Raw genomic sequence first — 288,358 nt, 5'->3', positions numbered from 1 at the left:
ATGTTTCAGAAGTCTTGCCCTGTAACATGGATAATTCTGATTCTCTGGTCAAAATAATAGAAATCTCAGAATTTCAGTCCGGTCTGATGAGTGTTCCTGAAACCCAGCCCTGTATCCTGAAAGATTCTGGTTCTCTGGCCGCTGTGGCAGAGGTTCCAGAGTCCCCTTCCTGTCCAGGGAATTCCTCAGTTTTGCCTAGTCCAGTGGGGGCTGCTGCAATACTGACTTGTTCTGCAGCGCCTCATGAGCTCCAATTAGTGTATTAAATGAGTCTCTGTCCAGTCCAGAGGTAGTTGTGGAGTCCCTATCTGGTTCAGTGCATACATCAGAAGATTTGTCCTGTCTTGTTAGTGCCCCTGAATCTGATTTGTTACTGACTTTGCTGGAATCAGCGACATCTAAGTCTGATCCTGCATTCTCGTGTAAAAATCCAGTAGTTGTGAAGTCTAGTCATGATGATTTTTTTTTGGCCGGTCCTGGTTTTGGTCCCGTCTTGGCTGACCCTGAGGCTCACAGTTCCTTGACATGCCCAGAGGTTTCTCTTGTGCCGGTGTGCCCAGATGTTCTTTGTGTGCCAGAATGCCCAAGTGTGTCTAAGGTGTTAGCGTGCTCTGATGCTTCCTTAGTGGGAACACGTTCTGATGTTGCCAGTCTGCCTGCATGCCCAGAGATGGTTCTGGTCCCTGAAAGCCCTGATATTGATGTTTGTCCTTGTGGCCCTGACTCGGGAATTGCCCTAGGTTCCATAGGGGTTCTTGATAGTTCTCCATGTGAGCCTAAGGGGCATTCTGACCTATGGGGATCTCTTTGGAGCTTCAAGGTGTTCTGGGAGGTCTCTGAGAAAACTTGTCCTGGTGCCTTGGACTGGTTCAACAGTGGGTTTTGTGTTGGTAAAGACAGTACCGGTGGGCATTGCAAAGGCTTTGGCGTTTCTGAACGGTTCCTGGAAGGCGGTGGGTATCGCTCAGGGAATTTCGGAGGGCTTTCTTCTGGAAATCATGGTTCTGATGGGTGTCACACTGGGGCTTGTAGTACTGATGGGCATGGTTCTGTAGGTTCTGGTTCTGATGGGTCCAGTCCTGTGGGGACTGATTCTGGAGTTCGGTCTTGCCGGGCTGTCCCGGTCATCATGTATTATCAGTCAGACTGTTTTGTTGGGAATTTCAGTTTTGAAAAGCGTCTGGAATCCGCTTTTAAAGGCGGGGGTACTGTAATGATCGCTGCTGCAGCAGCTATTGCTGGAAGTAGTAGTGCTGCAGCTCAGGCAGTTCTGATCTATTTCCATGCAAGCTGCATAGCTTTGTCTGTCTTTCCCTGCTGTCAGCTTGTGACTGATTATCATTCACCTGTGTGGGAATCTGCATGTCTGCTCCCATTGGATGACCTCAGTATAAAGATCTGCTTCCTGCAGGGTTTCCTTGGGTTTTCATAGCTTCAGCTTAAGCCTGCCTTGCTGTCGCTTTAGCCCCGATCGTGTTTCTTGTTATAAAGATACTTTGCTGGTCTTTGCATCATATATTGGTTCATTGCCAATATATATGCATACCAGCACGTTTATTATTTTCCTTGTATTTGTGTTACGTTGATACATCAGTGTCGCTGATGTATACGTACACGAACTGTTTATATCCTGTGTGCAGTTAGTCAGCTTTCCAGCACGTTTTGGTAGGTTGTGCGTACCGTGACCACCCGTGCTGAGGTAGTTACCCTGCTCCTGGTTCTGTTTGTGGATTGCGTTCATCTCTGCGAAGAGATAACGAATCCTTCTGAATCCTGTTCTGTTACCGTTTGTGGATTGCGTTCATCTCTGCGAAGAGATAACGAATCCTTCTGAATCCTGTTCTGTTACTGTTTGTGGATTGCGTTCATCTCTGCGAAGAGATAACGAATCCTTCTGAATCCTGTTCTGTTACCGTTTGTGGATTGCGTTCATCTCTGCGAAGAGATAGCGAATCCTTCTGAGTCCTGTTCCCTGTGTTACTCCATTCCTAGTCAGCGTTCCTGCTTATGTCATATATCGGTTCATTGCCGATATATACATATGTTAGTCAGACGTTACAAATAGTTTCATTGATAGCTGTAATTGTAATACGCTAGGAAAACATACTTATTGTATATTTATCTGTGTTACGTTCATCTATCTTAATCCTGCTATTTCCTGCCTATCCTGTCCTGTCTTTGTGAGGCACGCCATCGCCGCATCGCATTGGCTGCCTCATTCCAGTCTGTCTGGTTTTGGACGCTTGCTGTCGCTAAGTAGCCGCTAACTAGCAAGCGTTCATTCTGTCTACCTGTCCTGATCTCCTCAGTTCTGGTTTATGCGCTCAGCGCTACTTTGCGCTGAGACGTTATAGCGAAAGCATTGTTTGTGGCTGTCAGATCTGCACCGGCTCTGTGCGCCACAATCTCCTGTTGGAGTCAGTCCTCCCCTCCACTATACTAGGGATAGCCTGTTTCCTTGTGCTGGTGTGTGTACCTCCTCCGCGTCAGCTCATGCGTTGCATGCTGACTGTGGAGAATACACCACCAAGCCTTACATCTAGACACTTCAGTAAGGGTATCTACGGTAGGAACATTGTTTTCAGCAAGTAAGGATTGCAAGTTACAGGATGCATGGCAACACTATCTTGGAATGTCAAATTAGGTAAGAATCCCAAAGATCCTATGCCAGATTGTTTAATTGGTACTGGATTATCTCCAAACATTCTGTCCACCTCAAACCGAGTGAAGTCAAAAGTTGCTGTTGTAACATAATTCAAGCTTTTCTGTCATACTTTAATGCCATGTCCGGTAATTTTATGCCTGAAAGGTTCAGGGCCTATAACTGAGTGTGACTTGGACTCTGTGCTAATTAGTCTCCTCTTGGGACAAGCCCTTCCAGGACACTCTCCTTACTTATGATTCTTTGTTTCCTTCTCCTCCCCCTCCTTGTTTTTTTTTCCTCCTAAAGGGACTGTTTTAGGTTTTTTACCTTTCTTTTCAGCCTCCGACTCAGATCCTGAGTCAGAGGTCCAATTCCCCTTCTTAGGTTTACAAGGTGTTCTTTACTTAAAGGTTTTTTGGGGGGTTTTGACTCAATCAGCGCCCAGTCAAATATGTGGACTATTTTGAAATCTTCCTGGTCTCATAAATATTGAGTTTTCGCTCTTTAATCTCTCTCTTGACTGGTATTAACCTTTTTTTTTTCAATTTTACTCTTAACTTCCTTCGCCTTATTACCAGCAGCTATGGTATATAATCGATTTTTGAGATCCTCAATCTCTGCTTTTACCTCGTCATACTATGGGGAAAGATGTGCCCTGGTGTACAGTATGTATAAACCCCCCTTCACCCTACCATTGCTGTGTTTGCTCCCAGGACGCATAATTTACACCAACGTGTAAGTAATAATCACAGATGTAGGGAATATATCCTTGGGATTGGCAGCATGGGGGGTCCCCCCTGGGAACCAGCTACGTCCCGTCCCAGCCATGTTCTCTTGCTCCCCCCCAGGGGCAGTTGCAGAGCTCCTGGGCAATGGTTGCTTTGTGGGGGCGACTGCACTGCTCCCCATTTCTTGGGAGTACGAGGAGGCCTACACGCGGCACCCCTGTTTAAATGCAATGTATTTTGTGTAATCCAACTCCTGCAGGAATAGCAGGGAGGTAGCTTTAGATCCTGCATATTCTAGTAGGCGAATGCAATATGCAAACACTTTGCCATTTTAATTAGTCAATAGACTTGAGGCAGCCAGTATCTATGTCAGGTGATGACTGGTCAGAGCACACATATCTTTCTCTTGTGGTAGTAGTATTTTGTGTCTTCCTTCCTGTAGGTTGTTGTGGGAGGGGGTGCAAATGGGTTCCCCCAGTGGTGGCAGCTTCTGGGGGGCCTGTCTGCACCCCCCCCCTTTCACCCCACTGTTGGTGTGTTTGCTCCCAGGATGCACAATTTGCACCAACAGGTAAGTAATAATCAGCCAATGTAGGAAATCTATCCTTTAGGAAGGGAGCAGGGGTGGTCCCCCCTGGGCACCGGCCACGTCCGGGGGGTGTACCAGCCATGTTTTCTCAGTCTCCCCTCCCCCCGAGGGTAGTTGCAGCGCTCCCGGGCAATGGTTACTTTGTGGGGGCGACTGCACTGTCCCCCATTTCTTACAAGGAGGCCTGCACGCGGCACCCCGTTGAGATGCAATGTATTTTGCATGGGCCAACTCCTGCAGGAATAGTAGGGAGGTAGCTTTAAATCCTGCATATTCAGCTAGGCAAATACAATATGCAAACCATTGCCATTTTAATTAGTCAATAGACTTAAGGCAGCCAGTATCTACGTCAGGTGATCAGAGCCGGGACAAGGTCCTCCAGCACCCAAGGCTGAGACACCAAAGTGCCCCCCCACATTCATCACACACTGATTACTATTAGAGTAAGAGGCACCCCAGGGCCCCCAATATCCCAACACCTTAATCTATAGTTGTCTGGCTTGCCGTCACTGCCATGTATCCCCTTTTCTTATTTCTCTCTGCTACAAACACAATAGGGGAATGAAAGCTGAGTGAGTTGTGCGCCCCCTCCTACACAGCGCCCTGAGGCTGGTGCCTCTCCTGCCTCTGCCTCGGCCCGGCCCTGCAGGTGATGACTGGTCAGAGCACACATCTCTTTCTCTTGTGGTACTAGTATTTTGTGTCTTCCTTCCTGTGGGTTGTTGTGGGAGGGGGTGTAAATGGGTTCCCCCAGTGGTGGCAGCATCTGGGGGGCCTGTCTGGACTCCCCCCCTCACCCCTCCGTTGATGTGTTTGCTCCCAGGATGCATGATTTACACCAACTGGTAAGTAACAATTGCAGATGTAGGGAATCTATTCTTTGGGGGGGTAGCATGGGTGGTCTGCCCTGGGTACCGGCCACACCTGGGGGGTGTACAAGCCATGTTCTCTCACTCCCCCCAGTGGCAGTTGTAGCGCTCCTGGGCAATGGTTGCTTTGTGGGGGCTACTGCACTGCCCCCCATTTCTTGGGAGCACGAGGAGGCCTACACACAGCACCCCTGTTGAGATGCAATGTATTTTGCATGGGCCAACTCACACAGGAATAGCAAGGAGGTAGCTTTAGATCCTGCATATTATGGTAGGTATTAGTCAATAGACTTGAGGCAGCCAGAATCTATGTCAGGTGATGACTGGTCAGAGCACGTCTCTTTCTCTTGTGGTACTAGTATTTTATGTCTTCCTTCCTGTGGGTTGTTGTTGTGTGTGTGTGTGTGTGGGGGGGGGGGGTGACGATGGACTCCCCGAGCGGCAGCAGCGTGTCTGGGGGGCCTGTCTGCACTCCCTCCTCCTTCACCCAACAATTGGTGTGTTTGCTCCCAGGACACATGATTTGCACCAACAGGTAAGTAATAATCGCAGATGTAGGGAATCTATCCTTTAGGGGGGCAGCAGGGTGGTTTCCCCCCCCCGGGCCCTGGCCACTAGAGATGGCCCGAACCTCCAATTTTCGGTTCACGAACTGGGTTCACGAACTTCTGCATAAAGTTTGGTTCGCGCGAACTTCCGCAAACTGCAATAGACTTCAATGGGGAGGCGAACTTTGAAAACTAGAAACACTTATGCTGGCCACAAAAGTGATGGAAAAGATGTTTCAAGGGGTCTAACAGCTGGAGGGGGGCATGGCGAAGTGGGATACATGCCAAAAGTCCTGGGGAAAATCTGGATTTGACGCAAAGCAGCGCTTTAAGGGCAGAAATCACATTGAATGCTAAATTGCAGGCCTAAAGTGCTTTAAAACATCTTGCATGTGTATACATTAATCAGGTAGTGTAATTAGTGTACTGCTTCACACTGACAGACCAAATTCACTGTGTAACGCACCGCAAACAGCTGTTTGTGTAGTGATGGCCGTGTTGGACTACTGCGCACCATGGCGAGATTGCTCTTCCTCACTCAGTGATATCAGGTAATGTCTGACTGCCTTATCAACTTTCGATGGTTCTTTCTCTACCATTGTTAAAGCTTACATCTATTTTTTTTAAATTACATTTTCTGCTTGCTGTTCAGTACCTGCAACGAGAATCTATTATGGAGGGCAAGTCTGCCATTGTGACCATGGGTAATGGCTGGGGAATCAGTGTTCGATTCCGGTCTGGAGTGGGAGCCTGAGACCCATGCTGTATAATTAATGTACCTGCCCTGACTGTGCTTTGCAGACCAGGCATCTGTGGTCAGATGGACCCTTGACCAAGCGCAAGTCGAACCAAATTGAAAGCATTTGCCAAGAATGTGTTATGGAGGGCAAGTCTGCCATTAATTCATCTGTGCGATAAACTTTCTTTGCTACTTTCTGAGTACCATGGTGACCACGGTAATGGCCGAGGAATCCTGGTTCGATTACGGTCCGGAGTGGGAGCTTAAGAAATGGCTACCACCACCACACATCCAAGGAAGGCCGCAGGCATGCTGTGGGCAAAGAAGCAGGAACGACTACCACCACACATCCAAGGAAGGCAGCAGGCATGGCAATGCACATCCCGAGGTAGTGACCAAAAATAACAATACAGGAGGACTTTCGAGGCCCTGCTGTATATGAGATGATCAACTTTAAAACCTTCAACGAGAATCTGTTATGGAGGACAATGATGACACCACTTGCCTTTCACGAGAATCTGTTTTGGAGGGCAAGTCTGCCATTGTGACCACGGGTAATGGCCGGGGAATCAGGGTTCGATTCCAGTCCGGAGTTGGAGCCTGAGAAATGGCTACCACCACACATCCAAGGAGGGCAGCAGGCATGGCAATGCACGTCCCGAGGTAGTGACCAAAAATAACAATACAGGAGGACTTTCAAGGCCCTGCTGTTTATGAGATGAATCAACTTTAAATCCTTTAACGAGAATCGGTTATGGAGGACAATGATGACACCACTTGCCTTTCACGAGAATCTGTTCTGGCGGGCAAGTCTGTCATCCTTTCAAGTCAATACAACATGCAGTCACAGATGCAGTGAAAGGTATGCAGTGACTGCAAACAGCTGTTTGTGTAGTGACGGCCGTGCTGGACTGGTGTGCACCATGACAAGAGAGCAGGTGATGGCGGCTTTCCAGCCCATACGGTTGCCGGGCTGAGGTAGCTGAATGACAGAACAGTGACTGTCCAGCTGATCAATGTCCACAATGAAGCAACGACCTTATTATCGTGGGTGTGCCCCCCCCCCCCCCCCCGAGACACTCATATAGCTGGCGGTCATTGCTTCATTGTGATACGCAAGCCCCTTCACCGCGGCAAGGTAATGATCATGAAGGGAAATTGGCACATGTACATGCCTTTTGTTTTGTTGTTGCAGGCTTGCAGCTGCAGTGCAGCCCAAAAAATTAGGCAGGCATGTACATGCACCAGAAAAATTATTATAGCGGCCGCTGCTAGCAGCGGCCTTAAAAATTCAGGAATCCGCCTGGTGTCCTGGACCCTGTTGGTGGTGGCAGAGAAGGCCTGTGGGCAGAGATGCTGTGTGGGGAGTGACTTAGTCTCGGGGCAGGCAGTAACACCGCGTGCAGGCAGAGATGCTGTGTGTGGGGACTGACTTAGTCTTGGGGCGGGCAGTAGCCCTCTGGGATCCATGCCTCATTCAAACAAACAAACAAACACAGAACATTTATATCTCGCTTTTCTCCTGGCAGACTCAAAGCGCCTGAGCTGCAGCCACTAGAACGCGCTCTATAGGCAGTAGCAGTGTTAGGAAGACTTGCCCAAGGTCTCCTACTGAATAGGTGCTGGCTTACTAAACAGGCAGAGCCAAGATTCGAACCCAGGTCTCCTGTGTCAGAGGCAGAGCCCTTAACCATTACATTATCCAGCCACTGCTGGATAAAGACTTCTCTTCTCAGTGACAATACCTCCAGCTGCACTGAAGGTCCTTTCTGACAGGACCCTTGAGGCAGGGCAAGACAAAAGTTGCATGGCAAATTGGGACAGCTCTGGCCACAGGTCAAGCATGCGCACCCAGTAGTCCAAGGGTTCATCGCTGCTCACAGTGTCTACATCCACACTTAAAGCCAAGTAGTCGGCTACCTGCCAGTCCAGGTGTTGGTGGAGGGTGGATTCGGAAGGGCTAAGGCGAGGCGTTGGACTAAAGAATGTCCGCATGTCCGACATTACCATGAGATCACTGGAGCATCCTGTCCTTGCCTGTGTGGACATGGGAGAAGGATTATTGGCAGTGATACCTTTATTCCGTTGTGCTGTGACATCACCCTTATATGCATTGTAAAGCATACTTGCCAGCTTGTTATGCATGTGCTGCATCCTTTCTGCCTTCAGGTGACTTGTTAACATGTCCGCCACTTTGTGCCTATACCGAGGGTCTAGTAGCGTGGCCACCCAGTAAAGCTCATTCCCCTTGAGTTTTTTTATACGGGGGTCCCTCAACAGGCTGGACTGCATGAAAGACACCATCTGAACAAAGTTGGATCCAGACGTACTCTCCATCTACTCTTGCTCTTCCTCAGTGACTTCAGGTAAGTCCTCCTCTTCCCCCCAGCCACAAACAATACCACGGGAACTTTGAGCAGCACAAGCCCGCTGCGACGCCTGCTGCGGTTGTTCTTCTGTCGGTGCCTCCTCCTCCTCCACAGAAACACATTCCTCTTAATCCGAGTCTGAATCCTCTTCCCCACACAACTGTTCCTCCTCCTCCTCCCCCCTCTGTGCTGCCGCAGGTGTTGAGGAAACATCTGGTTCTGATGTAAATTGCTCCCACAACTGTTCCTGCTGTAACTGTTCCTCCTTACGCTCCTCCACAGCTTGATCCACCACTCTATGCAAGGCATGCTCCAGGAAGTAAGCGTAGGTGATCAAGCCGCTGATGGTGCCTTCACTGTGACTCACCAGGTTGGTCACCTCCTCAAATGGCCGCATGAGCCTGCATGCATTTCGCATCAGTGTCCAGTTGTTGGACCAGAACATCCCCATCTCCCCAGATTGTGTCCTTCTTTTGAAATTGTAGAGGTACTGGGTGACGGCCTTCTCCTGTTCTAGCAGGCGAGAGAACATGACCAGGGTCGAATTCCAGTCAGTCGGGCTATCACATATCAAGCGTCTCACCAGCTAGTAGTTTCTCCACTGAATGTCCGCAAAGCATGCCATGGCCGTGTAAGATCGCCTGAAATGCCCACACAACTTCCTGGCCTGCTTCAGGACGTCCTTTAAGCCTGGGTACTTTAACACAAATCTTTGAATGACTAGATTCAGCACATGTGCCATGCAGGGTACATGTGTCAGCTTTCCCAAATTCAAAGCAGAAAGGAGATTGCTGACATTGTCACACACCATGTTGCCGATCTCCAGCTGGTGTGGGGACAGCCACTGATCCACCTGTTTGTTAAGAGCAGCCAGGAGAGCTGGTCCAGTTTGACTCTCCGCTTTGAGGCAAGACATGTGTAAGGTGGCATGACACCGTCGTACCTGGCTTGCAGCATAGGCCCTGGGGAGCTGGGGCTGTGTAGCTGGAGAGGAGATTGCGGCACCAGCCAAGGAGGAGGAGGATGATGACAGCGAAGAGGATGTAGCAGGCGGAGAGGAGGTGGCAGGAGGCCTGCCTGCAAGCCGTGGAGGTGTCACAAGTTGGCCTGCTGCACAGCCACGTAATCCCTGCTTGCCATCGGTCACCAGGTTGACCCAATGGGCTGTGTAAGTAATGTAGTGGCCCTGACCGTGCTTGGCAGACCAGGCATCCGTGGTCAGGTGGACCCATGACCCAACGCTGTGTGCCAGAGATGACACCACTTGCCTCTCCACTTCACAGTGCAGGTTGGGTATTGCCTTTTTAGAAAAATAATTGTGGCCTGGCATCTTCCACTGCGGTGTCCCAATGGCCACAAATTTATGGAAGGCCTCAGAGTCCACCAGCTTGTATGGTAACAGCTGGCGAGTTAACAGTTCCGCCACGCCAGCTGTCAGACGCCGGGCAAGGGGGTGACTGGCAGAAATTGGCTTCTTCCACTCAAAGATTTCCTTCACGGACACCTGGCTGCTGTGGGCAGAGGAGCAGGAATCGCTCAAGGTCAGAGGTGGAGTGGAGCAGGGTGGCTGTGAAGGTGCAAGGGAGAAAGCGGCTGAAGATGCTGCACCTGAAGGAGGAAGAGGAGAAGGAGGGTAGCTTTTCTTTTGTGTGCTGCTTTTGCTCAGGTGCTCTTCCCATTGCAGTTCGTGCCTTTTTTCCATGTGCCTTCATAAGGCACTTGTCCCTACGTGAGTGTTGGCCTTTCTACGACTCAATTTTTGGAGGCAGAGAGAACAGATGGCATTGCTCCGATCTGAGGCAGACACACTAAAAAAATTCCAAACCGCTGAGCCCCCCTGGGGTGATGGCACTATGGTGGCCTCAGCAGCTGACGTTGAAGGGCATGTTGGCTGGCTGTCCATAGGTGGCGATACATGGCGCTGGACACTGCCACCAGCTGTTTCTGAGGACGAACTCCCCCTGCTTCTTTCAGGAACTCGTCTCCTCCTTCTCCTTTCTGACTCCCCCTGTTCATCTCCTTTATTGGGAACATTCGTGGGATCCGTATCATCGTCATCATCATAATCATCCTGCCCAGCTTTGCTTGCCTTAGACACCTCCAAAACTGCACCAACAGCAGGTACTTCATCCTCTTCCTCACACGTTACGTCCATAGTGTCGCCTAACTCACACATATGAGGTGGTGTAACTTGCTTAGCGCCTTTATCTTGTTTTTGCAGTGGTAGCTGGGAATCAGTGATTTCACCACCAAATAACTCCTGCGAAGTGTCAAATGCAGCGGATGTGGGGCTTGTAGTAGCGCTGGTGGCTGCGGGAGAGGAGATGTTCTGTGTTAAATAGTCAACCACGTCCTGACAATCTTGGGAGTTGATGGCACGTGCATTCTTCTGAACACTGTACTTTGGGCCAGGGCCGCACGAAATCACATCAACACGACCTCGCTCAGACCTGCCGGGTGGCCTTCCTCTGGGTCTGCCTCTACCTCTTCCGCTACCTGTTTTGTCCATTTTGCCCATATTGGGGGGGATGAAGTGAAAGGTATGCACTGACTTGACTAATACAATGTGCAGTCACACAGGTGCAGTTGACAGGTATGCACAGAGTGGTATATAACACTCCGTGCACTCACGTAGGTAGGTGTATATCACACTGCATGCACTCACGTAGGTAGGTGTATATCACACTGCGTGCACTCACATAGGTAGGTGGGTTCATTGAACACAACAGGTAGGTATATGCAGTATATGCAGTAATGCAGTAATGAGGTGGGTTCACTGAACACAACACGTAGGTATATGCAGTGATGAGGTGGGTGCACTCAACACAACAGGTAGGTATATGCAGTGATGAGGTGGGTTCACTGAACACAACAGGTAGGTATATGCAGTGATGAGGTGGGTTCACTAAACACAACAGGTAGGTATATGCAGTGATGAGGTGGGTTCACTGAACACAACAGGTAGGTATATGCAGTGATGAGGTGGGTTCACTGAACACAACAGGTAGGTATATGGAGTGATGACTCTGAGGTGGATTTACTGAACACAACAGGTAGGTATATACAGTGATGAGGTGGGTTCACTAAGCACAACAGGTAGGTATATGCACTGATGACTCTGAGGTGGGTTCACTGAACACAACAGGTAGGTATATGCAGAGATGAGGTGGGTTCACTGAACACAACAGGTAGGTATATGCAGAGATGAGGTGGGTTCACTGAACACAACAGGTAGGTATATGCAGTGATGAGGTCAGTTCACTCAACACAACAGGTAGGTATATGCAGTGATGAGGTGGGTTCACTGAACACACCAGGTAGGTATATGCAGTGATGAGGTGGGTTCACTGAACACAACAGGTATGTATATGCAGTGATGAATCTGAGGTGGGTTCACTGAACACAAAAGTTAGGTTAAATAGTTTGTGTTAAATACACACTGTACTTTGGGCCAGGGCCGCACGAAATCACATCAACACAATCTCGCACAGACCTGCCGGGTGGCCTTCCTCTGGGTCTGCCTCTACCTCTTCCTCAACCTGGTTTGTCCGTTTTGTCCATATCAGGGGGGATGAAGTGAAAGGTATGCACTGACTTGACTACTACAATGTGCAGTCACACAGGTGCAGTTAAAAGGTATGCACGGAGTGGTATATAACACTGCGTGCACTCAAGTAGGTAGGTGTATATCACACTGCGTGCACTCACGTAGGTAGGTGTATATCACACTGCATGCACTCATGTAGGTAGGTGGGTTCACTGAACACAACAGGTAGGTATATGCAGTGATGAGGTGGGTTCACTGAACACAACACGTAGGTATATGCAGTGATGAGGTGGGTCCACTCAACACAACAGGTAGGTATATACAGTGATGAGGTGGGTTCACTGAACACAACAGGTAGGTATATGCAGTGATGAGGTGGGTCCACTCAACACAACAGGTAGGTATATACAGTGATGAGGTGGGTTCACTGAACACAACAAGTACGTATATGCAGTGATGAGGTGAGTTCACTAAACACAACAGGTAGGTATATGCAGTGATGAGGTGGGTTCACTGAACACAACAGGTAGGTATTTGCAGTGATGACTCTGAGGTGGGTTAACTTAACACAACAGGTAAGTATATGCAGTGATGAGGTGAGTTCACTTAACACAACACGTAGGTATATGCAGTGATGAGGTGGGTGCACTCAACACAACAGGTAGGTATATACAGTGATGAGGTGGGTTCACTGAACACAACAGGTAGGTATATGCAGTGATGAGGTGGGTTCACTAAACACAACAGGTAGGTATATGCAGTGATGAGGTGGGTTCACTGAACACAACAGGTAGGTATATGCAGTGATGAGATGGGTTCACTGAATACAATAGGTAGGTATATGCAGTGATGAGGTAGGTTCACTGAACACAACAGTCAGGTATTTGCAGTGATGACTCTGAGGTGGGTTCACTGAACACAACAGGTAAGTATATGCAGTGATGAACAGGTAGGCATATGCAGTGATGAGGCGGGTTCACTAAACACAACACGTAGGTATATGCACTGATGACTCTGAGGTGGGTTCACTGAACACAACAGGTAGGTATATGCAGTGATAAGGTGGGTTCACTGAACACAGCAGGTAGGTATATGCAGTGATGAGGTGGGTTCAGTAAACACAACACATAGGTATATGCACTGATGACTCTGAGGTGGGTTCACTGAACACAACAGGTAGGTATATGCAGTGATGAGGTGGGTGCAGTGAACACAGCAGGTAGGTATATGCAGTGATGAGGTGGGTTCACTAAACACAACACGTAGGTATATGCACTGATGACTCTGAGGTGGGTTCACTGAACACAACAGGTAGGTATATGCAGTGATGAGGTGGGTTCACTGAACACAACAGGTAGGTATATGCAGTGATGAGGTGGGTTCACTGAACACAGCAGGTAGGTATATGCAGTGATGAGGTGGGTGCACTCAACACAACAGGTAGGTATATGCAGTGATGAGGTGAGTTCACTAAACACAACATGTAGGTACAGTATATGCACTGATGACTCTGAGGTGGGTTCACTGAACACAACAGGTAGGTATATGCAGTGATGAGGTGGGTTCACTGAACACAGCAGGTAGGTATATGAAGTGATGAGGTGGGTGCACTCAACACAACAGGTAGGTATATGCAGTGATGAGGTGGGTTCAGTAAACACAACACATAGGTATATGCACTGATGACTCTGAGGTGGGTTCACTGAACACAACAGGTAGGTATATGCAGTGATGAGGTGGGTGCAGTGAACACAGCAGGTAGGTATATGCAGTGATGAGGTGGGTTCACTAAACACAACACGTAGGTATATGCACTGATGACTCTGAGGTGGGTTCACTGAACACAACAGGTAGGTATATGCAGTGATGAGGTGGGTTCACTGAACACAACAGGTAGGTATATGCAGTGATGAGGTGGGTGCACTCAACACAACAGGTAGGTATATTCAGTGATGAGGTGGGTGCACTCAACACAACAGGTAGGTATATGCAATGATGACTCTGAGGTGGGTTCACTGAACACAACAGGTAGGTATATGCAGTAATGAGGTGGGTGCACTCAACACAACAGGTAGGTATATGCAGTGATGAGGTGGGTGCACTCAACACAACGGGTAGGTATATGCAGTGATGAGGTGGGTTCACTGAACACAACAGGTAGGTATTTTCAGTGATGAGGTGGGTGCACTCAACACAACAGGTAGGTATATGCAATAATGGGTATTACAATGTGCACCTGCTGTCACACACACACAGATAGTCACTGAATGTGCTGGGCCTGGCAGTGGCACACACACAGTATGAATTAGCAAGGCTGTCTATGCAACACAAGTGTCAGTGGGACACACAGAAAAAAAATAGATCACTAGAACAAGATTAGCTCTCAAAAGAGCTGTTGTGGGGTGCTATTTTAGCAATAAGAATCAGCCAGGAGCAAGCTAACAAGCCTATAACAGCCTAACTAATTTCTAATGAGAGTGAGCAACTGTCCCTTCTCTCACTATTGCAGGCACACGAGTGAGTGTAATGGCCAGCGGAGCCTGCCTATTTAAGGGGGGAGTGGCTCCAAGAGAGAGGGTAGCCTGATTGGCTACAATGTGCCTGCTGACTGTGATGTAGAGGGTCAAAGTTGACCCTAATGGTGCACTATGTGGGCAAACCAAACTTCCATAAAAGTTTGCCTTAGATGGCGAATGCGAACCACTGGAAGTGGTTAGTATACTGGTTAGAGATGGCTCGAACCTGCGATTTTAGGTTCACGGACCTCGAATGCGAACTTTGCGAACTGCAATAGACTTTAATGGGCAGGCGAACTTTCAAAACTTCAAACACTAATTCTGGCCACAAAAGTGATGGTAAAGATGTTTCAAGGGGTCTAACACCTGGAGGGGGCCATGGCGGAGTGGGATACACGCCAAAAGTCCTGGGGAAAATTACGGATTTGACGCAGAGCAGGGTTATAATCCCTAAAGGGCAGAAATCACATTGCATTCCTAAATTGGAGGCATAAAGTGCTTGGAAACTCAAATTCACTGTGTAACGCACCACAAACAGCTGTTTGTGTAGTGATGGCCGTGCTGGACTGGTGTGCACCATAGCAAGTGCAGGCGATGGCGGTTTTCAAGCCCATATGGTTGGGCTGACGTAGCTCAATGACAGAACAACAGTGACTGAGTGTCCAGCTGATCGAATTTGGTCTGTCTACAATGAAGCAACAACCTTATTATCTTTGGTGTGCCCCCAACACACTCATATAGCCGGTCATTGCTTCATTGTGATATGCAAGCCTCTTCACCATGGCAAGGTAATGATCACGAAGGGAAATTGACACATGTACATGCCTTTTGTTTTTGTTGTTGTAGCCGCAGTGCAGCCAGAAAAATTAGGCAGGCATGTACACGCACCAGGAAAATTAGTATAGCGGCCGCTGCTAGCAGTGGCCTTAAAAATTCAGGAATCCACCTGGAGTATTGGACCCTGTTGGTGATGGCGGAGAAGGCAGTCAAGTGGCCGGCAGGCAGAGATGCTGTGTGGGGACTGGGGAACGACTTAGTCTTGGGGCAGGCAGTCACACGGCGTGCAGGCAGAGACGCTGAGTGTGGGGACTGACTTTGGGCGAGCAGTAGCCCTCTAGGATCCATGCCTCATTAATTTTGATAAAGGTGAGGTACTGAACACTTTTTTTACCTAGGCGACTTCTCTTCTCACTGACAATGCCTCCAGCTGTGCTGAAGGTCCTTTCTGACAGGACGCTTGAGGCAGTGCAATCCAGAAGATGGATGGCAAATTGTGACAGCTCTGGCCACAGGTCAAGCCTGCGCACCCAGTAGTCCAGGGGTTCATCGCTGCTCAGAGTGTCTACATCCGCCAGGTTAAGTCCAGGTAGTTGGCTACCTGCCGGTCAAGGCATTGGTGGAGGACATCACCCTTAAATGCACTGTAAAGCATACTTTATCTTCCTCAGTGATGTCAGGTAAGTTCTCCTCCTCCCCCCAGCCACGAACAATACCACTCGAAAGGTGAGCAGCACAAGCCCCCTGCGACGCCTGCTGCGGTTGTTCTTCCGCCTCCTCAGAAAACCACCTATCTCAACTGACTCCTCCTCCCCACACGATTCTTACTCCTCCACCCCCTCCTCTGTGTTGAGGAAACATCTGGTTCTGCTGATGATTGTTCCCACTCTTCCGCCTCTTCCTGTTCATGCTCCTCCACAGCTTGATCCACCATTCTATGCACAACACACTCCAGGAAGAACCCATATGGGATCAAGTCACTGATGGCATCTTCACTGCGACTCACCAGGTTTGTCACCTTCTCAAACGGCCACATGAGCCTGCAGGCATTTCACATGAGTGTCCAGTACTTCGGCCAGAACAACCCCAGGTCCCCAGAGCATGACCTTTCACTGTAGTTGTACAGATACTGGTTGACGGCTTTCTCCTGTTGTAGCAGGCGGTAAAACATGAGGAGTGTTGAATTCCAGTGAGTCAGGCTATCACAAATCAAGCACCTCACTGGCCAGTTGTTTCTCTGCTGAATATCGGCCAAGCGTGCCATGGCCGTGTAGGACCGCCTGAAATGCCCACACACCTTCCTGGACTGCTTCAGGACCTCCTGTAAGCCTGGGTATTTAGACACAAATTTGTGAATTATTAGATTCAGCACATGTGCCATGCAGGGTACATGTGTCAACTTTCCCAAACTCAAAGCCGAAATGAGATTGCTTCTATTGTCACACACCACGTTGCTGATCTTCAGTTGGTGCGGGGTCAGCCACTGATCCACCTGTTGGCTCAGAGCAGCCAGGAGAGCTGCTCCAGTGTGACTCCCGACTTTGAGGCAAGACATGTCCAAGATGGCGTGACACCATCGTACCTGGCATGCAGCATAGGCCCTGGGGAGCTGGGGGTGTGTAGTTGGAGAGGAGAGCGCAGCACCAGTAGAGTAGCACTGCCACTCAGCCAAGGAGGAGGAGGAGGACGACAGTGAAGAGGATCTAGCAGTAGGAGTAGGAGGAGAATGAGAGCAGGGGGCAGCAAACCTGCCTTCCATCCGTGGAGGTGTCGCGCCAGCTTGTCGCCAGTGGTCACCAGGTTGACCCAATGTGCTGTATAAGTAATGTACCTGCCCTGACCGTGCTTTGCAGACCAGGCATTGGTGGTCAGATGGACCTTTGACCCAATGCTGTGTGCCAGAGATGACACTACTTGCCTTTGAATTTCATTGTACAGTTTGGGTATCGCCTTTTTAGAAAAATAATTGCGGCTTGGTATCTTCCATTGTGGTGTCCCAATGACCACACATTTTCAGAAAGGCCTCAGAGTCCACCAGCGGGTATGGTAACAGCTGGCGGAATAACAGTTCCCCCAAGGAACTGGCAAGGGAGTGACTGGCAGACATTGGCTTCTTCCGCTTCAAAGCTTTCCTTCACGGACACCTGGCTGCTGTGGGCAGAGGAGCAGGAACTGCTCAAGATGAGAGGTGGAGTGGAGGATGGCTTTGAAGGTGTAAGGGAGAAAGCGGCTGAAGATGCTGCACCTAAAGGAGGAAGAGGAGAAGGAGGGTGGCTTTGCTTTTGTGTGCTGCTTTTCCTCAGGTGGTCTTGCCATTGCAGTTTGTGCTTTTTTGTCATGTGCCTTCCTAAGGCAGTTGTTTCTATGCGGGTCTTGGTCTTTCCACAGCTCAATTTTTGGCAGAGAGTACAGATGGCATTGCTCTCATCTGAGGCAGACACACAGAAAAATGTCCACACCACTGAGCCCTGGAATGATGGCACTTTGGTGGTGGCATCAGCAGCTGACGTTATAGGGCATGTTGGCTGGCTGTCCATAGGTGGCGATACATGCTGCCGGACACTGCCGCGAGCTGTTTCTGATGACGAGCTCCCCCTGCTTCTTTTAGCAACTCATCTCCTCCTACTCCTCTCTGAATCCCCCTCTGAACTCTCCCCCTCGTCATCATGTGTATTAGGATCCCACGTGACATCTATGGAGGTATCATCATCATTGTCAACATCATAATCATCCTCCACAGCTTTGCTTGTATCAGACACCTCATAAACTGCACCAACAGCAGGTACTTCATCATCCTCACAGCTTACGTCCATAGTGACGCCTAACTCAGACATATGAGGTGGTGTAACTTGCTTAGTGCCTTCATCTTGTTGTAACAATAATGGCTGTGAATCAGTTAATTCCCCACCAAATAACTCCTGAGAAGTGTCAAATGGAGTGGATGTGGTGCTTGTAGTAGCACTGGTGGCTGTGGAAGATGAGGTGTTCTGTGTTAAATAGTCAACTACGTCCTGACAATCTTGGGAGTTGATGGCACGTGCCTTCTGAACACTGTACTTTGGTCCAGGGCCGCACGAATCACATCAGCACGACCTCGAACAGACCTGCCAGGTGGCCTGCCTCTGCCTTTGCCTGTTGTTTTGTCCATATTGGGGGGGGGGGGGGAAGTGAAAGGTATGCACAGACTTGACTAATAAAATGTGCAGTCACACAGGTGCAGTGAAAAGGTATACAGTGACTGCTGGTATAACAATGTGCAGTCACACAGGTGCAGTGAAAATGGTTGCACTGACTGCTGGTATATAATACAATGTGCTGTCACTCAGATGCAGTGAAAGGTATGCAGTGACTGCTGGTATAACAATGTGCTATCACACAGGTGCAGTGAAAGGTATGTAGTGACTGATGGTAGAACAATGTGCAGTCACACAGGTGCAGTGAAAGGTATACACTGAAAAGGTATACACACTTATACAATGTGCAGTCGCAGATGCAGTGAAAGGTATGCAGTGACTGGTATTACAATAGAATGTCACTTAGGTGCAGTTAACAGGTATGCATGGACTGGTATATAAAACAGTGTGCGGTCACACAGGTGCAGTGAAAGGTATACAGTGATTGGTATTACAATACAATGTGCAGCTGTTACACAGGTGCAGTGAAAGGTATACAGTGACTGGTTGGTATTACAATACAATGTGCAGCTGTCACACAGGTGCAGTGATCAGGTATGCAGTGACTGGTATATAAAACTGCGTGCTGTCACACAGGTGCAGTGAAAGGTATACAGTGACTGGTATTACAATACAATGTGCAGCTGGCACACACACAGGTGCAGTGAAAAGGTAGGCACTAAATGTGCTGGGCCTGGCACAGTATAGCAATTAGCAAGGCTGTACATGCAAGTGTCAGTGGGCCACACACTCACAAAAAAAAAAACACATCATAAGAACATTAGCTCTCAAAAGAGCTGTTTTGGTGGTGCTTTTCAGCAACAAAAGTCAGCAAGGAGCAAGCTAACAGACCTCCTGATAATGATCAAAAATAGTAGACTGAAAAGGATTTTTAAATAAGTGAGGTGTTTAATACTCACTATTTCTTCATAATATAAAGTCAATGATTACAATTCTTCACAGCAAAATAAAATAGTTATAAGTAATTTCAAACAATGAAAAGATTAAAAATATAATAGTTCTGAGTTTTCTGTGTATGCTTGTGACACGAAGTGTGTCATTCAAGAGATGAAAATGTGTGAGAATGTGTGTGTGTGTCTCCTCCTTCTACTCATTTAAATACACAACAGCTGATAAAATCCTGGCTTATCTGACACTGGGAACAATTCCTTTTTAGGATTATTCATTTTACATAATATTCTTTTTTATACACTCCTCCTCCTATTCTAAATAGCATCTGCTGATCCCACTACAACAATATTCATAATACCAAATACTTTATACTTTGTAATAGTAATACCTTTTCAAGCTTAGCAATTTGATGGCAACTTAACAACTGCTCCTGCTATTCTTCACAAAAGGTCACATTCTTTTACCAAAATAGCCGGACAGTACTTGTCTCAAGTCACACGGGGGAAGGGAATTCTCTGAGCAAAATCTTCCTGAAACATCCTTTCAACCTTCAAACCAGGACAACTATATATATATATATATATATATATATATATATATATATATATATATATATATATATATTCGACTTGACCATTAATTAACAAATACTTCATTGTTGATTGATAGGATCCATATCAATCAGGACCTTTATCGAATATATCCATATACATATGTCCCCCTTTATTGAAATAAAATAATATTTCAATAATACAATAGCATTCATTCTTCATTCATATCACAATGGTATCTCAATCATTCTGGTTTCAAGAGATTTGTCAAAGATATATTTCCCTTCTCAGTATTTCTGTTGACACTAATCAATTTACCAATTTCCTTTGAACTAATGTTTTGATATATTCTTCACCCTTACTAATTTCAATTTTCATTAATTGATAATATGTCTTAATCTTAAATGCTAAGACTATTTGGCATATCATACAAAGTACCATTATCATAAACAAAATAATTATAAAATGTAATAAGACATTTCCTGCAGCTGATGTTACTGAAGTTTTTCCTAAAGTACTTATTGATTTTTTCAAACTATTCCAAAAAGATACTAGAAAATGTAACAAAATCATGCTCTATATTTTCCAATACTCCTTGCTGATGGTTAAATTTAATTTCTGCAGCATGCAATTATTTTAACCACTTAAGGACTGCAGTCATAAAACCCCTTAAGGACCAGAGCCTTTTTTTCCATTCGGACCACTGCAGCTTTCACGGTTTATTGCTCAGTCATACAACCTACCACCTAAATGAATTTTACCTCCTTTTCTTGTCACTAATACAGCTTTCTTTTGGTGCTATTTGATTGCTGCTGCGAGTTTTACTTTTTATTATATTCATCAAAAAAGACATGAATTTTGTCCAAAAAATGACTTTTTTAACTTTCTGTGCTGACATTTTTCAAATAAAGTAAAATTTCCTATACATTTGAGCGCGAAAGTTATTCTGCTACATGTCTTTGATAAAAAAAAACCATTTAGTGTATATTTATTGGATTGGGTAAAAGTTATAGCGTTTACAAACTATGGTGCAAAAAGTGAATTTTCCCATTTTCAAGCATCTCTGACTTTTCTGCGCACCTGTCAGGTTTCATGAGGGTCTAAAATTCCAGGATAGTACAAATACCCCCCAAATGACCCCATTTTGGAAAGAAGACATCCCAAAGTATTCAGTGAGAGGCATGGTGAGTTCATTGAAGATTTTATTTTTTGTCACAAGTTAGCGGAAAATGACACTTTGTGACAGAAGAAAAAAAAAAAAAAGTTTCAATTTCTTCTAACTTGCGACAAAAAAAAATGAAATCTGCCACGGACTCACTATGCTCCTCTCTGAATACCTTGAAGTGTCTACTTTCCAAAATGGGGTCAATTGTGGGGTGTGTTCACTGTCCTGGCATTTTGGGGGGTGCCTAATTGTAAGCACCCCTGTAAAGCCTAAAGATGCTCATTGGACTTTGGGCCCCTTAGCGCAGTTAGGCTGCAAAAAAGTGCCACACATGTGGTATTGCCGTACTCAGGAGAAGTAGTATAATGTGTTTTGGGGTGTATTTTTACACATACCCATGCTGGGTGGGAGAAATATCTCCGTAAATGACAATTTTTTTTTTTTTTTTTTTACACACAATTGTCAATTTATAGAGACATTTCTCCCACTCAGCATGGGTATGTGGAAAAATACACCCCAAAACACATTATACTACTTCTCCTGAGTACGGCGATACCAAATGTGTGGCACTTTTTTGCACCCTAACTGCGCTAAGGGGCCCAAAGTCCAATGAGTACCTTTAGGATTTCACAGGTCATTTTTGTTTCAAGACTACTCCTCACGGTTTAGGGCCCCTAAAATGCCAAGGCAATATAGGAACCCCACTAATGACCCCATTTTAGAAAGAAGACACCCCAAGGTATTCCGTTAGGAGTATGGTGAGTTCATAGAAGATTTTATTATTTGTCACAAGTTAGCGGAAATTGATTTTAATTGTTTTTTTTCACAAAGTGTCATTTTCCGCTAACTTGTGACAAAAATAAAATCTTCTATGAACTCACCATACTCCTAACGGAATACCTTGGGGTGTCTTCTTTCTAAAATGGGGTCATTTGTGGGGTTCCTATACTGCCCTGGCATTTTAGGGGCCCTAAACCGTGAGGAGTAGTCTTGAAACCAAATGTCGCAAAATGACCTGTGAAATCCTAAATGTACTCATTGGACTTTGGGACCCTTAGCGCACTTAGGGTGCAAAAAAGTGCCACACATGTGGTACCGCCGTACTCAGGAGAAGTAGTATAATGTGTTTTGGGGTGTATTTTTACACATACAGATGCTAGGTGGGAGAAATATCTCTGTAAATGACAATTATTTGATTTTTTTTTACACACAATTGTCCATTTACAGAGAGATTTCTCCCACCCAGCATGGGTATGTATAAAAATACACCCCAAAACACATTATACTACTTCTTCTGAGTACGGCGATACCACATGTGTGACACTTTTTTGCAACCTAGGTGCGCTAAGGGGCCTAACGTCCTATTCACAGGTCATTTTGAGGCATTTGGATTCTAGACTACTCCTCACGGTTTAGGGCCCCTAAAATGCCAGGGCAGTATAGGAACCCCACAAGTGACCCCATTTTAGAAAGAAGACACCCCAAGGTATTCCGTTAGGGGTATGGTGAGTTCATAGAAGATTTTATTTTTTGTCACAAGTTAGTGAAAAATGACACTTTGTGAAAAAAACAATAAAAATCCAATTTCCGCTAACTTTTGACAAAAAATAAAATCTTCTATGAACTCATCATACACCTAACAGAATACCTTGGGGTGTCTTCTTTCTAGAATGGGGTCATTTGTGGGGTTCCAATACTGCCCTGGAATTTTAGGGGCCCTAAACCGTGAGGAGTAGTCTTGAACCCAAATGTCTCAAAATGACCTGTGAAATCCTAAAGGTACTCATTGGACTTTGGGCCCCTTAGCACAGTTAGGCTGCAAAAAAGTGTCACACATGTGGTATCGCCGTACTCAGAAGAAGTAGTATAATGTGTTTTGTGGTGTATTTTTACATATAACCATGCTGGGTGGGAGAAATATCTCTGTAAATGCCACATTTTTGATTTTTTTTTTACACACAATTGTCCATTTACAGAGAGATTTCTCCCACCCAGCATGGGTATGTGTAAAAATACACCACAAAACACATTATACTACTTCTCCTGAGTATGGCGATACTACATGTGTGACACTTTTTTGCAGCCTAGGTGCGCTAAGGGGCCCAACGTCCTATTCACAGGTCATTTTGAGGCATTTGTTTTCTAGACTACTCCCCACGGTTTAGGGCCCCTAAAATGCCAGGGCAGTATAGGAACCCCACAAGTGACCCCATTTTAGAAAGAAGACACCCCAAGGTATTCCGTTAGGGGTATGGTGAGTTCATAGAAGATTTTATTTTTTGTCACAAGTTAGTGAAAAATGACACTTTGTGAAAAAAACAATAAAAATCCAATTTCCTCTAACTTTTGACAAAAAATTAAATCTTCTATGAACTCATCATACACCTAACAGAATACCTTGGGGTGTCTTCTTTCTAAAATGGGGTCACTTGTGGGGTTCCTATACTGCCCTGGCATTTTACGGGCCCAAAACTGTGACTAGTCTGGAAACCAAATTTCTCAAAATGACTGTTCAGGGGTATAAGCATCTGCAAATTTTGATGACAGGTGGTCTATGAGGGGGCAAATTTTGTGGAAACGGTCATAAGCAGGGTGGCCTCTTAGATGACAGGATGTATTGGGCCTGATCTGATGGATAGGAGTGCTAGGGGGGTGACAGGAGGTGATTGATGGGTGTCTCAGGGGGCGGTTAGAGGGGAAAATAGATGCAATCAATGCACTGGGGAGGTGATCGGAAGGGGGTCTGTGGGGGATCTGAGGGTTTGGCCGAGTGATCAGGAGCCCACACGGGGCAAATTAGGGCCTGATCTGATGGGTAGGTGTGCTAGGGGGTGACAGGAGGTGATTTATGGGTGTCTCAAGGTGTGATTAGAGGGGGGAAATAGATGCAAGCAATGCACTAGCGAGGTGATCAGGGCTGGGGTCTGAGGGCGTTCTGAGGTGTGGGCGGGTGATTGGGTGCCCGCAAGGGGCAGATTAGGGTCTAATCTGATGGGTAACAGTGACAGGTGGTGATAGGGGGTGATTGATGGGTAATTAGTGGGTGTTTAGAGGAGAGAAGAGATGTAAACACTGCACTTGGGAGGTGATCTGATGTCGGATCTGCGGGCGATCTATTGGTGTGGGTGGGTGATCAGATTGCCCGCAAGGGGCAGGTTAGGGGCTGATTGATGGGTGGCAGTGACAGGGGGTGATTGATGGGTGGCAGTGACAGGGGGTGATTGACAGGTGATCAGTGGGTTATTACAGGGAAGAACGGATGTAAATAATGCACTGGCGAATCGATAAGGGGGGGTTTGAGGGCAATCTGAGCGTGTGGGCGGGTGATTGGGTGCCCGCAAGGGTCTAATCTGATGGGTAAAAGTGACAGGTGGTGATAGGGGGTGATTGATGGGTGATTGATGGGTAATTAGTGGGTGTTTAGAGGAGAGAATAGATGTAAACAATGGATTTGGGAGGTGATCTGATGTCGGATCTGCGGGCGATCTATTGGTGTGGGGGGGTGATCAGATTGCCCGCAAGGGGCAGGTTAGGGGCTGATTGATGGGTGGCAGTGACAGGGGGTGATTGACGGGTGATTGACAGGTGATCAGGGGGGATAGATGCATACAGTACACAGGGGGGGGAGGGTCTGGGGAGAATCTGAGGGGTGGGGGGGTGATCAGGAGGGAGCAGGGGGCAGTTTAGGGACTAAAAAAAAAAAATAGCGTTGACAGATAGTGACAGGGAGTGATTGATGGGTGATTAGGGGGGTGATTGTGTGCAAACGGTGGTCTGGGGGGTGGGCAGGGGGGGGTCTGAGGTAGGGATGAGCGTAATGACCTAATTACGAATTTCCGAAATTTCGCGAAATTACTACAATTACGATTTTAGCAGTAATCGAAATTTCGTAATTTTCGCAAATTACGCAAATTTTCGTAATTACGATTACGAAATTTAGTATTTTAAAGTTTGCAAAGGTTTCTATCCCTCTAGATGCCTAAAATGAATAACCAACCACTCCTCCTCCTCTTCCTCCTCCTCTCTCTCTCTCTCTCTCTCTCTCTCTCTCTCTCTCTCTCTCTCTCTCTCTCTCTCTCTCTCTCTCTCTCTCTCTCCAGAGATTTGTAGTATTTCAAAACCATACTCACATTCATGACATGTCCAGGGATCAAACCCAGGCCAACCACATGGAAGACAGCTATGCTCACCACCATACCACCAAACACACACTAAATAGACTGCTAACCTAAATCTTACTTGTAGACAGTCATATGAGACACATGCTGGGTGCAGGGCTTTGTGATTGGACCATGCGATAGAGTGAGGTGCAAAAATGAAATCATGCCTAGCAGAGGATGGTTTCACAGTGCTAAATGCTAGGCTGGCTGTGGTGCAATTGGTTAGTGTGTCTGGCTGGTAACAGCAAGGTTACAGGTTCGATTCCATCCAGGCATGTCTTTTCCTTTTGCGTTCAACAGTTGTCCAAACAGAGCCAACAGAGCCCCAGATAGCCATGTAGAGTTAGGTCACAGCTAGCCTGGCTGTGGTGCAATTGGTTAGTGTGTCTGGCTGGTAACAGCAAGGTTACAGGTTCGATTCCATCCAGGCATGTCTTTTCCTTTTGCGTTCAACAGTTGTCCAAACAGAGCCAACAGAGCCCCAGATAGCCATGTAGAGTTAGGTCACAGCTAGCCTGGCTGTGGTGCAATTGGTTAGTGTGTCTGGCTGGTAACAGCAAGGTTACAGGTTCGATTCCATCCAGGCATGTCTTTTCCTTTTGCGTTCAACAGTTGTCCAAACAGAGCCAACAGAGCCCCAGATAGCCATGTAGAGTTAGGTCACAGCTAGCCTGGCTGTGGTGCAATTGGTTAGTGTGTCTGGCTGGTAACAGCAAGGTTACAGGTTTGATTCCATCCAGGCATGTCTTTTCCTTTTGCGTGCGCGCGCTGCGCCATTGAACCCCATGGGGTATTTTGCGTGCGTAAAACTTTACGCATGCAAAACTTTGTGCTCGGTGTTTGGACAACTGTTGAACTCAAAAGGAAAAGACATGCCTGGATGGAATCGAACCTGTAACCTTGCTGTTACCAGCCAGACACACTAACCAATTGCACCACAGCCAGGCTAGCTGTGACCTAACTCTACATGGCTATCTGGGGCTCTGTTGGCTCTGTTTGGACAACTGTTGAACGCAAAAGGAAAAGACATGCCTGGATGGAATCGAACCTGTAACCTTGCTGTTACCAGCCAGACGCACTAACCAATTGCACCACAGCCAGCCTAGCATTTAGCATTGTGAAACCATCCTCTGCTAGGCATGATTTCATTTTTGCACCTCACTCTATCGCATGGTCCATGGTCCAATCACAAAGCCCTGCACCCAGCATGTGTCTCATATGACTGTCTACAAGTAAGATTTAGGTTAGCAGTCTATTTAGTGTGTGTTTGGTGGTATGGTGGTGAGCATAGCTGTCTTCCATGTGGTTGGCCTGGGTTTGATCCCTGGACATGTCATGAATGTGAGTATGGTTTTGAAATACTACAAATCTCTGGAGAGAGAGAGAGAGAGAGAGAGAGAGAGAGAGAGAGAGAGAGAGAGAGAGAGAGAGAGAGAGGGAGAGAGAGAGAGGGAGGAGGAGGAGGAGGAGGAGCTGCTATTCATTTTAGGCATCTAGAGGGATAGAAACCCTTACAAACCTGAAAAAGTAAAATTTCGGTTGGAGACACGAAATTCGTCATTACGGGAGTGAAATTTCGATTACGAAATTGTAAATTACGATTTGAAAATTAATTACGAAATTACGAATTTGGGTCGTAATGTTAAATTTCGCATTCGTAATAAAAGCAGTTCGAAATTTCGAAAATTTCGGCTCATCTCTAGTCTGAGGGGTACAGGGGGCAGGGGGGGGCAGATCAGTGTGTTTGGGTGCAGACTAGGGTGGCTGCAGCCTGCCCTGGTGGTCCCTCGGACACTGGGACCACCAGGGCAGGAGGCAGCCTGTATAATACACTTTGTAAACATTACAAAGCGTATTATACGCTTCCTATCCGGCGATCGTCGGGTTAACAACCCGCCGGCGCTTCCGATTGGCCGGCGGGTTGACGTCGCGGGTGGGCGGAGCCTATTGCCGGCGGATGCGCGCGATCCCCGGCCAGAGAGTGCCCCAGGACCTGACGCCAATCTGCGTTACGTGGTCCTGGGGCTGCCACTTTGCCGCCGCCAATATGAAGTAGGCGGTCGGCAAGTGGTTAATAAGGCTAACAATAATCCTTTGTCTTTAATTATTTCTTTTGTCCACTTTTCCCAAGGAAATTCATTAATTTGTGAAACATTATATTGTATAGGGAGAAGATCAACATCTTCAGATATCAAATATGTAATATTAATTCTTACATCATCTAGACTAACTGCATTTATATCCCCTTCTGCACAATATAGACCTCTAACTAACTTTTCTGAATGAATACAAGAATTAAAATACCCTTTAACTATTTCCTCACTAGATATTACTTGGAAACAAATCTTTTTTTATTCTACATGTGTAATTAGATCTGTGTGAGTGTTAACCCTTTCAATCCTTGCAGTGCACAGACTTTGATTGCGATAGCATGAATGGGAAATAGGCTTTCCCTGATTAGGCAAACTAATAACCTTTGATTGAAAATGTAAACATGATGATAAATCTAATTGATCAACATCATTACTTCCTTCATTCGTGGCAAAATCATTATAAAACATTTGATAACACAATAATTGTGTATCACTAACTGGAACCCCTAATATTGTCACAGGCACTAAAATCTGTTCTTCACCTGCTATAGGTATCATTGATGTACTAATGCATTCATTTTGATTGCACCCATACCATTTATTAATCCACAAATCTATATGATTCAATGCATATTTATATTTCTTGGGTAAACTTCATAATATTCCCAGAAGTGTTATTCCTCCATGGAAAGCCTGTGCTATAAAATTTGTTGAATATTCAGTTTGGGTTTCCAAACATATCCTTGCCAACTGTGACTTCTGTTCACTATCAATCAATATCAAAGCTATATCTTGCAAATGTGATACGGAAGGGCCTAAAACAGATGCAGTTCATATTATCATATTCTCCATCAATTGGTTTATATTCCTTTGCACCTTTAATCCTTTAGCTCCCAACAAACCCACTGTTTCTAAATCAGATTTCAAGGTCTTTACATCCAAGCTGTTAGTTATGGCACCAATGGTTCCTGCACCTCCTAAAATACCCTCTATAATGCCTCGCTTGTTCCTAGGGAAAGTTTCAAAACTATTTTCAAACCATTGTTCCATTCCATGTATCAAATTTGCAAGATCATTTTGGCATATTGGATATCTTGTGGAAATTTTCCAACTTGAAATATTAAACTTCCAAACAATTATCACAAATCTACCTTCTCTCAACAGTGGTTTGGTCTGGAAATGATTGAATTGAAAAGGACTCGTATAATCTTTTATCATTACAAATGGTTCTTTCAGGAGATTTCACTATGATTTGAGTCATATCACATTTAGTAGGGAATCCTTGTAGACTAATACAGCATTTATAGATTCCACTATCTTCCATAGCCACTTCTTTTAAATAATAAATCAATTTAGAATGTATCCATTTTACCCTCCCTTTAGCACCTTGGTTAACCAGCCTAGCGGTATGGACGAGCTCAGCTCGTCCATCACCGCCGGAGGCTGCCGCTCAGGCCCTGCTGGGCCGATTTTCATCAAATAAAGAGCAGCACACGCAGCCGGCACTTTGCCAGCCGCGTGTGCTGCCTGATCGCCGCCGCTCTGCGGCGATCCGCCGCGAGCAGCGGCGAAAGAGGGTCCCCCCAGCCGCCTGAGCCCAGCGTAGCCGGAACAAAAAGTTCCGGCCAGCGCTAAGGGCTGGATCGGAGGCGGCTGACGTCAGGACGTCGGCTGACGTCCATGACGTCACTCCGCTAGTCGCTATGGCGACGATCTAAGCAAAACAAGGAAGGCCGCTCATTGCGGCCTTCCTTGTTTATTCTGGGCGCCGGAGGCGATTGGAAGAACGCCTCCGGAGCGCCCTCTAGTGGGCTTTCATGCAGCCAACTTTCAGTTGGCTGCATGAAATAGTTTTTTTTTTATTTAAAAAAAACCCTCCCGCAGCTGCCCTGGCGATCTTAATAGAACGCCAGGGTGGTTAATTACATGGATATTACCTTTATAAAAATTTCCCAAAAATGCATTATTTTTACGCCATGTCAAAGTTGCATTTGGAGGTAACAATACACTAGTATTGCATATCATTTGTCTATCATTATAACTTTCTTTAACTTCTAAAGAACGTTGCATAACTTTAATCTCCGGATACACTATCTTTGTCACAGTCAAATTAATTTTTATATTTGCTACTTCATTTCCTCTAGATATTTGAAATTCCCAAAATCTATTGATATCTCCTTCAACATCAATTTTAATTGTATTACTATCAGGAAATAAGAATACCATTACACCTTGGGACAATAAAATATCATTTTCCCCTTTTTCCCCTCTCATATTCTCATTCGTATTTCCTTTGGTAAAATTTCCAGACCAAATTACTGTGTCATTGCCCTTGATTTGTATGTACCAGAAATTAAATTCAGTTAAACTACAACTTATATTTCCTGTCATATCATTATGGATATATTGTCCAGTCAATTTAGTGAATACATTTCTTGATTCTATTACTGCTTGGACACCTATATTTGTATTATGTTGGAAAAACTATTGTAAACAACAATCATTATCTGAACCTAAGCAAAAACATCCTACAATGTCATTTTTTTGTATCTACAGTACTCTCTTTAAAAAATTCTGCATAAGAATAGCCTTTGTTAAAAAAAATTCTGCATAAATAGGTGCCCATACACTCGTCAGATTGGCAGCAGATAGATAAGAAATGCATCTGATGATCTATCTGATGCGTTTTTAGAACATTTTTTACCAGGATAGAATTCCAATAGATTTCAGTTTGAAATCTATTGAAATTCGATCTGATGGCATTTTTTTGCCATCAGATTTCCATTAAGGCCAATGCAAACTGATAAGCAATCTCATCAGATCGACCTAAATTTTCCACCCTGCAAGTTCGATGGAAATCCATCGAAATCGATCGAAATCGGCCGTCGATCGGTCGATTGGCCAACCGATTTGCAATCGATTGATCGATCGATCGATCGGGATCGATCGGTCGGCCAGAAAATCGGCTGAGTGTATGGGCTGCTTAAGAATAGCCTTTTCCTCTTGATATTGTATTTTCCTTTATCTAAACTTCAGAGCTTAAGTCTGTTTGTTCAGCTTGCACAGTCCTTGTTAACCACTTCCCGACCGCCGTATGTACAATTGGTGGCCGGGAAGTGCACCCCGCAAGGACCGCCGTATTGACAATTGGCGGCGGTCCTTGTAGGGGCATGGGCGGAGCGATCGCGTCATCAGTGACGCGATCCTCCGCCTCCGCCTGGCGCTGCTCACCCGCCGCAACATCCCGCCGGCCATACGGAAGCGCCGGCGGGATGTTAACCCGACGATCGCCGCATACAAAGTGTATAATACACTTTGTAATGTTTACAAAGTGTATTATACAGGCTGCCTCCTGCCCTGGTGGTCCCAATGTCCGAGGGACCACCAGGGCAGGCTGCAGCCACCCTAGTCTGCACCAAGCACACTGATTTCCCCCCCCCCTGCCCCAGATCGCCCACAGCACCCCTCAGACCCCCCCCTGCCCACCCCCCAGACCCCTGTTTGCACCCTATCACCCCCCTAATCACCCATCAATCACTCCCTGTCACTATCTGTCAACGCTATTTTTTTTTTATCCCCCCCCCCTGCCCCCCGCTCCCTCCTGATCACCCCCCCACCCCTCAGATTCTCCCCAGACCCCCCCCCAGACCCCCCCCCCCCCATGTACTGTATGCATCTATCCCCCCTGATCACCTGTCAATCACCTGTCTATCACCTGTCAATCACCCGTCAATCACCCGTCAATCACCCCCTGTCACTGCCACCCATCAATCAGCCCCTAACCTGCCCCTTGCGGGCAATCTGATCACCCCCCCACACCAATAGATCGCCCGCAGATCCGACATCAGATCACCTCCAAAATCCATTGTTTACATCTATTCTCTCCTCTAAACACCCACTAATTACCCATCAATCACCCATCAATCACCCCCTATCACCACCTGTCACTTTTACCTATCAGATCAGACCCTAATCTGCCCCTTGCGGGCACCCAATCACCCGCCCACACGCTCAGATTGCCCTCTGACCCCCCCTTATCAATTCACCAGTGCATTAATTGCATCTGTTCTTCCCTGTAATAACCCACTGATCACCTGTCAATCACCTGCCAATCACCTATCACCCATCAATCACCCCCTGTCACCCCCTGTCACTGCCACCCATCAATCAGCCCCTAACCTGCCCCTTGCGGGCAATCTGATCACCCACCCACACCATTAGATCGCCCGCAAACCCGCCGTCAGATTACCTCCCAAATGTATTGTTTACATCTGTTATCTTCTCTAAACACCCACTAATTACCCATCAATCACCCCCTATCACCAACCATCACTGTTACCTATCAGATCAGACCCTAATCTGCCCCTTGCGGGCACCCAATCACCCGCCCACATGCTCAGATTGCCCTCAGACCCCCCCGCTTATAAATTCGCCAGTGCATTAATTACATCTGGCCTTCCCTGTAATAACTCACTGATCACCTGTCAATCACCTGCCAATCACCTATCACCCATCAATCACCCCCTGTCACTGCCACCCAACAATCAGCCCCTAACCTGCCCCTTGCGGGCAAACTGATCACCCACCCACCCCCCCCCCAGACCCCCACCCCCCATGTACTGTATGCATCTATCCCCCCTGATCACCTGTCAATCACCTGTCTATCACCTGTCAATCACCCGTCAATCACCCGTCAATCACCCCCTGTCACTGCCACCCATCAATCAGCCCCTAACCTGCCCCTTGCGGGCAATCTGATCACCCCCCCACACCAATAGATCGCCCGCAGATCCGACATCAGATCACCTCCAAAATCCATTGTTTACATCTATTCTCTCCTCTAAACACCCACTAATTACCCATCAATCACCCATCAATCACCCCCTATCACCACCTGTCACTTTTACCTATCAGATCAGACCCTAATCTGCCCCTTGCGGGCACCCAATCACCCGCCCACACGCTCAGATTGCCCTCTGACCCCCCCTTATCAATTCACCAGTGCATTAATTACATCTGTTCTTCCCTGTAATAACCCACTGATCACCTGTCAATCACCTGCCAATCACCTATCACCCATCAATCACCCCCTGTCACTGCCACCCATCAATCAGCCCCTAACCTGCCCCTTGCGGGCAATCTGATCACCCACCCACACCATTAGATCGCCCGCAAACCCGCCGTCAGATTACCTCCCAAATGTATTGTTTACATCTGTTATCTTCTCTAAACACCCACTAATTACCCATCAATCACCCCCTATCACCAACCATCACTGTTACCTATCAGATCAGACCCTAATCTGCCCCTTGCGGGCACCCAATCACCCGCCCACATGCTCAGATTGCCCTCAGACCCCCCCCCTTATAAATTCGCCAGTGCATTAATTACATCTGGCCTTCCCTGTAATAACTCACTGATCACCTGTCAATCACCTGCCAATCACCTATCACCCATCAATCACCCCCTGTCACTGCCACCCAACAATCAGCCCCTAACCTGCCCCTTGCGGGCAAACTGATCACCCACCCACACCAATAGATCGCCCGCAGATCCGACATCAGATCACCACCCAAGCGCAGTGTTTCCATCTATTCTCTCCTCTAAACACCCACTAATTACCCATCAATCACCCATCAATCACCCATCAATCACCCCCTATCACCACCTGTCACTGTTACCCATCAGATCAGACCCTAATCTGCCCCTTGCGGGCACCCAATCGCCCGCCTACACGCTCAGATTGCCCTCAGACCCCCCCTTATCAATTCGCCAGTGCAATATTTACATCTGTTCTCCCCTGTAATAACCCACTGATTACCTGTCAATCACCTATCAATCACCCATCAATCACCCCCTGTCACTGCCACCCATCAATCACCCCCTGTCACTGCCGCCCATCAATCACCCGCTGTCACTGCCACCCATCAATAAGCCCCTAACCTGCCCCTTGCGGGCAATCTGATCACCCACCCACACCAATAGATTGCCCGCAGATCCGACGTCCGATCACCTCCCAAGTGCAGTGTTTACATCTGTTCTCTACCCTAAACACCCACTAATTACCCATCAATCACCCCCTGTCACTGCTACCTATCAGATTAGACCCCTATCTGCCCCTAGGGCACTCAATCACCCGCCCACACCCTCAGAATGCCCTCAGACCCCAGCCCTGATCACCTCGCCAGTGCATTGCTTGCATCTATTCCCCCCTCTAATCACACCTTGAGACACCCATCAATCACCTCCTGTCACCCCCTAGCACACCTACCCATCAGATCAGGCCCCAATTTGCCCCGTGTGGGCTCCTGATCACTCGGCCAAACCCTCAGATCCCCCTCAGACCCCCTTCCGATCACCTGCCCAGTGCATTGATTGCATCTATTTTCCCCTCTAACCACCCCCTGAGACACCCATCAATCACCTCCTATCACCCCCCTAGCACTCCTATCCATCAGATCAGCCCCAATACAACCTGTCATCTAAAAGGCCACCCTGCTTATGACCGGTTCCACAAAGTTCGCCCCCTCATAGACCACCTGTCATCAAAATTTGCAGATGCTTATACCCCTGAACAGTCATTTTGAGACATTTGGTTTCCAGACTACTCACGGTTTTGGGCCTGTAAAATGCCAGGGCGGTATAGGAACCCCACAAGTGACCCCATTTTAGAAAAAAAGACACCCCAAGGTATTCTGTTAGGTGTATGACAAGTTCATAGAAGATTTTATTTTTTGTCAAAAGTTAGCGGAAATTGATTTTTATTGTTTTTTTTTCACAAAGTGTCATTTTTCACTAACTTGTGACAAAAAATAAAATCTTCTATGAACTCGCCATACACCTAACGGAATACCTTGGGGTGTCTTCTTTCTAAAATGGGGTCACTTGTGGGGTTCCTATACTGCCCTTGCATTTTAGGGGCCCTAAACCGCAAGGAGTAGTCTAGAAAACAAATGCCTCAAAATGACCTGTGAATAGGACGTTGGGCCCCTTAGCGCACCTAGGCTGCAAAAAAGTGTCACACATGTGGTACCGCCGTACTCAGGAGAAGTAGTATAATGTGTTTTGGGGTGTATTTTTACACATACCCATGCTGGGTGGGAGAAATTTCTATGTAAATGGACAATTGTGTGTAAAAAAATCAAACAATTGTCATTTACAGAGCTATTTCTCCCACTTAGCATGGGTATGTGTAAAAATACACCCCAAAACGCATTATACTACTTCTCCTGAGTACGGCGGTACCACATGTGTGGCACTTTTTTTTACACCCTAAGTACGCTAAGGGGCCCAAAGTCCAATGAGTACCTTTAGGATTTCGCAGGTCATTTTGCGACATTTGGTTTCAAGACTTCTCCTCACGGTTTAGGGCCCCTAAAATGCCAGGGCAGTATAGGAACCCCACAAATGACCCCATTCTAGAAAGAAGACACCCAAAGGTATTCCGTACGGAGTATGGTGAGTTCATAGAAGATTTTATTTTTTGTCACAAGTTAGCGGAAAATGACACTTTGGGAAAAAAAACAATTAAAATCAATTTCCGCTAACTTGTGACAAAAAAATAAAAACTTCTATGAACTCACCATACTCCTAACGGAATACCTTGGGGTGTCTTCTTTCTAAAATGGGGTCATTAGTGGGGTTCCTATACTGCCCTGGCATTTTAGGGGCCCTAAACCGTGAGGAGTAGTCTTGAAACAAAAATGACCTGTGAAATCCTAAAGGTACTCATTGGACTTTGGGCCCCTTAGTGCAGTTAGGGTGCAAAAAAGTGCCACACATGTGGTATCGCCGTACTCGGGAGAAGTAGTATAATGTGTTTTGGGGTGTATTTTTACACATACCCATGCTGGGTGGGAGAAATACTTCTGTAAATGACAATCTTTTGATTTTTTTACACACAATTGTCCATTTACAGAGGTATTTCTCCCCCCCAGCATGGGTATGTGTAAAAATACACCCCAAAACACATTGTACTACTTCTCCCGAGTATGGCGATACCACATGTGTGGCACTTTTTTTGCACCCTAACTGCGCTAAAGGGCCCAAAGTCCAATGAGTACCTTTAGGATTTCACAGGTCATTTTGAGAAATTTCGTTTCAAGACTACTCCTCACGGTTTAGGGCCCCTAAAATGCCAGGGCAGTATAGGAACCCCACAAATGACCCCATTTTAGAAAGAAGACACCCCAAGGTATTTTGTTAGTAGTATGGCGAGTTCATAGAAGATTTTATTTTTTGTCACAAGTTAGCGGAAATTGATTTTAATTGTGTTTTTTCACAAAGTGTCATTTTCCGCTAACTTTTGACAAAAAATAAAATCTTCTATGAACTCACCATACTCCTAACGGAATACCTTGGGGTGTCTTCTTTCTAAAATGGGGTCATTTGTGGGGTTCCTATACTGCCCTGGCATTTTAGGGGCCCTAAACCGTGAGGAGTAGTCTTGAAACTAAATTTCTCAAAATGACCTGTGAAATCCTAAAGGTACTCATTGGACTTTGGGCCCTTTAGCGCAGTTAGGGTGCAAAAAAGTGCCACACATGTGGTATTGCCGTACTCAGGAGAAGTAGTATCATGTGTTTTGTGGTGTATTTTTACACATACCCATGCTGAGTGGGAGAAAGATCTCTGTAAATGGACAATTGTGTGTAAAAAAAATTAACAAATTGTCATTTACAGAGATATTTCTCCCACCCAGCATGGGTATGTGTAAAAATACACCCCAAAACACATTATACTACTTCTCCTGAGTACGGCAATACCACATGTGTGGCACCTTTTTTGCAGCCTAACTGTGCTAAGGGGTCCAAAGTCCAATGAGCCCCTTTAGGCTTTACAGGGGTGCTTACAATTTAGCACCCCCCAAAATGTCAGGACAGTAAACACACCCCACAAATGACCCCATTTTGGAAAGTAGACCCTTCAAGGTATTCAGAGAGGGGCATGGTGAGTCCGTGGCAGATTTCATTTTTTTTTTTGTCGCAAGTTAGAAGAAATGGAAACTTTTTTTTTTTTTTTTCTCACAAAGTGTCATTTTCCGCTTACTTGTGACAAAAAATAATATCTTCTATGAACTCACTATGCCTCTCAGTGAATACTTTGGGATGTCTTCTTTCCAAAATGGGGTAATTTGGGGGGTATTTATACTATCCTGGAATTCTAGCCCCTCATGAAACATGACAGGGGGTCAGAAAAGTCATAGATGCTTGAAAATGAGAAAATTCACTTTTTGCACCATAGTTTGTAAACGCTATAACTTTTACCCAAACCAATAAATATACACTGAATGGGTTTTTTTTTTATCAAAAACATGTTTGTCCACATTTTTCGCGCTGCATGTATACAGAAATTTTACTTTATTTGAAAAATTTCAGCACAGAAAGTTAAAAAAAATCATTTTTTTGCCAAAATTCATGTCTTTTTTGATGAATATAATAAAAAGTAAAAATCGCAGGAGCAATCAAATAGCACCAAAAGAAAGCTTTATTAGTGACAAGAAAAGGAGCCAAAATTCATTTAGGTGGTAGGTTGTATGAGCGAGCAATAAACTGTGAAAGCTGCAGTAGTCTGAATGGAAAAAAAGTGGCCGGTCCTTAAGGGGTAGAAAGCCCTAGGTCCTCAAGTGGTTAAACAATGGATCACTGAAGTAATCAAAGTCACATAGAGAGTAAACATCAGGAAAACGTTAATCAGTCCTTTTCCTTTTGTTGCTTTGTCTCTCATGGCATCCCCCTTTAATCCACTCTTTGGATCAATCTCCTTCCGCTTGGATTTATGCCCAGACATGATATCTGCCAAACAAATGCAGCATCATTATTTTGTAACATATAATTTGCATTGATCTACATAAACCCACATTTCTTGCTGCCTACGAACATTTTTAGCAGAGATTTGTGGTCTTTTAATTTTAATCATTACTTGACCCAATGTATCAATGATCTCAAAAGGACCTTCCCAATTACTGTGCCATGGTCCTGTTTTTTTTAAAACATCTTGATTATCACTAATGGCCCTTTCACAAATTTTGAATTATGAGGTGGCACCATTTTCTGCATATGATATGCAGCATGTGGCAAAATTGTATTCAAATTTTCCTGCAACAATTGTAGCCATTTAGACTTGTCTATAGCCTCTCTCTGTGGAGTAGACAACCTTGGTTCCTTTGGAAATAAAAGTGGCATTTTCCTTCCTGTCATTAACTCAAAAGGAGTGTATTTAGTAGTTTCATTAGGAGTGCTTCTAATGCCCATTAAAACAAAAGGAATTGCATACACCCAAGTATTTCCTTTTTCCATTAGCATTTTAGTAATTCTTTGTTTAATTGTCCTATTCATCTTTTCCACAATGCTTGCTGACTGTGGATGATAAGGCACATGGAATTGTTGCTTAATTCCCAAAATGTTACACATTGCTTGCATCACTTTACCCATAAAATGTGTACCTCTGTCACTAGATATATTTTGTGGATTTCCCCATGTTGCAAATACATGACTGACTAGAGCCCTAGCAGTACTTAATGCATCATCTTTTCTCAAAGGAATAACTTCCACCCATTTTGAAAAAACATCAACCACAACCAATGCATATCTCAAACCCTATTTACCCATAGGCAATGGACTTATAAAATCAATTTGTAGTGTAGACCAAGGACCATCTGCGGGTGGAGTTCTCTGTAAAGGTGGCTTCTGTCCTTTTGGCCTGGGATTTATTTGTGCACAAATCAAACATGATTGAACTACATTTTGCACTGTCTCTTCCATTTTCTCCCAGTAACATTTTTCCTTCAAAACTTCTAACAACTTTTCCTGACCCAAATGTCCCAAACTATTATGATTGAATTTAACAAATTCCATTTGCAAATGTTTAGGAATCACTGGATACAAAATTCCCTTCAGTTCATAAAACAACATTTGATCCTTACAAACAAAAGGAGATTTAGGATCTGTCATTTGAGCTACTAAAGAAGGATCTTTAGCTTGCTTTGCTGCAAAAGATACCTTTGTGACATCATCATCTTTCTTTTCAGCTGCAATAGTCAATTTAGACTTTTCTTGTTCTATCTCTTCAAATCTCATTGCTGCTTCTTTGGCCAACATATCTGCCAAATGATTACCTTCAGACAACTCACTATCATCTTTTCTGTGAGCAGGAACATTTACAATTGCATAAACTAAAGGATTCCTTTCTGCAATATCGATAATCAATTGTAACATATCTTTATACACAAGAGCCTTGATAGATGAAACTACAAAACCTCTTCTCTTCCAAATTGGCAAATAATCTAGCAACGAACGTGTTAACCAAGTACAATCAGTGTAAATCACTAAAGGAATTTTATTCTCCGTTTCATCCAATTCCAGCACTGTTTTAACAGCTTGCAATTCTGCTCTTTGTGCTAAGTAATGACCAGGTAATTTATGCTGAATCGCATAACCTCTTTTAGGATACCAGATCGCGTAGCCTGTACAATATTTTCCATCAACTTGATGTCTGGAACCATCTACAAACACTGGTTCATCAGACCTTTGCTCCTCCCACCAAAAGAGAGAAGGAAACGTTTCTGAACTCTCACAAGGACATGTATGTTCTTGCCCTTGATAATCCATAAGTTGAGGAAGAATGTACTTGGCATTGTGATCTACCTGGATTTGTTTTGTCGATAGAGCTAGTAACCACTGATTGAATTTCTGATTAATCATGCCAGGCAAATTCCTTTCTAGCAAAAGCTTCAAAGTAGAATGGGGAGTCTGTGAAATGATAATATTAAATCCCACGATATTATTAAATCCCACTGCATAATGAACTCCCAGAAAATGTCTGACACAAACATCAAATCCTTTTTCCACAGGTGTCAACAATCTACAGAAATATCCCAATATTCTCCAGTTTCCACTTTGTTTCTGCAAAAGAACTACTGAAATGGACACATCTGAAACATGCACTTGAATAGCAAAACTAGCTTCAGGTGACCTATCAACTGTTGCTAATGCTGATGCATTTTGTACAGCCTTTTTCAAATTTTCAATGCCTGCATACGTTTGTCTTCCCATGGACCAAAACAATCATAATTTTTTCCTTGCAATAATTCATACAAGACTGATGCTTTTTCAGCAAAGCCTTCTATGAATTCTCGCGAATAGTTTACAAGACCAAGAAATTGTCTCAATGCTTTGTGATTGGTTGGAATGGGAAGTGATATGACAGCTTTAACCCTTTCTTGCAATGGCTGTCTTACACCATGGGCAATTTTCACTCCCAGTATTCCACCTCAGTTTTCAAAAGTTTTACCTTGTTGGTATTTAACCACTTTACCCCCCCAGTGCTAAATTTCTCCGTCCCTCTGCGCACTGCTTCACCCCCAGGGACGGAGAAAGGCGCACTTATTTGTTTACTGGCTGGGAGTGGGCGGGGACCTCGCGCGCATACTCCAGCCAGCCAGCACAGCAGGTGACTAATTGGATGTTAGGAACAAGCGTTCCTAAATCCAATTAGACGCGCCGATTGCGGACACAATGGAGACTGCTTCAAACAGAAGCAGTCTCCATTGATAACAAATAAATGTAAACAAACGTGCAGCGCGCGATCGCGCGCCCCCGCGACCCGCGCGCGCGCGCACACACACCCACGCTCTGCAGTGCAATGATTGGTTATGGGGACCCCAGTCCCCAATAACCAATCATATCACAGTAAAAAAATGAATGGAAGCAGCGCTGCAATGTACAAATTGCGCTGATGCTTCAGGGGTAAAACCCCTCCGTTGTGAAGTGGTTAATTTCAGACCTGCTTCTGACAAGATCATGAACAATTCATCTAGCAGTGTCAAATGTTCACTCTCTGTTTCACTGAAAATTAAAATTTCATCATTATAAGAGATAATACAATCTGGTCTCGAGAATTTTGATAACACCTTTGTCATAGCTTGACAAAAATTTGAACTTGAAGAATGAAAACCTTGAGGCAACCGCGCGAAAACAAATTGTTCGTTATTGTAAGTAAATGCAAATTTGTACTGACAACTCCTTGCCAGTTTAATGGAGAAGTATCGTTTGGCTACGTCCAGACTTGAAAAATATTTGGCATTAGCTGAAAATTTTGACATGACATCTGGGGTACTTGACAGAATCGCCGTAATATTTGGCGTATATTTATGAATCATACGCAAATCCAACAGGAAGCTATACGTTTGATCGTGCTTGATAACACTCCAGATTGGCGAATTACATACAGAATTTGCCTTTATTACACCTTGATCTTTTTTTTTTTTTTTTTTATCATACAACTTTTTTATTGAAGTTTAAGAAAAGGTGAGTTTACATAGTCACTTATTGAACAAAAAGTGTACATGAGGTATGCAGTTGGACTGATACAGGATCATATTTAAACAAATACAGAATCATGTTTAAACAGAAGGTGCTTGATTTTAATACTAGGCCAAGAAAGGGAGAGCTTATGAAAAGAATACTAACAATTTACGTATGTATATATTTCCAAGGTATTGGAAAGGGGTAGAGGAAGAATGCTTAATCATAGGTCTTATGATAGTCTCCTGCCAGGCGTTTACATTACCTAATAGGTAGCCAGGTGGGGAATATCATAATATAACAACCTATATTTAACTATGGACTAGTGGTACCAGTGGGCCAGAACGGACCCCCACTAGAGATATAGGGTGACGAATTGAGAGACCATGGTAGTAGAAAGGTCAGATCTAGTACCTAGTATAAGATTAATGGGAAGATTATAGTTGTCCTAAGACAGAACCGAAAGCAAAGCAAGAACAAAAACAAATACATAAATCTAACTTCCTAACTTTAACTTTAAACTCTACTTAACAGGACATATATTCAGGTACCATTACATGTATCATAGAATCAGGTGTTTGGACAGTATGTGTTCAATTGGCTTAATCCTTGCTCTTCCAAGGAATGTGAGAAAGCCTCTTATCTTTGCTCATTTCGACTGGGGGCTGGGGAAGGTATGTAGTATTTTTTAGGCGGGAAGACTCAGGTATCAAGTCAATCCATTTTGTGACCATGCATCCGGGAAGTAGAAGTTGGTGGATGGTAAACCCATCCTGGTTCTTATTTTTTGTTCCATCTGCAAGTTGTTCTTTGTGTGGGTTAGGAGTTAGTAGGATGGAATCTCTTCTTAAGATTTCCAGTTAAGAGTGATTAGGTATAAAGTGCTCAGTATTAAATGTAGGATTAGAGGGCAGATTTCCAAAGGGAATTGATTGGCATCTATGAAAAGAAGGGCCAGCTTAGGAGTGAGGTTGAAGTTGGGTTGTGAGATATTGCGGATATGACTTTCTACTTTGGACCAGAGATCAGCAACAAGAGGGCATTGCCAGAACATGTGGAGATAAGTGCCTAAGTAGGAATTGCACTTCCAACATATGGCAGAAGTGGAGGTGGAAAAGGTGGCAAGCTGCCTGGGTGTTCTGTACCATTTATAAAGGATTTTCTTAGTCAGTTCAAGGTGGGAGTTACAGCAAGAGTTTTTGGATATAAGTTTGCCCACAGATATTAACTTGCCCACTAAAATCTCACAGTTGAGGTCTGCTGACCAGGCGTTAGAGTATCTTTTAAGCGGGGAAGGGGAATCTAGCTTGAGGTGTTTATACCAGACGGAGGTGCCACCTTTAAGGTGGCCTGAGTAATTTAACATGGATAAAATAGTAGGGTGGATACTTAGAGGTGATATTTTTTCTTTATTAATTAGATGAGAGATTCTCTGAAAGGAGAATACTTGGGTTTGTGGTAGGTTATATTGTTTCTGCAAGTCTGAAAATGTTTTGGGTTGAGAGTTGCGGTAGAGGTCATGTAAGAACAACAAGATACCCGAGTCTTTCCAAGGCCGTAGATTTATATCTGGGGTGTAATGTTCGAGAACTGATAAAGGAATTGGTAGACGTACGGTTTTGTTTTTTTTGGGGGGGCGGATGTTTGATAAAGTATTCACAAGATCTTAATGATGCCTGAATGGCAGGGTAATTGGATTGTGGGGGTTTAGCTCCCATTGCAATATTAATTAAAATATCTTTTAGATTTGGTCCTAAGATGGCCGAATCAATCTGTGAGGTGACCACCATTGTTTCACTATGTCCAATTTGGCTGCATGGTAATACTGTTCTATATCTGGTACCCCCATGCCTCCCAGTTGTCTTGGAAGGGTCATTATTTGATATGATGTTCTGATTTTTTTACCTTGCCATATAAAGTTATTTATACATTTCTTCATGGCTGAAAACCACGATTTTGGGATCAATATTTGTAGGGTGCGTAGAGCATATATGATTTTTGGTAAGAGGAATAATTTAAAGGCAGCTATGCGACCAGACCAAGACAACCAGCATTTCGCCATTGAGGTACACTCTTTTTTAATATCTGCAGCAAGCGGGATGAAGTTGTATTTAAATAGTTCTGATGGAGATTGAGTCAGTTGGATGCCTAAGTAGGTTACTGCTCCCTCTGCCCGGGTAAACGAAAACATAGCTTTGAGTTGAAGTGCCATTTCGGGAGAGATGTTGAGGGGAAGAACATAGGATTTGGTATGGTTTAATTTGTAGAGTGACACTCTGGAGAAATGTTCTAGGGTTTCTAATAGGGGCAGGAGGGACTTTATTGGGTTAGAAATCATTAGAGCTACGTCGTCGGCAAACATGCTGATCAAATGATTTGTACCTTTGATGGGGATACCCATTATGTCGGGGGTTAGATCTAATTTTTTGGGCGATGGTCTCCATAATTAGAACAAAAATGATAGGGGATAGGGGGCATCCCTGACGGGTGCCATTGGTAATGGAGAAGGAATTGGATAGGAAGCCAGCTACGTTGACCTGGGCAGACGGGACAGTGTAGAGTGCTATAATGGCTGATAAGATTGTACCTGAGAAACCGAATTTGATTAGGGTGGCCCTTAGAAACTCCCAATGGACTCTGTCAAATGCCTTCTCCGCATCCAAAGTTAGGAGCAGAGAAGGCATCCGTCAGAGCCGCACATGATTCAAAACAGTAGCCCCACGCCTCGTTGCGTCAGCTGCTTGACGCCCAGTAGTGAAGCCCACTTGGTCATGGGCCAGTAATGAGGGAGAGTGTTTCATCAGTCTTGATGCGAGTAGTTTAGCATACAGCTTGGTGTCCACATTTAATAGGGAAATTAGTCTGTAATTGGATGTCAAGGTATGGTCTTTGCCCGTTTTGGGGATAACCATGATGATGGCTTTTAAGTATTCTTCAGGGATTGTGCCTGTTTTGGCGAAGTTATTGAACAGGTCTGTTAGGAGAGGGGAGATTAAATAGTTGAAGGAGAGATAAAACTCGTTTCCGTACCCATCAGAGCCTGGTGCTTTGTTGCGTTTAAAAGCTCTGATTACATAGGAGATTTCCTCTGCTTGGAAGGGTGTGTTAAAGGGACTCCGAGCAGTGCAGAAACTATGGAAAGATGCACATCATTTTAAAGCTCTCTTTCCCCTGTTTCCAATGATATATAAACCGCCGCCCTACGCCTTTTAGTTTTCGCTATTTTCGCGATTGAAATTGCTGCGGCCGCGATTTCAATCACGAAAATAGAGAAAACTAAAAGGCATAGGGCGATGACGTAGGTGTCGTCAGAAAGAGGAGAAAGCGAGCTTTAAAATGATATCCATCAAGCCATAGTTATATTGTATTACACAGGGTGACTTTTTGTCAAAGTCAGCAGCTGCATTCAGCAGAATGGAGCTGCTGACACTGGGGAAAGTGTCGTCCTGTGTAATACAATATACTATGGCTTGATGGATATCATTTTAAAGCTCTCTTTCTCCTCTTTCTGGCGACACCTAAATCGTTGCCCTGCACCTTTTAGTTTTCTCTATTTTCGCGATCGAAATCGCGGCCGTGGCAATTTCAATCGCGAAAATAGCGAAAACTAAAAGGCGTAGGGCGGCGGTTTATATATCATTGGAAAGAGGAGAAAGAGAGCTTTAAAATGATGTGCATCTTTCCGTAGTTTCTGCACTGCTCGGAGTCCCTTTAAGGGTGGCCAGTTGTGAGGGGGTGAGGGAGGGGAGTTCAATAGACTTTAAAAAATCTGTTATAGTGTATGTAGAAGGTTGAACTATGGAGTTGTCTGATTGTAGGTTATATAGATTGGAGTAATAGTCACAAAATGCATCTGCAATTGATTTAGGATTGGATTCCATTACATGAGTAGAGGGATGTTTTATTAAATGTATTTTCGTTTTAGCTTGCTTTAATTTGATGAGTCTGGCTAGGTAAGCTCCTGCTTTGTTGCTGTGGGAGTAAGTGTCTAGCTTCAGTTTCTGTCTTAGGTAGTCAAATTTATGTTGCAATGAGGAATTTAATTCCTGTCTAAGGAGAAATAATTATTTCTCTAGCTCTAAAGTTGGGGTTTGTTTGTGTTGCTTTTCTCGTGTTTGGATTTGTTTTAATAGTAGGTTCAATTTTTCTGTCTGTTTCTTTTTGAGAAACGAGCCTTGCCTTATCAGAATCCCTCTTATGAAGGCTTTCAGTGCAGACCAAATCACGGCTATCCCCACGTCTGGGGTACAGTTAGTATGAATAAAATGTTTGATCTCAGTTTCCAGTTTACATGTAAAGGAGTCATCACAAAGTAGTGAGGTGTTCAGTTTCCATAGAGGGGGTTTAGAGTTAGGGATATTTCCCTTTATTGTTATATGGATGGGTGCATGGTCAGACCATGTTTTGGTCCCAATATGGAGGTCAGAAACATTTTGCAGAAGGGCCTTGTCTGTTATGAACAGGTCAATTCTCGAGTACGTCTTATGTACTGTCGAGAAAAAGGTGAAGTCTCTAGCTGAGGGGTTATGTATGCGCCAGGGATCAAACAAGTCGTGCCAGTGAAGTTGTTTATCAATCGTGTAGGAGTGTTGTCGGGCTTTAGAAGAAGTATCTAGTAGGGAGGGGCAAACATTGAGATCACCACCTAGTAGTAAGAGGCTTTTCTGCATAGATTTGACCTTTGTGAAGAGTTTTTGATAGAAGGATTTTTGGGCGCTATTCGGACCATACACTGCCACCAGCGTATATGTGGAGTCATTAATTTGTCCTATAAATATGAGAAATCTGCCATTAGGGTCTGTAATTACCTCGAGGGGATTTATCTTGAGATCGTTATGGAATGCTATCATAACCCCACGTTTCTTTTTAGTGAAGGAACTATGGTAGATAGTAGGGAAATGTTTATTTTTACAGAGGTCGGTATCTTTTTCCAACAGGTGTGTTTCCAGGGCGAAAAAAAATTTGGGAGTTGTGTTGTTTGATGTCATTCCATAACAGATGTCTTTTGTAGGGGGAGTTTAGTCCCCGAACATTAAAGGGACTCCGAGCTCTGAAAAAAAAGGAAAGTTGTACTCACCAGGGGCTTTTTCCAGCCCAGTGCTGGTCGGGAGGTCCCACGCCGGCGTCCTGGCTCCTCTCCTTCTCCCCGCTCCGGAATGGCTGGCAGGCCGCAGCCCGGGCGACACTCTCCCGAGTGTCGGGCTGCTTCTTCCGCATATGACGCGGATTACATCACACGCCGGCCGCCTCGCGTCATCACGGCGGCCGGCGTGAAAGTACTGCGCATGCGCGCTTTGTTCGCGCATGCGCAGTACTTTCACGCCGGCCGCCGTGATGACGCGAGGCGGCCGGCGTGGGACGTAATCCGCGTCATATGCGGAAGAAGCAGCCCGACACTCGGGAGAGTGTCGCCCGGGCTGCGGCCTGCCAGCCATTCCGGAGCGGGGAGAAGGAGAGGAGCCATGACGCCGGCGTGGGACCTCCCGACCAGCACTGGGCTGGAAAAAGCCCCTGGTGAGTACAACTTTCCTTTTTTTTCAGAGCTCGGAGTCCCTTTAATAGATGTAACTTTTATCTCCATTTCCAAGACCAGACAGCATAGAGTCGTAGAAACCATTGTAATGAAGACAGGCCACATGTACAAATAAGAGGCAATGGGGGCTTACGAGAAGAGCTGTTGATAGGTACCGGGTTAAATACATTGCTGCATGTCTTTGCTAACATTGCTAACCAGCAAGCTCATGGTGACCCAGAACTCATTGGAGTGTGTAAGGGACTACAATGGTCCTAAAAGCCCCCTTACTAAGATGTTAAGAAAAACAAAAGTTTGCTTCCCTAAAACAGAAAGAATTTGCGATAAGGCCCGGTTCACACTTGCGGTTTAGTAAAAACCGCACCGGATGTCCGGACCGCACCGTATCCGGACCGGACCTGATCCGTACGGTTCCTATCCGGATCCGGTCCGTTTGCATCCGGTTTCCGTGCGGTGTGAACACGGTTGCGGTCCGGATCCGGTTTCTTAAGGAGATAACATCCTTTTAATTACCTGGGGTCTGGGAGGTCAGCAGAAGGGTCTGGGGTCATTGTTGGAGACAGGTGGACGTGTGGAGACCATCCGTGGATACAGAGACTGCAGTTGGGACCATGGATCCAGGCATTTACTCGTAAACCTGGGAATTCTCTCTGTTGTTATTACTCGTAAACCTGGGAATTCTCTCTGTTGTTCGCCTCCTTCAGCAGACATGTTGCTGGCAAAAAGAGCTCCAGCATGAAATCGCTGCTGCCCCACTCTTCGCTGGGCCCATGTGGTCCCCATCCAAAATGCATAGGAAGTGGGGTAGAACGTCCGGTTTTTGTAGCCAGTGTGTTGTGCGCTCTCCGGCTCTCATTGCTTTGTATTGGCCGGATGGTGCAGTCCGGCTCCGCTCCGGATACGGCTGCCGGAGGAGCCGGACCAAAAAATAGCGCATGTTGGAACGGACGCCGGAGTCCGGATCCGGCCCGGATCCGGTCCGGCAGAACGGACGCATGTGAACATACGCATAGGCTTTCATTGCCATGCCGTGCGTCCGTTCCGTCCGTTCTGAAAGCGGTACGGCTCCGGCACGGCGATTCCGGACGGCCACCGCTAATGTGAACCGGGCCTAATTCAGGTTGGAGTGAGCTTGAGATGTACCCCAGAGCAACACTGCTGAATATATGCAAATTAACCATTGTACCCCTACAAGCTTATCCTTATATTCGGCAGTGTTGCTCTGGGAGACATCTCAATGTCAAGCCATGAGCTTGCTGGTTAGTCTGTGCCTCTCGGATTCACAAGCCCTACTCCATAGAGCCAAATTAATCCATGCCATGCACTGATGAGGATCAAACAATCCGAAACAGTCTGTATGCATGTTGGATTATTATGGCTCTGTACAAATTAACAAGCTGACACATCATTGCATTCCAGCGGTTCTGGAGGTGTGTTTAGCTTCTAAGGGTACAATGGTTAATTTGCATATATTCTGCAGTGTTGCTCTGGGAGACATCTCAAGCTCACTCCAACCTGAATTATCGCAAATTCTTTCTGTTTTAGGAAAGCAAACTTTTGTTTTTCTTAACATCTTAGTAAGGGGGCTTTTAGGACCATTGTAGTCCCTTACACACTCCAATGAGTTCTGGGTCACCATGAGCTTGCTGGTTAGTCTATATATCTACCTGAGTGTCAAAACTTTTCCGAATAACAACACACAATGAGAAAAAAAATAATACTAATAACTTTGATTAAATCAGAACGTCTAGCAGTATGGAGGTACGAATTGAATATGTCAAAGTTGTTGCTGTTGAAGAAAAAAGAATGCATTGGTTCCCAGTCCTTAGGCTGGGGAGCTGGGATAACCATAAGTGGAGTTTTCATCCACCTGGTAGAACAAAATGTTCCTTGTTCTACTACCTTGGGGGAGGCAGGAATAGGTAATCCTGCTATTGCTAAAATTACAAGGTAGAGTTCCACTTGCATGGAGTTACTCCTGGGCCAGACGGGGTCGTGCTTCAGCATGAGGTGGAACAGGGCGCCAATCTTGGGTTATTTTACCAGAGAAGGGATTTTGCGCTATAGTGGAGGGGTCCTCTTGAAGTTGTATTTTCAGAGCTTTCAGTAGGTTCCTGCCCGCCTCCACTGAGGGGATTATATGTTGTTGTCCCGTCTTGTCTGATGACGCGGCCACGCCCCTCCTTTTTTTTTTCTTTTAAACCTCAGATCATTCACATGCTCGACCAATAATCGCATAACTTCACTGCCGTGCTCCTGGGTTGAGCTGAACAGTCATCATTGGTTATCAATGTAGAAAAAGAAAGGGGTTATTTTACACTTTATCAAACTATTTATTACAAATCTTTATTAAACCATATAGGACAACCCTCCTTCCTACGTATTCTACCCTACCCCAACATCCTCTCATCTTACAAACTTTGAATCAATCAACATTCGTCATCTTCATCCATTCTTCATCCATTCTCCATTTGAATCACCCTTGGCCGTCATCGCATACATCGCCTCATAAAATACACCCTACTCTTACTCTTACTACTCTTGCCTAAACATCTCCAGCCATATTATTGGCCATTTATTTTGGGCTCTACCTTGGGAATATTCATCTTCCTCCCATTCCTCCAGTTCTAAGAAAATTCCCATCTCTGCTATCCAATCCCTCAGGTCTGGTGCATTTGCACCTTTCCACTTGCATGCTATTAATTTTTTTGCCACCACAGCAGCTGGAAAGGTCATATTCCGGTCTTCCCCAAGCCCAAAGATAACATTTTGTTCTGTAAATCCACAGGTATTTTGCTTCCTTCTATTACAGAAAGATTGAATTTCCATCCAGAAGCTGTGGATCTTAGGGCAGGACCACCACATATGAGAGAGTGAACCCCTGTCTGCTTGGCATCGCCAACATTTGTCGCTTATATTTGCCCCCATCTTTCCCAATTGCGATGGTGAGACGTACCATCTTGCCACCAACTTATAGTTAATCAGCTGGTATCCGGGGTTTTTCGATATCCAGATCTTCTTGAATAAAATTATACAGCTGGGATATTGATTTATCTTTCTTAACCTTCCCAGCGTTCAATTTCCCCAGGATTTCTGTGCAAACAGTGATAAAATTTATTTTTAAAACTTTTTTTTTTCCTGTAACTTGCCAAAATGTGTCAAGCAAGGGTCTAGTATACAGTGCAGGAGAGTATTGATGTGTATGCATGTTTATACTGTTCACAGCATGTTTTTTTGAACGGACATTTCTGTCTATACCGCTAGGGAGGTTAATAGTAGAGCAGAAACACCTTTCAAAAATTTTTTGCTGCTTACTAATTTTACCTCTTATTTCATTAAAAAAAGCTTAATAATTGACAATATTTAAAACGCCCTTCATTACTCTCATTCGCCATTATCATTATCTCTGTAAACTCAGACATCGTCGTAGTTGGCCCAAACAATGTATTTTTAAACCATTGCACATTCATTCCTGGCTCAAAATTGGGATTGTTGCCTAACTTCATTAGAGAGGAAAAACTTTTTGCATATCCTGCTTCCAATAATTCCACAAATGCCCATAAGTTTGGAGCAAGCAGAGGGTGTGAAACCTCTTGAGTCACCTTCCTGAACGTCTTTGGGTGCCACAATGCTACCAAGGAAAAATCTATAATCTCTTTCTCATAATGGGACCAAAACATGTGGGGAGACGCAATTCTTATATCCAATAATCTGTCGAGCTGTATACTCCTATAATAATGATAGATATTGGGGGCACCCATTCCTCCCCATTTCTTAAGACCGGCTGATCGTTTTATAAGCTATCCTATGTTTGTTTTTCCTCCAAATGAAGTCACCAAACAACTTATCCCACATTGAAACCATGATTTGGGCACAGCTATAGGAAGGTTTTGCATAACAAAATTTAACTTTGGGAGGATTTTCATTTTAATAAGATTGATTCTACCTAAGGCATTTATAGGGGAGCCTTCCATAGATCTTAAGAGGTGTATACATTCTTTTTGGATTTTTATATAATTCTCTTTAAATAACTCCTCAACATTTTTACATATACAAATCCCAAGATATTTAATTTTCATATCTGTAAAATTGAAATGGTACTTTTTTTTAATCTCTTCTAATAAATCCTGATCACAACCCAAATTCAATATCACTGATTTTGTATTGTTTATTTTAAAACTCGATACCCTACTAAATCCTTCAAAAATGCTGTAGACTTTATCCAAAGAATGTTGCGGATTAGTCAATGTTAATAATAAGTCATCTGCATATGCCAAGATCTTATTTTCATAATCCCCTATTTTCCACCCAGAGATCTCAGAATCATTTTGTAGTATAGAGATCAATACTTCCATACTTAAGTTAAATAGGAGAGGAGACAGGGGGCATCCCTGTCTAACACCATTGTTTATTAAAAAAGACTTAGACAGAGTGCCATTAATTTTTACTCTTGCCTCCTGATTTCTATAAAGACCCTCAATTCTGTTTATAATGCTCTCACCAAAACCATAACACTTAAGTGCAGTAAACATAAATGGTCTAGCTATTCGATCGAAAGCCTTTTCGGCATCAATTGCTAATAATATAGCTTTATTTTTTTTATGTTTAGCTCTATATTGAAAACTAATTGTGGAAAAAATGTTGTCATGCATTTAGTGGCCTTTTCTGAACCCTGCCTGTTCCTTACCTAATATTTTGTCTAAAACTTTTTCTATTCTAAAAGTTAAAATCTTCACATATATCTTCACATCTGTGTTGATCACTGAAATCGGCCGATAACTTTGGCATTCTTCTAAATGTTTTTCCTCCTTCGGGATCAATGTTATTATTGCCAAATTTCCCAAACGAGTAAATGGTTCGTTACTATTTTCTTCATTAATCATTTTCCCAAGCATTGGCGCTAATTTATCTACAAAGGTCTTATAAAAAATTGCTCCATACCCATTTGGCCCTGGGCTTTTTCTGTTCTGCAGTGTTAAGATGACATCATATACTTCCTTTACAGAAATAGGGGCCTCCAGCTGTTCCTTTTCTTCACTACTTAAACAGGGAAGCTTCAAGTCGAGAAAATAATCTTCTATTTGTTTCACCGTTGTTGTTATATCTAAATTAAACAGATCATCAAAGTACTTGCCGAAGATATCCCCCATTAAGACAGTGTCATAACAGGACTTGCCTTCTGCATCTTTGATTTTTTTCAATATAGTTACGAGTTTTCCTTTTATCTAACAGCCTTGCCGTAGTTTTACCCGGCTTATTAATGTTGATTGAGCACTCTCGTTTTAACCGTTTGTATTGATTTCGACATTCAGAATTCAACAAGGAATTTAAAGAATGTCTAATATTAACCAACTTTGTAAAATTTAATTCATTTGGCGAAGATTTGTGATTTTTTTCTGCTTTGTTCAAAGCCTGCATCAAGTTTTCCAACTGTTTCTTTTTTTCCCGTTTTATTCTGCCTGCTTGGTTGATTAGAGAGCCTCTAATAACACATTTAAGGCATTCCCACACTATACGTGGAGATGGAACTGAGTTCTCATTCTCTTTACAGTAGAGGTCAATTTGTTCTCCAACCTCTTATTTAACCCCAGGTTCTTTCAATAATTGCTCATTTAACCTCCAATTGAATTCTGTTTCTATTTTATTATTCCATTGGATTGTAATAAAAACTGGCGCATGATCCGAATATGTAATACAACCTATCTTGATATCTGTAACATCCAATACATTTTCCTGTTCTATCAAAAAAAGATCCAATCTTGAATATGTATTATGAACATGTGAAAAAAAAGTGTAATCAGAGACGTCTTGATTGTGTACTCTCCACACATCAACGATTTTTTTACTTCTAAGTTTATTCACCAACAACTTTAATTGCTTTTTTCCTATATTGAACTTTTTTTTTGAGGAATCTATTTCAGGGTTTAGAGCAATGTTGAAATCCCCCCCATAATCAATCTTCCTTTTTTACATTCCCAAACCTTATCCAGGCATCTCCTAATAAAAAGACTCTGCCCCACATTGGGGGAATAGATATTAACCAATGTTATTGGCTAATTATCTAATTTACCTATTATCATCAAAAATCTAGCTTCCTCATCTTTTTTTATTTCTTCTATCTCAACATTAATTCTGGAAGATATCATGATTACTACCCCTCTAGATTTTCCTGTTGTTCTAGAATTTACAATCCATTGGTTGTATTTTTTGTAATGATTACCTGGGTTAAAGTTGCCCCTAAAATGGGTCTCTTGTAAAAAAGCAATATCAATATTGTTTTTATTAAGTTCATTTAAAATCCTACCTCTTTTGCTCCCCGAATTTGCCTCATTGACATTTATCGTTTCAATTCTTATACTGTTTATCACTTTTCATAAGTTTACAGTCTCCCCAGAAAATCCAATCGGTATGGGCCATATATAAAGGTAAGTATGAACAAAGACCAAGGCTTATACAACGTCCAGCCATCTCATTCTCATTAACCCATCCATACACACACAAGGAGACGTCAGTCATTCCCATTCTTTTCCCCCATTGATCCATTGTTTTTAGTCCCCAAAATCGCAATAATGTGAACTATTGATGGAGACTTGTCTCTCAGACAACCTCAACCAACCAAATATATAGTAGGTTAGGTGGATCCTGCTTCGGACTCGGGTCCGCCTCCTCCCTCATCTCCAATTTCCCAGCCTTTTATCTCTATGGTTTGCAAATTAAATTTGGTTAACATAGGAGCAGTGGCGTGTCGGGCGCCCCAGGGGGTGTCATCAAGGCCTCCCACAGAGGCCTGTGCCGGACAGGAGGGGGGACGCAACACAGAATAGAGGGGTGGCAGGGAAAGCGGCAGGGAGGGGGGCCGGACCCCCACCTCCCTCACCTGGGTCCCCTCCTTCTGGCGCTTCCCCCTCTTAATTAGTAGCAGCGACCGGGCAGGAGCGGGCGGAGAGGACTTACACACCTCCTTCCTGCGTTCCAGGCGATGGCACACAGTGTCATCATCACGTGACGCTGGTCTCCGCCTTCTCCACCGCCCACTGTGCTTCCTGATTGGCGGAAGCGCAGTGAGTGACAGAGAAGTCGGAGAGCAGCGTCACGTGAGGATGACGCAGTGTGCCATCACCAGGAGCAGGTAAGTCCTCTCTGCTCGCTCCTGCCCGCTGCTGCTAATTAGAAGGGGGAAGCGCCAGAAGGAGGGGACCTAGGTGAGGGAGGTGAGGGGTCCGGCCCCCCTCCCTGCCACCCCTCCTACCAAGCTTCCCCCATACCGGGGGCAACTTTACTAGCTATTCTGGGGCCAACTTTACTAGCTATTCTGGGGGCAACTTTACTAGCTATTCTGGGGGCAACTTTACTAACTATTCTGGGGGCAACTATATTACCTACTCTGGGGGCAACTATATTACCTACACTGGGGGCAACTATATTACCTACTCTGGGGGCAACTATATTACCTACACTGGGGGCAACTATACTAGCTATTCTGGGGGTAACTATACTAGCTATTCTGGGGGCAACTATATTACCTACACTGGGGGCAACTATACTAGCTATTCTGGGGGTAACTATACTAGCTATTCTGGGGGCAACTATATTACCTACACTGGGGGCAACTATATTATCTAAACTGGGGGCAACTATATTACCTACACTGGGGGCAACTATACTAGCTATTCTGGGGGTAACTATACTAGCTATTCTGGGGGCAACTATATTACCTACACTGGGGGCAACTATATTACCTACACTGGGGGCAACTATATTACCTAAACTGGGGGCAACTATACTAGCTATTCTGGGGGTAACTATACTAGCTATTCTGGGGGCAACTATTATACCTACACTGGGGGCAACTATATTACCTACACTGGGGGCAACTATATTACCTACACTGGGGGCAACTATATTACCTACTCTGGGGGCAACTATACTACCTACACTGGGGGCAACTATACTAGCTACTCTGGGGGCAACTATATTACCTACACTGGGGGCAACTGTATTACCTACACTGGGGGCAACTATATTACCTAAACTGGGGGCAACTATACTAGCTATTCTGTATCAACTGTCCTGGCCAGGTCTGTTACATGATTGAAATGTTTTCTGGCCAGGTTGGCCACATGATTGCATGTATTTTCTGGGCAAAGCTGCCGACACGATTGTACGTATTTTCTGGGCAAAACTGCCGACACGATTGCACGTATTTTCTGGGCAAAGCTGCCGACATGATTGCACGTATTTTCTGGGCAAAGCTGCCGACATGATTGCACGTATTTTCTGGGCAAAGCTGCCGACATGATTGCACGTGTTTATTGGTCAAATCTGCCGACACGATTGAACGTGTTTTCTGGTCAAATCTGCTCACATTACGTGTATTTTCTTGAGAAAACCTGCACAATTATGTGAATTTTCTGGGGAAAGGGTCACCAAAACTTGGGCCCACTGTCCCGAGGTGAGAATAATATTGAGGCTGCCATATTTATCGCCTTTTAAGCAATACCAGTTGCCTGGCTGCCAAGCTGGTCCTTTGCCTCTAATTCTTTCAACTATAGACCCTGAACAAGCATGCAGCAGGTCAGGGGTTTCTGACAATACTGTCAGAACTGACAAGATTAGCTGCATGCTTGTTTCTGGTGTAATTCAGTTCTACTGCAGCTATATAGAGCAGCTGGGCTGCCTATTGTTTAAAAGGAAATACATATGGCAGCCTCCATATCACTCTCATCCCGGGTTCACTTTAAATTAGTAGCATGCAGCAGGTCAGGGGTTTCTGACAATATTGTCAGAACTGACAAGATTAGCTGCATGCTTGTTTCTGGTGTAATTCAGTTCTACTGCAGCTAGATAGAGCAGCTGGGCTGCCTATTGTTTAAAAGAAAATACATATGGCAGCCTCCATATCACTCTCATCCCAGGTTCACTTTAAATTAGTTAGCTCCACCCTCATCTGGTCATGGCCACTCCCGCTTAGCGCCGCAGGTTATAACCACACCCATTTTTTGTTAGCTACCTATATTGAGGCCAACTTTAGGGGAGGGAGCCTACACCTGGCATTACCCGCCGTGCCGCGTTTAGCATGCCACAGTCGCTTTTTTTTTTATGGCGGGGAGGTGTCTTTTAATACCCAGCACCGGGTGTCAAATGCCTTAGGTACGCCACTGCATAGGAGCAATCGGATATCCATCTTTTAGAACATAAGAGTTATTTGCTATGGTAACCGTCAAAGACAGAGGAAAACCCCAACGATAGGTTCCTCCCTTCTCTGTTATGATGGCCAAAATGGGTTTCAGTAATCTACGCCAGAAAATAGTTCTCCTTGACAAATCGTTATATAATACTTTATGACCCTTAAAGTCCACCTTACCCAGTTCTCTTGCTTTTCTCAGAATACTTTCCTTTTTGGCAAAAAAATGGACTCTGCACACAACATCCATCACATTACCACTATCAGAGGCACGAACTTTACCTATTTTATGCACCCGATCCAACTCAATTGTTTCTGGGGCATTTTCTCCTAACAGATTTTTAAAGATGTCATTTACTGTGTGCGAGAGCTCGGTATGTTTCAAATTTGCCGGAAGGCCACGAATTTTTATATTATTTCTTCTACCTCTATTTTCCAAATCATCCACCTTGGTGGCCAAGGAGGTCAATTGTTTTTGCTGGTCACCAAGGACTTTATCATGAGAAACAATTGTTTTTTGATTTTTTCTACCTTGGCTTCCAAGGATTCAATCCTTGAAGGCAGGTGTACTATAGCATCTTGTAAAGGTTTAACCTCTTCTGCAATCGCATTTTTGATTGTACTTTGAATTGTCTCTACCATAATTCCTTGCCAGGAAGATGAAGCTTTTTGAAACCATTTTTCCAGCTGAATATCAGCCTCCTCTTTAGTAGTATGCTCCTGGACATCCTTTCCCATGCATACCTGTGACCTTATACCCGCATTCTCACAGTATTCAGCAATTTTTTTATAATGTGTGGACATATCTGTGGGTGTAACAGAGCCTGCGGCCTGAGCAGACAGGGGTTTTTGTCTTTGTGGTGTGCCCAAGGATTTAGGTTCAGGATTTTTCTTATTCTCTGATGCCATTTTTAAATTTAGAGATTGCAAGTTTGGTACAAAACCGTAGTTGCCCAGCTTATTGTTGTTTTTAGCAGAGATATTTTTTACTCTGTTTCTAGTCCCAGTAGCCATGCAGTGTAATAGTGCAATGTAATAGTGATTATCCTCACAATCTAATGCCTCTGTCTTTCCTTTCTCACCTCCTTTCCCTCTCACCCCTCTCCTTCTCTCTCTCTCTTCCCTCCTATTTAGATCATATTTAAGTCATTATACATAAACCATTATAAACTGTATACATTATAAACATTATAAACTGTAAAACTATCAAACACTGTGAAATAACTTATTCAAAATACATACTGTAGAGAGGTAAATAAAAAGAGAAGATACTTTTATACTATAGCGATCCTCATCTGGTATCTTAAGCCCTTAAGAGTTGTTCTGGGAAGTTTAAGCGGAGCACCCTCACTCACTGCTCAGCAGAAAGGATTATAGGTCCAGCAAGAAGATCCAGCCCATAACCACCACAAACCAGGGGCACCAAGCGGAGCAAAGCAGGGGTACAGAGACCGCACAAAGACTTCAGCCCCCTCCGTCACCTCTGTCCCCACAAACACCACAGACAAGCCGCAGAGCAGCGGGACCAGGTCCAACCGGGCGCCCGCCCCCCCCCTCCACTTACAGCGAGGAAGACGGAAGGGGACTGGGAAACGGAAAGCGGCAGGGGGGAACAGACACACCGCCGGCCTGGAGCAGCCCCACGCAACCCGCCAACCAACAGACGCAGCCGGCGCAACCCGCCGTACGCAACAAAAGGGGCCCGCAACAGGAAGCAGGAAGCAGCCAACCGGCCGAAACCCACCGGCTACCCAGCCACAATGAGCAGGCCAGCAAATGGAAAGTGGCTGCAGGTTGCGGGCTGCGACGAAGATAGCGGCGAAAACACCACGCCAAAAAAAAAAAAGAACACCGGGCAGGAAGGCCAAACGGGGGCTAGGCAGGGAAGGGCGAGGTAACGCTAAGCAAACCAGGTAAGCTGGGCAGAGCTAGGTAAGACCATTAGGACCATTAGGTGGCTGGGACCAGGGATCTGGGAGGCTTGTATCGGACCTCCGCCATCTTGCAGGAAGCGGATCACAGACCGACGTCACACCTCATGCTAACGGCTACCAAACGTCTTTGATCAATTTACCAATTGGTTCAATCGCATCTGGCGGCAATTTGTATTGTTTTTGAGGGGGGTCTTTGCCCTCAATGTTGACTACAACTTCTTTCATAGTCCCCACTTCACTTCGAAATTGAACCCATAATTGAGGATACTTTTGTATGACAGCTGTCAAATTTAGATTGTCATCAACCTCAGGCCATTTACGACAGATGTCTATCAACACTGATTTACGTTAGGGTCTATCAACACTGGTTTATGATTGATAGAGTCTTTTCCAAATCACTGCATTGACTAAATCAATAACTCAACCTCTTTGAGACATGACATCTGCTCTAATTATAGACTCTGCTCCTTTGTAATGCCAAATATCAATTTCAGTCTGTAAATAACCTGGAATTTCAAAAGACACATTTTTGCACAAAGTAGCTCTGTTTCCTGTTTTGCCATCAAAACCAACAACTGGACAAGTCTCAGCTCCAGGCTGCAATGGCAAATCCTTGGTAGTGACAGTAATCTGCGCGCCGGAGTCTAACAAAAATAAAAATTCTTCCCAAGTAAAATGCCTTTCACAAATGGTCTACCACAATTGTCTAAAAACAAAGGTGCTACAAATTCCAAGTTCCTGATTGGCTTAACCTTAGCAAGTCATGGAGTTTTTAACAACCCCACTGATTCAGATCTGTCAGATTCAACATTACCATCACTTCTGCCATTGTTAATTTTTATTTCATGTAATTGCTTAATCAGAGGTGCATATGGTGAAGAAGAATGAGCTTCTTCCTCTGCACAAGGTGCAGAAGGCTTGGATTGGGAACTGATCAATCCATTCTCTTTGGCTAAATTCTTTCTCATTTGCAAATCTCTCAAGAATCTATAACATTTCCACTTAGAATGGCCAGGCCTTTTACAGTAATAACAAACCGCTGGAGATTTCTGATATGCCTGCTTTTCCTCATCATTCCTGTAGGGGGCAGCATTAGCTGGTTTTGAAGAAGAGACTTTACCTAAGTCTCCTCCCTGCATTTCAGCATTTTTATTTGCAGAAATTTTAGCTTTAATATTTTTAGTTTGAATCTGCCTGCAAATTTTGTCAATGAATGCAGCTATTTGATTAAGATTTCCTTTTTTTACAGCAATGGTGGCTGATATAGGATCCAAATATTGAAATTTCTTAACAAAAGCTCTTCTCAAAGCTGAATCAGAGTCATCATTCACTGTGAACAGCATGCTGTATATTTTTAAAAATTTTTGTTTGAGTTCAAAAGGATCAGTTTCAAGGGTCACCTTAAATGACTCCAATAAATCAATATTTGGTACCTCATCACCAGTCATAAACTGTAACAACTGTGTTAATCTATCCTCTTCACTATGGTGTTTAGCTTCTCCTCCAGCTGATAAAATAACGCTGGGCTCTAAATGTTTAGCAAAATGCGACGGTATCCACAAACGGAAGACCGTATTTTTTTGTTGGTCACTTAAATTGAACCTGTCAGTAAAACCCTCACACATTGTCATTAGTTCAACTGCATCCAGATTTTTGTTAAAAGCTGGAAGCATCTTAAATATTTTCAGCAACTGATCATGTATTTTTAATTTTCTGACTCTATCTAACATTTCTTTTTTAAAAAATTATCTGTAAGATGGTTCCTCCTCATCTTCTTTCTGATCTTCTAAACTAAAGCTTTCTCCACCCTCAATACATGTCAGTGGATCTGGAAATACATACATTTTACTAGGACATCCACTAGATGGAGGCTTTGATGGAGTGTCCTTTGGATCTGTAAATGTCCCGGATTTTGTCACCACAGAAATTAAATTATGTTTTTTCTGTGATACAAACAATTGCTGTGTTCTATTTTCCAATTGCCTTTATATTTCTTCTAAATATGCTGCCAAAATATTGCAATTAGGACAAACAACTGACCCCTGCTGAACCGTACAGATCTGAGATGCAGATTGCAAGTCTGTGGTATCTTGTGACAAATTTGCCTCACCAATAATCAAAGAATTAAACATTTGTACTAACTTCATTACATTTGTTATTTTCTTTTTAAGCTTATACAATGTAAATCTAGAAGAATCTATTTTTTCATTTGCGGCCATACATTGATTATTCATAGAAACCCATAGGTCTCCATCTTTTTTATATTTTGCTAAATCCTTAAACATCAAGTTACTTTTATTAGCTGATACATTAATAAAATCCATACTTACCAGACTCTACGTGGGTTCAACTCTTAATGGAATAGATCAGTCAGACATCAAACGCCCCTGGAAATACATCTTCTCAGATTTGATACTTCAAACTCATGTAGGTTCTTCTTGGAAAATAAGCAACACTTTCAAACAGATCAAAGTTCGATAAAAATTGTATTTAAAAAATCTTCAAAAGACAAGATTTCTCCCCTTTTTTGAAAGTAGGAGATCATTTTCCAAGTTGGGCTGGTCTCGCCAATGAAATAAGTTGAAGGTTCATAAATAATATTTCCAGTACATGCGTCTTGATAATGATCAAAAATAGTAGACTGAAAAGGATTCTTAAATAAGTGAGGTGTTTAATACTTAATTACAAATCACAATCACAGCTAAATAAAATAGTTATAAGTAATTTCAAACAATAAAAAGATTAAAAACATAGTTCTGAGTTTTCTGTGTATGCTTGTGACATGAAGTGTGTCATTCAAGAGATGACAGTGTGTCCCTCCTGGATGTGTGAATGTGTGAGAATGTGTGTGTGTGTTAAATGTGGGATTTGTACTTTAAGAACAAAGTCTTTCAGAGACCAGAGTAAATCATTTAAAAGGATGTGGTTGTTTATTTAGCATTATTGATTTTCCATGAATATTCAAAAATATAAATCAATAAAGGTACAAATCTTAGTTACGTTACAAATGATTACAAAAAATGAACAAATTGATTGTATGTCTGTATGTATGAAAGTATGTGTGTGTCTGTGAAGTGAAAATGGCAGAATGACCCACTCCCGCCTAAAACTCCTTACATAAAGAAATGGGCTGGGCCCACAGTATAACACGAGACTATCTGTGATTGGTCCAATTAAACAATGCTGTAGTCTCTATTGGTCGACTACTGAACCTAGCTACTTTAGTTAACTGTTCATTTATCACAAAGAAAGCACGTTCCCATCTGGCTCAAACCAGAACTGGCAGTCTCATTGTAACACTATGGCTTGAGACATAATGGGATACAGCTGTCTTACCAGCTTCTGACTGGGGGGGGATGGTTAGGCATAGAATTCCTGAGAACAGGACTATAGTCTATAGAATATCCACAACAGCCTTGTTACCCTAACCTAAATAATCGAAGATTTCTTTCAATCAGTCTTATCAATATCACATATATAATTGATCTATAGCTTTGATATCTCAATCGCGTCACATCCAATATAGATAATTATTGTTCTCATCACAACAGGGCCCTAGTTATGAAGAGAGCTTAAATCATCACATATTTAGATTGCTCAGAGATTAAAATATTAAAACTACTTATTACAGTGTGTGTGTGTGTCCTCCTACTCTATTTACATACACAACAGCTGATAAAATCCTGGCTTATCTGACACTGGGTACAATTCCTTTTTAGGATTATTCATTTTACATAATATTCTTTTTCATACACTCCTCCTCCTATTCTAAATAGCATCTGCTGATCCCACTAGAACCATATTTATTATATCAAATACTTTATACATTGTAATAGTAATACCTCTTTAAGCTCAGCAATTTGATGGCAGTTAACAACTGCTTCTGCTATTCTTCACAAAAGGTCTCACTCTTTTACTGAAATAGCTGGACAGTACTTGTCGAGAGTGCAGGTGATGGCGGCTTTCCAGCCCATATGGTCGCCGGGCTGAGGTAGCTGAATGACAGAGCAGTGACTGTCCAGCTGATCAAATTTGGTCTGTCCACAATCAAGCAAAGATCTTATCAGGGCCGGTTTAAGCAACAATGGGGCCCCAGGGCAAAATAAACCTGGGGGGCCCCCCCAACAGATACCCCGGAGCAAAAATTGGCATTAAGGGACCTTTTTTGCAGTTGGTATAGTCAGGGTTTGAAGCCCCAATCGGTCGGAGCTCCACATTCTGGCTACCCCAGCCTGCCTAAGGGAAAAAGGGTTAAAAAGTTTCAGGAGGGGGGACCCCACATAATTTTAAAAAAAAAATGTATTGCTCTTTCTTTTGATACATGTAAAATGACACTACCGTTAGGTACTAAAAGTGACATTTACCGCATTTAAAAGTATACTTTTTTCCTTCGAAACTTTAAAATTGATTTTCTCAAAAACTATAAGGTCTTTTTGAAAAATTGTTTTTTCCTCTTATTCCCAATGATCTCCTTAACATATCCTGCAAATTTAGGGTTTTTAGAATTTAAGGTGGATTTGCTATTAACCATTAAATTCGGCTGGTTTTTAAATGTGTATTTTTTTCCTTTGAAACTTTAAAATCGATTTTCTCAAAAACTATAAGGTCGATTTGAATTTTTTTTTCTCTTGTAGCCACTGGGGGCCCCTACAAGCTCTGGTGCCGTGGGGCAGCTGCCTCCTTTGCCTCTATGGTAGCGCCGGCCCTGGACCTTATTATCTTTGGTGTGCCACCTCCCGAGAAACTCATATAGCCGGCGGTCATTGCTTCATTGTGATATGCAAGCCCCTTCACCACGGCAAGGTAATTATCATGAAGGGGAATGGGCACATGTACATGCCTTTTGTTTTGTTGTTGCAGCCGCAGTGCAGACAGAAAAATGAGGCACGAAAAGCTCCAGAAGGTCCGCACACTCAATTATACCATGTTCTGTTTATTCAGAAAACGTGACACACCATTCCACAACCAACGAGTCGTTTCGGGGCCCCGCAGGGTCCCCTTTGTCAAGGCTACAGTACAGAATGGTAACGATTACCATTCTGTACTGTAGCCTTGACAACCATCGTTACCATTCTGTACTGTAGCCTTGACAAAGGGGACCCTGCGGGGCCCCGAAACGACTCGTTGGTTGTGGAATGGTGTGTCACGTTTTCTGAATAAACAGAACATGGTATAATTGAGTGTGCGGACCTTCTGGAGCTTTTCGTGGATTACAAATATTGGTCCAGCACCTCGCCAGTGGTGTGCGACCTCATTCTCTGTGCAGCTTAGAAAAATGAGGCAGGCATGTACACGCACCAGAAAAATTATTATAGCAGCCGCTGCTAGCAGCGGCCTAAAAATTTCAGGAATCCGCCTGGAGTCCTGGACCCTGTTGGTGGTGGCAGAGAAGGCAGTCAAGTTGCCTGTGGGCAGAGGTGCTGTGTGGGGAGCGACTTAGTCTTGGGACAGGCAGGCAGTCACACGGCGTGCAGGCAGAGATGCTGTGTATGGGGACTGACTTAGGCCTCGATTCATCAACACTTAGCAAATTTGTTAACAACAGTTTGGTAAAATACCGAATTTGTTAACTTCATTTCAGGATTCATCAAAGTTATCTACAGCTGTTAGCGAACATTCGTTAACGATTCGGTAACGATTCGCTAAAACGGAAGAAAGTGCAATTCATGAAAAAGAAAGTGGGCGTGGTTTAGCGTTACATTTAGGATTAGTTATCTCCTTCACTGCTCTGTCGTTATTCCTGTCAGATCATTGCTGACAGAGAAGATGGAGCCATTTGAAGTGGTTATGTATCAGTTCAGAGTGATTCAAAGGCTAGAAGGGCAAGAATAAGGTCTGCAACCATATACATTTGTAAGAGAATAGATTTATTTGCTATAACACGACATCTGCATTTCTCTTGAATCATCTTGTAAGAGAACACAGGCAGTGCCAGGGTTAACTAATTTTGCTAGCTGCACTATAATTTTTTAGAAAAGGCTCCTATCAAATTGTGGGATTGTCCCAACCACTTCTAGAATCCTGGTCCAGGTGTTAAGCCCTATTCAGAATGTTGCTACGTAGTGCTCAAAAGACTGCCTTTTACCCACAATTCCATGGGAATCTTATGGCCTTGTGTTAAATTACCGCTGTAAAATGGAAATATCGACACGTTACCGAATGTTTACCGAATTGTTATCGAATTCACACCGAATGCCGAAAAACCTTGATGAATACAACTAGAAATCGCTAAACTTCGAATTCGGTAATTTAACAAACTGGAAAAAGTTATCTCAAAGACAATGATGAATCGAGGCCTTAGTCTTCTGCTGGGCAGTAGCCCTCCGGGGACCATGCCTCATTCATTTTGATAAAGGTGAGGTACTGAAAACTTTTGTGACTTAGGCGACTTCTCTTCTCAGTGACAATGCCTCCAGCTGCGCTTGAGGACGTTTGAGGCAGGGCAAGACAGAAGTTGGATGGCAAATTGGGACAGCTCTGGCCACAGGTCAATCCTGCGCACCCAGTAGTCCAAGGGTTCATCGCTGCTCACAGTGTCTGCATCCACCCTTAAGGCCAGGTAGTCAGCTACCTGCCGGTCCAGGCGTTGGTGGAGGGTGGATCCGGAAGCGCTAAGTCGAGGCATTGGACTAAAGAATGTCCGCATGTCCGACATCACCATGAGATCGCTGGAGCGTCATGTCCTTGCCTGCATGGACATGGGAGGAGGATTACTGGCAGTGGTACCTTTTTTGCGTTGTGCTGTGGCATCACCCTTAAACTCATTGTAAAGCATAGTTGCCAGCTTGTTCTGCATGTGTTGCATCCTTTCTGCCTTCTGGTGAGTTGGTAACATGTCCGCCACTTTGTGCCTATACCGAGGGTCTAGTAGCGTGGCCACCCAGTACAGCTCATTTCCCTTGAGTTTTTTTATACGGGGGTCCCTCAACAGGCTGGACAGCATGAAAGACGCCACCTGCATAAAGTTGGATCCAGACATACAAGCCATCTCCTCTTGCTCTTCCTCAGTGATGTCAGGTAAGTCCTCCTCCTCCTCCTCCCAGCCACGAACAATATCACGGGAACGTTGAGCAGCACAAGCCCACTGCGACACCTGCTGTGGTTGTTCTTCTGCTGCCGCCTCCTCGTCCTGACTCCTCTTCCCCACATGATTCTTCCTCCTCCTCCCCCCTCTGTGCTGCTGCAGGTGTTGAGGAAACATCTGATTCTGATGAAAATTGCTCCCACAACTGTTCCTGCTGTAACTGTTCCTCTTCACACTCCTCCACAGCTTGATCCACCACTCTACGCATTGCATGCTCCAGGAAGTAAGCGTACGGGATCAAGTTGCTGATGGTGCCTTCACTGCGACTCACCAGGTTGGTCACCTCCTCAAACGGCCGCATGAGGCTGCATGCATTTTGCATCAGTGTCCAATTCAGGGGCCAGTACATCCCCATCTCCCAAGATTGTGTCCTACTACTGAAATTGTAGAGGCACTGGGTGACAGGGTACTGGGTGACGGCTTTCTCCTGTTCTAGCAGGCGAGAGAACATGACCAGGGTTGAACTCCAGCGTGTCAGGCTATCACATATCAAGCGTCTCACCGGCAAGTTGTTTCTCTGCTGAATGTCCGCAAAGCATGCCATGGCCGTTTAAGACCGCCTGAAATGCAGACACAACATCCTGGCCTACTTCAAGAAGTCCTCTAAGCCTGGGTACTTTGACACAAATCTTTGAATGACTAGATTCAGCACATGTGCCATGCAGGGTACATGTGTCAGCTTTCACAAATTCAAAGCGGAAAGGAGATTGCTTCCGTTGTCACACACCACGTTGTCGATCTCCATCTGGTCAGCCACTGATCCACCTGTTTGTTAAGAGCAGCCAGGAGAGCTGGTCCAGTGGGACTCTCCTTTTTGAGGCAAGACATGTCTAAGATGGCGTGACACCATCGTATCTGGCATGCAGCATAGGTCCTGGGGAGCTGGGTCTGTGTAGCTGGAGAGGAGATCGCAGCACCAGTAAAGTTGAACTGCCACTCAGCCAAGGAGGAGGAGGAGGATGACAGTGAAGAGGATGTAGCAGGAGGAGAGGAGGTGGCAGGAGGCCTGCCTGCATGCCGTGGAGGTGTCACAAGTTGGTCCACTGCACAGCCACGTACTCCTTGCTTGCCATCGGTCACCAGGTTGACCCAATGGGCTATGTACGTAATGTAGAGGCCCTGATCGTGCTTGGCAGACCAGGCATCTGTGGTCAGGTGGACCCTTGACCCAACGTTGTGTACCAGAGATGTCACCACTTGCCTCTCAACTTCACGGTACAGTTTGGGTATAGCATTTTTAGAGAAATAATTGCGGCCTGGCATCTTCCACTGCGGTGTCCCAATGGCCACAAATTTACGGAAGGCTTCAGAGTCCACCAGCTTGTATGGTAACAGCTGGCAAGGTAACAGTTCCGCCACGCCAGCTGTCAGCCGCCGGGCAAGGATGGTAACTGGCAGAAATGTGCTTCTTCCGCTCAAAGATTTCCTTCACGGACACCTGGCTGCTGTGGGCAGAGGAGCAGGAACGGCTCAAGGGCAGAGGCGGAGTGAAAGAGGGTGGCTGTGAAGGTGCAAGGGAGAAAGCGGCTGAAGATGCTGCACCTGAAGGAGTGCTTTTCTTTTGAGTGCTGCTTTTGCTCAGGTGCTCTTCCCATTGCAGTTTGTGCCTTTTCTCCATGTGCCTTCGTACGGCACTTGTCCCTACGTGAGTGTTGGCCTTTCCACAGCTCAATTTTTGGAGGCAGAGAGAACAGATGACATTGCTCCGATCTGAGGCAGACACATGAAAAAATGTCCAAACTGCTGAGCCCCCCCTGGGGTGATGGCACTATGGTGGCATCAGCAGCTGACGTTGAAGGGCATGTTGGCTGGTTGTACATAGGTGGCGATACATGCCACCGGACACTGCCTCCAGCTGTTTCTGACGACGAGCTCCCCCTGCTTCTTTCAGCAACTTTCAGCAACTCTTCTCCTCCTATTCCTCTCTGACTCTCCCTCTAAACTGTTCCCCTGTTCATTTCCTCTATTGGGAACATACGTGGGATCTGTATCATCATCATCATCAATATCATCCTGCCTAGCTTTGCTTGCCTCAGACACCTCCAAAACTGCACCAACAGCAGGTACTTCATCATCTGCGCACGTTACGTCCATAGTGTCGCCTCCTAACTCAGACATATGAGGTGGTGTAACTCGCTTAGCGCCTTCATCTGGTTGTAACAATAATGGCTGTGAATCAGTTAATTCCGCACTAATTAACTTCTGCGAAGTGTCAAATGCAACGGATGTGGCGCTGGTGGCTGCGGAAGATGAGGTGTTCTGTGTTAAATAGTCAAACACGTCCTGACAATCTTGGGAGTTGATGGGACATGCCTTCTTCTGAGCACTGTACTTTGGTCGAGGGCCACACGAAATCACATCAACACGACCTCGCACAGGCCTGCTGGGTGGCCTTCCTCTGGGTCTGCCTCTACCTCTGCCTGTTGTGTCCATATTGGGGGGGATGAAGTGAATGGTATTCACTGACTTGACTAATACAATGTGCAGTCACACAGGTGCAGTTAACAGGTATGCACAGAGTGGTATATCACACTGCACGCACTCACGTAGGTAGGTGGGTGCGCTGAACACAATAGGTAGGTATATGCAGTGATGGGTATTACAATGTGCACCTGTCACACACAGACAGGTAGCGGACAGGCACAGTGACACTGCGTGCGCTCAACTCACATAGGTAGGTGGGTGCACTGTGAACAACAGGTAGGTAGGTATATGCAGTAATGGGTATTACAAAATGCACCTGTAACACACAGACAGGTAGCGGACAGGCACAGTGACACTGCGTGCGCTCAACTCACATAGGTAGGTGGGTGCACTGTGAACAACAGGTAGGTAGGTAAATGCAGCAATGGGTATTACAATGTGCACCTGTCACACACAGACAGGTAGCGGACAGGCACAGTGACACTGCGTGCGCTCAACTCACGTAGGTAGGTGGATGCACTGTGAACAACAAGTAGGTAGGTATATGCAGTGATGGGTATTACAATGTGCACCTGTCACACACAGACAGGTAGCGGACAGGCACAATGACACTGTGTGCGCTCAACTCACATAGGTAGGTGGGTGCACTGTGAACAACAGGTAGGTAGGTATATGCAGTAATGGGTATTACAATGTGCACCTGTCACATACAGACAGGTAGCGGACAAGCACAGTGACACTGCGTGCGCTCGCGTAGGTAGGTGGGTGCACTGTGAACAACAGGTAGGTAGTTATATGCAGTAATGGGTATTACAATGTGCACCTGCCACACACAGACAGGTAGCGGACAGGCACAGTGACACTGCGTGCGCTCAGCTCACGTAGGTAGGTGGGTGCGCTGTGAACAACAGGTAGGTAGGTATATGCAGTGATGGGTATTACAATGTGCACCTGCCACACACAGACAGGTAGCGGACAGGCACAGTGACAATGCGTGCGCTCAACTCATGTAGGTAGGTGGGTGCACTGTGAACAACAGGTAGGTAGGTATATGCAGTAATGGGTATTATAATGTGCACCTGTCACACACAGACAGGTAGTGGACAGGCACAGTGACACTGCGTGTGCTCACGTAGGTAGGTGAGTGCACTGTGAGCAACAGGTAGGTAGGTAGGTATATGCAGTACTGGGTATTACAATGTGCACCTGTCACACACAGACAGGTAGCGGACAGGAACAGTGACACTGCGTGTGCTCAGCTCACGTAGGTAGGTGGGTGCACTGTGAACAACAGGTAGGTAGGTATATGCAGTAATGGGTATTACAATGTGCACCTGTCACACACACAGGTAGTCATTGAATGTGCTGGGCCTGGCAGTGGCGCACACACAGTATGAATTATCAAGGGTGTCTATGCAACACAAGAGTCAGTGGGACACATAAAAAAAAAAAAAAATACAGTGTTTTGCAAAAGTATTCGGCCACTTTGAATTATTCCACATTTTGTCACATTACTGCCACTAACATGAATCAATTTTATTGGAATTCCACGTGAAAGACCAATACAAAGTGGTGTACACGTGAAAAGTGGAACGAAAATCATACATGATTCCAAACATTTAAAAAAAAAAAAAACTGCAAAGCGGGGTGTGCGTAATTATTCAGCCCCCTGAGTCAATACTTTGTAGAACCACCTTTTGCTGCAATTACAGCTGCCAGTCTTTTAGGGTATGTCTCTACCAGCTTTGCACATCGATAGACTGAAATCAGTCAGTCAAATTGTGAACAGCAGTTTTCAGATCTTGCCACAGATTCTCAATTGGATTTAGATCTGGACTTTGACTGGGCCATTCTAACACATGGACATGTTTTGTTTTAAACTATTCCATTGTTGCCCTGGCTTTATCTTTAGGGTTGTTGTCCTGCTGGAAGGTGAACCTCCGCCCCAGTCTCAAGTCTTTTGCAGACTCCAAGAGGTTTTTTCCCAAGATTGTCCTGTATTTGGCTCCATCCATCTTCCCATCAACTCTGACCAGCTTCCCTTTCCCTGCTGAAGAGAAGCACGGCCAGAGCATGATGCTGCCACCACCATATTTGACAGTGGGGATGGTGTGCTCAGAGTGATGTGCAGTGTTAGTTTTCCGCCACACATAGCGTTTTGCATTTTGGCCAAAAAGTTCCATTTTGGTCTCATCTGACCAGAGCACCTTCTTCCACATGTTTGCTGTGTCCCCCACATGGCTTGTGGCAAACTGCAAACGGGACTTCTTATGCTTTTCTGTTAACAATGTCTTTCTTCTTGCCACTCTTCCATAAAGGCCAACTTTGTGCAATGCATGACTAATAGTTGTCCTATGGACAGATTCCCCCACCTGAGCTGTAGATCTCTGCAGCTTGTCCAGAGTCACCATGGGCCTCTTGACTGCATTTCTGATCAGCGCTCTCCTTGTTCGGCCTGTGCGTTTAAGTGGACGGCCTTGTCTTGGTAGGATTATAGTTGTGCCATACTCCTTCAATTTCTAAATTATCGCTTCAACAGTGCTCCATGGGATGTTCAAGGCTTTGGAAATCTTTTTGTAGCCTAATCCTGCTTTAAATTTCTCAATAACTTTATCCCTGACCTGTCTGGTGTGTTCTTTGGACTTCATGGTGTTGTTGCTTCCAATATTCTCTTAGACAACCTCTGAGGCCATCACAGAGCAGCTGTATTTGTACTGCCATTAGATTACACACAGGTGCACTCTATTTAGTCATTAGCACTCATCAGGCAATGTCTATGGGCAACTTACTGCCCTCAGAGCAAAGGGGGCTGAATAATTACGCACACCCCACTTTGCAGTTATTTATTTGTTAAAAATGTTTGGAATCATGTATGATTTTCGTTCCACTTCCCACATGTACACCACTTTGTATTGGTCTTTCACGTGGAATTCCAATAAAATTGATTCATGTTTGTGGAAGTAATATGACAAAATGTGGAAAACTTCAACTGGGCCGAATACTTTTGCAAACTACTGTAGATCACAAGAACAAGATTAAGGCTCGAAGTGGCAGACCAAGAAAATTTTCGGATAGACAGAAGTGACGAATGGTGGGAACAGTCAGAGTCAACCCACAGACCAGCACCAAAGACGTACAACATCATCTTGCTGCAGATGGAGTCACTGTGCATCGTGCAACCATTCAGCACACTTTACACAAGGAAATGCTGTATGCGAGAATTATGCAGTGGAAGCCTTTTCTCCACCCACAGCATGAACAGAGCTGCTTGAGGTATGCTAAAGCACATTTGGACAAGCCAGCTTCATTTGGGAATAAGGTGCTGAGTTATTTGGGCATAACAAGGGGCGTTGTGCATGGACAAAAAAAAGAACACAGCATTCCAAGAAAAACACCTGCTACCTACAGTAAAATATGGTGGTGGTTCCATCATGCTGTGGGGCTGTGTGGCCAGTGCAGGGACTGGGAATCTTGTCAAAGTTGAGGGACACATGGATTCCACTCAGTATCAGCAGATTCTGGATACCAATGTCCAGGAATCAGTGACAAAGCTGAAGCTGCACCGGGGCTGGAACTTTCAACAAGACAAGAAGCCTAAACACTAAAATCCTCTAAGGCATTCATGCAGAGGAACAAGTATTATTATTATTATTATTATTTATTGTATTTATATAGCGCCAACATATTACGCAGCGCTGCACAATAGATAAAAGGGTTAACATACAAGGTAGGACATACAGGAAACTCACAACAAAACAAGATCATGCAAATGATTTGATAATAAAGTGTCATAGGTCAAAATAGAGACTGTTCTAGTCCACAAGAGGGGTGATTGTCAGTAAGATTGCATAATCAAGCTGGAAACACTAAGGGAGAGGGCCCTGCCAGAGGCTTACAATCTAAAGGGTGGGGGTGGAGACAATAGGTGTATATGTTGAGAGGGTGTCTAACAGAACATATTATGGTGCTGGTGTAGGGGGGTATGCGAGCGTGAAAGGGTGAGTCTTGAGAGCTTGTGTGAAGGTATTAAAGGTGGGGGCGAGTCCGGTGGCTGGAGGAAGCGAGTTCCAGAGAGCAGCTTATTGCGGGTGGACCTGGCATTCCAGAGGCCACAGGAAACACGGAGCGAATGCCGAGGGGTAGGATGGATAGGAATAAGGTTATGCCGAGGGGGTGTGTGGGTAGAGTTTGGGGGGGGGGGAGGGAAGGGAGGTGCATAGGGGTTGAGGGCCAAAAGGGAGTCTAAGGACAAAAGGGGAGAGGGTGCGGGGAAACAGAAGGGGGACAAGGTGTAGAAGGAGGTGGAGGTAGAGCATGTGGTGATGGGGGAGAGCGAGATGGGGAGTGAGATAGCTTGGAAATGGTGGAGGGGTAAGGGAGTGAATAGGAGGTAACATTTTGTACTGATGGGATAAGGTAGGATGGGGTGTGGAGAGTGGAAGCATAGACAGGGGGACAGCAGTTAGACCAAGATGAGATAAATGTCACCAATGATGTGGCTGAAGGGGTTCAGCAAAGTTGCATCAGTAATCAATCTGGTAAGGAGTAGTCCACAGGAGATCAGCAGTGAAGTTGGCAGAACATCAATGATGGCAAAAAAAAATAAAAAAATCCAGCTGTGTGTGATTGGTAGATGGGGTGTCTGGTTGGTAATGACGTAGCTTGTCTGGATGTCGGCGATGGATCAGCTGATAGGGAGTTCAGCAGTGGAGCAGTTAGCGAAGATCAGCAGTAGTGTGGTTGGTGAGGCACGGTGAAACCATCAGTAGTTTGGTAAGCGGGTGTGCAGTGCTTAAATTTAGCTGGTGTATATTCAATATGGTATTGAAGGTACTTCTATGCAGGGTGTAGAAAATCATCAGATGAATAACAGCCCAGAGTTAAGTGCTAGTTCGCTTCTGTTCCCTTCTGGCTCAATTCTGGTATAATTCGGTTTGTCTAAAGTACCCTTAAAATTAATACCCTTTTAAAGTTATACCCTGCTGACCAAGGTCATGCTGACTATATGATCTACTAATATATCCCTGACTAGATTGATCCTAACAAGCAGACTGCTTGCAGCTGTGAATATACTAGACACTAGACTCTAGCCACACAGGGGCAGGGCCAGTCTAAAGATATGCAAATTGTGACTAATGAAATGAAGTAGGCAAATGGTAACACAGGAAGAAGCCCCAATTAATAACACTTATAATTAAGCAGATTGATGCAGAATTTAGATTTTAAGCATACAGCCAGGAAATTCAATCAGTTGCATACCAATAAAGCAGATTGATGCAGAATTTAGATTTTAAGCATACAGCCAGGAAATTCAATCAGTTGCATACCAATAAAGCAGATTGATGCAGAATTTAGATTTTAAGCATACAGCCAGGAAATTCAATCAGTTGCATACCAATAAAGCAGATTGATGCAGAATTTAGATTTTAAGCATACAGCCAGGAAATTCAAGCAGTTGCATACCAATAAAGCAGATTGATGCAGACGTTAGATTTTAAGCATACAGCCAGGAAATTCAATCAGTTGCATACCAATAAAGCAGATTGATGCAGCATTTAAATTTTAAGCATACAGCCAGGAAATTCAATCAGTTGCATATCAATAAAGTAGATTGATGCAGAATTTAGATTTTAAGGATACAGCCAGGAAATTCAATCAGTTGCATACCAATAAAGCAGATTGATGCAGAATTTAGATTTTAAAGGGAAGGTTCAGGGAGGGTGGGGAAAAAATAAAAATCAATTTCCACTTACCTGGGGCTTCCTCCAGCCCGTGGCAGGCAGGAGGTGCCCTCGCCGCCGCTCCGCAGGCTCCCGGTGGTCTCCGGTGGCCGACCCGACCTGGCCAGGCCGGCTGCCAGGTCGGGCTCTTCTGCGCTCCAAGTCCTTGTACTTCTGCGTCCCACGCCGGCGCTCTGACGTCATCAGACGTCCGCCGGGCTGTACTGCGCATGCGCAGTAGTTCTGCGCATGCGCAGTACAGCCCGGCGGACATCCGATGACGTCAGAGCGCCGGCGTGGGACGCAGAAGTACAAGGACTTGGAGCGCAGAAGAGCCCGACCTGGCAGCCGGCCTGGCCAGGTCGGGTCGGCCACCGGAGACCACCGGGAGCCTGCGGAGCAGCGGCGAGGGCACCTCCTGCCTGCCACGGGCTGGAGGAAGCCCCAGGTAAGTGGAAATTGATTTTTATTTTTTCCCCACCCTCCCTGAACCTTCCCTTTAAGCATACAGCCAGGAAATTCAATCAGTTGCATACCAATAAAGCAGATTGATGCAGAATTTAGATTTTAAGCATACAGCCAGGAAATTCAAGCAGTTGCATACCAATAAAGCAGATTGATGCAGAATTTAGATTTTAAGCATACAGCCAGGAAATTCAATCAGTTGCATACCAATAAAGCAGATTGATGCAGAATTTAGATTTTAAGCATACAGCCAGGAAATTCAATCAGTTGCATACCAATAAAGTACAACATTTTGGAATGGCCATCTCAGTCCCCAGACCTGAATATAATTGAAAATCTGTGGTGTGAGTTTAAGAGAGCTGTCCATACTCGGAAGCCATCAAACCTAAATAAACTAGAGATGTTTTGTAAAGAGGAATGGTCCAAAATACCTTCAACCAGAATCCAGACTCTCATTGGAACCTACATTAAGCATTTAGAGGCTGTAATTTCTGCAAAAGGATAAATATTGATTTCATTTCTTTTTTGTGGTGCCCAAATGTATGCACCTGCCTAAATTTGTTTAAACAATTATTGCACACTTTCTGTAAATCCAATAAACTTCATTTCACTTCTCAAATATCACTGTGTGTGTCTCCTATATGATATATTTAACTGACTTTTTTTTTTTTATCGTAACAACCAACAATTTATACAGGAAAATCATGACTATTAACAAGGTTGTCCAAACTTTCGCATCCCACTGTATCTATTAGATTGATTTGCCCTAATTTTCTTTTACTTTACTTATTGCATTGGGGCAAAACATAAGGAGAATTTACAGTTGTTAGTGGAACAGGAGATGACCTATACCTTTACAAAGATTTTAGACCTGTCCTTTATTGTTATAGACAGCAATAACATCCCAATGGATGTTTTCACCCTTCTCTGCTATATAGACAACTTAAATAAAAATGTTGCCCACATGTTTAAAAAGCTATTTAACTGTTTTACCATATACAATAATTAACAATGTTAAAAATAAGAGGTAGCAGATGTGTTTAAGGGACGCCACAAAACAATGTTAACATGAATTACACCACTCTTGGCAAGAGCACTTGAACAGTGATCCACAATCACTGCATATGGTTACATACCTAATCCTGGAACATCTGTATTTTCTTTTTTATTACTATGGGAGTCATTTATCCATGGTGCCTTGGAAAAATCCTGCATAGACAAAATTGGAATGTGTGAGGTACAGCCAGTGGTTGTAATTTTTGGCTGACAATTTATGCAAAGGAAACAATGATGGGAAAGCTAATTGGAAAAATTATCACTACTGATTTTAGTCTGACATGTTTAACGACTGGAGGATGGAAAGCCTAAACTTTTCTGCTCCTAGTCAGGCCATTTGAACTGATAATCACCCCCTACCAGCTATTGATGATAATCTGTTTTGAATAGGTTTGGCTAATTCTGCTTTGAGTTACAGCCTGAGGGATAAGAACATTAACGGGTGTGCTATTAACAAGCAATTCTTTTGTAACAGAAGCTGCAGGTATTACTTGCAGGTTTATGGCAGATTGAACCATAACAGTGTGGTTTCAGCCAAATATAAAAGTTATCCTGTCATAGAGAATGACTAAACATGATACATTACCCATAAAATAGCAGCTCATAATAAGTGAAAAGGTAAAAACGACATGCACATTGTTTTATGTGAAACGCACTGTCCTGTTCCTAGATGTAACAAACTATTGCAGGGAAATGTAAGAAGTTTTCAATCAGGGTCATACCATTTATATGCTTACTTAAAAGAAAGGGAATACAAAATATGCATACAGGAACAGAGTCTGAAGCAGCCTGGCTAGGGGGCCCGCAGCTCTGGTGTCCATACAGGGCCGTTTTTGCAGATTGGGTGCAGCGCAGAAGGGGGAAGCAGCAGGCACACACAGCTGCTAGGAAGGGGGGCGACTCATCCCCCCCTCACCTTGGGCCCTCCAGAGCTCCCTCAACTAGAATAAGAGCAGCTGCTGCGCAGGAAGACTTACCTCTCTTCCGGGTTCCATGCACTGGATCTTTATGTGCTGCTGTTCTTTTCTGTCTCTGCCGCACACTCTCTACTTTCGCTAATCAGGAAGTAGCGAGTGAGTGGTGGAGACATAGAATACCAGCAGTGTGTGACGATCCAGCACATGGAATGCAGAAGTTAGGTGAGTCTTCCTGCTCAGCTGCTGCTTTAATTCTGAAGGGGAACAACGAAGGGCCCGAGGTGAGGGAGTCAGGCTTGCTGCTAACCTTCCAGGCTACCTATACTGGGGGCACCTATTGCTGGCTACCTATACTGGGAGCACCTATAGCTGGCTACCTATATGGGGGGCATCTATAGCTGGCTACCTATATTGGAGGAACCTATAGCTGGCTACCTATACTAATGGCACCTATAGCTGGCTGCCTATATGGGGAGCATCTATAGCTGGCTACCTATATTAGGAAACCTATAGCTGGCTACCTATACTGGGGGCACCTATATTTTGCTACCTATACTGGAGGCACCTATAGCTGGCTACCTATACTGGGGGGACCTATAATTGGCTACCAATACTGGGGCAGCTATACCAGGCTGCCTATATTGGGGGAAACTACGTATATATATCCTACTGGTTCAGAAAGAACACTTGCGGCGGGGCATGCCAGAACCTCCAGTGCATACTGAGCGAGTTCAGGCCAGGTATCCAGTTGTTTTGTCCAATAGTCCATGGGGTCATCATTATTCTCCATATTGTCTGGAGCACTGGCCGATCCCAAGTAATCATTCACCATACGGGCCAGCCGCTGGTGGTGACCACTTTGTCCGCTGGTGGTGCTGCTGCTAGAAGGAGTATCTGGCATTGGCTGATAAAATTCCTTCAACATACTCAGCAGGTTCACAGATTGGCTATTGGTGCTGCTGCTGGGAGTGGGACCACGAGACCTTTGCTGAGTATGATGAGGTGCAGGTGCAGGAAATGCATCTTCTACCCAACGAAGAAGGGCATCCCGGGTCTGGCTCATCCTGGTGTCTGCTTGGGAGGGGGGTATGAACTGCTGCATTTTCCCCTTGCACCGGGGATCCAAGATTGTGGCCACCCACACGTCAAGCCTTGATTTTAGAGTTTTAATACGAGGGTCCTTACGGAGGCACTGGAGCATATGCGCAGCCATAGGGAAGAGATGTCTGCCATTAATCACCTCTTCCTGGCTGTCAGAACTGTCGTCATGTTCCAGCTCCACATCATCAGAATCTTCTTCCCACCCCCGGACAATGGGCTCTTCCACTTCCACAAGCTCTGCCTCCTCATCCAGGACTTGAGCATGCTCACTCACTCCCCCACTTGACTCATCACCACTGTTCAGTAGGGCTTCCTCCTCCTGTTCGAGCAGTTTGTCAAAAGCCTTGTCCAGCATGAAGGCAAGAGGGAGCACTTCTGATATGCTGTAGTGCTCCTCACTGACCACTTTTGTTGCCTGCTCAAATGGCTCCAACACTTTGCATACCTTTCCAATCAGCTGCCACTGGTCCCCAGTAATGTAGTCCATTGGCCCTGTTCTGGAGGAAGATGTCTGAGACAGGTATAGCCTGACCGCCATTCGCTGCTCCCACAACGTCTCCAGCATGTGGAGGGTGGAGTTCTTCCACCACGTTGGACAATCGGAAATAAGCCTGTTCTGCAGCAAGCTATGGCTGTGCTGCAGCAGTTTCAAGGCGGTTGCAGAGCGACGGATGATGGCTGACACTTTTCGTGCTGAGGCCACAGCATCCGTCAACCCGTCAAAAGTGCGTAAACATTTCTGCACTACAAGGTTGAAGACGTGGGCCAAGCAAGGTAAGTGAGTGTAGTCACCTTAGCGAAATGGCGGCCAGAATGTTGGCACCATTATCAGAAAGCACTACACCTGTCTCCAGTTTTCAGGGGGTCAGCCACTGCCGAATCTGATCCTGTAAGGCTGCAAGGATTACAGATCTGGTTTGCCTGTTCTCGTCCATGGATTCCAGTTTCAGCACTGCTTGGCATCGATGGTGCTGCAGACCAGTGTAGGAGCGGGACCAGTTGCTGGGAGGCTCAGCAACGGCAGACTGGCCTTGGACAGAACAGGTAGCAGAGGGAAGTGGAACAGGCCTCCCCTTCAACTGACGTGGTGACACCACCAGCTAAGATGCCTCAGATATTGCACCCTCCTCAGCAGCACCATGGAGGGTGACCCAATGGGCAGTAAAAGTTAGGTACTTTCCTGCCCATGCCTGCTGCTCCAGCCATCCATCGTGAAGTGCACCTTGCCACCAACAGCATAATCCATAGACCGGCCGACACACTCCACAATGTGCTGGTGAAGGACAGGGATAGCATTCCTGGCAAAATAAGGGCGGCTGGGGATACGCCATTGTGGAACAACATTGTTCGTCAGTCTGCAGAAGGGGGCACAGTCCATAAACTGGTAGGGCAGAAGCTGTTGGCCCAACAGCCTTGCCAGGAGTGCATTATTTTTAACAACAAACAGATCACTTGCAGGGAGCATCCGCTTTCCTTTGCAACATTTCTGGCACAGAGACCTGATGCTGAAACACTGGTGGTATTTCAGAGGAAACCAACAAGGGTGATGACGAGGTGCATGTCGAGGTCTGACTCTGGAGCCCTCTTCCAGCCTGGCATGCAGAGGGATTTGAACTAGAATAGGACTGAGCAGGTTGCATAGGGGCAGGACGAGTAGAAAAAAAAAGGAGGGGCCTGTTGCTGCTGCTTTTCCTCCACCCATCTTATTGTAATTTTTTACATATTCAAACTCCCGTCTGTGGTGGTTGCACAGATGGCTTATCAGCCCTGAAGTGCCAAACCTGCTGCCCGATTTGCCTTTGCTCACCGATTTACGGCACACAGAACAGACTGCCCTGGATTCATCCTCCACCGGAACAGTAAAATAATTCCATGCAGGGGACGTGCGTGCACATCTAGCAGTGGTGCGACCTGTTCTAGCACGTCCATGCTCAGCATTGGACTGGTAGGTACTGACAGATGGGAAAGCACTTGCAGGTTGCTGGCCAACGTCTGCTCTGTTTCTCCAAGTTGCTCACGCCTGCTAGTGCCTAACCCACCAGATGGTGACCACGTTGGATCAGCCGCCTCATCATCCAAAATATCATCCAGTTCAACCAAAGCACTAGAACCCATATGTGACCCTCCACCTGGCCACCAAACACCTCTGTAGTTGACTGGTGGTGATGTTGCCTGGTGACACTGGTCGAAGAAAACACAGGGGCCATTTCTGTCACCACAGAACCCACCACTTCTTGGGAGCTTGGTCCCATGGTCTCCCTCCAATGCCTCCTCCCAAACCTTCTCCACATCTCTCTCATCGACTTAGGTGTGCTTTACTTCTGGAGGAGAGTACTGGGAGGAAGCAATCTCGTCAAGAGAAGCAGCTGCGGTCGGGAACTGGTCATGAGGAACCTGGCGGCCACTACTGGTGCTGCTGCAACTAGCATTAAGTCCCTAAGACTGGGTAGAGGGTTCCTGATCTAAATAATCGACAACTCTCTTCGCCTGCTGCTCTGTCAAAATGTTCCTGCGTGCCAACACAGGGAAGAGATCTCTGACCGGGGGGGGGGGGGAGCGCTTTCTGCTGCTGCTGCCACCCTCAACCTGATCGCATACTTCACGTGATCCACCAACACCACCATCACTCCATTTTCTTTTAGGAGTGGCAGGAAATTGCTGCTGCTCTCGCTCTATTGTTTTGGGGCCACAAACTTTATTGGGGAAGGGGTATGAGCGACAGAACAGATAACAGAGTAAAGGGGTAAAATAAAGAAAATAAAGAAAAAAAGAATGAACTTAGAAAAAAAAAAAAAAAACTTGCACTACACTCAACTAAGCAATCATCTAACTCACTCTCACTCTGTCAAACACTAAGCCTGCGGCCTGGCTGCAGGCTCTTCAGCAACTACTAGCACACTACACTACAATCTATCACTCAAATTAACAATCTGTCTGTCACTCTCTCACAAATACACCTAGCTAGCTAGCTACTACTAATATAGCTCACACCAATCTAATTCTCTCACACAGTCTTTAAAAAGACTTTTGGTTTATATACAGTCTTTAAAAAGACTATTGTTTTATGTTGAAACAACTAATATGGGTCTGTCTCTCCTCTCTCCCCAACACCAGACTGAAACCCACAAGCTTCGTGACTGCACACCTCTCTTATATACAAAATGGGTGGGATAGCTGATAATAGGTAGCTAGGGAGCTGGTTGCTAACATAGGATTGGTTGGTTTTTGTTAAGACTCTAATTGGTGCTGAAATTCCTATTTTCATGCAGAAATCCTGTTGGTTTCACTTTTAAGCTTCTGTCTAGGGTCTTCCTTCTGATTGGCTGAAAAAATCTGCATTCCGATGGAATTCCGTATAGCTATTCCGGAATTACCGTTTAGCGCTATAGCAATTCCATTCCGATGCGACGGAACGGAATTGCCAATTTCCGATCGGAATCGCGGAAATCTGAATTCCGTGGAATTCGGTGAGCATCCCTAATGGTGGGAGGGTAGGAAGAAATCCATTCACGGTTAGTGACAGTGTGGTCCATGATGGTAGCGGGAGCAGAAATGACAAATGGTCCAGACGCAGAGCAGTACAGATTGGTGCTGATTCTTCTCTGCACTACAATGACAATTATGTGAGGAGAATCATTTTCAAAAGTACCAAAGCAGGTCTGTAATTGCGGGATTTCATAATTCTGCACTTCGCTGAGCTGTCCATCTGACACTCCATGATCTTGTTACACCACCATCTTTTCTGTCAGTACATGCATGATTTACCTCGTGGCATTTCTGGAGAGTGGCCACAATGCACAGCTTCAAGCCATCCATAATCTCCTGATGTGGAAGATGAAAGACTACAAGGGAGTAGCAGCGGGTCAGGCAAGAATTTATGCTAGTCACAAAACCTGTCACTGAATGGGAACCCCGGCTGGCATCAAGTTAGATCCATTCCGATCACCATCAGATTTTTCAAGAGAATGTCCATTCCCCACAGCTCTCCTCCAAGCTTGCAATTTATCTGCAGCAAAAAAAATGTGTGCGATGCTTCTCAGTTTTGTTGAATGAGAGATTGTTTTTACAGCACAACGTCTTTATGGCATCATACAGGTCATCTCTGGTTCCTGATATTATGATTAGGAGCAGCTGCACCCTTGCCTCCCCTTCTAAGAGTGACTTGATACTTTTGGCGTAAGACTTTAGCCTGTAATGTTTGCATAATTTTGTGCAGAATTTAGCAGTGAATAGCAAAGCCCCTATACATTGTATAAAGAATAATTCACTGCACCAAGTAAAAGAGTGAGTGCTAGGGCCTAGAGCACATATACAAAATGTAAGGCAAATACTATATCAGCCCATAGAACAGCACTACACTAATTAGTAAACAAAGTAGTCCATTTTTATTACCAATATAGGTACACTATCAAAAGGATCATACAAACAATTAAAATTGGTATGTCTACAACCAATACATTTCAAAGTACATCACATCATGCATGAAATAACACTCCCAACTCCCATAAGCAGCTGCCATATATTAATACAGTATATGTGTATATGTGTGTATTCCCCATATTGGTTTGCACTGCACTTTGTTTGTTTTTTGCTGGTCCATTGGGCCCTTACATGACCCTGCAGCGTTCACCTACTCACTGCAACCCTCTAGCTACCAGCTCCTCCCCCCCCCTTTTTATAGCCATGGCCAACCCCCACATTCCAACAATACGAATCTTACCAATACATAAACGACGCTTACTACTTCTTGTTGGAATTGATACAATACTTTAATGTAACGGCCACAGCTTCCTTTAATAGAAATATCTATAACATACGATATAAATCAATACAAACCATTAACATCAGCTTTTCAGCAATCAATTGTAAACAATGCCTTAACAAATAAACAATAAACATTTTCAGTAGTCTTCATCCCCTTGCTAGCAACCGGAAGAAGGACTCCCAACCAAATCTCCCGACATGAAACCACTAACCCCCAGCCGCGCCATGGACTCGGGGGTCCTCCGGGCTTACACGTCTCACCTTTGCCAAAGACTTCCGCAATCTTATGGCCTCAACCAATCCTCCACTTGCCCCTCAATCCTCCTTTAACCACCACAGCTAGCAAGGGGACCACCGCCAAGCTGTGACGAAAATCCTGTAAAAAATAAATCAGCATTAACCGTAACACCAACACAACCATCCGTACAATCTTGCCCAGATCCGACAAACCAGCACCTAAAACCCCATGCCCAGTATAATAACTATCTAACCGAAAACGCGTGTACCCACCAGCCCGAAGGCGCCATGGAAAGCGGCAGCTAACTTGAAAATAACCCCCCCCCCCACTACTTCCTATAGGGTGGGCGGGTGGGCCGTTCACTTTCGCTGCCTAATGGAGGATGACGGCCGTTATCCTCCTCCCTTCCCACACTACCTAGCGCCCTCCCCCCTCGTCCAATCAGTTCAAACCTTCCCCCAGCTAAGCCCTCCCCGAAAATTAACCCTGTGTGGGTTCGCTTGGAACCCGCAGGGGTCGTGGTGCTGCTGCAATGAGCACAGCGCACCTCTTAACCCTGCAGCGTTCACCTACTCACTGCAACCCTCTAGCTACCAGCCCCCCCCCCCCTTTTTATAGCCATGGCCAACCCCCACATTCCAACAATACTAATCTTACCACTACATAAACGACGCTTACTACTTCTTGTTGGAATTGATACAATACTTTATTGTAACGACCACAGCTTCCTTTAATAGAAATATCTATAACATAAGATATAAATCAATACAAACCATTACCATCAGCTTTTCAGCAATCAATTGTAAACAATGACTTAACAAATAAACAATAAACATTTTCAGTAGTCTTTATCCACTTGCTAGCAACCGGAAGAGGGGCTCTCAACCAAATCTCCCGACATAAAACCACTAACCCCCAGCCGCGCCATGGACTCAGGGGTCCTCTGGGCTTACACGTCTCACCTTTGCCAAAGACTTCCGCAATCTTATGGCCTCAACCAATCGTCCACTTGCCCCTCAATCCTCCTTTAAGCACCACAGCTAGCAAGGGGACCACCGCCACCAACAGGCCTGCAGTGACACCTTACTGCAGGCCTGTCCGCCACAATTCCACCACAAACTCAAGTTTATCTTGCAACAACAAGTTAAACATGTCGATCCCGACCTCATTCAAATGGACTCCGTCGCTCCTAAAGTACATCTTCTTCCTTTCAAGAGCTACGTGTCTGGCAACAAGGCCACCTTTCGCGCGTACAAATTTTGAAATTGCTCTGTTCACCTTAATACGTGCTTTATCAAGTGCCCGGTGATCCCTTGCATGACGCCATTTAAAACGAGGGATTATCTCCGACCAAACGAGACGCACGCCCGGGACAGCGAGTAGCATTGCGGACAAGTACGAAATCATGGACTTGATCAAGCGACGCATGGGAGTAATGCCCAAATCATTCTCCCAGCGTGAATTACGATCACGCCCGGCGCCTTCTCGACCTGCAACTTCCGATAAAATAGGGCGACCAACTCGTCCCATTCCAAACCACGCACCCCAGCCCATCTCAACTTCACCTGATTCTCGGTGAAGCCTAGCTGGATGCCATTGCGCCTGACAGCAGCCCTCCTTTCCGCCCGGTAGAGAAAAGAGTGGCCTAGCAGCCATACGACACATCGGGAAGTAGCTGAAATGAAACAAGCAGAAACCGAAACATAAACCAACAACCTATCATCACTATTTTTTTTTTTTTGTTACACACACAATAATACCAAATGCCTAATTAAAGCGACATAGCCTCCCTTTTTTTTTTTTTCCTTTTACCCAGGCCCTTTAAACCAAAGGCCTCTGCGCCATGTGCGGGTGCACATAAAGCAGAAAACAGTTGGATTTCCAGTGCCCAATTTTTTGTACCATCTCCTTTGATAGACCGTGACGCACCGCTTCGGTCGCCGCTCCAATCCGAAAGGAATGGGAACCATATTCATTTTGCTGGAAACCCAACCCTGCCAAACACCGCTTCAGCACAGCTTGAAACTGGAAGCGTGACAGCGGAACTCCATCCTCATGAACCAGCAACTTACTCCCTCCGGCCGGCCAAACCCTCCTGTACACCTCCCATGCTTGTACCGGGCACGTGACACAACCTGGTATTGGGGACAGCTCCAATACCGCCCCCCTACCCATCTGATCAGTTTTTGATGATCTCACCAAGACTGCCAGCACTCCATCATGCAAATATACATCCTCCACCTCTAGGCCCCCCAACCCCTGTTTATTCTTACTGACTAACTCCCCTATGTGCAAGGCCGCATAAAAAAAGCTAAGGAGAAAGCTAACTTGAAGAGAACCACCTCAAACTGCGAACTACACACCCCACCCAACAACCCAAACAGCCCAATTAAAATCTCCCACGTAATGGGGTGCCTGGTATCCTGCCGCTTTTTGCTTTTCCTCCAGCCCTTCAATGCCTGTCGAACTGCAAATTTTTTTGTAAAATCCCCCCAACCCATAACTTTAGCCAAAAATGATAAAGCCGACAATTTTTTTTATCAATCACTGAGGGAGACTCCTGACTCTCAAAAATCTGACACACCAGCCAAAACAAAAGATCGATCTTACCCTCATCCGAGTCTTCGAACCCCAGCTCTGCTCTCCACTTAAACCAGCACCGCCATACCTTGTTGTAGTTCCGCCATGTGACAGGTGCCACCGACTGCTGGATCCATAACCACAAACCTCCTACTGAATCTTCCAAAGATGCTCCAGACATTGCTCACTCTCTGCCCTGGATCCCGGCACAAGTTCCCTGAAGCGGGACCACTGAAAATGAGATAAAGCGGCCGCTATCTTGTTATTCCTGCCAGGGATGTGCACACATCGAAAATTAAGATTGAAACGCAAACACAACAACACAAAGCGCCTCAATAACTTAAGCACTGGCAAAGATGAGGAAGATAGTGAATGTATTGCTGACACCACTGACATGTTGTCAGAGCGGAAGAGAACAGACTGATTCTTCAACGGCACCCCCCAGATTTCCACTGCTAGTACCACCGGAAACAAATCCAGGAATGCCAAATTACCCATGAAATTTCTTCCCAACCAATCCTCTGGCCAAGCCTCAGCACACCACTTCCCTTCAAAATAGGCCCCAAAACCCAAAGACCCTGAGGCATCGGTGAACAACTGCAAAAACTCCCCCTCACCACCAACGTCCTGCCAATAAGCTAGCCCATTAAAATCTCTCAAAAATTCCTCCCACACCGCTAGGTCCGCTCTGTGCTCAGTGGTAATCCTGATATGGTGATGCGGGGCAGTAGCCCCAGCGGTGGCCATGGATAATCGCCGTGAAAAAACACGCCCCATCGGTATGACCCTGCAGGCGAAATTCAACTTACCTAGCAATGACTGCAAGTTAACCAGTGTGACTTTCTTAGCTCTCTGCACTACCCTGACATCTTGTAACAAATCCTCCAGCTTGTCAGCGGGGAGCCGACAGACTCGCTGTACCGAGTCAATTTCAATGCCCATAAACTTCAAAACTGTGGATGGCCCCTCTGTCTTGTCCACTGCAATTGGCACCCCGAATTCCTTAAAAATCCTACCAACCTCCACCAATAGCAGATCACACCAGCGAGATTGAGCCGAAGACACTCAGAAAAAGTCATCTAAGTAATGCGTAATGGCTTGAAAACCCGTGCTCTCCCACACTACCCACTCCAGGAAAGTGCTAAAAACCTCAAAGAAAGCACACGATATGGAACACCCCATTGGCAGCGCTCGGTCAACATAGAACCCACCTTCAAAATAGCATCCCAATAGCCTCATGCTCTCCGGGTGAACCGGAAGCAGCCGAAAGGCGGACTCTATGTCAGTTTTTGCCACGAGGGCCCCCGTACCTGCCGCTCTCATCATGCCCAGAGCCTTGTCGAATGGTGTGTAATTTACTGAGGACAATTCTTTATCAAGGCCGTCATTGACTGACTCCCCTTTTGGAAAGGACAGGTGGTCAATCAGCCTGAATTTGCCTGCTTCTTTTTTCGGAACCACACCCAAAGGGGAGAGTATAAGGTCCGGCCAAGGCGGCGCAGGAAATAGGCCCGCCATTCTCCCAGCCTGCACCTCTTTACCCAATTTTTCACGTACAATCCCCGGATGTTCCCTAGCTGATTTCAAATTCTTTTTGGGGGCAGACCGGAACTTCACCACTGAAGGGATACGAAACCCCTCTTTGAAACCCTCACAAAGCAATTTTGCAGCTTGAACGTTCTCATAACGTTCGAGCCAGGGAAGCATGGCCTCTGGACTCACTGGAGTCATCCCTTTTTCCAGACCCCTCCCCTGGTTTTCTAAAGCTACCCATTTTTCCTTTTTGGAAACATTTTGCAGCTGGGTGGTTTCCTCCACAAGTGTTACACTCATGGCGAAACTTGCAGGTTGCCCCGAACTTACAGTAAGAGTCGTTAAAGAGTGCAAGCCCCACTTGTGGGATAAAATACACACCTAGCATAACACATAACCTGTCTACCACTGGAGGATGTTGGTTTCCTGTAACAGCTTGCATGCAACTTGTTAAGTACTCATCCCTCCCACTGCGGAGAAGTCATCCCCCTATGGGAGGGGACCTAACACTAACTAAATCCTAACCTATGCATATGCATAGCCTGGGTGCGCTACCAAGTAAAATCGAAAATTGAAAATTGCGCAAAAGGTGGATCAGCGCATCACCAGGCCGCCTCCGAATGGCCTACAATCAGAGGTGCGCTGAGCCCCCCCTGAAACTGCAAACGCACCTTGAACCCAAACAGAAGCTCTGCATATACACCAAAAGCAAGGCTGCTAAGTGGGAGCAGCTGACCACAAATGAATTAAATTACTACATAGCAAAGAAATGAACAGCGCTACTTAAAAACAGATAAGTGCTTACCTGCAGGAGAGTGCAAGCCCCTACTTGTGGGATAAAATACACACCTAGCATACACATAACCTGTCTACCACTGGAGGATGTTGGTTTCCTGTAACAGCTTGCATGCAACTTGTTAAGTACTCGGCCCTCCCACTGCGGAGAAGTCATCCCCCTATGGGAGGGGACCTAACACTAACTAAATCCTAACCTATGCATATGCATAGCCTGGGTGCGCTACCAAGTAAAATTGAAAATTGCGTAAAAGGTGGATCAGTGCATTACCAGGCCGCCTAAAAACAGATAAGTGCCTACCTGCAAGAGAGTGCAAGCCCCACTTGTGTATGCTAGGTGTGTATTTTATCCCACAAGTGGGGCTTGCACTCTCTTGCAGGTAGGCACTTATCTGTTTTTAAGTAGCGCTGTTCATTTCTTTGCTATGTACTAATTTAATTCATTTTTGGTCAGCTGCTCCCACTTAGCAGCCTTGCTTTTGGTGTATATGCAGAGCTTCTGTTTGGGTTCAAGGTGCGTTTGCAGTTTCTGGGGGGGCTCAGCGCACCTCTGATTGTAGGCCATTCGGAGGCGTCCTGGTGATGCGCTGATCCACCTTTTGCGCAATTTTCAATTTTCGATTTTACTTGGTAGCGCACCCAGGCTATGCATATGCATAGGTTAGGATTTAGTTAGTGTTAGGTCCCCTCCCATAGGGGGATGGCTTCTCCGCAGTGGGAGGGACGAGTACTTAACAAGTTGCATGCAAGCTGTTACAGGAAACCAACATCCTCCAGTGGTAGACAGGTTATGTGTATGCTAGGTGTGTATTTTATCCCACAAGTGGGGCTTGCACTCTCTTGCAGGTAGGCACTTATCTGGTTTTTAAGTAGCGCTGTTCATTTCTTTGCTATGTACTAATTTAATTCATTTTTGGTCAGCTGCTCCCACTTAGCAGCCTTGCTTTTGGTGTATATGCAGAGCTTCTGTTTGGGTTCAAGGTGCGTTTGCAGTTTCTGGGGGGGCTCAGTGCACCTCTGATTGTAGGCCATTCATAGGCGGCCTGGTGATGCTCTGATTAGTGTTGGGCGAACACCTAGATGTTCGGGTTCGCGAACGTTCGCTGAACATCGCCGCGATGTTCAGGTGTTCGCGCCGAACTCCGAACATAATGGAAGTCAATGGGGACCCGAACTTTCGTGCTTTGTAAAGCTTCCTTACATGCTACATACCCCAAATTAGCAGGGTATGTGCACCTTGGGAGTGGGTAAAAGAGGAAAAAAAATATTTGAAAAAGAGCTTATAGTTTTTGAGAAAATTGATTGTAAAGTTTCAAAGGAAAAACTGTCTTTTAAATGTGGAAAATGTCATGTTTCTTTGCACAGGTAACATGCTTTTTTTCGCCATGCAGTCATAAATGTAATACAGAGAATAGGTTCCATGAAAAGGGACCGGTAACGCTAACCCAGCACCAGCAGCAGCACACGTGATGGAACAGGAGGAGGCGCAGGAGGAGAAGGCCACGCTTTGAGACACAACAACCCAGGCCTTGCATGAGGACAAGAAGCGTGCGGATAGCATGCTTTGTACCGCCATGCAGTCATAAATGTAATAAAGATAAGTGGTTCAATAAACAGGGACCACGCGGCAACGCTAACCCAGCAGCAGCAGACGTGATGGAACAGGAGGAGGCGCAGGAGGAGAAGGCCATGCTTTGTGAGACACAACAACCCAGGCCTTGCATGAGGACAAGAAGCGTGCGGATAGCATGCTTTGTACCGCCATGCAGTCATAAATGTAATAAAGATAAGTGGTTCAATAAACAGGGACCACGCGGCAACGCTAACCCAGCAGCAGCAGACGTGATGGAACAGGAGGAGGCGCAGGAGGAGAAGGCCACGCTTTGTGAGACAACAACCCAGGCCTTGCATGAGGACAAGAAGCGTGCGGATAGCATGCTTTGTACCGCCATGCAGTCATAAATGTAATAAAGATAAGTGGTTCAATAAACAGGGACCACGCGGCAACGCTAACCCAGCAGCAGCAGACGTGATGGAACAGGAGGAGGCGCAGGAGGAGAAGGCCACGCTTTGTGAGACACAACAACCCAGGCCTTGCATGAGGACAAGAAGCGTGCGGATAGCATGCTTTGTACCGCCATGCAGTCATAAATGTAATAAAGATAAGTGGTTCAATAAACAGGGACCACGCGGCAACGCTAACCCAGCAGCAGCAGACGTGATGGAACAGGAGGAGGCGCAGGAGGAGAAGGCCACGCTTTGTGAGACACAACAACCCAGGCCTTGCATGAGGACAAGAAGCGTGCGGATAGCATGCTTTGTACCGCCATGCAGTCATAAATGTAATAAAGATAAGTGGTTCAATAAACAGGGACCACGCGACAACGCTAACCCAGCAGCAGCAGACGTGATGGAACAGGAGGAGGCGCAGGAGGAGAAGGCCACGCTTTGTGAGACACAACAACCCAGGCCTTGCATGAGGACAAGAAGCGTGCGGATAGCATGCTTTGTACCGCCATGCAGTCATAAATGTAATAAAGATAAGAGGTTCCATAAACAGGGACCGGCAACGCTAACCCAGCAGCAGCAGCAGCACACGTGATGGAACAGGAGCAGGCGCAGGAGGAGAAGGCCATGCTTTTTGAGACACAACAACCCAGGCCTTGCATGAGGACAAAAAGCATGCGGATAGCATGCTTTGTACCGCCATGCAGTCATAAATGTAATAAAGATAAGTGGTTCAATAAACAGGGACCACGCGGCAACGCTAACCCAGCAGCAGCAGACGTGATGGAACAGGAGGAGGCGCAGAAAGAGAAGGCCACGCTTTGTGAGACACAACAACCCAGGCCTTGCATGAGGACAAGAAGTGTGCGGATAGCATGCTTTGTACCGCCATGCAGTCATAAATGTAATAAAGATAAGTGGTTCAATAAACAGGGACCACGCGGCAACACTAACCCAGCAGCAGCAGACCTGATGGAACAGGAGGAGGCGCAGGAGGAGAAGGCCATGCTTTTTGAGACACAACAACCCAGGCCTTGCATGAGGACAAAAAGCGTGCGGATATAGCAGCAATGCTTTTTGCCGCCATGTAGTCATAAATGTAATACAGATGAGAGGTTCAATAAACAGGGACCGGAAACGCTACACCATCCCAGATGTTCATTGGTCATGTTACTTGGTTGGGGTCCTGGTGTGTTGCGTAGTCATTTCCAATCCAGGATTGATTCATTTTAATTTGAGTCAGACGGTCTGCATTTTCTGTGGAGAGGCGGATACGCCGATCTGTGACGATGCCTCCGGCAGCACTGAAACAGCGTTCCGACATAACGCTGGCTGCCGGGCAAGCCAGCACCTCTATTGCGTACATTGCCAGTTCGTGCCAGGTGTCTAGCTTCGATACCCAATAGTTGAAGGGTGCAGATGGATTGTTCGACACAGCTACGTCATCTGACATGTAGTCCTTGACCATCTTCTCCAGGCGATCGGTGTTGGAGGTGGATCTTGCTTGCTGTTCAGTGGGCTGCTGCTGCATGGGTGTCAGAAAATTTTCCCACTCCAAGGACACTGCCGATACCATTCCCTTTTGGGCACTAGCTGCGGCTTGCATTGTTTGCTGCCCTCCTGGTCGTCCTGGGTTTGCGGAAGTCAGTCTGTCGGCGTACAACTGGCTAGAGGAGGGGGAGGATGTCAATCTCCTCTCTAAAGTCTCCACAAGGGCCTGCTGGTATTCTTCCATTTTGACCTGTCTGACTCTTTCTTCAAGCAGTTTTGGAACATTGTGTTTGTACCGTGGATCCAGAAGGGTATAAACCCAGTAATTGGTGTTGTCCAGAATGCGCACAATGCGTGGGTCACGTTCAATGCAGTCTAGCATGAATTGAGCCATGTGTGCCAGAGTCCTACCAGAATCCTCATCATCCTCTTGTGAGCGTTGTGATAGTTGTTGTGATGCATCATAGTCGTCACCTTCCTCCTAGTCTGCTTCTGCTGACCATTCGCGCTGAATTGTGGAAGTCCAACGTGCACCGCTCTGGCCCTCGTCAGTGGTGGCAGGAAATTCCTGCTCCAACTCCAGCTGTTCCTCCTCCTCTTCTTCGTCATAGCTGCTGGTGCCAGCGTTTCCTGAGGCGGATGGCCTGATGTTGGTACCATCACGCTGATCGTTTTCTCCTTCAGATTCCCCCAGTTGCATCATGACAGCTGTTTCCTTGATTTTCAACATTGACCTCTTCAGTAAACACAGCAGTGGTATGGTAATGCTGACTGAAGAGTTGTCACTGCTCACAAGCAACGTGGATTGCTCAAAATTTTGGAGGACTTGGCAGAGGTCCAACATGTTGGCCCAATCGGATCCACAGAAGCTTGGCAGCTGTCCGGATGCGCCTCGGTACTGCGCCGTCATGTACTGGACCACTGCACCCTTCTGCTCACAAAAGCGGGCTAGCATGTGCAGCGTAGAATTCCAGCGCGTAGGGACATCACGCAGCAAGCGATGGTGGGGGAGATTGAAGCGCTCCTGCATCTTGGCAGGTGCCCCCGAAGCAGTACTGGAATTTCTACAATGTTTGGCCACTCGACGCACCTTCAACAGAAGATCGGCCACGCCTGGGTATGTCCTCAGGAACCGCTGAACTACTAGGTTCATCACGTGCGCCAGGCAAGGGATGTGTGTCAGCTTAGCCAGCCTTAAAGCGCGAATGAGATTACTCCCATTATCACACACAACCATGCCCGGTTTCAGGTCCAGCGGTGCCAGCCACAAATCCGTCTGTTCCTTTATTCCCTTCCAAATTTCCTCCCCTGTGTGCTGCTTATCCCCAAGGCAGATCAGCTTCAGCAACGCTTGCTGACGCATGCCAACAGCTGTGCTGCACTGCTTCCACGATCCTACTGCTGCTGGGTTAGCGTTTCCGGATGAGGTGCAGCTTTGAGATGCGTTGGAGGAGAAGGAGTCAGAGAGGTAGGTGCTGCTGTTGTTATCCAGTGGGAGGGACGGCGGTGCAGCTGTTTGCGGCGTGGGCAACACCCGCGCCGTAGCAGGTGAGGAATCGCTGCCAAGCTCCACAAGGTTCACCCAGTGCGCGGTAAGGGAGATGTATCGACCCTGGCCGAACGCACTCGTCCAGGTGTCAGTGGTGAGGTGAACCTTGCAGGCAACGGCATTCTTCAAGCTTCGGGTTATTTTGCTGACCACATGCTCATGCAACTCAGGCACTGCAGAGCGCGCAAAGTGGTAGCGGCTGGGAACCATGTAACGTGGTATGGCCACTGACATCATGCCCTTGAAGCTGTTTGTCTCCACCACTCGATATGGCAGCATTTCGCAGGCCAGAAGCTTGGCTATGCTGGCTGTTACTGCCACGGCCCGGGGGTCATTTGCTGGCAATTTCCTCTTGCGCTCAAACATCTCCGACACAGACAACTAGCGCTGCACACGGAAGGGCTGTTGGTTGTTGTGTTTGATGAAGACTGGGAGACCTCAAGAGCACTACTCCGGAAAGTGACAGTGTCAGCGTCGTCTGATGTTTGTGAATGTTGTGAACCACGCAATGGCTGGGCTACTGCTGCTGCTGAGGCGGGTCTGGTGGTGAGTCTGGTGAACCCAAGGGAGGCAGTGTTGCTGGTACCCTGTCCTGCCGCATTTGCCCACAGAGTGGGATGTTTGGATAGCATGTGGCGCTCATGCTGGTGGTGGAGAGGTTGTTAATACTTTTCCCCCTGCTCAGGCGGGTCTTGCACACCTTGCAAATCGCCATGGTAACATCCTCAGTGCAGTCTTCAAAGAAAGCCCAGACATTGGAGCACCTGCCTCCTTGCTGGCGATTTCTGTTTGCTCCTCTTTTGCCTCTCACTTGAACTTCCACGCTTGTGGTGCCTGAAATTGCGCGCCGCCTACCTTGTGGCACAAGGCGAACTCATGCAGCAGTGGGTTCTTCAACAGACTCATCTATGCTGCTGCTACGACGGCGATGTTCTCGTTCACAAACAAAATCTGGGTCTCTGTCCACATTGTCCATACCCTCCTCTTCCATCTCCTGAAACTCGTCATATGTCATTGTGGGGGGCCGCCGCCGTGGAGAAGAGCTCCCCAGAACAACCTCTGCGCAGCTCACTCCAACGTCGTCTTCCAGATCTTGTCGGCCGACCTCCTGCAATTGCAACCCCTACTGCCCAACTTGCTCTGGGATTTGGGTTTCCGAGTCCTCCTCGGACTCGCCTTGTATTTCAGTGCGCGGTGCATTTCCCACAGTTAATGGTTGTGAATCCAGGCACAACATTTCTGGCTGTTCCTCCATTGACCTTTGAAAGGTGGAAGTTTGTTGGGCTGGGAATAGCTCCTGCGAATACCCCATTGTGTCCTGAGGTAATTCATCGGACTGGTTATCTGGCAGTTGTGTGCGTGGTGTCGCTGCCGGTTGTGTCAGCTTTGTGCCCACTGGCTCCTTGTAACTGGCTGAGGACTCGGACCTCGTGCGTGATGTGCTGGTGCTGCTTAACCCACTGCTGGATGCTTGAGAGGTCATCCAAGTAATTATCTGGTCCTGTTCTTTTGGATTTGTGAGGGTTGTTGTCCTGGACAACATGGGCGGTATTGAGTGGGTTTTCTTGGGTGCTCCCCTGTGGCCTGTACGTGAACCATCAGGGGAAACACCTCTTCCCTTGCCCCTCCCTCTTTCACCGGATTTCTTCCTCATTTCACTTATCCTTACAGTACACGCTGACTGGCAGCAGTACAGTGGCAGTACAGAAATGCTATACAGTACCACTATTCCCAGCAGCGACACAGAGCACAATGCTATACAGTGGCGGGTGAGCGGTGTACCACTATTCCCAGCAGCGACACAGAGCACAATGCTATACAGTGGCGGGTGAGCGGTGTACCACTATTCCCAGCAGTGACACAGAGCACAATGCTATACAGTGGCGGGTGAGCGGTGTACTACTATTCCCAGCAGACACAGAGTGGCAGTAAACAGAATGCTATATAGTGTGGCTGAGCGAGGTACACAGAGTGGCAGTAAACAGAATGCTATATAGTGTGGCTGAGCGAGCGGTGTACTACTATTCCCAGCAGACACAGAACAGTAAACAGAATGCTATATAGTGTGGCTGAGCGAGGTACACAGAGTGGCAGTAAACAGAATGCTATATAGTGTGGCTGAGCGAGCGGTGTACTACTATTCCCAGCAGACACAGAACAGTAAACAGAATGCTATATAGTGTGGCTGAGCGGTGTACCACTATTCCCAGCAGCGACACACAGCACAATGCTATACAGTGGCGGGTGAGCGGTGTACCACTATTCCCAGCAGCGACACAGAGCACAATGCTATACAGTGGCGGGTGAGCGGTGTACTCTATTCCCAGAAGACACAGAGTGGCAGTAAACAGAATGCTATATAGTGTGGCTGAGCGAGGTACACAGAGTGGCAGTAAACAGAATGCTATATAGTGTGGCTGAGCGAGCGGTGTACTACTATTCCCAGCAGACACAGAACAGTAAACAGAATGCTATATAGTGTGGCTGAGCGGTGTACCACTATTCCCAGCAGCGACACAGAGCACAATGCTATACAGTGGCGGGTGAGCGGTGTACCACTATTCCCAGCAGCGACACAGAGCACAATGCTATACAGTGGCGGGTGAGCGGTGTACCACTATTCCCAGCAGCGACACAGAGCACAATGCTATACAGTGGCGGGTGAGCGGTGTACCACTATTCCCAGCAGCGACACAGAGCACAATGCTATACAGTGGCGGGTGAGCGGTGTACCACTATTCCCAGCAGCGACACAGAGCACAATGCTATACAGTGGCGGGTGAGCGGTGTACTACTATTCCCAGCAGACACAGAGTGGCAGTAAACAGAATGCTATATAGTGTGGCTGAGCGAGGTACACAGAGTGGCAGTAAACAGAATGCTATATAGTGTGGCTGAGCGAGCGGTGTACTACTATTCCCAGCAGACACAGAACAGTAAACAGAATGCTATATAGTGTGGCTGAGCGAGGTACACAGAGTGGCAGTAAACAGAATGCTATATAGTGTGGCTGAGCGAGCGGTGTACTACTATTCCCAGCAGACACAGAATAGTAAACAGAATGCTATATAGTGTGGCTGAGCGAGGTACACAGAGTGGCAGTAAACAGAATGCTATATAGTGTGGCTGAGCGAGCGGTGTACTACTATTCCCAGCAGACACAGAACAGTAAACAGAATGCTATATAGTGTGGCTGAGCGGTGTACCACTATTCCCAGCAGCGACACAGAGTACAATGCTATACAGTGGCGGGTGAGCGGTGTACCACTATTCCCAGCAGCGACACAGAGCACAATGCTATACAGTGGCTGGTGAGCGGTGTACCACTATTCCCAGCAGCGACACAGAGCACAATGCTATACAGTGGCGGGTGAGCGGTGTACCACTATTCCCAGCAGCGACACAGAGCACAATGCTATACAGTGGCGGGTGAGCGGTGTACCACTATTCCCAGCAGCGACACAGAGCACAATGCTATACAGTGGCGGGTGAGCGGTGTACTACTATTCCCAGCAGACACAGAACAGTAAACAGAATGCTATATAGTGTGGCTGAGCGAGGTACACAGAGTGGCAGTAAACAGAATTCTATAAAGTGTGGCTGAGCGAGCGGTGTACTACTATTCCCAGCAGACACAGAACAGTAAACAGAATGCTATATAGTGTGGCTGAGCGAGGTACACAGAGTGGCAGTAAACAGAATGCTATATAGTGTGGCTGAGCGAGCGGTGTACTACTATTCCCAGCAGACACAGAACAGTAAACAGAATGCTATATAGTGTGGCTGAGCGAGGTACACAAAGTGGCAGTAAACAGAATGCTGAGCGAGCGGTGTACTACTATTCCCAGCAGCGACACAATGACTGGGGGGACCCTGGCTAGCGTGGCTGGAGCGCGAACTACCCTGCCTGCCTACCCAAAGCTAAACCCACAGACAAATGGCGGAAATATGACGTGGTTCGGGTATTTATTTACCCGAAACACGTGACAGTTCGGCCAATCAGAGCGCGTTCGGGTCCGAACCACGTGACCCGTTCGGCCAATCACAGCGCTAGCCGAACATTCGGGGAACGTTCGGCCATGCGCTCTTAGTTCGGCCATGTGGCCGAACGGTTTGGCCGAACACCATCAGGTGTTCGGCCGAACTCGAACATCACCCGAACAGGGTGATGTTCTGCAGAACCCGAACAGTGGCGAACACTGTTCGCCCAACATTGGGTCTGATCCACCTTTTGCGCAATTTTCAATTTTCGATTTTACTTGGTAGCGCACCCAGGCTATGCATAGGCATAGGTTAGGATTTAGTCAGTGTTAGGTTCCCTCCCATAGGGGGATGACTTCTCCTTCTCCGCAGTGGGAGGGACGAGTACTTAACAAGTTGCATGCAAGCTGTTACAGGAAACCAACATCCTCCAGTGGTAGACAGGTTATGTGTATGCTAGGTGTGTATTTTATCCCACAAGTGGGGCTTGCACTCTCTTGCAGGTAGGCACTTATCTGTTTTTAAGTAGCGCTGTTCATTTCTTTGCTATGTACTAATTTAATTCATTTGTGGTCAGCTGCTCCCACATAGCAGCCTTGCTTTTGGTGTATATGCAGAGCTTCTGTTTGGGTTCAAGGTGCGTTTGCAGTTTCTGGGGGGGCTCAGCGCATCTCTGATTGTAGGCCATTCGGAGGCGGTCTGGTGATGCGCTGATCCACCTTTTGCGCAAGAGTCGTTAAAGGCCCAGCAAGTGCAAGTGTGAACAGTATTCAAATGAAGGTGGCGTCTACACAATAAAAATGTCAATATGAGTCCCCAGTCCGTAAAGCAATATTCCTGCGGTTTGATAAAATGACAGTGTCAGTAAACTCCTCCAAAAGTGCACTATCCGCCACCACACCGCCAGGAAACAGACTCACCAGATCCTAAGACCTCAAAGGAGGTCTAACAACGCGTTGGGACACTTAGGGCCGTCCCCCACCTCCTCTGGTTATTGTCCGCCTTTACCTCCGACCAGATGTCTCATACAAACATATGTATCAGCACATGTATTCCTCAAGAGGAAGAAAGAGCTGACATAGCGTAATACTGTAAAACTTTTAATATAAATTTTAAAAAACAAGTTGCACTCACAATGCGTAGGCTCAATGTATGGGCTCAGAGTTTTTGCCACGGGCTCTCCCCCGTATAAGTTGGGCTCCGGCTGCCTTTCTATGTCCTCCCGTGTCTGCGTGGATGGTGCCAGGTGCGCACTAGCCTCCCCCACCGCCGTTCAGGACGCCAGCCAGACGCTCCTCACTCAGTTTGCTCGGCTCTCACTTCCGTGTCTAAGCCCCGCGGGCTTAGACGCGGAAGTGAGAGCCGAGCAAACTGAGTGAGGAGCGTCTGGCTGGCGTCCTGAACGGCGGTGGGGGAGGTTAGTGCGCACCTGGCACCATCCACGCAGACACGGGAGGACACAGAAAGGCAGCCGGAGCCCAACTTATACGGGGGAGAGCCCGTGGCAAAAACTCTGAGCCCATACATTGAGCCTACGCATTGTGAGTGCAACTTGTTTTTTAAAATTTATATTAAAAGTTTTACAGTATTACGCTATGTCAGCTCTTTCTTCCTCTTGAGGAATACATGTGCTGATACATATGTTTGTATGAGACATCTGGTCGGAGGTAAAAGCGGACAATAACCAGAGGAGGTGGGGGACGGCCCTAAGTGTCCCAACGCGTTGTTAGACCTCCTTTGAGGTCTTAGGATCTGGTGAGTCTGTTTCCTGGCGGTGTGGTGGCGGATAGTGCACTTTTGGAGGAGTTTGCTGACACTGTCATTTTATCAAACCGCAGGAATATTGCTTTACGGACTGGGGACTCATATTGACATTTTTATTGTGTAGACGCCACCTTCATTTGAATACTGTTTAATGTTAGAGATTGAAGGGGCAGCTCCAATATACATATTAACAAGGTGTAGCGCCCATCTCTGTGTGTATACAAGTGCAAGTGTGAATTCATCACCCTCAACCAAATCCCTACATCCTTGTGATGGCAGTCCAGATCAGGCTGAACTGACATCCTTTGACGAAATTGTTCGTCGTACCTTAACCAAGCCAGCCCTCCGTATGTCCTATGCGCCTCCCATATAGAATCCAGATAACAGAAAAGAGGAGTACATTTTTCCGGGTTTTCTCCCCGATCACGCTGCCCAAAATTGTGACCGCCTGCAACCAATTCCCGAACGTGCGTGGAATCAAACGGCATCGCCGCCTGTCCTCCTCCTCCTCTTTTCTGTGCTCCTTGCCTTTTACCCAGCGGTCAATGTTAAAACGCTCAGGTTTAAGGTGGGCCCCATGTTAACCTCAGGTTTAAGGTGGGCCCCAAGGGGGCCCTCAAAACACATATAGGAATGCCCCTTTGCAAAATCTGAAACGGGTACCCTTTTTTCCTCGTCTCCTGTCCCCTCTACCACTGTGACTAGCTGTACCTCCCCCCCGGCCGGTACCTCCGTTACACTGGGAGAACTCATACGATCCCCCGAAGCCTCCACTAAAGGCCTATTGTCCCCTACCACCTCCCCCCCCCCCCCCCCCCCCCCGCAGCCAGATCACCACTACGAATCGCTGCGCCCGTGGGCTCAAATCTGTCTAACAGTGAACGCACTCCCTCTAGGAAACCACTTAAAGAAGACCCCCCGCTATTAGGTTCTAAGGGAACGATAGCTTGTGGCGTGTGTTTAAATGTCTCACCTGAAAGATGCACAGGTGTATCATGCCTGCCATCTGGGGCTCGACTTCCCACCGAGTTCGCTGCCTCCGGATCCAACCGTCGTCCAAGCCCGGACGGGGGTACAGAAGAGGTAAGGGCTCCCTCTGCTCCCGCTCCAGCCGCATCCATCCATAATGGCAAAGCATGGGCCCGCAAAATCTGAGCTGAACCCCATGCTCCCCCTACCTGGCCGAACTGCCCCCCAACTGCCTGACCTGTGGCCCCCACCCCGTCTGTCGACTGCTGGCTGCCCACCTCTGCACCTGATGAGTGCTGGCTGCTCCCTCCCACCCCTCCCGAGAACCACAATGCCTGTCCTGTGCCTTAAACAAGCAGTGAAGCTGGCTGCACCCCCCTCCCCCCCCGTATAGAACTGGGGGTTATGTCCTCCTGCGGCTCCTGAACCCTGCCTGTTCCCCCCCAGGCTGTTCCACTGAACCTGGCTACTACTTGCTGCTCCATTAGCCTGATCACCGCCCATTGCTCCCAACCCCCCTTGCCCTGACCCACCTGCCCTTGCCTGCTCCACAAATGCCTGCACACTGCGCACCACAGCAGGCCTCTGCTCACCTCCTCCCCCTCCCTTCCTCGCACCCCCCCTCGCTTTCCAAGGGGCCTTGCCTTTTCCTTTCTTCCCCCCTCTACCCTTACTGGCCGCATGCATCACCTGGGGCCCAACTCCTCTCCCCTGTGCAGTCGCACTTACCCAGAGCCGGCCTTTGGGGGGGAGGCAAGTGGGGCAACCGCCCCAGGCCCCGCACCTGAAGAGGCCCCGCACCCTCTGCAGGAGCCTCGGATTTCTGAATTATATGATGTCCTGACTCCTGCGGCTGCCAAAGTGCATCATTTAATTAGAACAGCTACGAGTGCTGTTCGGCAACTCCTGATCCTCCCTCCCCCCAGGCTTACAGTGTAATCTTCTACACAGATGTCAGCGTCAAGCGTGCTTACGCTGACCTGACGTCTCTTTTGAGTGTGGCATGGCGGGAAGAGCGAGGGGAGAGATGCGAGAGGCAGGAGATCATGACGGGGAGCTGACACACATTCCAAGTGTGCAGCTTGAAGCGCGGGGCAGAGGAGGAAGCTGATCAGCCCGCCGTGACTAGGGGGGGCAGCCTCAGAGACAGCAGCGAGAGGAACAGGCTCACCCATGCTGGTGACAGGGAAGGAGGAAAGCGAGTGCTGCTGCTGAATTGAAGTCTGAGGGGATGAAAGTGGAGAAGATGTGCTGCAGGTGTCTGTGGTGCAGACTGGAGTTGCTGGGAGCAGTGGTTCCACAGAGAGAAAAGGAAGCTTGTGTGAGTAACTGCAGTAATGATCTTTTTCTCCCAAATATTCTGGTTTATTTTCTGACAATCATGTCACTTTTATTGAGTATTCTCTATAGTCTGATTCAAATCTGTTATTGTAAAAATGCTCTTATTTTTTTTTTAAAGAAAACTGACATGAACACATATGTTTTTCTTGCATTCTGTGCATCTCCGTGTTCCCACCCCAATGCGTCTCCCACCGTATGTTTCCACATTATGTATTCAGCCTAATGTCCTACTATATTGGTTTTATATATTTATATAGCTCTGACCTCTTCTGCAGCACATTACAGAATACATAGTCATGTCACCGACTGTCCTCAGAGGAGCTCACACTCTAATCCTACAATAGTCATAGTCTAATATCCTACCATATTATTATGTATTTATATAGCACTGACCTCTTCTGCAGCACTGTACAGAGTACCCAGTCATGTGACTGACTGTCCTCAGAGGAGCTCACAATCTAATCCTACCATATTCACAGTGTAATGTTCTATCATATTATTATTATGTATTTATATAGCACTGACATCTCCTGCAGCACATTACAGAGTACATAGTCATGTGACTGACTGTCCTCAGAGTAGCTCACAATCGAATTCTGCCATAGTCATAGTCTAATGTCCTATCATATTATTATTATGTATTTATATAGCACTGACATCTTCTGCAGCGCATTACAGAGTACATAGTCATGTGACTGACTGTCCTCAGAGGAGCTCACAATCTAATCCTACCATAGTCATAGTCTAATGTCCTACCATATTATCATTATGTATTTATATAGCACTGACATCTTCTGCAGCACATTACAGAGTACATTGCCATGTCACCTACTGTCCTCAGAGGAGCTCACAATCTAATCCTACCATAGTCATAGTATAATGTCCTACCATATTATCATTATGTATTTATATAGCACTGACATCTTCTGCAGCACTTTACAGAGTACATAGTCATGTCTCTGACTGTCCTCAGAGGGGCTCACAATGTAATCCTATCATTCATAACCAGAGTACCTAGCAGAAACATACGCAGGCGGGGGGAACATACAAACTCCTTGCTGATGTTGGCCTGGCTGGGATTCGAACTGTGGACTAGGGCTGCACGATTTTCCGGTTTTAAACTGAAACCGCGGTTCCTGTGAAGACGATCAGTGTCCGGCGGTTTTCGGTTTGTAGTGCCCGCTGTGCCCGTGCTTGGCCGCATGGTCCGCCTGCCGCTACGCGCCGAGGAGAGACGCCGTAGTGCATATTCCATATGTTAATGAGCCGGGGGGGAGGGCTGGGGGCTTAACAATGTGCGTGCGGTAGTACTAATGTGCGACGTACGGGACTCTTATGAGCCGGGAAACGGGGGGGAGGATCCACTGACAGAAGCAGTGCATATTCATGAATGCTAATGAGCCGGGCGGCGGGGGGGGGGAGAGTCCAGTCCAGAGCGGCACAGAGCTTCTCCAATCGCTGGAAAGCAATAGAATGACAGAGGCGGTAGGCGGAGCTGTATGCTCTGTACAGCTCCGCCTACCGCTGCCGTCATACCATCGCTATCCAGTGATTGGTGAAGCTGTGTGTGCCGCTCCGGACTGGACTCGCCGCCCGGCTCATTAGCATTCATGAATATGCACTGCTTCTGTCAGTGGATCCGCCCCTCGCTGCCCGGCTCACAAGAGTCCCGTACGCCGCACATTAGTACTACCGCACGCACATTGTTAAGCCGAGGGGTCATCATAGAGGGCTTCAGGCTTTACAAATGTGCATTGCCTGAAATGCAATGCGAATTCACAGCAAAATTTTCTGACACAGAGCCCGCCATAGCTAGGCTCCTGACCCCGCCCCCCGCTAAAGCTTGTTTTGAGAAAAAAATTGTGAATAAATCGAAATCTCAATTTCAAAGAGAAAAATCGCAATTTCGATGTTTACCCAAAATCGTGCAGCCCTACTGTGGACCCAGCGCTGCTATGCGAGAGTGTTAACCATTACATATATACATTCATACACACAGCATATCTGTGTCTCTAGGCCCCGCATATGACCCTCACCCCAGGCCCCGCATACTCTAAGGCCGCCTCTGCACTTACCCCACCGCTGCCTGTGCCGGCGCTGCTGGATGCTCTATCCCCGCTGGTGCTCTGGCAGCAGGGGGAGACGGGAGAGAGATGATCTGTGGGCCTCCTGGTTCGCAGGGGCCGCTCCTCTGGTGCTTGCGCCGGGACCCTCGCACTATCTGCAGCCTGAATGGCTGCCATCAATTGCTGCAACCATCTGTATCCCCTCCGCGCGCTCTCCTCCCGGAGATAGCGCGCTAAGTCCACTGTCCCCTGGTCTGCCCTGCAGCTAAAGTGAACATCCATTCACTTTCGCTGCCTAATGGAGGATGATGGCCGATATCCTCCTCCCTTCCCACACTACCTAGCGCCCCCCCTCGTCCAATCAGTTCAAACCTCCGCCCAGCTAAGCCCTCCCCGAAAAATAACCCTGTGTGGGTTCGCTTGGAACCCGCAGGGGTCATGGTGCTGCTGCGATGAGCACTGCACCTCTTTATACACCTTAATTGATCAATATTTGAGAACCTGGGTTCTGTACCCTATGGTAGCTCAGTGGAGATGGGCCCGAACGCTTTGCCGGTGAGCAGTATTCGGCGAAGATCAGCTATTCGCGCTCGCCGTGAGCACATAGCACTATTCAGCCCACCCCCATACATCATCATTGTGCTAAACTTTGACCCCTTACATCATAGTCAGCAATAGAAGATAGAGCCACTTTAACCACCACTGCAGAGCCAAAGGGGAGCCAGGGATCCAAACATCTCCAAGCAAAAGTTCCAAAAAAGGATATTCTGCTACACTGATTGGCAAGGTAAAAAATTCAAGGCTTTATTTAGAACATCAAATGACACGGAGAAAAAAGCTCTAGCTCTGCATGGCCCCTTACATTATAGTCAGCAGGCACATGGATGGCAGCCAATCAGCCTGCACTCCCTTACAGACCCACCCACCGCCTATAAAAACACTGCAGCACCCACCATGTTCCAGTCTGTCTTCGGCTGAATTAGAGAGAGGAAGGGACAGAGCTTGCTGAAGATAGGGAAAGCATTAGCTAGGCTTGTTTTTTTTTATCCTCGCTGGCTGATTGTTGTTTAGGGCTGGTTCAGACGGACGTTTGGAGGCGTTGCGTTTGCTGGCGTCGCGTTCAGCAGCGTTCGTGTGCGTTTGGATGCGGTCGCGTTTTTTCTTCCCCTAGGGGGACATTAGCCGTCGCGGTTAACCTCCCCTGGAAGCTACATGTAGCTTCCAGGGGCTCCTTGAACGCCAGGGAAAATCGGGACCCAAACGCCGCGTTTGTGTAAAAGCGCTTGAAAGCTTGGTACAAACGCTCCCATTCACTTGAATGGGAGCGTTTAACACCAAGCCCTGAACGCTGGCTGTAAACGCTCTGCAAGCGTCCGTCTGAACCAGCCCTAAATCACCCCAAACAGCCCTTCTGAGGGCTACTTCATCCTTCTGCTGTGCCTTACAATAGTTTCCACAAGCAAAGTTCTGTTTCCAAACAATTGCCAGCATGCAGTTTAGTTAATCAATATAACCCAGGGACAACACCCTTACCACATACAGAGTCAGTGCTCTGCTATCAATCAAGCAATTGTAAATAATCCCTCAGTGACTCCACCAGCGGAGCATCCAGTTCCATAAACCTTACTTTGCAAAGGCAGTCTTACCACTCTGACGTGTGTTGCTGCAATTAAAATGTTCACCTCCATTCTGTGTTTAGAGGGCACTCCTCCAGTGTTGTTCCCCACAACTCCGTACACAGTGTTTCTCCCTGCAGTGATCACAGAGCAATCTCCGTCCGACAGCCTCCCCTCCATCTGAGGTGTACTCCGGCATTTCTCCTGGTCACGTCTGCCATCTGCTTTCCACTGCCTCTCTACAGGGAACAAACAGGGACACAATAGTGCAGAGTGCAGACTGCACGCTGTGTTGACGGCTGCGCAAGAATAGGGATACTCACTCAAAACCAACTTGTTTATTGCATATCAAAAGTTAAATATAAGACGACTAAGTCCTGTAATAATTCTAATAGAGGTAAACCTCCCTGAGTCTGAGACTTTCAAAATAACAATTTAAGACTTAAAGAATGGGAGGGAAAGAGTTATTATCATAAAATATAAAAGTATATTTTATTAATCACCACAATACAAAATTATTAATTAAAATGACCAGAACACACATTCAGGTGGAGCTATCTCAGGATTTGGAGCCACTAATATTGGTTCCAATAACTGCAATGAAAAAATGTATATGGTATAGGAACTAGCTAGTTCAAAAAATATTAGGAATCCCCTATGAAAAAGAATTTCTTAGCCTCAATTCTTGGATGATACACAGTTCACTGCTAGGAACCCTTTCCAAGGGCATTTGACACAAAGACGTGGTTGTAAAGTGATTGACCACTAGATTGTAAGTCCAAGTATCCAGGACCTATATGCAGATACAGCAAGTGCAGTCCTCATACAGAATCCATGATAGTGCATATAATTATAATCCAGACCAGATAAGAGAGGCCACCAAGGTATAATCTTTGTATCAGTTTCAACTAATGAAAAAGTCCACCAGGATACACTCCTTATGCAGGTGCTGTCTCAAAATATCCCCAATTGGACACCACAAATATGGAAAAAAGAACCAAATTTGCCAACATTCAATCCTTGTCCAAGTTCTATCATAGACTGGAGAGGGATATCAGCTCTTCTAAAGATGGTGACACAATCCACGTGGCGAGCACTTTAAAAGGACATGCAGGTATACAAAAAAGGCATATTCGTATAGTCAGGAGTCGATATGGTTTAACATATAGTCCGCCAGGAATGTTCCTTAGGCAGCATCAACTCCGAGTAATATGCATTGATAGTGTAGCCAAAAAAAGTATCACATGAAGCAAGTGCCTAAATCCATAAAGCATGCACCTGTTGCAGGTTCTATTCCAAATGCCATGTAGTGCACATATATGGGTACACCCTGGAAGATTCAAATTCATCTGCTTGCTCCAATGATAAGCATAATTCACAGTTCATGAGCATGTAAGCTGTACATCAAATTGAGGAACAAGAGTTATACTCATCCAAACAGATTGTCACAGTTGTATATTGAGGTTGTCCATTTGTAGATCCGAGTGCTGCCACCCAAGTGTGTGTCTGGTCAAAAATTGAGCGCTGTTAAGCCAACCGGTTTCACTGGTAAGATTACCAGCATCATCAGGGCAGGCTCAGTAGTTTGCTACTTGTGGGGAGGAAGCCGGCCTAAAATGGCACCGAGCGGTCGGAAGACGCCACCACGCCCCCCGCACGAGCCGCCCACCACGTCATCCACATTACATGGAGGGCGAGTGGGCGGAAAGAACAGAAGGCGCGACGCATCTAAACCTCCGCGTGTACGCGTGTCCCGGAGCTCTCTCCACGGCCGCTCGTGGTATTGCGGACCAAGCAGGAAGAGCTGAAGGACCAACCTGGAGCGCAGCTGGAATGCAGCGCTCCCACGCTGCTGTTAAAGGAGGATACTGGGCCAATGGGTGTCGCAAAAACGACCACCAAGGCCCTCCCAGGCCGCCCAAATGCCATCACCCCCCAGGACCCAGAGTCCAGTCAGCCTCACAGGTAGGGGGCGGCCCCACGTGCATAGGCCCAGACCAATGGAAAAATAACCCAATATAAGGTCCGGGTCATGTCACAAAGACCGACCCCCCACAAGCCACAAGCTCCCCATCGTTTCACCTAAGGGGGGCCACTGGACCCATCTGGGGAAAAGCTGCACCATTTATGTGAATTGTCTGTGGAAACGTACGTTGACGCATTATATGTATTTTCTGGTGAAAAGCTGCCGCATTACATGTCTTCCTGACTGAAGGGATCTGCCTACTGTCCCTGTCCCTTGTTTATGGGTGGAGGGAGGCACATTGTGTAATTACCTTTAGGGTCTCTTGCCTGTGTTTTGGGAGAAAACTAAGGCCCACTGTCTTTGCCTTACACTGTTACATTACAATTAGCTCCGCCCACATATTTTTATGGTCACACCCATTGGGGGGCGCACTTGGGCACTTCAGCCTCTGTTGGTGGCGGACCTTGGCCCGGCCCTGGTTAACAGTACTATCTCTATGTATTAAATACAAGTGTCCCTGCATCCTGTCCCTGTGTCAGAGCTTTTGTGCTACTGCGCATGTCCTGCACCGACACAGCCGTTGGGACAGGACGCAGGACGGGAAGGAGGCAGGACAGCCGAGAGGGTGCATGCAGGCTCGGACAGGCCCACCGGGAGCTTGGGAATTTTCCCGGTGGGCCTCTTGCCCCGGGGGCCCTGGGGACCCTAGTGCTGAAAAGGAGGGGGGGGGGCACAATGCAGGAAGGCCCCCCCTTCCGCTCTCCTCCCTCCAGAATTGCAGCCAGGGGAACGGCTTGCCGCAGAGAGAGCGATAGCTCTGTGTGCCGCTGGTCTGGTCTTCTGTACTGCACTGTCCAATCACACTCTCACAATACTTCCTGTGAGAGCGTGATTGGACAGTGCAGTGCAGGAGACCAGACAAGCAGCGGCATGCAGAGCTGTCTGACTCTAACGATAAGTGATTCCCGCTCGCTGCTGGATGCTGGCTGGCTGCAATTTTGGAGGGGAAAGCGTGGAAGGTGGGCCCCAGGTGAGGGAGGGGGGGGGGGGCTTCCCCCCTCCCCGCTGCTCTGTGCCACTTTCCCCCCTTTCTGCGCTGTACCCCTTACCTTTAAGCACAAGGGGCCCCAGGGATTACATTTTGTGTGGAAATCGGCTGACAATCTGATTGCATTTTGTGTGGAAATCGGCCGATAATATGATTGCATTTTGTGTGGAAATCGGCTGACAATCTGGTTGCATTTTGTGTGGAAATTGGCCGACAATCTGATTGCATTTTGTGTGGAAATCGGCCGACAATCTGATTGCATTTTGTGGGGCTTAGGTCAGCTAGTGACAACAATATAATTGCATCATATTACTAACACTCTGCATAAAACAGTGTGAATGTGTCTCACTCTCTACTATTATCAGTTCTCTACAACACCTATGATATCCTTTTAGATGGGACATATAAAGATTAAAGAAATGCAGTCAGAAAAAGTACCCTAAAAAATATGTATTTTGTTAAAATAGAAGATTGCTTACCTCAATGAGCATTCTTTTCATCCCCTGTGGCATTTTTGGAGGCATTGTTGCAGGTGGCAGTCTCGGCAGTGCTGTCCAATGCGTACAGTCTGCACGTTCTTGCTGGGTTTAAACAACTTCCTGTTGTTTTTGTACGCATCAGCCAATCGGAAACGTGTTTGTTCCGTACGCGTGGTTTTACGTGTGCGGACGAAAACTACGCAAGCGCATGCGCACTTACAAAATTCACGTACCCGGTACATGGGGACTTATTTCCGCATGACAACTAGACATTACGCATAGAAAGGGGTAACGCATGCACAGTACTACATGAGTTAATGCGGAAGGGGCTTACGCCTTTGACTACGTTTACTAAGCGCTATTGCGTAGTTCAAAGCGTACTTGTGTAGGTGTTTTCGTAGCGTAATTCATGTAACGTAGGGGTATTTGTACTACGCGTAGATGCGGAAAACTACGCTTAGTCCCAGCGTAGCAAAGTTGGTTCACTACGATCATCCCTAATTAGTAGTGATTAAGCTATTGGCAAATTAAAGGGAAGAGCACTGAAAGGTGAAAATCGCTCTTGTTTAGTCGTAAAACACTGCATACAGTACGTTAGTATCGCAACCCATTTATACTGCAATGCACCTGCTGCAATCTGAACATAGGTGGTGTATACAATCAAACACAGACAAGCACAGAACATTTATATTGCACTGTATTTATGTTACTTTTGCCCAATTTCAGAAATGCCTGATCTATGAGTATCCTTAACCCTAAGTGTAGTCATAGGGTGGCTGAAGATAGTGGACTTACAGGGACGGATCTAGACCAAGTTGCGCCTGGGGCAAGGTCAGGTTTTGGCGCCTAATGGTCAGGTCTTGGCACCCAAAGGTCAGGTTTTGGCGCCTAAACTGCCATCCCCAATCCAAATTTTAAGAATTCAACAAACTGCGCCTGGGGCAAGAGACCCGCCTGCCCCCCCCCCCCCCCCCCTAGATCCGTCCCTGTGGACTTAGGGCGGTAAAAAGTACAAATCCAGCCCTGCTGGAGGCTCTCTCATTGGCCCAATGACGTCATTTCCCTGGTTACGATTTTAACTCGTAATTACGGCAATAATGCGAAATTATGGGCTGAATTCAAATGCAATTGTGGGTGTGTTTGAAATCGCCATCTGTGATCCCGAATGCCAGTTTCAAGCCCGTAATTGTTCAAATTGGCCTGAAATTATGGGTTACCCGTAATTACGAGCTCGTGATGAGCACTTCTGCTTACAAGTCCATTATTTTCACATTTATTTAAAGGGAACCAGAGAGGAACGGTGAATAAAAAATAGAACAAGCTTTTATACATACCTGGGGCTTCTTCCAGCCCCATAAGCCTGGATCGCTCCCACGCCGCCATCCTCCGCTTCCTGGATCGGCGGTACCGGGTACCGTCACTTCCGCCGGACGCGGCCAATTGTCCGCATCACAGGGGCTCCCTCCATACCCGTACGCATGAGGCTGCGCACAAGGCGGCCTCATTCGTATGTATATGGAGGGAGCCCCGTGTGATGTGGACAATTGGCCGCATCTGCCGGCTGACTGGCCGACTCGCGGCAATGACGGGACCCGGTACCGGCGGATCCAGGCAGCAGAGGACGGCGGCGTGGGAGAGATCCGTGTGTATGGGGCTGGAGGAAGCCCCAGGTATGTATAAAAGCTCCCCCCCCCCCAACGTCTCTGGTTCCCTTTAAACACAAAATGCCAAGATATGTAATGTACTGTACATATGCACTTATTGCAAAGATAGATCTGATTATTTTTATGAGTACAATAACCTTTTAGAAACATTTATCTCTGAGTTTGCAGAACTATTTTTTTAAATAATCTCTGCACTAATGGAGTAAATCCATTGTCACCATTTCAAAGAAGAAATTATGTAGGATTTGCAGTACATGAAAATAACCCCATTCATGAAGGTACTCAGCTCCTATTGTTTTGACGGATGTCATTCAGTTTTATGTTGATATCCCAGGCAAATGGTCTAAGTGCTGAACTTAGGCAGATGGATTAGTTCTACAGGACTCTGTCAGTCCACCTGCTTCTTTCAAATTTGGAAATACGAGGCTATGATAGCAGAACACAGCTGTACCTCTTCATAGGGAGGAAAACTCAAGTGGTGAGATTGAAAGTGACACTGATGTTATGCACTTGTGTTAACTCTTCACTAATGTTAAACGTTTCATGCCTCCGATAACTAATCAGTTATGGTACATGCACCTTCATCATCTTTGTTAAGGGAGAACCTCTTGATTGGGGAGTTAAGACCATTTACATTTATTGTGGTAAAGTTAAGCACCATTTTTACATAATGGGGGTCATGCTATGTGAACTGCTTTGAACAATATGGCTTCCATAGACTGAAATATTTAGGGCCCGTTTCCACTATCGCAAATCCGCATGCATTGCCCGCATGCGGATTCGCACAGTCAGTACAAGTGGATGGGACTGTTTCCACTTGTGCGTTTCCCCGCACGTTTTTCTGTGCAGAAAAAATCTGCATGGTAGGGCCCTCAGAATTCGCCTGCGTGTGGAATGCAGGCGAATCGCACGCAATGTATTTAATAGGGAAATCGCATGCGTTTTCCCCATGCGTTTTTTGCCGCGATTTCGCATGTGATTTCGCATAGGTATTAATGTTAATTTACACAGGCAGTGACATGGTTAAATTCGCATACAGCCTTACCTATGCGAAATCGCATGCGAAATCGCGGCAAAAAACGCATGCGGAATCGCACCCGCATGTGATTTGCCTGCGGTGATTCGCCGGCGATTCCGCAACGCTATAGTGGAAACGGGGCCTAAGAGAAAGAGCAAAAAGGCTGTGTCAGTGAGATTTGAATATAGGAGATCAGCAAAGATGATAACTAAAAAACTTATAACAACAAACTTAACCAGAATAACAATAACAATTAAGAAAAATGGAAAACTTGTGACCATTATGGAGTCTAAAGACCCGGTGGTTACTAGTGTGAAGGTTGGTTGGTAACAACACTACTGGAGTGTAGCACTACAAATCCAAGCTATGTAGTGCATAGTAAGGCGGTGGTATGGATTGCCTAGTGACAGATGGTAAGAAACAAATGAGCCAATAACCAGCCTTAGCCTATTGTTCTGTTCTCCAGATTATTCTTCATGGGCATTGATGGGCCTGTGTTAGTATGCTCATACCATCCTTAACTCTCGACAGCCTGTCACCCATAGCTGTAATGCTTAACCGCTTGGGCTTTACCCCCCTTAAGGACCAGACCCTTTTTTTCCATTCATACCACTGCAGCTTTCACGGTTTATTGCTCGCTCATACAACCTACCACCTAAAGGAGTTTTGGCTCCTTTTCTTGTCACTAATAAAGCTTTCTTTTGGTGCTATTTGATTGCTGCTGGAATTTTTACTTTTTATTATATTCATCAAAAAAGACATGAATTTTGTCAAAAAATTATTTTTTTAAGTTTCTGTGCTGACATTTTCAAATAAAGTAAAATTTCTGCATACATGCAGCGCAAAAAATGTGGACAAACATGTTTTTAATTAAAAAAAAAACAATTCAGCCTATATTGATTGGTTTGGGTAAAAGTTATAGCGTTTACAAACTATGGTGCAAAAAGTGATTTTTCCCATTTTGAAGCATCTATGACTTTTCTGACCACCTGTCATGTTTCATGAGGGGCTAGAATTCCAGGGTAGTATAAATACCCCCCAAATGACCCTATTTTAGAAAGAAGTCATCCCAAAGTATTCACTGAGAGGCATGGTGGGTTCATAGAAGATTTTATTTTTTGTCACAAGTTAGAGCTGGTCCACACTAGGTCCGGAAACGCATCCGTGGCTGCGTTTTTCAAACCTGATGAAAAACGGAGTCCCGGATACTAATGTTGAAAATAGCAGCCAGCCTCACCCAAGTAAAAAATGGATCCGTCTGCGTTTGCGGGGATCCGTTTTCAAAACCTGAACGGAAGGTCCGGATCTGCTGCATTTTCACGCAACGGATCAGGACCACGGATACACGCAGGGGGTAGTGAAAGCAATGAGAAAACGCATCTCCAGCTCCACTGGCAAAAAACGGATGTTAAAACGGATAGCCTGAGCTTTATGATTGGCCCAAAAAAATCCTCCCACTCCTTCCTAATGATGGAGACGTTTTCTGTCAGGGAAAAACCTGAACGGAAACTGATGCAAAACTGATGCACTTTCATTAGTTTGCAGTACGGTGGGTACTTCCCCTGATCCGGACTGCAGGGTCCGTCCTGCAACTGTGTCTAGTGTGGACCTAGCCTTAGTGGAAAATGACACTTTGTGACAAAAAAAAAAAAAAAAAGTTTCCATTTCTGCTAACTTGCGACAAAAAAAAAATGAAATCTGCCGCGGACTCACTATGCTCTTCTCAGAATACCTTTAAGTGTCTACTTTCCAAAATGGGGTAATTTTTGGGGTGTGTTTACTGTCCTGAAATTTTGGGGGTGCCTAATTGTAAGCACCCCTGTAAAGCCTAAAGGTGCTCATTGGACTTAGGGCCCCTTAGCGCAGTTAGGCTGCAAAAAAGTGCCACACATGTGGTATTGCCGTACTCAGGAGAAGTAGTATAATGTGTTTTGGGGTGTATTTTTACACATACCCATGCTGGGTGGGAGAAATATCTCTGTAAATGACAATTGTTTGATTTTTTTTTTTACACACAATTGTCCATTTACAGAGATATTTCTCCCACTCAGCATGGGTATGTGTAAAAATACACCCCAAAACACATTATAGTACTTCTCCTGAGTACGGCGATACCACATGTGTGGCACTTTTTTGCAGCCTAACTGCGCTAAGGGGCCCAAAGTCCAATGAGTACCTTTAGGATTTTAAAGGTCATTTTTGTTTCAAGACTACTCCTCACGGTTTAGGGCCCCTAAAATGCCAAGGCAATATAGGAACCCCACTAATGACCCCATTTTAGAAAGAAGACACCCCAAGGTATTCCGTTAGGAGTATGGTGAGTTCATAGAAGATTTTATTATTTGTCACAAGTTAGCGGAAATTGATTTTAATTGTTTTTTTTTTCACAAAGTGTCATTTTCCGCTAACTTGTGGCAAAAAATAAAATCTTCTATGAACTCACCATACTCCTAACGGAATACCGTTGGGTGTCTTCTTTCTAGAATTGGGTCATTTGTGGGGTTCCTATACTGCCCTGGCATTTTAGGGGCCCAAAACCACGAGGAGTAGTCTTGAAACCAAATGTCGCAAAATGACCTGTAAAATCCTAAAGGTACTCATTGGACTTTGGGCCCCTAAGCGTACTTAGGGTGCAAAAAAGTGCAACACATGTGGTACCGCCATACTCAGGAGAAGTAGTATAATGTGTTTTGAGGTGTATTTTTACACATACCCATGCTGAGTGGGAGAAATATCTCTGTAAATGGACAATTGTGTGTAAAAAAAAATCAAACAATTGTCATTTACAGAGAGATTTCTCCCACCCAGCATGGGTATGTGTAAAAATACACCCCAAAACACATTATACTACTTCTCCTGAGTACGGCGGTACCACATGTGTGACACTTTTTTGCAGTCTAGGTGCTCTAAGGGGCCCAACGTCCTATTCACAGGTCATTTTGAGGCATTTGTTTTCTAGACTACTCCTCACGGTTTAGGGCCCCTAAAATGCCAGGGCAGTATAGGAACCCGACGCACACAAGCAATAGAACACAGCAATACATGCATCCAGGTACATTTAAGTCGTCAGCAGGTGCTCGTCAGCCAATCAGGATGCACTGTCATACACCCTTTACCTGCCATACCACATCTAGCAGCCATTAGCATTCATGTGGGAGGCTTCAGTTGGACGCCAAATCGCAAGATTGCGTCGCTAGCAGGACCGCCCCGTGCAGGCATCCCTCCCACAGGGGTCCCTCCCTAACCGCTCACCTGTCTGCCATGTCCTAGAGCTGAAAAAAAACGTTTAAAAACACACGATTGGTTTGCACGATGGCCAGGGGCCCCGGACCTCTCTCACTGGCCGGGGCCCCAAGGCCAATGCGCGATACCTGGAGGGGAGTGCAGGTGGGCCTGGACCTCTCACACCCAGGCTCTGGACCTCTCACATCCAGAAAACCCACCAACACTGCCTCCATACTGAATGCTAAATTCGACACACACAAGCAATAGAACACAGCAATACATGCATCCAGCTACATTTAAGTTGTCAGCAGGTGCTCGTCAGCCAATCAGGATGCACTGTCATACACCCTTTACCTGCCATACCACATCTAGCAGCCATTAGCATTCAGGCGGGAGGCTTCAGTTGGACGCAAATCGATTTGCGTCCAACTGAAGCCTCCCACCTGAATGCTAATGGCTGCTAGATGTGGTATGGCAGGTAAAGGGTGTATGACAGTGCATCCTGATTGGCTGACGAGCACCTGCTGGATGCTCGTCAAATGTAGCTGGATGCATGTATTGCTGTGTTCTATTGCTTGTGTGTGTCGAATTTAGCATTCAGTATGGAGGCAGTGTTGGTGGGTTTTCTGGATGTGAAAGGTCCAGAGCCTGGGTGTGAGAGGTCCAGGCCCACCTGCACTCCCCTCCAGGTATCGCGCATTGGCCTTGGGGCCCCGGCCAGTGAGAGAGGTCCGGGGCCCCTGGCCATCGTGCAGTATAGGAACCCCACAAGTGACCCCATTTTAGAAAGAAGACACCCCAAGGTATTCCGTTAGGTGTATGGCGAGTTCATAGAAGATTTTATTTTTTGTCACAAGTTAGTGAAAAATGACATATTGTGAAAAAAAACAATAAAAATCAATTTCCGCTAACTTTTGACAAAAAATAAAATCTTCTATGAACTCGTCATACACCTAACAGAATACCTTGGGGTGTCTTTTTTCTAAAATGGGGTCACATGTGGGGTTCCTATACTGCCCTGGCATTTTACGGGCCCAAAACCGTAAGTAGTCTGGAAACCAAATGTCTCAAAATGACTGTTCAGGAGTATAAGCATCCGCAAATTTTGATGACAGGGGGCGAATTTTGTGGAACTGGTTATAAGCAGGATGGCCTTTTAGATGACAGGTTGTATTGGGCCTGATCTGATGGATAGGAGTGCTAGGGGGGTGACAGGAGGTGATTGATGGGTGTCTCAGGGGGTGGTTAGAGGGGAAAATAGATGCAATCAATGCACCAGGGAGGTGATCGGAAGGGGGTCTGAGGGGGATCTGAGGGTTTGGCCGAGTGATCAGGAGCCCACACAGGGCAAATTAGGGCCTGATCTGATGGGTAGTTGTGCTAGGGGGTGACAGGAGGTGATTAATGGGTGTCTCAAGGTGTGATTAGAGGGGGGAATAGATGCAAGCAATGCACTGGCGAGGTGATCAGGGCTGGGGTCTGAGGGCGTTCTGAGGGTGTGGGCGGGTGATTAAGTGCCCTAGGGGCAGATAGGGGTCTAATCTTATGGGTAGCAGTGACAGGGGGTGATTGATGGGTAATTAGTGGGTGTTTAGGGTAGAGAACAGATGTAAACAATGTACTTGGGAGGTGATCTGACGTCGCATCTGCGGGGGATCTATTGGTGTGGGTGGGTGTTCAGATTGCCCGCAAGGGGCAGGTTAGGGGCTGATTGATGGGTGGCAGTGACAGGGGGTGATTGATGGGTGATTGATGGGTGATTGACAGGTGATTGACAGGTGATCAGGGGGATAGATGCATACAGTACACAGGTGGGGGGGTCTGGGGGGGGGTCTGGGGAGAATCTGAGGGGTGGGGGGTGATCAGGACGGAGCAGGGGGCAGTTTAGGGCATAAAAAAATAGCGTTTACAGATAGTGACAGGGAGTGATTGATGGGTGATTAGGGGGGTGATTGGGTGCAAACAGTGGTCTGGGGGGTGGGCAGGGGGGGTCTGAGGGGTGCTGTGGGCGATCAGGGGGCAAGGGGGGAAATCAGTGTGCTTGGGTGCAGACTAGGGTGGCTGCAGCCTGCCCTGGTGGTCCCTCGGACACATTAAAAGTGTATTATACACTTTGTATGCGGTGATGCGGGTGCTAGTAACCCGCCGGCGCTTCCGAACGGCCGGCGGGTTACAGCGCGAGGGGGCGGAGCCAGGCCCCGGCGGAGGATCGCGTCACGAATGACGCGATCGCTCCGCCCATGCCCGTACAAGGACTGCCGCCAATTGTACATGCGGCGGTCCTTGCGGGATCCACTTCCCGGCCGCCATTTGTACATGCGGCGGTCGGGAAGTGGTTAATTTGACAGAGTTTGACAAATATGCTAAGTCTGCAGCAATGGATTGCTTCAGCATAAGTAGCATGTTTCTCATGCTGTTTTGTGCAAGGTTTCAGTCTGTGGTGGGGTCTATATGAAAAGGGCGCCGGTAAAAAAGGGCGCCTGGTGGAGCCCATATATACCAACTTCAGCTACAAAAAGGGCGCCTGGTGTAGCCCATATAAACTTCGGCTACAAAAAAGGCGCCTGGTGTAGCCCATATAAAAACTTCGGCTACAAAAAAAGGCGCCTGGTGTAGCCGATATAAAAACTTCGGCTACAAAAAAACTCCGGGATGTGTAAATTACTATTCCCCCTCCAGGGCGCCATGGATAGTGGGGGAATGCAATAATTCGGCTTACAGTGCTTGTAGCCCATATAAAAACTTCGGCTACAAAAAAACTCAGGGATGTGTAAATTACTATTCCCCCTCCAGGCCGCCATGGATAGTGGGGGAATGAAATAATTCGGCTTCCAGCACTTGTAGCCCATATAATAACATAGGCTACAAAAAAGGCAATAATATGGGCTACAAAGGGGCACCTTACTGTAGCCGAAAATCTTGTAGCCGAAAAAAATATGGGCTACAAAGGGGCGCCCTACTGTAGCCGAAAACCTTGTAGCTGAAAAAATATGGGCTACAAAGGGGAGCCCGCTTGTAGCCTATATCGAAACTCAGGCGCCCTTTTCTACACCTTGTAGCCCATATTTACAGAAATAACATTGATGTCTATGGCAGCGCCCTTTTCATACAGGCAGCTCGGGCGCCCTTTTCAACCGATACCCTGTGGTGTGCATGCTTTATAGGCAGGGCCGCCACCAGCCACAAGCAAGACACACCCCTGCTTGGGGCCTCACTCTAGAGGGGACCTCACCTCGTCACTAACTGGCTCTCTGACAGTCTGACTGTGGCTGATGGTGGCCCTGCTCACACTGTGGCTCCTCTGGCTGCTCGCATGTGTGATAATTAAATAAATAGCGTTTGATGACTCACTCACTGCTTCGAGGCGAGTGAGTGAGACATAATCACATGCTGCAGCAGCAACTTGCAGAATAATTTTTTTTAAACCAATAAAGTTTTTTGAAGCATATAATACATGTACAGGCAAACACTGCATCTGCAATGAGAAATGTAGTAAAAGGGAGCGGATACAAATATGGACATAAATACATATCAGGTACAAATGTTAGAGGTTACATAACTAACAATTACACTCTGCATATCAGCAAGCTACTGACAAAGTATGGCACGCTCATGGGTGTTCTTTGAAAAGCTATATAAAAAGGTAAGAACACGTGATACATGAAGTTTCAAAAGCTGTAGGGAAAAGACAAAGTTTAGAGTATGACACTGCGCGACCTGTAAACTGCAGGTGCTGTTATAAAACCACAATTTAGAATATAGAATGTCACGACAGTGGCATGCAATGTTGAAGTAGACATAGGAGGGCAGTACCTGGGGCTCATTTCTGATTTTTCCATTGATCCCAAATAAAGTGGAATTGAGGCACACAACCTCTATGTGTGTAAACCAGTTTTTGGTAAGCTAGCCCATCATCCAACCTTTTAATCCAACCAGAAAGAGGTGGCGCAACTGGAGACAGCCACCTTAGGGCTACCTCCTGACGCGCCACAAATAGGTTTCACGAATAAAGAACTTGATGCAAGGTTGTAGACCCTCATCCTGAATAACACCTAGTACACACAAAATTGGGTCAAGCATTACTGGGGACCCCATCTTGTCATGCAAAAATTGTATCACTTGCTTCCAGAAGGAAGATATTTGAGGGCAGCTCCAAATTAGGGAGACCCTTTTAACTGCCTCTAAGGTCTTATCCCAGTCGTCCTCTTCTAATGCCAGCCCCTAATTGAGCCATTTTTCTTTGGACATTAAAATATGGTCACAGGCCCCACTTTCTATGTTTTGTACTTCTTGGACAGCACACCTATCTTGCTTCAACGGCTGTGCCAGGTCTAGCCTGTATGGCTGATACAGACTTAATGCAAGCAAAAAAGTGAAGATGACCAGCACTTGCCAATTCTTAAAAAGCAGGGTATTTATTCACAAAAAAAGTGAACAAAAAATAGCCATGACATCTGGACTCCCAGAATGTAACTATAGCTCTTGAGAGTAGATATAGCTCTTAGCTGCAAACAGTAGCATGAGGACTTCCTCCAGAATAGGTTACGCCTCCATTGCAGCCCAATTCCAATCACAACGGACTGTCGCCGTTTCAAACGGATAAACCGCTCTTTGTCAAGTGAAAGCATGTCACTATTGCCTGCCTAAACTCTATTTATACCCCTCCCCCCTAAGCTATAGCCAATCACTACAGAGGTGGACCTGATGGGGAACTGGAAGCAAACTCCAAAGCATCCAATCACATACCTGGATAGGCAAATTTAAAAAGCCGTTAACTAGGAGTGTAAAAACGTCATGCCTACCAATCACGATTCAAAACGGCATCTTCATGCGTAAAAACGGTCGCATTGGACACGTCAAAAAATGTCGCATAATTATCACGCAAGCCGCATTGGCATCATGCGTACAAATTTACGCATCACCTACATATATGTACGCATGGATAAAATAAATGCCATCTAGTGGCCACATAGAAGAATGCAACCTTCTGCTTTGCCTTATGCTCTCATTAAATACCAATAGACACATGGGTCCTAATATTGGACATCCATACATACCGCCACATTTAGGTTTCATTTGAGGGACAGCAAGGCAGAATAGAATATCCAGGTATTGTTCACCAGATGTGGAGTATTTCCATCCTATCGTCCTAAAAATTAAAAGGAATTTTTTAATGAAAACACTTTATAAAAAAGGGGATGAAGGGGTTCGTTAAAAACAAAATGACAAAATTAGTGAAAAAAAGTATAGAATGGGCTGCAATGTGGCGATCAACCTTTACATTAGTCAATAAAGTCAAATAACAGGTAATAGGTCATATTCCCGGTTTAGACCCCGGGGGTGTAAAGTCCCCAATTGTCTGATCCACCATGCTTCAGCCTTAAGAAGTAGTTTTAAACGATCCCCACCTCTCCTTGGTCTATGAATCTGCTGCAATACTTGGAAACGTAATGACGCCACCCCATGTGACCTTTCAGTAAAATGGGCAGAAACCGCCTGTTCCATTCGTTTTTTTCTAATCGCGGATTTGTGGGCAGAGATCCTGTCTTTCACCCTCTGAGTGGTTCGGCCCACATATAATAGCCCACATGGGCACTTTATACAATATAATACAAATTTAGAGTTACAGTCAAAAAAACCTTTAAGTGGGAAATTTCTTCCACTCAGAGGGTGTCGGACAGAGTCACCACCCAAAACATTTCCGCATTGGACACAATCTCTACAGGGGAAAGTTCCCCTCCTTCTCGTGCCTGTGTTATCAACTGAAGGACCCAAATCTGACCTTACTAGCCTGTCCCTAAGTGAGGGTGCCCGTCTGAAGGAGAACAAAGGAGGGTCCCTAAATTCAGGAACCCTCGGAAGTCCCTCCCTCAGAATGGACCATCTTTGCTGTATAATACCCCTAACCTGACTTGAAATCGTGCTGAACCTCGAGATGAACGGGATCCTACCACTGTTTTCTCTTTTCTTCTTCCCACCCCTCTGGCACCCCCCTCCCACTTTTTTTAGAACCCCTTCCGGATAACCTCTCACCCTAAATCTATCTCTTAATTCCTATACCCGTAAATCACATGTAGTTGGATCAGAAACTATTCTCTCGACTCTCAGTATTTGAGATCTAGGTATTGCACTTTTTAGAGATAATGGATGAAATTTTTATAAAGTGTTTTCATTAAAAAATTCCTTTTAATTTTTAGGACGATAGGATGGAAATACTCCACATCTGGTGAACAATACCTGGATATTCTATTCTGCCTTGCTGTCCCTCAAATGAAACCTAAATGTGGCGGTATGTATGGATGTCCAATATTAGGACCCATGTGTCTATTGGTATTTAATGAGAGCATAAGGCAAAGCAGAAGGTTGCATTCTTTTATGTGGCCACTAGATGGCATTTATTTTATCCATGCGTACATATATGTAGGTGATGCGTAAATTTGTACGCATGATGCCAATGCGGCTTGCGTGATAATTATGCGACATTTTTTGACGCGTCCAATGCGACCGTTTTTACGCATGAAGATGACGTTTTGAATCGTGATTGGTAGGCATGACGTTTTTTACACTCCTAGTTAACGGCTTTTCAAATTTGCCTATCCAGGTATGTGATTGGATGCTTTGGAGTTTGCTTCCAGTTCCCCATCAGGTCCACCTCTGTAGCGATTGGCTATAGCTTAGGGGGGAGGGGTATAAATAGAGTTTAGGCAGGCAATAGTGACATGCTTTCACTTGACAAAGAGCGGTTTATCCGTTTGAAACGGCGACAGTCCGTTGTGATTGGAATTGGGCTGCAATGGAGGCGTAACCTATTCTGGAGGAAGTCCTCATGCTACTGTTTGCAGCTAAGAGCTATATCTACTCTCAAGAGCTATAGTTACATTCTGGGAGTCCAGATGTCATGGCTATTTTTTGTTCACTTTTTTTGTGAATAAATACCCTGCTTTTTAAGAATTGGCAAGTGCTGGTCATCTTCACTTTTTAGGCCCCACTTTCTATTAATTCCTTGCAAATGTCTCCTATTTGGTGCTTAGTGGGGCCTTTTTCAATTAATTGTAGTATATTGTGAGGTTCAATGTGAATTGGTGCATTTTTAAACTGTACATGAAAGGCGTGCTTTAATTGCAGATATCTGAAGTAATGGGGTGCAATTGCAGGATAACGGTCCAGTAGGGTTTCAAAAGTAGCAAGGTTCTGCCCGCTTACTATGTGGCCTAAGAATATAATTCCAGTCCTTTCCCAGAAAACAGGATCAGGAATGGATTTAAATTCGGGAAGTTGTGGGTTATGCCAAAGAGGAGTGTGATAGTCATACGTTGTAAAGGTATAAAGACTATAGATGGCCCGAACCTCCGATTTTAGGTTCGCGAACGGGGTTTGCAAACTTCCGCAAAAGGTTTGGTTTGTGCGAACTTTCGCGAACCGCAATAGACTTCAATGGGGAGGCAAACTTTGAAAACTAGAAACATTTATGCTGGCCACAAAAGTGATGGAAAAGATGTTTCAAGGAGTCTAACACCTGGAGGGGGGCATGGATGAGTGGGATAGATGCCAAAAGCCCTGGGGAAAAATCTGGATTTGACGCAAAGCAGCGTTTTAAGGGCAGAAATCACATTGAATGCTAAATTGCAGGACTAAAGTGCTTTCAAACATCTTGCATGTGTATACATCAATCAGGGAGTGTAATTAGAGCACTGCTTCACACTGACACACCAACCTCACTGTGTAACGCACCACAAACAGCTGTTTGCGTAGTGACGGCCGTGCTGGACTGGTGCGCACCACGGCGAGAGTGCAGGCCGTGGTGGTGTTCAAGCCCATATGGTCGCCAGGCAGTGGTAGCTCAATGATAGAACAATAGTGACTGTCCAGCTGATCAAATTTGGTCTGTCCGCAATGAAGCAACGACCTTATTATCTTTGGTGTGCCACCCCCCCCGAGACACTCATATAGCCGGCGGTCATTGCTTCATTGTGATACGCAAGCCCCTTCACCGCGGAAAGGTAATTATCATGAAGGGGAATGGGCACATGTACATGCCTTTTGTTTTGTTGTTGCAGCTGCACTGCAGCCAGAAAAAATAGGCAGGCATGTACACGCACCAGAAAAATTAGTAATGCCTAGCAGCGGCCTTAAAAATTCAGCAATCCGCCTGGAGTCCTGGACTCTGTTAGTGGTGGCGGAGAAGGCAAGTGGCCTGCAGACAGAGATGCTGTGTGTGGGGACTGACTTAGTCTTCGGGTGGGCAGTAGCCCTCCGGGATCCATGCCTCATTCATTTTGATAAAGGTGAGGTACTAAACACTTTTGTGACTTAGGCGACTTCTCTTCTCAGTGACAATGCCTCCAGCTGCGTCGAAGTTCCTTTCTGACAGGATGCATGAGGCCGGGCAAGACAGAAGTTGGATGGCAAATTGGGACAGCTCTGGCCACAGGTCAATCCTGCGCACCCAGTAGTCCAAGGGTTCATCGCTGCTCACAGTGTCTACATCCACACTTAAGGCCAGGTAGTCGGCTACTGGCCGGTCCAGGCATTGGTGGAGGGTGGATCCGGAAGTGCTAAGGCTGGACTACAGAATGTCCGCATGTCCGACATCACCATGTGATCGCTGGAGCGTCCTGTCCTTGCCTGCGTGGACATGGGAGATGGATTACTGGTAGTGGCACCTTTATGACGTTGTGTTGTGTCATCACCCTTATACGCATTGTAAAGCATACTTGCCAGCTTGTTCTGCATGTGCTGCATCCTTTCTGCCTTCAGGTGACTTGGCAACATGTCCTCCACTTTGTGCCTATACCGAGGGTCTAGTAGCGTGGCCACCCAGTAAGGCTCATTCCCCTTGAGTTTTTTTATATGGGGGTCCCTCAACAAGCTGGACAGCATGAAAGATGCCATCTGCACAAAGTTGGATCCAGACGTACTCTCCATCTCCTCTTGCTCTTCCTTAGTGACGTCAGGTAAGTCCTCCTCCTCCTCCTCCTACCAGCCACGAACAATACCACGGGGATGTTGAGCAGCACAAGCCCCCTGCGATGCCTGCTGCGGTTGTTCTTCTGCCGCTGTCTCCTCCTCCTCCACAGAAACACATTCCTCATCATCCAAGTCTGACTCCTCTTCCCCACACGACTCTTCATCCTCCTCCCCCCTCTGTGCTGCTGCAGGTGTTGAGGAAACATCTGGTTCTGATGTAAATTGCTCCCACAACTGTTCCTGCCGTAACTGTTCCTCTTCACGCTCCTCCACAGCTTAATCCACCACTCTACGCACGGCACGCTCCAGGAAGTAAGCATAGGGGATCAATATACAAAAAATATCCTGGAACTCACAGGTATTATAACAATGAATACCACAAAAGGATGTGGGAGCATGGGGCTGACAAGGGACAAAATCCAAGAAAAACACAGATAAGGTCAGGCCCTGCTTCTCATTCGTAGAAAAACCTTTATTCAAAAATGTAAACAACACTGTATAAGCACTATGTGTCACTTTAAAATCATAAAACACTCACTAAGGATGTTACAAGTACAGCCGGCTGGGCACACAGATAGATGTGCTGTTTGCTGTGTGCCCAGCCGGCTGTGCTTGTAACATCCTTAGTGAGTGTTTTAGGATTTTAAAGTGACACATAGTGCTTATACAGTGTTGTTTACATTTTTGAATAAAGGTTTTTCTACGAATGAGAAGCAGGGCTTGACCTTATCTGTGTTTTTCTTGGTTTTTTTTTAGCATAGGGGATCAAGTCGCTGATGGTGTCTTCACTGCGACTCACCAGGTTGGTCACCTCCTCAAACGGCCGCATGAGCCTGCATGCATTTCGCTTCAGTGTCCAGTTCGGGGGCCAGAACATCCCCATCTCCCCATATTGTGTCCTTCTACTGAAATTGTAGAGGTACTGGGTGACGGCTTTCTCCTGTTCTAGCAGGTGAGAGAACATGAGCAGGGTCGAATTCCAGCGAGTCGGGCTGTCACATATCAAGCGTCTCACCGGAAAGTTGTTTCTCCGCTGAATGTCCGCAAAGCATGCCATGGCCGTGTAAGACCGCCTGAAATGCCCACACAACTTCCTGGCCTGCTTTAGGATGTCCTCTAAGCCTGGGTACTTTGACACAAATCTTTGAATGACTAAATTCAGCACTTGTGCCATGCAGGGTAAATGTGTCAGCTTTCCCAAATTCAAAGTGGAAAGGAGCCATTGTCACACACCACGTTGCCGATCTCCAGCTGGTGCGGGGTCAGCCACTGATCCACCTGTTTGTTAAGAGCAGCCAGGAGAGCAGCTCCAGTGTGACTCTCCGCTTTGAGGCAAGACATGTCTAAGATAGCGTGACATCGCCATACCTGGCATGCAGCATAGGCCCTGGGGAGATGGGGCTGTGTAGCTGGAGAGGAGATTGCGGCACCAGCCAAGGAGGAGAAGGATGACGACAGCGAAGAGGATGTAGCAGGCGGAGAGAATATGGCAGGAGGCCTGTCTGCAAGCCATGGAGGTGCCACAAGTTGGTCCGCTGCACAGCCACGTACTCCCTGCTTGCCATCGGTCACCAGGTTGACCCAATGGGCTGTGTAAGTAATGTAGCAGCCCTGACCGTTCTTGGCAGACCAGGCATCCGTGGTCAGGTGGACCCTTGACCCAACGCTGTGTGCCAAAGATGACACCACTTGCCTCTCCACTTCACGGTGCAGTTTGGGTATCGCCTTTTTAGAGAAATAATTGCGGCCTAGTGTAACGATCGGTGTAACACAGAGAGGATCTGATTACCGGTGATCTGCAGTATCACAGAGAATACAGATATATACCCGATTATTGATGATCTGCAGTATCACCGATAATCAGATATATCTCTAACCTCTGGACACCTGAGTAATATGAGTGTTTGGTGCAACAGTAATACTTTGAGGAGAGCCCCCGTATAGAGGGTGCAAGGCAGTAAGAGATACTGCCCAAAGAACAGGCTCCTTCCAATGGCCTGAAGCTCCCCAAGGGGAGGAGTCAGGCTGAGAGTGGGAAAGACCAGAGTGTGAGTGACACCAATGGTGGAGTGTCACTGACAGATCTGTGAACTATCTCTAAACAGAGGAGATAGTTCTCGAGGTCGGACAAGCCAGGTCGGCAACAGACAGACAAATAAAATACAGAGGAAGAGACAATACAGAGTCCTAAGGCAAGCAAGGTTTGGCAACGGAGTATCAGATATAGCGAAGTACCAAATCAGAGATCAAAAGAGAGGTCAGGAAAGCAGAAGGTCATAACAAATAATCAACAATGTCTAGTCTATAGGTGTGAGCTCCTTGATCATCAACACCCTGGAACTAGTCTGAAGAATAACAGGATGGTAATGCTAATTTCTAGTCTTGGGTGTGAGCTCCGTAGTCATCAACACCCTGGAACTAGTCTGAAGTATAACAGAATGATAACACAGATTCTTAATCTTGGGTGTGAGGTCCTTGATCATCAACACCCTGGAACTAGTCTGAAGTATAACAGAATGATAACACAGATTCCTAATCTTGGGTGTGAGGTCCTTGATCATCAACACCCTAGAACTAGTCTGAAGTATAACAGAGATAACACAGATTCTGACAATAAGGTCTGAGTGCTACCACGTAGTGATCGCAACGGCAGACAACCAGAGAATGACCAGCACCCAGTATATATAGCAAAGCGCTCTCCAGCGCCTCTCCTAAGTGCTGGACCAATGGGAAGTGGTACTGCCGTCAGCTGACCGGCTTGGTCAGCTGACTCCCTTCTGGCTGTCATATAAGTTCTGCCTCTCAGCGCGCGCGTCCTTCTGAACCTGTGTGGACTATCAGTCCCAGCCACACCAGACATGTGATGTAAAGCACTCGCCGCCCTGGACGCGGAAACCGCCACACCGCTATCAAGGCATGCGGCGGTTTCTCTGCGTTCGGCCATACTACTAGGTGTAGGCCTACGCGTGCCAACCGCCGCGTTGGATGCGGAATCAGCCGCCTTGTTCTGAGTACATGCGGCGGCTTTTCCGCGTTTTCTCACAGTAGCCCCCCCCCCTGAGGAGTGGACTCTGGACAGCTCCTACCCGGCTTCTCAGGATGTAGGGTGTGGAATTCCTTCTTTAATTCATCCGCATGCATGCTGCAATCAGGTACCCATGTTCTTTCCTCTATGCCATAACCCTTCCAGTGAACCAAATATTGTACCGAGTTCTGTACTATACGTGAGTCTAAAATCTTTTCCACTTCATACTCAGGTTGGTCATCCACCATCACAGGAGGAGGAGGAGTGGAACCTACATGTACTGCTGGCTTAAGCAGGGATACATGGAACGATCTTACCCCACGCATGCTGGCAGGGAGATCAATGGCATAAGTAACATTGTTGATTTTCCTGGTTACTGGGAAAGGGCCCACAAATCTGGGTCCTAACTTGGGCGAAGGCTGTTTTAAAGTCAAATGACGAGTGGACACCCAGACCAAGTCTCCTGGCGGGAACTTCCACTCTATGGAACGTTTCTTGTCAGCTTGACCTTTCTGACTCTGAAAGGCCTTCTCTAGATTTCCTTTCACGATTCCCCAAATGTTCTTAAATGACTCTTGCCAAGCCTCCAAAGCTGGAAACGGAGTGGAAGCTACTGGCAGTGGGGAGAACTTAGGCAACTTTCCAGTTACCACCTGAAATGGAGAGAATCCAGAGGAAGAGCTTTTCAAATTATTGTGTGCAAATTCTGAAAACGGCAAGAACTTGACCCAATCATTTTGCGCATCCGCGACATAACACCTTAGAAACTGTTCCAGTGACTGGTTAATTCTCTCGGTCTGACCATTGGTCTGTGGGTGGTAGCCCGACGAAAACAACAGTTCCATGCCCAATTGATGACAAAATGCCCTCCAAAATTTAGAAACAAATTGGACTCCCCGATCTGACACTATATTTTCCAGGATGCCATGTAGCCGGAAAATGTGCATGATGAAAAGATCGGTCAACTCCTGGGCCGAGGGGAGTCCTTTCAAGGGCACGAAATGGGCCATTTTGCTGAATCTGTCGACTACCACCCAAATGACCGACATGCCTTCAGACCTCGGGAGCTCACACACAAAATCCATGGACAAGTGGGTCCATGGTTCACTCGGGGTGGGCAAAGGCTGCAATGTTCCCACAGGTGCCAGACGGGAGGGTTTGCTTTTTGCACACACTGCACATTCTCTCACATACTCCTTGCAGTCAGTTGCCAATGAAGGCCACCAAGCACACCTAGCAACAAGGTCCTGTGTTCTGGCGGCCCCAGGATGTCCAGCATTTTTGTGGGAGTGGAACATCTGCAATATCTGTAGATGAAACGGCAATGGTACAAACATGACCCCTTCAGGCTTCCCCTCAGGAACATCCTGCTGGAAGGGACTTAAAGTCTCCATCCAGTTCTTCCAGGTCTCTGTGGCTGCCAATACCACTTCCTGTGGGATAATAGTCTCTGGGTCTGAGGGCTGTGCTGTCTCTGGCTCAAAGCATCTGGATAAAGCATCTGCTTTAATGTTTTTACTACCCGGAGTATACGTAATTACAAATCTGAATCTCGAGAAAAACAGTGACCATCGGGCCTGACGGGGACTCAATCTTTTAGCCCCCTCAATGTATTCCAAAATTTTGTGATCAGTGTAAACTGTAATCGTATGTTCTGCTCCTTCTAGCCAATGACGCCATTCTTCAAAGGCCAATTTAATGGCTAGGAGCTCCCTGTTGCATATATATCGTAGTTTTTCTCTGCTGGTGAAAACCTATGAGAAAAATAGGCACACGGGTGTAATCTTCCCTGCAACCCAGAACGCTGAGACAGCACCTCTGAGGCATCCACCTCTACGATAAAGGGATAGAATGTGTCGACGTGTCTCAAAATGGGTGCAGAACAAAATAGTTCTTTCAGAGTGGAGAAAGCAGCCAAAGCTTCGGGGGACCAGTGGTTGGTATCTGCCCCTTTCTTAGTGAGACCGGTGAGGGGTGCAATGACTGTGGAGTACCCCTTTATGAAACTTCTATAGTAATTTGCGAACCCTAAGAACCTCTGGAGAGCCTTCAGTCCCACTGGCTGAGGCCACTCCAGGACAGCAGAGATTTTGGCAGGGTCCATAGAAAAGCCCGAGGTAGAAATTATGTACCCCAGAAAGGCGACAGATGTTACCTCAAAAATGCATTTCTCCAATTTAGCATAAAGCATGTTCTGTCTTAGCTTGTGCAGCACAAATCTGACATGAGCCCTGTGCTCTGAGAGGTTATCTGAGAAGATTAGTATATCATCCAGATATACCAGGACAAATTTACCCAAAACCTCCCTGAACACCTCATTATTGAGTTCCTGAAAGACGGCCGGAGCGTTACACAACCCGAAGGGCATCACCAGGTACTCGTAAAGCCCATCGGGTGTGTTAAAGGCCATCTTCCACTCATCGCCCTCTCTGATCTGCACCAGGTTGTATGCACCCCGCAAATCCAATTTTGACAAAATCTTAGCATTGGTGATCTGAGTAAATAAATCGTCTATCAAAGGCAGAGGATAGCGATTTTTTACTGTGATTTTATTCAGACCCTGGTAATCAATGCATGGCCGTAGGCCTCCGTCTTTTTTCTTTACAAAAAAGAAACCTGCTCCAGCAGGTGACCGGGAAGGGCGAATGAACCCTTTAGCTAAATTTTCACGGATGTACTCCTGCATGGCCAACTTTTCCGGCCCAGACAAATTGTAGAGATGACCTCTAGGGGGCATACAACCAGACCGGAGATCGATGGGACAATCGAAAGGGCAATGTGGAGGAAGTTTATCGGCTGATTTTGGACAAAACACGTCTGAAAATTCAGAATACTGATCCGGCACTCCCTCCATGTGAATCTTGGTCTGGCCCAAGGTTACCTTTGCTAAACAATGATGAAAGCAATGGGACGACCAGCTCATTAGCTGACCAGTGGCCCAATTAATCTGAGGGGAGTGAAGTTTTAACCAGGGCATGCCAAGAATGATCGTGGAGGTTGTCATGTGTAGCACAAAAAACATGCAAACTCTCCCTATGCAGCACCCCTATAGTGACTCCCACCTCTGGAGTCTGCGACAAAGGACTGTTAGTCTGCAGAGGAGAATCATCCACTGCCGTAACTTGAATAGGTGGTTTCATCGGGGTGAGCGGAATACCCAATTTTTTTGCAAATTCGTAAACCATAAAATTGGCCGCTGAGCCTGAGTCAACAAAGGCTTCAGTGACTTGAGATTTATCCTCCCATGAAATACTACAAGGAAGAAGCAATCGTTCATCTTCTAGGGGTAAAAATTGTACGCCTAGGGTATTACCCCCAACTACTCCTAGGCAGTAGCGTTTCCCGATTTCTTAGGGCAATTCTATGACCCCCCTCTGCACAATAAAGACAAAGCTGCTCTGCTATCCTTCGTTTCCGCTCCACTTGAGACAACTTTGACCGGCCAATCTGCATTGATTCAGGTGGAGGCGAAACGGGAGGAGGTGGAGTCACAGGGGGCGCAGCGTGGGACACCATTCTCGCAAAGTTTCTACCCCGGGTCTGTCTCTGATAGCGCAGCCGGCGATCTATTCTGATGGCCGATGAAATGGCCTCATCGATGGACTTAGGTTCAGGCTGACTTAACATAAGATCAGAGACCTCTTCTGACAACCCTGATAGGAAACAATCTAAAAGGGCAAAGGTATCCCACCTGGCTGATACTGACCACCTCCTAAATTCAGCAGCATACTCCTCAACCGGACTCTTGCCTTGATGTAACAGTTTGAGCTTCCGCTCAGAAGTCGAGGCAATGTCTGGATCATCGTAAATTATAGCCATGGCTTTAAAAAAATCCTCCACAGAGGTCAGGGCTAAGTCTCCGGTGGGCAGACTGTACGCCCAGGTCTGGGAATCACCTGATAAAGTTTTAATAAATGTGACCCTTTGGGCCATAGTTCCTGAGGATCTACGTCTCAACTCAAAGGGCCTGATTCACAAAGCGGTGCTAACAGTTAGCACGCTAGTGAAAAGCCCTTTATCACGCTTAAACTCTGTTTAGGCATGATAAGTTTATGTGTGATAAGTTTAGGTGTGATAAGTTTAGGCATGATAAGTTTAGGTGTGATAAGTTTTTAGGCGTGATAAGTTTAAGCACCAACTGGGTTAGCACCGCAGTGCACAGCTGATCGAAAGTTTTGCGCTAGCAAAGTCTGGTGCACTTCACATAGAGTTTAATGGCGCTGCTTTGCGTGCGGGACTTTGCGCGCGATCTAAACTTATCTAAACTTATCATGCCTAAACTTATCATGCCTAAACTTAGCACGCCTCAACTTATCATGCCTAAACTTATCATGCCTAAACTGAGTTTAGGCATGATAAAAATGGTTATCACGCCTAAAGTCTTTAACTGGGTTATCACCTCTTTGTGAATCGAGCCCAAAGTATGATAACACTCTACTCCTAAAATTTCGGAAGTCAGATCTGTGACCAGAAAATTTTTCAGGTACAGGCAAAAGTATGTCTGTGCTAGGAGGAGATCGCACTTCATCCACAGCCGTCTGGAGGGTTTGTATAGACCCGGACAATGCGTTAATTAACGCCCAGTGACTACCCAGCACTTGGTTGATGTTATCCACCGAAGTGGTAAGTGTGCCCAGACGGCCGGTGAGTACGTCCATTTGCATTTGGTCTGCCATTCTCTAACGATCGGTGTAACACAGAGAGGATCTGATTACCGGTGATCTGCAGTATCACCGAGAATACAGATATATACCCGATTATTGATGATCTGCAGTATCACCGATAATCAGATATATCTCTAACCTCTGGACACCTGAGTAATATGAGTGTTTGGTGCAACAGTAATACTTTGAGGAGAGCCCCCGTATAGAGGGTGCAAGGCAGTTAGAGATACTGCCCAAAGAACAGGCTCCTTCCAATGGCCTGAGGCTCCCCAAAGGGAAGGAGTCAGGCTGAGAGTGGGAAAGACCAGAGTGTGAGTGACACCAATAGTGGAGTGTCACTGACAGATCTGTGAACTATCTCTAAACAGAGGAGATAGTTCTCGAGGTCGGACAAGCCAGGTCGGCAACAGACAGACAGATAAGATACAGAGGAAGAGACAATACAGAGTCCTAAGGCAAGCAAGGTGAAGTATCAAATCAGAGATCAGAAGAGAGGTCAGGAAAGCAGAAGGTCATAACAAATAATCAACAATGTCTAGTCTATAGGTGTGAGCTCCTTGATCATCAACACCCTGGAACTAGTCTGAAGAATAACAGGATGCTAATGCTAATTCCTAGTCTTGGGTGTGAGCTCCGTAGTCATCAACATCCTGGAACTAGTCTGAAGTATAACAGAATGATAACACAGATTCCTAATCTTGGGTGTGAGGTCCTTGATCATCAACACCCTGGAACTAGTCTGAAGTATAACAGAATGATAACACAGATTCCTAATCTTGGATGTGAGGTCCTTGATCATCAACACCCTGGAACTAGTCTGAAGTATAACAGAGATAACACAGATTCTGACAATAAGGTCTGAGTGCTACCACGTAGTAATTGCAACGGCAGACAACCAGAGAATGACCAGCACCCAGTATATATAGCAAAGCACTCTCCAGCGCCTCTCCTAAGTGCTGGACCAATGGGAAGTGGTACTGCCGTCAGCTGACCAGCTTGATCAGCTGACTCCCTACTGGCTGTCATATAAGTTCTGCCTCTCAGCGCGCGCACGCATCCTTCTGAACCTGTGTGGACTACCAGTCCCAGCCACACCAGACATGTGATGTAAAGCACCTGGAACCCGCCGCACCGCTATCAAGGCATGCGGCGGTTTCTCCGTGTTCGGCCATACTACTAGGTGTAGGCCTACGCGTGCCAACCGCCGCGTTGGACGTGGAATCAGCCGCCTTGTTCTGAGTACACGCGGCGGCTTTTCCGCATTTTCTCACACCTAGCATCTTCCACTGCGGTGTCCTAATGGCCACAAATTTCAGAGTTCACCAGCTTGTATGGTAACAGCTGATGAGCTAACAGTTCCACCACGCCAGCTGTCAGACGCCGGGCAAGGGGGTGACTGGTAGAAATTGGCTTCTTCCGCTCAAAAATTTCCTTCACGGACACCTGGCTGCTGTGGGCAGAGGAGCAGGAACCGCTCAAGGTCAGAGGCGGAGTGGAGGAGGGTGACTGTGAAGGTGCAAGGGAGAAAGTTGCTGAAGACACTGCACCTGAAGGAGGAAGAGAAGAAGGAGGGTGGCTTTTCTTTTGTGTGCTGCTTTTCCTCTGGTGCTCTTCCCATTGCGGTTTGTGCCTCTTCTCCAGGTTCCTTCATAAGGCACTTGTCCCTAGGTGAGTGTTGGCATTTCCATGGCTCAGTTTTTGGAGGCAGAGACAACAGATGGCTTTGCTCCGATCTGAGGCAGACACACTAAAAAATTTCCAAACCGCTGAGCCCCCCTGGGGTGATGCCACTATGGTGGCCTCAGCAGCTGACGTTGAAGGGCATGTTGGCTGGCTGTCCATAGGTGGTAATACATGGCGCCGGACACTGCCATCAGCTGTTTTTGACAACAAGCTCCCCCTGCTTCTTTCAGCAACTCGTCTCCTCCTACTCCTCTCTGACTCCCCTCTCTGAACTGTCCCCTTGTTCATCTCCTCTATTGGGAACATACGTGGGATCTGTATCATCGTCATCATCATAATCATCCTGCCCAGCTTCGCTTGCCTCAGACACCTCCAAAACTGCACCAACAGCAGGTACTTCATAATCCTCCTCCTCACACGTTACATCCATAGTGTCACTTTACTCACACATATGGGGTGGTGTAACTTGCTTAGCGCCTTCATCTTGTTGTTGCAGTAGTGGCTGGGAATCAGTGATTTCACCACCAAATAACTCCTGCGAAGTGTCAAATACAGCGGATGTGGTGCTTGTAGTAATGCTGGTGGCTGCGGGAGATGAGGTGTTTTGTGTTAAATAGTCAACCACGTCCTGACAATCTTGGGAGTTGACGGCACGTGCCTTCTTCTGAGCACAGTACTTTGGGCCAGGGCCGCACGAAATCCCATCAACACAACCTCGAACAGACCTGTCGGTGCCGGGTGGCCTTCCTCTGGGTCTGCCTCTACCTCTTCCTCTACCTGTTTTGTCCGTTTTGTCCATATCGGGGGGATGAAGTGAAAGGTATGCACTGACTTAACTAATACAATGTTTAGTCACACAGGTGCAGTTAACAGGTATGCACGGAGTGGTATATCACACTGCGTGCACTCACGTAGATAGGTGGGTTCACTGAACACAAAAGGTAGGTAAATGCAGTGATGAGGTGGGTTCACTGAACACAACAGGTAGGTATATGCTGTGATGAGGTGGGTTCACTGAACACAACAGCTAGGTATATGCTGTGATGAGGTGGATTCACTCAACACAACAGGTAGGTATATGCAGTGATGAGGTGGGTTCACTGAACACAAAAGGTAGGTATATGCAGTGATGAGGTGGGTTCACTGAACACAACAGCTAGGTATATGCTGTGATGAGGTGGTTCCCTCAACACAACAGGTAGGTATATGCAGTGATGAGGTGGGTTCACTGAACACAACAGCTAGGTATATGCCGTGATGAGGTGGGTTCACTGAACACAACAGCTAGGTATATGCTGTGATGAGGTGGGTTCCCTCAACACAACAGGTAGGTATATACTGTGATGAGGTGGGTTCCCTCAACACAAAAGGTAGGTATATGCAGTGATGAGGTGGGTTCACTGAACACAACAGCTAGGTATATGCCGTGATGAGGTGGGTTCACTGAACACAACAGCTAGGAATATGCTGTGATGAGGTGGGTTCCCTCAACACAACAGGTAGGTATATGCAGTGATGAGGTGGGTTCACTGAACACAACAGCTAGGTATATGCCATGATGAGGTGGGTTCACTGAACACAACAGCTAGGTATATGCAGTAATGAGGTGGGTTCACTCAACACAGAAGGTAGGTATATGCTGTGATGAGGTGGGTTCCCTCAACACAGCAGGTAGGTATATGCAGTGATGAGGTGGGTTCACTGAACACAACAGCTAGGTATATGCCGTGATGAGGTGGGTTCACTGAACACAACAGCTAGGTATATGCCGTGATGAGGTGGGTTCACTGAACACAACAGCTAGGTATATGCAGTAATGAGGTGGGTTCACTCAACACAGAAGGTAGGTATATGCAGTGATGAGGTGGGTTCACTGAACACAACAGCTAGATATATGCAGTGATGAGGTGGGTTCACTGAACACAACAGGTAGGTATATGCAGTGATGAGGTGGGTTAACTCAACACAAAAGGTAGGTATATGCAGCGATGAGGTGGGTTCACTGAACACAAAAGGTAGGTATATGCAGTGATGAGGTGGGTTCGCTCAACACAAAAGGTAGGTATATGCAGTGAGGTGGGTTCACTAAACACAACAGGTACTAGGTATATGCAATGATGGGTATTACAATGTGCACCTGTCACACAGGTAGTCACTGAACGTGCTGGGCCTGGTAGTGGCACACACACATTATGAATTAGCAAGGCTGTCTATGCAACACAAGTGTCAGTGAGTGACACACAGAAAAAAAATAGATCACAAGAACAAGATTAGCTCTCAAAAGAGCTGTTGTGGGGTGCTATTTTAGCAATAAGAATCAGCCAGGAGCAAGCTAACTAGCCTATAACAGCCTAACTAATCTTTCCCTATGAGAGTCTGCCAGCAACTGTTCCTTCTCTCACTATTGCAGGCACGCAAGTGAGTGTAATGGCTGGCGGAGCCTGCCTTTTATAAGGGGGGGAATGGCTCCAGGAAAGAGTGTAGCCTAATTGGCTACAATGTGCCTGCTGACTGTGATGTAAAGGGTCAAAGTTGACCCTAATGGCTCACTATTTTGGGGAATCGAACTTCCGCAAAAGTTGGCCTTCGCTGGCGAACTCGAACCACCCAAAATTCGCCTGGAACCGTTCACAGGTGAACTGTTCGGGCCATCTCTAATAAAGACCGCCCACACGCTTCCAAACTGTAAAGGCTTGTACAAGAATCATGTAATTTAGCTTGCTAGGGGGAATGTGTTCATGTAGAAGGTCAAGAGCAACACTCTCCTTTGACAAGTCATTATCATATCCTAGGGCTTCAGGGTTATACAAGTTCTCCATGGAAAACCAAGAAGTGATTTGTTGAATTTGTGCAGCAAAATAATAATGCTGAATAGATGGGAGAGCTAGACCACCAAGACCATTTGGGTTTATTAAAAGGGAATATTTAACATGGGGCCTTATGGTTCCACACAAAGGATAGGATGATGACTCTAAATTTTTTGAAGAGTGAAAGATATATATATATATATATATATATATATATATATATATATATATATATATATATATATATATATGGGAGTGATGGAGGACATATAACAGTTTAGGAAGCAGTACCATTTTGACTAGGTTTATTCTACCTACTACTGTTAAGTATAGTTTAGACCAGGTCTTGCATTTTGTTTGCGCAAAGGTAATAAGGAGCATTATTTCTGCTTCCATGTACAGTTTAGGATTCAAATGAATTAATACAATACATCAAGATATTTAAAGGACTGCACTACTTGTAATAAGTTAGACGACTGGGGGTGTGGCGAGGAGGGAACAACCAGGTACATCAGGACCGATTTAACTTTATTCAGCCTAAGGCCAGAGTAGTATCCAGACTCCTCTATCGTGTCCAAAGCAGCCACCAGAGAGGAGTCCGGGTCCTCCAGGTATAAAATTGTATCATCAGCGTAGAGGCTGACCTTTTCTTCTGAGTGATCTGTACAAAAACCACGAATCAGAGGATTGGCTCTGATGCGACAGGCTAGGGGTTCCACAGCTAGGGCGTAGAGCAGAGGAGAGAATGGGCATGCCTGCCTAGTACCACGACCCAGGGAGAAGGACTCTGAAATCCACCCATTCGTGCCCACCCTTGCCCTGGGGGCCTGATATAGCAGCTTTACCCATTTACAGGATACATCTCCAAAACAAAACCTGGCAAGAACCGCCTGTAGATAAGGCCATTCAACAGTATCAAATGCTTTGACCATGTCAAGGGAAACAACAACCCTACGGCCAGAGTTAGAATGATTAGCTTGCAGGTTAGTCAGTAAGCATCGGATATTAATTGCTGTGGTTTTACCAGGCATGAAGCCAGTTTGGTCAGAATGAATTAGGGATACAATCAGTGGCGTAGCTAAGGAGCTGTGGGCCCCGATGCAAGTTTTACAATGGGGCCCCCCAAGCACTCTATACATAACAATTGATATGGCGCACCAAAACCTGCCAATGGCAACTACAGTGTCAGAGGTGCAAGAAGGGGATGGGGAACAGTTTGTTAGTGATTACCACTATTCAAAGTATCTATAGAAGTCATTATTATGAGCACAGCACCAAAAGAGAGCTAATAATGCAGTTCAGGGAGGGCCCTTTGGGGCCCCTCTGGCTCAAGGGCCCCGATGCGGTCGCAACCTCTGCAACCCCTATTGCTACGCCCCTGGATACAATTACTGAGTTTAACCTAATGGCCATTACCTTTGCTAAGATTTTAATGTCTGCTGTGAGGAGAGAAATTGGGCGATACAAATCGCATATGAGGGTGTCCTTGTCAGGCTTGGGTAGCACTATAATGAGGGCTACCCAAGGCTGTTTCATATGTTTGTAGCAGTAGAGGTATAATGGAGTCCGAGTATTTTTTATAGACCTCAATAGGGAGACCATCTAGACTGGGAGCTTTTTTATTGGGGAAGCTAGCTATTGCTATGGATAGTTCGTCTTGAGTGATAGGGGCATCTAATAGCAAGGCTTGATCTGGGGTTAGCCTAGGAAGAGCTATCTCAGATAGGAAGATTTAAGAGTCTGTTTGTGAAGTCAGGGTTTTGCTAGCATATAGAGATTTGTAGTACAGGTAGTCCTCAGTTAACGAACGAGATAGGGACTGTAGGTTCATTCTTAATCTGAATCGGTTCTTAAGTCAGAACAATGTGCGATCTCTGTCCGCTGTACCTCCTCCGTGCCCCCTTGTGCCTCCAGTGTTCCCCTCTGTGTCACCTCTGCCCTCTGTACCTGCTTAAACAAGTTTGAAAGCCATTTTTTCTTTCAATTTTCTAAAGTCCAATTTGAAAAAAATGTTTTGGCTTGTTCCCATGGAAAAACTGAATCCATGCCGTTCGTATCGGCGGGTCGTTCATAAGTCGGGTGTTCGTAAGTCGGGGACTACCTGTAGTTGTAAAAGGTTTTATTGATATCAGCACAACCAGAGACTGGAGAGCCAGTGGGGTCACTGATGTGGGTAATGACGGGGGGAGAAGTGTAAATTTTGGAAATTTTAGCAAGTAGTGTACCCGCTCTCTCACCCTGCTCAAAGTGTGCCTGTTTGTTGAAAAAGAGTTTACTTTTGGTAATCTCTTCAATCAATGTTTTGTGTTGGCGTTCCAGTGTCTGCCGTACAGATAGGGTCTCAGAAGAAGGGTTATGTATACTGTATATTGGGCCTTAGCATGATCATTTTTTTTAATAAGGTCATATTCACGCTGCCTCGAGTCGCTCTTACAAGTAGACACTGCCTGGATCATTTCTCCCCTAGTGTAAGCTTTGAATGTTTCCCATACAAGAAGTACATCCTCCTAATCTCTGTGGTCAAATATAAAGTTTTCTAAATGAGTAGTAATTTGATTGTGCGTTTCTATTAGTTCCAGCCAGAAGGGATTCAGTTTTCAAAATTGAAAGGGTGGTTTTAAACCCCAGTCCAGGGAAAGAGTTATTGGCATGTGGTCTGACACCAGACATGGCAGCACCCCAACCTCAACCACAACCTCTTCCCCCCAGTAGAAGACGCTTGTTGCGGTGAATCACGACCGCCTCCTGCACGCACGCCCTCCTGTCCAGCTCCACTCCTTGTCTACTCCGCTCCTTGTCTGCACGCACGCTGTCTGGTGCTCTGACACTCCGGGCTCTTACTGCCCCTTCCATTTGCTTGCTAGCACACTTTCCTAGCTGGTCTTTGCACACAGACTATTTTTCCCACACATTTGTTTATCACCCTGTTCATTTTCTGTGCAGGGTGTCTAGTTGCACTTCTCAGGCTTTTCCCCTTGGCTTTCACCACTCACCCTTTTATTTCTCCAGTTTGCCGGTGTGTGGATCTGTGCAATGGTTATATAAATCATGTGTATCCACATGTTTGAATTTATTATACAGTGTATATTGAGGGCATTATTACTTATATTGTGCTTTTGGTTTCATGGTTTTAATTGCTGATATGGATTAATAAAGGCTATTTTGTACTTTCCTATATACCTTGTGGTGCGGTTTTGTAGGGCCATACTCCTTTCTTTATTTTAGCCAACCTCAAACACACATATCAAACTTGTAGGCGTTGTCAGGAAATAATTTAATCTTGAAGAAGTTTTAAAAATGGAGGAGTAACATGTATAAAGTTTACCTTGCGGGTTAAAATGTCGCCATACATCCGCTAAATCCATTTCTGCTATCAAATTTGCAAATGAGGTGAGTTTATCTGCGCGAGAAGAAATCCTGTCAAGGTAGGCGTTACCCACTCTATTGAAGTCCCCCATCCAAAGTGCCTGAGTGCAGTGGTGTTGTGTAGATATGGCCCGAACGGTTCGCCGGCGAACGGTTCCAGGCAAACTTTGGGTGGTTCGCCTTCGACAGCGAAGGCGAACTTTCCTGGAAGTTCGATTCGCCCCCATGGTGCTCCATTAGGGTCAACTTTGACCCTCTACATCACAGTCAGCAGGCACATTGTAGCCAATCAGGCTACACTCACTCCTGGAGCCACTCCCCCCCTTATTTAATGCAGACTTCGCCAGCCATTACACCCAATCATGTGCCTGCTATAGTGAGAGAAGGGCAAGCTGCTGCAGACTGTTTCTCCTAGGGAAAGATTAGTTAGACTCTTGGCTTGTTAGCTTGCTTCTGGCTGATTCTTCTTGGTATAATAGAACCCCATAACAGCTCTTTTGAGAGCTAATCTTGTTCTTATGATCTATTTTTTTTTCTGTGTGTCCCACTGATCTAAAACTTGTGTTGCATAGACAGCTTTTGTAATTCATACTGTGTGTGTGAGACTGCCAGCCAGGTCCAGCACATTCAGTGACTACCTGTGTGTGTGATAGGCAGCTGCACATTGTAATACCCATTATTTCATATACCAAGCTGTTGTGTTGAGTGAACCCACCTCATCACTGCATATACCTTTCTTTTGTGTTGAGTGAACCCACCTCATCACTGCATATACCTAGCTGTTTTGTTGAGTGAACCCACCTAATCACTGCATATACCTACCTTTTGTGTTGAGTGAACCCACCTCATCACAGCATATACCTAGCTGTTGTGTTCAGTGAACCCACCTCATCACTGTGTATACTTACCTACCTTTTGTGTTGAGTTAACCCACCTCATCACTGCATATACCTAGCTGTTCTATTGAGTGAACCTACCTCATCACTGCATATACTTACCTAGCTGTTGTGTTCAGTGAACCCACCTCATTACTGCATATACTTACCTACCTTTTGTGTTCATTGAACCCACCTCATCACTGCATATACTTACCTACCTTTTGTGTTGAGTGAACCCACCTCATCACTGCATATACCTATCTGTTTTGTTGAGTGAACCCACCTCATCACTGCATATACCAAGCTTTTGTGTTAAGTGAATGCACCTCATCACAGCATATACTTAGCTGTTGTGTTCAGTGAACCCACCTCATCACTGCATATACTTACCTAGCTGTTGTGTTCAGTGAACCCACCTCATACCTGCATATACATACCTAGCTGTTGTGGTAAGTGAACCCACCGCATCACTTCATATACTTACCTATCTTTTGTGTTGAGTGAACCCACCTCATCACTGCATATACCTAGCTGTTTTGTTCAGTGAACCCATCTCATCACTGCATATACCTAGCTGTTGTGTTCAGTAAACCCACCTCATCACTGCATATACTTACCTAGCTGTTGTGTTCAGTGAACCCACCTCATCACTGCATATTCTTACCTACATTTTGTGTTTAGTGAACGCACCTCATCACTGCATATATCTAGCTGTTGTGTTCAGTGAACCCACCTCATCACTGCATATACTTACCTACCTTTTGTGTTGAGTGAACCCACCTCATCACTGCATATACCTATCTGTTTTGTTGAGTGAACCCACCTCATCACTGCATATACCAAGCTTTTGTGTTAAGTGAATGCACCTCATCACAGCATATACTTAGCTGTTGTGTTCAGTGAACCCACCTCATCACTGCATATACTTACCTAGCTGTTGTGTTCAGTGAACCCACCTCATACCTGCATATACATACCTAGCTGTTGTGGTAAGTGAACCCACCTCATCACTTCATATACTTACCTATCTTTTGTGTTGAGTGAACCCACCTCATCACTGCATATACCTAGCTGTTTTGTTCAGTGAACCCATCTCATCACTGCATATACCTAGCTGTTGTGTTCAGTAAACCCACCTCATCACTGCATATACTTACCTAGCTGTTGTGTTCAGTGAACCCACCTCATCACTGCATATTCTTACCTACATTTTGTGTTTAGTGAACGCACCTCATCACTGCATATATCTAGCTGTTGTGTTCAGTGAACCCACCTCATCACTGCATATACTTACCTACCTTTTGTGTTGAGTGAACCCACCTCATCACTGCATATACCTATCTGTTTTGTTGAGTGAACCCACCTCATCACTGCATATACCAAGCTGTTGTGGCAAGTGGTGTCATCATTGTCCGCCATAACAGATTTTCATTAAAGGTTTTAAAGTTAATTCATGTAAAATACAGCAAGCCCTCGAAAGTCCTCCTGTATTGTTATTTTTGGTCACTATCTCAGGACGTGCATGCCATGCCTGCTGCCTTCCTTGAAAGTGTGGTGGTAGCCGTTCCTGCTCCTTTGCCCACAGCATGACTGCTGCCTTTCTCCACTCAAGACCAGAAGCGAACCAGGATTCCCCGGCCATTAACCCTGGTCTCACAAAGTTGAATGAATGGCAGACTTGCCCTCCATAACACATTCTTGGCAAATGCGTTCAAATTGGTTTGTCTTCCGCTAGGTCAAGGGTCCATCTGACCACAGATGCCTGGTCTGCAAAGCACAGTCAGGGCAGGTACATTACTAATACAGCATGGGTCTCAGGCTCCCACTCCGGACTGGAATCGAATGATTCCCCGGCCATTATCCACTGGTCACAATGGCAGACTTGCCCTCCAGAACAGATTCTCGTGAAAGGCAAGTGGTTCCATCTTTGTCCACCATAACAGATTCTCATTAAAGGATTTAAAGTTAATTCATTTCAAATACAGCAAGCCCTCGAAAGTCCACCTGTATTGTTATTTTTGGTCACTACTTCGGGACGTGCATGCCATGCCTGCTGCCTTCCTTGGATGTGTGTGGTGGTAGCCGTTTCTTAGGCACCATCAGACTTGCCCTCCATAACAGATTCTCATTAAAGGATTTAAAGTTAATTCATTTCAAATACCGCAGGGCCTCGAAAGTCCTCCTCCAAGTCCTGTATTGTTATTTTTGGTCACTACCTCGGGACATGCATGCCTGCCTGCTGCCTTCCTTGGATGTGTGGTGGTAGCCGTTTCTTAGGCTCCAACTCCATACCGGAATAGAACCAGGATTCCCCGGCCATTACCTGTGGTCACTCACAATGGCAGACTGGCCCTCCATAAAAGATTCTCGTTGCAGGTACTGAACCACAAGCAGAAAATGTAATGTAAAAAAATATAGATGTAAGCTTTAACAATGGTAGAGAAAGAACCATGGAAAATTGATAAGACAGTCAGACATTACCTAACATGACATCACTGAGTGAGGAAGAGCAATCTCGCCATGGTGCGCAGTAGTCCAGCACGGCCGTCACTACACAAACAGCTGTTTGTGGAGCGTTACACAGTGAGTTTGGTGTGTCAGTGTGAAGCAGTACACTAATTACACTACCTGATTGATGTATACACATGCAAGATGTTTTAAAGCACTTTAGGCCTGCTATTTAGCATTCAATGTGATTTCTGCCCATAAAACGCTGCTTTGCATCAAATCCAGATTTTTCCCCGGGACTTTTGGCATGTATCCCACTCCGCCATGCCCCCCTCCAGGTGTTAGACCCCTTGAAACATCTTTTCCATCACTTTTGTGGCCAGCATAATTTTTTCTAGTTTTCCAAGTTCGCCTCCCCATTGAAGTCTATTGCGGTTCGCGAAAGTTCGTGCGAACCGAACCTTTCGCGGAAGTTCGCGAACCCGTTTCTGATATAGAGCATATAGTAAGGAACCAGCAGGTGGATTGCGTAAACTGCATATGCCGAAATGCTGGGGGCTGGCAACACAGGTAAGAGGGGCAATAGGTGCTTAAGCCCCTGAGGCTGGAGTAGTTATTGGCATGTTAATAAGATAGATGCATCAATGGGAGCAGAAGGTTGTGACCATGAAGATAAGTCCTGGTTGTGGAGGTAGAATCTTCCGGCTAGGATACATCATTGGACTGACGAAACACGCCAGTACTAGTGTTGGGCGAACACCTAGATGTTCGGGTTCGCGAACGTTCGCCGAACATCGCCGCGATGTTCGGGTGTTCGCGCCGAACTCCGAACATAATGGAAGTCAATGGGGACCCGAACTTTCGTGCTTTGTAAAGCTTCCTTACATGCTACATACCCCAAATTTGCAGGGTATGTGCACCTTGGGAGTGGGTACAAGAGGAAAAAAAATATTTGAAAAAGAGCTTATAGTTTTTGAGAAAATTGATTGTAAAGTTTCAAAGGAAAAATGTGGAAAATGTCATGTTTCTTTGCACAGGTAACATGCTTTTTGTCGCCATGCAGTCATAAATGTAATACAGAGAAGAGGTTCCAGGAAAAGGGACCGGTAACGCTAACCCAGCACCAGCAGCAGCACACGTGATGGAACAGGAGGAGGGCGGCGCAGGAGGAGAAGGCCACGCTTTGAGACACAACCCAGGCCTTGCATGAGGACAAGAAGCGTGCGGATAGCAATGCTTTTTGCCGCCGTGCAGTCATAAATGTAATAAAGATGAGAGGTTCAATAAACAGGGACCGGAAACGCTAACCCAGCAGCAGCAGCAGCACACGTGATGGAACAGGAGGAGGCGCAGGAGGAGAAGGACACGCTTTGAGACACAACCCAAGCCTTGCATGAGGACAAGAAGCGTGCGGATAGCAATGCTTTTTGCCGCCATGCAGTCATAAATGTAATAAAGATGAGAGGTTCAATAAACAGGGACCAGAAACGCTAACCCAGCAGCAGCAGCACACGTGATGGAACAGGAGGAGGCGCAGGAGGAGAAGGCCACGCTTTTTGAGACACAATATCCCAGGCCTTGCATGAGGACAAATAGCGTGCGGATATAGCAATGCTTTTTGCCGCCATGCAGTCATAAATGTAATAAAGATGAGAGGTGGCAGTAAACACAATGTTATATAGTGTGGCTGAGCGAGGTACACAGAGTGTCAGTAAACAGAATGCTATATAGTGTGGCTGAGCGAGCGGTGTACTACTATTCCCAGCAGACACAGAGTGGCAGTAAACAGAATGCTGTATAGTGTGGCTGAGCGAGGTACACAGAGTGGCAGTAAACAGAATGCTATATAGTGTGGCTGAGCGAGCGGTGTACTACTATTCCCAGCAGCGACACAATGACTGGGGGGACCCTGGCTAGCGTGGCTGGAGCGCGAACTACCCTGCCTGCCTACCCAAAGTTAAACCCACAAACAAATGGCGGAGATATGACGTGGTTCGGGTATTTATTTATCCGAACCACGTGACAGTTCGGCCAATCAGAGCGCGTTTGGGTCCGAACCACGTGACCCGTTCGGCCAATCACAGCGCTAGCCGAACATTCGGGGAACGTTCGGCCATGCGCTCTTAGTTCGGCCATGTGGCCGAACGGTTTGGCTGAACACCATCAGGTGTTCGGCCGAACTCGAACATCACCCGAACAGGGGCGAACACTGTTCGCCCAACACTAGCCAGTACAAGAAACGTGGATTGCGGCATAAATAAAGTTCAAACGCCATAGTGGACAGTTATAGGAACTTATAGGAACTTTAAAGCCAAGTCGCCAAGTCGCTAATAAAAAAAAAAGTGCAGTCATAAAAAATGACAAGGCAACGTGTAATAAACTGCGGAAGGGAAAGCAGTAGAGAGTATCTCGAACACCAAGTGAAACGTTATGGATATATACAGAGCCGGCCTTTTGGGGGGGGGGCACCTGGGGCAATCGTGCCACCTGACCGCCTGCTGACCCCCCCCCCCCCCCCGGCCGCGTGCCCGTGCGGCCAGCAGGAAGAGAGCAGCGCAGTGGAAGGAGAGCTGTGTGGGCAGTGGCGGGGAGGGGGGCCATCTCCCCCCCCCCCTTCCCTCACCTTAGTGCTCTCCCTCCCTCGCTCTCTCCTCCAGAACTAATGTGCGAGTGGCTGGCAGTGGGCGGAACTTACCTTCCATCTCACTCCAGCACCGGAAGTTCTGGTGCCACTGCTCTGGTCTGGACCAGACCAGAGTAGCGGCAAATCCATCCCGCGCCGGCCCTGCATCGAGACGGAGGTAAGTTCCGCCCGCTGCCTGCCAGCCACTGCACATTAGTTCCGGAGGGGAGAGCGAGGGAGGGAGAGCACTAAGGTGAGGGAAGGGGGGGAGATGTCCGCCCTTCCCCGCTGTCCCCACAGCTCTCCCTCTTCTGTGCGCTGCTCCCCTCCTGCTGGGGGCACACCTGGCTACCTATTTTGGGACATATACCCCCGACTACATATACTGGGGACATATACACCTGCCTACATATGCTGGGGACATATACCCCTGCCTACATATACTGGGGACATATACCCCTGCTTACATATACTGGGCAGATATACCCCTGCCTACATATATTGGGCACATATACCCCTGGCTACATATAGTGGGCACATATACCCCTGGCTACATATACTGGGCACATTTACCCCTGCCTACATATACTGGGCGCATAAACCCCTGCCTACATATACTGGGCACATATACACCTGGCTACATATACTGGTCACATATACCCCTGACTACATATACTGGGCACATATACCCCTGCCTACATATACTGGGCACATGTACACCTGGCTACATATACTGGGCACATATACACCTGGCTACATATACTGGTCACATATACCCCTGCCTACATATACTGGGCACATATACCCCTGCCTACATATACTGGGCACATATACACCTGGCTACATATACTGGGCACATATACCCCTGCCTACATATACTGGGCACATATACACCTGACTACATATACTGGGCACGTATACACCTGGCTACATATACTGGGCACATATACACCTGGCTACTGTAACTCCTGAAGAGGCAGCTGCGGCGAATAGCACCGCCGCAGCAGCTGCCTCCGTTCCCCTGCCCGTCCCTCCGGCGTCTAGAACGCGGAGGTCGGGTCGTTCGTTTGCAGATAGGGTCCCTGTCTCACGCGGGCGCGCGCACAGACGGGACCTTTATGTGAGGAGGAGGCTCATTAGCTGACCAGCTGGTCAGCTGACCTCAGAGGAGACTCACGGCGCCCAGGATTGGCTGAGTGCAGGGGGCGTGCCAGTGAGGTCTCCTCTGCTTCTTAAGCCTCCGGGCTTCAGTCTGGCGCTGTCTGCTGTCATGAATACATCTCATGTTAGCGCTCAGACCTTAGACTAGATCCCAGGCGTTGAAACCAAGGACTTCACACCTAGATTAGGATATTATTACATTGTTATTGATTATTCTTCAGGTATGTATGATTCTGGCTATCCTCTGACTTCGCTCTAAGCTTACTGATTCTGTACCCCTCCCCATCTGATTAGTTGCTGGACCTCTGTTTGATTACTGATTACTCTTCTGCCTTACGATTATATTCTGATTCTGTCCTCTCTGTTGCCAACCCTTGCCTGTCTGAGCATTCTACTCACCAGTGGGCCCTCGCTACTGGTGAGGTGTTAGCTTCTCCAGCTCCTCTGGTGATCACTAGTTGCAGTACTGTTTGTATCTCCTGCTCCTAGGCTGCAGTACAGTCTGAATCGCCTGCTCCTCAGGTGATCATTAGTCGCAGTTCTGTCTGTACCTCCTGCTCCTCAGGCTGCAGTGCAGTCTCAATCACCTGCCCCTCAGGTGATCACTAGGCTGCAGTACAGTCTTGTTATCCTGCCCCTCAGGTGATCACTAGGCTGCAGTACTGTCTGAATCACCCGCTCCGCGGGAGGTGCTATCTCTTCTGTGTTAGTATCTCCAGTTTGCTGGGGTTGGTACTTTATTATACGGTCAGTGTACCGATAGTACCTCGCCAGCCCCTCTGGTGAGGCCTCGCCAAACTATTAAGTTACGGTTGCACCAAGCACTACACATTCAGCTCCTTGTGCTACTATACTGGTATTATTGGTGATTCTGCAGATCACACATAATCAGGTATAGCGTCTGCATTATTGGTGATTCTGCAGATCACCAAATAATCAGACATCTGAGCTGTGACACCCTACCGTTACAGCTACATATACTGGTCACATATACCCCTGGCTACATATACTGGGCACATATACCCCTGCCTACATATACAGGTCACATATACCCCTGGCTACATATACTGGGCACATATACTCCTGCCTACATATACTGGGCACATATACCCCTGCCTACATATACTGGGCACATATACTTCTGCCTACATATACTGGGACATATACACCTGGCTACATATACTGGTCACATATACCCCTGGCTACATATACTTGGCACATATACCCCTGCCTACCTATACTGGGCACATATACACCTGGCTACATATACTGGGCACATATACACCTGGCTACATATACTGGTCACATATACCCCTGGCTAGATATACTGGGCACATATACCCCTGCCTACATTTACTGGGCGCATATACACCTGGCTACATATACTGGGCACATATACACCTGGCTACATATACTGGGCACATATACACCTGGCTACATATACTGGTCACATATACCCCTGGCTACATATACTGGGCACATATACCCCTGCCTACATATATTGGGCACATATACACCTGGCTACATATACTGGGCACATATACACCTGGCTACATATACTGGGCACATATACACCTGGCTACATATACTGGTCACATATACCCCTGGCTACATATACTGGGCACATATACCCCTGACTACATATACTGGGGACATATACCCCTGACTACATATACTGGGCACATATACCTCTGGCTACATATACTGGGGACATATACCCCTGGCTACATATACTGGGCACATATACCCCTGGCTACATATACTGGGCACATATACCCCTGACTACATATACTGGGGACATATACCCCTGACTACATATACTGGGCACATATACCTCTGGCTACATATACTGGGGACATATACCTCTGGCTACATATACTGGGCACATATACACCTGGCTACATATACTGGGCACATATACCCTTAACTACACATACTGGGCACATATACCTCTGGCTACATATACTGGGGACATATACCCCTGACTACCTGCTCTGGGGACATCTATATCGCTGGCCACCTATTCTGGGGACATCTATACCGCTGGCCACCTATTCTGGGGACACCTATAGACCTGGGGCTACCTATTTTTGGGGAACCACTGCTGTCAGATTGAGTGTATTTTGGGAAACTGCTGCCAGGTGAGACATGTCTACCATATTAAGGGGGCATTCTGCCTATTTATGTGAAATGCTGTCTATTTATGTGCCTCATGACTGCTAAATTTGTCTTGTTGGGGGCCTCATGGTTACTGAATTTGTCTTGTTGGGGGCCTCATGATTGCTGAATTTGTCTTGTTGGGGGCCTCATGATTGCTGAATTTGCCTTGTTGGGGGCTTATGATTGCTGAATTGGTCATGTTGGGGGCCTCATGATTGCTGAATTTGCTGAATTTTGCAAGACAAAAGTTACTACAACAATGTGAATTAATTGAAGCATGAGTTCCCCCACCCCAACACTTAAAACCACCATGCAAATGTTTGTTTTTATATTGGTTGGCTTAGTGGCCTTCACCTGACATAATTGTTTTCAAAAAATAATAATAAGGAATACTGCATTAAAGAGAACCCGAGGTGGGATTTTATTATGCTAGTGGGGCACAGAGGCTGGTTGTGCACAGTAACACCAGCCTCTGTTGCCCCATGCTGTGCCTCCAAGACCCCCCTGTGCGCCGCTATACCCCCCGCAGTGCTGGCGACACGCAGCGTGTCGCCAGCACAATGTTTACCTAAGCGCTGTCTGTCAGCACCGCTCCCCTGCCTCCTCCGCATCGGCGCTACCCTCCCATGTCCCTTCCCTCCCGCTGATTGGAGGGAAGTGACGCGGCGGGTAGCGCCGATGCGGAGGAGGCGGGGGAGTGGCGCTGACAGACAGCGCTTAGGTAAACATTGTGCTGGCGACACGCTGCATGTTGTCAGCACTGCGGGGTGTATAGCGGCGCACAGGGGGGTCTTGGAGGCACAGCATGGGGCAACAGAGGCTGATGTTAGTGTGCACAACCAGCCTCTGTGCCCCACTAGCATAATAAATTCCCACCTCGGGTTCTCTTTAAAGGCGGACAAGCCCATGAACGTGGAGATACGGTATATGGCCTACACTTATGGCACTAGGCCCTGCATGTGACACTCGCCCCAGGCCCCGCATACTTTAAGGCCTCTGGATATATACCAGGGCTGGAAATAGCTAAGTGTAGGGCTGTGATATACTCACTCATCCGGAGAATTTTGGCTGCGTGCAGGGGAGGCGTTAGTGGTTGGGCGCAATTCCAGCCAGTCTGCAGCCGCTTCTGGAGTGTTGAAAAAGTGAACTGGGCATTCTCCACCACACGTAGCTTTGAAGGGTAGAGCATAGTGTAGACCAGGCCTTGATCACGCAGCTGCTTTTTAATATTGATGAAGGTTGCTCTGCGTTTCTGTAGATCGATTGAGTAATCAGGGTAAAACGAGATGCGGGCGTTTTCATAGCTTATCTCACCCTTAGCACGAGCTTCTTTGAGGATTGCATCACGATCTCTGAAGTTTAAAAGTTTCATAATGAATGTGTGAGGGGGTGTTCCCGGTGGTGGAACCTTAGGGGAAACACGATGCGCCCGTTCTATAATGAAGATGGTGGAGAAGGCCTCTCTGCCAAACGCATCGATAAGTAGCTTCTCCGCAAACAGCTCTGGAGAGTTACCCTCAAGTTTTTCTGGTAGGCCTACTATACGAATGTTAGAACGCCTGTTGCGGTTTTCCAGATCTTCTTGGCATTCCCGTAGAGTTTTGACCTCGGCATGGGTCTGCGAAATGTCATGCTGCGCAGGCCGCATACAATCCTCAAGGCTACAGACTATCTATTACTGAGGACACACCTATACTTCTGGGCTGGCTACAGGCTACCTATACTGGGGGCACACCTATACCTCTGGCTACAGGTTACCTATACTGGGGTCACACCTATACCTCTGGCTACATGCTACCTATACTGGGGACACACCTATATCTCTGGTTGCAGGCTATCTTTACTGGGGACACACCTATACTGTACCTCTGGCTACAGGGCAGTGGCATAGCCAGAGGGGCCCCATAGGGCCCTGTCTCAACCGCAGTATTATCTCCTTATCGGTCCTGTGCTGCTAATATTCACTTCTATAGATGATTTGAATGGTATTAATCATTAACAAACTGTTTCCCATCCCCTTCTTACACCTCTGACACTGTGTTGTCCTTGGCAGGTTTTGGTGCACCTCATTCGCTATGTACAGAGTGCTTGGGAGGGCCTTGTGTAAAATTTGCACTGGGGCCCATAGCTCCTTAGCTACGCCACTGCCACAGGGTACTTATACTGGGGACGCACCTATATCTCTGGGTACAGGCTACCTATGCTGGAGGCACACCTATATCTCTGGCTACAGGCTACCTATACTGGGGGCACACTTATTTCTCTGTCTGTAGGCTAACGATCCTGGGGACACACCTATATCTCTGGCTACAGGCTACCTCTATTGGGGGCACACCTATACCTCTATCTACAGGTTACCTATACTGGGGGCACACCGTTACCTTTAGTTACAGGCGGTTGAGGGAGGGCTCTACGGGGAACCTCTTTTCCAAGGGCTCGGTGCGGTTGAGATCTCTGCAACCCCTATTGCTACACCACTGCACCTATACCTCAGGATACAGGCTACCTATACTGGGGGTTCACCTATACCTCTGGCTACCTATACTAAGGACACCTATACCATTACCTGGCTACCTATACTGGGGGAACACCTACACCTGGCTACATATACTGAGGACACCTATACCATTACCTGGAGGTCTATACTGGGGGGACACCTACACCTAGCTAACTATACTGAGTACACCTATACCATTACCTGGCTACCTATACTGGGGGCACATCTATACCTGGCTATCTATACTGGGGGCACATCTATACCTGGCTATCTATACTGGGGGCACTTATACTAGGCTACCTATTCTGTGACACCTATGCCAGGTTACCTATACTGGGAGTACCTATACCAGGAGATTTTGTGGGCCATATCGACATGATAGTATCATGCAGTTGGCTCCACCTACATCATGTCATGGCCAAACGCCCATACTTTCACCACGGGGCGCTCTTCATTTGGTGGCAGGGCCACATCCTTTTATTGCTGCAGCGCGCTTAGCGCCACTCCTTCGGGGGAGGGGCAAGTTATGGGTTGCTTGGGGCCTCAAACGCCTTAGCTGTGCCCCTGTTTCTAGGGAGCAAATATTGTCAGCACTAGGGGGCTGGGTCATAGTTAAGGCCTACCTGATCTTGGAGAGATGTGCTATCATTTAGCTTTTGCCTGGGTTAAACTGGGCTTCACGTGGAGGGAGAACTTGAAGCAGGGGAATCATCTTCTGGAAGGTTAGAATACTCTTTCAGGGAGTTCTCTGGCTGCTCCATCTCCCATGTGTCAGCCACGGTGGAGCTTGTCTGTGTAAGGGAAGAGGAGCCGGTGCCATCTTGTGAGTCCTCTCTCCGCCGCAGGCAGCGGTCAGTGAATTAATCAGTTCACTTTTGTGGCTTAGGGCCCGTTTCCACTAGTGCGACGCGATTTCGCCGGCATTCCGACGCTTGTAAAAACGCATGCGGGTGCGTTTCCGCATGCGTTTTTACCCGCGATTTCGCGTGCGATTTCGCATGGCAGGGTGCCATGCGAAATTAACCATGACACTGCCAGGACCAAATAACATTGGGAAGGGTGCGAAATCGCACGCGAAATCGCGGGTAAAAACGCATGTACCAAACGCATGCGTTTTTACTATTAAATACATTAGCGGCGATTCGCACGAATTCCCGACGCAGGCGAAAACTGTGGGTCCCGCCGTGCAGATTTGGCCCGCTGCCAAATCGCTCCCGCACGCCGCACAGGTGGAAACAGCCCCATCCACTAACATTAGCTATGCGAATCCGCATGCAGTGCCCGCATGCGGATTCGCCCTAGTGGAAACGAGCCCTTACCGAAGCCTGTCTTCCACTTCCTAGCAGTGATGATCGTAGAATACACAATTATATCCCTGTCTGGGACTAAAATTTTACTTTTAATTCAAATTGCATTAAAATATTTGAACACTACAATGAAGTTAAAAGAACATGATGTCTGAGTAAAGAAATGCTGAGGAGACTGTAATAAATGAAAATAGCTGAGAGAACTCCTAAATAAGAATCCTCAAAGTCTTCCTAGCAAATCTAAATGTACATAAATAACACTAACAACCCTGGCTACTATCATATAGCCATGATGCTATTTTGATGTACTGAAATGATATGATTGTATATATTTGCACCTTAGCACGTTTTGCACTCAGCACTTATGTATAGTTCCCTTGAAAAAGCTTCCCTCGGGAAGTGAAACATGTCGGGTTTTTGGTGGGGGTAGTGTTATTTATGTACATTTAGATTTGCTAGGAAGACTTTGAGGATTCTTATTTAGGAGTTCTCTCAGCTATTTTCATTTACTACAGTCTCCTCAGCATTTCTTTACTCAGACATCATGTTCTTTTAACTTCATTGTAGTGTTCAAATATTTTAATGCAATTTGAATTAAAAGTTAAATTTTAGTCCCAGACAGGGATATAATTGTGTATTCTTATTCAGTCAGGCTCTGTGTTTGGTAAATCAGTGATGATCGTAATCAGCTAATTAGGATTACACAAAATTTTACATACATTTTTGCAATTACACCTATACATAATTACAAATTGTTAATTCAATTGATTTTGTATAATCTTATTTATTTAGTAAAACAGCAAGCAACAATCATCTGCCTGAGTTCACAACCCTTTTTAAACCATCTATGATCAACATGCATGCATTCCACACACACACACACAATTCACTGCAGTGAATGAAAATGGAAAGGAAAAAATGGGCCCAAAGCAAGATCAAGCTCTAGATCAGATCATTAAATTAAGACAGTTGATGTCTGTCCACAATGAAGCAGAATAACTGCGTGATGCACATAAAAACTGGAATCAAACCGCTTGGCACTGCTTAACCCTCCTGGCGGTATGAAAAATTCCGCCAGGAGGCCCAGGGCTCGCTACATGATAGCCGCTGCTCAGCGGCATCCCCCCGCCGGCTTCGATCGCCTTCGGCTTCCTGGAGGGCTTCCCCCGTCGCCATGACGTCATTGGGAGTCCCGATCCACCCCTCGGCGCTGCCTGGCACTGATTGGCCAGGCAGCGCACGGGGTCTGGGGGGGGGGCCCGCGCGCCGCGACGGATAGCGGCGATCGGGTGCGGGGCGGCTGCGATCAGTGTGCTGGCGCAGCCAGCAAAGTGCTAGCTGCGTCCAGCAAAAAAAAAAAGTAAGCAAATCGGCCGAGCAGGGCCGGAGAAAACCTCCTGCGCGGCTTACCCCGAACTATGTTCGGGGTTACCGCCAGGAAGGTTAAACAAGGGTATTGATCACATATACATATACAGTAAGTGAATGAGAGCAATAACTGAATGTCTGGGCAATGAATTCGCTTCAGCAAGTTTAGTAGCACTTGTGCGATGTAGAGATATTTGTCGCTATCACACATGTAAAAATAATTGTTTATTCAGCAATGTGCTGGGTAACCATACATATGTTACCAGTCCAAGGAGGAAATAGTTTGTAAGGTTGTAGGATTCTTCGTCTCAATCCTCCGATATGCAGATGGCCATTCCACCAAGTGGGGAGAGACTGATGTGATAGCAGCCGTGAGAGTCCTGATGCTGCACACACAAAAACGGAAGTGTCCGCTGATAGGATGCAGGATGGTGCTATTCAAAGTGACGTCACTCAGCACAGTAAAATGTATGGCTGACGTTTCAAGGAATGGGCGTTGCTAGCCCTATTTTAGGGGGGCCTGTGCCCAACATGTTCTAGGGTGCCCCCAATCTATTTACTGGGGTGCCCCAACACAAGTGCCCCGAATGCAGGGAGAAGCGCAGAGAAGGAGAGCTGTGGGGACAGCGGTGGGGAAGGGGGGAATGTCTCCACCCTCCTTCCCTCACCTTGGGGCTCCCCCTCCCTCGCTCTTCTCTCCAGAACGAAGTCTAATGTGGTGGCTGGCAGCGGGCAGAACTTACCTCCGTCTTGCTCCAAGCGGCGGAAGTTCTGGTGCTGCTGCTCTGGTCTGGACCAGACCAGACTAGCGGCAAATCCATTAGAGCATCCCACGCTTACGAGACGGAGGTAAGTTCTGCCCGCCACCGCACAAGACTTCGTTCTGGAGGGGAGAGCGAGGGAGGGGGAGCCCCAAGGTGAGGGGAGGGGGTGATGGCTCCCCTTCCCCGCTGTGCCCACAGCTCTCCCTCTTCTCTGCGCTGCTCCCCTCCTGCTGGGGACACACCTGGCTACCTATTCTTGGGACATATATCCCTGCCTACATATACTGCGGACATATACCCCTGCCTACCTATTCTGGGAACATATACCCCTGCCTACATATACTGGGCAGATATACCCCCGACTACATATATTGGGCACATACACCCCTGCCTACATATATTGGGCACATATACCTCTGGCTACATATACTGGGAACATATACCCCTGACTACATATACTGGGCACATATACCTCTGACTACATATACTGGGCACATATACCTCTGGCTACATATACTGGGCACATATACCTCTGGCTACATATATTGGGCACATATACCCCTGGCTACATATACTGGGCACATATACCCCCTGGCTACATATACTGGGGACTACTATACATCTGGCTACTTATGGAACAGATACACCTGGCCACCTATTCTGTGAACATCTATTCACCTGGCTACCTATTCTAGGAACAACTATACTCATGGCTACTTATACAGGGCACACCTATAGACCTGGCTACCTATGCTGGGGGTACCTATTTTGGGGGAACTGCTGTCAGATTATCTGCATTTTTGGGGAACCGCTGTTAACAGATTAAGTGTATTTTGAGGAACCGCTGTCAGATTATGTGTATGTTAGGGGAACGGCTGCTGCCAGATTACGCGTATTTTGGGGAATTGCTACCATATTGTATATGTTTGGGGGACCACTGCTGCCAGATTACATGTATGTTGGGTGTTACGTGTATTTTGAGTGATCCGCTGCCAGGTTTAGCATATTTTGGGGAACTGCTTCCAGATTATGTGTATGTTGGGGGAACTGCTACTGCCACATTGTCTATTTTGGGGGAAACACTGCCATATTATCTGTATTTTGGAGGAACTTCTACCAGATTATGTGTCTTTTTGGTGAAATGCTGTCAGATTTCATCTATTTTGGGGGGATACACTACGGCAGAGCTCAAACTTCCCCAGGAGACCTTTTACAGCCAGCCAGCCTGCAGCCAGCCCAGTAGTAGCCACTAGCCAGGGGGGGGGGGGGGGTTGGGGTGGAGGAGGGGAGAGAGTGCAGCCAGAGCCAGCTAGCCACACAGCCAGCCAGCCTGCAGCTAGCCTAGTAGTAGTAGCCACTAGCCAAACAGCACCTGGGACTGGCTGGGCCTGTCTGTTGTGCTGTGCTGTCTCTGTGTGCTTATCTCTGCTACCTCCAAAATGTCAAGTATGAGCTGTTTTCTGTGCCTGCTCTGATGGTAAACTAGCTGCAGTGTGTGCTGATCTATGCTACCTCCAGTATGTACAGTAAAAGCTGTTACTTTATGTTTGTACTGATAGTAAACTAGCTGCAGTGTGTGCTGATCTCTGCTACCCCCAGTATGTACAGTATAAGCTGTTACTCTGTGCCTGTACTGATAGTAAACAAGCTGCAGTGTTTGCTGATCTCTGCTACCCCCAGTATGTACAGTATAAGCTGTTACTCTGTGCCTGTACTGATAGTAAATCAGCTGAAGTGTGTGCTGATCTTAGCTACCCCAGTATGTACAGTATAAGCTGTTACTCAGCATCAGGAACCGGCCCCGTTGCATGCCTGCAGATACGGTTCCCGACTGCGGGTTTGACCAGATAGAGAGGGGAAGCAGCCTTATTCAAGCTAACACAAGGCTGTCACCCCTCGAAGCACAACTCACTGCCACCACTAGCTGCTGCTAGACACTTCAACAATTCCCACTCTGCTGTCGAGTGGTCTGCACTCCAGTGTTTTCATATTTGGGTCAGCTTCGTGCTTAGGCCAAATACGGAAACGCCACACACACAATACAATTGTACAGTAGCAAGGCACAATCAGGCACTTAACTTGTAACGCAAATTACACTGCAGTCTCTTTCTAGGCTATGAGCCGTTAGTACATCAGAAGTCAGGCTTATTAAATAAATATTTAATATTCCAAAAAGTGGAACAGTGCAGACAAGAATATATACAAAAGGATTTACAAAAACAAAATAAAAATTACAAAAACAAAGTGAAAAATTACAAAGATACACAAGACAGTTTGCAAAAATAAAAATGGGAATAAAACGTTACCAGTATACAGATCTGAGAGAGGAGAACGCGGTTCCGACCAATAGCCGGGGCAGTTCTAGCATCGTTGCTATCTCCTGGGAACTACAACTCTAAATCCTCCTAGCTAATGTTTTATAGCAAAATTTGTGGCCCGGGGCCACTCAAATGTCCAGATCCAGGAATAATCCAATTTTCTCAGGTGTGACAGCACATCCTTGCTGGCTATGATATGCAAATTCCAAGGCTTTCCTGTCCCACCTTGCACTTTGCAAACTCAGTTAGTCAAATTGTATTTTGAGAACAACAAATATCCTGTTTACACGTACAGACTTCAAAGCAATTCAAACACTTCCAGCCCAATATTCAGACCAACAGGTAGCCGATCACCTGTATAGGTTTCAGTGGTCGGGTAATTGTCTAATTAAGCGTTTCCTTGTTAGAGGCTAGGTAGACATTTCCTAATTAAATGTCCAGGTTCCTTTGCCTATTCAATGTAACTGGTCTATTCAATGCAGACAATGATTGGTAGCTTCCTTCAGCCAGGTGATCAATTATGCCCTGAAGCCAGCTGCCCGACTGACCTCTTAACATACATACACATCAGACATAATACACAGCAGACAGAAAATGTGAAAACATATGCATCTGTATTATCCCATCATAACTAGCTGCTGTATCATGACACCTCCCCTCTTCAAGACGGCATACGGCAGACGATTCCCATGAATCGTCTTGCCAGCACCTACACTGACGGCCTGGTGGGGTAACTCCTTAGCATTCTCATGAGGGTTCCCCACCTGGAATTTAGCTAATAAAAATCCTTTTTTTATTAAACCATCCTGTATATTACATTAGTCCTACCTAAACCGCCGCATTCCCACGGCTGTAAACTATCTAAATCCCCCTAAATCCCCGGGGGGCGATCTGGGCAGCGCTTACGTGTGAGGCCGGGCTATGAGCCACAGCCCTGCCTCACACACGTCTGTCAGCGGCGCATCGCCGCCTCTCCCCCGCCCGTCAGTCTTCCTTCGCTGAGAACGCGGGGCGGGGGAGAAGCTGTGATCCGCCACTGACAGACGCGTGTGAGGCAGGGCTGTGGCTCATAGCCCTGCCTCACACGGAAGCGCACAGGGGCAGCAAAATCTACGACCAAGAAAGTCGTGGATTTTGCTGCGCAGAGGGAGGGCGAGTTAGGGGGGTTTTAGATAGTTTATAGCTGCGGGAATGCGGCGGTTTAGGTAGGATTAAGGTATTCAACAGGATTGTTTAGTAAAAAAAGGATTTTTAAGAGGTTTCAGAGTCTCTTTAAGACAGAGAGGAGCCAGATACAGATACAAGGGAGTCAGTAACCCCGCATCTAAAGAGGAAGATTGCTAAACTTGATTGGTATGAACAGATTTTTTTTTTATTAACAGCCCACCCAGATGAAAGAGAGGGATATGTCAGCTTAAGCTATGGGAAAATTGAACTGATGAACTGTCTGTCTGCCAGTTTTTTTTTATTTTTGTTTTCCTGATCGATCTCTGATGATTGATTCCCTTTCACTGGGCTATTAAACTGTGTGAGAAGTGAAGAATTTTTTATTTTTTTTTACCAAACTGATAATCCTCCTGTCAGGAAAAAAAGAGGAATATAGTACTCCTGAATGATTAAATCATTTAGGTACTAAGAACTATTGTTATCTTGGTGTCTGTGAGCTGGCAAGGACTGCAGGTGATAGCAGTACCCAACATCTCATATATGCTACGCACTCAGAGAAGATGCTAGAACTTTCTCCTGGCCCAAACTAATATGGTGCCCTGACTCCTAAGTATATTTTTATATATAGATATATTAATTTTTGCCCGCCTGCCGACTGTTGATATGCACATCCAGAAAAAGGAAAAAGTGTCATATTTAATTGTAAATACCTTGATGAGAGTTTTTTTTTTTTTTTAGTAAATACTTACCTCCAGTAATACTGCTCAGACTGTGGTTCCTAAAAGGAAAGAAAAAGACGTAATTAATACAGGAGTGCTTATCAGTATGTAATAAGTAATTAGTCAATTACCTTTGAAGTGACTCTGCTGGTGATGTTGGGATTACCCTGAAAACAAAAGAAAGAACTGTTAGTACCTAAGAAATCTTGGAAAGGCATGAACTGATCTTTGTTTTCTTCATTATACTCACCTGAGGTTTCGGTTCCAAGAAGATCTGTTGTGAAGATTTACCTGTAGGAACAAAGATTGGAATCATTAGCCTTAGCAAAGTTTTTTTTTTCTTCTTTCTGTATTAATTATTATATTTATTAACTCACTAAACCATTTTATTAATCCTATAGTTTTCTAATCCATTTCTGTATTTATTTATTAATTTATCAATGTATTTATTTATTTATTAACCTATTTTTTTTTACCTATTTATATATTTATTTATTTTTTGGGAACAAGAACTATTTTTGAGAAGATTTTTTTTCTTTCTTTCCTCAAAAGGACATCTTAGGACAAACCTGGTTTTGTAAAGTTTTAAAGTTTTTTTAAGGTACCTGACAAGTTTTTTTTTTTTTTGTTTCAATAATTTTTTTTTATTTGAGAACAAGTGTGTCAGCAATAACGTTTCATATAATATCATAGCAGTTTCTGGTTACATACATGTAACATGACAATGCTCTAATGATTATATGAATAGGCTACGTTCTAGTTCTCAAGATATATAATTTTTAACAATATTCTATGCAATAACAGCAGGTGGAAATTTTCATGAATGTAGTCAAGTGGCTTTACATGCCAAAAGGACAAAGAGGCCTTTAGTATGATTGCAGTAAACACTAGCAGAGCCTGGTGGAATTTTGATAGTCGGTTGGTTTATTGTCTCTTTTACGTATCAGAAATTGAGGGTATATACGGTACTTCTTACATCAGTTGTAGGGGGGTAGCACCCTAAGATTGTATTAGGGTATGTGAGGAATTATTTTGCAGGGAGCACTGTTAATGTTTCGTTGCCGCTAGAGGCTGATACTTCTGATTATCTGTCCCTTAAAAGAGGCCTCAGCTCATAATTCTCCTATAAACCTCAGAGCTCTGGAACTCATACCAGACAGCCCAAGTTTTTGAGATTTTGTGAGCCTGGTCATGTGCGATCATCACAATCTCCTCTATATCTTTCACCCTATTTAGTCTCTGGAGCCACATTTTGAGAGTGGGGGCGGTGGTCGATCCCCAGTGTAGGGGGATTAGTGCTCTAGCCGAGTTAATCATGTGTGGTAAAATTGATTTCTTGTATGACGTGGGGGATAAGGTGGAGTTGTGCAAAAGGTAGGTGTCAGGTGAAAAGTTTACTGGGAGCCCAGAAACTTCTGTGACAGTTTTATGTACCTCAGTCCAGAATGTGTTCAGTGAGGGACAGCTCCAAGCGATGTGCAGGAGGTCTCCTGGGCAGTTTCCACATCTCCAACAAGCCTCTGGGGCTTCTGGATAAAATTTGTGGATAAGGGATGGGGTTCTGTACCACAAAGTTTGAAACTTGAAATTCTGTTCTTTAGCATTTGTATTTCTGGCTGACTTATGGGTGTTGATAAATATCGTGGTCCATTGGTCGTCAGTCAGTGGGGTGGGGAGAAGGGAGTCCCATTTTTTTTTAAAAGGGAGAACTGTATGAGATTTACTGTCCCTCAGAAGGGAATAGGTCCATGACAGCATATGGGCTCTTGGGGTTCTCTCCAGACACTTCTTATCAAATGTTGTGGGTAAGGTAAGTGCTTTAACTTTTTACCTGCGGTGATAAGATGTAGTGCCTGATCTGGAAATAGACCCAATTTGGTAGTTTCTCGCTCTTTTCCGGGTGTTCAATTTCTGATAGATTTTTGACTCCTAAAGGGTTCGTGAAGTGTAAAATTCTGGGGGTATCTTTTTTGCTCCAAGATAGAAGAAATCTGGATGAGTCCCCAGGCCCAAATTCTGGATTGCCCGTCATAGGTGACATAGGGCCAGGTGATTGAGATATGTGTAAATTAGCGATACATTTTTGGAAGATTTTATGTGTAGCACGAATCAGGGGATGACTGATAAGAAGCTGGTTGAATGCCTTGGTAGGAACCCATGCTAACCCCGCCAGGGAGGCCCCACAAGTCACCTGTTCAATATATGTCCAATCTTTTCGTGAAACCGAAGCTGTCCAATCTGTGACCCTGAGTAGGTGTGCTGCACTGAAATATAACTTTAGGTTTGGGACACCTGCCCCTCCCAGATCATGTGGTAGAGTCAATATTTCGTCTCTTATCCTTGTTCTTTTATTTGCCCAGATAAACTTGTCGATAGAGATTTGTAGGTTTTTCAGAAAATTAGGTGGCACCTCCACTGGAGCCGCTTGGAACAGATAAAGAAGTTTTGGTAGGATAGTCATTTTAGCAACAGCCATTCTACCAAACCAAGATAAACCTCTCAAAGCATTCCAATTCTGTATGTCTGCCCTGATTTTTTCCTCAACAGGCGAGTAATTAAGATGGAAAAGTTTGTTCAGGTCTACTAGGATTTTAATCCCCAGGTAGGAAATGGCGTTTTTTTCCCATCGGAAGGGGAATTTTGTCATGCATGCCTCCACCTCTGACTGTCTTAGGGTTACCCCCATAGCCCATGATTTCCGTAATTTATTTTTAGGTTAGAGATCTCTCCAAAGTCTTGGAGTGCTCCCATTAAGGCTGGTAGGGTGTGTTTAGGGTCGGTTAGAAAGAACAACATATCGTCTGCGAAAGCAGCTACTTTGAAGATTCTGTTGCCTATTTCAACTCCCTTAATTTTATCATTGTCACGGGCTTGGTTTAGGAAAGGCTCTAGGGTAAGGATGTAGATCAGGGGGGACAGCGGGCATCCCTGTCTGGTACCGTTGGATATGTTGAAATGTCTAGATAGGATTCCGTTTGTTTTAACACATGCAGAGGGGTTGGAATAAAGGATTTTTATCTATGCCATGAGTGCAGGGCCCAGTCCCAGTGAAGCTAACACCTCCTCAATGTATTCCCATCTTACTCTGTCAAATGCTTTCTCGGCGTCTGTGGAGAGGAAAAACCCCTCCACGGAGCGCCGAGAGAGCCAGTGATGTATCCCTATTGCTTTTGTTGTGTTGTCCCTTCCCTCCCTGCCCGGGACAAATCCCACCTGGTCTGGGTGTATAATGTTGGGCAGCAATGGCGAAATCCTGTTAGCCAGGATCTTTGCAAAGATCTTGGCATCATTGTTTAGGAGAGAAATAGGGCGGTAGCTTGCACATGAGGTGGGGTCTTTATGAATGATGGTGATGTGGGCTTCTAAAAATTGTTTGGAAGGGATGGATTTAGGGGTTATTCCGTTCATGGCTTTAACAAAGAAAGGAGCCAGCTCCTTTGCAAAGACCTTGTAATAAGCTGTGATAAGGCCATCTGGACCAGGACTTTTACCTAGCTTGAGGTGTTTTACAGTCTGAAGGAATTCAGATATGCTTATGGGTAGTTCCAGGTCATCTATAGCTGATTTATCTAGGGTTTTTAGGCCCCACTTTTCTAGGTATTTAAGTATTTTATCCTTTCTAGTTGTTTGCTCTTGCGGTGTGGTAGGTGCAGATTGTAGGTTGTAAAGCTCCATATAATATTGTCGGAATGTTTCTGCAATTTCCTGATTGGTATGGTGCAGCACACCCCTCTGGTCCTTTACCGCTGTAATTTGCTGTCTGGCCCTTCTTTTTTTAAGTCTTCTTGCAAGCTGTGTTCCTATCCTATTGCTCCATTCATAGAATGAGACCTCGGAGTATAATAAGATGCTTTTTGCCTTTCTTTCAATTAATGCTTTTAGTTCTGATCTGAGAGAGGACAGTGCTTCCAAGGTTTTTGATTCCATAGAATGTTTATGGGTCGATTCAAGGGCTGCTATTTTTTGTGTAAGGGATTCCAGCTGGAAAAGGTGTTCCTTTTTTTTTCTTGCCCCTATTTTAATCAATTCCCCCCGGATTACAGGCTTGTGGGCCTCCCAAACAGTCAGAGGTGAAGTTTCCTCAATAGCATTAAGTCTGAAGTAGTCAGCTAAGGTCTTTTTGATCATTTCCGTAGTTTCTAAATCTTTGAGTAATTCTGGGTTGAGTCTCCAGTTGAATTGTCTGTCCCTATGTAGGGGGAAAGTTAGGGTAACATACACCATGGCATGATCTGAGAAGCCCATGGTTCCAATTCCAGCGTCCCGTACGTAATGCAAATCTGATTGTGAGATCAAAACATGGTCTATGCGTGAGTATTTTTTATGTGGATTGGAGTAATAGGTAAAATCCTTGCCTTGTGGATTAAAGATTCTCCAGGCATCCATTAAATTTAAGTCTTTAAATAGGCTTTTGATTTTTTTGAGACACCGGAATGGGACCACGGACCTCCCATTAGATGTATCGAGTGAGGGGTTCAGGGGGATGTTGCTGTCTGCCCCCCAGATTATCATCCCTTTTGCAAAAGACAGGAGTTGTGAGACCACTTTGGCTAGGAAAGCTGTCTGCTTCTCGTTAGGAATATAAACTGCTACTAGGGTGATGTCCCTATTGTCAAGTTTGCCCAGTAGAAAGATAAATCGTCCCTCTGGGTCTATTTGTGATTTGGTGATCTCAATCTCACATCCCTTATGAAGTAGAACAGTTACTCCCTTGGTCTTTCCCGCCGGTGATACCGCATGATAACTCCTGGTAAAGTTTCTGTCTCTGAGATATGGGATGTGGTTTTTGGAGAAATGGGTCTCCTGAAGCATTGCAATGCTTACTTTCTCCTTTTGTAGTAATTGCAAGAGCGCAGTTCTGCGTTCTGGGGTATTTAGTCCCCTGACATTATAAGACACGACCTTCCAGGAACCAGCATGCGGCATAATTGGACTACCAAGGGGCGAGTAGTTACCTTCAGATGTGTTTTGTATAGGATTAATCCTTGGGTGCAATTCCGTTAGTAAACTGAAAGATACCACAAAGATGACAGTCCACTCAATTACTGTCATTTGAACTGACTATCAATTCTCTATAATTCGTGAGAGTCTGCTAGTGTAAAATATACGGTTAGGTGAAGAATCTACTGTGTAGATTACTTAAAGTGATACCGTAGGTAAGCTCAGCAATTATATAATAATTGCTGTGTGGGGGTGGGATTCTGGGGCCAAACGGCAGAGACGGCCGGTGAACAGAAAGAGAGAAAAAAAAAAAAACAACCTCAAACAGCCACCGTCTCCCCCCCCAACCTCATAATTCTAAATTGTGAAAAGCTAAATTAAAGATAAACTCCAACATCTGACATGAGCCAGGAACTATTAATCTTACATAATAGAAAGAACTCTTAAAGGTCCTGAGTGTATGTGTCCTGTAACAAGGGTATCATTTACTTTTCACTATATTATGGGGCGTCTTAAAGGTTATCCCATCTCAAGTGTATATGAGTATACGCAAAAAGAATTAGGTATGAGACGTGCTTATGACCTGTAGGGAAGAATGGCTAGGTTAGAACAGCAGGTAATAATATATAGATCATGCCAATTGGACACTTCAAATTTTTCTAGATGATGAATTCTAGGGCTTCTCATATACATAGATGTGCGCATGGCATTGAAAAACAGTAGCCAGTTCCTTTGCTTTTACTCTGTACCTATATCAGATAGCTCTAATGATAAGGAAAACAAAAAGGGGAGAGCAAAACAGAGCCAAAAAGGGGGGCTTATCATCAATATATTTTAACAGGGTTAGTATATCATGCGGCATTCACTGATAGGCATCAGCCCTGGTTGGGTTCAAGGGGGAAAAAGCACACAATACAAAAGGGATTCCTTCAATCTGAAGCAAAAAGTCGGACCTAAGTTAAGCAGAGTTCAGTGAAAGTTTGCAAGTTCCATTAGTGAAGAACCAAGTGACCAAAGAACACCGGGGGTCAAGTATAAAGTTATAGTATTATATGAAGAACGTATACTACCAGATTCTACGGAGAGCGGGCTGTTGGCTTTGGAACTGTGTCAGTTCAAGAAAGATCTGAGTCCTCCAATTCAGGTGGTGGGGCCTCAAGCTCAATGGTGTCATCTTGTACCTCTGACTCTTGTCTTTCCGTAGGTAAGTCTGAGGATGAGCTGTGTCTCCTTCTTCGGTTAGAACCTGGAGGTCTAAAGCTTTTGTACGGCGATCCGTAGGGGTTCCCCGGGAGGGAGGATCTGTCGGCTGGGCCCTTGTTCGCTGCTGCGGCCTGCTCACCGTTCTCCGGAAACCACTCAGGCAAGCGGATTTTCGGAAGGCCTAGGATCTTGCAGAAATGCGGCGTATCAGCAGGAGTACGAAGCATGGCGTTAGTTGTGCCTTTGGTGGTATGTAGGCAGAAGGGGAATCTCCACCTGTAAATGATGCTTCTGTCTCGGAGCACTTGCAAGAGGGGTTTCAATGCTCTTCTATTTTGGAGAGTAATAATGGACAGGTCCTGGAAGAGTTTAATATCTGCGTCATTGAATTTGATGCCGTCCTGCTCTCTCGCCTTTTTCATGACTTCTTCTTTGAGGGAGAAGCTTGCGAAGCAACAGATAACGTCTCTCGGTGGGTCCTCCTCACTTCGTCTTGGTCTTAAGGCTCTGTGGGCTCTTTCTAGGTCGATCTGTGTGTCTTTGGGTCTTTCCAGCAGCTCATTAAAGATTGCAGTGATGGCAGACCTGATTTGGTCGTTCGCTACCGTTTCTGGCAGGCCCCTGACCCTTATGTTGTTGCGCCTACCTCGATTGTCCAGGTCTTCCAGTCTGTGCTGGAAGTCTAACATCTTTGAGTCTTGGTAAGCTGCGTGGTCCTGGATCTTACTGACCTGTTTTTTAGTTTCTTGCCCTTCCTGCTTCACCACCGAGAGACGCCTGTTGATCTGTGTGACTTCTTCTCGCAAGTCCGCAATGGGGGCTGAGAGGGTGTCTTTGATGTCAGAGGCGATAGCTTTTAGGAGTTCTGTCGTAGGCATATTATTTAAGCGATCTAGTACCCCTGTGTCTGCGGGTGGAGGTGCATTCTGAGCGGGCGCGCCGGCCTTAGGAGACGCCGGCGCCATATTGCCGCTGGTAGGCCCGTGTTGTCCGGACTTTTGCGTGCGGAATATCTCTGGGATATGTTTCGGAGTTGATGCCTCCGGGTCCCCGGTGGTCCTGGGGTCCGACTGGACAGCGGGTCAGCGGCAGAGCACTCTCCTCACACAGCCATCTTCAAGCGGCGCCAAGCCACGCCCCGGAACTGTGTGTTTCGACAAGTTTTTTTTATTGATTTTTGCTGATCAGCAAAAGTCAAACAGAGATGTGTTTACCAAACCATTCAAAATTTTAATACAGTGAAATTTGCAGTTTTAAATACTTACCAGGGGTTAGGATTGTTATTTGCTGTTATTTAATTTTATATTTATTTTCAGCATTATGATTTGTAGTCCCACCACTGGCAGCACACTATTATACCAGTTCCAGTGCATACCTTCCCATTGTATCTGTGTGCCAGCACACTTTATTATACCAGTGCATACCTTTCCTCTGTACCTGTGTGACAGCACACTCTATTAAACCAGTGCATACCTTTCCTCTGTACCTGTGTGACAGCACACTGTATTATACCAATGCATACCTTTCCTCTGTGCCTGTGTGACAGCACACTGTATTATACCAGTGCATAACTTCCCATTGTATCTGTGTGACAGCACACTCTATTATACCAGGGCATACCTTTCCAATGTTTCTGTGATTGAACATACTATATCATAGCTCCCTTTGCAGGTAACACTGCAAACAGCCCACAGAGAGACAGGGACAGATAGCTAGGCTGTTCTTTATTGCTGAAACCACCCCAAAACAAAAACCCCTTTGAGGGCTCATATTCTAGTGTGTGTGTGTGTGTGTGTGTGTGTGTGTGTGTGCGTGCGTGCGTGCGTGCGTGCGTGCGTGCGTGTGTGTGTGTGTGTCAGACGCTGCATACAGGGCAGGCCACAGTCATTGCTGGGCCTTGCAGTTCTACTGTCGTCTTTTTTCTAATACAAGCCAGCACACTGTCTATCATCATAACCTGTGCTTATCTTCCAAGTGTATCTGTTATTGATATCTGTGTGGGTTACACACTGCATACAGGCCACAGTCAGTTGCTGGCCCTTGTAGTTCTACTATACTCTTCTAACTATTGCAAGCAAGCCAGCACACTGTCTATCATAAGCAGTGCTTAGCTTGCAACTGTATTTGTGATTAAAAGTACTATAGGATATCTCTCTGTGTATGTAAAGTACACAGCCCTGTGATGCACCCACACACAGCTGCTGTGTATTTGACACTGATTGTGCACCTCTTTGTGATTACACACACTGTGTACCACTATTGAATATTTTTAGTAGTACTGCATACCCCCAATATGGGAAAAATAACAGGCAGAGGGAGAGGCAGGCCACCCCGCAGGTATTTTTGAGGTCTTGCTGGCGTGATTGCATGCAGCCCTTGACTAAAGTGCAGTGTTCAGTAGTGGTGCTCAGCAGAGCTCGAATATTCGAGTAGCTCGAATATTCAAGCTCTTTTTCAGCTATTCGAGCTCGGTATTCGAGCTCCGAATAGCTGGAGCTATTCGAATGGGCTATTCGAGTGAACTCGAATAGCCCATTCACTATTCGCGCTATTCGAGCTAACAGCGCTATTCGAGCTCGAATACCGAGCTCGAATAGCGTCATAGCCCAGATTGATGTCCTTAGAGCCAATCAGAGGGCTCCCAGGCCCTCTGACGGCAGCCAATCACTGAGGGGGACCCTGGCCAGCCCCTACCCTATAAATAGCGGCCGCCATGCTGTGTTTCTCCATCCTTGCTTGACTTTGCACAGAGAGAGATCTGCTCCTTTGTGCGTTGGCTTAGCAAGAGCTTTATTGTGGTCATTTACCTAGCGTTTTTGCTCACATACACCTCCTATATACACCTATATTGTTGTTAGTTAGATAGACATTGTATTTTAGTTAGTAGCTTTTGTGTTACATAGAGAGAGACTCAGACAGCTGCTGCAGGCTTACAGCTTTAGGCCTCAGGGCCTTGCCTGTGTGGGCAGCTGTTCTCTCCTGTCCTCTGTTTATTTCTCATCTATACCAGTATTTCTGCTGTCCTTTAGTACTGATTGATTGTATTTTGTATTATAGTTATATACTGTAACTGTACTAGGACACTCACTCAGTCACTGTTCATAGGCTACTAGCTCCTGTGTGTGCGTGCAGTGCACTCACTGTCTGTGTACTGTACACACACACTCTATTTCCTTCTGAATAGTTATATACTGTAACTGTACTAGGACACTCACTCACTGACACTGTTCATAGGTAGAGTTGGGCCGAACCTCCGATTTTAGGTTCGCGAACCGGGTTCGCGAACTTTCGCGGAGCGTTCGGTTCGCGTTAAAGTTCGCGAACCGCAATAGACTTCAATGGGGATGCGAACTTTGAAAAAAAAAAATAATTATGCTGGCCACAAAAGTGATGGAAAAGATGTTTCAAGGGGTCTAACACCTGGAGGGGGGCATGGCGGAGTGGGATACACGCCAAAAGTCCCCGGGAAAAATTTGGATTTGACGCAAAGCAGCGTTTTAAGGGCAGAAATCACATTGAATGCTAAATGACAGGCCTAAAGTGCTTTAAAACATCTTGCATGTGTATACATCAATCAGGTAGTGTAATTAAGGTACTGCTTCACACTGACACACCAAACTCACCGTGTAACGCACCGCAAACAGCTGTTTGTACTAGTGACGGCCGTGCTGGACTGGTGCGCACCATGGCGAGAGTGCAGGTTTTGGTGGCTTTACAGCCCATATGGTCGGCCTGGCTGATGTAGCTGAATGACAGAACAGTGACTGTCCAGCTGATCAAATTTGGTCTGACCACAATGAAGCAACGACCTTATTATCTTTTGTGTGCCCCCCGAGACACTCATCTAGGCGCCGGTCATTGCTTCATTGTGATACGCAAGCCCCTTCACCACGGCAAGGTAATGATCACGAAGGGGAATGGGCGCATGTACATGCCTTTTCTTTTGTTGTTGCAGCTGCCCTCAGTGCAGCCAGAAAAATTAGGCAGTCATGTACACGCACCATAAAAATTATTACAGCGGCCGCTGCTAGCAGTGGCCTAAAAAATTCAGCAATCCGCCTGGAGTCCCGGACCCTGTTGGTGGTGGCGGAGAAGGTAGTGAAGCGGCCTGCAGGCAGACATGCTGTGTGGAGGGACTGGGAGTGACTTAGTCTTTTTGGGGCAGGCCAGGCAGCCAGTCACACGGCGTGCAGGCAGAGATGCTGTGTGTGCGGGGACTGACTTAGTCTTGGGGCGGGCAGCAGCCCTCCGGGATCCATGCCTCATTCATTTTGATAAAGGTGAGGTACTTAACACTTTTGTGACTTAGGCGACTTCTCTTCTCTGTGACAATGCCTCCAGCTGCGCTGAAGGTCCTTTCTGAGAGGACGCTTGCGGCAGGGCAGGAGAGAAGTTGGATGGCAAATTGGGACAGCTCTGGCCACAGGTCAAGCCTGCGCACCCAGTAGTTCAAGGGTTCCTCATCGCTGTTCACAGCAGTGTCTACATCCACACTTAAGGCCAGGTAGTCGGCTACCTGCCGTTCCAGGCGTTGGTGGAGGGTGGATCCGGAAGGGCTACGGCGAGGCGTTGGACTAAAGAACGTCCGCATGTCCGACATCACCATGAGATCGCTGGAGCGTCCTGTCTTTGACTGCGTGGACACGGGAGGAGGATTAGTGGCAGTGGTACCTTGCTGGCGTTGTGCTGTCACATCACCCTTAAAGGCATTGTAAAGCATAGTTGACAGCTGGTTCTGCATGTGCTGCATCCTTTCCACCTTCCGGTGAGTTGGTAACAGGTCCGCCACTTTGTGCCTGTACCGAGGGTCTAGTAGTGTGGCCACCCAGTACAGCTCATTCCCCTTGAGGTTTTTTATACGGGGGTCCCTCAACAGGCAGGACAGCATAAAAGACGACATCTGCACAAAGTCGGATCCAGTACCCTCCATCTCCTCTTGCTCTTCCTCAGTGACGTCAGGTAAGTCAACCTCCTCCCCCCAGCCGCGAACAATACCACGGGAAGGTTTAGCAGCACAAACCCCCTGCGACGCCTGCTGCGGTTGTTCTCCTGCCGCTGTCCCCTCCTCCTCCTCCTCCTCCTCCCCCAAAGAAACACCTTGCTCATCATCCTCTGAGTCTGACTCGTCTTCTGCACACGACCTCTCTTCTTCCTCCTCCTCCCCCCTCTGTGCTGCCGCAGGTGTTGAGGAAACAGCTGGGTCTGATGAAAATTGGTCCCATGCCTGTTCCTGCTGTAACGGTTCCTGGTCACGCTCATTCGCAGCTTCATCCGCCACTCTACGCACAGCACGCTCCAAGAAGTACGCGTAGGGAATTAAGTCGCTGATGGTGCCCTCACTGCGGCTCACCAGGTTGGTCACCTCCTCAAACGGCCGCATGAGCCTGCATGCATTTTTCATCAGTGTCCAGTTGTCGGGCCAGAACATCCCCATCTTCCCAGACTGTTTCGTTCTACTCCAGTTGTAGAGGTACTGGGTGACGGCTTTCTTCTGTTCTAGCAGGCGGGAGAACATGAGCAGGGTCGAGTTCCAGCGAGTGGGGCTATCGCAAATGAGGCGTCTCACCGGCATGTTGTTTTTACGCTGAATTTCTGCAAATCGTGCCATGGCTGTGTAAGAGCGCCTCAAATGCCCACAGAACTTCCTGGCCTGCTTCAGGACATCCGCTAAGCCAGGGTACTTTGCCACAAATCTTTGAACCACTAGATTCATGACATGTGCCATGCAGGGTATGTGTGTCAGCTTCCCCATATGCAAAGCGGCAAGCAGATTGCTGCCGTTGTCGCACACCACGTTGCCTATCTCCAGGTGGTGCGGGGTCAGCCACTCATCCACCTGTTTCTTAAGAGCAGCCAGGAGAGCTGCTCCAGTGTGACTCTCCGCTTTGAGACAAGCCATGTCTAAGATGGCGTGACACCGTCGTACCTGGCATGCAGCATAGGCCCTGCGGAGCTGGGGCTGTGTAGCTGGAGAGGAGAACTGCCACTCAGCCAAGGAGGAGGAGGAGGACAGCGAACAGCATGTAGCAGGAGGAGAGGAGGTGGCAGGAGGCCTGCCTGCAAGCCGTGGAGGTGTCACAATTTGGTCCGCCGCTTTCTGCTTGCCATCGTTCACCACCAGGTTCACCCAATGGGCTGTGTAGGTAATGTAGCGGCCCTGCCCGTGCTTGGCAGACCAGCCATCCGTGGTCAGGTGTACCCTTGACCCAACGCTCTTCGCAAGAGATGACACCACTTGCCTCTCAACTTCACGGTGCAGTTGGGGTATGGCCTTTCTCGAAAAATAAGTGCGGCCTGGCATCTTCCACTGCGGTGTTCCGATGGCCACAAATTTACGGAAGGCCTCAGAGTCCACCAGCCGGTATGGTAACAGCTGGCGAGCTAACAGTTCCGCCACGCCAGCTGTCAGACGCCGGGCAAGGGGGTGACTGGCCAAAAGTGGCTTCTTCCGCTCAAACATTTCCTTCACGGACACCTGACTGCTGCTGTGGGCAGAGGAGCAGGAACCGCTCAAGGGCAGAGGCGGAGTGGAGGAGGGTGCCTGTGAAGGTGCAAGGGAGAAAGCGGCAGAAGCAGATGATGCACCTGAAGGAGGAAGAGGAGAAGGAGGGTGACTTTTCTTTTGTGTGCTGCTGCTGCTTTTGCTCAGGTGGCCATCCCATTGCTGTTTGTGCCTTTTCTCCAGGTGCCTTCGTAAGGCACTTGTCCCTACGTGAGTGTTGGCCTTTCCACGGCTCAATTTTTGTTGGCAGAGCGAACAGATGGCTTTGGTCCGATCTGAGGCACACACATTAAAAAATTTCCACACCGCTGAGCCACCCTGGGATGTGGGCACTATGGGGACCTCAGCAGCTGATGCTGAAGGGCAAGTTGGCTGGCTGTACATAGGTGGCGATACATGGTGCCGGACTCTGCCACCAGCTGTTTCTGACGAAGAGCTGCCCCAGCTTCTTTCAGCAACTTCTCTCCTCCTACTACTCTCTGACTCCCCCTCTGAACTGTCCCCCTCTTCATCTCCTCTATTGGGAACATACAGAGGATCCCTATTACCGTCATCATCGTAGTCATCCTGCCCAGCTTCGCTTGCCTCAGACAAATCCAAACTTGCACCATCAGTAGGTCCTTCATCCTCCTGACACGTTACATCCATAGTGTTGCCGCGTAACTCAGACATATTAGCTGGTGAAAATTCATCTGGCTGTAACAACAATGGCTGTGCATCAGTGATTTCAACACTAAATAATTCTTGCGAAGTGTCAAATGCAGCGGAAGTGGTGCTAGTAGTAGCGCTGGTGGCTGAGCAAGATGAGGTGTTCTGTGTCGCTAAATACTCAACCACGTCCTGACAATCTTGGGAGGTGATGGGACGTGCCTTCTTCCGAGCACTGTACTGTGGGCCAGGTCCACACGAAATTACATTTACACGACCTCGCGCAGACCTGCCGGGTGGCCTTCCTCTGCCTCTGCCACTACCTCTTCCTCTTCCTCTACCTGTTTTGTCCATATTGGGTATGCACGGAGTGGTATATCACACTGCGTGCACTCACGTAGGTAGGTGGGTTCACTTAACTGCACAGGTATGCGCACTGATGCGGTGGGTTCACTGAACAGTACAGGTATACAGTGGCAGGTTCACTGAACACAACAGGTATGCAGTGGCGGGTTCACTGAACAGGTATACAGTGGCGGGTCCACTGAACAGAATAGGTATACAGTGGCGGGTTCACAGAACAGGTATGCAGTGGCAGGATCACTGAACACACTAGGTATGCAGTGGCGTGTTCACTAAACAGGTATACAGTGGCGGGTCCACTGAACAGAACAGGTATACAGTGGCGGGTCCACTGAACAGAACAGGTATACAGTGGCGGGTCCACTGAACAGAACAGGTATACAGTGGCGGGTCCACTGAACAGGTATACAGTGGCGGGTCCACTGAACAGAACAGGTATACAGTGGCGGGTCCACTGAACAGAACAGGTACACAGTGGCGGGTTCACAGAACAGGTATACAGTGGCGGGTCCACTGAACAGAACAGGTATACAGTGGCGGGTTCACAGAACAGGTATGCAGTGGCAGGATCACTGAACACAATAGGTATGCAGTGGCGTGTTCACTAAACAGGTATACAGTGGCGGGTCCACTGAACAGAACAGGTATACAGTGGCGGGTTCACTGAACAGGTATACAGTGGCGGGTCCACTGAACAGAACAGGTATACAGTGGCGGGTTCACAGAACAGGTATGCAGTGGCAGGTTCACTGAACACAACAGGTATGCAGTGGCGGGTTCACTGAACAGAACAGGTATACAGTGGTGGGTCCACTGAACAGAACAGGTATACAGTGGTGGGTTCACAGAACAGGTATGCAGTGGCAGGATCACTGAACAGGTATGCAGTGGCAGGATCACTGAACAGGTATGGAGTGGCAGGATCACAGTACAGGTATGCAGTGGGCTGAGGGCTCACTGAACAGAACAGGTATGCACTATGCAGTGGCAGGATCACTGAACAGGTATGGAGTGGCAGGATCACAGTACAGGTATGCAGTGGGCTGAGGGCTCACTGAACAGAACAGGTATGCAGTGGCAGGATCACTGAACAGGTATGCAGTGGCAGGATCACTGAACAGGTATGCAGTGGCAGGATCACAGTACAGGTATGCAGTGGGCTGAGGGCTCACTGAACAGAACAGGTATGCAGCCAGGAAGAAGTTAAGCCTAACTAATCTTTCCCTATATGAGAGACTGCAGCAGCTCGCCCTACTCTCACTAATGCAGGCACACGAGTGGCCGTAATGGCCGCCGCTGCCTGCCTTATATAAGGGGGGGGTGGGGCTCCAGGGGCTAGTGTAGCCTAATTGGCTACACTGGGCCTGCTGACTGTGATGTAGAGGGTCAAAGTTGACCCTCAGTGCATTATGGGGCGAACCGAACTTCTTCCGCAAAAGGTTCGCGTGCGGTACCCGCACGCGAACCACCTACGTTCGCGCGAACCACGTTCGCCGGCGAACCGTTCGGCCCAACTCTATTCATAGGCTACTAGCTCCTGCGTGTGCGTGCACTCACTGTCTGTGTACTGTAGTGTACACACACTCTATTTCCTTCTGAATAGTTATATACTGTAACTGTACTAGGACACTCACTGTCACTGTTCATAGGCTACTAGCTCCTGCGTGTGCGTGCAGTGCACTCACTGTCTGTGTACTGTACACACACACTCTATTTCCTTCTGAATAGTTATATACTGTAACTGTACTAGGACACTCACTCACTGACACTGTTCATAGGCTACTAGCTCCTGCGTGTGCGTGCACTCACTGTCTGTGTACTGTAGTGCACACACACTCTATTTCCTTCTGAATAGTTATATACTGTAACTGTACTAGGACACTCACTGTCACTGTTCATAGGCTACTAGCTCCTGCGTGTGCGTGCAGTGCACTCACTGTCTGTGTACTGTACACACACACACTCTATTTCCTTCTGAATAGTTATATACTGTAACTGTACTAGGACACTCACTCACTGACACTGTTCATAGGCTACTAGCTCCTGCGTGTGCGTGCACTCACTGTCTGTGTACTGTAGTGTACACACACTCTATTTCCTTCTGAATAGTTATATACTGTAACTGTACTAGGACACTCACTGTCACTGTTCATAGGCTACTAGCTCCTGCGTGTGCGTGCACTCACTGTCTGTGTACTGTACACACACTCTATTTCCTTCTGAATAGTTATATTCTGTAACTGTACTAGGACACTCACTCACTGACACTGTTCATAGGCTACTAGCTCCTGCGTGTGCGTGCACTCACTGTCTGTGTACTGTAGTGTACACACACTCTATTTCCTTCTAAATAGTTATATACTGTAACTGTACTAGGACACTCACTGTCACTGTTCATAGGCTACTAGCTCCTGCGTGTGCGTGCACTCACTGTCTGTGTACTGTAGTGTACACACACTATTTCCTTCTGAATAGTTATATACTGTAACTGTACTAGGACACTCACTGTCACTGTTCATAGGCTACTAGCTCCTGCGTGTGCGTGCACTCACTGTCTGTGTACTGTAGTGTACACACACTCTATTTCCTTCTGAATAGTTATATACTGTAACTGTACTAGGACACTCACTGTCACTGTTCATAGGCTACTAGCTCCTGCGTGTGCGTGCACTCACTGTCTGTGTACTGTAGTGTACACACACTATTTCCTTCTGAATAGTTATATACTGTAACTGTACTAGGACACTCACTGTCACTGTTCATAGGCTACTAGCTCCTGCGTGTGCGTGCACTCACTGTCTGTGTACTGTAGTGTACACACACTCTATTTCCTTCTGAATAGTTATATACTGTAACTGTACTAGGACACTCACTGTCACTGTTCATAGGCTACTAGCTCCTGCGTGTGCGTGCACTCACTGTCTGTGTACTGTACACACACTCTATTTCCTTCTGAATAGTTATATACTGTAACTGTACTAGGACACTCACTGTCACTGTTCATAGGCTACTAGCTCCTGCGTGTGCGTGCACTCACTGTCTGTGTACTGTACACACACTCTATTTCCTTCTGATTACTGATTGATTATTGTAATTTCTGGTTGTACTTACTGTTACTACTTACTGTACTAGTAGGGACACTCAGTCACTGTTCATAGGCTAGCTCCTGCGTGTGCGTGCACTCACTCACTGTCTGTGTACACACACTCTATTTCCTTGTGATTATTACTACTGATTATTGTAACTTCTAGTTGTACTTACTGACTCTGTAACTACTTACTTACTGTACTAGACACTCACTCAGTCACCTCGCCCACCAACCCACTCCATTAAAGTACCCCACTTTTCACCCGCCCTTTTAAAAAACGTTTGTGTTTACGCCCAAAACATCGAAGATGTCTGGAAGTGGCAGCCAGCGCGGTTTGGGCAAGGGGAAGGGCAGCAAGGGAATCAGGAGGAGAGGGAGCAGCATTGTGGCAAGCCGTCGGCGCGGCCGCGCCACCATGCACAGTTCCGCAGCAGCAGCATCAGTGGCTAACATTCCTCCTATAGCCACTGGCCATGGACGCCTTGGGCGCCGCCCAGCAGGAGTATCTGCAACTCACGCTGCAGAGACACAGCAGCAGCAGCGTGTAGCACCTGCTCCGATTTTCCTCCAGCCGGGTCGGAAACGTCCCATTGAGGAAAAGGATGCAGACACTGTGGTGCAACTGATGATGGAGGATGAGCAGCCCGCCATCAGCTCTGCATCCGAGGCCTCCACCCTCACCACCACCACCACCCCTGTTCGCAGCAGCCGCCCAGCAGGGCCTGGGGAGGAGGCCAGTTCACCGTCACTCTCCGACCTGTCATTCAGCAGTCTTTTGACCCCAGGCATCATGAGTAAATTGTCTGCTGTTGTTGGCGATCTTGAGGAGGAGATGCTGATGGGCACTTTGGGGGATGAGGGATTGGACAGCAAGACTGTGGCGACAGTCAAGCAGCCCATCCATGCATCAGGAGAGGAGTTTGGGGGGTCATCATCCCAGCAGGACATGTTTCAGGAGGGGGAGGATGATGATGACACGGTGACAGACAGAGACTGGGTGCCACCAGCTCCAGGGGATGTCGTCATCAGCAGCTCTGAGGAGGAGGAGGAGGAGGATGCGCTTGTGGGCCTTGCAAGGAGGCGCATCATTGCAAGCATTGGCAGCAGTAAGCAGGTCCCCCAGCCTGCTGGTGTCTCAGGCTCAGCAGCAGCAGCAGCAGCATCTGCCAGTACCACCACCAGCCGCACCCAAGCCCCCCCCCCAACCACCACAGGGAGACAGGCAGCAGCGGTTCCATGCCGTAGGGGGTTGTTTTTGTCACCAATCTGGCGCTTTTTCACCATGCCCACTGTGGACAGCAAGTACGCCACTTGCAACCACTGTCAGCAGAAGTTGAGCAGAGGTGCAGACCCCTTAAAGTTAAGCACCAGCTCGCTCATCAACCACCTTGCTGCGAAACATTTCCACCAGCATGAGGAGTTCCAGAGGCTGAAGGCATCTGGTGCTGGCAGTGGCACCACACCCATCACTGCACAGCCTTCAGCAGCAGCAGCAACAGCAGCCACCCGCCCTCCTGCTCCTCCAGCAGCACCAGCAGGAGTGCGGAAACGCACTGCTCCTCCCCCCTCTGCAACTCCTGCCGCCGACACTGAGGCCTGTTCTGGCAGCCAGTCCTCAGTGGCCTCCTCTGCTGTGTCTGCTGATTCCCGTGCCAGCAAAAGGCCACGCCAGAGCCTTTTGAGCGAGTCCTTCCAGGGGGTGGTTAGGGCTCTGCCTCCCAGCAGCCGTCGCGTGCGGCAGCTGAACGGCTTGCTGGCACGGGCCATGTGCTCCCAACTCCTGCCGTACACGCTCGTGCAGGAGGGGAGCGACATTCGTGCGCTGCTTGCTTGCGCAGCCCCAGACTGGCAGCTCCCCAGCAGACACTTCTTCGCCCGCAAGGCCATTCCTGCACTGCACCGCTTTGTGATGGCCAATGTGGAGCGAGGGCTGGAGCACGCGGTTGGTGAAAGGGTCCACGTCACCATGGACTCCTGGAGCAGCCGCTTCTGGACAGGCCGCTACCTGTCCTTCACTGTCCACTGGGTCAGCTTGGTGGAAGGGGGTGAGGATGGGAGAGCAGCAGCGGGCACAGCAGCAGCAGCAACACAGTGGGTGGTGCCACCCCGCAGGGTCGGGGGAACTGCAGCAGGTTCCTCCGATCCTCTGCCATCCTCCGGCACACCTGGCCAAACCCCCCGCCTCAGTAGCAGCGTGAAGGCCCGCCACTGCCAAGCGCTGCTGCACTTGGTCAGCCTTGGGAAGACCAAGCTGACGGCAACCCATGTGTTGGCCAAACTCCAGGAGCAGGAGAGGATTTGGCTGACCCCCAGAGGCCTCAGAGTCGGAGAGGTGGTGGCCGACAATGGGGCCAATCTGGTTGCCGCAATAGACAGGGGAAACCTGACCCACATCCCCTGTCTTGCCCACGTGCTGAACCTGGTGGTGCAGAAGTTCTTGCGCACCTACCAGGGGATGGGAGAACTGCTGGAAATGGCAAGGAACGTTGTGCGTCACTTCCGGCGCTCGGCTGCAGCCTGTGCGAGCCTGGAAGACGTGCAAAAGGAGCTGGAGCTGCCACGCCATCGGCTGATCCTTGATGTTCCGACTCGCTGGAACTCCACCCTGGCGATGTTGGAGCGTCTGGTTGAACAGAAGCACGCTGTCAACCAGTACCTTGCCCTGGCCACTGTTTCCGCCGCTCAGAGAAGGGACAAGACCAGCAACATCCCGTCCATCGTCCCCGATGATGACTGGAGGCACATGCAGCAGGTGTGCTTAGTGCTGGCTCCCTTTCTGCAGGCCACTAACATGGTGAGCAGGGACCATGCTATGGTCTGCGAGTGGGTGCCCCTGGTTTGTCTGCTGAACAGGGCCCTCGATGCTTTGCTGGAACAGGGAGCGGCAGCCTTGGACCAGCAGGAGCGGCAAGCAGCTGCACAGTCCACCTCTGAGGGGGAGGAGGAGGAGGACTTGGTGGAGGTCCCTGACCTTGCTGCTGATGAGGGGGAGCAGCACAGAGCAGCTGAGTTGGTGCGGGGGTGGAGAGAGGATGAGGCTGACGAGGCAGAGGAGGAGGATGAGGACAGCACTGCCATCGATGTGCCAGCACACGTGGCCCGCCTCTTCCCAATGGCAGCGCACATGCTGGCGTGCCTGCGCAAGGACCCCAGGGTGATCCAGATGAAGCAGAGGGAGGACATCTGGATCAGCATGATGTTGGACCCACGCCTCAAGGGGAAGTTGAGCCAGTTCCTGCCGCCTGCAGGAGGAGACCCAGCGCAACAAATAAGGAGCTTGCAGCAGGCCCTTGTTGAGCGCTTGGAGGAAGCCTTCCCCCAGCCTTCCACCCCCACTGTCCAGCAGCCAGCACAGAGGCAGCAGCAGGTGCCTGCATCCAGCAGCAAGCGCCCCACAGACCTGCTGTCTCTCAGCCAAGAGCTCTACAGGACTGTAGAGGCTCCGGCAGCAGTGACTAGAGAGGAGGTGCATGCAGCAGCATCCTCCTCCGGTCACAGCCAGCGCCTGACCCGCATGGTGGCTGACTACATGGGGTCCTACAGTGGGCTTGACAGCGATGCCCCTGTTGATCCCATGGAGTATTGGGTCAAGCGCCTGGAGATCTGGAGCGAGCTGGCGCAGTACGCCCTGGAAGTGCTGTCCTGCCCCCCTTCCAGCATGCTGTCCGAGCGCTGCTTCAGTGCAGCTGGTGGCGTGGTCACCGAGAAACGCTCACGTCTGTCTCACAAGTCTGTGGACAGACTGACGTTTCTCAAGATGAACCAGGCGTGGGTGGAAGGCGAGTTCCTGGCCCCTGTTGTCGGCGAGAGGGGGACATGAACTGGCTGCCGGAACTTAGAACCATCGTTAATGTGCCTTACCACCCTTTACCACCTCCTGGCTCCTGCTCACTAAGCCAGCCTGGTTCACTTTAACTATTACGTCGCCTGCATCCACACATTTTACAACTACAGTGGGCTGCTGTGTACTGCCCTTCTGCTGTCTGTCTGTGTTTCCCACTGCCAGGGTACACAGATTTACATTCTGCTGCCACTCTGCCACCAGCTATTACGTCAAAAAATAGCTATATCTGTGTAATTGGTTGTAAAACCAAAACTACAAAACCATTAAAAAAAAAAAAGTTTTAATTTTTCAGAGGTGCCCGGGTTGAAAATTGTGTTGTCCCAGTTGTGTATTGGACACGATGTGGGCTGCACGACCGCTGTCTGTGACCTCCTGTTGTGTTTATTTACAGCCCTGGTATCACCCGCTAGGTACCAGGGCTATTATGTCATGCTGCCTGCCTGCTGCCACACTCACACTACTCCTCCATTCCTCCTGCTGCTGCTGCTGTCTGTCTGTGTTTCCCACTGCCAGGGTACACAGAATTACATTCTGCTGCCACTCTGCCACCAGCTATTACGTCAAACAATAGCTGCTCACATTACTCCTCCATTCCTGCTGCTGCTGCTGCTGTCGGTCTGTGTTTCCCACTGCCAGGGTACACAGAATTAAATTCTGCTGCCACTCTGCCACCAGCTATTATGTCAAAAAATAGCTATATATCTGTGTAATTTGTTTTACAAACAAAACCAAAAAACCATAAAAAAAAAAAAGGTTTAATTTTTCAGAGGTGCCCGGGTTGAAAACTGTGTTGTCCCAGTTGTGTATTGGACACGATGTGGGCTGCACGACCGCTGTCTGGGACCTCCTGTTGTGTTTATTTACAGCCCTGGTATCACCCGCTAGGTACCAGGGCTATTATGTCACGCTGCCTGCCTGCTGCCACACTCACACTACTCCTCCATTCCTCCTGCTGCTGCTGCTGTCTGTCTGTGTTTCCCACTGCCAGGGTACACAGAATTACATTCTGCTGCCACTCTGCCACCAGCTATTACGTCAAACAATAGCTGCTCACATTACTCCTCCATTCCTCCTGCTGCTGCTGCTGTCGGTCTGTGTTTCCCACTGCCAGGGTACACAGAATTAAATTCTGCTGCCACTCTGCCACCAGCTATTACGTCAAAAATTAGCTATATATCTGTGTAATTCAGTGGCGTATCTAGGCAAGACAGCGCCCATGGCAAATACTAAAATTGCGCCCCCCAGCCTCCCCCCCCCCCCACACACACACACACACACACCTACAATCAACAGCATCCTGTCTAACGTTTTTGGACAGGGTAACCCCATCATGAAATAAATGAGGCTATCCTTCTGATCCACTGCCTCTAATACTTTAAGGCAGGGAACATACTTGACTGTTTTCATATGCGTTTTCTGCACAGAAAAACTGAAAACTCATGTTAATCAAGGGGCTAGTTCACACTTAATGTGTTTTTCTTGCACAGAAAAAAAACTGACATTCTGCATGATAATTCTGCACATTTTGTCAGTTTTCTGTATCAATTACATTAGCAGTTGTGAAAAAAAGCACAAGTTTTTCTGCATAGAAACACACTTGGTGTGCAGAAAATGTATGCAGAAAAAGCTGAGTTGAAAACTGAAAAACAAGTGTGATCCCTGCCATAGACCCTAGTATGCAGATCAAATGTCTATGACACATCTGAAAAGATTAGCTGCATGCATGTTTCAGGTGTGGGATTTAGACCCTAGTGACCAGAAGGATCAGCAGGATTTCCATGCAACTGGTATTGTTTAAAAGGAAATAAATATGGCAGCCACCACTCTCATATGAATGAAAGCAATGGAACATTTGCAGTGACAATTATAACATAATAAAAGTCTGACAACCTATTAAATATCAGTAGATAGGTACTGAGCTAGAAATATAATGCATTCTAACAACTGAGGTACACTGTACAAGAGAGAGGGTGTTAAATCTGGCCACAGTGATGCCAGCAGGCAGCGTAATGGTTAAAGTGCAGAGAGTGTCATAAATAAAAGTAAGTAAACAGCACTCTGAGATAAGGCTGAGGAATGTGTGAATGACAGAGCTGAATGGATGTGAAATCTTGTAACCTCCAGACCAGAAGCTTCTGCTGCTATCTCCGGGGACTGAGACATGATCTCTTATTAGGGAGTGAGGGAAAACTTCGGTGTTCACCTCTCAATAGCTTGTAATGTAGATATGTGACAAAGGCTGAGAAGGGCAGGCTGCTGGATGATTGTTATTCCCTTAGACTCAGGAATGCTGTCAGCAGCTCTGCGCCCCCCTGATGATTAAAAGAGGGAGGTCGCCTGGGGCACGTGTCATATCTGCATCCCTCCAGATACCCCTCTGGTGTAATTTGTTTTACAAACAAAACCAAAAAACCATAAAAAAAAAAAAAGGTTTAATTTTTCAGAGGTGCCCGGGTTGAAAACTGTGTTGTCCCAGTTTTGTATTGGACACGATGTGGGCTGCACGGCCGCTGTCTGGGACCTCCTGTTGTGTTTATTTACAGCCCTGGTATCACCCGCTAGGTACCAGGGCTATTATGTCACGCTGCCTGCCTGCTGCCACACTCACACTACTCCTCCATTCCTCCTGCTGCTGCTGCTGTCTGTCTGTGTTTCCCACTGCCAGGGTACACAGAATTACATTCTGCTGCCACTCTGCCACCAGCTATTACGTCAAACAATAGCTGCTCACATTACTCCTCCATTCCTCCTGCTGCTGCTGCTGTCTGTCTGTGTTTCCCACTGCCAGGGTACACAGAATTAAATTCTGCTGCCACTCTGCCACCAGCTATTACGTCAAAAAATAGCTATATATCTGTGTAATTTGTTTTACAAACAAAACCAAAAAACCATAAAAAAAAATTAAAAAAAAGGTTTAATTTTTCAGAGGTGCCCGGGTTGAAAACTGTGTTGTCCCAGTTGTGTATTGGACACTATGTGGGCTGCACGACCGCTGTCTGGGACCTCCTGTTGTGTTTATTTACAGCCCTGGTATCACCCGCTAGGTACCAGGGCTATTATGTCACGCTGCCTGCCTGCTGCCACACTCACACTACTCCTCCATTCCTTCTGCTGTTGCTGTCTGTCTGTGTTTCCCACTGCCAGGGTACACATAATTAAATTCTGCTGCCACTCTGCCACCAGCTATTACGTCAAAAAATAGCTATATATCTGTGTAATTTGTTTTACAAACAAAACCATAAAAAAAAAAAAAAAAAAAGGTTTAATTTTTCAGAGGTGCCCGGGTTGAAAACTGTGTTGTCCCAGTTGTGTATTGGACACGATGTGGGCTGCACGACCGCTGTCTGGGACCTCCTGCCTGCTGTGTTTATTTACAGCCCTGGTATCACCGCAAGGTACCAGGGCTATTATGTCACGCTACCTGCCTCATTGACTGCCTGCTGCCACACACTCATCCTCCTCCTCCTGCTGCTGAATTTACCTCCTGCTGTCTGTGTGTTTCCACTGCCAGGGAGCACATACAATGGTGCTTCCAACATGCGTGCGCCACCAGCTATTTGTTACGCTCAAAAATAGCTGCATTTCTTTAAAAAAAAAATTTGGAAAGAGAAATAAGTGAAGAAGAAGAAGACGATATAGAAAAAGAAGGAGAAGAAGAAGAAGGAGAAGAAGAAGAAGAAGATGAAGAAGAAGGAGAAGAAGAACAAGAAGAAGATGAAGAAGAAGAAGATGGAGAAGATGAAGAAGATGAAGAAGATGAAGAAGAAGAAGAAGAAGAAGAAGATGAAGAAGATGATGATGAAGAAGAAGAAGATGAAGAAGATGATGATGAAGAAGAAGAAGAAGAAGAAGATGAAGAAGAAGAAGATGAAGAAAATGAAGAAGAAGAAGATGAAGAAGAAGAAGATGGAGAAGATGAAGAAGAAGAAGATGGAGAAGATGAAGAAGAAGAAGATGAAGAAGATGAAGAAGAAGAAGATGAAGAAGATGAAGAAGAAGAAGAAGAAGAAGAAGAAGAAGAAGATGAAGAAGATGAAGAAGAAGAAGATGAAGAAGAAGAAGAAGAAGATGATGAAGAAGAAGAAGATGAAGAAGAAGAAGATGAAGAAGATGAAGAAGAAGATGATGATGAAGAAGAAGATGATGATGATGAAGAAGATGAAGAAGATGATGATGATGATGATGATGAAGAAGAAGAAGAAGAAGAAGAAGAAGAAGAAGAAGAAGAAGAAGAAGACAATATAGAAGAAGAAGAAGAAGATATAGAAGAAGATATAGAAGAAGAAGATATAGAAGAAGATATAGAAGAAGAAGAAGAAGAAGATACAGAAGATAAATAAGAAGAAGAAGAAGAAGAAGTATATACAGTACTGAACAAAATTCTGGACACAACTTCTCTTTCCACCTTTTTTTTTTTAAAGGAACATCCCCACATAATCACTTGCTGTTGTTACTTGGAAAAAAAGATGTTTCTTGCATCATTCACCCTCAAAACAAGTGTTGGAAGCTATTTAAGGCCAATTCGAATAGTCAGCTCGAATAATGAGCTCGAATACCGACTCGAATAGTGAGCTCGAAGTCCGAGGTCGAATCGAATAGTAAAAATTGTTCGACTCGAATATTCGACTGACCTCGAATAATTTACTATTCGAATTCGACCAAACTCGAATTTTAAAAAGGGGTATTTGAGCACCACTGGTGTTCAGAAGGCACGTACCCTCAACTCCCAAAATTCTAAGGATATGGTTGACCGGCTTTAACAGTGCACCACATCTTCTACAGCTTTCGCACAGAACCTCCTTGATGCACCGTCGTCCTCCAGCTCTGCTTCTGGCTTCCCACAAAAACTTAACACTACCACTAGCAACACAGCTGCTCCCCTTGATGAGCATGATTCACTAAACCGTGACCTCTCCCTCCACCTAGTACCCAGTGATCACTCCCTCCCCTAGCACTCACAGTGACCTCTCCATCCACCTAGGACCCATACTGACCTCTCCCTACCCAGTACCCACAGTGACATCTCCCTTCACCTAGTACCCACAGTGACCTCTCTCTTACCCAGCACCCACAGTGACCTTTCCCTCCATCTAGCACCCACAGTGACCTCTCCCTCCACCTAGCACCCACAGTGACCTCTCCCTCCCCCAGCACCCACAGTGACCTCTCCCTTCACCTGGCACCCACAGTGACCTCTCCCTCCCCAGCTCTAGCAGTGATCCTGCCTACCCCCAGCACCCACACTGACCTATCCCTCCCCCAGCACCCACAGTGATTTTTCCCTCCCCCAGTGGCTACCCTCCTGTCCCCTGCAGCACCCACAGGGACCTCCCATCCCAAAAGCAGCACCTACAGTGACCTCTTCCATTGCCAGCGCCCACAGTGGCCTCTCCCAACATCCAGCATCCACTTCCTCCTCCAGTAACCACACTGACTTCTCCCAGCACCCACAGTGACCTCCCCTTCCTCCAGCACCCATACTGATCTCTTCCTTCCACAGCACAGTGGCCTACCCTTCCTCCAGCACCCACACTGACCCCTACCTCCCTTAGCAGCAACTATGCCATTCATAGCAGCACCCATAGTGACCTCCCACCCCCTACACCCACAATGACCTCTACCTCCCGAGACCCACAGTGATCTCCCCCAAGGCACCCACAGCGACCTCCCTTTCCTCCAGCACCCATACTGACCTCTACCTTCCACAGCACCCACAGTTACTTCTCCCCCCAGCACCCATAGTGACCTACCCTTCCCCAGCAACCACACTGACCTCTACCTCCCCTAGCAGCAACTATGCCATTCATAGCAGTACCCACAGTGATCTCCCACCACCTCACCCACAGCAATCCTACCAATATTCAGCACCCACATTACACTCAACCAGTAACCCCCACTATAGCAAGCACCCAGTACTTGCACCAAGCACCCTGCACCCAATACTCACATCCGGCCTCAATATGGCCCTTAGTACTTGCATCAAACACCCAATAGTACACCCAATACCTGCACCCCTTCACCTTATAGCTGGCACCTAGTACTCACACCTACATGGCACAGTACTTGCACCCATCCCCAACATGGCACTCACTACTCACATCTGCACACCGCCTTCACATGACACCCACTGTCTGCACTCACATAATTAGTACTAGCACCCAAAGTACCTGCACTCAGAACCCACATGACACACAATGCCCACCCATAGCTAGCACCCAGTGTAGGCAGGGTACCAAGTATTTGCACCTATGTGATACCCAGTACCTGCACCCAACACCCACATGTTTCATCTGCAGTAGTTACAGTTGCACTAAGCCTCCAATTGGTGCCCAGCACCCACACCAAGCATTCACATATGACATCCAGTACTTGCACCCAGAACTCACAAGGGACTGAGTACCTGCAATCAACACCTACATGATGGTTGATACCCACCCATACAGCCAGAATCAACATGACACCCTGTGCCAGCACCCAGAACCCACATGGCACCCAGCATCTGCCTTTAGCACCCACATGACAACAAATACCCCACTAGCCAGCACCCATCACCCATATGTCACCATGTACAAAAAAAGGAATTATTACTCACTCCCAGTACCCACTTGGCACTCAGTATTTGCACCTAAGACCCACATACCCCCATAATTAACACCCACATGGCACAGTACTCACACGTCACCAAGTTCCAAAGCAATTATATAATTATAATAATAATCTGAACATTTGTATAGCTCTTTTCTCCTGTTGGACTCAAAGCGCTCGCACCTAGTACCCCTCCATGGCCAGCACCCAAATAGCACCCAGTACCCATCCTTGGTCCGAACCCATATGAGATCATGCAATCGGAACTCAGAAGAGGATGCTGGCATTGCAGCACCGCAAGTGGAGAAGCCAACCCAGCCACCCGGAACAGATAAATATGACAGCTTCCTGAGCTGCTCTGTGTACCCTGCCAGGCTGGGAAAGACACACTTGCCCAGCCACAGAACAACATTGGCCCTGCAGCACTCATATAGCTTTGCTTTATGTGGCTGCTAAAGGGATAAAGGATGCCCGAGGTGAAGCATATTCTAAAAACAGGGGGAGCAGGCATGTGTTGGCAGCATTACTCATGCCCTCCACTCCCCCGTTCTTCTCCATCCCCTTCCATCGATCCGCAAATGCTTCCCGGTACCTCCTACATGGTCAGCCAGATCGCTCACTTGTGTTCAAGCACTGGAAAGACAGCGGGCATCCTTGATCATGCTTCCATGGCCATAAGCACTCTGCGCATGTGCACTATGAGTAATGACATAGTGTGCATGTGCAGAGCACTCCAAGCCATGGGGGCACTAGTGTACAACCTGTACGACTTGGAAGGAGGTATTTTTGCAAGCAAACAGAGGGGGGCAGAGAAGAATGGGACTAGCATCCCTGTTCAAATGGGGTCTTTCATGCTGTCCTGCCTGTTGAGGGAGGAACCCCTTTTATAAAAATGATTAAAAGAGAATGACCTGTACGGGGTCTGCGGGTACTCAGCATGCTTAAATACAAGGACTAACCAATCAGAAACAAACAGAATCGAAAGTAACCAATGATATACCAGCATGTCAGCAGGTCAGCTGACATGCAACACAAACACATAGCTAATGTTTACAGCGGCAGAGCGCATACTTAGAGCGCGTCCACCGCCTATCCAGTTTGGAGCTGAGTGTCAGGCTGCATTCCAGTGACGTTAGCGGCCTGCCGAGACCCAGAAGCTTGCGCCTCAGCCTGAGCCTCGACGTTCCACCGCCATGAGTGCCCTGATTATCTCACAGTACCCCCTTCCTTAGGAGTAGACTGTGGACACTCAAACCTGGATTTCCCAGGATTTTTCTCATAAAACTCCCTTATTGCTAAATCAGCATGAACTTGTTTAGCAGGACGATCTCTCTTCTGGTCCATATCCTTTCCAGTCAATTAAGAATTGTAATGAATTTCTCAAAATACACGAATCAAGAATTCTCTCAACCTCAAATTCTTGTTCACCATCAACTTCCACGGGTGGAGGGGTTGGGTCCGAAGTATTATAATTAGCTGCAGGGTTCAACAGAGAAACATGAAAAGAATTAACCCCCTAAAGGATCTGGGCAATTTGACTTTATAAGTTACCCGATTCATTTTTTCCATCGCTGGATATGGATCAATGAACTTGGGTCCCAGGTTGGCAGAAGGCTGGCATAGAGGAATGTGATGGGTAGAGACCCAAACGAAATCCCCAGGCATAAATTCATCCTCAACAGTTCGGTGCATATCAGAAAACCATTTCTGGGTATTTACAGCATTCCTAATGTTATTCTGTACTTGTTCCTAAATTCGGTTACACCTTGAGGACCATTCCTCTAACTCGGGAAGATTGGAAATACCAGAAAGTGCATTGAACTTAGGGTTAGAACCATAGATGATCTGGAAAGGAGATATTTTAGTAGAACTATTAACCTGATTGTTCATAGCAAACTCAGCAAATGGCAAAAACTAAAGCCAATCTTCTAGCAGAGCCCGTACTGGGGGCCGCAGGACCTGGGGAGGGCGGACATGATGGGGCTAAGCTAGGCTCCATCCAAGAAGGGGTTAAAAATCCTGGTCGGCTGTGTCCTGTTTGGCTGGCCAATCAGGACCAGGAAGGGGCTGGATGGGTGGGAATAAGGAGGTTAAATAGGCTGGGCGGAGCAAGGCCTACAGGGATTTCCTCCAGAAGAAGCTAGAGCTGGAAGCTGAGTGCTGTGCAGCAGAGATCCCTTACCTCGTGATGGATGTGGAGGCCTTAATTCAGCGCATCCGGCAGGAGGCTGCCACCCAGGGAGCGGACTGGGTCTCGGGCCAGTTCAGCGCGCTTGATGCATCTTCACCTCCGACTACAGCAGGGGCATCCACGAGGGTTCGGCGTCCGCCTGAGCGCCTCAGCCCTGATGCCTCCCCCAGAGCCCAGCGCCAAGTCGGGAGCCCCTCCGGGGACCCTCCAGCCCCACCTGCTAAGCGCTCTAAGTCTGGCAGCAAGCAGGCGGCTGGGAGGAATCCGCAGCATCGGCGGGGTTCTTCCGGCGGTGCGCACAAGAAAAGTTCCCCTAAAGCACCGCCAGCGTCATCCAGTTCCTCCGCAGCGGCGGTTCCCTCTGCGGGGAACAGGCCTGCTCAGCGCGGGAAGAAGACCAGGGCGGGTGTCTCCACCCGTGACAAGACGGCGGCCACATCCGGGGGGCCGGCCCAGCATTCTAGCTCAGCATCCCCAGGCCAGGCCGTCCACGGCTGTCCCATCCGGGCAGGCCTCAACCTCTGGGCAAGCCACGCAGCCTGCTGCGTCGGGCATGACGGCTGCTCGTTCCGGGCAGGCCTCCCCCCTTATCACCCCCCCTCACTGGCAGGAAGGCAAGCCAAAAGTCAGGGAGGCCCCAGCCCGGGGAAGAAAGTTCTGGAAGCCCTCCTCGAGGAGTCGCCGGGGTTTCCCCCAGGCAGAGCTCTAGCTCCTCCTCGGAGGGTGAAGCCTCTGATGGTGATCGTCCTGGTGGATCCGGAGCGTCGGCTGACCTGGGCTCATGCTCGGTGCAGCCAGGTGAGATGCCTCTGTTGCAGCATAGTGGGCATGGGGCGGGGGTGGGTGTTGCGGGGGGTTTAACTGTTAATACTGCTGTGCCTGTTACTGCTGTTTCCCCTGCTGTCAATGCCCTCCCTCCTGCGTCTGCCTTGTCATTAGTTACTGTTTTGCTGTCTGGTTTGCGAGAAGCCTTGCAGGCCTCGCCACTTACTGCCGTCCTGACAAATAGCCCGTCCGCGGCATGGGTGGGCCCTCCGGGTCACACACCAACAATAGTTCAAGAAGGTTTGGGAGCTTTTTTGTCACAGTCCCCACCCGCCTCTTCTCCCGGGCGACAGTCTGGTAACATGGGTGGGGGTATGGGTACTGGTTTGCCGCAGGTGTTGCCCCCTCCTCCCATTTTGCAGCCGGCAAGTGCAGGGGCTCAAGTTGCCGACGCCGTTCCGGCTCTTTCGCCCAGCTTAGGGGTGGGTCCAGCACTGGCAGTCGCCTCTCCCTCCCCGTCCTTAGCGGTGGATCAGGTTAGGTTAGCCGATTCTGCAAAAGGGGAAGTTTATGTGTGCTTTGAGGGTCCGTTAGGTACCCATTTAAAACCAGAAGTGAAGGAACGCATTTGGAGGGGCGAGTATGTTGAGATCTTTTCTTTACTCCAGTTAGAGAAATGTAATCTCGATCGGGCAAAACCGGACGAGAGTAAGAAAGAGGCTGATTCCGCGTACGTTCCAGAACTGGCAACAGGCCTTTAATATACTGGCGAGCGTGCTGGGCGAGCGGTATCCTGAACTTTGCTCGTCCTTATTTTGCTATTCAGACGGTATTGCTAAAGCTCATCGGGCTTACGGCGGCATTGCTTGGTTGCGCTACGACGAGCAATTCCGCCAGCGCAAGGCAGTTCATCCTTCGGTCCAGTGGGACCATAAGGACATCATGCTTTGGATGGAGTTGACGATGCCGTCGGGTCGCAGCAGCCAGTCCTTTCAGGGTGGAGCCAGTGGCCAAGGAACAACTGGGCAGCTGGCCACAAAAAAGAAAGGACTGTGTTGGCAGTTCAACGAGGGTTCGTGCCGTTTCGGGGGATCGTGCCGGTTCAAGCATGAGTGTTCCTCCTGTGGTGGTAGCCATGCCTTATCAAGATGTTACAAGGCAGGTAAGGGTCGTTCATCCGAGTCTTCAGGGAAGAGGGAAGACTCCGGTGAAAGTTCAAGAGATGGAACGGCACCTAAGTAGGTATCCCGATTTGACCGCCGCAAAGTTGTTACTGCACGGCTTCAGGGATGGCTTCGTTATCCCTAGCGCGTGCACGCCGTCTACCTCCCCTCCTTATCGTAATTTAAAATCGGTTGCATTGTGCCCGGATGTTATTTCTCAGAAATTGTCAAAAGAGGTTTCACTGGGGCGCATGGCGGGCCCGTTCTGTTCACCTCCGATTGAGGATTTGGTGATTTCCCCGCTGGGTTTGGTTCCTAAGAAGGAACCAAACTGTGATGATTTGCTCAGCTGCCTGTGCAGACAGGCAGCCCTTTGACCATTGTGTAAGTTTGCATGCTGCAGGACTCTGGAAAGAAGAGTTTCTGTCAGTTTTGCAGCTTGTGCTTGCAGAGGAATTTGCATACGTTGTCATGCAAATTGCCTGGCCACATTCATTGGAGGCGTGTACTATAAGTACTATGTCTTTCCCACAATGCTTTGCTGGTCATTTCCCTTCCATGCTCAGTTCCTGATGGACACTGCTGGAGTGTCAGCCATTGCTATCTAGTATAGTTAATTCCTGGGGGTTGCTTTAGGCTCCCCTTCTAGCCCAGTCAGGTTGTATTATCTGTATTGCCTGTTCTGTCTTGTCTTGCCTGTTTGCCATTGTCCTGTCCCTATGGTGGTTGACAGGAAATGGTTCTGATCTATGTTCTTGGAGTATAGCTGGTGCAGCGGTTGCTGCCAGCTATCTCTTCTGTTCTGTTTCCTGGGATCGCGCTAGCTACTTTGTGCTAGCGCTGGGGATCCTTCTGTTCTGTTTCCTGGGATCGCGCTAGCTACTTTGTGCGAGCGCTGGGGATCCTTCTGTTCTGTCTTGTCGGTCGCGATTGCGCTGTCACCAACGGCGGTTGATAGCGAATCGTTCTGTCTTGCTGAGATCGCACTAGCCGCTAGCGTTAGCGGCTGTGGATCTTTCTGATCTGTGTTCCTGCTTGGATCACACTTGCTCTGGCGGAAGAGCGGTGGATCCTTCCTGCCTAGTTCTTGTTTTTCGTGTGTCTGTCTTGTCCGCTGCGCTTGCTACAGGCTCGGTGAGGTAACCGTTAAGCAAGCGCTCGCGTCCCCTGTTTCATGTTTGTCTGTTTATGGTTAGTTAGGCGTGCTTGTCTCTATTGTGCTTATCACGTGGAGATCGCGCATAACCGCTTGCACTGTTGCGAATGAGTGCGGTGTTTGCGGTTAGCTAGCGGTTGTTGTTTTCCGTATCTCCTTATTGTATTTGCTGTGCCTTTGCTACCCTTGTATTCTATTCTGTTCTGCCTTGTGTCACGTCTCGCGATCGCACCTCTCGCGATCGCGTTCCTATTTCGTATCTGCTGTTGTGTGTGTGTGCGCGGTCGCGGAGTGGCGACTGGATTGGCGCACACACATACAACCTATCCCTTTTGCTCAATCTTATTCGCAATCGCCTCTCTTGCGATTGCGTTCTGCGCTTCGTACAATTCCTGTCTGGCACTTGTGGAGGTACAGAGGATTGGTTCCTCTGCACTCCCCAGCGCCATCTGCCGACAGGAATTTCCCTCTACAGGTGCATAGCACCTTTTGCTGGGTTCCTGCAAATTATACGCTTGTGGAGGATCTCCGCCGTGTCAGCGCACGCGTTGTGCGCTGATCACGGGGAAAGTTCCACAATCGTGACACAAACACGTTCCGACTCATTCATCATTTATCATATCCCAGAGGAGCGTCAGTTAATGATGGCATAGACCCGGGGCAATCATCAGTGGTATACACATCCTTTGATGTGGCTATCAAATGGGTCAGGCGTTTGGGACAGGGGGCACTCATGGCAAAAACGGACGTGGAATCTGCGTTCCGTTTGTTGCCGGTTCACCCTGACAGTTTTCGCCTGCTAGGCTGTTTTTGGGATGACAATTTCTATGTAGATTTATGCCTTCCCATGGGGTGTTCCATCTCTTGTCAGTACTTCGAGTCATTCAGCACTTTCATCGAATGGGTAGTGAAGGATGTGTCAGGTCTAGGGTCGGTCATCCATTATTTGGATGACTTCCTTTTCCTGGGTCCAAAAGACTCGCCGCATTGTAGTTACCTTCTGGCAACCATGCAACAGGTTTGCCATTCATTTGGAATTCCGCTGGCCGAGGATAAGACTGAGGGCCCTCAGTCTGTCATCAAGTTTTTGGGCATCACTATTGACTCGGTCGCCATGGAGTGTCGCCTGCCGGACGACAAGGTGGCGGACCTGTGTGCTACGATAACAGAGGCACTTAAGAGGAAGATCACATTACGGGTGCTGCAATCGCTATTGGGCAAGTTCAATTTCGCATGCAGAATTATGCCCATGGGGCGCATTTTCTGCAGGCGTTTGGCATCAGCAACGGCCGGGGCTTCGGTCCCACACCATCGAATTAGGCTGCGCAAGGAGCTACGGGATGACTTGGTTATGTGGCTATCCTTTTTAGCCGAGTTTAACGGTCACTCGGTATGGATGGAAAAAGGGATTACCACTTACGACCTGGAGCTGTTTACAGACGCTTCAGGGTCTTGTGGTTATGGGGCTTACTTCGCTGGACAGTGGAGTGCGGCCCCCTGGCCAGATGTGTGGGTACGGGCAGGTTTTACAAAAAATCTGCTTCTGTTAGAGCTTTTTCCAATTGTGGTGGCAGTTGAGTTATGGGGTAGCCAATTAAAAAACAAACGGATTAAATTCAACTGTGACAATTTGGGGGTCGTATTGGCTATCAATCAAGTGTCCGCTTCATCCCCACCGGCTGTATGTCTGCTTCGGCATTTGGTGCTGGCTTGCCTTCGTAACAACATGTATGTGTATGCTGTTCATTTGCCTGGAACGGCTAACGACGTGGCTGATGCCCTCTCTCGTTTCCAGTGGGATCGTTTCCGCAGAGAAGCTCCGGGAGCCGAGCAACAGGGCCTGCCCTGCCCGGAGGCCTTATGGACGATTCCTTTCGGACGATAGAGGAGTGGATGCAACGATCGGTGTCGCCCTCCACTTGGAGCAGTTATTCGGCGGTTTGGTCCCAATGGAACGCCTTACTTCAATGCGACGGTGCGATGGTGTCCTCAGAAGATCGTCTCTGTCAGTTATTCCATTTTATGGCGCGCTGCGGAGCCGAAGGTGTTTCACCCTCGGCCCTGGCTAAAAAATTGGCGGCTCTTGCATTTTTGTTTAAAATGCAAGGAGTCCAAGATATTACAAAAGACTCTCGGGTTCGTTTGGCCTTGAAAGGCTATCGCTACGGTATTGTAGCCTGGGATACGCGTCGACCAGTATCTTTTTCAATATTATCTGCCATGTGCTTGCGTATGTCTGATGTTTGTGTTTCGCCATATGAGTCTCGTTTGTTTGCTGCTGCTTTTTCCCTTGCCTTTTTTGGTGCCTTTCGGATTGGGGAGTTGGTTAGCGCCAATAAGAAAAACCCTGGGGGTTTATTACAAGGGGATGTTTCAGTATCCGATGCTTCTGTGGTGATTTATCTGCGAAGATCAAAAACTGATCAGTTGGGTCGAGGTAGGATGGTTACGCTCTTTCCTATACAGGGGTCCCCTGCTGGTCCAGTTGTGTCAGGAAAAGGTTTTTTGGAGGTTAGGTCAGACATGGGGATTTCTTTCTTATGTCATGAAGATGGGACTTCTTTATCCTGTTTTCAGTTTGTGGCAGTTTTTCGGAAACTGCTTAGTCTCCTAGGCCATGATCCTCGTAGTTTTGCATCCCATTCCTTCCGGATCGGGGCTGCAACCGAAGCTGCTAGGTGAGGTTTAAGTAACTCCTTGATTAAGAAAATCGGCCGGTGGGAATCGGCCCGCTTTCTTTCTTATGTTAGGCCTCACCTTTTATGATGTGTTTAAATCAGGTATTTTTTGTTGCAGTTTTCTAAATAAGCGTTATGCTGGTTATGTGTTTCAGACGTCTCACCTTGCCTGGTGTGGATTCTCGGCCATTCCTACGTTGCCTGGGGAGCTCAGCGCGCTGGAGCCAGGCCGGAGGGCCGTCAGCTGGGCATATCCCGAGCCCAGGCTCGCGTACGCTGGATTGGTTTTCCGGGTATGATATGGGCGCGAGTGGTGCCAGAGGTTCACCGCTTTGCCAGACTGGATCGCCCCCCTGATGTTTTGGTGATCCATGCAGGCGGTAACGACCTGGCTTCATGCCCTACCAGGCGCATCATGCGGGACATAAAATTTGACTTTTTAAGACTACGCTCCAGCTTCCCGAGCATGATAGTGGTTTGGTCAGAGATGGTGGGCCGGCTTAGGTGGAGACAGGCTAGGTCAGTTGACAGGGTAAACAGGGCAAGAAAGAAGTTAAATAGAGATATATCCAGGTTTGTGGTTCGTAACGGGGGGTGGCAATACGTCACGTGGATTTAGAAGGGGATAACTCCAGGTTCTTGAGGATGGATGGGGTCCACCTGAATGCGGTGGGCACAGATCTGTGGACCTTAGCACTTAGCGAAGGGATTCAGAGGGCCCTTAGGTTATCCCTCCCCTTAATGTTCTATTAATGTTCTATTAATGTTCTAATTTTTACATTATTGTTAAATTATGCAATAAAGATTAAGGGCTGCTCTGGCCTTTATTTTCCCCACGTTATATGGTAGTCATGTGTCTCTGTGTTATGGTTGGCTGGGGAATAAAGGGGGTTGGTTAAGGGTACGAAGGTTGGAGGCAATTAGGTTATGCCCTCATCAAGCAGAGCCCGTACTGGCGAACACGGTAAATCCAGCGCTGGAGACTTGGGCGCAGCAGCGCAGGAGACTTGGGCGCAGCCGGCGCCACCATAGGCCGTAATAGGAACTACGGCTATCGCAGGCACATGGAGTAACTTCAGCGCCGTCAGAAGACGGATCTGAAGTTGCTTTTAAAACAATAATTCGGCTTCCAGCTATTGCTGGAAGCCGAATTATTTCATTCCCCCACTATCCATGTCGGCCTGGAGGGGGAATAGTAATTAACACGGCCCGGACTTGTGCGGCAGCAGGATTAGCCATATACTGGCTGTGTCCTGCGCCCAAGTCTCCGGCGCCGTTCTCTCTCGTACGCCGTACTGGGGGCCGCAGGACCTGGGGAGGGCGGACATGATGGGGCTAAGCTAGGCTCCATCCAAGAAGGGGTAAAAATCCTGGTCGGCTGTGTCCTGTTTGGCTGGCCAATCAGGACCAGGAAGGGGCTGGATGGGCGGGAATAAGGAGGTTAAATAGGCTGGGCGGAGCAAGGCCTACAGGGATTTCCTCCAGAAGAAGCTCCCTCCCTCCCTCCCTTTGTTATTTTACATGTTGTTTTCTCTGTGTTTGTGTGTTTTTCTTTTCTCTGTCATTGCAGCTGGAGGGGGTCAAGAGCTGGGAGGTGAGGTGTTCGCCTTTGGTGCGTACACCTCCAAAGAAGTTCAACGCCTTCAAAGACTGCTGTGATGGGCGGAATGCAGCTGTCCCCGAGCCGGTGCCTGCGGCGGGGGGGCGGTGTTAAGAGCTGCTTCCCTTTACGTTTAAAATGTTTTAATGTTGTACCTCCGGATCCCTCCCCTTAATGTTCTATTAATGTTCTAATTTTTACATTATTGTTAAATTATGCAATAAAGATTAAGGACTGCTCTGGCCTTTATTTTCCCCACGTCATTTGGTAGTCATGTGTCTCTGTGTTATGGTTGGCTGGGGAATAAAGGGGGTTGGTTAAGGGTACGAAGGTTAGAGGCAATTAGGTTATGCCCTCATCATGACAATCTACAACAAAACATCTCAAATACTGTTTCAATGACTGATTTATTCTTTTAGTTTGTCCATATGACTCGGGTTGAAACCAAGAGGAAAATGACAAAAACTCCCAATTTGTCACAGATGGCACGCCAGAACTGGGAAACAAATTGCACCCCTCTATCAGAAACAATGTTTTCAGGAACACCATGGATTGTAAAAATATTCTCAACAACAATTTGGGGTAATTCCTTAACTGATGGACGTTTAGGAAGGGGTACAAAGTGTGACATCTTACTAAATCTGTCCACCACTACCCAAATGACAGTTTTACCCTGAGAAACTGGAAGATCAAGCACAAAATCCATGGACACATGATCAATGCTTTTCAGGAATAGGCAAGGGCAACAAGGTACCTTTAGGTGCAGTACGTGCCACTTTACTTACTTCGGGCACAAACAGAACATGATTTCACAAAACCCTCAACATCTTTACTGAGAGAGGGCCACCACACATCCCTCCTGAGAAGCTCAATAGTTTTTTTTAATTCCAGGATGACCTGCCGATTTATCTGCATTAAATTGTTTAACCACTTTACCCCCGCCCGTACGGATTTCTCCGTCCCTTTTTCCATCCTTTAACCCCCAGGGACGGAGAAATCCGTACTTTGCGCACTCCCGCCGCTGCCCGCGCTCCCGCTCGTAAACACGCCGCCCGCCGCTAGTAAACACGCCGCCGCCTGCTCACCCGGAGATCAATGAACGGGAAAATCCATTCCCGTTCGTTGATCTTAGCCCCGAAATGATCCGCTGCTCTCCGATGGGCAGCGCGATCATTGTGAAACGATACAAACTTACCCAGCCTCCAAGTACTTCCTCCAAGCTTCCGGAAGGACGCTTGGAGGTCGCATTAAAGCAAAACGTTAATGTGGCCATCTTGTGGCCAAATAGTAAAACTACACCCTACACATTTTTCACATACAAATAAATTACTTTTACACAAAAAATTAACTCATTACCTCCCACACTCCCAATTTTTTTTTTTTTTTGTAATAAATTTTTTTTTAAAAATGTACAATAAAAAAAAATACATAAATAGTTACCTTAGGGACTGAACTTTTTAAATATTTATGTCAGGAGGGTACAACACTGTTACTTTATAAACTATGGGCTTGCAATTAGGGATGGACGCAAAACTGAAAAAAATGCACGTTTATTTCCAAATAAAATATTGGCGCCAAACATTGTGATAGGGACATAATTTAAATGGTTTTATAACCGGGACAAAAGGGCAAATACATTTCATGGGTTTTAATTACAGTAGCATGCATTATTTAAAAACTATAATGGCCGAAAACTGAAAAATAATTAATTTTTTTCCCACATTTTTCCTATTTTCCCATTAAAACACATTTAGAATAAAATAATTCTTGGCATAATGTCCCACCTAAAGAAAGCCTAATTGGTGGTGGAAAAAACAAGATATAGATCGTTTAATTGTGATAAGTAATGATAAAGTTATAGACGAATGAATGGATGGAGGGCTGAAAGGTGAAAATTGCTTGCTCTGGTGGTCAGGGGGTAAAACCCCTCAGTGGTGAAGTGGTTAAAGACTACTTCTCCCAGATCACAAGGAATAAACAACTTCCTAGGAGGTTCATTCCAAGGTGCCTGGTCTTGGATCTTGAGCAATTGGTTGGAAAGATCAGGAGACTATTTACAAGCAAAGATAATGCATTTCTTAGGAATCATGGATACAGGATCCATATTGGCATTTTCTTTCAGAAAACATCTGGATTAGTGTTGGGCGAACAGTGTTCGCCACTGTTCGGGTTCTGCAGAACATCACCCTGTTCGGGTGATGTTCGAGTTCGGCCGAACACCTAATGGTGTTCGCCCAAACCGTTCGGCCACATGGCCGAACTAAGAGCGCATGGCCGAACGTTCCCCGAACGTTCGGCTAGCGCTGTAATTGGCCGAATGGGTCACATGGTTCGGACCCGAATGCGCTCTGATTGGCCGAACTGTCACGTGGTTCGGGTAAATAAATACCCGAACCACGTCATATCTCCGCCATTTGTCTGTGGGTTTAGCTTTGGGTAGGCAGGCAGGGTAGTTCGCGCTCCAGCCACGCTAGCCAGGGTCCCCCCAGTCATTGTGTCGCTGCTGGGAATAGTAGTACACCGCTCGCTCAGCCACACTATATAGCATTCTGTTTACTGCCACTCTGTGTACCTCGCTCAGCCACACTATATAGCATTCTGTTTACTGCCACTCTGTGTCTGCTGGGAATAGTAGTACACCGCTCGCTCAGCCACACTATATAGCATTCTGTTTACTGCCACTCTGTGTCTGCTGGGAATAGTGGTACACCGCTCACCCGCCACTGTATAGCATTGTGCTCTGTGTCGCTGCTGGGAATAGTGGTACACCGCTCAGCCACACTATATAGCATTCTGTTTACTGTTCTGTGTCTGCTGGGAATAGTAGTACACCGCTCGCTCAGCCACACTATATAGCATTCTGTTTACTGCCACTCTGTGTACCTCGCTCAGCCACACTATATAGCATTCTGTTTACTGCCACTCTGTGTCTGCTGGGAATAGTAGTACACCGCTCACCCGCCACTGTATAGCATTGTGCTCTGTGTCGCTGCTGGGAATAGTGGTACACCGCTCACCCGCCACTGTATAGCATTGTGCTCTGTGTCGCTGCTGGGAATAGTGGTACACCGCTCAGCCACACTATATAGCATTCTGTTTACTGTTCTGTGTCTGCTGGGAATAGTGGTACACCGCTCGCTCAGCCACACTATATAGCATTCTGTTTACTGCCACTCTGTGTCTGCTGGGAACAGTAGTACACCGCTCGCTCAGCCACACTATATAGCATTCTGTTTACTGCCACTATGTGTACCTTGCTCAGCCACACTTTATAGCATTGTGTTTACTGCCACTCTGTGTCTGCTGGGAACAGTAGTACACCGCTCACCCGCCACTGTATAGCATTGTGCTCTGTGTCGCTGCTGGGAATAGTGGTACACCGCTCACCCGCCACTGTATAGCATTGTGCTCTGTGTCGCTGCTGGGAATAGTGGTACACCGCTCACCCACCACTGTATAGCATTTCTGTACTGCCACTGTACTGCTGCCAGTCAGCGTGTACTTTAAGGATAAGTGAAATGAGGAAGAAATCCGGTGAAAGAGGGAGGGGCAAGGGAAGAGGTGTTTCCCCTGACGGTTCACGTACAGGTCACAGGGGAGCACCCAAGAAAACCCACTCAATACCGTCCATGTTGTCCAGGACAACAACCCTCACAAATCCAAAAGAACAGGACTAGATAATTACTTGGATGACCTCTCAAGCGTCCAGCAGTGGGTTAAGCAGCACCAGCACATCACGCACGAGGTCCGAGTCCTCAGCCAGTTACAAGGAGCCAGTGGGCACAAAGCTGACACAACCGGCAGCGACACCACGCACACAACTGCCAGATAACCAGTCCGATGAATTACCTCAGGACACAATGGGGTATTCGCAGGAGCTATTTCCAGCCCAACAAACTTCCACCTTTCAAAGGTCAATGGAGGAACAGCCAGAAATGTTGTGCCCGGATTCACAACCATTAACTGTGGGAAATGCACCGCGCACTGAAATACAAGGCGAGTCCGAGGAGGACTCGGAAACCCAAATCCCAGAGCAAGTTGGGCAGGAGGGGTTGCAATTGCAGGAGGTCGGCCGACAAGATCTGGAAGACGACGTTGGAGTGAGCTGCGCAGAGGTTGTTCTGGGGAGCTCTACTCCACGGCGGCGGCCCCCCACAATGACATATGACGAGTTTCAGGAGATGGAAGAGGAGGGTATGGACAATGTTTCTGAACGAGAACATCGCCGTCGTAGCAGCAGCACAGATGAGTCTGTTGAAGAACCCACTGCTGCACGAGTTCGCCTTGTGCCACAAGGTAGGCGGCGCGCAATTTCAGGCACCACAAGCGTGGAAGCTCAAGTGAGAGGCAAAAGAGGCGCAAACAGAAATCGCCAGCAAGGCAGGTGCTCCAAAGTCTGGGCTTTCTTTGAAGACTGCACTGAGGATGGTACTATGGCGATTTGCAAGGTGTGCAAGACCCGCCTGAGCAGGGGGAAAAGTATTAACAACCTCTCCACCACCAGCATGAGCCGCCACATGCTATCCAAACATCCCACTCTGTGGGCAAACGCTGCAGGACAGGGTACCAGCAACACTGCCTCCCTTGGGGTCACCAGACTCACCACCAGACCCGCCTCAGCAGCAGCAGTAGCCCAGCCATTGCGTGGTTCACAACATTCACAAACATCAGACGACGCTGACACTGTCACTTTCCGGAGTAGTGCTCTTGAGGTCTCCCAGTGTTCATCAAACACAACAACTAACAGCCCTTCAGTGTGCAGCCCTACGATTCAGTTGTCTGTCTCGGAGATGTTTGATCGCAAGAGGAAATTGCCAGCAAATGACCCCCGGGCCGTGGCAGTAACAGCCAGCATAGCCAAGCTTCTGGCCTGCGAAATGCTGCCATATCGAGTGGTGGAGACAAACAGCTTCAAGGGCATGATGTCAGTGGCCATCCCACGTTACGTGGTTCCCAGCCGCTACCACTTTGCGCGCTCTGCAGTGCCTGAGTTGCATGAGCACGTGGTCAGCAAAATAACCCGGAGCTTGAAGAATGCCGTTGCCTGCAAGGTTCACCTCACCACTGACACCTGGACGAGTGCGTTCGGCCAGGGTCGATACATCTCCCTTACCGCGCACTGGGTGAACCTTGTGGAGCCTGGCAGCGATTCCTCACCTGCTATGGCGCGGGTGTTGCCCACGCCGCAAACAGCTGCACCGCCGTCCCTCCCACTGGATAACAACAGCAGCACCTACCTCTCTGACTCCTTCTCCTCCAACGCATCTCAAAGCTGTACCTCATCCGGAAACGCTAACCCAGCAGCAGTAGGATCATGGAAGCAGTGCAGCACAGCTGTTGGCATGCGTCAGCAAGCATTGCTGAAGCTGATCTGCCTTGGGGATATGCAGCACACAGGGGAGGAAATTTGGAGGGGAATAAAGAAACAGACGGATTTGTGGCTGGCACCGCTGGACCTGAAACCGGGCATGGTGGTTGTGTGTGATAATGGGAGTAATCTCATTCGCGCTTTAAGGTTGGCTAAGCTGACACACATCCCTTGCCTGGCGCACGTGATGAACCTAGTAGTTCAGCGGTTCCTGAGGACATACCCAGGCGTGGCCGATCTTCTGTTGAAGGTGCGACGAGTGGCCAAACATTGCAGAAATTCCAGTACTGCTTCGGGGGCACTCGCCAAGATGCAGGAGCGCTTCAATCTCCCCCACCATCGCTTGCTGTGTGATGTCCCTACGCGCTGGAATTCTACGCTGCACATGCTAGCCCGCTTTTGCGAGCAGAAGAGTGCAGTGGTCCAGTACATGACGGCGCAGTACCGAGGCGCATCCGGACAGCTGCCAAGCTTCTGTGGATCCGATTGGGCCAACATGTTGGACCTCTGCCAAGTCCTCCAAAATTTTGAGCAATCCACGTTGCTTGTGAGCAGTGACAACTCTTTAGTCAGCATTACCATACCACTGCAGTGTTTACTGAAGAGGTCAATGTTGAAAATCAAGGAAACAGCTGTCATGATGCAACTGGGGGAATCTGAAGGAGAAAACGATCAGCGTGATGGTACCAACATCAGGCCATCCGCATCAGGAAACGCTGGCCCCAGCAGCTATGACGAAGAAGAGGAGGAGGAACAGCTGGAGTTGGAGCAGGAATTTCCTGCCACCACTGACGAGGGCCAGAGCGGTGCACGTTGGACTTCCACAATTCAGCGCGAATGGTCAGCAGAAGCAGACCAGGAAGAAGGTGACGACTATGATGCATCACAACAACTATCACAACGCTCACAAGAGGATGATGAGGATTCTGGCAGGACTCTGGCACACATGGCTCAATTCATGCTAGACTGCATTGAACGTGACCCACGCATTGTGCGCATTCTGGACAACACCAATTACTGGGTTTATACCCTTCTGGATCCACGGTATAAACACAATGTTCCAAAACTGCTTGAAGAAAGAGTTAGACAGGTCAAAATGGAAGAATACCAGCAGGCCCTTGTGGAGACTTTAGAGAGGAGATTGACATCCTCCCCCTCCTCTAGCCAGTTGTACGCCGACAGACTGACTTCTGCAAACCCAGGACGACCAGGAGGGCAGCAAACAACACAAGCCGCAGCTAGTGCCCAAAAGGGAATGGTATCGGCAGTGTCCTTGGAGTGGGAAAATTTTATGACACCCATGCAGCAGCAGCCCACAGAACAGCAAGCGTGCAGATCCACCTCCAACACCGATCGCCTGGAGAAGATGGTCAAGGACTACATGTCAGATGGCGTAGCTGTGTTGAACAATCCATCTGCACCCTTCAACTATTGGGTATCGAAGCTAGACACCTGGCACGAACTGGCAATGTACGCAATAGAGGTGCTGGCTTGCCCGGCAGCCAGCGTTATGTCGGAACGCTGTTTCAGTGCTGCCGGAGGCATCGTCACAGATCGGCGTATCCGCCTCTCCATAGAAAATGCAGACCATCTGACTCAAATTAAAATGAATCAATCCTGGATTGGAAATGACTACGCAACACTCCTGGACCCCAACCAAGTAACATGATCAATGACCATCTGTGATGGGTTAGCGTTTCCGGTCCCTGTTTATTGAACCTCTCATCTTTATTACATTTATGACTGCATGGCGGCAAAAAGCATTGCTATATCCGCACGCTATTTGTCCTCATGCAAGGCCTGGGATGCTGTGTCTCAAAAAGCGTGGCCTTCTCCTCCTGCGCCTCCTCCTGTTCCATCACGTGTGCTGCTGCTGCTGCTGGGTTAGCGTTTCCGGTCCCTGTTTATTGAACCTCTCATCTTTATTACATTTATGACTGCATGGCGGCAAAAAGCATTGCTATCCGCACGCTTCTTGTCCTCATGCAAGGCCTGGGTTGTGTCTCAAAGTGTGGCCTTCTCCTCCTGCGCCGCCCTCCTCCTGTTCCATCACGTGTGCTGCTGCTGGGTTAGCGTTACGGTTACCGGTCCCTTTTCCTGGAACCTCTTCTCTGTATTACATTTATGACTGCATGGCGACAAAAAGCATGTTACCTGTGCAAAGAAACATGACATTTTCCGCATTTAAAAGACAGTTTTTCCTTTGAAACTTTACAATCAATTGTCTCAAAAACTATAAGCTCTTTTTCAAATATTTTTTTTCCTCTTGTACCCACTCCCAAGGTGCACATACCCTGCAAATTTGGGGTATGTAGCATGTAAGGAAGCTTTACAAAGCACGAAAGTTCGGGTCCCCATTGACTTCCATTATGTTCGGAGTTCGGCGCGAACACCCGAACATCGCGGCGATGTTCGGCGAACGTTCGCGAATCCGAACATCTAGGTGTTCGCCCAACACTTATCTGGATAAGGCATCAGCCTTGACATTTTTTGAACCAGGCTTATAAGTGATGAGAAAATTACACCTAGAGAATAACAATGCCCAACAGGCTTGTTGAGAATTTAGTCGTTTAGCATTTACCAATGTACTCAAGGTTCTTATGAATGGTATAAATTGTCACAGGATTTTCTGCACCTTCCAACCAATGCCTCCATTCTTCTAAAGCTAATTTAATAGCTAATTATTCCCTATTCCCAATGTCATAATTTCTTTCTGCGGGAGAGAATTTCCAAGAGAAAAATGCACAGGGGTGTAGTTGCTCAGGGCTGCCAGAAAACTGAGACAATACCGCTCCAACTCCCACCTCAGATGCATTTACCACAATAATGAAAGATTTTTTTTATATCCGGATGAACCAAAACTGGATCGGAACAAAAGGCCTGTTTTGACCCTTCAAAAGCTGCAACAGCCTTAGAGTTCCAATTGGATGGATCTGCCCCTTTTTTAGTGAGATCCGTAAGAGGAGCGACTTTGCCAGAGAAATTATTAATCATTTTCTTGTAAATGTTGGAAAACCCCAAAAATCGTTGCCAGGCTGTAAGACTGTTAGGCTGAGGCCATTCTTACACAGCTTTGACTTTCTCCTGATCCATGGTCAACCCGGTATCAGAGATCACGTAACCCAGAAATGTGATGTAACAATCTGCTAGTGTGTGAGCACTAGCAGACAGACAAATATCAGACGTTCCCACAACGGGAATGTCTACAGACAGTGTTAGTAGAAGGCAGCACTAACACTGAGTACAGATATAAAGAATGGTAAGGCAATCAGGGTTGGTAACAGATCTGTCAGATACGGTACAAAATCGGCAGGCAAATACAATGTTAGTAAACAGGCAGAGGTCGGCAACAATCAGATGTGCAAAGGTACAGAATCATTAGGCAAAAGCTAAGTGAGTGTTCAGGCAGAGGTCGGCAACAGATCAGATTGACAAAGGTACAGAATCGTTAGGCAAAAGGTAGTCAGAGGATCACGCAGAAGTCAAACACAGTATATCAAACAGTAATAATAATAATAGGCTAGCTAGTGTGGAATCCCCGGGGTCCTGCCGGTTCAAAGCACACAAGGATCTGACTAAGGTCTGAAGCCTTCACTGCGAAGTTTTAGCTAGAGCAGACAGTGAGCAAGTGTCAGCACAGCTCTTAAATAGCCCGGGGCAAGCAGGCAACCACGCCCCTAAGCCGCTTAGCCCAGTGCAGTTTCTAGGCTAAAATGCACCCAGGGTGAGGGTGTAAAAATTGCGCCCCCCGAAGCAAGGTATGGGTGCCCGCAGTATAGGTTAGCCAGGTCTAGTTGCACTCAGTATAGATTCCCCCAGAATAGGTACCCCAGTATGGGTAGCCAGCTATAGATCCCCCAGTATAGGTAGCCAGGCATAGGTGAGCCAGTATAGTTGCCTCCGGTATAGGTTAGCCAGGTAGGTTCGTCCAGTATGGGTAGCCAGTATAGTTGCCCCCAGCATGGGTTAGATAGGTAGATGCCCCCAGTATAGGTTAGTTAGGTAGGTGCCTCCAATATAGGTAGCCAGTATAGTTGTCACCTGTATAGACTAGCTAGGTAGGTAGGTGCCCCCAATACAGGTTAGATAAGTTAATGCTCCCACTATAGGTTAGATAGGTAGCTGCCCCCCAGTATAGGTTAGGGAGGTGCACCCCAGTATAGGTTAGATAAGTAGCTGCCCCCCAGTATAGGCTAGATAGGTAGGTGCCCCCCAGTATAGGTTAGATAGGTAGGTGCCCCCAGTATAGCTTAGATTAGGTAGGTGCCCCCAGTCAGGGCCGGGCCAAGGCATAGGCTGGAGAGGCTCCAGCCTCAGGGCGCAGTGTAGGAGGGGGCGCACAATTCATTCAGCTGTCATTCCTAATTGTGTATGAAGCAGAAAGAAATAAGAAAAGGGGATACATAGCAGTGACTGCAAGCCAGATAACTAGATATTAAGGTGTTGGGGAGGTTGTGGGCCCTGTGGCCCTCTTAGTCTAATAGCAATCAGTGTGTGATGGCTGGGGTGGCAGGGATGGAGGGGTGCACTTTGGTGTCTCAGCCTTGGGTGCTGGAGGACCTTGTCACGGCTCTGCCCCCAGTATAGGTTAGATTAGGTAGCTGCCCCTCAGTATAGGTTAGATTAGGTAGCTGCCCCCCAGTATAGGTTAAGTAGGTGCCCCCCAGTATAGGTTAGATAGGTAGGTGCCCCCCAGTATAGGTTAGATAGGTAGCTGCCCCCCAGTATAGGTTAGATAGGTAGCTGCCCCCCAGTATAGGTTAGATTAGGTAGGTTCCCCCAGTATAGGTTAGATTAGGTAGCTGCCCCCTCAGTATAGGTTAGATTAGGTAGCTGCCCCCCAGTATAGGTAAGGTAGGTGCCCCCCAGTATAGGTTAGATAGGTAGCTGCCCCCCAGTAAAGGTTAGATAGGTAGATGCCCCCCAGTATAGATTAGATTAGGTAGGTGCCCCCCAGTATAGGTTAGATTAGGTAGGTGCCCCCCAGTATAGGTTAGATAGGTAGGTGCCCCTCAGGATAGGTTAGATAGGTAGGTGCCCCCCAGGATAGGTTAGATAGGTAGCTGCCCCAGTATAGGTTAGGTAGGTGCCCCCCATGATGGAGGGGGGAGCCGGAGCCGCGGGGAGGGCAGCCCGACCTTTCCCTCCCTTGCTCTCCCCGGGCCGCCCTCCGTGAGATCTCCCCTCGGACTGCAGAGTAATGCAGCAGGAAAGCGCTATACAAAACTACTCAACTCCCTGGTTCCAATCACTGCTCACCCGCCGCCAGTCTCCTCTCTCTGCATAGACGCTGATACACACGCTGCTTCCTGTTTAGTGGTGGCTGGATGGTGTAATGGTTAAGGGCTCTGCCTCTGACGCAGGAGACCAGGGTTCGAATCTCGGCTCTGCCTGTTCAGTAAGCCAGCACCTATTCAGTAGGAGACCTTTGGCAAGTCTCCCTAACACTGCTACTGCCTAGTGGCTGCAGCTCTGGCGCTTTGAGTCCTCCAGGAGAAAAGCGCGATATAAATGTTATTTGTCTTGTCTTGTCTTGTCTTGTCTTAGCCGGAAGCAGCGTGTGTGTGTATCAGCGTCTATGCAGAGGGAGGAGACTGGCGGTGGGTGAGCAGCGATTGGAACCAGGGAGGTGAGTAGTTTTGTATAGCGTTTCCCTGCTGCATTACTCTGCAGTCCGAGGGGAGATCGCATGGAGGGCGGCCCGGGGAGAGGAAGGGAGGGAGAGGTCGGGCTGCTCTCCCTGCTGCTGCGGCTTCACCCTCCATCACAGCGCCCCCCTCCCAGCAGCGCTCAGGGCGCCCGCACGGGCCGCACAGCCGTAGAAACGGCCATGGCTTAGCCAATCAGGCACCGGAGGTGGAGCCATGCATGTCAGCTGACAGGTGATCAGCTGACACGCTTCCTTAGAGTATAAGAGGGGCGTCGCCGACAGCGCATGTGTCCACCCTCATTTGCAGTCTGAGAATCATGCAGCCGGATCTCTGCATGAATGCTGCTGACACCATCCGCTGCTGACACCATCCCTCTCAACTTGACGAACACCTTTTTCACATGGTCATGAACTTCAGACAAGGAAGAGAAGATTAAGATGCCATCAAGATAAACAACAATAAATTTGCCAAGGAACTCACAAAATATATATCAGCTGCTTTTGGAGAAAATACATCTGCAAACTCTTGATAAACAGGAGGTAACTTTTGTCTAAGGAGTTTGGTACAACTTGGCACATTTTTTGTAAACACTCATCATTACACTGAACAGACCAGCTAATCAACTGACCAGACTGCCAATCAAACACTGGGTTATGTTTCTTCAACCATGGTGGTAACCCAAGAAGAATTGGATAAGAAGGTCAATTCAATCAATAAAACTTCATGACTTCAAAATGCAGAACTCCTACCTGCAAGGTGACTTCAGTAGTTAATCTTAACATTTGGTCCTCCTGTAACACTGTATCATCAACAGCGGTGATACGTATCAATTCAGACACTGCAGTTGTCTGAATGGATAATGTCTCTGCTAGGGAAATGTCCATAAAATTGCCCACCACCCCACAATCGATTAAAGCATGGCAATTGTACACGATTTCTCCTTTAAGAATGGAGAGGGGTAGCATGATGAGATTATTTTCTGGAGAGAAATTCTAATTGCCTAACTGGTTTCTCTTCACCCCAGTTAAGTATTGGAGTTTTCCAATTTTTATTTAAGGCATGATTGAACAATGTGTTCAGGTTCCCCACGATAGAAACATAATCTTTTCACTTTTCTCCGATTTTTCTCTTCCAAGGAGAGTTTTGAAAACCCCAGTTGCATTGGTTCCTCAGTAGTTGTTGTGATGTTACTATTATTGGAAGGAATGGTAGCAGGAATATATATGTAAGACTTTCCCTGGTGGCGTTGTGTGACCCGCCTGTCAACCCGGATTGCTGTTGCGGCTGCAGTCCGCGAACAGCCTGGGACAAACCGTCCAACTGTTGCTGTTGGTTGGTAACAGTGGTGTACGAGTTAGCAACCGCCAGCGTAAAAGCTTGTACTTGCTTGCAAAGCTCTTCCATATTGATATTGGTCTGCTCTAATGTAACGATCTGCTAGTGTGTGAGCACTAGCAGACAGACAAATATCAGACATTCCCACAACGGGAATGTCTACAGACAGTGTTAGTAGAAGGCAGCACTAACACTGAGTACAGATATAAAGAATGGTCAGGCAATCAGGGTTGGTAACAGATCTGACAGATACGGTACAAAATCGGCAGGCAAATACAATGTTAGTAAACAGGCAGAGGTCGGCAACTATCAGATGTGCAAAGGTACAGAATCATTAGGCAAAAGCTAAGTGAGTGTTCAGGCAGAGGTCGGCAACAGATCAGATTGACAAAGGCACAAAATCGTTAGGCAAAGGACAAAGGCACAGAATCGTTAGGCAAAGGGTAGTCAGAGGATCAAGCAGAAGTAAAACACAGTATATCAAACAGTAATAATAATTATAGGCTAGCTAGTGTGGAATCCCCGGGGTCCTGCCGGTTCAAAGCACACAATGATCTGACTAAGGTCTGAAGCCTTCACTGCGAAGTGTTAGCTAGAGTAGACAGTGAGCAAGTGTCAGCACAGCTCTTAAATAGCCCGGGTAAGCAGGCAACCACGCTGTCAGGCCTGTCAGAATATCCACTCACAAATCAGCCCCAATGCCCCAATCTATCACCACACGCTTCACCCTATGTGGCGCATCCCCGCTTGAACAGGAGGTGAGGAGACAACACCTACCCGACTTCGGTTACACCCAGGCCTTAAGTGTGCAAAGTATTGGGGCTGAATGCAGGGTGAGCGAATATTCCTCCAGGCCAAACTAGGATACAAAGTAACACGGTCCAGAGACAATCCGAGGTCATACACGTAAGATCAGAGGTATCGAGGTACACAGGGATAAGCGATATCAGAGTCGGATTCCAGGCAGAGGTCGGTACAGGCGGCGATCAGCAGTAGTAATATTCCAGGCAAGGTTCAGGTCAGGCGGCAAACAAGAAGAGTAGTCGTTATCCAGGCAAAATCGGTACACAGAAGATGCACAATATAAATATATATAACAGCACCCAGCAAGCAAACGCTAAAGCTATCACGGGCAATGAGCTAGTGAGGAAGCAGTGTTCAAATACTTTCACACACCCAATCAGTGGCCGGCCACTCTCACAGCAACCAATCAGCATACAGCAATTCCCTGCCTAAGTGTCAGCTGTAATCTTCAGCTGACACAACCAATGGTGGACCCTCTCGAATGTCAGCTGACTGCCAATGTCAGCTGACACTACAAGGAACGCTTTCTGAGCGTATAGGACAGACGCTTGGATCTATGCGTCCGTCCCCGCTCACTTCCTGGATGCGCGCGCACACCCCTGTTACTATGGACGCCGGGGTTGCTGTGCGCGCGCGAGGACGACGCGGATCCGGAAGTGCCAGAATGCGCCTGACTCCCGGCGGACCCGGCTGCATCGCGGGACTCCAGAGGTGAGTTCCTGACATTACCCCCCCCCCCCTTGAGGAGTGGCCCCTGGACACTCCAATCGATGTTTATCAGGAAATGTATCATAAAATTCTTTAATCAATTGATCAGCATGAACCTGTCTAGCGGGAACCCATGATCTTTCCTCTGGTTCATACCCCTTCCAGTCAATAAGAAATTGTAAAGATTTTTTAACAACACGTGAATCTAGAATTTTCTCAACCTCATACTCAGGTTCACCATTGACTACTACAGGATCTGGAGGAGTAACTGACTGGTCACAATTAGCCGCAGATTTTAAAAGCGACACATGAAAAGAATCTACTCCCCTTAAAGAATAAGGCATCCTGACTCTATAAGTGACGTTATTGATTTTCTGAGATATAGGGTAAGGACCAATAAATTTAGGACCCAGCTTGACAGAAGGTTGTCTAAGGGGAATGTTTCGAGTGGACACCCAAACCAATTCCCCAGGAACAAACCGTGGCTCAGGAGATCGATGACGGTCAGCGAATGATTTTTGTCGCTGCACTGCCACCTTTAAGTTCTCCTGAACCTGTTTCCAGACCGATTCCATATGAGAAATCCAGCTGTCAAGATCGGGAAGATCAGAGGAAGGTGGAGGCAGAGAACAAAATTTAGCATGCAATCCTGTAACAATTTGAAAAGGAGACATGTTAGTAGAAGCATTCACTGCATTATTAATAGCAAATTCTGCAAAGGACAAATAGTCAGACCAATTGTCTTGACAATTGGCTACAGAACATCGCAAAAATTGCTCTAAAGACTGATTGGTCCTTTCTGTCTGACCATTAGTCTCTGGATGGTACCCTGAAGAGAACGATAAAGAGATTCCTAAACAATTACAAAAAGCCTTCCAAAATCGTGACACAAATTGGACCCTCCTGTCTGATACAATATTCTCAGGTATCCCATGTAACTTAAAAATGTTGTTAACAAAAAGCTGGGCCAATTCCTTAGCAGACGGCAATCCAGGCATTGGTACGAAATGACACATTTTACTAAACCTGTCCACAACAACCCATACCGCAGTATTACCCTGAGAGATGGGCAAATCTACAATAAAATCCATGGAGACATGTGTCCAAGGTTTTTGTGGAACAGGTAACGGCATAAGAGTCCCTTGTGGACTGGATCGCAACACTTTACTCCGAGCACAAACTGAACAAGATTTCACATAAGCACACACATCTCTGCTCAAAGAAGGCCACCAAACAAGTCTTTTTAACAAATTGTGCCCTGTGGTTTTGGATTCATGAAATTGTCATAAGACCTGTAACCTGAGGTGAGGGGGTACAAAGAGACAATCAATCGGCTTCCCTGGTGGAACTTCTCTTTGAGCAGATTTCAACTTTTCTGAAAGGTCAGGTGACAGACTAATAGCCGCAATAATATATTGTTTAGGAATGATAGTTTCAGGAGCCTCAGCCTGAGGACCCAAAACTCCAAAACTACGGGACAAAGCATCAGCTTTCACGTTTTTTGACCCAGGTGTAACGATTGGTGTAACACAGAGAGGGTCTGATTACCCGTGATCTGCAGTATCACCGAGAATGCAGAATATACCCGATTATTGATGATCTGCAGTATCACTGATAATCAGTATATACTAACCTCTGGACACCTGAGAGAGAAGTGAGTGATTGGGTGTAACAGTAACACTAGTGGACTGTACCTAAGGAGTAGGTACAGAGGCAGTAAGGAATACTGCACAGACGTATGTTCCTTCCGTAATCCTAGACTCTCCCGGGGGAGGAGCTAAGCAGAAGGTGGGAAGGATAGAGCGTGAGTGACACCAATGAGCGGGTGTCACTAACAGATCTGGGAACTGCCTCTAACAGTAAGGCTAGTTCTCGAGGTCGGCCAAGCCAGGTCGTCAACACACAGACAGACAAAGTACAGGATCAGAAGGCAGATACGGAATCCAATAACAGGCAGGGTCAGGCAACGGAGAATCAGAATAACGAGGTACAGAATCAGGAGGCAGGTACAGAGTCCAGGAACGAGCAGAGGTTGGCAACAGGATATCAGAAATAGCAAGGTACAGGATCAGAGTTCAGAGGAATAGTCAGGCAGGCAGGAGGTCATAACAAATAATACAATTCAATATTCCTAATGCTAAGGTGTGAGCTCCTTGATGTCAACACCTTTGGAAACTATGCTAGAACACAGAAACATATGTATAAAGAAGCAAAGAAGCGTGCACCTTCCGTCTCTGGGTTTATTTCCGCATTGGTGACAATTCCGTAATACAGGGATTCATCATATTCATTAAATATTGCGTATAAACATCGTGCATACTAGGTCTTACGTATCCTTTAGTGAGTGGGTCGTCATAGTGGAGGTGGGTGGTGGGTAGTAGGTGGTATAGCGACGGCCGTTTCGCGTCTCCTGACGCTTGGTCACGCTGCAGACCACTGTGAATGGGGGCTGTGAGCTTCCGTGATTAAGACGGAGCATTAGCTCCGCCCCTTCCGGTCGCGTCACTTCTCCCATACTTGAGCTGGTTGCCATAACTACAAAGGACGCCGATCCAGGGGATAGAGGGCGGAAACAAAAGTTCCACCTTCACGCCATTGGCCAAACAAAGGGAAGTATACAACTGTAACCTTGTTTGTAAACACTTACCAATACCTATGACGGCGCTTTCATATAGTTGTACCACCCTCCTCAAAATGAGGGTTCGTGTGGTGCACAACTATAAATACACAGTGCTACCCTTAATGGGGCACCTGTGCAGAGGGCATATTGTTACAGCCCTCCTTTCCGCGAACGTCTGTATTAAATGGCTACATTGAAGGGTCCCGTTATCTCTCTGTAACCAGCGTCCCCGTTGTCATGGCAACTGTGAGGTAAGTGTTTTGTGAAATAGTGTAAACTTTAAAAACACTTGGGGGGTATAAATTAGGTTTAAGTTACACTGGAATATATTTTTAATACCAAAAGGTGGGGCATCTACCAAGGAGCTAACCTTAACAGGTAATAATCCTACTTTGCCATTATTACTTTTTACAGGAACCTAGCTGGATTCTATCCATTAGTCATCTACTTATCGCTCTATGGCCTCTAAACCGATATTTATCCGGCAGTATATATTTTATCCATTTCTGTCAATTACAGATTATACCCATCTTAATTCTAGCATTACATCCACAAAACTTAATATAAATATGGTGTCAAACAGTCTTTTTCTTAAAAGAAATTCTTTCAAGGGTCCAGCATGCAAGAAAGTTCTGTTTTGTCGTTAAGGCCTAACGGGCCCATTGCTTCAGTCCTCAAGATCATCTTGGTTTCCCTCCTCAATAACAGCCTCTCCCTATCACCGCCCCTTGATGGGGTCTCTTGTTTTTCTAGCGCTAAAAAACGTAAATTAAATCTTTCAGTAGAATGCTTTTTTCTCATGTGTTCGATAAGTCGGGTACAGCCCTTTCCCGATTTGATGGAACTCATATGGGAGAAGTGACGCGACCGGAAGGGGCGGAGCTAATGCTCCGTCTTAATCACGGAAGCTCACAGCCCCCATTCACAGTGGTCTGCAACGTGACCAAGCGCCAGGAGGCGCGAAACGGCCGTCGCTATACCACCTACTACCCACCACCCACCTCCACTATGACGACCCACTCACTAAAGGATACGTAAGACCTAGTATGCACGATGTTTATACGCAATATTTAATGAATATGATGAATCACTGTATTACGGAATTGTCACCAATGCGGAAATAAACCCAGAGACGGAAGGTGCACGCTTCTTTGCTTCTTTATACATATGTGATTGGACTCTTTCTTCAGGTGTTTATGCAGAGCACACGCCTCGTGACTTATAAATGAAGTGCATATAGTGGGGCTCATAGTAAGTTGTTTGTGCAATTCATGCTGAGGACTATCATCCTATATGTGGGAAGTGCCACACAACAGCTTCTTTTCCTTCAAGTGACTACCAGGGCCGGATTTGTATTTTTTACTGCCCTAGGCCAACTATCTCCAGCCGCCCTATGACAACAGCGGGGTTAGCAAAGGGTTATAGGACATAGAGAAGCGGGGTGGTTAAAGATACTGATAGAATAGGAGAACAGTGTTAGGCATTTCTGAAAAAGGAGTTTAGGTTAGGCAAAAGTAAAATAAATGCAGTTAGGGGAGAGTAAGGCACCATTCACAGTGGTGCTTTGTGGTGTAACAGCCTCTTTTTTAACGCTGCCTATTGCATTGAAATGCACCACCTATGCAATGTTTACAGTGCAACAGGTGGGTTGCGGTATGGTATCACACTGTATGCAAGTGCGTTAAAGCTAAACGTGTATATTATCAGTAAAAGTGAAGCATACTTTTGCTTCAAACTGTATGCTTCACAGTACCCAATGCAATGTGAGCATAATGTGCAGTGCTGCTGTCCCAATCTCTTGTGTTCCTGCTGTCACAGAATGCAACGGCCACTGTGAACATGACCTAAAAGCTAGTGCCTTGGGCTACGAATTTGAGAATAAAATTATGGGAAAAAGGATAAAATTAAGTATCAGCTTAGTGTTCGTGATCACAAGATGAGGGTGATTAAATTGAATTAGGACAGTCAGTGACATGACTATGTACTCTGTACAGTGCTGCAGAAGATGTCAGTGCTATATTAATACATAATAATAATAATATGGTAAGACATTAGACTATGACTATGGTAGGATTAGATTGTGAGCTCCTCTGAGAACAGTCAGTGACATGACTATGTACTCTGTAATGTGCTGCAGGAGATGTCAGTGCTATATAAATATATAATAATAATATGGCAGGACATTACACTATGACTAGGGTATGTATTAGATTGTGGGCTTCTCTAAGTAAAGTCTGTCAGACATGCCTGTGTACTTTGTAAAGTGCTGCAGAAGATATCAGTGTTGTGGGGCTTGGAAGGGGGGGAGGGCATACAGACGTCAAGATAGGAGAGAAAAGATAGGAGAATAGAGCACATATGGGGGAAAGAGAAAATAAAAAGTGAGATCACTAGATGAGAGAGGAAAAGACAGAGAGAATGTGATGTGTAGGAAAGTAAAGAGAGAGATGGTGGAAAAGTCAAATTTCCTTACCAGAACTGCAGTCTGACCTGTACTGTTTGTTATTGACATGCCAGGCATCTAGTGGTGGGAAGACACGTAAATGAGAGAGAGTGAGAGGAAGGGTAGTGAAAGCAGCAGCACTGATGGAGCTTATCTTCATTGGGCGATCTCTAATTGCAGTCATTTTGTTTACTCACTCCTCTGTAAAGATCTCTCTTCAAAGCTAAGCTTCTTCCCCCATACGGAGACGAGACGCTAACAGCAGCTCTTTCTGCATGGTTTAAATCACCCAGTAGTGTGACAAGCAGCCCGGAGAGGACGGGGGCGTGCCTGCACAACACACAGCTCCATTACAGGGGGAGAGGAGGTGATGTACTCGCAGCGACTGGCATCAGCATCACAGAGTTTCCTGCAGCGTCATCACCACTCACCCAGGAACTCAAGCTGTGCGTGGCCGCAGACGGGTCTTGCTGGCTGTTTTGTTGTGTACAGTGCACACGGCACTGTACACCAGCAGGAGAATACTGCGGTTAAGTGCTCACCAGCCTGCTGAGAGGCTCTAAATGTTTAGGCAGGTACACTGCCACTGCGCCCTAGCAAATATGGCGCCCTAGGCCAGAGCCTAGTCGGCCTTGGCTGAAATCCGGCCCTGGTGACTACATGCAGTGATCTTTTTCCTCCACTTTAGTGTTGAGCACCCCACTATGTCTTCTGCAGCTAATGAGCTAATAGATGATAGTCCAGATGAAGATACCTCCATCGACACTTAAGGTATTGACTTCAACTCACTGATGCTAGTGAAAGTGGCTGAAGGTAGAGAAGACTTAGGAAACTTCTTCTCCAACACAGCCGAATCCACACAGGCAAATAAGAAGGTGGGTGCGCAGGGGAGGACTGGGACTGGGACCTTTTGGCCTGGGGGGAAAACAAACTAGAGGCCCATGTTCATGGCAGCCTCAGCCCAAATTGTCCCCCCACACACACTTACTGTATATCCAAAGAGGGACTGTCCTTTCAAAAGAGGAAAAGTTGGGAGCTATGATGGTAAGAGAGCAGACAGTTTTTTTCCCACAGACCCTCCAGGCAAGCCTCTGCTCTGCATCATGCTGTGTATATTTACTTTCCCGCCCTCTAATTGCTAATTGGGCTTTTATTACCCTCAGCCAACCTAGTGGTTCATATTGCCTTATACAATAACCTGAATGCAACAGGCCATGCACCAGCCCTAAATCATTAAATGAGAGGCAGCCTGGGGGGAAATCTCCCCCCTTCCCCCCTGGCCAGTCCTTCCCTGGGTGCAAGGGTACTAGAGCTGAGATTGGGGAGACTCAGTGAACAGGAGACGAAACTCTTCTGGACTGTAGCTACACTGAAGAGATACAATAAGGTGGGCATAGTGGCAAGGGGCTTCAGATCTTACAGAGAACCCTCTGAATACAGAGAAGACTCGGAATTTGTAGATGAGTGGACAACAGCTTATATAGATCTGGCAAAAAGATTACAAAATATAGTTCTAGCACGAACAGTCAAAGAATATAACAAAGTGTCGGATGAACTGCAAGACACCAAAACCAATTTCAAGGCATCAGTAAGTGAAGAGAGATATTCCACAGTAACCTCCAAAATCGAAGTAAGGATCCTGAAGATCCAAGACGAGATTAAAACTCGGAAATTAAAAAAGTTCTATAGAGACAAAGAAGATTTCGACAGGAAAAAAATCTTCAACTGGGGACCACCAGCCCCTCTAAGAAGGAACCCTAGAGCAAAAGGCTATTGGACCACAGACTCTGGGTCGGATAGTGAAGACAACAAAGGGAAAGGAGGCAAAGCACCAGTTAAAAAGAAGTATCCTAAGAAATCTAATAACAAGAATAAAGACAGGAAAAAGGGATCTAACGAACAAGAAGAATGTGTAGGTGCAGCAGCCCCTTTAGGTAACGAATCAGAAGAGGAGGAAGGAGAAGAACTAGTAAGAAGATTGAAAGCAGTCAGCTGGGAGGGATCGAGCATCCTCAAACCAGTCAAAAAGAAATGGAAAGCGGAAAATTAGAGAAGGAAGATTTGCAAGTTATTAATATTTCAGGGGTAGAGATACCACCAGAATGTTATGTACTCCTGAGGAAAGGACTTAACTTTTGTCCCACGCAGAGTTTCGATGCTGTCTCGTTCACTATTGATCTATTCAAGTCTGTCTGTAAACTAGTCATTGCACAGAAATTTAAACAAGATGACTCCACTCAGCCCACCAGCCAGAAGGACACGGCGGGTGGAGCGATACAACAGACTCTCCCTATTACCCCAATGATATCTGGGTATGCAGCAGGTACGGATGGGAATGCTCCTAATCCCCTGCAGACACCCACCGAGGGGTTTTTATCATCTAATCATAATTTCTCTCCTTTTCTCCCTCAAATGATAGGGGATAATGAAACAAGCACTCTAGGGTTTTTTCCTTCGGTGCAGTCGAACCCCACTGATGAGGAGATTATACAGGTACTGGAAGATCTATTAATGGAAACTGATCAACAAGAAGGCTTAGAAAATAGGGACTCTAGAATGCTAAGTCTAGGTGATGTTGGCTCATTTAGGGCATGTAGGTCGGTACAGCCCTTTCCCACAGTTCCAGGTTCCACACTGGAACACTTTTTTGAATGCGCACTTAAAGATGTAAAAGCAGTAATTTGTGATTCAGTCGATTCTAACTTGAATGTAGAGGAGAGGAGAGCACTGAACTGGTTGAAAAAGAATCGCGAGGTGATACTCAGAAGGGCAGATAAAGGAGGTAACCTTGTCATTATGTCCAATGAACAATATTGCAATGAGGCTTTGAGACAGTTTAATGACCGGGAGACATATCACCCCATCCCTTCTGATCCCACCACGCGGTATCAAAATGCACTGCGCACTGTGCTGCGAAAAGGTGTAGAAAAAGGTTTTCTTTCACTTAAACTGGCTTCAGATCTACTCCCACTCTACCCACGACGACCAGTGTGGTATCATATACCGAAGCTCCACAAATCCCTGACCTCACCGCCGGGAAGACCCATAGTTTCAGGCTGTGGGTCCCTCACGGAGTGGTTATCTAGATACCTGGACCACCTCCTGCGCCCCCTCTTGAGGGGGGTGCCATCCTACCTCAGGGACACCCTAGAGGTGTTAAGGATGGTGGAGCATGCCACGTGGGTGCCCGGAGACAGACTGGCCACGATTGACGTGGCCAGTCTGTACAGCAGGATCCCGCACGACATGGGAATAGCTGCGGTCAGACGGTACCTTTTGTGCACTAATAAAGATGAAGAATTTGTTGAATTCATTCTTGAATGCCTTAATTTTGTATTGACACATAATGCTTTCCTGTTTGACCGCAGTTGGTACCATCAAGTGTCCGGGACGGCCATGGGGATCCGGGTGGCATGCTCCTACGCTAACCTCTTCTTGGGGGCGTGGGAGGAGTCTGCTGTACTCTCGGATATTAATCCATACAGGAGGTGCATCAGACGTTGGTCCAGGTACGTGGATGATGTCCTGGTGGTGTGGTCGGGGACAGAGAACGAATTTGGGGAATTCATGCAATACTTAAACGTCAATGAGGTGAACATGCAGTTCACATCCGAGATTAATGACCGTGAAGTGACGTTCTTGGATGTCAAATTAATGATTGAAGATAATCAACTGATCACGAAAGGCTTTAGGAAAAATACAGCTACTAATTCTATTCTCCATGCACAAAGTTTCCACCCTAGGCACGTAATAGAAGCCATCCCCTATGGACAATATTTAAGATTGCGGCGTAATAACAGCAGGGATGAGGATTTTACTGCACAAGCTGATGAACTCACTGCTAGATTCCAGAGAAGAGGATACGATTCTGACCTACTCAAAAGGTCCAGACGTAGAGCCTGGGGGCAGGCGAGGAGATTGCTATTGACCCCGAGAGAGAAAGATGAAACCAATGTCGTGAGAACGACTTTTACATTCAATTTTTCCTTGATGGCCGACTAAATCAGGAGGGCCATACATTCCAATTGGTCCATGATCCTGATCTGGCATGCATATCGCATGGGATCCCCAGGGTGGCTTTTAGACATGCTCCCACCCTGGGCAATATACTTACCAGCAGTGAGTTTGTCTCTCCCAAAAACAAAGATTGGTTGAGGGCAACGTTGCCCATGGGGAATTATAGATGCGGCCACTGAAAGTGGTGTAACAAACTGCTTAACCAAAAAATTGTAAAAATAGGTGGAGAATCGATACAGATAAAGGGATTTTTTACCTGTCAAACTGATTTTGTTGTATATGCATTGATATGTCCTTGCAGTCGGTTCTATATAGGACAGACTGCCAGACCAATGAAAGTTAGATTTGGGGAACATATGAGTTCCATCAAATCGGGAAAGGGCTGTACCCGACTTATCGAACACATGAGAAAAAAGCATTCTACTGAAAGATTTAATTTACGTTTTTTAGCGCTAGAAAAACAAGAGACCCCATCAAGGGGCGGTGATAGGGAGAGGCTGTTATTGAGGAGGGAAACCAAGATGATCTTGAGGACTGAAGCAATGGGCCCGTTAGGCCTTAACGACAAAACAGAACTTTCTTGCATGCTGGACCCTTGAAAGAATTTCTTTTAAGAAAAAGACTGTTTGACACCATATTTATATTAAGTTTTGTGGATGTAATGCTAGAATTAAGATGGGTATAAATCTGTAATTGACAGAAATGGATAAAATATATACTGCCGGATAAATATCGGTTTAGAGGCCATAGAGCGATAAGTAGATGACTAATGGATAGAGTCCAGCTAGGTTCCTGTAAAAAGTAATAATGGCAAAGTAGGATTATTACCTGTTAAGGTTAGCCCCTTGGTAGATGCCCCACCTTTTGGTATTAAAAATATATTCCAGTGTAACTTAAACCTAATTTATACCCCCCAAGTGTTTTTAAAGTTTACACTATTTCACAAAACACTTACCTCACAGTTGCCATGACAACGGGGACGCTGGTTACAGAGAGATAACGGGACCCTTCAATGTAGCCATTTAATACAGACGTTCGCGGAAAGGAGGGCTGTAACAATATGCCCTCTGCACAGGTGCCCCATTAAGGGTAGCACTGTGTATTTATAGTTGTGCACCACACGAACCCTCATTTTGAGGAGGGTGGTACAACTATATGAAAGTGCCGTCATAGGTATTGGTAAGTGTTTACAAACAAGGCTACAGTTGTATACTTCCCTTTGTTTGGCCAATGGCGTGATCCCCCTGGATCAGCGTCCTTTGGAGTTATGGCAACCAGCTCAAGTATGGGAGAAGTGACGCGACCAGAAGGGGCGGAGCTAATGCTCCGTCTTAATCACGGAAGCTCACAGCCCCCATTCACAGTGGTCTGCAGCGTGACCAAGCGTCAGGAGACGCGAAACGGCCGTCGCTATACCACCTACTACCCACCTCCACTATGACGACCCACTCACTAAAGGATACGTAAGACCTAGTATGCACGATGTTTATACGCAATATTTAATGAATATGATGAATCACTGTATTACGGAATTGTCACCAATGCGGAAATAAACCCAGAGACGGAAGGTGCACGCTTCTTTGCTTCTTTATACATATGTGATTGGACTCTTTCTTCAGGTGTTTATGCGGAGCACACGCCTCGTGACTTATAAATGAAGTGCATATAGTGGGGCTCATAGTAAGTTGTTTGTGCAATTCATGCTGAGGACTATCATCCTATATGTGGGAAGTGCCACACAACAGCTTATTTTCCTTCAAGTGACTACAGAACACAGAAACAGACAAGGCCTGAGTGCTACCACGTAGTGATCGCAACGGCAGACAACCAGCAAATGCCCAGCCACCTGTATATATACTATAGCGCTCTCCAGCACCACCCTAAAGTGCTGGACCAATGAAAAGTGGTGGAAATGTCAGCTGACCAACTTGGTCAGCTGACCTTCTTCTGGCTGTCATATAAACTCTGCCTCTCAGCGCGCGCGCGTCATTCTGAACCTGTGTGGGCTATCAGTCCCAGCCACACCAGTCACGCTTTGCAATGTCTCTGCTGGTCTGCACGCGGGGTGAGACGCACCGCTATCTGCACATGCGGTGGCGTCCCCGCGCCTGGTCAGACTGTCAGTAGCAAGCCTGTGCGCGCAAACCGCCGTGTCAGACGCGGCGGTTTCTCCACGTTCCGCTATGCCAGCCGCGGAAACAGCCGCCTCATCCTGTGTCCGTGCGGCGGCTTTTCCGCGTTTCTTCACACCAGGTTTGTAAGTTATTGTAAAATTGAAACGCGAAAAGAACAAAGCCCATCGAGCTTGTCGAGGATTAAGTCTTTTAGCGTTCTCAATATATTCGAGGTTTTTATGATCTGTATAAACCGTGACAGGATGTAAAGCTCCCTCTAACCAATGCCGCCACTCTTCAAAGGCTAATTTAACACCTAAAAGTTCTCGGTTTCCAATATCATAGTTCCACTCAGCGGAAGAAATTTTTTTAGAAAAAAAGCACATGGATGGAGACACTCAGGAGAACCAGTGTACTGAGAAAGTACTGCCCCTACTCCTAATTCTGACGCATCCACTTCCAGAATGAAAGGTCGTTGTACGTCAGGATGGATCAGAACTGGAGCAGAACAGAAGGTTTCTTTGAGCCCTTTAAATGCTGCCTGCACTTCAGGAGTCCAATTGGAGGGATCTGCACCTTTTCTTGTGAGATCCGTCAATGGAGCCACGCTGAGGGAAAAACTTTTAATAAATTTTCTATAAAAATTAGCAAAACCAAGGAATCGTTGCAAGGATTTCAGAACAGTAGGTTGAGGCCAATTCAAAACTGCTTAAAGTTTGGCAGGATCCATAGCTAGACCTGAACTAGACATAACATAACCTAGAAAGGATACTTCTTGAATTTCAAATTCGCATTTCTCCAATTTAGCATACAAACAATTCTCCCTGAGTTTCTGTAACACCTTTTTTGCATGAACATGATGTTCATCTAGAGAGGAGGAGAAAATTAAAATGTCATCTAAATACACGACAAGAAAGCGACCCAAATAGTCGCGAAATACATCGTTAATGAAATCCTGGAACACAGCTGGAGCATTACATAATCCGAACGGCATCACTAAATATTCATAGTGTCCATCTTTGGTGTTAAAGGCCGTTTTCCACTCATCCCCCTGTCTTATTCTTATTAGATTGTAAGCACCCCTGAGATCTAGTTTAGAGAAGAGTTTAGCACCGGCTACCTGAGCAAACAAATCTTCAATTAACGGTAAAGGGTAATGGTTTTTGATGGTGATTTTGTTTAATCCTCCACGATCAATACAGGGCCTCAACCCACCATCCTTTTTCTCTACGAAGAGAAAACCGGCACCCGCAGGGGAAGAGGATGGACGAATGAACCCCTTGTCCAGATTTTCTTTAATATAGTCCTTCATTGCCCGATCCTCAGGCCCTGAAAGACTATATAACCTCCCTTAAGGTGGCATAGTACCAGGAAAAATGTCAATAGAACAATCATAGGACCTGTGTGGAGGTAACTTATCAGCAGCCTGAGGAGAGAAAACATCTGCAAATTCATGGTAAACTTCTGGTAACTTATCCACAATACTAGTAGCACCCAGATGTAAATGTGTAAGACAACAATTATTGCAATAAGAGGACCACCTGACAATTTGGCCTGACTGCCAATCAATAGTTGGATTGTGCAATTTCAGCCACGGTAACCCCAAAATGACGGGACTAGAAGGAATATTCAATACATAGAACTTCAGAAATTCAGAATGAAGTGCACCAATCTTTAAGGAAATGTCTGGCGTGACAGAGGTTGGCTGACCAGCTTGCAGTGGTGTGTCATCATTGGCTGTCACATACAACTTTTCAGAAGAAACAGAAACAGGAATACCGAGCTCCTGTGCCAGAGATAGATCCATAAAATTACCTGCAGCTCCACAATCAACAAAAGCTTGACCTTGGTAATTTTTGCTACCCCAGACAATATCAATAGGCAACAAAACACGATCATATTTAAGAGGAAATACCTGCTCGCTTAGGTAAGTTTCCTCGGCCTCACCTAAGCGCTGGAGTTTTCCTGTTTCTTCTTTTTAATAGGACAGTCCTGAGCATAGTGCCCTGAGCCCCCACAGTAGAGGCATAACCCATCTTTTCTCCTCCTAGCTTTCTCGGTCACGGAGACACCCAACTGCATTGGTTCAGGATCATCTGAAATGGGTGAGGATGGAAGAGAAACAGGAACAGGGGCTGGAGGAACCGAAGATGACCATGTTGGTTTAAAAGAGGAGGATCTTTCCTGGCGTCTCTCCCTAAGACGTCGATCGATCTGGATGGACAGTTGAATCAACTCCTTCAACGTGGCAGGAATTCCAACCCTGGCTAATTCATCCTTTAGTTGTTCTGAAAGACCCAACCTGAACTGATGCTTTAAAGCTGCATCATTCCATGCCGTATCCCCGGACCAATGGCGGAACTCAGTAACGTATTCCTCCACAGGACGCCTGCCTTGACGGAGAGCTTGAAGAGCAGATTCTGCAGAAGCTCCCTTACCAGGATCCTCATAAAGTTCTGCTAGGGCCTCAAACAGGGTAGTGGTACTGGTAAGCGCTGGATGTTGCTGTTCTACTAAACGAAGCGCCCAGACCTGGGGCTCTCCCTGTAGTAGAGATATGATTGCTGCTACACGAGTATTTTCATTGGCGTAGGTTCTAGGTAGAAGTGGAAAATGCAAAAAACATGCGCTCCGAAAAAGTCTGAATTTAGCTCGATCTCCAGAAAATCTCTCTGGTAAAGGAAGTCTGGGTTCTGGTATTTGAGGATCATGGGGTTGGACCTGAGCAGAAGCAGCCTCGGCTGCTGGAGATGGAACAGGTGCGGCCGCGGCAGCAAAAACAGGAGTGGGAGGAGCCCCTGGATTACGTAGCTGTTCCTGGATCTGGGAATAGTTTTTCTGAACTTCTTCCACAGAGATTCTGAGTTGGGCAACCAGGTCACAGAGGACCTCCATTTGAGAACGTTCCCTGTCAACGTCCATAGCTGAGTATGGGGTATAGTGGGCCTGTGATAATGTCAGGCCTGTCAGAATATACACTCACAAATTAGCCCCAATGCCCCAATCTATCACCACACGCTTCACCCTATGTGGCGCGTCCCCGCTTGAACAGGAGGTGAGGAGACAACACCTACCCGACTTCGGTTACACCCAGGCCTTAAGTGTGCAAAGTATTGGGGCTTAATTCAGGGTGAACGAATATTCCTCCAGGCCAAACTAGGATACAAAGTAACACAGTCCAGAGACAATCCGAGGTCATACACGTAAGATCAGAGGTATCGAGGTACACAGGGACAAGCGATATCAGAGTCGGATTCCAGGCAGAGGTCGGTACAGGCGGCGGTCAGCAGTAGTAATATTCCACGCAAGGTTCAGGTCAGGCGGCAAACAAGAAGAGTAGTCGTTATCCAGGAAAAATCGGTACACAGAAGATCCACAATATAAATATATATAACAGCACCCAGCAAGCAAACGCTAAAGCTATCACGGGCAATGAGCTAGTGAGGAAGCACTGTTCAAATACTTTCACACACCCAATCAGTGGCTGGCCACTCTCACAGCAACCAATCAGCATACAGCAATTCCCTGCCTAAGTGTCAGCTGTAATCTTCAGCTGACACAACCAATGGTGGACCCTCTCGAATGTCAGCTGACTGCCAATGTCAGCTGACACTACAAGGAACGCTTTCTGAGCGTATAGGACGGACACTTGGATCTATGCGTCCGTCCCCGCTCACTTCCTGGATGCGCGCGCACACCCCTGTTACTATGGACGCCGGGGTTGCTGTGCGCGCGCGAGGACGACGCGGATCCGGAAGTGCCAGAGTGCGCCTGACTCCCGGCGGACCCGGCTGCATCGCGGGACTCCAGAGGTGAGTTCCTGACACACGCCCCTAAGCCGCTTGGCCAATCAGGCACCAGAGGTGGAGCCATGCGTGTCAGCTGACAGGAGATCAGCTGACACGCTTCCTTAGAGTATAAGAGGGGCGTCGCCGACAGCGCATGTGTCCACCCTCATTTGCAGCCTGAGAATCATGCGGCCGGATCTCTGCATGAACGCTGCTGACACCATCCGCTGCTGACACCATCCCTCTCAACTTGACTAACACCTTTTTCAGATGGTCACGATGTTCAGACAAGGAAGAAGAGAAGATCAAGATGTCATCAAAATATACAACCATAAATTTGCCAAGGAACTCACGAAATATATATCAGCTGCTTTTGGAGAAAATACATCTGCGAACTCTTGATAAACAGGAGGTAACTTTTGTTTAACCACTTGAGGACCTAGGGCTTTCTACCCCTTAAGGACCGGCCACTTTTTTTCCATTCAGACCACTGCAGCTTTCACGGTTTATTGCTCGCTCATACAACCTACCACCTAAATGAATTTTGGCTCCTTTTCTTGTCACTAAAAAAGCTTTCTTTTGGTGCTATTTGATTGCTCCTGCGATTTTTACTTTTTATTATATTCAGCAAAAAAGACATGAATGTTGGGAAAAAAATGATTTTTTTAACTTTCTGTGCTGACAGTTTTCAAATAAAGTAAAATTTCTGTATACATGCAGCGCGAAAAATGTGGACAAACATGTTTTTGATAAAAAAAACCCTATTCAGCGTATATTTATTGGTTTGGGTAAAAGTTATAGCGTTTACAAACTATGGTGCAAAAAGTGAATTTTCCCATTTTCAAGCATCTACGACTTTTCTGACCCCCTGTCATGTTTCATGAGGGGCTAGAATTCCAGGATAGTATAAATACCCCCCAAATGACCCCATTTTGGAAAGAAGACATCCCAAAGTATTCACTGAGAGGCATAGTGAGTTCATAGAAGATATTATTTTTTGTCACAAGTAAGCGGAAAATGGCAGTTTGTGACAAAAAAAAAAAAAAGTTTCCATTTCTTCTAACTTGCGACAAAAAAAAATGAAATCTGCCAAGGACTCACCATGCCCCTCTCTGAATACCTTGAAGGGTCTACTTTCCAAAATGGGGTCATTTGTGGGGTGTGTTTACTGTCCTGACATTTTGGGGGGTGCTAAATTGTAAGCACCCCTGTAAAGCCTAAAGGTGCTCATTGGACTTTGGACCCCTTACCACAGTTAGGCTGCAAAAAAGTGCCACACATGTGGTACCGCCGTACTCGGGAGAAGTAGTATAATGTGTTTTGGGGTGTATTTTTACACATACCCATGCTGGGTGGGAGAAATAACTCTGTAAATGGACAATTGTGTGTAAAAAAATCAAAAGATTGTCATTTACAGAGGTATTTCTCCCACCCAGCATGGGTATGTGTAAAAATACACCCCAAAACACATTGTACTACTTCTCCCGAGTACGGCAATACCACATGTGTGGCACTTTTTTGCACCCTAACTGCACTAAAGGGCCCAAAGTCCAATGAGTACCTTTAGGATTTCACAGGTCATTTTGCGGAATTTGATTTCCAGACTACTCCTCACGGTTTAGGGCCCCTAAAATGCCAGGGCAGTATAGGAACCCCACAAATAACCCCATTTTAGAAAGAAGACACCCCAAGGTATTCCGTTAGGAGTATGGTGAGTTCATAGAAGATTTTATTTTTTGTCACAAGTTAGTGGAAAATGACACTTTTTGAAAAAAACAATAAAAATCAATTTTCCGCTAACTTTTGACAAAAAATAAAATCTTCTATGAACTTACCATACTCCTAACAGAATACCTTGGGGTGTCTTCTTTCTAAAATGGGGTCATTTGTGGGGTTCCTATACTGCCCTGGCATTTTAGGGGCCCTAAACCGTGAGTAGTAGTCTGGAAATCAAATTCCGCAAAATGACCTGTGAAATCCTAAAGGTACTCATTGGACTTTGGGCCCTTTAGCGCAGTTAGGGTGCAAAAAAGTGCCACAAATGTGGTATTGCCGTACTCGGGAGAAGTAGTACAATGTGTTTTGGGGTGTATTTTTACACATACCCATGCTGGGTGGGAGAAATACCTCTGTAAATGACAATCTTTTGATTTTTTTACACACAATTGTCCATTTACAGAGTTATTTCTCCCACTCAGCATGGGTATGTGTAAAAATACACCCCAAAACACATTGTACTACTTCTCCCGAGTACGGCGATACCACATGTGTGGCACTTTTTTGCACCCTAACTGCGCTAAAGGGCCCAAAGTCCAATGAGTACCTTTAGGATTTCACAGGTCATTTTGCGGAATTTGATTTCCAGACTACTCCTCACGGTTTAGGGCCCCTAAAATGCCAGGGCAGTATAGGAACCCCACAAATGAACCCATTTTAGAAAGAAGACACCCCAAGGTATTCCATTAGGAGTATGGTAAGTTCATAGAAGATTTTATTTTTTGTCAAAAGTTAGCGGAAAATTGATTTTTATTGTTTTTTTCACAAAGTGTCATTTTCCACTAACTTGTGACAAAAAAAAAAATCTTCTATGAACTCACCATACTCCTAACGGGATACCTTGGGGTGTCTTCTTTCTAAAATGGGGTCATTTGTGGGGTTCCTATACTGCCCTGGCATTTTAGGGGCCCTAAACCGCGAGGAGTAGTCTGGAAATCAAATTCCGCAAAATGACCTGTGAAATCCTAAAGGTACTCATTGGACTTTGGGCCCTTTAGCGCAGTTAGGGTGCAAAAAAGTGCCACACATGTGGTATCGCCGTATTCGGGAGAAGTAGTATAATGTGTTTTGGGGTGTATTTTTACACATACCCATGCTGGGTGGGAGAAATAACTCTGTAAATGGACAATTGTGTGTAAAAAAATCAAAAGATTGTCATTTACAGAGGTATTTCTCCCACCCAGCATGGGTATGTGTAAAAATACACCCCAAAACAAATTATACTACTTCTCCCGAGTACGGCGATACCACATGTGTGGCACTTTTTTGCACCCTAACTGCGCTAAGGGGCCCAGAGTCCAATGAGTACCTTTAGGCTTTACAAGGGTGCTCACAATTTAGCACCCCGCCCACTTGCCAGGACAGTTAACAAACCCCACAAATGACCCCATTTTGGAAAGAATACACAACAAGGTATTCCATGAAGGTAATGGTGAGGTCATTGAAAATTTTATTTTTTTGTCACAAGTAAACGGAAAATGACACTTTGTTAAAAAAATAAATAAAAAAAAAATTCTGCTAACTTGTGACAAAAACTAAAATCTTTTATGAACCCACCGTGCACCTCACATAATACTTTAGGGTGTCCTCTTTCCAAAATGGGGTCATTTGTGGAGTCTGTCCTGGCATTTTAGGGTCTCTGCAATCATTACATTAATGGCCAGTATTAGGAGTTTCTGCTATACTCCTTATATTGGGTATACAAGTAATGCACTCTGGGCTGAAAGGAAAAATGAACGGCAAACATACCTTGCTCCACATCAATGGCAGATCTTCCTCCACATCAATGGCAGTGATAACTTCAGGAGAGAGACACCCCGTGCCACCCTGCACTCAGGGTGAGCCACCAACTAATGTGACTGGGCCTCAGAACTTTAGTATACAGCATTATGCCTGTAGGATACAGCAATATGCCTGCCAATAGAGATGACTCTGTGTGGCATTAAAGCATCATCATAGGCCCAAATCACATATAAACCGGGGGTGTCCACACTCAAGGGAAATTCAAACATGCCGTCTTATATCGACAACCCAGGACAGATCAGCAATATCAAGCATGGAAACCGATCCTTCTTCCGACTTTTATGCTTACCCGTTTGGTTTTCACGCTTACCTCTCCTCTCCCTGCGACAATGTGCAAAAGACCACTGAGTGTGTGCCTACTCCTATGTCTGGAGTTCCCTAGGTTCTAATAGTGTACCTGCTCGTGGTACCTCTCAAAACACGGCCCTACGCATAGGCCAGGCTGGTCAGGACAGCGGGGACAATAAAAACTGGTGTCATTCCTTCTTCCAGTCCTGCTGCAGACACGGCAACGTTTTCTTCGGATGCGTTGACCTGGGGCACACGGAATCTAATAGGCGTAATGCCTACCATGCAGTCGGCTAGTTGCATCTGGGGGGGGGGGGGGGGCCTGGCACCTCCTGGATACAGGATGTCCAGAATGATCTGTTCCTGAAATTGGAGGCAAGATCCAGTTCTCCCAGCCTTACTGTAGAGAACAAAGCTGTTGTAAACTGCCAATTGAATCAGATAAAAAGACACTTTCTTATACCAGCGTCTTGTTTTCTGGGTAATTAAATAGGGCGCTAACCTCTGGTCATTGAAGTCCACCCTTCCCATGTTGACATTATATTCGTGGATGACAAGGGGCTTTTCAATGACCTTAGTTGCCCGTTGAATTTGGACTGTCGTGTCTGTGTGAATGGTGGACAGAAAGTAAACGTCCCTCTTGTCCCTCCATTTCACCGCGAGCAGGTCTTCAGTACGCAAGGCGGCCCTCTGCCCCCGTTCAAGTATGGTGGTAACGAGCCGTTGGGGGAAGCCCTGCCGACTAGGCCGTGCAGTGCCACAGCATCGGATTCCTTCTAACTTTAAGTGCTGAAAGAGGGCCACACTTGTGTAATAATTGTCCACAAAAAGATGGTACCCCTTCTGGAACAAGGGTGACACCAAGTCCCACACAACCTTTCCACTGCTCCCCAGGTAGTCAGGGCATCCGACCGGCTCCAATTTTGAGTCTTTTCCCTCATAGACCCTAAAACGACATGTATAGCCTGTGGCCCTTTCACAGAGCTTATACAGTTTCACCCCTTAGCGGGCGCGCTTGCTTGGGATGTACTATTTGATGCCAAGGCGCCCGGTAAAGCGTAAGAGGGACTTGTCTACGCAGATGTGCTGTTCAGGGATATAAGCATCTGCAAATGTTGAGGACAGGTGGTCTATGAGGGGCCGAATTTTGTGGAGCCGGTCATAAGCAGGGTCTCCCCTTTCATGACAGGTTTCGTCGTCGTTGAAGAGCAGGAAGCGCAGGATGGACTCAAATCGTGTCCTGGACATGGCAGCAGGGTACAAGGGAACATGATGTACTGGGTTCGTAGACCAATACGACCGCAATACATTTTGTTTCATTAGTCCCAAGTGAAGGATAAGGGCCAAAAAGATTTTAATGTCGGAAACTTGGACTGGTTTCCACCCGAAAGGCTGGGCATACATGCTCTCCGGGTGCTCGGTGATGAATTGTGTGGCTTTACGGTTGGTCTCAACCACAATTAAGTCCAAGAGAACCTGGGTGATGAACAGCTGCAAAAATTCTAGGGCCATTCCTAGATGAGCTGTCGCCACCTGGACTCCAGACTGGGCGGTGAAAGGGGGCACTACGGGTGTGGCGGAATCAGGGGATTGCCAATCTGGTTGTGCCAGCACCTCTGGGAGTCTATGGGTACTACGGGCCCGTCTTCTTCTTGGTGGCTGCGACGGGGGTACTACTGCACTTGCCACTGTACCAGTTTCAACTTCCATGCTGACGCTCACCACTTCGCCAGGGTCTACAGAAGTACTGGTACCAAGTCCAGGAGATGCTGCGCTGCTGGTGCCTGCCTCACCAAGAAAACTATCAACAGCGCTAGCACCACCCTGCTGCCCTTGAGGCGGATCCTGCGCCACCTGCGGTCTAACGACTTGGGGTCTGGTATGCCTGGCTCTAGCCGGGACCATAGCCTCGTCATCACTTTTGGTCAGGGAACCACTGCTTTCTACAGGTTCAAATTCGGACCCGGAAGATTCGACGGATTCTTCCCAAAAGAACTCATCCGACTGGTCCATGTACCTGTATACCTCGTCATCGGAAAGCCCCCTTCTTGCCATTGTGGATTGCTAAATTTATGGGGTTTTCCTCCGAGACTACCCAGAAAAAAAGAGCACCTACCTAGCAAAAAGGGAGTATTTGAGAGGTATTGGGGTTGGTGGGAAGTGGGGTCTCAGAGGCAATCAAACAATCACGGGACAATCAAATACAATTACAGCACAATCGACTCTAATCACAGCACAAGCAAATCTGATGCACTCGGAAGGTGGTGGTTGGGTGTGGTGGGGGGGGGGAGGGGGGGGTTGGGTGTGGTGGGGGGGAGGGTGGGGTTGGGTGTGGTGGGGGGGGGGGGGTAGGGTTGGGTGTGGTGGGGAGGGAGGGTAGGGTTGGGTGTGGGTAGGGTTGGGTGTGGTGGGGGGTTGGGTGTGGTGGGGGGGGTGGGGTTGGGTGTGGTGGGGGGGGGAGGGTGGGGTTGGGTGTGGCGGGAAGTGGGGTCTCAGAGGCAATTAAACAATCACGGGACAATCGAAGCCGATCACGGGACAATCAAATACCATCGCAGCACAATCGAATACAAGCGCAGCACAATCAAATCTGATGCACTCGGAAGGTGATGGGGGGTGGTGGTGGGGTGGGGGTTGGTGGGAAGTGGGGTCTCAGAGGCAATCAAACAATCACGGGACAATCGAAGCCGATCACGGGACAATCAGATACAATCGCAGCACAATCTAATACAAGCGCAGCACAATCAAATCTGATGCACTCGGAAGGTGATGGGGGGTGGGGGTGGTGGTGTGGTGGGGGTTGGTGGGAAGTGGGGTCTCAGAGGCAAACAATCACGGGACAATCGAAGCAGATCACGGGACAATCAAATACAATCGCAGCACAATCGAATACAAGCGCAGCACAATCAAATCTGATGCACTCGGAAGGTGATGGGGGGTGGGGGTGGTGGTGGGGTGGGGGTTGGTGGAAAGTGGGGTCTCAGAGGCAATCAAACAATCACGGGACAATCGAAGCAGATCACGGGACAATCAAATACAAGCGCAGCACAATCGAATACAAGCGCAGCACAATCGAATACAAGCGCAGCACAATCGAATACAATGCACTTGGACGGTGATTAGGGGGGGGGGGTCTGAGGGCGATTTGAGGGGGTGGGGGGTTGATCAGGAGCCCGCACGGGGCAGACTGAGGCCTGATCTGATGAGAGGCAGACACAGGGGGTTACTGATCGCAGATCAGTTAGTGATCGCTGGGGAGGACAGATGTAAACAAAGAGCAGGGGATGTAATCAGGAGGGGGGTATGAGGGCAATCGAGGGCCTGGGCAGGTGATCGGTTACCCCCGCGGGGCAGTTAGGGTCTGCTCTTATGAGTGGGGGTGCTGAGGGGTGATGGACAGTTGATAGACAGGTGATCAGAGGGGGATCAGAGGGGGATCAGAGGGTAAGGTAGCTGTATACAGATGTATACAGTATACAGGGGGGTAGTCTGGGATGGGGTCTGGGGGTAATCTAAAGGTAGGGGGGGGGATCAGGGGTGACTAGGAGGCAGTTAGGGACCTAAACTAAGGGACAGTGTCGCTAGTTAGTGGCAGGTGGGGGGGGGTTTATAGGGGTGCAAGGGTGCTGGGCAGGGGTCTGCTGGGGTGATCAGGGGGGGTATGAGGCCTGGGGTGGGAGATCAGGGGGGCTGTGGGTAACAAAAAGCAATGTGCAGTGTATACCTGTAATGGTTTCCTCCTCGCTGGTGGTCTCTGCAACAATGAGACCACGAGGCGAGGAGGAAGCATGTATAAGGCACTTTGTTTACCTAACAAAGTGCCTTATACTTTCTGTTTGGCGGATCCCCGAGATCCCTCCGCTCGCCGGCGCTGCTAAGTGGCCGGCGAGCAGAGGCAAAATGCCGGGCTTCCGACTCCCGGCGGAGGATCGCGTCACGGATGACGCGATCGCTCCGCCCATGCCCATACAAGGACCGCCGCATTTTGTCAATACGGCGGTCCTTGCGGCGTCCACTTCCCGGCCGCCATTTGTCTATACGGCGGTCGGGAAGTAGTTAAGGAGTTTGGTACAACTTGGCACATTTTTTGTAAACACTCATCATTACACTGAACAGACCAGTTAATCAACTGACCAGACTGCCAATCAAACACTGGGTTATGTTTCTTCAACCATGGTAACCCAAGAAGAATTGGATAAGAAGGTAAATTCAATCAATAAAACTTCATGACTTCAAAATGCAGAACTCCTACCTGCAAGGTGACTTCAGTAGTTAACCTTAACCTTTGGTCCTCCTGTAACACTGTATCATCAACCGCAGTGATACGTATCGATTCAGACACTGCAGTTGTCTGAATGGATAATGTCTCTGCTAGGGAAATGTCCATGAAATTGCCCACCACCCCACAATCGATTAAGGCATGGCAATTGTACACAATTTCTCCTTGAAGAATGGAGAGGGGTAGCATGATGAGATTATTTTCTGGAGAGAAATTCTGATTGCCTCACTGGTTTCTCTCCACCCTAGTTAAGCATTGGAGTTTTCCGATTTTTATTAGGGAATAATTGAACAATGTGTCCAGGTTCCCCACAATAGAAACATAATCTTTCCACTTTTCTCTGATTTTTCTCTTCCAAGGAGAGTTTTGAAAACACAAGTTGCATTGGTTCCTCAGTAGTTGTTGTGATGTTACTATTATTGGAAGGAACGGTAGCAGGAACCAGCCACCATCGAATCCGTCATCTGTTCTTCTATCCTCGTCTGGTATGCTGGCTCCTCTGCCAGCGACAGACACAAGTTACAGAGAGTCATCAGATCAGCGGAAAGGATCATCGGAAAACCACTTCCCCCACTGGACCTACTCTTCAACACCAGACTACGCTCCAGAGCCTTGCGGATCGCAAATGATCCTTCGCACCCAGGCTCCCACTTCTTCTGTCGTCTCCGTTCAGGCCAGAGGTATCGGGCCATCTACACCAGGACCTCAAGGCACAGGAACAGCTTCTTCCCCTCAGCTGTCAAATCACTGAACTCACTGGACTCGCTCCCATCCCCCACAACCGAAAGAAGAGCGGCCCCTCCCTAGGCCGCTTGCTTCACTAGCTAGAATAGTCTTTTAAGCATGCCTGCACTGCAGAACTCTCTTTTTGGAAATGGCTGCTTATGTAATTACTGTACCGTATTGTATTTGTTTTTGATGTATTGCTATCTCTGGTGTGTGTCATTTTACTGTTTCTATGCCCTGCTTATGCCAAGCCCAATTCCGGGCACGACCCAGTCGTGCTTGGCGGAAAATAAATTCTGATTCTGATTCTGAGGAATAGATATGTAAGACTTTCCCTGGTGGCGTTGTGTGACCCGCCTGTCAACCCGGATTGCCAAAGTAATAGCTTGTTCTAAGGATAAAGCTACTGGATGACTGACAAGAATATCATTAATAATATCAGGTAGTCCAAACAGAAATTGGTCCATTAGAGCTGAATCATTCCAATTAGTTGAGACTGCCCATTGCCGGAATTCTGTAGCATATTCTTCAACATTGCAGGCGCGGGAGTGGCGAGAATGACAGTATACATGTAAACAGCCTGCTGGGAGATAATATAGCAACAGAGGCTGGGCATTATATGCAGACCCAGCCTCTGTATGCAATTAGGATTTGTAAAACCCACCTCGGGTTCTCTTTAAACAAATTATCAACTGAGGTCAAGACTTCATGCTCAGGAAGTAGGCCATAGGCCCAAGGCTGTGGCTCCCCTTGCAACAGGGATATGACAAAGGATACTTTTTAATATTCTTAACCAGAGGATTGAGAACGAACTTTGAAATACGACAGACAGTTATTCATGAAATTACTGAATTGAGATCTGGTGCCAGAAAATTTCTCCGGACGAGGCATTTTAGGGTCCATAGGTGCTCTAAGAGGAGAAGCTGGAGGAGGTCCTAAACGTTCAGTAGGAGAAACAAAGGTTCAACATGAGAAGTGGCATTGGCCAATTGAGTCAGTTGCACCTGTTGAGCAGATACTTGTTCCGTAAGTGTATTTACAGCCCCAGTGAAGATCAGTAATTGATGTTGTAATTCATCCATTGTGGAGACCCCCCATTAGTCTCCTTATTTGATTGGGGAATTTTGGGCCTGTGATACTGTCAGGCTTGTCTGGTCAATGACCATAGGTCAGGCTGTATGCCTATATGACTGAACTATAGCCCAGCCCATAACACCTGCACCAAACTCCTACCTAACACAGAACTACAATAACCCTGCAGGTAGATGTAGCATACAGATTGACAGATCGTATTCACCAAACAGAACCAATAGTAATAATGCACGGCACAGTGTTCCCAAGTATAATAGTCACCTGAGGCCTGGAGGATAAGGCAATCCAGATGAGAGTCAGATGACTGCAACCAGGTAGAATGGTTAAACAGTTCAGGCACTTAAGAGATAGCGTGGTCAGTACTAGCCAGATGTTAGTCCAGGCAGCGTTCATTCAAGTCCTTATCCAGGCAGCGGTCCATCCAGGTGGCAGATAGGCAAGGTCCAGGTACGATAGCAGAGTCGGCAATGGGTAAATCAATAGAGCGTGGTAAGAATACAAAGCAGGGTCGGCAACAGGGAATCAATCTAGAGTTAAGTGTGGTCAAGGTACAAGCAACAAGAGTTGGCAACAGGAATCAGATAGTTTGTGAGCGCATACCCAGCAACAAGCCAAAGGATAATGCTATCACAGGCGATGCCTGTCTGGGGGCACTCACCATGCTTACATACAAGGACTAACCATTTAGAAACAAACAGCATTGAAAGTAACCAATGACATACCAGCGTCTCAGCAGGTCAGCTGACACGCAACAGAAACACATGGCTAATGTTTACAGTGGCGGAGCACGTACTGAGAGCGCGTCAACCACCTATCCAATGGGAACTGAGCGCCAGACTGTGTTCCAGTGACGGCAGTGGCCTGGCGAGACCCAGAAGCTTCCTTCTCAGCTCGAGCCTCGGCGTTTCGCCGCCATGAGTGCCTTGATGATCTCACAACAATAATGGAAACTGGCAATAAGCCTCCACTACTTGACTCTGCATTGGAGTTGGGGGTGGCACCACCACCACGAATGGCAGGAAGGCCAGCCTGCCACCCACTGAACACCAATGACAACTGGTGGCAAGACTCCATTGCGTGACTCTGCATTGGAGTGGATGGTGACACCACCACATTACCCACACCATGAATGGCAGGCAGGCCTGCTGCCAGCCTTCCACCCATTGAACACCAATGGCAACTGGCGGTAAGCCTCCACTGCGTGACTCTGCATTGGAGTTGGTGACACCACTACATCACCCCCTCCACGAATGGCAGGCAGGCCTGCTGTCATCCTGACACCTGCTGTGCTGACTTAACATTTTTTTTTAAATTATCATTGAAATTATATAAAATTATATAAATATTACCTTGAGATTTTGTATTTTTTTAATAAAAAAATTGTATTTTTTAATTTGTTATAAATAACTTTTCTATACATAAATAACTTTCAAAATAATTTTCTATCAACAACTTTCACAAATAGAAAAATTTAAAAAATGCGGCTGTACACTGAGCCAGTCTGCTTCAGTTTAGTGCACATGCAGCACCAACACACCTAAGGGCCTTACAGACCTGTTAGCGCTCAATCTCTGTGAATGCGGCATTTGGACTGTCAGTGTGAAGTGGGCATGACCTTTACATTACCACTCTGGACATTTTAAAGCAGCCCTTTTTCTCAAATGTGGGAATGTACTGAGATTTCTGCCCCTTCGGGATTAAAAAACCTGACTCTGCGTCAACTGCAGAATTTTTGGTGGGACTTTTTACATGGATCCCCCTCCGGCATGCCCCTTTCCAGGTGTTAGACCCTTTAAAACAAGTTTTCCTTTCACTTTTGTGGCCAGAAACAGCCTTTGTAGTTTGTGAAATTCACATACCCATTGAAGTCTATGACGGCTCGCCTGGTTTGCGCGAATCCGAACTTTTTTCGCATGTTTGGATTTGACATTTGTGAACCCAAAATATGATGTTTGCGACATCTCTACTGTACAGTACAAAGATAAAATGAGTGCACAGGTGACTAGGACCTGCATAAACAGAAACTTGAGCCTGGGTCCTGACCAATAAGGACGCAAACACTTCGGCGATGGAGGAGGAGGGTGTCCATCGCGGCCGGCGCAGGAGAAAGCCCTCAGGTGAGTAGATCAGGGCTTCTGACAGGGGGGAGACACGGGGTCGGGGGGGGAGGAAGACACAGGATCAGGGGTGAGGGGGGGGGGGCACGGAGGACAGAGAGGGAGGGATGGGGAAAGAGGAGGGAGAGGCCACCCACAGCTCACATAGATGGGGACACCCACCTCCCCCCCTCACCACAGAAGGGGGTGTCCCCGACCGACCACGACTAGCCCCCATAGAAGGATGATACCCCCCCCACACACACACAGAAGGGCCACCCGCACGCACAGTACGGGGATTCCCGTCTGCCACTACCAGCCAGCACAGAAGGGGACCCCCCCCCACAGAGGGGATCCCCGCACCAGCGGATCATAAGGGGAATCCCTGCACAGCCCCGCACATTCTCTGCCCCGCCGGCTGCACAGGGATTCCCAGGGTGGCTGGATGCTAGTTCAGTATGCTGTGGGTATCACAGATCGCTACCCACAGCGTGCTGACAGGCATCCAGCCATCCTGGGGAATCCCTCTGATGAGGGAAAAGTGCAGCCGGCGGGGAAGAGAAACAAGAAATCTCCCTGGCGGTATTGACAAGCTCAGCTCGTCAATACCGCTTTCAGCAAGTTTTTCCTGGACGAGCTGAGCTCGTCAATACCGCCAGGGTGGATAAAGAGAGTCTGAAGCGAATTACATTTTCTCTTTTTATTGCCCACTTAAGTTAAGCAGTAAGAGCAAAGCTGATTTGCCGCAACAGCGTGGCAGAACAACATATTTATCCCCCCAAAAGACTTTCCAGGTCGTGGATTTTTCTGCCTGTGGCAGGCAGGGCTTTGCGCTGTAGCTCTGCCTCCAGTGCAGTCAATCTCAGCAGTTCTCTGCCTCTCCCCTCCCCCTCAGTGAAAAAGACTGAGATGGGCGGGGAGAGGTGGAGATCGATGGAGACTGACTGGAGCAGAGGCAGAGCTACTGGGCAAAGCTATATCTCCTCCATGAAGCGATCCCCAAATTTTGCCCCAGGGATTTCGGAGGATAAATACATTGTGTCTGACCTACAAATCTGTCCACAAAACCTGTCCAACCTACATTTCCGATCTTACTCACTTACTCACTCACTCACCTCTTCCAATGAACTTTGCCTAACTGCCCCCCTCATCACCCAGTCCCATGCACGCCTCCAGGACTTCTCAAGAGCTGCTCCAACACTATGGAACTCCCTACCTCCGCCCATTAGGGCAGCCCCCTCCTTCAACATCTTCAAGAAAGCCCTCAAAACTCACCTTTTCACTCTGGCCTACTACCCCTCAAAAGTGCTCCAAACCCACAGCTGAACTCTGGTCCCCTACCTTTTGTGTCCTTACCAATCGCTCTAGATTGTAAGCCTTTGGGCAGGGTCCTCCTCCTTTTGTGTCCTACCTGATCATGCACCTCCATTACTGTGAACCCATGCTATGCGTCTGAGTGAACCTAACTTGCCTAATCTCCATGCTCCCCTCCAGTGACTGACTAAGCATTACCTTGTACTCATACTGTGCTGCATGATCTGGTCTTTCTTGTATTCATGTGTTGTCATTTTGCTGTATGTCACCCCTAAATATTGTCTGTAACCTAAACTAATGTCCAGCGTTGCGTAGTATGTTGGCGCTTTATAAATACAATAAATAAACAAATAAATAATTGTTCTGCTGTGCTGTTGCGGTTAATCAGCTTTGCTCTTACTGCTTAACTTAAGTGGGCAATAAAAAGAGATAATTTAATTTGCTTCAGACTCTCTTTAAAAGTGTAGAAGGCAGGGCTTAGCTACAGTTCAATGGGCACCATAGCAAATTTCGTGGTTGCCTCCCCCCCCCCCCCCCCATTACCAACCCCACCCCCTTCTTCCCCAGTACTGTACATACTGGAGGAAGCAGAGATCAGAACACACTGCAGCTAGTTTACTCTCAGTACAGGCTCAGAGTAACCGCTTATACTGTACATACTGGAGGTAGAAAAGATCAGCACACTGCAGCTAGTATAGTATCTGTACAGGGACAAAGTAACAGCTTATACTGTACATACTGGAGGTAGGAGAGTTCAACAAGCACTGCAGCTAGTTTACTGTCATTACAGGCACAGAGTAACAGCTTATCCTGTACATACTGGAGGTAGCAGAGATCAGCACATGCTTCAGCTAGTTTACTATCAGTACAGGCACAGAGTGACCGCTAATACTGTATTAATACTGTACATAATGGAGGTAGCAGAGATCAGCACACACTGCAGGTAGTATACTATCAGTACAGGCACAGAGTAACAGCTTATGCAAATTACACCAGAGAGAAAATGTGTGCATCAACCAAGTGAACCTAACAAATCTGACTTTGCAAATTTAGGTAAGTGCCTGTTTTTAATTTTGGTAGGTGAGTGCGGGTGGCTCTTCCCGGCGCTGGCCACGCTGGGGAGATCGCCTGCACCCCCCAGCCTCCTCCTTCGTGGTGCCGCTGTGTGGGTTCCAGGCAGTGAGAGAGCCTGGGACCCCCACGGCCCCCCGGTTGTATGGGGGCATTGGGAAGCCTCCTCGTGGCGCCCCTGGATAGTGCTAATGTAGCATGAACTAATTCCCGCAGGGCGACTGCTTTGCGGTGTTGGTTTTTGATCCTGCATATTTTGGCATGCGAAAGCAAATGCATATTTGCATGAGCAATGTCTCATGATTAGCCAATAGGCCAAATTTGCAAAGCCAGATTTGTCAGGTTCACTTGGTTGATGCACACATTTTCTCTCTGGTGTAATTTGCAGAGTAACAGCTTATACTGGAGGCAGCAGAGATCAGCACACACTGCAGCTTCTTTACTATTAGTATTGGCAAAGAGTAACAGCCTATACTGTATATACTGGTGGTAGCAGAGATCAGCAAACGTTAGATCAGTACACGTTGTAGCTAGTTTACTATCAGTATAGGCACAGAGTAACAGCTTATACTGCACACACCGGAGGTAGCATAAGCATACACTGCAGCTAGTATACAAGCTGCAGTGCATGCTGCAGTGTATTAAGAGAGCTATCTACCATCAGTGGTGCTCATCTGAGCTAGGATATCCGAGGTACTCGGATATCCTAGCTCTTTTTTCACTATTCGAGCTCGAATACCGAGCTCGAATAGTATTAGCTATCCGGGCTGTGCTATCCGAGTGCACTCGGATAGCAAGCAGATATCCGAAGATATCCTAGCTATCCGAGCTTGGATAGCGTCACGTGCTCGGATAGCGTCACGACAGACGTCACCTCGAGTCCTCACAAGCGAATCAGAGGGCTCCCAGCCCTCTGACTGCAGCCAATCACAGAGGGGGAGCCTGGCCAAGCCCCCCTCTATAAATAGCGGACGCCATCTTGCCTCACTCGTCCTGCTTGCGACTTACTGACTGATAGTACTGAGAGCCTGCTCCAGTGCTTTTTGTCTGTGTGCAAGTGCATTGCTATTGTTCTAAACCTAGCGTTTTTACACTCCAACACTTGATATTCAACTGTATTGCTTTGTATTGTAGATAGATTGTATTTTAGGCAGTTTAGTTTGTGTGATTAATAGGGGGACCAGGGAGGGAGAGAGACTGTCACTGGTGCTGCTGCAGGCCTGCAGCCAGCAGCTAGGCCCTGTGCCTAGGCAAGGCAGCCTCCCCTGCTCTGTGCTCTAGTCTCTAGTTACCTTACCTGTGCTCTCACCTGTCCTACTCTACTCCTGTACTACTACTACTACTTCTGTGTTAGATAGATTTGTACTATTTTGTAGTTAGTAAGGCCCAGCTTTACTGCTATACCTGTCCTGCTGTATCTGCTCTCTGTAATCTAGTCACACCTGTTCTATTATTTAGCTAGATTCTTCTATTGTTTAGTTAGTAGTTCTGTAGTGTACTGTACTCTAGTCTGTGTATAGGTACCGTCCGTCACCGCGTTACCTAGGGTCTTTGTGTGCGCAGTGCACGTCTGCGCTGTCCGCACCCTCTCGTTAGTGCTACACCCGTCCTATTGTTTATATATTACTTCTATTGTGTATTCGCTGACTTGTACTGTAGTCTGTGTATAGGGACACCGTCAGTCAGCGTCAGCTAGGGTCTTTGTGTGCGCAGTGCACATCTGCGCTGTCCGCACCCTCTCGTTAGTGCTACACCCGTCCTATTGTTTATATATTACTTCTATTGTGTATTCGCTGAATTGTACTGTAGTCTGTGTATAGGGACACCGTCAGTCAGCGTCAGCTAGAGTCTTTGTGTGCGCAGTGCACATCTGCGCTGTCCGCAACCTCTCGTTAGTGCTACACCTGTGCTATTTTTTTCTATTACTTCTATTATGTATTTGCTGACTTGTACTGTAGTCTGTGTATAGGGACACCATCAGTCAGCGTCAGCTAGGGTCTTTGTGTGCGCAGTGCGCACTCTCTCGTTAGCGCTACACCGATCTCTGCTGTAGAGTACACCTGTCCGTCACCTCACACACCCACCACCACCAGTCCCACCCCATTAAAGTACCCCACTTGTCCCACCCGCCTTTACATACATAAGTTTTTTTTTCATTTGTATAATATTAAAAATATACAATGTCTGGCACTGGCAGCCGCGGTTTGGGCAGGGGCAGCAAGGGCATCGCCAAGAGAGGAGGTCGTGGGCGTGGCAGCCACGCCACCACCACCATGCGCAGTTTTGCAACTGCACCAGTGGCTATTCCGCCATTAGCCACTGGCCGTGGACGCCTTGGCCGCCCAACAGCTGGGAGTCACGCTGCAGAGACACAGCAGCAGCAGCGTGTGGCCCAGATGTTCCTCCCACCGCCAGGTCGTAGCCGTCCTATTGAGGAGAAGGACGCAGACGCTGTGGTGGAACTGATGGTGGATGAGCAGGCCACCATTAGCTCTGGAACCGAGTCCTCCACCCCCGCCACCACTCCTGTTTGCAAGAGCAGCAGCAGCCGACCAGCACTGCCTGGGGAGCAGGAGGAAGAGTGCAGTTCTCCAGCCCCAGCGGGCGACACCAGCACCCTGTCACTCAGCACCTTGTTATCCCCAATCGCAGTGGGGTTATGGAATGCTGTTGCGGCAGAATTGGCGGAGGAAGGAATGCTGATGGGCACTTTGGGGGATGATGCTTTGGACAGTCAGACAGTGGTGACTGTCCATCCGCCCATGCATGCAGAAGGGGAGTTTGGGGATCCTAGCAGGACATGTTTGCGGAGGGGGAGGATGATGATGACAGGGTGTTGGACAAAGACTGGGTGCCAGGTCCTAGGAGTGGGGATGTCATCAGCTCTGAGGAGGAGGAGGAGGATGCGTCTGCGGGCCTTGCTAGAAGGATCAGCATCGCAGGCATGGGCAGGATCACAAGTGGGCGTGGTATGCAGGCCACACAGCGTGCTGATCAGGAGACGAGTTCTGCCAGTGCCACCACCAGCCGCACCAAGAACCCCCCCCCCCCCCCAACCACCACAGGGAGACCAGCGGCAGCAGCACCTTCCAGCCGAAGGGGCAACTTCACCTCTCAAATATGGAATTTTTTCACCCTGCCATATTTGGAGTGCAAGTATGCCACCTGCAACCAGTGCCGCAAGCAGCTCAGCAGAGGGAAGGAGCCCTCTGCGTTTGGCACCACCTCTCTGGTCAACCATCTTGCAGGGAAACCCTTTCATGAGCATGAGGAATTCGTGAAGTTGAAGAAAGCTGGCAGTGGCAGTGGCAGACCCGCCACCACTGCAAATCCGTCAGCAGCAGCCACCCGCCCTCCTCCACCTCCTCCAGCAGCACCAGCAGGAGTGCGTCAGCAACGCACTGCTCCTCCTCCCTCTGCAACTCCTGCTGCCGACACTGAGGCCTGTTCTGGCGGCCAGTCCTCAGTGGCCTCCTCTGCTCCCTCCACTGCTTCCCGTGCCAGCAAAAGGCCTCGCCAGACCCTGCTCAGCGACACCTTCCAGGGGGTGGTCAGGGTTCTGCCTCCCAGCAGCCGTTGCGTGCGTCAGCTGAACGGCTTGCTGGCACGGGCCATGTGCTCCCAACTCCTGCCTTATTCCCTTGTGCAGGAGGGGAGCAACATGCGTGCGCTCCTGATGTGTGCAGCCCCCGATTGGCCAATCCCCAGCCGACATTTTTTCTCATGCACGGCCATCCCTGCACTTCACCACTCTGTGATGGCCAATGTCGGGAGAGGGCTGGAGCACGCGGTGGGTCAACGGGTCCACTTCACCATGGACTCGTGGAGCAGCCGGTTTGGGACAGGCCACTATCTGTCCTTCACCGCACATTTGGTCAGCTTGGTGGAAGGGGGTGAGGAGGGGGGAGCAGCATCGGGCACTGTCAGAACAGCAGCTGCACCAACAACACAGTGGGTGGTGCTACCATGCAGGGTCAGTGGAACAGCAGCAGGTTCCTCTGATCCGCTTCCATCCTCCGGCACACCAACCCAAACCCCCCGCCTCAGCAGCAGCGTGAAGCTCCGCCACTGCCAAGCGCTGCTGGAATTGGTCAGCCTGGGGAAGACCAAACTGACGGCGAACCACGTCCTGGCCAAACTCCGAGAGCAGGAGAGGAATTGGCTGACCCCCAGAGGCCTCAGAGTCGGAGAGGTGGTGTCCGACAATGGGGCAAACCTGGTTGCTGCAATCAGGTGGAGAAGCCTGACCCACATCCCCTGCCTGGCGCACGTCCTGAACCTGGTAGACCCAAATTTCCTGCGGACCTACCAGGGGATGGACCGACTCCTTGAGGCGGCAAGGAAGGTCGTGCGTCATTTCCGGCTCTCGCCTGCAGCCGTAGCGAGCCTGGAAGAGGTGCAGAAGGAGCTGCACCTGCCACAGCACCAGCTCATGATCGATGTTCCAACTCGCTGGAACTCCACCCTGGTGATGTTGGAGCATCTGGTTGAACAGAGGCAGGCTGTCAGCCAGTACCTTGCACGTGCAACAGTTGCCTCCATCACTGCAACTGGGTGTGCCGCCACCAACCTCCCGTCCATCATCTCCACAGAGGACTGGGGGCACATGCAGCAGGTGTGCTCAGTCCTGGCACCCTTCCTGCAGGCCACCAACATGGTCAGTAGGGACCATGCAATGGTGTGCGAGTGGGTCCCCTTGGTGTGTGTGCTAGACAGGGCCCAGTATGCACTGGTGGAAGAGGGAGCGGTAGCTTTGGACCAGCAGGAGCTACAGGCAGCTTCACAGGCCACTTTTGAGGAGGAGGAGGGCTTGGAGTTGGTGGAGGTCCCTGACCTTGCTGCTGATGAGGGGGAGCAGCAGAGCGCAGCTGGACTGGTGCGGGGGTGGAGAGAGGATGAGGTGGAGGAGGCAGAGGAGGACAGCAATGTCGGCTCTGGGGCTGCCGATGATGTGCCAACAGACGTGGCCAGACTCTTCCCAATGGCAGCGCACATGCTGAGGTGCCTGCGCAAGGACCCAAGGGTGATCCAGATAAAGTAGAGGGAGGACATCTGGATCTGCATGATGCTGGACCCACGTCTGAAGGGTAAGCTCAGCCAGTTCCTGCTTGCAGGAGGAGACCGTGCGCAACAAATGAGGGATTTGCAGCTGTCCCTTGTTGAGCGCTTGGAGGAAGCCTTCCCTCAGACATCCACCCCCACTGTCCAGCCAGCACAGAGGCAGCAGCAGGTGCCTGCATCCACCAGCAGCAAGCGCACGCGCACAACAGACCTGGGGCTTGATTCACAAAGCGGTGCTAACTGTTAGCACGCCTGTGAAAACCCCCTTAGCACGTCTAAACAAGCTTTTCGCGCATAAAACTTTACGCGCGCAAAAATTTATGCGCGTAAAACTTTACGCGCGTACTGCACAGAGCGCAGGGCGCACCGCGCGAAGTGCCCATTAAAGCCTATGGAACTTAGCGCGTGTAAAACTTTGCGCGCGTAAAACTTTACGCACGCAAAGTTAGCGCACGATCTGAGTGAGAAATCTGGTGCTAACCTACTTAGCACCCTGGTTAGCGTGTCTAAAGACTTTAGACGTGCTAAGTAGGTTAGCACCGCTTTGTGAATCAAGCCCCTGCTGTCTCTGACCCAAGAGCTCTACATTAATGTAGAGCTGCCAAGGACTAGAGAGGAGGTGCCTGCAGCAGCATCCTTCTTCAGTCACAGGCAGCGCTTGACCCGCATGGTGGCTGACTACATGGGGTCCTTCAGCGAGCTTGACAGCTTGGCTCCTGTTGATCCCATGGAGTATTGGGTCAAGCACCTGCCGATCTGGAGCGAGCTTGCGCAGTACGCCCTGGAAGTGCTCTCCTGCCCCCCTTCCAGCGTACTGTCAGAGCGTTGCTTCAGTGCAGCCGGTGGAGTCGTCACTGAGAAGCGATCTCGTCTGTCTCACAAGTCTGTGGACAGACTGACGTTTCTCAAAATGAACCAGGCTTGGGTGGAAGGCGAATTCCTGGCCACTGTTGTCGGCAAGAGGGGGACATGAAGCGGCGCACACACACATTTCACCTGCTGCTGCTGTATTTCTTCCTGCTGTCTGTGTGTCTCCACTGCCAGGGAACACATTACAAGGTGCTGCTGCCCATGCGCCACCAGCTATTATGCTCAACAATAGCTGCATTAATTCGAAAAAAAATAAAAATAAATTGTAATTATTTTCGAGGTGTCCGGGTTGAAAACTTTGCTGTCTCAATTGTGTATTGGACACAATGTGGGCTTCACGACCGCTGTCTGGAACCTCATGCTGTGTATTTACGGCCTTGGAACCACCGCTAGGAACCAGGGCCTACTATGTCTCGCTGCCTGCCCTTCTGCCTGCTGCCAAATGCCAGTATGCCACACACTTATCCTTCTCACGCTGCCTGATGCTGTATTTCCTCCTGCTGTCTGTGTGTCTCCACTGCCAGGGAACAAATTACAAGGTGCTGCTGTCCATGCGCCACCAGCTATTACGCTCAAAAATAGCTGCATCCATTTGAAAAAAAAAATTGTAATTAATTTAGAGGTGTCCGGGTTGAAAACTGTGCTGTCCAAATTGTGTATTGGACACAGTGTGGGCTTCACGACCGCTGTCTGGAACCTCATGCTGTTTATTTACAGCCCTGGTACCACCGCTAGGAACCAGGTCCTATTATGTCAGTCACATCACACTGCCTGACACACACTACTCCTCCTTCTGTAGCTGCATTGAGCTTCTGCTGTCTGTGTGCTGCTACCACTGCCAGGGAGAACAGAAGAAGAACTATTTTCTGCTGCCACCTGCCCACCCACTCTCCTACCGAGTACCGACCGACTATTACCACACACTACAAATAGCTGCAAGCCTGCAACTACTTCCTCCTCCTGCTGATGTCTGTGTTTTACCACCGCCAGGGTACACAGAAAAAGGCGCTGTGGCTTGCAATGTGCCATTACCTACCTATTATGCCACCAACACAAATATAACTATGGTGTTATTAAAATAAAATATTTCCACAAATAAAGTAAAAAAAAATATTACAAAAGAAAGGAAAACCAAGACACATAATATAATGAAGAAAAAAGAAAGAAGAAGAAAGAAAAAAGAAAGAAAGAAAGAAGAAAGAAAGAAGAAGAAAGAAGCAGAAAGAAGAAGAAAGAAAGAAGAAGAAAGAAGAAGAAAGAAAGAAGAAAGAAAGAAGAAGAAAGAAAGAAGAAAGAAAGAAAGAAGAAGAAGAAAGAAGAAGAAGAAAGAAGAAGAAGAAGGGAGGAGGAAGGAGGAAGGAGGAAGGAAGAAGGAGGAAGAAGGAAGAAGGAAGGAGGAAGGAGGAAGAAGGAGGAAGAAGGAAGAAGGAAGAAGAAGAAGATATAAAAGAAGAAGAAGAAGAGGAAGAAGAAGAAGATATAGAAGAAGAAAAAGATATAGAAGAAGAAAAAGATAATTGAAGAAGATATAGAAGAAGAAGAAAAAGAAGAAGGTATAGAAGAAGAAGATGAAGACGACTTAAATGAAGACTGTTACAACAACCATTTTGGACACACCTTTGCATGCAAACACTTTTCATGAAGTTAATTTACTATTTTTGATACTTTTTTTATAACTACTACATCACCACATAATCACTTGATGTTTTTCTTCATAAAAAAGGTGGTTTCATGCATCATTGACCTCCAATACAAGTTTTACAAGCTATTTAAGGCCAGCTCGAATATTTTACTCGAATACAGACTTGGATAGTGACGTTGGATATCCGGCGTCAAATCGGATATTCGATTAAATCGGATATTGAACTTCGAGTGAATTCGGATAGTTTACTATCCGAATTCGACCAAACTCGAATAGGATAATGAGGTATCCGAACAACACTGTCTACCATGCACTCAGACCTGGGTTCAATTCCCGGCCAAGGTATGTAAGCTGGCTTTTAAAAGCCTACAAATCTTTAAACAAGCTTATTTTTCTCTAGCCTATATCATAATGGTACATGCTAGGCTGCCTTCAGCATGTAGTGTTGGTGGTGGTATAGCGGTTAAGAGAGCTATCTACCATGCACTCAGACCTGGGTTCAATTCCCGGCCAAGACCTGGGTTCAATTCCCGGCCAAGGTATACAAGCTAGCTTTTGAAATTCTATAATTCCAAGGAAGATGAGACCCTCCTCCCTCTGGGAGGAGGGAGTGAGGGAGTGAGGAATGTAACAACAATTAGCTAGGAACAAGCCTATAAGAGCCTAACTAAACTCTCTCTAGCAGAGTCTGTCAGCAGCTGTCCCTTAACTAATTAGTGCAGGCAGACTAGTGAGTAAAACAGCATAAGGACCTTGCCTTTTACAAGGGGGGGTGGGGCTCCAGGAGTGAGTGCAGTCGGATTGGCAACAATGTGCCTGCTGACTGTGATGTAGAGGGTCAAAGTTCTGCTCAATAGAGCATTATGAGAGGAATCGAACTTCCGGGAAAGTTTGCCTTCGCAGGCGAACGCGAACCACCCGAAGTTCGCCTGGAACCGTTCGCCGGCGAACCGTTTGGCCCATATTTATAAGGGAATAGTCTATGGGATACCATATTGCATAAACAAGGTTCTATTTGTGATTAGTTTAACTTTTCCACCGGAATCCAGAATTCCACGGAAATTTCGCAAAAATCCGGCGGAATTTTCATAGCGACAGAATTCAGCACTGGCGTAATCCGCGAATTCCGGCGAAATGGAATTTCCTCTTTCTGATCATCCCTAGGTAGAAGGCACTGTGCTGATTCATAACACTTGCCTTCCTATTGCGCTAGTTTGTCATTATTATTTGCAATAATGAGCCTCATATTGCTTTCTGTCTTCCTCTCCTAACTTTTTCTTTTTTTAACCCCAGCGCTACCTTTCCACGTGATTATTTTCCAGTTGAGAATAATATCCTTTCCCCCTTGTGAATTACCCATGTAATGAGGCAGGTCTTGTAAACCCTCCATTTCAATAAATCCAGATTATAAAACCATGGTTTTATGTAAAATAAATTAAGAATTAAGCATCAATAACAGGCTACAATCACTGAGTTATATTGCAAATGTTTTCAGCTAATCACTTTAAGTAACAAACAAGAAACTGAATTTATATTGCCTGCAGTTGTTATTGGAGACCTATACATTGAGATTGCTAAATTAGCTTGGTCCCAGTGCAATTATGATCACTCAAGCATGCTTTCAATGTATCCTGCCAAATTAGCTAGATCTGAGCAATTTAACTTCCTCCAACAAATCTCTGGGGCACATTTGAGAAAGTACAGACTGTTTACAAACACTATCCTATTTCATGAGTGGCTCTCTGTAGAGTGGGTTCTACCAGCCTTAGCACACACACCTGTCAAACAGTCACACTGTAAACTTTATAATTTTTTCTCTCTCTCAGTGCATGTAAAAGAACTCACTTTTGACTGGTTTCTTTCTTTAGTCTCTCAACCATACTATCACCAAGGACTTAATTACTTCAGACTCCACTAATCCATTTCTAAGAACGAAAAGTGAATAACCTGCAGAATTCTAATATTTTTTTTATAAATTGAAGCTGTCAGAAAAACTGAAGCTGGTTTCACGATTCATAATGTACAAGCAGTGTGAAACTAAGGTTTGTTGGGTGCACCAGTAATGAGGGCTTCCTTAATATTACAATAACGGATGACCTAATAGTTCTGCATTTTGACACGTACCTTGAATGCTAATTAAATAAGAATGGAGCAGATGTAAGAACAGACATTCCTGCAAGAGGGAACAGAGATGTCACCCTTCGCCCCATTAACAGTGTGTTTAAATAGAGTTCTGCAAAAGCATGATATTTCTTTAAAAAGTGGAAAGACTTAGAAGGGCACTGGCATACAGCAAATATACAAAATGTTTTGTATTTTTTTCCACATTTTAACTGGCTGAGGTAGGTCACTTGACTGTGAGATGGAAGAGTTGTACTATTTACACGGGACAATAGGATTTTAGAAAGAAAGAAAAGTGAAGTTACAAGTCATAAGACTGAACATTTTCAAGCATCTTCCAAAATGAAAGGGATGTCCTTGTACCATAAAAGTAGAGATAACAGAAAACTCCTTAGTGATGTATTTTGTCATGGAATGGAATATTAATATTTTAATATTTTTATAGGAGTCAGTCTACCCAAAACTTTAGCCCCTTAATCCAATTGTCATCCAGCTGGGATCGGCTGAAGTCAAACTGACCGTGTATTCACATCCAGTGTTGCTGCAGTGGGTGCGCACGTGTGCACCCGCTGCGTGTTCTCAGCGGCTTACATGTGGTGGGGATTGGTGAAAAGGAACAATTCCCTCCCTCCCCCCCCCCCCCTGTACCAATCAAGCACGTTTAAAATAAAAAGGACAGTTTAAATTAAAATACATAAATAGCTGCCTTAGGGACTAAGCTTTTTTAATATATATGTAATAAGGTTATATAACTGTTATTTTAGTAAATTAAAGGGGCAGCATGACAAAAATTAGGTTTCTGGCATAACCCTCTTAGCATGTACCTAAAATAGGATCAACAAAAACCAAGCAGTTTTTGCTTTTTTAAATGCTTGAAAATGTTATACTGAGCACATGCAGAGATCCTGCCCACCCCCTCCTCTGCTGACTGGGGCTGCTCCGCAACGGCTCTCTCTCTGCTGAAGCTGGTCTTGGAATGTTGAAGATATTAGATAAACAAATAAGCAAGGATATAGACTTTACAGTCCCATTTACTGGGCTACTGTAAAGGATTGCGGAGACACCGCCGTGCGGTCTGCCAGCAGGGCGGCTGTCTCCGCGTTCAGACCGGCGGTTTCCGCACAGCAACATGCGTGTAGTGTGTCTGAGCCTAGTAGTGCACACAGATGGAGAGCTACGCGCGCGCGCGCTAAGAGGCAGGCCCTTTATGCCAATAGGAGAAGGATCAGCTGATCAGGACGATCAGCTGATCCCAGCGCAGCAGATGATTGGCTGAGTGGGGCTGGGCGGCGCTGAGGAGCGCAGCTCTATATATACTTCTTGCCTGTCAGTTGCTGGTTGTCTGCCGTTGTGAATACTAACGTGTGAGCACTCAGACCAGTCAGAACCCACAGTGTGTTAGAACCAGAAGGACCTGGGAATTCACACTGAGCCAGATTACTATTGTGTTATATGTTAGAACAGTTCCAGGGTGTTGAGACCACGGACCTAACACCCAAGCTTAGGAATACTGTGACACTGCTGTGTTATACTTTAGAACAGTTCCAGGGTGTTGAGACCACGGACCTCACACCCAAGCTTAGGAATACTGTGACATTGCTGTGTTATATCTTAGACCAGTTCCAGGGTGTTGAGACCACGGACCTCACATCCAAGCTTAGGGACACTGTGTCTATACTGTGTTATACTCTAGACTAGTACCCGGGTGTCGAGATCAAGGAGCTCACACCCCAGTCTAGGATTCTGTGATAATTATATGTTATGACCTTTTGCTCTGTCGACCTTTCTCTTGCTTTCTGATTCGGTACCTTGCATATCTGTCTATCTGTTGCCAGACCCTGCCTGTACCCGGTTGCCGAATTAGTCTTCTGTCTCTGTATCTCATCTGCTTGTGTGTTGCCGACCTGGCCTGCCCGACCATCCTAGCTGTCACTCTCCCTGAGTGTTTATTTGATCAGTATTAGCAGTGACACCATTCCACCAGGTGTCAGCTGCAACCAGGACTCCCGCACCTCAGAGAGTCCGGTCTGTTAGCAGCCAGTGGTCTATTCCTTTGGCTGCAGTACAGTTCACCGTCTAATACTGCTTCCCTGGCTACCAGGTCCTTTCTATCTAAGAGATAGTTTCTGCACTGCCCAGGGCCACCTCTCTCCCAGGGGAAACAGTAAATTCGGGCGCCTGAGGCTAGTGGACAAATCGGGCGCCGCCATTCACTCCTATAATAAATATCGTTTAATGGGCGCCCGATAGGAAAAAAGGGCGCCGGAGAAAACTAACGTTTTAAAAGCGGCGCCCGGAGACTTAATTTTTTATTACTGTTTCTCATGATTACACATTATTTAATGATTTATACATTTTTAAATATTATTTTTAAACGAAAAACAGTACAATATTTTTATACAAACATCATTTTTAAACGAAAAACAGTACTTTTTTTTTTTTTTTTTTTTTACATTATTTTTAAACGAAAAAACCAACAGGGGGGTCTTAGGTTTAGGCACCAACAGGGGGGTCTTAGGTTTAGGCACCAACAGGGGGGTCTTAGGTTTAGGCACCAAAAGGGGGGTCTTAGGTTTAGGCACCAACAGGGGGGTCTTAGGTTTAGGCACCAACAGGGGGTCTTAGGTTTAGGCACCAACAGGGGGGTCTTAGGTTTAGGCACCAACAGGGGGGTCTTAGGTTTAGGCACTAACAGGGGGGTCTTAGGTTTAGGCACCAACAGGGGGGTCTTAGGTTTAGGCACTAACAGGGGGGTCTAGGGGTTAGGGGTAGGTACAGGGAGGGTTACTTAGGCACCAACAGGGGGGGTCTTAGGTTTAGGCATCAACAGTGGGTTCTAGGGGTTAGGGGTAGGTACAGGGAGGGTTACTTACTAATTTTTTTTTTAAAAGTTATTATACGTTTTACTATTTAAACGAAAGATTAACGTTTTTACAATTGCCGATTTAATGCACATTATTTAATGATTTATAACTTTAAAAAACATTAATTTTAAACGAAAAACAGTACAATACATTTTTAAACGTTATCCATGCTTATCGTTAAAAACCCGGCGCCCTTTTTTCCCAGCGCCCCTTTTTAACGTACGCCTCCCAGGTGGCTCTTGGCTGAGTCAACGTATATCTCCTGCTGCTCAGGAGATAGCCTACAGTTCATTAAATACATTACTCATTAGGTGTCCAGAGGTTAGTCATACCTGTATTATTGGTGATTCTGCAGATCATCCATAATCAGGTATACATCTGTATCGCTGATGATTCTGCAGATCATCACGATCAGATTCTCTCTGTGTGCTGACACCGATCGTTACAGCTACTTCTGCTCGCAATGCTATGAACTTCCCCAGCACACAGCCTGCATGTCCCTGTACACAAGAGTAGAGATGGCTCGAACCTCCGATTTTTGGTTCACAAACTTCCGCAAAAGTTCGGTTCGCGCGAACTTTCGCGAACCGCAATAGACTTCAATCGGGAGGCGAACTTTGAAAACTAGAAACACTTATGCTGGCCACAAAAGTGATGGAAAAGATGTTTCAAGGGGTACAGACTAACCAGCAGCTCATGGTGAACCAGAACTCATTGGAGTGTGTGAGGAGCGACAATGGTCCTAAAAACCCCTTACTAAAATACTAAGAATAACAAAAGTTTGCTTTCTTAAAACAGAAAGCTCGAGATGTCTCCCAGTGCATCACTGCTGAATATATGCAAAGCAAACTTTTGTTATGTTTTAAGGGGTCTAACACCTGGAGGGGGGCATGGCGGAGTGAGATAAACGCCAAAAGTCCCAGGGAAAAATCTGGATTTGACGCAAAGCAGCGTTTTAAGGGCAGAAATCACATTGAATGCTAAATTGCAGGCCTAAACTGCTTTAAAACATCTTGCATGTGTATACATCAATCAGGGAGTGTAATTGGAGTACTGCTTCACACTGACACATCAAACCATTGTTAAAGCTTACATCTATTTTTTTTAAATTACATTTTCTGCTGGCTGTTCAGTACCTGCAACGAGAATCTGTTATGGAGGGCAAGTCTGCCATTGTGAGTGACCAAGGGTAATGGCCGGGGAATCAGGGTTCGATTCCGGTCCGGAGTGGGAGCCTGAGAACTGGCTACCACCACCACACATCCGAATAAGGACCCATTTGCTGTATAAGTAATGTACCTGCCCTGACCGTGCTTTTCAGACCAGACATTTGTGGTCAGATGGACCCTTGACCCAGTGCTGTGTGCCAGAGATGACACCACTTGCCTTTAATGAGAATCTGTTATGGAGGGCAAGCCAGCCATTCATTCAACTGTGTGAACTTTCAATGGTACTTTCTCAGTAGCATGGTGACCATGGGTAATGGCCAGGGAATCCTGGTTCGATTCCGGTCCAGAGTGGGAGCCTAAGAAATAGCTACCACCACCAGCCATCCAAGGAAGGCAGCAGGCATGCTGTGGGCAAAGGAGCAGGAATGGCTACCACACATCCAAGGAAGGCAGCAGGCATGGTATGCACATCCCGAGGTAGTGACCAAAAATAACAATACAGGAGGACTTTCGAGGCCCTGCTGTATATGAGATGAATCAACTTTAAATCCTTTAACGAGAATCTGTTATGGAGGGCAAGTCTGCCATCCATTCAAGTGAAAGGTATGCACTGACTGCCAAGTATAATACAATGTGCAGTCAATGATGCAGTGAAAGGTATGCAGTGACTGCAAACAGCTGTTTGTGTAGTGATGGCCGTGCTGGACTGGTGCGCACCATGATGAGAGTGCAAGTGATGGCGGCTGTCCAGCCCATATGGTTGCCGTGCTGAGGTAGCTGAATGACAAAACAGTGACTGTCCAGCTTATCAAATTTTGTCTGTCCACAATGAAGCAATGACCTTATTATCTTGCGTGTGCCCCCCCCCCCCCCCCCAATTAAATGCCGCTGGTCAAAGAGTGTGGGAAATATTTCCCAGCAGTTAATAGCAAAGGCCCCTTCCATCCTAGCAACACCAAATTTGCAGGATATGTTAAAAAGCTAGTGGGAAACAATATTTAAAAAAATTAAACATTTTTAATTTTGGGGAATGTTCTGTCTGAGTGTGGGATATGTGAAAAAAAATGACGTGGTGTCCCCCCTCCTGAGCCTCTGTAACCACTTGTCCCCCATGCAGGCTGGGATAGCCAGAACGGCGAGCCCCGGCCGACTGGGGCTTCGCACCCTTGAGCTATACCAGCCTGCATGGTCCATGAGATGGTGGGACTCTGGAGGAGAGGTGCGGCCAAGCCTTCCCCTCTCCCCCCGAGCCCTTGTCCAATCCATGGACAAGGGGCTCTTCCCCACCTCCGGTGCCCCAGGAGGAGGTGGGGGGCGATGACTCCCTGGGAGGGGGTTCATAGTGGCACCTGGGAGTCGCCTTTAAGAAGAGGACCCCAGATGCCCACCCCCCTCCCAGGAGAATTTAGTATAGGGGGTACCCCTTACCCATTTCCACAAAGGGTTAAATGAAATAAAAACACAACCACGAAAAAAGTCCTTTAATAGTCTTAATTAACCAGAAATACTTACCTGTACCTTTAAAAAAAATTCTCACGCCAATATCCTCGGTAATGATCCAACGAATACAGTATCCTCCAATCTTGCGATCTTCATTGAATATCTCCCATGGCAATTAGCTATACACTCTACCATAGAATGCGTCCTGCCGACGCATAGCGCTGGCTCCCACTGTCCTCCCCGCCTCCTCACCTGTCACCCTCACCTCGGCTGGCACCCGGTGCACCCATGGGTGCCAGCCGAGGTGAGGGTGACAGGTGGAGCTAGGTGGGGAGAGACAGCGGGAGCCGCACTGCTATACGTCCACACAGGACGCATTCTAAGCTATTTGGTTCAGAGGTTAGAGGTGAAGCTAGCGGTTCAGAGCCGATTCATTCGATTCAATACAAAAATAACATGCTCATTCATGAGCAGGTTACTATACCTTAGAATACGTCCTGTGCGGACGTAAAGCTGCCGGCTCCAGCTGTCTCTACCCACCTGGCTGCACCTGTCACCCTCACCTAGGCTGGCACCCGGTGCACCCATGGGAAGTAAGCGTACAAGATCAAGTCGCTGATGGTGCCTTTACTGCGACTCATCAGGTTGGTCACCTCCTCAAATGGCCGCATGAGCGTGCATGCATTTCGCATGAGTGTCCAGTTGTTGGGCCAGAACATCCCCATCTCTCCAGATTGTGTCCTTCTACTGAAATTGTAGAGGTACTGGGTGACGGCTTTCTCCTGTTCCAGCAGGCGAGAGAACATAAGGAGGGTCGAATTTCAGCAAGTCGGGCTATCGCAAATGAGGCGTCTCACTGACAACTTGTTTCTCCACTGAATCTCGGCAAAGTGTGCCATGGCCGTGTAAGACCGCCTGAAATGCCCACACAACTTCCTGGCCTGCTTCAGGATGTTCTCTAAGCCTGGGTACTTTGACACAAATCTTTGAATGACTAGATTCAGTACATGTGCCATGCAGGGTACATGTGTCAGCTTTCCCAAATTCAAAGCGGAAATGAGATTGCTGCCGTTGTCACACACCACGTTGCCAATCTCCAGCTGGTGCGGGGTAAGTCACTAATCCACCTGTTTGTTAAGAGCAGCCAGGAGAGCTGCTCCAGTTTGACTCTCTACTTTGAGGCAAGACATGTCTAAGATGGCATGACACCGTTGTACCTGGCATGTAGCGTAGTCCCCGGGGAGCTGGGGCTGTGTAGCTGTAGAGGAGATTGCAGCACCAGTAGAGTTGAACTGCCACTCAGCCAAGGACGAGGTGGAGGATGACAGTGAAGAGGATGTAGCAGGAGGAGAGGAGGTGGCAGGAGGTTTGCCTGCAAGCCGTGGAGGTGTCACAAGTTGGTCCGCTGCACAGCCATGTACTCCCTGCTTGCCATTGGTCACCAGGCTGTTTCATTGGGCTGTGTAAGTAATGTACCTGCCCTGACCGTGCTTGGCAGACCAGACATCCGTGGTCAGGTGGACCCTTGACCCAACGCTGTGTGCCAGAGATGACACCACTTGCCTCAACGTCACGGTAAAGTTTGGGTATCACCTTTTTAGAGAAATAATTGTGGCCTGGCATCTTCCACTGCGGTGTACCAATGGCCACAAATTTACGGAAGACCTCACCAGCTGGTATGGTAACAGCTGGCGAGCTAACAGTTCCGCCAAGCCAGCTGTCAGATGCCGGGCAAGGGGTTGACTGTAGTGTTGGGCGAACAGTGTTCGCCACTGTTCGGGTTCTGCAGAACATCACCCTGTTCGGGTGATGTTCGAGTTTGGCCGAACACCTGATGGTGTTCGGCCAAACCGTTCGGCCACATGGCCGAACTAAGAGCGCATGGCCGAACGTTCCCCGAACGTTCGGCTAGCGCTGTGATTGGCCGAACGGGTCACGTGGTTCAGACCCGAACGCGCTCTGATTGGCCGAACTGTCACGTGGTTCGGGTAAATAAATACCCGAACCACGTCATTTCTCCGCCATTTGTCTGTGGGTTTAGCTTTGGGTAGGCAGGCAGGGTAGTTCGCGCTCCAGCCACGCTAGCCAGGGTCCCCCCAGTCATTGTGTCGCTGCTGGGAATAGTAGTACACCGCTCGCTCAGCCACACTATATAGCATTCTGTTTACTGCTACTCTGTGTACCTCGCTCAGCCACACTATATAGCATTCTGTTTACTGCCACTCTGTGTCTGCTGGGAATAGTAGTACACCGCTCGCTCAGCCACACTATATAGCATTCTGTTTACTGCCACTCTGTGTACCTCGCTCAGCCACACTATATAGCATTCTGTTTACTGCCACTCTGTTTCTGCTGGGAATAGTAGTACACCGCTCACCCGCCACTGTATAGCATTGTGCTCTGTGTCGCTGCTGGGAATAGTGGTACACCGCTCACCCGCCACTGTATAGCATTGTGCTCTGTGTCGCTGCTGGGAATAGTGGTACACCGCTCAGCCACACTATATAGCATTCTGTTTACTGTTCTGTGTCTGCTGGGAATAGTAGTACACCGCTCGCTCAGCCACACTATATAGCATTCTGTTTACTGCCACTCTGTGTACCTCGCTCAGCCACACTATATAGCATTCTGTTTACTGCCACTCTGTGTCTGCTGGGAATAGTAGTACACCGCTCACCCGCCACTGTATAGCATTGTGCTCTGTGTCGCTGCTGGGAATAGTGGTACACCGCTCACCCGCCACTGTATAGCATTGTGCTCTGTGTCGCTGCTGGGAATAGTGGTACACCGCTCAGCCACACTATATAGCATTCTGTTTACTGTTCTGTGTCTGCTGGGAATAGTAGTACACCGCTCGCTCAGTCACACTATATAGCATTCTGTTTACTGCCACTCTGTGTACCTCGCTCAGCCACACTATATAGCATTGTGTTTACTGCCACTCTGTGTCTGCTGGGAATAGTAGTACACCGCTCACCCGCCACTGTATAGCATTGTGCTCTGTGTCGCTGCTGGGAATAGTGGTACACCGCTCACCCGCCACTGTATAGCATTGTGCTCTGTGTCGCTGCTGTGAATAGTGGTACACCGCTCAGCCACACTATATAGCATTCTGTTTACTGTTCTGTGTCTGCTGGGAATAGTAGTACACCGCTCGCTCAGCCACACTATATAGCATTCTGTTTACTGCCACTCTGTGTACCTCGCTCAGCCACACTATATAGCATTCTGTTTACTGCCACTCTGTGTCTGCTGGGAATAGTAGTACACCGCTCACCCGCCACTGTATAGCATTGTGCTCTGTGTCGCTGCTGGGAATAGTGGTACACCGCTCACCCGCCACTGTATAGCATTGTGCTCTGTGTCGCTGCTGGGAATAGTGGTACACCGTTTAGCCACACTATATAGCATTCTGTTTACTGTTCTGTGTCTGCTGGGAATAGTAGTACACCGCTCGCTCAGCCACACTATATAGCATTCTGTTTACTGCCACTCTGTGTACCTCGCTCAGCCACACTATTTAGCATTCTGTTTACTGCCACTCTGTGTCTGCTGGGAATAGTAGTACACCGCTCTCTCAGCCACACTATATAGCATTGTGTTTACTGCCACTCTGTGTACCTCGCTCAGCCACACTATATAGCATTCTGTTTACTGCCACTCTGTGTACCTCGCTCAGCCACACTATATAGCATTCTGTTTACTGCCACTCTGTGTCTGCTGGGAACAGTAGTACACCGCTCGCTCAGCCACACTATATAGCATTCTGTTTACTGCCACTCTGTGTACCTCGCTCAGCCACAGTATATAGCATTGTGTTTACTGCCACTTTGTGTCTGCTGGGAATAGTAGTACACCGCTCGCTCAGCCACACTATATAGCATTCTGTTTACTGCCACTCTGTGTACCTCGCTCAGCCACACTATATAGCATTGTGTTTACTGCCACTCTGTGTCTGCTGGGAATAGTAGTACACCGCTCGCTCAGCCACACTATATAGCATTGTGTTTACTGCCACTCTGTGTACCTTGCTCAGCCACACTATATAGCATTCTGTTTACTGCCACTCTGTGTCTGCTGGGAACAGTAGTACACCGCTCACCCGCCACTGTATAGCATTGTGCTCTGTGTCGCTGCTGGGAATAGTGGTACACCGCTCACCCGCCACTGTATAGCATTGTGCTCTGTGTCGCTGCTGGGAATAGTGGTACACCGCTCACCCACCACTGTATAGCATTTCTGTACTGCCACTGTACTGCTGCCAGTCAGCGTGTACTTTAAGGATAAGTGAAATAAGGAAGAAATCCGGTGAAAGAGGGAGGGGCAAGGGAAGAGGTGTTTCCCCTGACGGTTCACGTACAGGCCACAGGGGAGCACCCAAGAAAACCTACTCAATACCGCCCATGTTGTCCAGGACAACAACCCTCACAAATCCAAAAGAACAGGACCAGATAATTACTTGGATGACCTCTCAAGCGTCCAGCAGTGGGTTAAGCAGCACCAGCACATTACGCACGAGGTCCGAGTCCTCAGCCAGTTACAAGGAGCCAGTGGGCACAAAGCTGACACAACCGGCAGCGACATCACGCACACAACTGCCAGATAACCAGTCCGATGAATTACCTCAGGACACAATGGGGTATTCGCAGGAGCTATTCCCAGCCCAACAAACTTCCACCTTTCAAAGGTCAATGGAGGAACAGCCAGAAATGTTGTGCCCGGATTCACAACCATTAACTGTGGGAAATGCACCGCGCACTGAAATACAAGACGAGTCCGAGGAGGACTCGGAAACCCAAATCCCAGAGCAAGTTGGGCAGGAGGGGTTGCAATTGCAGGAGGTCGGCCGACAAGATCTGGAAGACGACGTTGGAGTGAGCTGCGCAGAGGTTTTTCTGGGGAGCTCTACTCCACGGCGGCGGCCCCCCACAATGACATATGACGAGTTTGAGGAGATGGAAGAGGAGGGTATGGACAATGTGGACAGAGACCCAGATTTTGTTTGTGAACGAGAACATCGCCGTCGTAGCAGCAGCACAGATGAGTCTGTTGAAGAACCCACTGCTGCACGAGTTCGCCTTGTGCCACAAGGTAGGCGGCGCGCAATTTCAGGCACCACAAGCGTGGAAGTTCAAGTGAGAGGCAAAAGAGGCGCAAACAGAAATCGCCAGCAAGGCAGGTGCTCCAAAGTCTGGGCTTTCTTTGAAGACTGCACTGAGGATGGTACTATGGCGATTTGCAAGGTGTGCAAGACCCGCCTGAGCAGGGGGAAAAGTATTAACAACCTCTCCACCACCAGCATGAGCCGCCACATGCTATCCAAACATCCCACTCTGTGGGCAAACGCGGCATGACAGGGTACCAGCAACACTGCCTCCCTTGGGGTCACCAGACTCACCACCAGACCCGCCTCAGCAGCAGCAGTAGCCCAGCCATTGCGTGGTTCACAACATTCACAAACATCAGACGCTGACACTGTCACTTTCCGGAGTAGTGCTCTTGAGGTCTCCCAGTGTTCATCAAACACAACAACCAACAGCCCTTCAGTGTGCAGCCCTACGATTCAGTTGTCTGTCTCGGAGATGTTTGATCGCAAGAGGAAATTGCCAGCAAATGACCCTCGGGCCATGGCAGTAACAGCCAGCATAGCCAAGCTTCTGGCCTGCGAAATGCTGCCATATCGAGTGGTGGAGACAAACAGCTTCAAGGGCATGATGTCAGTGGCCATCCCACGTTACGTGGTTCCCAGCCGCTACCACTTTGCGCGCTCTGCAGTGCCTGAGTTGCATGAGCACGTGGTCAGCAAAATAACCCGAAGCTTGAAGAATGCCGTTGCCTGCAAGGTTCACCTCACCACTGACACCTGGACGAGTGCGTTCGGCCAGGGTCGATACATCTCCCTTACCGCGCACTGGGTGAACCTTGTGGAGCCTGGCAGCGATTCCTCACCTGCTAGGGCACGGGTGTTGCCCACACCGCAAACAGCTGCACCGCCGTCCCTCCCACTGGATAACAACAGCAGCACCTACCTCTCTGACTCCTTCTCCTCCAACGCATCTCAAAGCTGTACCTCATCCGGAAACGCTAACCCAGCAGCAGTAGGATCGTGGAAGCAGTGCAGCACAGCTGTTGGCATGCGTCAGCAAGCATTGCTGAAGCTGATCTGCCTTGGGGATAAGCAGCACACGGGAGGAAATTTGGAGGGGAATAAAGGAACAGACGGATTTGTGGCTGGCACCGCTGGAGCTGAAACAGGGCATGGTTGTGTGTGATAATGGGAGTAATCTCATTCGCGCTTTAAGGTTGGCTAAGCTGACACACATCCCTTGCCTGGCGCACGTGATGAACCTAGTAGTTTTGCCTGGCGCACGTGATGAACCTAGTAGTTCAGCGGTTCCTGAGGACATACCCAGGCGTGGCCGATCTTCTGTTGAAGGTGCGACGAGTGGCCAAACATTGCAGAAATTCCAGTACTGCTTCGGGGGCACTCGCCAAGATGCAGGAGCGCTTCAATCTCCCCCACCATCGCTTGCTGTGTGATGTCCCTACGCGCTGGAATTCTACGCTGCACATGCTAGCCCGCTTTGGGAGCAGAAGAGTGCAGTGGTCCAGTACATGACGGCGCAGTACCGAGGCGCATCCGGACAGCTGCCAAGCTTCTGTGGATCCGATTGGGCCAACATGTTGGACCTCTGCCAAGTCCTCCAAAATTTTGAGCAATCCACGTTGCTTGTGAGCAGTAACAACTCTTCAGTCAGCATTACCATACCACTGCTGTGTTTACTGAAGAGGTCAATGTTGAAAATCAAGGAAACAGCTGTCATGATGCAACTGGGGGAATCTGAAGGAGAAAACGATCAGCGTGATGGTACCAACATCAGGCCATCCGCATCAGGAAACGCTGGCCCCAGCAGCTATGACGAAGAAGAGGAGGAGGAACAGCTGGAGTTGGAGCATGAATTTCCTGCCACCACTGACGAGGGCCAGAGCGGTGCACGTTGGACTTCCACAATTCAGCGCGAATGGTCAGCAGAAGCAGACCAGGAAGAAGGTGACGACTATGATGCATCACAACAACTATCACAACGCTCACAAGAGGATGATGAGGATTCTGGCAGGACTCTGGCACACATGGCTCAATTCATGCTAGACTGCATTGAACGCGACCCACGCATTGTGCGCATTCTGGACAACACCAATTAGTGGGTTTATACCCTTCTGGATCCACGGTACAAACACAATGTTCCAAAACTGCTTGAAGAAAGAGTCAGACAGGTCAAAATGGAAGAATACCAGCAGGCCCTTGTGGAGACTTTAGAGAGGAGATTGACATCCTCCCCCTCCTCTAGCCAGTTGTACGCCGACAGACTGACTTCCGCAAACCCAGGACGACCAGGAGGGCAGCAAACAACACAAGCCGCAGCTAGTGCCCAAAAGGGAATGGTATTGGCAGTGTCCTTGAAGTGGGAAAATTTTATGACACCCATGCAGCAGCAGCCCACAGAACAGCAAGCGTGCAGATCCACCTCCAACACCGATCGCCTGGAGAAGATGGTCAAGTACTACATGTCAGATGGCGTAGCTGTGTTGAACAATCCATCTGCACCCTACAACTATTGGGTATCGAAGCTAGACACCTGGCACGAACTGGCAATGTACGCAATAGAGGTGCTGGCTTGCCCGGCAGCCAGCGTTATGTCGGAACGCTGTTTCAGTGCTGCCGGAGGCATCGTCACAGATCGGCGTATCCGCCTCTCCACAGAAAATGCAGACCGTCTGACTCAAATTAAAATGAATCAATCCTGGATTGGAAACGACTACGCAACACTCCTGGACCTCAACCAAGTAACATGAACAATGACCATCTGTGATGGGTTAGCGTTTCCGGTCCCTGTTTATTGAACCTCTCATCTTTATTACATTTAGGACTGCATGGCGGCAAAAAGCATTGCTATATCCGCATGCTATTTGTCCTCATGCAAGGCCTGGGATGCTGTGTCTCAAAAAGCGTGGCCTTCTCCTCCTGCGCCTCCTCCTGTTCCATCACGTGTGCTGCTGCTGCTGGGTTAGCGTTTCCGGTCCCTGTTTATTGAACCTCTCATCTTTATTACATTTATGACTGCATGGCGGCAAAAAGCATTGCTATCCGCACGCTTCTTGTCCTCATGCAAGGCCTGGGTTGTGTCTCAAAGCGTGGCCTTCTCCTCCTGCGCCGCCCTCCTCCTGTTCCATCACGTGTGCTGCTGCTGGGTTAGCGTTACCGGTCCCTTTTCCTGGAACCTCTTCTCTGTATTACATTTATGTCTGCATGGCGACAAAAAGCATGTTACCTGTGCAAAGAAACATGACATTTTCCGCATTTAAAAGACAGTTTTTCCTTTGAAACTTTACAATCAATTTTCTCAAAAACTATAAGCTCTTTTTCAAATATTTTTTTTCCTCTTGTACCCACTCCCAAGGTGCACATACCCTGCAAATTTGGGGTATGTAGCATGTAAGGAAGCTTTACAAAGCACGAAAGTTCGGGTCCCCATTGACTTCCATTATGTTCGGAGTTCGGCGCGAACACCCGAACATCGCGGCGATGTTCGGCGAACGTTCGCGAACCCGAACATCTAGGTGTTCGCCCAACACTAGTTGACTGGCAGAAATTGGCAATGAACAAGAAACAGAAGTTCCCTAAAGACCGCACCACTCAGACAATGTCTATCGATATACTCACATCTTTATTCAAAAAAACATATGTAAAAACACTTAAAAACAATAAGGGGTAGCCATGCTGGATATAAAGCCAATCAACAATAATGCATATAGAGTGTGGAAAACACACATGTAAATCCTGGGCTAATAAATCCATACATATTACTGACCAATAAAACAATCACAGTTACACAGTGTTTTTTATGGCAGAAATTGGCTTCTTCCGCTCAAAGATTTCCTTCACGGACACCTGGCTGCTGTGGGCAGAGGAGCAGGAACTGCTCAAGGTAAGAGGCGGAGTGGAGGAGGGTGGCTGTGAAGATGCAAGGAAGAAAGTGGCTGAAGATGCTGTACCTGAAGGAGGAAGAGTAGAAGGAGGATGGTTTTCTTTTGTGTGCTGCTTTTGCTCAGGTGCTCTTCCCATTGCAGTTTGTGCTTTTTCTCCATGTGCCTTCGTAAGGCTCTTGCCCCTACATGGGTGTTGGCCTTTCCACGGCTCAATTTTTGGAGGCAGAGAGAACAGATGGCATTGCTCTGATCTGAGGCAGACATATTAAAAAATTTCCAAACCACTGAGCCCCCCTGGGGTGATGGCACTATGGTGGCACCAGCAGCTGGCGTTGAAGGGCTGTTGGCTGGCTGTACCTAGGTGGCAATACATGGCACCGGACACTGCCACCAGCTGTTCCTGACGACAAGCTCCCCCTGCTTCTTTCAGGAACTCGTCTCCTCCTACTCCTCTCTGACTCCCCCTCTGAACTGTCCCCCTGTTCATCTCCTCTATTGGGAACATACGTGGGATCCGTATCATCGTCATCATCATAATCATCCTGCCCAGCTTCGTTTTCCTCAGACACCTCCAAAACTGCGCCAACAGCAGGTACTTAATCATCCTCCTCCGCACACGTTACGTCCATAGTGTCGCCTAACTCAGACATATGAGGTGGTGTAACTTGCTTATCGCCTTCATCTGCTTGTAACAAAAATGGCTGTGCATCAGTGATATCCTAACCAAATAACTCCTGCGAACTGTCAAATGTAGCAGATGTGGTACTTGGAGTAGCGCTGGTGGCTGCGGAAGATGAGGTGTTCTGTGTTAAATAGTAACCCACGTCCTGACAATCTTTGGAGTTGATGGGACGTGCCTTCTTCTGAGCACTGTACTTTGGTCCAGGGCCGCACGAAATCACATCACCAAGACCTCGCACACGCACAGACCTGCCGGTGGCCTTCCTCTGGGTCTGCCTCTATCTCTGCCTCTACCTGTTTTATCCATTTTCTCCATATTGGGGGGGATGAAGTGAAAGGTATGCACTGGCTTGAGTATTACAATGTGCAGTCCCACAGGTGCAGTTAACAGGTATGCACGGAGTGGTATATTACACTGCATGCACTCACGTAGGTAGGTGGGTGCACTGAACACAACAGGTAGGTATATGCAGTGATGGGTATTACAAATGTGCATCTGTCACACACACACAGGTACCGAGCAGGCACAGTGACACTGTTTACACTCACGTAGGTAGGTGGGTGCACTGAAGTGAACAACATGTAGTAGGTATATGCAGTAATGGGTATTACAATGTGCACATGTTACACACAGACAGGTACCGGACAGGCACAGTGACACTGCATGTGCTCCTGTAGGTGAGTGGGTAGGTGCACTCAAGTGAACAACAGGTAGTAGGTATATGCGATGATGGTTATTACAATGTGCACCTGTCACACACAGACAGGTACCGGACAGGCACAATGACACTGCATGCGCTCACGTAGGTGGGTGGGTGCACTGAAGTGAACAACAGGTATATGCAGTGATGGGTATTAGAAATGTGCACCTGTCACACACAGACAGGTACCGGACAGGCACAATGACACTGCGTGCGCTCACGTAGGTGGGTGGGTGCACTGAAGTGAACAACAGGTAGTAGGTATATTCAGTGATGGGTATTACAATGTGCACCTGTCACACACAGACAGGTACCGGACAGGCACAGTGACACTGCGCGCGCTCATGTAGGTGGGTGGGTGCACAGTGAACAACAGGTAGTAGGTATATTCAGTGATGGGTAATGTGCACCTGTCACACACACAGGTAGTCACTGAATGTGCTGGGCCTGGCAGTGGCACACACAGTAGGAATTACCAAGGCCGTCTATGCAACACAAGTGTCAGTGACACACACACACAAAAAATAGATCACAAGAACAAGATTAGCTCTCAAAAAAGCTGTTGTGGGGTGCCTTTTTTAGCAATAGGAATCAGCAAGAAGCAAGCTAAGAAGCCTACAAGAGCCTAACTAAGCTTTCCCTATGAGAGTCTGCAGCAGCTTTCCCTTCTCTAATTAGTGCAGGCACACGAGTCCAAAGCCTGACGCTGCCTGCCTTTTATAAGGGGGGGGGTGGCTCCAGGAGAGAGTGTAGCCTGATTGGCTACAATGTGCCTGCTGGCTGTGATGTAGAGGGTGAAAGTTGACCCTTAAGATGCACTATGGGGGCGAACCGAACTTCTGGAAAAGTTCACGGTTCTCCGCAATCGCGAACCCCAGAAGCTCCCGGGAACCGTTCCCCCGTGAACAGTTCGGCCCATCTCTACACGAGAGAGAGAGAGAGAGAGAGAGAGAGAGAGAGAGAGAGAGAGAGAGAGAGAGAGAGATAATATATCAGCTGTTAAACTCAGCCTGACTTAGAAGAGGGGGAAAACACGTTGTTTAGCTCCAAGATGCGTTAGGGGGGATATCTGCATCTGCTCCGTATAACCTTTCAAGGACATATTTTAAAAAAATAAACTGCTTGGCATCTGAAGCTCCTAAAGTTAGGTACAAGGTGACAGGGTTATGCCAGAAACCTAATTTTCACTATAGTGCCCCTTTAAGGCTTGCAAATATTTATCGGTCACAAAAAAACCCCCACAAAACAGAAAAAATACACCATTATTTCCAAATAATATACAGTACATTGTGCTAGGAACATACTTTAAATGTTGTGATAGCCAGGACTAAAAGGCAAATAAAATGGGTTGGTTTTAATTATAGTAGCATTGCTTATTTAAAACTATAGGAGATGGAATTGGAGAAATAGTGTGGTGTTTTTTTTTCCTGTTTTTCTCTATAAAATGCATACAAAATAAAAGCAATTACTGAAAACAAGTATAACCCACAAAAATCCTAATTTTGTGGCGAAAAAAACAAGATAAATGACAAAATAAAACAAGATATAGATCCTTTAGGTGTGATAAGTAGTGATGTCGCGAACCTCCGATTTTCGGTACGTGAACCCCGTTCGCAAACTTCCGAGGAAGGTTTGGTTTGCGAACCGCAATAGACTTCAATAGGGAGGCGAGCTTTGAAAAATAGAAAAAAATTATGCTGGCCACAAAAGTGATGGAAAACATGTTTCAAGGGGTCTAACACCTGGAGGGGGGCATGGGGGAGTGGGATACACGCCTAAAGTCCCGGGGAAAAATCTGGATTTCACGCAAAGCAACGTTTTAAGAGCAGAAATCACATTGAATGCTAAATTGCAGGCCTAAAGTGCTTTCAAACATCTTGCATGTGCATACATCAATATAGGGAGTTTAGAGTACTGCTTCACACTGACACACCAAACTCCCTGTGTAACGCACCGCAAACAGCTGTTTGCGTAGTGACAGCCATGCTGGACTGGTGCGCAACATGGCCAGAGTGCAGGCCGTGGCGGTTTTCCAGGCCATATGGTCGTCGGGCTGTGGTAGCTCGATGATAGAAAGAACAACAGTGACTGTCCAGCTGATCAAATTTGGTCTGACCACAATGAAGCAACGACCTTATTATCTTTTGTGCGCCACACCCACCCGAGACACTCATGGAGCCGGCAGTCATTGCTTCATTGTGATACGCAAGCCCCTTCACCGCGGCAAGGTAATGATCACGAAGGTGGATGGGCACATGTACATGCCTTTTGTTTTTTTGTTGCAGCCGCCCGCAGTGCAGCCAGAAAAATTAGGCAGGCATGTACACGCACCTGAAAAATTAGTATAGCGGCCGCTGCTAGCAGCGGCCTTAAAAATTCAGGAATCCGTCTAGAGTCCTGGACCCTGTTGGTGGTGGCGGAGAAGGCAGTTAAGCGGCCTGCAAGCAGAGATGCTGTGTGTGGGGACTGACTTAGTCTTCGGTCGTGCAGTAGCCCTCCGGGATCCATGCCTCATTCATTTTGATAAAGGTCAGGTACTGAACACTGTCGTGACTTAGGCGACTTCTCTTCTCAGTGACAATGCCTCCAACTGCACTGAAGGTCCATTCTGACAGGATGCTTGTGGCAGGGAAAGAGAGAAGTTGTATGGCAAATTGGGACAGCTCTGGCCACAGCTCAAGCCTGCGCAACCAGTAGTTCAAGGGTTCATCGTTGCTGCTCGCAGTGTCTACATCCACACTTAAGGCCAGGTAGTCGGCTACCTGCCGGTCCAGGCGTTGGTGGAGGGTGGATCCGGAAAGGCTATGGTGAGGCGTTGGACTAAAGAATGTCCGCATGTCCGACATCACCCTGAGATCGCTGGAGTGTCCTGTCCTTGCCTGCGTGGACTTGGGAGGAGGAGGATTACTGCCAGTGGTACCTTGATTGCGTTGTGCTGTCACATCACCCTTAAACGCATTGTAAAGCATCATTGCCAGCTTGTTCTGCAAGTGCTGCATCCTTTCCGCCTTCTGTTGAGTTGTTAACAGGTCCGCCACTTTGTGCCTGTACCGAGGGTCTAGTAGCGTGGCCACCCAGTACAGGTCATTCCCCTTGAGTTTTTTGTTATGGGGGTCCCTCAACAGGCTGGACAACATGAAAGAGGCCATTTGCACAAAGCTGGATGCAGAGATACTCTCCATCTCCTCTTGCCCTTCCTGAGTGACTTCATGCAAGTCCTCTTCCTCCCCCCACCCACGAACAATACCACGGGAATGTGGAGCAGCAGAAGCCCCCTGTGACGGCTGCTGCGGTTCTTCTTCCGCCGCATCTTCCTCCTCCACAGAAACACCTTCCTCATCATCATCATCCGAGTCTGACTCCTCTCCTTCCCCACACGACTCCTCTTCTTCCTCCTCCTCCCCCCTCTGTGCTGCCGCAGGTGTTGAGGAAACATCTGGTTCGGATGAATATTGCTCCCACGACTCCTCCTGCCATAACTGTTCTCGTTTATGCTCCTCCACAGCTTTATCCACCACCACTCTACGCACGGCACGCTCCAGGAAGTAAGCGTAGGGGATCAAGTCGCTGATGGTGCCTTCAGCGCAACTCACCAGTTTGGTCACCTCCTCAAAGGGCTGCATGATCCTGCATGCATTTCGCATCAGTGTCCAGTTGTTGGGCCACAACATCCCCATCTTCCCAGATTGTGTCCTTCTACTGTAATTGTACAGGTACTGGGTGACGGCTTTCTCCTGGTCTAGCAGGCGAGAGAACATGAGCAGGGTGGAATTCCAGCGACTTGGGCTATTGCATATCAAGCGTCTCACCGGCAAGTTGTTTCTCCGCTGAATGTCCACAAAGCGTGCCATGACCGTGTAAGACCGCCTGAAATGCCCACACAACTTCCTCGCCTGCTTCAGGACGTCCTCTAAGCCTGGGTACTTTGACACAAATCTTTGCATGACCAGATTCAGCACATGTGTCATGCAGGGTACATGTGTCAGCTTTCCCAAATTCAACGCGGAAATGAGATTTCTGCCATTGTCACACACCATGTTGCCGATCTCCAGCTGGTGCGGGGTCAGCCATTGCTCCACCTGTTTGTTAAGAGAAGCCAGGAGAGCTGCTCCAGTGTGACTCTCCACTTTGAGGCAAGACATGTCTAAGATGGTGTAACACTGTCGTACCTGGCATGCAGCATAGGCCCTGGGGTGCGGGGGCTGAGTAGCTGGAGAGGAGATTGCGGCACCAGCCAAGGAGGAGGAGGAGGATGACGACAGTGAAGAGGATGTAGCAGGCGGAGAGGAGGTGGCAGGAGGCCTGCCTGCAAGCCGTGGAGGTGTCACAAGTTGGTCCGCTGCGCAGCCACGTACTCCCTGCTTGCTTCCATCGGTCACCAGGTTGACCCAATGGGCTGTGTACGTAATGTAGCAGCCCTGCCCATGCTTGGCAGACCAGGCATCTGTGGTCAGGTGGACCCTTGACCCAACGCTCTTCGCAATAGATGACACCACTTGCCTCTCAACTGCACGGTACAGTTTGGGTATGGCCTTTTGTGAAAAATAATTTCGGCCTGGTATCTTCCACTGCAGTGTCCCAATGGCCACAAATTTACGGAAAGCCTCTGACTCCACCAGCTTGTATGGTAATAGCTGGCGAGACGCCGGGCAAGAGGGTGACTGGCAAAAATTTGCTTATTACACTCAAATACTTTCTTCACGGATACCTGGCTACTGCTTTGGGCAGAGGAGAAGGAACCGCTCAAGGGCAGAGTCGGTGTGGAGGAGGGTGGCTGTGAAGGTGCAAGGGAGAAAGAGGCTGAAGAAGATGACGCACCTGAAGTAGGAAGAGGAGAAGGAGGGTGGCTTGTCTTTTGGGTGCTGCTTTTCCTCAGATGTTCTTGCCATAGCTGTTTGTGCCTTTTCTCCAGGTGCCTTCGTAAGGCACTTGTCCCTACGTGAGAGTTGGCCTTTCCACGGCTCAATTTTTGCTGGCAGAGACAACAGATGGCTTTGCTCCGATCTGATACACACGTGTTAAAAAATTTCCAAACCGCTGAGCCCCCCTGGGGTGATGGTGCTACGGTGGCATCAGCAGCTGACGTTGAAGGGCTGTTGGCTGGCTATCCATAGCTGGCGATACATGGCGCCGGACACTGCCCCCAGCTGTTTCTGAGGACGAGCTCCCTCTGCTTCTATCATGGACTCGTCTCCTCCTACTCCTCTCTGACTCACCCTCTGAACTGTCCCCCTGGTCATCTCCTCTATTGGGAACATACGTCGCATCCATATAATCATCATCATAATCCTCCTGCCCAGCTTCGCTTTCCTCAGACACCTCCACAACTGCACCAACATCAGGTGGTTCATCATCCTCCTCCTCACACGTTACGCCCATACTATCGCCACCTAACTCAGACGTATGAGGTGGTGTACCTGCGCCTTCATCTTGTTGTTGTAGTAGTGGCTGTGAATCAATGATTTCACCACCAAATAACGCCTGCGAAGTGTCAAATGCAGTGGATGTGGTGCTTGTACTAGTGCTGGTGGCTGCAGGAGATGAGGTGTTCTGTGTTGCTAAATAGTCAACCACGTCCTGACAATCTTGGGAAGTGATGGGATGTGCCTTCTTCTGAGCACTGTACTTTGGGCCAGGGCTGCACAAAATCACATCACGCACAGACCTGCCAGGTGGCCTTCCTCTGGGTCTGCCTCTACCTCTTCCTCTACCTGCTTTGTCCATTTTGTCCATCTCGGGAGGATGCTAGGTATATGCAGTGAGGTGGGTTCACTGAACAGTAAAGGTAGTTAGATGCAGTGAGGTGGGTTCACTGAACAGTAAAGGTAGTTAGATGCAGTGAGGTGGGTTCACTCAACACAAAGGGTAGTTATATGCAGTGAGGTAAGTTCACTCAACACAAAAGGTAGTTAGATGCAGTGAGGTGGGTTCACTGAACAGCAAAGGTAGTTAGATGCAGTGAGGTGGGTTCACTGAACAGTAAAGGTAGTTAGATGCAGTGAGGTGGGTTCACTCAATACAAATGGTAGTTAGATGCAGTGAGGTGGGTTCACTAAACAGTAAAGGTAGTTAGATGCAGTGAGGTGGGTTCACTGAACAGTAAAGGTAGTTATATGCAGTGAGCTGGGTTCACTCAACAGTAAAGGTAGTTAGATGCAGTGAGGTGCAGTGGTGCTCAGCAGAGCTCGAATATTCGAGTAGCTCGAATATTCGAGCTCTTTTTCAGCTATTCGAGCTCGGTATTCGAGCTCCGAATAGCTGGAGCTATTCGAATGGGCTATCCGAGTACACTCGAATAGCCCATCCACTATTCGAGCTATTCGAGCAACCCGGCGCTATTCGAGCTCGGTACCGAGCTCGAATAGCGTCATAGCCCAGATTGATGTCCTTAGAGCCAATCAGAGGGCTCCCAGGCCCTCTGACGGCAGCCAATCACAGAGGGGGACCATGGCCAGCCCCTACCCTATAAATAGCGGCCGCCATGTTCCGTTTCTCCATGCTTGCCTGAGACTTGTACAGAGAGAGAGTTGCTCCTTTGTGCTTTGGCTTAGCAAGAGCTCTATTGTGGTCATTTACCTAGCGTTTTTGCTCACCTACACCTGCCATATACACCTATATTGTTGTTAGTTAGCTAGACATTGTATTTTAGTTAGTAGCTTGTGTGTTACATTAGAGACAGGCAGCTGCTGCAAGCTTACAGGTTTAGGCCTCAGGGGGGCCTTGCCTCTGTGGGCAGCTGTCCTCTGTTTATTTCTCTCATCTATACCAGTATTTCTGCTGTCCTTTACTAATAGTATTGTAGTTATACTGTACTAGGAGTAGGACACTCACTGACTGTCACTGTTTATAGGCTACTAGCTAGCTCCTGCGTGTGTGCACTCACTCACTGTCTGTGTGTACACACAGTCTATTTCCTTCTGATTACTGATAGATTATTGTTAGTTAGTTGTACTTACTTACTACTTACTCTTACTGTACCCGTAGGGACACTCACTGTCACTGTTCATATAGGCTACTAGCTCCTGCGTGTGCGCACTGCACTCACTGTCTGAGTGTACACACACAACACACACTCTATTTCCTTCTGATCGCTGATTGATTATCGTAATTAGTTAGTTCTACTTACTGTTACTACTTACTTTTACTGTACTAGGAGTCTAGGACACTCAGTCACTGTGTTCATAGGCTACTAGCTCCTGCGTGCGTGCGTGCACTCACTGTCTGAGTGTACACACACCCACACTCCATTTCCTTCTGATCGCTGATTGATTATTGTAATTAGTTAGTTCTACTTACTGTTACTACTTACTCTTACTGTAATAGGAGTCTAGGACACTCAGTCACTGTGTTCATAGGCTACTAGCTCCTGCGTGCGTGCACTCACTGTCTGAGTGTACACACACCCACACTCCATTTCCTTCTGATTGCTGATTGATTATTGTAATTAGTTAGTTCTACTTACTGTTACTACTTACTCTTACTGTACTAGGAGTCTAGGACACTCAGTCACTGTGTTCATAGGCTACTAGCTCCTGCGTGCGTGCACTCACTGTCTGAGTGTACACACACCCACACTCCATTTCCTTCTGATCGCTGATTGATTATCGTAATTAGTTAGTTCTACTTACTGTTACTACTTACTTTTACTGTACTAGGAGTCTAGGACACTCAGTCACTGTGTTCATAGGCTACTAGCTCCTGCGTGCGTGCACTCACTGTCTGAGTGTACACACACCCACACTCCATTTCCTTCTGATCGCTGATTGATTATTGTAATTAGTTAGTTCTACTTACTGTTACTACTTACTCTTACTGTACTAGGAGTCTAGGACACTCAGTCACTGTGTTCATAGGCTACTAGCTCCTGCGTGCGTGCACTCACTGTCTGAGTGTACACACACCCACACTCCATTTCCTTCTGATCGCTGATTGATTATTGTAATTAGTTAGTTCTACTTACTGTTACTACTTACTCTTACTGTACTAGGAGTCTAGGACACTCAGTCACTGTGTTCATAGGCTACTAGCTCCTGCGTGCGTGCACTCACTGTCTGAGTGTACACACACCCACACTCCATTTCCTTCTGATCGCTGATTGATTATTGTAATTAGTTAGTTCTACTTACTGTTACTACTTACTCTTACTGTACTAGGAGTCTAGGACACTCAGTCACTGTGTTCATAGGCTACTAGCTCCTGCGTGCGTGCACTCACTGTCTGAGTGTACACACACCCACACTCCATTTCCTTCTGATCGCTGATTGATTATTGTAATTAGTTAGTTCTACTTACTGTTACTACTTACTCTTACTGTACTAGGAGTCTAGGACACTCAGTCACTGTGTTCATAGGCTACTAGCTCCTGCGTGCGTGCACTCACTGTCTGAGTGTACACACACCCACACTCCATTTCCTTCTGATCGCTGATTGATTATTGTAATTAGTTAGTTCTACTTACTGTTACTACTTACTCTTACTGTACTAGGAGTCTAGGACACTCAGTCACTGTGTTCATAGGCTACTAGCTCCTGCGTGCGTGCACTCACTGTCTGAGTGTACACACACCCACACTCCATTTCCTTCTGATCGCTGATTGATTATTGTAATTAGTTAGTTCTACTTACTGTTACTACTTACTCTTACTGTACTAGGAGTCTAGGACACTCAGTCACTGTGTTCATAGGCTACTAGCTCCTGCGTGCGTGCACTCACTGTCTGAGTGTACACACACTAAATTTACTTGTGATTACTACTGATTATTGTAACTGCTAGTTGTACTTCCTGACTGTTACTACTTACTTACTGTACTAGGGGACACTCACTCAGTCACCTCACCAACCAACCCACTCCATTAAAGTACCCCACTTTTCACCCGCCCTTTTACAAAACTTTTGTCTATACGCCCAAAACATTTAAGATGTCTGGAAGTGGCAGCCAGCGCGGTTTGGGCAAGGGGAAGGGCAGCAAGGGAATCAGGAGGAGAGGGAGCAGCATCGTGGCAAGCCGCGGCCGCGGGCGCGCCACCATGCACAGTTCCGCAGCAGCAGCAGCAGCGTCAGTGGCTGACATTCCTCCCATAGCCACTGGCCGTGGACGCCTTGGGCGCCGCCCAGCAGGAGCATCTGCAACTCACGCTGCAGAGACACAGCAGCAGCAGCGTGTAGCACCTGCTCCCATTTTCCTCCAGCCGGGTCGGAAACGTCCCATTGAGGAAAAGGATGCAGACACTGTGGTGCAACTCATGACGGAGGATGAGCAGCCCGCCATCAGCTCTGCATCCGAGGCCTCCACCCTCACCACCACCACCACCCCTGTTCGCAGCAGCCGCCCAGCAGGGCCTGGGGAGGAGGCCAGTTCACCGTCAGTTGGCGACCTGTCATTCAGCAGTCTTTTGACCCCAGGCATCATGAGTCAATTGTCTGCTGTTGTTGGCGATTTTGAGGAGGAGATGCTGATGGGCACTTTGGGGGATGAGGGATTGGACAGCAAGACTGTGGCGACAGTCAAGCAGCCCATCCATGCATCAGGAGAGGAGTTTGGGGGTCCTCATCCCAGCAGGACATGTTTCAGGAGGGGGAGGATGATGATGACCCGGTGACAGACAGAGACTGGGTGCCACCACCTCCAGGGGATGTCGTCCTCAGCAGCTCTGAGGAGGAGGAGGAGGATGCTCTTGTGGGCCTTGCAAGGAGGCGCATCATTGCAAGCATTGGCAGCAGCAGTAGGCAGGTCCCACAGCCTGCTGGTGTCTCAGGCTCAGCAGCAGCAGCATCTGCCAGTACCACCACCAGCCGCACCCAAGCCCCCCAAGCCCCCCCCCCAACCACCACAGGGAGACAGGCAGCAGCGCTTCCATGCCGTAGGGGGATGTTTAAGTCACCAATCTGGCGATATTTCACCATGCCCACTGTGTACAGCAAGTACGCCACTTGCAACCACTGTCAGCGGAAGTTGAGCAGAGGTGCAGACCCCTTAAAGTTCTGCACCAGCTCGCTCATCAACCACCTTGCGGCTAAACATTTCCACCAGCATGAGGAGTTCCAGAGGCTGAAGGCATCTGGTGCTGGCAGTGGCACCACACCCATCACTGCACAGCCTTCAGCAGCAGCAGCAGCAACAGCAGCCACCCGCCCTCCTGCTCCTCCAGCAGCACCAGCAGGAGTGCGGAAACGCACTGCTCCTCCCCCCTCTGCAACTCCTGCCGCCGACACTGAGGCCTGTTCTGGCAGCCAGTCCTCAGTGGCCTCCTCTGCTGTGTCTGCTGATTCCCGTGTCAGCAAAAGGCCACGCCAGAGCCTTTTGAGCGAGTCCTTCCAGGGGGTGGTTAGGGCTCTGCCTCCCAGCAGCCGTCGCGTGCGGCAGCTGAACGGCTTGCTGGCACGGGCCATGTGCTCCCAACTCCTGCCGTACACGCTCGTGCAGGAGGGGAGCGACATTCGTGCGCTGCTTGCTTGCGCAGCCCCAGACTGGCAGCTCCCCAGCAGACACTTCTTTGCCCGCAAGGCCATTCCTGCACTGCACCGCTTTGTGATGGCCAATGTGGAGCGAGGGCTGGAGCACGCGGTTGGTGAAAGGGTCCACGTCACCATGGACTCCTGGAGCAGCCGCTTCGGGACAGGCCGCTACCTGTCCTTCACTGTCCACTGGGTCAGCTTGGTGGAAGGGGGTGAGGATGGGAGAGCAGCAGCGGGCACAGCAGCAGCAGCAACACAGTGGGTGGTGCCACCCCGCAGGGTCAGGGGAACTGCAGCAGGTTCCTCCGATCCTCTGCCATCCTCCGGCACACCTGGCCAAACCCCCCGCCTCAGCAGCAGCGTGAAGGCCCGCCACTGCCAAGCGCTGCTGCACTTGGTCAGCCTTGGGAAGACCAAGCTGACGGCAACCCATGTGTTGGCCAAACTCCAGGAGCAGGAGAGGATTTGGCTGACCCCCAGAGGCCTCAGAGTCGGAGAGGTGGTGGCCGACAATGGGGCCAATCTGGTTGCCGCAATAGACAGGGGAAACCTGACCCACATCCCCTGTCTTGCCCACGTGCTGAACCTGGTGGTGCAGAAGTTCCTGCGCACCTACCAGGGGATGGGCGAACTGCTGGAAACGGCAAGGAATGTTGTGCGTCACTTCCGGCGCTCGGCTGCAGCCTGTGCGAGCCTGGAAGACGTGCAAAAGGAGCTGGATCTGCCACGCCATCGGCTGATCCTTGACGTTCCGACTCGCTGGAACTCCACCCTGGCGATGTTGGAGCGTCTGGTTGAACAGAGGCACGCTGTCAAACAGTACCTTGCCCTGGCCACTGTTTCCGCAGCTCAGAGAAGGGACAAGACCAGCAACATCCCGTCCATCGTCCCCGATGATGACTGGAGGCACATGCAGCAGGTGTGCTTTGTGCTGGCTCCCTTCCTGCAGGCCACAAACATGGTGAGCAGGGACCATGCTATGGTCTGCGAGTGGGTGCCCCTGGTTTCTCTGCTGAACAGGGCCCTCGATGCTTTGCTTGGACCAGCAGGAGCGGCAACCAGCTGCGCAGTCCACCTCTGAGGGGGAGGAGGAGGAGGACTTGGTGGAGGTCCCTGACCTGGCTGCTGATGAGGGGGATCAGCACAGCGCAGCTGAGTTGGTGCGGGGGTGGAGAGAGGATGAGGCGGCAGAGGAGGAGGATGAGGACAGCACTGACGTCGATGTGCCAGCAGACGTGGCCCGCCTCTTCCCAATGGCAGCGCACATGCTGACGTGCCTGCGCAGGGACCCCAGGGTGATCCAGATGAAGCAGAGGGAGGACATCTGGATCAGCATGATGTTGGACCCACGCCTCAAGGGGAAGTTGAGCCAGTTCCTGCCGCCTGCAGGAGGAGACCCAGCGCAACAAATAAGGAGCTTGCAGCAGGCCCTTGTTGAGCGCTTGGAGGAAGCCTTCCCCCAGCCTTCCACCCCCACTGTCCAGCAGCCAGCACAGAGGCAGCAGCAGGTGCCTGCATCCAGCAGCAGCAAGCGCCCCACAGACCTGCTGTCTCTTAGCCACGAGCTCTACAGGACTGTAGAGGCTCCGGCAGCAGTGACTAGAGAGGAGATGCATGCAGCAGCATCCTCCTCCGGTCACAGCCAGCGCCTGACCCGCATGGTGGCTGACTACATGGGGTCGTACAGCGGGCTTGACAGCGATGCCCCTGTTGATCCCATGGAGTATTGGGTCAAGCGCATGGAGATCTGGAGCGAGCTGGCGCAGTACGCCCTGGAAGTGCTGTCCTGCCCCCCTTCCAGCGTGCTGTCCGAGCGCTGCTTCAGTGCAGCTGGTGGCGTGGTCACCGAGAAACGCTCACGTCTGTCTCACAAGTCTGTGGACAGACTGACGTTTCTCAAGATGAACCAGGCGTGGGTGGAAGGCGAGTTCCTGGCCCCTGTTGTCGGCGAGAGGGGGACATGAACTGGCTGCCGGAACCATCGTTAATGTGCCTTACCACCCTTTACCACCTCCTGGCTCCTGCTCACTAAGCCAGCCTGGTTCACTTTGACTATTACGTCGCCTGCAGCCACACATTTTACACCTACAGTGGGCTGCTGTGTACTGCCCTTCTGCTGTCTGTCTGTGTTTCCCACTGCCAGGGTACACAGAATTACCTTCTTCTGCTGCCACTCTGCCACCAGCTATTACGTCAAACAATAGCTATATTGGTTGCAAAACCAAAAACCAAAAAACCATAAAAAAAAAAAAAAGGTTTAATTTTTCTGAGGTGCCCGGGTTGAAAACTGTGTTGTCCCAGTTGTGTATTGGACACAATGTGGGCTGCACGACCGCTGTCTGGGACCTCCTGTTGTGTTTATTTACAGCCCTGGTATCACCGCTAGGTACCAGGGCTATTATGTCACGCTGCCTACCTGCTGCCACACTCACACTGCTCCTCCATACCTCCTCCTGCTGCTGCTGCTGCTGTCTGTCTGTGTTTCCCACTGCCAGGGTACACAGATGATTTACCTTCTGCTGCCACTCTGCTACCAGCTATTACGTCAAACAATAGCTGCTCGCCTACTCCTCCATTCCTCCTCCTGCTGCTGCTGTCTGTCTGTGTTTCCCACTGCCAGGGTACACAGAATTACCTTCTGCTGCCACTCTGCCACCAGCTATTACGTCAAACAATAGCTATATTGGTTGCAAAACCAAAACCAAACAAACCATTAAAAAAAAAAAAAGGTTTAATTTTTCTGAGGTGCCCGGGTTGAAAACTGTGTTGTCCCAGTTGTGTATTGGACACAATGTGGGCTGCACGACCGCTGTCTGGGACCTCCTGTTGTGTTTATTTACAGCCCTGGTATCACCGCTAGGTACCAGGGCTATTATGTCACGCTGCCTACCTGCTGCCACACTCACACTGCTCCTCCATACCTCCTCCTGCTGCTGCTGCTGCTGCTGTCTGTCTGTGTTTCCCACTGCCAGGGTACACAGATGATTTACCTTCTGCTGCCACTCTGCCACCAGCTATTACGTCAAACAATAGCTGCTCGCCTACTCCTCCATTCCTCCTCCTGCTGCTGCTGTCTGTCTGTGTTTCCCACTGCCAGGGTACACAGAATTACCTTCTGCTGCCACTCTGCCACCAGCTATTACGTCAAACAATAGCTATATTGGTTGCAAAACCAAAACCAAACAAACCATTAAAAAAAAAAAAAAGGTTTAATTTTTCTGAGGTGCCCGGGTTGAAAACTGTGTTGTCCCAGTTGTGTATTGGACACAATGTGGGCTGCACGACCGCTGTCTGGGACCTCCTGTTGTGTTTATTTACAGCCCTGGTATCACCGCTAGGTACCAGGGCTATTATGTCACGGCGAGCTGCCTGCCTCATTGACTGCCTGCTGCCACACACTCATCCTCCTCCTCCTGCTGCTGAATTTACCTCCTGCTGTCTTTGTGTTTCCACTGCCAGGGAGCACATACAATGGCGCTTCCAACATGCGTGCGCCCACCAGCTATTTGTTACGCTCAAAAATAGCTGCATTTCTTTAAAAAAAAAATTGAAAAGAGAAATACGTGAAGAAGAAGAAGACGATATTGAAAAAGAAGGAGAAGGAGAAGATGAAGATGAAGAAGAAGATGAAGAAGAAGATGAAGAAGATGATGAAGAAGAAGATGAAAAAGAAGAAGAAGAAGATGAAGAAGATGAAGAAGAAGAAGAAGAAGAAGAAGAAGAAGAAGAAGAAGAAGAAGAAGAAGAAGAAGAAGAAGAAGAAGAAGAAGAAGAAGAAGAAGAAGAAGAAGAAGAAGAAGAAGAAGAAGAAGAAGAAGATGAAGAAGAAGAAGATGAAGAAGAAGAAGATGAAGAAGAAGAAGATGAAGAAGAAGAAGATGAAGAAGAAGATGAAGAAGAAGATGAAGAAGAAGAAGAAGAAGAAGAAGATGAAGAAGAAGAAGAAGAAGAAGAAGAAGATGAAGAAGAAGAAGAAGAAGAAGAAGATGAAGATGAAGAAGAAGAAGATGAAGAAGAAGAAGATGAAGAAGATGAAGAAGAAGAAGAAGATGAAGAAGAAGAAGAAGAAGAAGAAGAAGAAGATGAAGATGAAGAAGAAGAAGATGAAGAAGAAGAAGATGAAGAAGATGAAGATGAAGAAGAAGAAGAAGATGAAGATGAAGAAGAAGATGAAGAAGATGAAGAAGAAGAAGATGATGAAGAAGACAATATAGAAGAAGAAGAAAAAGATATAGAAGAAGAAGATCTAGAAGAAGAAGAAGAAAGATAAAGAAGAAGAAGAACAAGTATATACAGTAACACTACTGAACAAAATTTAGGACACAACTTCTCTTTCCACATTTTTTTTTAAAGGAACATCCCCACATAATCACTTGCTGTTGTTACTTGGAAAAAAAGATGTTTCTTGCATCATTCACCCTCAAAACAAGTGTTGGAAGCTATTTAAGGCCAATTCGAATAGTCAGCTCGAATAGTGAGCTCGAATACCGACTCGAATAGTGAGCTCGAAGTCCGAGGTCGAATCGAATAGTAAAAATTATTCGACTCGAATATTCGACTGACCTCGAATAATTTACTATTCGAATTCGACCAAACTCGAATTTTAAAAAGGGGTATTTGAGCATCACTAGTGAGGTGAGTTCACTCAACACAAAAGGTAGTTAGATGCAGTGAGGTGGGTTCACTGAACAATAAAGGTAGTTATATGCAGTGAGGTGGGTTCACTGAACAGTAAAGGTAGCTATATGCAGTGAGCTGGGTTCACTCAACACAAAAGGTAGTTAGATGCAGTGAGGTGGGTTCACTCAACACAAAAGGTAGTTAGATGCAGTGAGGTGAGATCACTCAACACAAAATGTAGTTATATGCAGTGAGGTGGGTTCACTGAACAGTAAAGATAGTTAGATGCAGTGAGGTGGGTTCACTGAACTGTAAAGGTAGTTAGATGCAGTGAGGTGGGTTCACTGAACAGTAAAGGTAGTTATATGCAGTGAGCTGGGTTCACTCAACAGTAAAGGTAGTTATATGTAGTGAAGTGAGTTCACTCAACACAAAAGGTAGTTAGATGCAGTGAGGTGGGTTCACTGAACAGTAAAGGTAGTTATATGCAGTGAGCTGGGTTCACTCAACAGTAAAGGTAGTTAGATGCAGTGAGGTGAGTTCACTCAACACAAAAGGTAGTTAGATGCAGTGAGGTGGGTTCACTGAACAATAAAGGTAGTTATATGCAGTGAGGTGGGTTCACTGAACAGTAAAGGTAGCTATATGCAGTGAGCTGGGTTCACTCAACACAAAAGGTAGTTAGATGCAGTGAGGTGGGTTCACTCAACACAAAAGGTAGTTAGAGGCAGTGAGGGGAGATCACTCAACACAAAATGTAGTTATATGCAGTGAGGTGGGTTCACTGAACAGTAAAGATAGTTAGATGCAGTGAGGTGGGTTCACTGAACTGTAAAGGTAGTTAGATGCAGTGAGGTGGGTTCACTGAATAGTAAAGGTAGTTATATGCAGTGAGGTGGGTTCACTCAACACAAAGGGTAGTTATATGCAGTGAGGTGAGTTCACTGAACAGGAAAGGTAGTTATATGCAGTGAGGTGGGTCCACTGAACAGTAAAGGTAGTTATATGCAGTGAGCTGGGTTCACTGAACAGTAAAGGTAGTTAGATGCAGTGAGGTAAGTTCACTCAACACAAAAGGTAGTTAGATGCAGTGAGGTGGGTTCAATGAACAGTAAAGGTAGTTATATGCAGTGAGGTGGGTTCACTCAACACAAATGGTAGTTAGATGCAGTGAGGTGGGTTCACTAAACAGTAAAGGTAGTTAGATGCAGTGAGGTGGGTTCACTGAACAGTAAAGGTAGTTATATGCAGTGAGCTGTGTTCACTCAACAGTAAAGGTAGTTATATGCAGTGAGGTGAGTTCACTCAACACAAAAGGTATTTAGATGCAGTGAGGTGGGTTCACTGAACAGTAAAGGTAGTTATATGCAGTGAGGCGGGTTCACTGAACAGTAAAGGTAGTTTTATACAGTGAGCTGGGTTCACTCAACACAAAAGGTAGTTAGATGCAGTGAGGTGGGTTCACTCAACACAAAAGGTAGTTAGATACAGTGAGGTGAGTTCACTGAACAGTAAAGGTAGTTATATGCAGTGAGGTGGGTTCACTCAATAGTAAAGGTAATTATATGCAGTGAGCTGGGTTCACTCAACACAAAAGGTAGTTAGATGCAGTGAGGTGGGTTCACTCAACACAAAGGTAGGTATATGCAGTGATGAGGTGGGTTAAGTAAACACAACAGGTACTAGTAGGTATATGCAGTACTGGGTAGTACAATGTGCAGCTCCCTGTCACACACACAGGTAGTCACTGAATGTGCTGGGCTGCTGGCAGTGGCACACACAGTATGAATTAGCAAGGCTGTGTATGCAACAAAAGTGTCAGTTTGACACACAGAAAAAATTCAAAGAACAGGATTAGCTCTGAAAAGAGCTGTTGAGGGGTGCTATTACAGCAATAATAATCAGCCAGGAGCAAGCTAAGAAGCTAAGAGCCTAACTAATCTTTCCCTAGGAGAACAATTCTGCAGCTGCTCGCCCTAGTCTGTCTAATAGCAGGCAGACGAGTGAGTGTAATGGCTGGCGAGCCTGCCTTATATAAGAGGGGGTGGGGCTCCAGGGCTGAGTGTAGCCTGATTGGCTACAATGTGCCTGCTGACTGTGATGCAGAGGGTCAAAGTTGACCCTCATAGTGCATTATGGGGTGAATCGAACTTCCGCAAAAGTTTGCCTTCGCAGGCAAACGTGAACCACCTGAAGTTCGCCTGAAACCGTTCGCCGGCGAACCATTCGCTACATCTCTAGTGATAAGTAGTGACAAAGTTAGTGGCGAATGAATGGGAGGAGTACTGACAGGGGGAAATTGCTTCCATTATTGAGGTGAAAACACCTGTAGGCTGAAGTGGTTAGTTTCAAATAAATGTTTGTTCATTGAGTTTCCCACTTTCTTATTAGGTGACTTGACACTCTGACATCTCAACAAGCAATGGCTGTCATTATCCATAATAATAATCTAAATAATAATTTTGACATTGGTACAGCATTTTTCTCCTGTCAGATTCAAAGCATTTGAGAATTTCAGCCACTGTGGGCACACTCAGTAGGCACCCTGGAGGATTAGAGAGTCGTGTTCAAGGACTTTAAAGACTCCTTACTGAATACATAGCTGGCTCCAGCCTCCAGCCAGAACTCGAATCATGCTCTCCTGTGTCAAATGTGGTGAGTACACTATGTAGCCAGTTTTTTTTTTTTTTTAATGTTTTAATTTACTTAACCATGAGATCTCTACCGTACAACGCTAGCCTCTATTTCCATAGAAAGCAGAGAGAAATAAGAAAAGGGGATACATGACAGTGACTGAAAACCAGATAACTAGATTTTAAGGTGTGTGTGTGGTTGTGGTGGTTGTGGTGGTTGTGGTAGTTGTGGTGGTGGTGGTGGGGGCTCTTACTTTAATAGCAATCAGTGTGTAACACTGTCACACTGATTGCTATTAAGGTTTGGGTGGGAGGGATGGAGACACGCACTTTGGTGTCTCAGCTTTGGGTGTTGGAGGATCGCTGCACATGATATATGGCCAGAAACTGGAAATTTGCAATCTTGGTATGGGAACAGGGGCAAGTGGTATTCCCCTGCTGTGGTCATATCTAAAACCTTCAGGTAATGTGTTGCTAAAGGTCCTTTGAGGTATGTGGCATTTTTAGAAGGACTTTAGGAGGAAGTTAATATTCCACCTAATGAAGTGATTGGTAATCACAATATGTTATTGAAATACTACACTATGTGGGGCTCTTGGGGTCCCTGTGCTTTTTCTTCCCAGAAGTCTTTTGGTTCATCCAACAAAAATGTTCACACTGATTGACTTAGTCTAATTTGCCTATTGTTATGTACATTTGTTTTCATTTAAAGGGGCACTATGGCAAAAAATTGTAAAATGTAAAACATGTGCAAGCATAATCAAATAAGGAGTGTGTTTTTCCAGATTAAAATGAGCCAAAAATTACTTTTCTCCTATGTTGCTGCCACTTACAGTAGATAGTAGAAATCTGACAGAAGCGACAGGTTTTGGATTGGTCCATCTCTTCATGGGGGGATTCTCAGTGATTTATTTATTTTCAAAAGCACTTAGTGAATGGCAGTTGCTCTGTCCAATTGCCAAAAAACTGTGTAGTGAGCAGGGAAGCTGGCCAGCATCATTGTTTAAATCCTTTTTAGGGAATATCTTTATAAAGAATTAAAGCTTTGCTGAGAATCCCCTATGAAGATATGGACTAGTCTTATACCTGTCGCTTCTGTCAGATTTTTACTACCTAGTGTAAGTGACAGCAACATAGGAAAATTTTACAATTTTTGCCATAGTCCCCCTTTAATATTTAAAAAAATACAAAAAAAAAGAGACATAACCATTCCCCAAACCTTTTTACATGGTCATCTTCTCTGCAGCCTGATATAACAAGGTGAATTTAAAGCTTGCAAGCAAACGACTTTGAACTCTAAGCAACACAGGCCCACATGGTCCATAACAAACCACTGAATGGCAGACAGCATTGCCTTCAGCTGGCAAATAGACTGGTTAACTGAATAGTAGGACCTAAAGTGAACCTCCGGACTAAAAATCTACTCAGAAGAACTGAAAAGCTTGGTGTTTCTTTAACAGTTTCACAGCATCAGAACTTTTCTTACCAAAGCATCATTTTTAGCTGCATTTTTATCTAAGCTCCACCCTTTAAAGAAAAAAAGCCCAGGCTTTTTTTCCTGATGCTGTGCAGAGCATGATGGGATTTCCTATGTTGTTATTCACGTTGCCTAGCAACTGGGAGAGGTGATCAGGACACAGGACAGTTGGAACTGTGTCTCATGCTTCCTGTCACCTCCTTTCAACTAAAAAGATGGCTGCCATCATGAAATCAAACATTTGCCTGTTCTTTTAAAACAGTGTGGGTAAGAGATTATATTACCTATCTATTTTAATTAACATAACTAATGTAACTTAAAGACAGTATGTTTGTTTAGGCTGGAGTTTCTCTTTAACATTTGTACAAAAGAATAGGGGTGATCAAAATTACCAATTATGATTATGGACCACTATGCCGTAATTTCTGTAACTCCAATAACAATTGTAATTGTAATTATGGATAGAAACTCAAATTACGTTACAATTATGATTACCGGTTGTAATTATGGCTACAATTGATGTGCATGTCTACATGCGTACATACATACATGCATCATTTAAACAAGAAAAAAAATATATATATGGCCAAGCCATGCCTCACAGAGCCTTCCAGCCTGGGGGAGCCTAGACACAAAATAAGTCCAGCGCGTACAAGAGGAATCGCCGCAGGGAGACTTGGGCGCAGGATACAGCTGGTATGGCTTATCCTGTTGCTGCACAAGTTCCTGGCGATGTTAAATACTATTCCCCCTCTAGGTCCACGTGGATGGTGGGGAATGATGTAATTCGGCTTCCAGCTATTGCTGAATTACAGTGTTTTAAAGGTAACCTCAGCTCCGTCTTCTGACAGCGCCAAGGTTACTCCCTGTGTGCTGCTAGAGCCATAATTCCTATTATGGTCTATGGTGGTGCTGGCTGCGCCCAAGTCTCCTGCACTGGATTGTCAGTGTTCGAGTCCAGTTCCCTTGTTACTTATGCTGTGCTCACCTTGACAGAGTCTCGGGTAGAAAAGGAGAAATTCCCCAGTCCAAACACTGGGAACTCAGGAGCTCCGCAGGAGACATCCTCTCCCCACCTCAGCAGCTCCCCAACTGACAACAGCTAGGGGGAGGAGTTGTTGTTAGCAGAATAGACTGTGGAACCTGAAGGAGGAGGGACCATGGCATTAATTAAATATAATTATGGCAACAACAGCAGCAGGATGAGTTGGTGGTATCAGGATAGGCTAAGGAACATGGTGGTGGGACTACGGCATTAATTAAATAAAACAATGACAGCAACAGCAGTAGGAGAGGTTCATAGCAGAATAAGCTGAGGAACCTGGCAGTGGGGCCACAGCATTAATTAAATCGCTCCAAGTGCCAAGGAAGTTCTGTGTGCCGCTGCTTTGGTCTAGACCAGACCAGACTGACGGCAATGGGTAGCTCCCTCTCACTCCGGAACGAGGAAAAGGTAAGTCCCGCCCGCTGCCAGCCATCGCAAATTTTAGTTCTGGAGGGGGAGCCCCAAGGTGAGGGAAGGGGGGAGATGTCTTCCCTTCTCCGCCACTGTGCCCAATGCTCCCCCCCCCATCTACACTGTCTCCCCTCCTGCTGAGGGACACAAACTCCTGGCTACTTATTCTGGGGACATGTATACACCTGGCTACCTATTTTGGGGACATCTATACACCTGACTACCTGTGGGACACCTATAGACCTGACTACCTATGGGACATCTATACAGCTGGCCACCTATTCAGGGGACATCTATACACCTGCCTACCTATTCTGTGGGCATCTATACACCTGGCTACCTATGGAACATCTATACACCTGGCCACCTATTCTGGGGACATCTATACACCTGGCTACCTATTCTGGGGACATTATATACCTGGCTACCTATTCTGGGGACATTATATACCTGGCTACCTATTCTGGGGACAACTATACTCATGGCTACTTATACTGGGGACACCTATAGACCTGGCTACCTATGCTGGGGGTACCTATTTTGGGGGAGCTGCTGTCAGATTATCTGTATTTTTTGGCAACTGCTGGCAACAGCAGAGGCGCCAGGCTATGTACCGGACCGCATTGGTGATATGCTCCTATTTATTGCCTGAGGAAGTGGGATATACCCACGAAACGCGTTGCACCTTGTTCGGAGTATGTAAATAAACTGATTTTTGCTTAAAACAGCAATTTTTGTGTCTGTTTTGGAGGGGTAAGTCCACCGCTACCTACTTCATTTTATCCATTTAAAAGAAATATTGTTTTTACCCTGTTGGCGCCTCTGTACTAATTTTTCAGTTGTTTCCACCCCTGGTGGAGGGGAATTCTTATTTTTTCCCAGATCTACAGAGAGCGACTTTTTAATCCTGAGTGGGGACAGGTCTAATCTCCTCACCTGCCTTCATAGTGGTTACCTGGACTGTAACCCTTGTTTGTGAGTATAACCTACCTATACTTACCTTCCATACCCAATTTACAGTACATACTACACTATACTGGGCTCTCGGCGTCTTCCCTTATATTGGGGACATTATATACCTGGCTACCTATTCTGGGAACAACTATACTCATGGCTACTTATACTGGGGACACCTATAGGCGTACGTTAAAAAGGGGCGCTGGGAAAAAAGGGCGCCGGGTTTTTAACGATAAGCATGGATAACGTTTAAAAATGTATTGTACTGTATTTCGTTTAAAATTAATGTTTTTTAACGTTATAAATCATTAAATAATGTGCATTAAATCGGCAATTGTAAAAACGTTAATCTTTCGTTTAAATAGTGAAACGTATAATAACGTTTAAAAAAAATATTACTAAGTAACCCTCCCTGTACCTACCCCTAACCCCTAGACCCCCCTGTTGATGCCTAAACCTAAGACCCCCCCTGTTGGTGCCTAAGTAACCCTCCCTGTACCTACCCCTAACCCCTAGACCCCCCTATTAGTGCCTAAACCTAAGACCCCCCTGTTGGTGCCTAAACCTAAGACCCCCCTGTTAGTGCCTAAACCTAAGACCCCCCTGTTGGTGCCTAAACCTAAGACCCCCCTGTTGGTGCCTAAACCTAAGACCCCCTGTTGGTGCCTAAACCTAATACCCCCCTGTTGGTGCCTAAACCTAAGACCCCCCTTTTGGTGCCTAAACCTAAGACCCCCTGTTGGTGCCTAAACCTAAGACCCCCCTGTTGGTTTTTTCGTTTAAAAATAATGGAAAAAAAAAATAAAAAAAAAATAAAAAGTACTGTTTTTCGTTTAAAAATAATGTTTGGAAAAAAATATTGTACTGTTTTTCGTTTAAAAATAATATTTAAAAATGTATAAATCATTAAATAATGTGTAATCATGAGAAACAGTAATAAAACATTAAGTCTCCGGGCGCCGCTTTTAAAACGTTAGTTTTCTCCGGCGCCCTTTTTTCCTATCGGGCGCCCATTAAACGATATTTATTATAGGAGTGAATGGCGGCGCCCGATTTGTCCACTAGCCTCAGGCGCCCGAATTTACTGTTTCCCACCTATAGACCTGGCTACCTATGCTGGGGGTACCTATTTTGGGGGAACTGCTGTCAGATTATCTGTATTTTTTGGCAACTGCTGTTGAAAGATTAAGTGTATTTTGGGGAACATCTGCCAGATTATGTGTATGTTAGGGGAACGGCTGCTGCCAGATTACGTGTATTTTGGGGAACTGCTGCCAGATTGCATATGTTTGGGGGACCACTGCTGCCAGATTACATGTATTTTGGGTGATACGTGTATTTTGGGTGATCCGCTGCCAGGTTTCACGTATTTTGGGGAACTGCTTCCAGATTATGTGTGTATGTTGGGGGAACTGCTGCTGCCAGATTGTCTATTTTGGTTGAACTACTGCCGTATTTTCTGTATTTTGGAGGAACTTCTGCCAGATTATGTGTTTTTTTGGTGAAATGCTGTCAGATTACATCTATTTTTGGGGGATACAGTACAGCAGAGCACAAACTTCCCCAGCAGACCTTTTACTCCACTGCTAAGGTCATGTATATTTGGCCCCACCTAGGACCACGACCACGTTCTGCTTGACCTTGCCCATTTTTTTGGCGCAGGGGTTTTTGGGGTGAGTCCACTCACCTCTTTTCCCAGGACTAAACCCCTGCATAAAATCCATATTAAAATAAAGTCCAGTCTGTAACAAATTAAAGAAAATAACCAAAGAAATGTTTTCAATCCACTTTAGCTTTTAAATATTATACACTATATACAATATCTACATATTACATTTAAAAAGATTTATTAATCATTCACCTCCTGCTTGCAAGACATCTCTCAAATGTGGTTTATCTAACTAGAGTGAAAAAGAGATAGTTAGCTCACACCCAAAGAAGGCAACATCAAATCCACGAGGCCTGATATTCTGCCAAAACAGACACCAGTCCTCTCAACTCAGTCTACCCTCCTCAAGACCGCGAATTTTCCCAACCTTATAAATTATGTCATGCAACACCACCTGGACAGGAAGCACGTTTTATGGATTGTAATTTGGCACCTTGCATGCCCTGTGTAACGTCGGATAACTAAGCTAAGCATAACTTGTTTAAATTACCTACTTGAAGACCACCTCATGCCAATTGGCGTGAACGCGTCAACAGCCCCAGGACCGCCCAACGCCAATTGGCGTGCAGTCCTGGGGGTGTGTTTTGCTGGGGATTGCGCAAACCGATGCGCACGCATCCCCACTTGACTGATGGAGCTCCACTCAGCGATCGCTGCTAGGAGACTGTTAGACGGTGAAACTGCCATCTATTTACATAGTAAAGCGCTGCAATCTATGGCAGCGCTGTACTGGGGACAGCTATGTCACTTTGCTGACCCCTTGGGCGGCACAGATAGCAATCGGCTTTCATAGTCTGAGGTCTATGAGAGACGATCACTGTGATTGGCTGGTGTGTGGGGGGAGGGAATTTATAAAAATAATAAAAAGCAAAATTTATTTTAAAAATGCACAAATAAACATTGTGGGAAAGATCAGAGCCCACCAACTGAAATCTCTGTTGGTGGGCAGAAAAGGGAGGAGGGGATCAATTGTGTGCTGAGTTGTAAGGCCCTGCAGTGAGCCATTAAAGCTGCAGTGGCCTAAATTGTAAAAAATAGCCTGGTCACTAGGGGGTGTAAGCCTATGACCCTTAAGTGGTTAAATGACCAGTATTGAGAGCCCCAAATAACAAGTCTGCATAACTAAGCCCCTCAAGAAAAGGAATTCCTAGAGTCTCTACCCACCAGTTTATAAACTTCTTTATTAAATGAACTGGCAACCAGAAAATGAGTCATGGTCTCAAGAGATGGCCTAAACAGTTCGCCAGTGAGCAGTATTTTGCGAACATTGGGTGTTTGCATTTGCGGCAAACAACGAACACTTGGTGTGTAGAGATGGCCCGAACGATTCATCAGTGGACAGTTCCCGTCGAAATACAGGTGTTTGCATCCGCGGCGGGTCGAGAACACGTATCGCATTCGAACCGCCCGCTATACCTCTTAATTGGACTAAAACTTTGACCCCCTACATCAAAGTCAGCAGACACATGACAGCCAATCAGGCTGCACTCCCCCACGGACCCCCCGTTTCCCTATAAAAATGCAGCAGTGCCAGCCATGGAGAGGTTGCTGCAGAGACAGGGACAGTTAGCTATACTGTTGTTTAGCTTGCTCCTGGCTGAAATTTATTGCTAAAAGCACCCCATTGAAGTCTATGGGGGTTCACCCGGTTCGCGGGAACTTTAACTTTTGCGGAGGTTCGCGAACCCAAAATCTGGTGTTCAAGCCGTCTCTGTTGGTGTGTTCGATTTGCCCCCTATACATCATCATTGAGATAAACTTTGACCCCTTACCTCACAGTCAGCAGACACATGGCAGCCAATCAGCTAGCACCCCTTCCTGGACCCCCCCCCCACCTATCAAAACAGCAGTTACGATGGCCATATTGGATTAATTCTCTGCTGGCTGCTGTGCTGACTGTTAGTGAGAGCAGGGTCAGACTTGCTGCAGATAGGTAGGGAAAGCATTAGCTAGGCCTGTGTCCTTGTTCCTCACTAGCGCTGAGAAAGCAAACAGTCCTTTTGAGGGCTAGCACATCGATCTCCTGTGTTTTTTTTTGTGTGTGCGTGTGACACTCCACAGCCCACTAACACCCAGGGCTGTGTGCACACTACTGCTGTTGCCTCATTAAGTTGCAGGCACAGAACCACTCCAGTGCATTATTATTTAACTGTATTCTGATAGTACTATTGCATTTCTCTGTGTGAGATACTCCACAGCCCACTGACACCCAGAGCTGTGCATAATGTGATTTCTGCCCTTTAGGGATTAAAACCTCACTCTGTGTCAACTCTGTAATTTTTGGTGGGACTTTTGTCATGTATCCCCCAACCAGCATGCCCCTGTCCAAGTCTTAGACCCTTTGAAACAAGTTTTCCATGACGTTTTTGGCCAGAAACAGTCTTTGTAGGTTTTAACATTTGCCTGCCCATTGAAGTCTATGGCAGTTCATCAGTTTCACCGGTTCATGAACATTTTTGGAAGTTTGCGTTCGCCGTCCGCAAATGGAAAATTCTATACTTGCAATATCTTTAATGGTCTCCTGCACATCACCACAATCCCTGAGGACAACGACGATCCACCGTACTGATAGACATCAAATTTCCCCTAACAAAGAGCCTGACATGAAAGAAAAGTGAAGCCAAGCCCTTGAATTTGTTAGGAATCCTAGGAGAACATAGCACGCACAAAGTTTGCCTCATAACCGGGCTTGGGCAATCCTTTAGGGCCAATGGACACTATCTCTCTTTCCACCAGGAGCTGTTAAAAGAAAATAAACTTACTCATGAGACACTCTTCATTCAGTTGCCAAAATGTTAGAAATCTTTATTCACTCAGCTGAGGACCCTTTTATATACCAGCTTTTTATTAGAGCAGAAACAGGCTAGCTGCAGCCTGGCTAGTCACAAAAGGGTAGAGACTTCCTTTCTCGGTAAATCTTTATACCCCAGTTAACATGCTAATATATTCCTCCCTCCAAACAGTCTGTAATCCCATAAGTCCAATGAGCAATGTCCACTTTCTTCTTCTGGGTGTGTCCGGTCCTCCTCTGTGTCCTTCATAAATGAGGAGAAAGTCAACAGGAAAGAGAAATATTCTGACATCAGTTCCTTGCTTTGTTCCTCTCAAAGTCATATCCACCTCCAGGAAACTGGTTTAGACTGGCCCCTTCAACCTGCTCATTCTGCCTGGCACAGAATGACACTGGGGGGAGGTTTGAAGGTTATTCTGGTCTTTTTACTGTGAAGGAATATAGAAAGCTGTACACAGTGAATGGTTCAAAACATATATTCAGTGTTATCGTGATAACTCCTTGGTTAACTTAAAGTGTCACTCCAACACAATAATCTAATCTTGTGCATGTGGTCTATATAGCCACATAGGTTACACAGGATATACAGGATATATATAAAAATTAACAGATTAATTATAAAATTC

At 47.2% G+C, this 288,358-nt stretch overlaps 1 long non-coding RNA gene across 1 annotated transcript; it reads right to left on the bottom strand.

The window, feature by feature from the left end:
* Positions 1 to 156,248: 156,248 nt before the first annotated feature.
* On the bottom strand, positions 156,249 to 281,931 carry LOC137531767 (uncharacterized). The gene is made up of 3 exons (XR_011023738.1): positions 281,848 to 281,931; positions 156,369 to 156,409; positions 156,249 to 156,285 (listed from the first exon to the last, which is right to left on the bottom strand). It is a non-coding gene; the product is annotated as an uncharacterized lncRNA (long non-coding RNA).
* Positions 281,932 to 288,358: the final 6,427 nt, after the last annotated feature.

The sequence above is a fragment of the Hyperolius riggenbachi genome, chromosome 9 (assembly GCF_040937935.1).
Source record: "Hyperolius riggenbachi isolate aHypRig1 chromosome 9, aHypRig1.pri, whole genome shotgun sequence".
NCBI classification, from domain to species: Eukaryota; Metazoa; Chordata; class Amphibia; order Anura; family Hyperoliidae; genus Hyperolius; species Hyperolius riggenbachi.
This window is presented reverse-complemented; position numbering and strand designations above follow the sequence as displayed.